We start from the raw sequence: 275,913 nt of genomic DNA, 5'->3' as shown, positions 1-275,913 counted from the left end.
GCCTTGGAGTTGGCCTCGCCAGTCTCGTCCTTGATGGGTATCATACAAAACGAAAATTTATTTTTGGTTCAAAGCACCCTTTTTGATGGGTTACATAAGGTAATTTAGATTTAAGCACATACTCTTCCTTTACTGACCTTAATGGGTATTGCCTCCACCCACTTCGTAAAGTGATCGGTCACCGTCAGACACCAGCTGTTGCCATTCCTAGATTTCGTGAAGGGTCCGATGAGGTCCACCCCTAACATTTAAAGTGTTAGAGAGAATATTACTTTATACTTACCCATATCTGTGTCATACAGTATTCACATTTTCATATTTTTAAGGATACTGACACACACACACATTCTTTAATATTGAACTCTTACAAAACAACTTATCAGGGCAAAATTTGAATTGGGACACTTACCGATCATGTGCCATGGTGAAACAACTTTGATGGGCTTTAACTCCGGCACCACAGTCTTCGCCCTCTCAAACTTCTGGCAGACTAGACAGGGTACTGACCTTTAAGCAAAAAGTGACAAATTGAAACATTGTGTGGTCTCTCATATGACATTAATTGAAATCATAATAATTTCAGATATACATTTTTTTTACCTTTATTTAACTAGGCAAGTCAGTTAAGAACAAATTGTTATTTACAATGACAGCCTACCCGGCCAAACCCTCCCCTAATCCGGGCGACGCTGGGCCAATTGTGCGCTGCCCTATGGGACTCCCGATCACGGTCGGTTGCGATACAGCCCGGGATCGATCCCGGGTCTGTAGTGACGCCTCTAGAATAGAATGTGATTGATAAACAAAAGGTTATTTCACTTGCCCAGCTGTCCACCTCCTTGTGGAAGCATATGTGTGGAGACAGTGAAGAACGGGGGGGGTGGTTAAGAGCGTTGGGCCGGTAACTGAAAGGTCGCTGCTTCAAATCCCCGAGCCAACTAGGTGAAAAATGTTGAAGTGCCCCTAGGTGAAAAATGTCGATGTGCCCTTGAGCTAGGCACTTAACCCTAATTGCTCCTGTGGGTCGCTCTGGATAAGAAATGGCCACCATGCATCTCGGTCAGCACAGTCTCCTTCTCCTCCTTAGTAAAAATCACCCTCCTGTGTGGCTGGCCATCCTTCCCCCGTAGGTAGATATGATTGCCTAACAAGTTGGAAGAGAAGAGTTGTTGAAATACTCAAGTCTAAGTACATTTGCACTGCTGTCTTTCTCTCTCTGTCTGTCTTCCACTATTTTCCCATCTCCCTCTCTCACTTTCATCCTTTCTTTCTCACTTAACATAATTGCTTACACCTATCCATTTGATTGATCAGGTTTAACTTATAGCTAGACACCTCAATATGACAGACATATAACTATATCAGTGGAGGCTGCTGAGGGGAGGACGGCTCATAATAGTGGCTGGAATGGAGTCAATTGAATGGTATCAACCACTGTTTGATACCATTCCATTGACTCCATTCCAGACATTATTATGAGCCATTCTCCCCTCAGCAGCCTCCACTGAACTATATGTATAGCTAGCAACTAGCTAGATGGAAAATCGTTGTTGAAAAATGGTTGTACATAGCTAAATCGCTCCAGTTATCTAATAGAAGTTACAATAACAGTTAACGTTAGCTAAATAAAACTGTCTGGCTAGCTAGCTGGCTAGCTAGCCAGCTACTGTAGCTGGCTAGCTGACTAGGCAGGCTGAGGTAAGGAAGTACAGTAGGTAGCAACGTCAATCTAGAACTGCCCGCATCCTCCTTCCTTCATGACCGCTATGAGGTAAAATAGAGCCAAGCAACCAGCATAGCAATGGACACTTTGGTTCATTAGGTACTCCGGTTAGAATTTAGCAAGTTCTAGCAACAGAAGCTAGAACTCATCGAATCCTATTGTGACGCAAAGGGGGACACTATTTGGCATGACAGGCCCAAACAGCTCATTGGGTGTCACAGGGGCATCCAGGAGGTCCACTTTTTCTTTATTAGTCAAGTTGGACAAGCATAACCAAAGAGCCCTATCTCCCACCACCGCCAGGATCATGGTACGACCACAGCCATGGATGGCAGTAAGGGAGATGCAGAGGTTTAAGTCTGTAATCATACAGATCTCGTCCCAAGCATTTGAGTTTAGATTGCCTTAATCCAATTGATTCCCCGTTTCCTCCTGTAACTCAGCCTGGTTGGCCGCCAATAGAGAGGTCACATTAAGTGCCCTGATTGACTGGGCGCTCTGTCTTTCCAGGGAGGGAGGCACCAGCGGTGTTAGCCATACGGCAGGTTGAGGTGGTCAGCTAGTGACGACTCCCCCCTGGGGGGGTTGCCAAACCTGAATTCCTCCATATTATGCATGTCCATGCTAAGGGAGCCCCTAGTAGGGAACTTGCTGGTGAGGGGCTTATCCCATAAGCCCTTAGCTTCCTTAAGGCAGGCTGGTACCGTGGGAAGCAGTTGTTTAGTAGGGGTCGAACGGGAAGGGAGTCTCTTCCCGTCATATAGGTCCCCTACGGGATCCTGGCCCCCAAGGGAGCCGCCACTCGATGTCGAGTCTGGCCGCGGCTCGCTTGCAAACGTCTAAGAACCCAAATTCCAAGGGGGGAGAGCAGCTCACTTGTCCCGGGGGCAGGGAGACGTAGGGACTTGAGAGGGTGGGAGAACGGGGTCTCCACCCTCAATTTCAGTCACGAGTTCAAGGAGAGTCGCTAGATTAATCCCGTCGTCTTCCTCGTCATCCCCTAGCTCGCCGTCCCCTGACACGAAGTCGTCAGACAGTGAGGGGAGAGAATCGAGGCTATCCATAACCTTGCCCCAGCTGGGCTTGGTTGTGGGGGGCTGAATCTCAGCCTCGGCCGGTTGCCTAGAAGTGAGCGGAGTGGCCTAGACGGAGGTGCGTTTGAGGCTCCTCCTCAGATCCACCCTAGTCAGCACTTTACAGTGCTCACAGGACTCTGGGTCTTTGAGGGCTGCTTGAGCATGTTCTCTTCCTAAGAAGTTGATGTATAGAAGGTGAAAATTCTTCCCCGCAATCATGGAGTCACAAGCGCAAGAACGTGGGGGTTCGAGTGCCGGTCATGGCTCGCAGGTTCAACTTTGGGTTGGTAAATTCCCTCGAATGAGAAGCCTTGAGGCTGAAACCTGTTCGGTCTAGCTAACCCAATGAATGAATGTAGGTTAACTAGGCAAGGAGAAGGGAGCTAGTGACGCTACCGTGTGTGCAGGAAGCAAGCGAGGGCTGGCTGGCTAGCAGCTACCTTGTGGCTAAGGTATGATGTAGCTAGCACAGTGCTAGCTGAAGGGAACCGCGTAGAGGCGGAGTTCTACTTCGGATAGGTGTTCTCCATTTGCCTTATGCAAATACAGTCCTTTCCCTGGCTAGTGCTACCAGCTGGACGTTTTCATTTTCAAATTCAAAACAGACCATTCTCATTTCTAATTAAAATCAATCGAATGAGATGTGATAATAATCCAGCTTTATTTAGTGTCTTCTCAGTGCTAATGGCGATCTGATTCAAAGTATACAAGAAGAGTATAGTCCCCTGTAGCTCAGTTGGTAGAGCATGGCGCTTGCAACGCCAGGGTTGTGGGTTCGTTTCCCACGGGGGGCCAGTATAAAAATGTATGCACTCACTAACTGTAAATCGCTCTGGATAAGAGCGTCTGCTAAATGACTAAAATGTAAAATGTAAGAGCACAACAATGACAAAAGAACTAGCCTAAATTTGGAATGAGTATACATTTCATTCACCCATTCTGTATGTACATCAAAATAGTCATAGAATTACTATAGAATCACAATACAATTCATATGTGAATTATAGGATCTCTATGACCTATGCATTCAGAGTCGTCGTCGGATGAGGTTGTGTCTCTCTCTGGCGGGAGGTAAGCTTGGCTTATATACATAGTTTAAACTTTGTTGAGTAAAGCTTAAACTATGTATTTAGATTGTAGTTAGGTATTGTAGGTAGTTATCGTGGGTTGTTGTATGTAATTATTGTAGGTATTGTATTCGGCTGAGCCCGGTGAAGCACGAAGCTAGCTAACCCACTACCTGGACTAGCTAGTGGGTAGCTACTGGTAACTATTAGCAACTGTGGATAGTTGTTTCACGCCTGAGAGTACCTGTAATTACACCAGCTAGCTGCCTACAATAATTACATACAATAATGCCTACCATTCAGCTGTTTTTCTAACCTCATTGTCTGAAGCGTTAACGTTAGGTAGTAAGTAGCTACTGTGCTCGAAATGTAGCTAGCTTGTTGCTACCTGGATAGCTACTAAACAATAGCTGGAACGATCTACCGAACAGACGCGAACTGGCTGAGTCAATTCAATGGCTAGCTTTGCACTTGGCTAGCTAACAATAGCTGCTAGGGGTAAGTTATAACCTACATTTGTGTTTTGTTTTTACATACTGGTAACCAGAGTCGTTCAAGGGAATTCGGGACATGGGTGACTAGTTAACGTTAGCTTGGCTCTCTCTGTGTGTTCGTGCCGTGGGAGGACGGGTTTCTTCATAGGCAGAAAGCAATGGCTAGCTAGTATGCTAACTATTCTAGCTAACTAACTGGCTGAATAAGTTGACGACGGACTCGCTCAAGCTGTCGGGACTAACCCACAACGTTAGACACGGACACGAATGATCTGCTTGGCGTGTTGACACACTAGTGGTTTGTTGTGGCCGAGTATTGGTGCTAAACCGTGTTGTTGGAGTCCGGCATGCTAGTTGGCTGTGGCGTCATATGACTAGGTGCCCTGGACGGTTTTCACTGAAGAATACTGTACCAAGTTAGCTAGCTGAATAAACTAAGTTAGTCTATTCTGAGGTGGAAGTTGGGAGAGTTATATTTGGGTGTTTCAGTGAAACGTAAGTGAGGGAGGCCCCGCTCTCTCGCTTTCCCAGATGTTTAGTTCATTTCATTCCGATCTCCTTTGCATTATTGTAGCCATTCTCTGTAGCCTGTACACTATGCCTCTGTCTATCCCTGTTCTCTCCTCTCCGCACAGGCTATACAAACACCTCACACCGCGTGGCTGCTGCCTCTCTAACCTGGTGGTCCCTGCACGCACGACCCACGTGGAGTTCCAGGTCTCCGGCAGCCTCTGGAACTGCCATTTTGCGGCCAACAAGGCAGAGTTCATCTCAGCCTATGCTACCCTCCAGTCCCTCGACTTCTTGGCGCTGACGGAAACATGGATTACCACTGAAAACACTGCTACTACTACTGCTCTCTCCTCGTCTGACCATGTGTTCTCGCATACCCCGAGAGCATCTGGTCAGTGGGGTGGTGGCACAGGAATCCTCATCTCTCCCAAGTGGACATTCTCTCTTTTTCCCCTGACCCATCTGTCTATCTCCTCATTTGAATTCCATGCTGTCACAGTCACTAGCCCATTCAAGCTTAACATCCTTGTCATTTATCGCCCTCCAGGTTCCCTTGGAGAGTTCATCAATGAGCTTGACGCCTTGATAAGTTCATTTCCTGAGGATGGCTCACCCCTCACAGTTCTGGGTGACTTCAACCTCCCTACGTCTACCTTTGACTCATTTCTCTCTGCCTCCTTCTTTCCACTCCTCTCCTCTTTTGACCTCACCCTCTCACCGTCCCCCCCTACTCACAAGGCAGGCAATACGCTTGACCTCATCTTTACTAGATGCTGTTCTTCTACTAATCTCACTGCAACTCCCCTCCATGTCTCCGACCACTACTTTGTATCCTTTTCTCTCTCGCTCTCCTCCAACACTACTCACTCTGCCCCTACTCAGATGGTAATGCGCCATCGAAACTCTCTCTCCTGCTACTCTCTCCTCTTCCATCCTATCATCTCTTCCCTCTGCTCAATCCTTCTCCCTCCAATCTCCTGATTCTGCCTCCTCAACCCTCCTCTCCTCCCTTTCTGCATCCTTTGACTCTCTATGTCCCCTATCCTCCCTGCCGGCTCGGTCCTCCCCTCCTGCTCCGTGGCTTGACGACACATTGCGAGCTCACAGAACAGGGCTCCGGACAACCGAGCGGAAATTGAGGAAAACTGCGGACCTGGCATCTTTTCACTCCCTCCTCTCTACATTTTCTTCATCTGTTTCTGCTGCTAAAGCCACTTTCTACCACTCTAAATTCCAAGCAGCTGCCTCTAACCCTAGGAAGCTCTTTGCCACCTTCTCCTCCCTGCTGATTCCCCCCTCGTTTGTTAAGTCATATGACACTGCTGGTCCTGCTCACACTGCCCTACTTCTTTCTCCCCTCTCTCTCCAGATGAAATCTTGCGACTTGTGACGGCCGGCCGCCCAACAACCTGCCCGCTTGACCCTATGCCCTCCTCTCTTCTCCAGACCATCTCCAGTGACCTTCTCCCTTACCTCACCTCGCTCATCAACTCATCATTGACCGCTGGCTATGTCCCTTCCGTCTTCAAGAGAGCGAGAGTTGCACCCCTTCTCAAAAAACCAACACTCGATCCCTCTGATGTCAACAACTACAGACCAGTATCCCTTCTTTCTTTTCTCTCCAAAACTCTTGAGCGTGCCGTCTCTAGCCAACTCTCTTGCTATCTCTCTCAAAATGACCTTCTTGATCCAAACCAGTCAGGTTTCAAGACTGGTCATTCAACTGAGACTAATCTTCTTTGTGTCACGGAGGCTCTCCGCACTGCTAAAGCTAACTCTCTCTCCTCTGCTCTTGTCCTTCTAGACCTGTCTGCTGCCTTTGATACTGTGAACCATCAGATCCTCCTCTCCACCATCTCCGAGTTGGGCATCTCCGGCGCGGCTCACTCTTGGATTGTGTCCTACCTGACCGGTCGCCCCTACCAAGTGGCGTGGCGAGAATCTGTCTCCGCACCACGTGCTCTCACCACTGGTGTCCCCCAGGGCTCAGTTCTAGGCCCTCTCCTATTCTCGCTATACACCAAGTCACTTGGCTCTGTCATATCCTCACATGGCCTCTCCTATCATTGCTACGCAGACGACACACAACTAATCTTCTCCTTTCCCCCTTCTGATAACCAGGTGGAGAATCGCATCTCTGCATGTCTGGCAGACATATCAGTGTGGATGACGGATCACCACCTCAAGCTGAACCTTGGCAAGACGGAGCTGCTCTTCCTCCCGGGGAAGGACTGCCCGTTCCATGATCTCGCCATCACGGTTGACAACTCCGTTGTGTCCTCCTCTCAGAGTGCGAAGAGCCTTGGCGTGACCCTGGACAACATCCTGTCGTTCTCCGCTAACATCAAGGAGGTGACCCGATCCTGCAGGTTCATGCTCTACAACATTCGGAGAGTACAACCCTGCCTCACACAGGAAGCGGCACAGGTCCTAATCCAGGCACTTGTCATCTCCCGTCTGGATTACTGCAACTCGCTGTTGGCTGGGCTCCCTGCCTGTGCCATTAAACCCCTACAACTCATCCAGAATGCCGCAGCCCGTCTGGTGTTCAACCTTCCCAAGTTCTCTCACGTCACCCCGCTCCTCCGCACACTCCACTGGCTTCCAGTTGAAGCTCGCATCTGCTACAAGACCATGGTGTTTGCCTACGGAGCTGTGAGGGGAACGGCACCTCCGTACCTTCAGGCTCTGATCAGTCCCTACACCCAAATGAGGGCATTGCGTTCATCCACATCTGGCCTGCTGGCCCCCCTACCTCTGCAGAAGCACAGTTCCCGCTCAGCCCAGTCAAAACTGTTCGCTGCTCTGGCACCCCAATGGTGGAACAATCTCCCTCACGACGCTAGGACAGCGGAGTCACTCACCACCTTCCGGAGACACTTGAAACCCCACCTCTTTAAGGAATACCTGGGATAGGATAAAGTAATCCTTCTACCCCCCCCTTACCCCACCCCCCCAAAAAAAAATAATAATCTATATTTAGATTTTTTTTTTTTTTATAAAATAAAATAACATATTGTAAAGTGGTTATCCCACTGGCTATAAGGTGAATGCACCAATTTGTAAGTCGCTCTGGATAAGAGCGTCTGCTAAATGACATAAATGTAAATGTAATAGAGCTCTGTCGTAGCCGGCCGCGACCGGGAGACCCCATGGGGCGGCGCGCAATTGGCCCAGCATCGTCCAGGGTAGGGGAGGGAATGGCCGGCAGGGATGTAGCTCAGTTGATAGAGCATGGCGTTTGCAACGCCAGGGTTGTGGGTTCGATTCCCACAGGGGGTATGAAAAAAATAATGTATGCACTAACTGTAAGTCGCTCTGGATAAGAGCGTCTGCTAAATGACTAAACATTTTAATTTTAAATGTAATAGTCTAGAAGCTATGTGTCATGTTTTCCCTAGTCTCCTTTCTTGCCACCCACTCATGGTTCTGTTCCAGGGTTACGTGCTGGCAGCTTCTCCTTATCATGCCCCTTTGAGCACCACCATCTATTCTGCACCAGTGCCCTCCTGTCCACTGTCTGAACCTGTTTCTTTTCTTTGTAATCTTCCATGTACAACAACCATGGCCATGACATTGTGTTTTATTACACACAAGCTGGTGAGTCTTAGACAAAAACACAAAGCGAGCTTGAAATATCAAGATCAATTAAATTGTTCCTTGCGGTTGACATGCATCATTATTGGGTCGTTCCATTTGATTTTAATCACTTTTTGACCGCCATCCGTTTTGATTTGAACAAAACTTTCAATACATACAGTATTTACCCATGGTAGAAGTGGTCAAAAAGTGACATTTTGGACATGAATGCCAAAACATTCAGGAGATAGAGTTGATCAAAGTTCACCCATTTTGCACACCCCACCATACCATAAGACATCCATGTCTTCATCACTAGAAAATATTAACGGTTGAGTTTGATATCATTTAAAAGCTTACAATCAGGGTTGTCAAACTATTATATTATTTCTTGAAATAAATTGTTTTTTAAACTTAAACTTTTAACTTTTAACGTCAAGTATCGTAAACCGTGTAAACAAAGATTTGCTTCATTTTCTCATGTCGTAGCTAAAGGCTGGTTTACAGTCTATCTATCGACATGTTGTAGCTAAAGGCTGGTTTACAGTCTATCTATCGACATGTCGTAGCTAAAGGCTGGTTTACAGTCTGTCTATCGACATGTCGTAGCTAAAGGCTGGTTTACAGTCTATCTATCGACATGTCGTAGCTAAAGGCTGGTTTACAGTCTGTCTATCGACATGTCGTAGCTAAAGGCTGGTTTACAGTCTATCTATCGACATGTCGTAGCTAAAGGCTGGTTTACAGTCTGTCTATCGACATGTCGTAGCTAAAGGCTGGTTTACAGTCTGTCTATCGACATGTCGTAGCTAAAGGCTGGTTTACAGTCTGTCTATCGTCATGTCGTAGCTAAAGGCTGGTTTACAGTCTGTCTATCGACATGTCGTGGCTAAAGGCTGGTTTACAGTCTGTCTATCGACATGTCGTGGCTAAAGGCTGGTTTACAGTCTGTCTATCGACATGTCGTGGCTAAAGGCTGGTTTACAGTCTGTCTATCGACATGTCGTGACTAAAGGCTGGTTTACAGTCTGTCTATCGACATGTCGTGGCTAAAGGCTGGGTACAGTCTATCTATCGACATGTCGTGGCTAAAGGCTGGTTTACAGTATGTCTATCGACATGTCGTAGCTAAAGGCTGGTTTACAGTCTGTCTATCGACATGTCGTAGCTAAAGGCTGGTTTACAGTCTGTCTATCGACATGTCGTAGCTAAAGGCTGGTTTACAGTCTGTCTATCGACATGTCGTGGCTAAAGGCTGGTTTACAGTCTGTCTATCGACATGTCGTAGCTAAAGGCTGGTTTACAGTCTGTCTATCGACATGTCGTAGCTAAAGGCTGGTTTACAGTCTGTCTATCGACATGTCGTAGCTAAAGGCTGGTTTACAGTCTGTCTATCGACATGTCGTAGCTAAAGGCTGGTTTACAGTCTATCTATCGACATGTCGTGGCTAAAGGCTGGTTTACAGTCTATCTATCGACATGTCGTAGCTAAAGGCTGGTTTACAGTCTGTCTATCGACATGTCGTAGCTAAAGGCTGGTTTACAGTCTGTCTATCGACATGTCGTAGCTAAAGGCTGGTTTACAGTCTGTCTATCGACATGTCGTAGCTAAAGGCTGGTTTACAGTCTGTCTATCGACATGTCGTAGCTAAAGGCTGGTTTACAGTCTGTCTATCGACATGTCGTAGCTAAAGGCTGGTTTACAGTCTGTCTATCGACATGTCGTAGCTAAAGGCTGGTTTACAGTCTGTCTATCGACATGTCGTAGCTAAAGGCTGGTTTACAGTCTGTCTATCGACATGTCGTAGCTAAAGGCTGGTTTACAGTCTGTCTATCGACATGTCGTAGCTAAAGGCTGGTTTACAGTCTGTCTATCGACATGTCGTAGCTAAAGGCTGGTTTACAGTCTGTCTATCGACATGTCGTAGCTAAAGGCTGGTTTACAGTCTGTCTATCGACATGTCGTGGCTAAAGGCTGGTTTACAGTCTGTCTATCGGCATGTCGTGGCTAAAGGCTGGTTTACAGTCTGTCTATCGACATGTCGTGGCTAAAGGCTGGTTTACAGTCTGTCTATCGACATGTCGTGGCTAAAGGCTGGTTTACAGTCTGTCTATCGACATGTCGTGGCTAAAGGCTGGTTTACAGTCTGTCTATCGACATGTCGTGGCTAAAGGCTGGTTTACAGTCTGTCTATCGACATGTCGTGGCTAAAGGCTGGTTTACAGTCTGTCTATCGACATGTCGTGGCTAAAGGCTGGTTTACAGTCTATCTATCGACATGTCGTGGCTAAAGGCTGGTTTACAGTCTGTCTATCGACATGTCGTGGCTAAAGGCTGGTTTACAGTCTGTCTATCGACATGTCGTGGCTAAAGGCTGGTTTACAGTCTGTCTATCGACATGTCGTGGCTAAAGGCTGGTTTACAGTCTATCTATCGACATGTCGTGGCTAAAGGCTGGTTTACAGTCTGTCTATCGACATGTCGTGGCTAAAGGCTGGTTTACAGTCTATCTATCGACATGTCGTGGCTAAAGGCTGGTTTACAGTCTATCTATCGACATGTCGTGGCTAAAGGCTGGTTTACAGTCTATCTATCGACATGTCGTGGCTAAAGGCTGGTTTACAGTCTATCTATCGACATGTCGTGGCTAAAGGCTGGTTTACAGTCTATCTATCGACATGTCGTGGCTAAAGGCTGGTTTACAGTCTGTCTATCGACATGTCGTGGCTAAAGGCTGGTTTACAGTCTATCTATCGACATGTCGTAGCTAAAGGCTGGTTTACAGTCTGTCTATCGACATGTCGTAGCTAAAGGCTGGTTTACAGTCTGTCTATCGACATGTCGTAGCTAAAGGCTGGTTTACAGTCTGTCTATCGTCATGTCGTAGCTAAAGGCTGGTTTACAGTCTGTCTATCGACATGTCGTGGCTAAAGGCTGGTTTACAGTCTGTCTATCGACATGTCGTGGCTAAAGGCTGGTTTACAGTCTGTCTATCGACATGTCGTGGCTAAAGGCTGGTTTACAGTCTGTCTATCGACATGTCGTGACTAAAGGCTGGTTTACAGTCTGTCTATCGACATGTCGTGGCTAAAGGCTGGGTACAGTCTATCTATCGACATGTCGTGGCTAAAGGCTGGTTTACAGTCTATCTATCGACATGTCGTGGCTAAAGGCTGGTTTACAGTCTATCTATCGACATGTCGTGGCTAAAGGCTGGTTTACAGTATGTCTATCGACATGTCGTGGCTAAAGGCTGGTTTACAGTCTATCTATCGACATGTCGTGGCTAAAGGCTGGTTTACAGTATGTCTATCGACATGTCGTAGCTAAAGGCTGGTTTACAGTCTGTCTATCGACATGTCGTGGCTAAAGGCTGGTTTACAGTCTGTCTATCGACATGTCGTAGCTAAAGGCTGGTTTACAGTCTGTCTATCGACATGTCGTAGCTAAAGGCTGGTTTACAGTCTGTCTATCGACATGTCGTAGCTAAAGGCTGGTTTACAGTCTATCTATCGACATGTCGTAGCTAAAGGCTGGTTTACAGTCTATCTATCGACATGTCGTGGCTAAAGGCTGGTTTACAGTCTATCTATCGACATGTCGTAGCTAAAGGCTGGTTTACAGTCTGTCTATCGACATGTCGTAGCTAAAGGCTGGTTTACAGTCTGTCTATCGACATGTCGTAGCTAAAGGCTGGTTTACAGTCTGTCTATCGACATGTCGTAGCTAAAGGCTGGTTTACAGTCTGTCTATCGACATGTCGTAGCTAAAGGCTGGTTTACAGTCTGTCTATCGACATGTCGTAGCTAAAGGCTGGTTTACAGTCTGTCTATCGACATGTCGTAGCTAAGGGCTGGTTTACAGTCTGTCTATCGACATGTTGTAGCTAAAGGCTGGTTTACAGTCTGTCTATCGACATGTCGTAGCTAAAGGCTGGTTTACAGTCTGTCTATCGACATGTCGTAGCTAAAGGCTGGTTTACAGTCTGTCTATCGACATGTCGTAGCTAAAGGCTGGTTTACAGTCTGTCTATCGACATGTCGTGGCTAAAGGCTGGTTTACAGTCTGTCTATCGACATGTCGTGGCTAAAGGCTGGTTTACAGTCTGTCTATCGACATGTCGTGGCTAAAGGCTGGTTTACAGTCTGTCTATCGACATGTCGTGGCTAAAGGCTGGTTTACAGTCTGTCTATCGACATGTCGTGGCTAAAGGCTGGTTTACAGTCTGTCTATCGACATGTCGTGGCTAAAGGCTGGTTTACAGTCTGTCTATCGACATGTCGTGGCTAAAGGCTGGTTTACAGTCTGTCTATCGACATGTCGTGGCTAAAGGCTGGGTACAGTCTATCTATCGACATGTCGTGGCTAAAGGCTGGTTTACAGTCTATCTATCGACATGTCGTGGCTAAAGGCTGGTTTACAGTCTATCTATCGACATGTCGTGGCTAAAGGCTGGTTTACAGTCTATCTATCGACATGTCGTGGCTAAAGGCTGGTTTACAGTCGATCTATCGACATGTCGTGGCTAAAGGCTGGTTTACAGTCTATCTATCGACATGTCGTGGCTAAAGGCTGGTTTACAGTCTATCTATCGACATGTCGTGGCTAAAGGCTGGTTTACAGTCTATCTATCGACATGTCGTGGCTAAAGGCTGGTTTACAGTCTATCTATCGACATGTCGTGGCTAAAGGCTGGTTTACAGTCTATCTATCGACATGTCGTGGCTAAAGGCTGGTTTACAGTCTATCTATCGACATGTCGTAGCTAAAGGCTGGTTTACAGTCTATCTATCGACATGTCGTAGCTAAAGGCTGGTTTACAGTCTATCTATCGACATGTCGTGGCTAAAGGCTGGTTTACAGTCTATCTATCGACATGTCGTAGCTAAAGGCTGGTTTACAGTCTATCTATCGACATGTCGTAGCTAAAGGCTGGTTTACAGTCTATCTATCGACATGTCGTAGCTAAAGGCTGGTTTACAGTCTATCTATCGACATGTCGTAGCTAAAGGCTGGTTTACAGTCTATCTATCGACATGTCGTAGCTAAAGGCTGGTTTACAGTCTATCTATCGACATGTCGTAGCTAAAGGCTGGTTTACAGTCTATCTATCGACATGTCGTAGCTAAAGGCTGGGTTACAGTCTATCTATCGACATGTCGTAGCTAAAGGCTGGTTTACAGTCTATCTATCGACATGTCGTAGCTAAAGGCTGGTTTACAGTCTGTCTATCGACATGTCGTAGCTAAAGGCTGGTTTACAGTCTGTCTATCGACATGTCGTGGCTAAAGGCTGGTTTACAGTCTGTCTATCGACATGTCGTGGCTAAAGGCTGGTTTACAGTCTGTCTATCGACATGTCGTGGCTAAAGGCTGGTTTACAGTCTGTCTATCGACATGTCGTGGCTAAAGGCTGGTTTACAGTCTGTCTATCGACATGTCGTGGCTAAAGGCTGGTTTACAGTCTGTCTATCGACATGTCGTGGCTAAAGGCTGGTTTACAGTCTGTCTATCGACATGTCGTGGCTAAAGGCTGGTTTACAGTCTATCTATCGACATGTCGTGGCTAAAGGCTGGTTTACAGTCTATCGACATGTCGTGGCTAAAGGCTGGTTTACAGTCGATCTATCGACATGTCGTGGCTAAAGGCTGGTTTACAGTCGATCTATCGACATGTCGTGGCTAAAGGCTGGTTTACAGTCGATCTATCGACATGTCGTGGCTAAAGGCTGGTTTACAGTCTATCGACATGTCGTGGCTAAAGACTGGTTTACAGTCGATCTATCGACATGTCGTGGCTAAAGGCTGGTTTACAGTCGATCTATCGACATGTCGTGGCTAAAGGCTGGTTTACAGTCTGTCTATCGACATGTCGTGGCTAAAGGCTGGTTTACAGTCTGTCTATCGACATGTCGTGGCTAAAGGCTGGTTTACAGTCTATCTATCGACATGTCGTAGCGACATCATGAACATTTTATTGTCGTCCGACAATTTTCAAAACAATGTTTAGGTTCGTTGCTAGGTAGTTATCTAGCCAGTTCAAATAATGACCAGAGTATAGCTGACAACGTCTTAACTTTTACCAGTGGTGTAAAATACTTAAGTAAAAATACTTTAAAGTACTACTTAAGTAGTTTTTTGGGGTATCTGTACTTTACTTCACTATTTAAATTTGACAACTTTTACTTTTACCTCACTACATTCTTAAAGAAAATAATGTACTTTTTACTCCATACATTTTCCCTGACACCCAAAAGTACTCATTACATTTTGAATGTTTAGCAGGACAGAAAAATTGTCAAATTCACGAACATCCCTACTGCCTCTGATCTGGCAGACTCACTAAACACACTTGCTTCGTTTGTAAATAATGTCCTAGTGTTGGAGTGTGCACCTGGCTATCCGTAAATCAAATTAAAAACAAGAAAATTGTGCAGTCTGGTTTGCCTAATATAAGGAATTTGAAATGATTTCTACTTTTACTTTTGATACTTAAGTATATTTTTGTGATTACATTTACTTTAGATACTTAAGTATATTTAAAACCAAATACTTTTAGACTTTTACTCAAGTAGTATTTTACTGGGTGACTTTTTCTAATAAGATTCTTTACTTTTACTCAAGTAGGACAATTGGGTACTTTTTCCACCACTGATTATTACAGGAAAAGAAACCCACAACAACATCATTATTTACAAGGTAATGGTAACTGCCACAGTGTGACAAAATAAAAGTAGGTCATTCTATCAGATTTTTTTTTTACTCCTGCATCATCTTGTCACAGGAGGATTTGGTCTGGTTGCTGTGGACGACAAAGGACGTTGCCACAGTCGCAGAGACTTAAACTGTTTTCATGTCGGTGCGACAATGTCACGATCGTCTTCCAAAGGAGTAGACCAAAGCGCAGCGCGTTGAGCGAACATGACTTTATTTAATTAAAGTGCCAAAAACAATAGAGCGATTATGTAAAGTCCACAGTAACAATGACTGACAAGGAACAAAAACCCACAACACTAAGGTGAACACTGACAGTTTAAATATGGCTCCCAATCAGAGATAACGAGCCGACAGCTGACACTCGTTACCACTGATTGGGAGTCACACGACCAAACAATGAAACAACCAAATACAACACAACCAAATGAACACACCCTGGCTCAAAATACACAGTCCCGGAGCCAGAGCGTGACAGTACCCCCCCCTAAAGGCGCGGACTCCGACCGCGCCTACACCCCAAATAGGGAAGGGCTGGGTGGGTATTGCTCCTCGGAGGCGGCTCCGGCTCCGGGCTTGACCACCACCCTACTACAATCCCCCCGTAGTGCCCCCAGTCCGATCTGACCCAGCTAGCTGGATCAGGACTGCCGACGCGCACCCCTGGCTTGGCGGCGTGAGGCAGGAATGGACCGGACCTGGCAGACGATACGCACCCTTTGCATGGTGCGTGGAGCTGGAACAGGCCTCACCAGGCTGAAGACTCGCATCCCTGGCTTGGTGCGAGTAGCAGGAATGGGCTGAATCCGGCTGACGACTCGCACCCTTGGCTTGGTGCGAGTAGCAGGAATGGGCTGAATCCGGCTGACGACTCGCACCCTTGGCTTGGTGCGAGTAGCAGGAATGGGCTGAATCGTTGACGACTCGCACCCGGCTTGGTGCGAGTAGCAGGAATGGGCTGAATCCGGCTGACGACTCGCCCCTTGGCTTGGTGCGAGTAGCAGGAATGGGCTGAATCCGGCTGACGACTCGCACCCTTGACTTGGTACGAGTGGCAGGAATGGGCCGGACTGGGCTGGCGACGTGCACCACAGACCTGGTGCGGAGAGCAGGAACGGGCAGAGCCGGGCTGACGAGACGCACCACAGGCTTGATGCGGAGAGCAGGCACGGGCAGTGCCGGACTGACGACGCACACCACTGGCTTGGTGCGGGAAGCTTGGATGGACCGGACTGTACTAGGGACACACACCACTGGCCCTACACCGGGATCTGGAACGGGCCGGACCGGACTGGCAACACACGCCAGTACCTCTCGCCGTGCCTCTACTTCCTCCATCCCCTCTTCGACCAGTGGCCCCCGTAACCCGGCGGCCTTCTCCAGCAACCCACTGGGCCGCTCTATCGCGGCCTCCTGCTGGTCCGACGTCGTGAGCCCCCCCCTAAAAATTTTCGGGGCGTCTCTCCTACCCGTGGACCAGGTCTCCATATCCCTCGCCAGCCTCTCGCCCTTCTGCCATAGTGTCAAGCCCTTCTCCTCCTCACTCGGCTTGACCCAGTCCAGGAGGCGAAGGAGATCTGTGAGGGATCTCCCTGGCGACGGCTCCTGGACACGCTGCTTGGTCCCATCTTGGTGGGTTTTTCTGTCACGATCGTCTTCCAAAGGAGTAGACCAAAGCGCAGCGCGTTGAGCGAACATGACTTTATTTAATTAAAGTGCCAAAAACAATAGACGATTCGTAAAGTCCACAGTAACAATGACTGACAAGGAACAAAAACCCACAACACTAAGGTGAACACTGACAGTTTAAATATGGCTCCCAATCAGAGATAACGAGCCGACAGCTGACACTCGTTACCACTGATTGGGAGTCACACGACCAAACAATGAAACAACCAAATACAACACAACCAAATGAACACACCCTGGCTCAAAATACACAGTCCCGGAGCCAGAGCGTGACAGACAAGGAAACTGACAGTCGCAGCGACGGTCTACAGACATTCCACCGGAGTATAAATGAAATGTCATTTTGACCAGCAACACTTGTCACATTCTAATTGTCTACAGAGATGTCGATTAGACCAAGTATAAACTGGCCTTTAGACTCTAATTTACATCATCTGAGGTTTTTGTGTTGTGCCCACCATCAATTGAGACGCAGCATACTCTTGAATACAGGGTGGGTGTCATTTCAATCGTACAGTATAAATATTATACATAGAATGGACCTATCCCTTCAGACCACTGTACACCATTTACATTTTAATTGAATTTAAATTTTAACTTCTAATTACTACCACAAAGATTCACCCAAATTACAAAATAATACATTGGTTTCCTTAACTTGTAAGCAGTCGATGTACAAGGCATGACAGCAATCCATGCTTTGGCTTAGTTTCCCTGACAGTGGCTGGCACTGTTTCCAAATGCTAACATTTTGTGGCACAAATCCCATTCAATTATTTGATTATTATATTTAAATGTCTATTCTATTATTTTTACATTTACATTTTAGTCATTTAGCAGACGCTCTTATCCAGAGCGACTTACAGTTAGTGAGTGCATACATTTTTTAATTAAAGTTAAATTATCTGGCAACAGCTCTGGTGGGCATTCCTGCAGTCAGTATGCCAATTGCACGCTCCCTCAAAACTTGAGACATCTGTGGCAGTGTTGTGTGACAAAACAGCACATTTTAGAATGGCCATTTATTGTCCCCACACAAGGTGCACCTATCTAATCAGCTTCTTGAAATGCCACACCTGTCAGGCGGATGGATTATCTTGGCAAAGGAGAAATGCTCACTAAAAGGGATGTAAACAAATGTGTGCACAACATTTGAGAGAAATAAGCTTTTTGTGCGTATGAAAAATGTCTGGGATATTTTATTTCAGCCCATGAACCATGGGACCAACACTTTACATGTTGCGTTTATATTTTTGTTTAGTGTAATTCCAAATGTTTTTTAAATAATTTATTTCCCTGAGCTTCCTTTTGCCATTGAAATGCTCAGTCTGATCGTGTGGGCGTGTTGCTACAAATGTAAATATATTTACATACACAGCCATGATTGGGGGAAAGTAGGAAGATACATTTGCAAAGAAAACATGACTGGTCAGAATAATCAGATCAAATGGTAATGTCATACTGTGGGCCTTAAAACTCCATCCCACCTGAACAGGCTGAAATTCCAGGTGTTTTTTCCAAAAAGCTCTTACACACAAAAAAAGGGCATTATCATCATTTTCAAAATGTCTGAGTGTTATTTCAAGCTAGTGTGAAAATATATATATATTTAAACGGGACAATCACGTTTTTGACTGCACCACCCCTATTTTTCAAGAAATTCTAAAATAGTTTGACAACCCTATTTGAATCTTTTAAATTGTATCAAACCGTTTATTTACATTTAACATTTTAGTCATTTAGCAGACGCTCACAGACCCTCACAGTTAGCGCAGTCATCTTAAGATAGCTAGGTGGGACAACCACATACTGTATCTCAGTCATAATAAGTACATTTTTCCTAAATAAAGTAGCTATCAGCAAAGTCAGTGCTATTAGGGGGGAAAAGAGTCAAGTGCGGGTCATATGCAAAATGAGGCAACTTTGAGCACCTCTATTTCCTGAATGTTTTGGCATTCAGGTCCAAAATGGCACTTTCTGACCACTTCTACCATGGGCAAGTACTGTATGTATGGAAAGTTTCATTCAAATCAAAATGGGTCAAAAAGTGATTGAAATCAAATGGAACAATCCTATTTCAAGTTGCATAATTAACTAATTAAATATGACAAGTTATTCATTGATTGAAAGTCTTTACCAACTTTAATAATATCTGACATCACTGAAGAGCACACAAAATCCTAAATCAATTATGTATGGCGAGCTAGATGTTGCCCTGGTTTTATAGAGTGTCCCTCAGCCCTGACAGCATGTGACACATCTCAATCTGCTGGCTAATAACCTGTCCAAAGAAGTTATCAGTCACGTTGACTGTGACAGTGGCTACGACACATCCATTCTCCTCACATAGTGCTCCTCTTTTGGAAGAGCTTAAGGAATATGCACAGACAGGGATAATCCTGTCGGTCACATACATGAAATGAGATGGCAATCGGGACATACAGTGGGGAGAACAAGTATTTGATACACTGCCGATTTTGCAGGTTTTCCTACTTACAAAGCATGTAGAGGTCTGTAATTTTTATCATAGGTACACTTCAACTGTGAGAGACAGAAAATCACATTGTATGATTTTTAAGTAATTAATTTGCATTTTATTGCATGACATAAGTATTTGATACATCAGAAAAGCAGAACTTAATATTTGGTACAGAAACCTTTGTTTGCAATAACAGAGATCATACGTTTCCTGTAGGTCTTGACCAGGTTTGCACACACTGCAGCAGGGATTTTGGCCCACTCCTCCATACAGACCTTCTCCAGATCCTTCAGGTTTCGGGGCTGTCGCTGGGCAATACGGACGTTCAGCTCCCTCCAAAGATTTTCTATTGGGTTCAGGTCTGGAGACTGGCTAGGCCACTCCAGGACCTTGAGATGCTTCTTATGGAGCCACTCCTTAGTTGCCCTGGCTGTGTGTTTCGGGTCGTTGTCATGCTGGAAGACCCAGCCACGACCCATCTTCAATGCTCTTACTGAGGGAAGCATTTCCACCTCCATGCTTCACGGTTGGGATGGTGTTCTTTGGGTTGTACTCATCCTTCTTCTTCCTCCAAACACGGCGAGTGGAGTTTAGACCAAAAGAGCTCTATTTTTGTCTCATCAGACCACATGACCTTCTCCCATTCCTCCTCTGGATCATCCAGATGGTCATTGGCAAACTTCAGACGGGCCTGGACATGTGCTGGCTTGAGCAGGGGGACCTTGCGTGCGCTGCAGGATTTTAATCCATGACGGCATAGTGTGTTACTAATGGTTTTCTTTGAGACTGTGGTCCCAGCTCTCTTCAGGTCATTGACCAGGTCCTGCTGTGTAGTTCTGGGCTGATCCCTCACCTTCCTCATGATCATTGATGCCCCACGAGGTGAGATCTTGCATGGAGCCCCAGACCGAGGGTGATTGACCGTCATCTTGAACTTCTTCCATTTTCTAATAATTGCGCCAACAGTTGTTGCCTTCTCACCAAGCTGCTTGCCTATTGTCCTGTAGCCCATCCCAGCCTTGTGCAGGTCTACAATTTTAACCCTGATGTCCTTACACAGCGCTCTGGTCTTGGCCATTGTGGAGAGGTTGGAGTCTGTTTGATTGAGTGTGTGGACAGGTGTCTTTTATACAGATTGAAGTGTACCTATGATAAAAATTACAGACCTCTACGTGCTTTGTAAGTAGGAAAACCTGCAAAATCGGCAGTGTATCAAATACTTGTTCTCCCCACTGTAATGACAATACAACCAGATGTAACTGAATGCAGTTGGAGAAGAGGGAGCGGTGTTTACACTCAAGTGTAAGAACATCACTTTAATATTTAGATGACAGGGACAATGTGATATGAATTCCTCAATCCGTATTTAATTCAAAACCCTCCTGCTGACTTTCCAGTGTATTCATGGCAATGCCCCTCCTTATCTCAAATAACTGCTCTCCCTCCATAATCCCACCTGCACCCTCAGGTCAAGCGATAGCCTGATCCTCCACACCTCCAGGACCAAGCTCCGCTCTGGAAGGCCCTACCGGAACACCTGAAGGCACCGCAGACTGGGTTCCTTTCTGTTGATTGCTGTGCTCCTTGGTGTCCTTGTCCCTTGTAGTGTCAGCTGGGTTCTTTGAGTCAGTTGCCCTGTCTAGTTGTGTCAAAAAAAATTCTATTTGGTTTTTATTTTTTATTTTATGCACTTTGAGATTATTCTGTATAATGAAAAGCACTTTACAAATGAAATTAATGATTATTAGTAGTAGTAATTCCTTTTGACAGAGACTGTTAGCAATTTGTACGAATCTGTCAACAGCAGCTGAGAATCCAGTATGAGTGAGTCTTATTTCTAAATCAAAAGAAAGATGTGGTGGGCAACAAGGACTTATTTCACATGTAACCTGCTTTTTGGGAGATGTCTTTGGTACAATCTTTTTTTAGATGCTCTATCCATATTTAACAGCTACATTTACATGGAGAGGCTTGATTGTGTCATTTTACCAATGCAAGATTTAAGTCTAGATGAATAAATTGTGAATGTTTGGGGGGAGTAATGCCCTTTTAATGATTGATATTCATGAAATCAGGCACACTTTCAGAAGAGACGCGAAAAGTGGGTGTTATTCTTCAGTAATCAGATTCTTTGTGTGAGCTCTGAATTGCAAGCCGAAAAAAAAAGAATTAAACTAAAAATAGCTTATCTGGATATGTGTCAAAGGTTTCCCATGCATATACAATGCTCATTGAAGAAATGTAAACACAACTGTATAGGTAAACCTGATGTATCATTTCACAGAGTAAATATCAAGCATTTTCTCCCAGTTGAACAGTATAGCAGTTTCCCCACATGTAGAAAACATGTAAAGCATGCATGCAAGCATGTAGATGGACATTCAAGTAATCAACATAGAGGCCATGCTTTTGGTGGGTCGATGGATTAATATCTGGCACAGGTCAATACCTCCCCACAGGACAAATATGCTTTTAGACAGACACACACATTTTAAAGCAACATCATCCATGGCAGCAACGAGGCTATGATGAGGTAATTCCTCCCACTATAGAGTGAACAAGCAATTTAGAAGCCCTGTCTGTCATACTTTTACAAACAGGGAGCGATTCTTGGCACGGTTTAAGTATTGCCCATCTTATGAGGTCATACTGACTTCTGTGAGAAAAATCTACAGTAAAGATGGGGCACGGGAGACTCAAAGCGTCAGAAAGGCCAGGGACAGCCATTGACCAGCTGACTATTGTGAATCAATCCCATATACAGCAGTGAGGTGCTCATGAATTGTGCTGGAATTCACTCATGGATAAGGGAGTCTTTATGAATACATTGTCCAAAGTGTTGTATGTTTATGGCACATTTGAAACCTGTCAAATGTAACTTGTTTAATATTGAAGTGTATTACCAGTTCATTATTGAAGCAGAAATATGTTCCAAAAAGGGGAGGAAAACGGTGACAAACTGTACCTTGAGTATAACATTAATTACGTTTTTAATACAAAACCACTCTAAAAAGTCTACATCAGATTGATGTGCTCCAAAGAGGCATCCTGTAACAACAATGCACTTGCACTCTAAAAGTACCTATGGGGGTATGACAACCAGGGCCAGATTACTGAACGGGAACGCAGGGCACATGCCCCGGGGCCCCCGACCTTCTTCCCAAATGAGTCCTTTTGGTAAGCTAATGGATAGCAAGTGCTGCAGAGTCAATCAGTAAATGGATCACTCTTTTGCATGCTTTAGTTACACTCCAATAGCAACCAAAAGGCAAACATAAACACATTTTACTCCTAGCCCCAGACATCTGTCACGTACAGCCTTATTATTGAAATCCTTTTGGAATGTTTGTGCAGGGTATGTTGAGGATATTCCTTTACTTGAAAAGCCATGGATTTCCTTTCAAGACAATTGGTACCCACCAAATGAAAAATGATTTATTTGTTCTCAGAAATCCATGCGTTTATCAGGTCATTTAACTAATTTTCTGTCTGAACAACAAATTGTACAATGGGTGAGCTGCTTGACCTTGTTTTTGTGTGAAAGATTATCCTGTGTATTGTCAACATATTTCAGGATATTGGATAAACACAGATGTTGCATCTAATAATTATGGCCAGTTTGTGGTATACATGTACCATATAAAAGTGAGCTGCTCAAAGACCATGTTATGTTATTTTAAAAATTGGTGACAATCCATTACAAAGGAATGTTGATTTTAAACTATCTGCATGCACATAATGCAACTGCTCAGAGAAATTATATAATTTCATTTCTATGTCAATGTGACTCACTGTGCTTTCAACACTATTCTACACAGAAAAAGTGCAAGGGAATTGGAACCAATGTGAATTACATGTAAAGTAGATAGCCTTCTATTAGATCATCTTGGCAATTGCCCACTTCCTTTGAAACCAACTCTGTGCTAACACTAGGATAATAATTGTATGATGAAAGCCAATTATAGGAAAATTGCCCCCTGTTCTTCAGAGCATCACCACTGGCTATAATGAATTCTTATGTCATAATTTATTTCCTGACATGGGTACCAGTTATGATATCTAAAACATAATGAGAAAATGCTTTGCTAAATAACTCTCACACTGATTAAATTACACACCTAGTGTACAAAACACTGCTCTTTCCATGATATAGACTGGCCAGGTGAATCTAGGTGAAAGCTATGATCCCTTATTGATGTCACCTGTTAAATCTGCTTCAAATCAGTGTAGATGAAGGGGAGGAGACAGGTTAAAGAAGGATTCGTAAGCCTTGAGACAATTGAGACATGGATTGTGTATATGTGCCATTCAGAGGGTGAATGGGCAAGACAAAATATTTAAGTGCCTTTGGACGGGGTATGGTAGTAGGTGCCAGGCGCACCGGTTTGAGTGTGTCAAGAACTGCAACGATTCTGGGTTTTTCACACTCAACAGTTTCCCATGTGTAATGGTCCACCACCCAAAGGACATTCAGCCAACTTGACACAACTGTGGGAAGAGTGGTGTGTATTCATGGATGCCAAGGGAAGCCAGGCTTCCCCCAAAAATGTACCAATAAAAAGACATAAAATAATGTATCTTTCGTCTCTGTGTTTCATAATTTGCCTTCAATTCGCAAGAGGCTGAATGTATCTCACATGAGAGTGAGCGAAACAGCGCCCCTCTGTCTCTCTACATGTAGGCCATCTATCTGATGCTGTCTGGTCCAAACCAGTATGACATTGTTGCCGCCCATTGCATTGAAGGCAAGAGAAGCCAGCGAGCATCTGGCCTCCCTTGACTAAAAAAGTATAACAAATTAGCCAAACAGTGTTGAGCTAAACTGAGCGAGCTCAACTGTGAATGGTCCTGGCACACCAAAAAAAGTATCAAGGGAAGCCAGCTTGGATTTGGCATCATTCCTATCAAATCCCACTGAGAGCATACGTCATTGACAGAAAAACTTGAATTGTTGCATCTCGTTGTGTTGTTGTCCTTCGGTGGCTAGCTAGCTAATAATGTCCCTTTCCTAAATTAGCCATGGATGGAGATAGAGATTTGGACTTGTGGTTTTACCTAATTCTCCATACTGGCCAATGGTTCTGATCCAACCATTAATTCATACATTGTTGTGCCCCTGGCCTGAGTACAACTCAATATTATGAAGGTGTATATCGGTGGCTATGTGCCAAATAACATAATGTGTATGTAAGCAGGTTGTATAGGGCAGGTTGTATAGAGTCAATGAAGACTTGAACTGGGTGCTGGTGGAAAGCACACATTCATGACACTCACCCACTTTTCCGTGCCTGTCCTCAGATGCACTTCAGGCAGTTTGTTTTACTCACTGTTGTTTTAGTTGATCACAGTTTGTTTTAATCCTATTGAGGGGTCTTCCAATGTTTTCTCTTAGTGTCCGTCTGGGGCCTTGGGCATCGTCTGCCATCTTCAATTCAAGCAAATACTTGCAGTGTAACACAACAACCACAATATTCAATAGGCTACCAGACACGTTATTCAGGATATGTACAATTAACAGACTAGATAGAAGATTAGTCAACAGGCTAGATTTTGGGAGGAGCCAAAATCTTTCGATTTGGAGCGTTTTTTGGCATGGGAGCGTTTCTTCTCCAAGACTAAAGGCTTTGGCTAGTGTGGGACTTGAATAGGGAAGGGAACACAGCCACTACCTCGCTCTCCAACCAAGGTGCATGAATTGAGGAACAAACTGAAGTGAAGAAGAAATTCCGCAACTCTTGGAGGGCATTGGAAGTTGATTATTTTTTTAAATTGACAAACCAACGTGTTTAATGGGAAATGCACCACCATTTCCATTTTGAAGGAAACAGGTGGAGTAACTTAAAGTAGCAAGCGTAAAAGAAACACCTGAGCGTTTTCTTTCTGATGCTTAGGATAAAAAATTAACGATTAGTTACCGGAGTGTAACTCCAGTTCTATGAGTGGAGCGGAGCCCCACTGCCCTAAGGCAGCATCAGCCTGAGACAAAATTATGCACACACCTGCAGCCAGTAGGAGTACAGGTGTCCCTATAAGAGGGGATGCCTCCCCTCAATCAGCCTCCCGAGATATTTATCTTCAGCGAGACTAGAGAGGGTCGGCAGGGCCTTAAGTCCTATGGGGCTCCGCTCCACTCATAGAACTGGAGTTACACTCCGGTAACTAATCGTTCTATATCGTGGAGCTCCGCCCCATAGGGGAGCTCTGTTCCTATTGGTTTAAGGCGGAGCGTAGCGCTCCAAAATGTACTCCCTGCCGAGCCCAACACTTCCCATCAAAATGAAAAGGTCTGGCCTAGCAATGGCTGCAACCAATTCCCGCAGTACTGTAACCACTGTCACCCTACAAGTGTCACAATATACTGCGTCATCGGTTAAAAACCCGCCCCACCTAGTCCAATGGCAACACCAATGACTAGTGGGCAGATCACCAGAATACAGGCCATACTAATCTGTACTAGCAGATAGATGGTACCTCAATATCCTGTTACAATACTACCGACCACTAATGGAAGTGTCACTCTACATTGTGTACACGGTAGGCCGCCTCACTCAATCACTGGAACCCCAGAGATTAGTGGGCAGATCCCAGAACATGATTCACACTAATCTGAACAAGCAGATAGATGACGTCACATTCCGTCAAATTGTCATGACCGGTCTAATAGTATCGTAACCAAGTTACTACTATTATCCCCCATCATTCCGCCTCACTCCAGTGAATCACTGGTGGGCAGATCAATACATGCCCTCTACTGTACTGAACCTGTCAGTCAGGAGTCATGCAAAAAATATGTCCTTCTATCAGAAGCGGACCTGATAGAGACCCTGTCTCCACAGTCCTGCATTCCTCTCCTCCTAGCTCAAAGTCTCCCCTCAGCCACGCTGAGTACAGACTGAGCCAAAGAGTTAGAAGACATATCCAAGAGTGTCACGCCCTGGCTCTGGGGACTCTGTTATGTTGAGCCAGGGTGTGTAGAGTCTATGTTATGTGTTTCTATGTTGGCCGGGGTGGTTCTCAATCAGAGGCAACGTGAATCAGCTGTTGCTTGTTGTCTCTGATTGGGAACCATACTTAGGTAGTCGTTTGGCATTTGTGTGGTGTGGTATCTTGTTCCGTGTAGGTTTGTGTTTGTGAACCTGTGGACTTCACGTATCGTTTTGTGGTTTTTGTTTGTGTGGTGAAATATAAATAAAAGATGTTCGCATTCCACGCTGCGCATTGGTCCGATCATTTCGACGATCGTGACAAAGAGATAGAAACTGATAAATGGAGACGGTGTTGACCATGACGCCACTCTACATATATCCTCTACCCCTGTTCCTCTGAAAAGGGCAGTAGAAGCTGCTACTCCACGAGTGGAGTGAGCTCTGATACCCTGAGGCAATTGTCGCCCCGCTGCCTCATAAGCTTTCTCAATGCCCTCACAGAGCCAATGAGACAGACGCTGTTTCGAAAGTGGTCTACCTAGTGCAGCAGCACCATGACACACAAACAGCTGAGGTGATGACCTAATCGCTGCTGTGCGCTCGACGTAACACGCCAAGGCGCGTACTGGGCACAGGCGATGGAGCCTTTCCTCACTCCTCTCTCTATGAGGAGGAGGAGAAAAAGCCCACAGCTCCACGGTCTGTGATCTATATGAACTCCTAATAACCTTTGGCACAAATGCCGGGTTAGGACGTAACACCGCTCTGCTCAGATCGCCATTAATGGCCAGGCAGTCGGGTCTCGTCGAAAGAGCACACAAATCACTAACACGCTTAGCCGTAGTCAAAGCGAGCAACAGTGCTGTCTTCAAAGACAGCATCTTGAGGGGTATTTGATTCAATGGCTCGAACGGCGACTTACATAGCGCTTCGAGTACCAAAGCCAAATCCCACTGAGGAAGCGTGGCTCTAGGTGTTGGCCTGAGCCGCCGCGTTCCTAATAGGAAACGTTTCACTAGAGGGTGGCTAAAGACATTGTCTCTGCCAAACCCCTCGTGACAAGCTGAAATCACCGCTGCAAACACCTTAATGGTGGCGGGCGATCGCTGCTTGTCAAACATAAGCTGTAGGAAAGAGAGAATACTCTCAACCTGACAACTCATGGGGTCTACACCTTGTGTGACACACCATTGTGAAAACACGTTCCATCTACTGGCATACATCTTAAAAGTGGAACTGGCACGTGAACCCTGTATGGTCCTGATCACCGCATCAGATAACCCACGACGCTCTAGCCTGTCCCTCTCAGCAGCCAGGCCTTCAGTGGTTGGCCGATTATGGGCAACTGCCCTATCGTGCCCCCCGCCTGAGACAACGCGTCCCGTCGATGTGGAATTGGTTGGCCAAGGTGGCGCAATCAACATCTGGCTCATCTCCGCAAACCAAGGAGCCCCTGGGCGATCGGGGGCTACCAGTATCACTGACAGCCCTCCTGACCTCACCCTGGCTAACAGTGGGAGAATGCAGGACAGCGGAGGGAATGCATACAGAAGTCTCGGCCACGGGTGGTGCGCAAAGGCGTCTTTTCCTAGTGGCGGTTCTTCCTGTTCCCTCAGAGAGAACCATAGGGGACATTGCGCGAATAGATCCACCTCGGCTCTCCCGAACTGTTCCCAAATTTGGAGAACAATGTCCGGATGCAGACACCACTCGTCGTCTCGAGGACCCCCTCTTGACATGAGGTCTGCTCCTACTAGCCCGGAATGTGTGCTGCTCTCAATGAGCGAAGGTGCTCGTGAGCCCACAGCCACAATTCCTCTGCCGCCCGATGGAGAGCAGGAGACCTGACTCCTCCCTGGCGATTTATGTGGGCTATTGTGGTCCGGTTGTCTGACCAGACCAGCACATCGCAACCCCGAAGGGTAGACGCGAAGTGGGTCAAAACCAGTCGAACCGTTTCCAACTCCAAGAGGTTGATGTGGCGACTCGAAAGAGGCCACACACCTCCTATCGCTTGGGTCTGACATGTCCCTCCCCATCCCGTCAGAGACGCATCTGTGAACACTGGGATGTAAGAGGACACTTTGCCTATCGGGACTCCGTGCGTGAGAACGCGCGGGTTTCTCCAATAGTTCAGATCTGCACTGAGCGAGAGGGGAACCACCACCAACCGATGACGTTGACGCAATGGGTCTAGTCTTAGTTGGGCGAACCATCGCTGCATCCTGCGCATGTGCAGGAGTCCCAGCGGAACCACAGAGTGGGCTGACGACATGAGACCCAAGAGTGACATGATCGACAGCGCTGTCACCGTGTGATTCGGACGACACTTCCTCAGGGCTAGCAACAAGGCTACCCTTCGGGGGTCCGAAATTCGAGCCCTCATCATTACAGTGTCTAGCTGTATCCCCAGGTAGACAATCTGATGACTGGGCCAGGGCTCGCTCTTTTTCCAATTCACAGCAAACCCCAGTTGTTTGAGATGAATCACTGTCTGTGTTGTGTGAGTGATCGCCAGCTCTGCTGACGGGGCGAAGAACCAGTAGGTCGTCTAGGTAGGCTAGTAGCCGTATTCCCTGACGATGCAACGGTTCCAATGCTGCCTCCACACACTTGGAAAACGTGCGAGGTGCCAGGGCGTACCCAAATGGCATCCTCGTGTATTCGTACACCACCCCTTGAAAGGCGAATCGCAGAAACTTCCTGTGACGCGGCTGTACCGGCACATGAAAGTACGCGTCCTTTAGGTCTATGCTCGTACAAAAGTCTCCCTTCTGGACACATTCCAGCAGACGTTTTGTCGTTAGCATTCGAAAGGGCCGTTTGGTTACGCTCTCGTTGAGAATGCGTAAATCCAATATTGGCCTCATTCCCCCGTCTTTTTGGGCACCAGGAAGTAGGGCGAATATAGCCCCTTGTTCCTTTGCTCCTGGGGAACCACTGTGACCGCCTCCTTCGCCAAAAGTTCCGTAATCTCTGAAACCAGAGCGGCCACTTTTTCGGGCGTTTTCATCACCGTCTCCACCACTCCCCTGAATGGGGGTGGGGTCCGATGGAATTGGAGAGCATAACCCTTCTGCAACGTCTGTTCTAGCCAGCGTGAGAGGGTGCAGCTTCGCTGCCACTGCCAGCAATACAGAGAAAGCGGCCGAGCGCGAAGCTGTGGTACATTCAGTAGGAAGGACCTGTATTCCTCTATGGTCCTTGCCGCCACTGTTCCCCAACACTGAGGTGGTGGAACAGCCCAAGGCGGGCCTCCGATGAAAGGGAGAGGAAACATTAGTGCGTTCTGAACCAGAAGGAGGGGCAATTCAGAACGCAGCGCGGTCTGAATTGCACTGACCGAGGCCACAGCCTGAGACAGGGCACCATCCCCAGCAAGCGATTGCGTCATCGTAGATGACTGCAATTCGCTATTAGAGCCCCTCACTACAATACTCCTAGGAGTCTGTAATATGAGGTCTCTATGAGGTAACACAAGGCGGCGCCTTGATACCTTCTTAACCTTCACCTTCTGTGTGTGTTCAACTCTGCACCTCTGGTGGGTTGAGTCACGCTCAGTGTGGTGAGTATTAGCGCGTTCTGTGAGAGGTGGGGGCGCCGATACATTGGTTATTCCCGTAACCTTAGTAATCCGGCCCTCCGTGAACGCAGCATGGGTCTGAATCGCACTAACCAAGACCTTAGTCTGCGATAGTGCGCCATCCCCAAATAGCGGCTGCGTCATCATGTCTCCTGACTGAGACTGCAGCCTGCTATGAGAGGCACTCACTACAGTACTCCTTGGAGTCTGTAATGTGAGGTCTCTTTGAGATAAACCAAGACGGTGTCTTGGTATCTTTCCTCCTTTCACCTCCTGTGTGCGTTCAGCTCTGCACCTCTGGTGGGCTGAACTACACTCAGTGTGGTGAGCATTGGCGCGTTCAGAAAGAAGTGGGGGCGCCGATACACTGGGCACCTTCGTGACCGTGGTAATCGGGCCCTCCGTGAACGCAGCATGGGTCGGAGACCTTAGTCTGTGATAGTGCGCCATCCCCAAATAGCGACTGCATCATCATGTCAGAGTCTGACAGAGACTGCAGTCTGCTATGTGAAGCACTTCTTATACCTGAAGTGTTATGTGTACCTACTCTGAATGCCTGTTCAGCAACGCACCCTTGGTGGGCTGAACGGCGCTTAGAGTGGTAGGGGAGAGAGGGTGAGATTTGAACGCTCTCGGACGTATTATGGAAAAGGGGCTCTTTTTTGACAAAGTCAGGTGGAGCCAACTCTATATTCAACACATCAACAAAAGCATTAACATCATCACTCATCCCTTTAACCGAAGGGTGGGGGGGAACAGTGGTCACGTTCAAGGATGACGTGTCCTCCATTCGCTCCCCCGCGTCCCGTCATGTGCGCCTCCTCTTGTGGCCTCCCTTAGGGGCCCAGGTCGGCGCTCTCACCACCTCTCTCGCCGGCTGCAATGGGGCCACCGTGGCTGCTGGGGGGGCTGGGCCCGCTCTCCTGCGGCCGCCGACAAGGATCTACAGCCGCCTCGCTGTAGATCCTTGTCTACTCTGGGGGGCAGAAGTGGATGGTCTATGTGACGGTGCAGGGCCTAACCTCCCTGCCAGTGGCAGGTGTCTGGCCAGCTGCTTCTTTTCCTCGTCCAGCTTAGAAAACCTCTCAGTCGCCTCTTTGACGGCGACTCCAAATAGGGGGGCGTTCAAAAGGGACGTCCTGTCTGCTTCCTTCATGGTTGTCAGGGACAACCAGAGGTGTCGCTCCGCGACCACCGAGGTGGCCATGGACCTCCCCGAGCAGACGGCCGATGCCTGTGTTAGGTGTAGGATGGCGCCAGAAATCCTAGACGCCTCCTCCACCTCCTCTGGCTCCAGCGATGTCTTACCCGTGGTTAAACGGGACAGAGCGGCTGCCAAGAGGGCAATGTTATTAGCTGCTGCTACAGCTTGGGCTCCCAAATTGAAGGACTTCTCTAACAGCTGTGCTGTGAGACGGTCCTTCTGAGATGGCAATGTGGCCTTCCTGGAAGAGGGCCAGGGACTCGAACCCGGTACGAGATACGCCGCCATGGCGCTCTCTAACCTGGGGATTCCCTTAGCTTGGCCCTGGAACCTTCCCTCCACTCTAGTGAATGGGAGGTACGATTTAGCCGGCGAACGCGCCGCTAAAGGTGCCTCCCATGAGCCCTCGACGTATTTTGCCAATGAAGGCATGGCAGGAGCTAGTGGCTCTGCCGCTCTTCTTGGCCTGGAATAAGGGCCACCCTCCATTAAGTCAACCTACGGTGCGGAGGGAATAGGGGGCAGCGGTATTTCCAGCCGTCTAGCAGCTCTCTCAATGAGACCAGGAAAGTCTGTTCTCAGAGACGCTGCGGCGAAGGACAGGGCTTCTGATTTCTCAGAGCCCGTGTCGTCATCACCATAGGAACTACAAGCCCTCTCGCTAACCAAAGGAAAGGGGGGCTTGAATGTATGAGGGACGGGGTCTGACTGTTCCATAGGAATGTCAGCCTCCTCCTCATAGTCCCCATCATCCCCTGAGTCTGCGCCGTCAGATGACGCCTCTGAAGCAGAGGCTAGTATCGACAACACGTCCTCTAGGGGGATATCCTCCCTAAAAAACGCCCAGCGCTGCTTCCTCTCCTTTGTAGAAAGGAGGGCACCGGAGGCGCAGTTAGGGGGACTGCAGACGCCCTCTTTGGCATGCTGGGACCCTAAACACACGAAACATAAGTCGTAGGAGTCGCCGGCCGCCATGGAGGAGCATCTGCATTGAGCTCTGAAAATAGCTTTTGGGGGTGGAAAATCTCCTGGTGTGCTCATTGCTGGATGACGTTGATGACTGGAAAATCGACGGCGTTCTCATTCTCGTCCTGAGTCTTCTCTTCTTCTCTTCTTCTCTTCGTCTCTTCGTCTCTTCTTCAGTCTAGACTAGTTGCTGAAGATAAAGGGAGGCTGATTGAGGGGAGGCATCCCCTCTTATAGGGACACCTGTACTCCTATTGGCTGCAGGTGTGTGCATAATTTTGTCTCAGGCTGATACTGCCTTAGGGCAGTGGGTAAACCAATAGGAGCAGAGCTCCCCTATGGGGCGGAGCTCCACGATATAGAACTGTCAGGGAGGTTATCTTCTCCACTGTTGAACCTATCCAGTAAATGTGGATGAGGAGTTAAGATGGAATTTGGCTTTGTTAACTTCAAAACGCTAAAGCCACGTCACAAACCACATTTCCATCCACAGTGGAAATAAAGTCATACTGAGTAAAGTCATACTGTATGAAAGAAATCACAACAGCTGTGATAGAAATAGGAAGTTTCGGTACAATTTTATAAATGCAGACAGATAATTTGTTCGTTCGACATTGTGGGATCTTTTGTGTCTGTAAAATTAATTATGCGAGAAATGGCGGTGTAAACGCTTTATGCGCAAATATTGATATAATAACCATCATATCGAATTAAACTTCGAGTCATGTGATGATATGTTATGTGGTCCTCCCACTACAACTCGTGAAACCATGCAGTTTATTAAGCTACAGATCAAATAGATGATGATGAACTTCACAGGGTGGTGAAAGTGCACGATGATGAGCTTGATGCTTCTTTCCAATAAATATCGAGGGTCTGATTCTGGTGACATGATGATCTGGTGACATGATGATTGACTGCCGTTTCACAAATACAAAAGAGCGAGATTACTTATACTTGTCATGTCACCAGAATAAGACCCTCAATATTTATTGGAAAGGAGCATAAACTCATCACCATGCATTTTCACCACCCTGTGAAACTCATCAAATGTAATCTGTAGCCTAATAAACTGCATGCTTTCCCAAGTCTTAGTGGGAGGACCACACACCATATCATAGCGTGACTCCAAGTTTACTTTGATATGATGGATGATATGATATCAATATTTGCTCATAAATGTGTTTCCACGGAAATTTCTCGCATCATTTACCAACACAAAAACATCCCACCTTGTCTAGCATATTTTGTTTTGTCGACATTTGGAAAGTTTACCGAGAAATGTGCTGTTTTCATCAGGCCTGTCATTAATTTTTTTATATGACGTACTTTACTCGTATAAAAAGGTTGGATGGAAACCTGGTTACTGGTGGGTACATGCAAATATTTTCTTTATGCGGATTTTAGAATATTCACATTCAAATCTGTAGCCAATTGGATGGAAACCTAGCTAGAGTCATAAAGGGAGGAATCTGAAGATACTGCAGCATAGACGGTTCCCCACCTTCCATTTAGGCTACTGTCTGTTTTGTCCACATAATTGAGAAAACTAAATTATAATGATTTTATGATGGGCTTATATGTATTTTTTAAAATTATTTTAATAAAGAGGTGATCATGGTCGAACACGTTTAATAGGCACGACATGAAAATTTGAATTACGTTACAGCTTTTTGCGCAATCTGTGCGCAGACGGTATTCAGAAACTTTGGTTCACCTTTGCCCTTTCATTCAGAGGCAAACTAACCAATCAGATTGCACGTTATTGTAGCGTGCCCACTGGATGCTCACCGTGAAGTCAACATGGTGAGTATAGTTTATTGATAATATTGCCATATTTTGAATTACTACTAATTTAAATCGCCTACTGTACGAAGTTTTTATCATAAACAATTGTTGTATGAAAGGGTATAACCCACATAGCTATCTGTATTTAATTAGTTTGGTGTGTTTCTGACTGCAACTGTTGTTAGCCGGCTAGCTAGGTAACTAAGCTAGTAGCTAGCTAGCTAAACCAACAGTTAGCCAGCTAACTAGCAGCTATTCCGCCAAAGTTAGCGTGCTGTTGTAAGGAAACCTTTTTCATAAGCTAGCAAAAGTTAAACGAGGCAAGTGGCTAGCGAGCTAATAATGTTATATGTGGACGAGTTAGACGTGTGTGGTGTTAACAAATCATGTGTAGTAGTAGCCATTTACTTTGTCAGCTAATTTAGCTAACTAATAGCCAGCGAAACTAGCTAGCAACGAGCTACAAGATGCAAGTAAGCATTGTGTATCCCGTACATACGACTAATAAAACGTAACATGTTGGTGTTGACACAATGCGTTGAATAGTTTAGCTAGCTAGCTATGTTTGAAAGCTTTGGCGGTAATAAGCTAACATGCTGTTGGCTAAATAGCTAAGCTAGCTACATGGCTATCTATCTAGTAGGTAGATTCAGGCATTCATATCGACAGTGAAATAACGGCAAGCAGACGCGTCAGCTTACATTTACATTTTAGTCATTTAGCAGACGCTCTTATCCAGAGCGACTTACAGGAGCAATTAGGGTTAAGTGCCTAGCTCAAGGGCACATCGACAGATTTTTCACCTAGTCTGCTCGGGGATTAGAACCAGCGACCTTTCGGTTACTGGCACAACGCTCTTACCCACTAAGCTACCTGCCGCCCCTAGTTACATTTACATTTTAGTCATTTAGCAGACGGTCTTATCCAGAGCGATTTACAGTTAGTGAGTGCATACATTTATTTTATTTTATTTTTAGCTATACCTAGCAATGGACAGAACTCCTACTGTAACTACAGATGAAAGTTAGTTATCAATCTTTGCTGTAATTTAGCTGCTGCAGAGTGGAGTGGTCTAGTAGGCTAACTAGTTAGTAGTAGGCTAACTTTGTTCTGTCCAGGGCTAGCTAGCTCCTTACCTAGCCCAATATGTAATAAATAGGCGAGCTCCTTACCCAGACCACAATAAATTATTCAATAGAAAGAATAGCAAGAACAGAGTTCACTGACATTCAACATTTTACAATTTTGGCTTTCATATGTAGCTAGATGTTATGGCACATACTAGCAGCATGTGTTATGTAGCTAGTTATTTGCATAATGTACATTGTCAGTACTTGTATCAGAATTTCTTTATGTAGCCTACATCAGTACGCCTCAGTTAAATATTACAGTACATAGCAGTACAGGACAGATATGAGCCTTATAATAAAGGTTATAGCAGTAACTGTATTGGGCCTCTTGTTCATGTCCAGTCTTCAGATGGTAATAATGGCCAGAGCCAAGCACCTTCTTTTGCTGGGGTCCCACCCTCAGGAATGCCACCGCCTTTTGTAAGTTGGTGTTGGAAAATCTTCTCTATGTTCCCAATGGCATCTCAAAATGGAGTTACATTGAGTGTGTTGAATCTCACAGCTTGTCTTTCAATTTTCTCCTGTCTAGATGGGACCACCAGGAATGCTGCCTCATTACCCACCAATGGGAATGCCACCCATGGGACAGAGGCCTCCCAACATGGCTCCCATGCCACCTGGAATGATGCCACCTGGCATGATGCCACCAATGGGAGGGCCACCGATGGGACAGGTAGGCCTACTATCAAGCTTAGATGTCCACTTGTAGTCCCAGAACATAGGCTAGACTTACAGATCAATACTTTTTTATTTGTTGGAATTTTCCAGTTTAGCTCTCAACAACCCAACTCACCAGTATGTAGCCTCGTGTAATGGTTTGATTTTCATTCAATGTAGGCCTATTGAATTTTGCCTGCGACTTAGATAATACAATGTTGGAGTGGGACCAGATTCTAGCTTTGGTTGACTTTCCAGTTACAGTACTTTCAGAAAGTATTCACACCCCTTTACTTTTTCCACATTTTGTTGGTACAAATTAGGATTAAAATGGATTTAATCTACACAAAATACTCATGTCAAAGTGGAAGAAAAATGACACAAAACACTAAAATATCTTGATTAGATTGGTATTTAACCTACTGAGTCAATACATATTAGAATCACCTTTGGCAGCGATTACAGCTGTGAGTCTTTTTGGGTAAGTCTCTAAGAGCTTTGCACACCTGGATTGAATAATATTAGCCCATTATTCTTTTTTAAAGTCTTCAAGCTCTGTGAAGTTGGTTGTTGATCACTGCTAGATAGCCATTTTGAAGTCTTGTCATAGATTTTCAAGCCGATTTAAGTCAAAACTGTAACTCTGCCACTCAAGAACATTCAATGTCATCTGGGAAAGCAACTCCAGTGTATATTAGGTCTTGTGTTTTAGGTTATTGTCCTGCTGAAAGGTGAATTTGTCTCCCAGTGTCTGTTGGAAAACAGACTGAACCAGGTTTTCCTCTAGGATTTTGCCTGTGCTCAGCTCTATTCCATTTCTTTGTATCCCCCAAAAAACTCCTTGGTCCTTGCCGATGACAAGCATATCCATAACATGATGCAGCCACCACCATGCTTTAAAATATGAAGAGTGTTACTCAGTGTTGTTGGATTTGCCCCAAACATAATGCTTTGTATTCAGGACAAAAAATTAATTCCAGTGTTAGGTTAGTGCCTTATTGCAAACAGGATGCATGTTTTGGAATATTTTTATTCTTTACGTACTTATTTTCACTCTGTCATTTAGGTTAGTAATGTGAAGTAACTACAATGTTGTTGATCCATCCTGTAACATTTAAAATCACAATTTGTCTAATGGTGAAATCCCTGAGTGGTTTCCTTCCTCTCCAGCTACTGAGTTAGGAAGGACGCCTGTATCTTTGTAGTGACTGGGTGTATTGATACACCATCCAAAGCGTAATTAATAACTTCACCATGCTCAAAGGGATGTTTAGTGTCTGCTTTTTTTTTGTACCCATCTACCAATAGGTGCCCTTCTTTGTAAGGCATTGGAAAACCTCCCTGGTCTTTGTGGTTTAATCTTTGCTTGAAATTCACTACTCGACTGAGGGACCTTACATAGATAATTGTATGTGTGGGGTACAGAGATGGGATAATCATTCAAAAATCATGTTAACCACTATTATTGCACACAGTGAGTCCATGCAACTTTATTATTATTATTACTGCTGAACTTATTTAGGCTTGCCATAACAAATGGGTTGAATACTTATTGACTCAAGATATTTCAGCTTTACATTTTTTAATTAATTTGTAAACATTTCAAAAAAATGATTCCACTGGGCTATTGTGTGTATGTAGATCAGTGGCGCAATCTAAATTTAAGGCTGTAACACAACAAAATGTGGAAAATGTCAAGGGGTGTGAATACTTTCTGAAGGCAGTGTATGCAAGCTAAATTAGGAATTTACATGGCCAGATCATTCTTACAGTGAGGGAAAAAAGTATTTGATCCCCTGCTGATTTTGTACGTTTGCCCACTGACAAAGAAATGATCAGTCTATAATTTTAATGGTAGGTTTATTTGAACAGTGAGAGACAGAATAACAACAAAAAAATCCAGAAAAATGCATGTCAGAAATGTTATAAATTGATTTGCATTTTAATGAGGGAAATACGTATTTGACCCCCTCTCAATCAGAAAGATTTCTGGCTCCCAGGTGTCTTTTATACAGGTAACGAGCTGAGATTAGGAGCACACTCTTAAAGGGAGTGCTCCTAATCTCAGTTTGTTACCTGTATAAAAGACAGCTGTCCACAGAAGCAATCAATCAATCAGATTCCAAACTCTCCACCATGGCCAAGACCAAAGAGCTCTCCAATGATGTCAGGGACAGAATTGTAGACCTACACAAGGCTGGAATGGGCTACAAGACCATCGCCAAGCAGCTTGGTGAGAAGGTGACAACAGTTGGTGCGATTATTCGCAAATGGAAGAAACACAAAGAACTGTCAATCACCCTCGGCCTGGGGCTCCATGCAAGATCTCACCTCGTGGAGTTGCAATGATCATGAGAACGGTGAGGAATCAGCCCAGAACTACACGGGAGGATCTTGTCAATGATCTCAAGGCAGCTGGGACCATAGTCACCAAGAAAACAATTGGTAACACACTACGCCGTGAAGGACTGAAATCCTGCAGCGCCCGCAAGGTCCCCCTGCTCAAGAAAGCACATATACAGGCCCGTCTGAAGTTTGCCAATGAACTGAATGATTCAGAGGAGAACTGGGTGAAAGTGTTGTTGTCAGATGAGACCAAAATGGAGCTCTTTGGCATCAACTCAACTCGCCGTGTTTGGAGGAGGAGGAATGCTGCCTATGACCCCAAGAACACCATCCCCACCGTCAAACATGGAGGTGGAAACATTATACTTTGGGGGGGGTTTTCTGCTAAGGGGACAGGACAACTTCACTGCATCAAAGGGACGATGGACGGGGCCATGTACCGTCAAATTTGGGTGAGAACCTCCTTCCCTCAGCCAGGGCATTGAAAATGGGTCGTGGATGGGTATTCCAGCATGACAATGACCCAAAACACACGGCCAAGGCAACAAAGGAGTGGCTCAAGAAGAAGCATATTAAGGTCCTGGAGTGGCCTTGCCAGTCGCCAGACCTTAATCCCATAGAAAATCTGTGGAGGGAGCTGAAGGTTCGAGTTGCCAAACGTCAGGCTCGAAACCTTAATGACTTGGAGAAGATCTGCAAAGAGGAGTGGGACAAAATCGCTCCTGAGATGTGTGCAAATCTGGTGGCCAACTACAAGAAAGTCTGACCTCTGTGATTGCCAACAAGGGTTTTGCCACCAAGTACTAAGTCATGTTTTGCAGAGGGGTCAAATACTTATTTCCCTCATTAAAATGCAAATCAATTTATAACATTTTTGATATGCGTTTTTCTGGATTTTGTTGTTGTTATTCTGTCTCTCACTGTTCAAATAAACCTACCATTTAAAATTATAGACTGATCATTACTTTGTCAGTGTGCAAACGTACAAAATCAGCAGGGGATCAAATACTTTTTTCCCTCACTGTATATATGTTTGACATATTTCTGCTGTTGGGAAGAAAATAGGATCTTATGCAGAAAAATATGTTGGTAGGACAAGGCTATGTATGTTTGTGCACATGGAAGTCAGTGATTTATGTTTACTATAGGTTAATGAGGCAATACAAATGTGTTGTGACTAAAATGAAGGGGCATTTAGTTCACTAAAATGGCCCTCCGTTTTTTTGTCATTTTGACAATAACTAGACAATCATGATTCAAATGAAAAAAATGTGCTTAAGGCTTTTAGTAAAAATGACTAAGACTAGACTAAATCTAAGAAAGAATGCCAAAATTAACGCTGGAGTGGGTGCACATATTTCAATCACTTTGGTTGTACTACTTGAAGCCACCATATGTGATTCCGTTATCCAAATGAAAAGAATGTGATCCGGGATGTGTCTGATCCAGCTGCCTGCCTGAGAAATGGGGCTCAGGAGGTGGCGAGGAGCTGCAGATTGGAGCGTCACTGCTTCACAGAGCACAAGCTGTGGCTCCATTCGCTCTGTAAAAGACTCAGTCAGTCGCTGTCACCCCGCCACGGCGTCTCTCACTGTGTATTAATACCCAGCGTGCACCCAGTGCACCAGGCGGGAGGGAAATTAACGGGTCAGATGAATATTTCATGATACTCTTTTATTAGATGCCAGGCATGATGCCACCAATGATGCCCGGGATGATGATGCCACCTCGCATGCCAGCTGCGACGATGCAGCCAACAGGACCGGTAACCTCACTCGCCTGCCTCCTCCCCGCCTCACTGTTCTGCTTCACACTTCACAAAATAGAGCCTGCAAGCTGTCACTACTGACAACATTAGCATAACTAACACGGCAAAGTGTAGGAACACTTACCAATATAGACATAGGCTACCAATATAGAGGGATTAAAATATGCATCACACAACCTGAACATGTACATCCCTTCTCCATATTAATTAAACACTCCTCATTAAAAAATAATAATTAGGCAACTTATTTTCCTCTTATAATGTACAGGTACACTTTATTTCTTTGTATAAGACGATACCACATTGGTTGTTTCTTCCTCTTGTATTCCTTCCACAATAATCTATTATCAAATTATTATTTGGTGTTGTGTTAGGAAGAGTATATCTGTTTGTTTGCTTTGGATCAATGCTATCTCAAACAAAAACCTTTTGTATCTCAGTAGACATTCAAAGTGACAAGATCTTTTCAATCTTAAATTGGAGAATAGTAAAAGAAAAATAGCTTGTTTAATGGAGCGTGTATCCTTACACTTCCGTTTTCCCCCTCCAGTAGATGGTTGAGTGAGTTATGGAAGTGTTCGCTACATTTCAGTCTGATGTGTTTTGATTTCAACAGCAGCAAGCTGTTTAACTCGATGCACCTAGAGCTGCCAAATAAATGTTTCACCTTTCAACTCGGATGCATCAAGACTCCAAAGATTTTTTTCTTCACGTTAGAAGCTGAAGGGTATAATGTTGTGTTAAAGAGCAACTGCCCCTAAAAGCCAATGTGGCATCAATGAGTCAAACATTTATTCTACTGTCAGAATTGACTACAAAGTGTAAATAGGATCATTTTGGTCATAAAGTCAGTCTCGTCCAAAATTGAGTTTTGTGAGACTTGTTGTCGTGACTGCATCACAACGTAAATTAAGGTTGGGTTTGTTTCAATTCTACCAACAGCTGGCAGCACACAAGTAATCATCCATTCGGAATGCAGTTGCACGCGACTCGATCTTAATGCCTGTGGTAAATTTGGGTTGACTTTGGATATCCCTATGGGGCTAGTTAGGGCACCATTGGTAAATTACACAATGTACATGGGACAATATGTTAATTTAAATAGCTCCAAATTTAAATTACTTAACCTCAAACCAACTCTAAATTGTAGAAATGCATATACGCCTTTAATGAGAACTAAAAGGTGTGCAACATGAAAATACTGTCTCATTTACATTGTGTGATTTATTGACGGCCCCTAACTAGCCCCAGAGATAGCCTATTCAAAGTCAAACCATCTTTGCCATGATCACACACCATCCGGCTGAAGCTAATTAGCTAAATCATTTGATTAACTCTTCCCACCTGCACACACACACACACACACACACACCACACACCATCAGGAAGTGCAGTTTTCCTTTAATGAAGCAAATTTGAATAATTAAGATATCTCTTTCACAGCCTGGAGTGGACACAGCTGGTAAGGCTTGAAACAATATATTCTTGAAATCTTGAAAATAAAAATTAGTCATCTGAAGGATTTTCATGAATTTTAATTATTGCATTGTTTTTTATAGTCACCGCTGTGCCTGGAACAGTTGTAAGTACAACCTGTTTTCTGTGGATAAGTTAATATAATGTAATTTCATGTAATGATTCTAGCACTAAATTACCAACCCTACTATAATATATCTGCTGTTCAACAGGGTACCACAAATGGCTCGCCACAGGATGACCAACCAAAGAATGTTAGTAAACATGTGGACGCCTTTACTCTTCCTAACCACAAATGAACCATTGTTTTCTGTCCGAAGATGTAGCCTTAAAGGAAAGATTCACCCATTTTGAGTGCTATGTTGTTTTTGTGCGGCTCTGAGTGATGTTCTGTCGATTCCAAGGGTCATTTCATGTTTTCATGTACAGTACCAGTCAAAAGTTCGGACACACCTACTCATTCAAGGGTTTTTCTTTATTTTATAATATTTTCTACATTGTAGAATAGTAGTGAAGACATCAAAACTATGAAATAACACATGGAATCAAAAAAGTGTTAAACAAATTCTTCAAAGTAGCCACCCTTTGCCTTGATGACAGCTTTGCACACTCTTGGCATTCTCTCAACCAGCTTCACCTGGAATGTTTTTCCAACAGTTTTGAAGGAGTTCCCACAGTGCTGAGCACTTGTTGGCTGCTTTTCCTTCACTCTGCGGTCCAACTCATTCCAAACCATCTTAATTGGGTTGAGGTTGGGTGATTGTGGAGGCCAGGTCATCTGATGCAGCACTCCATCCCTCTCCTTCTTGGTCAAATAGCATTTATTTGGGCTGCAATTTCTGAGGCTGGTAACTCTAATGAACTTATCATCTGCAGCAGAGGTAACTCTGGGTCTTCCTTTCCTGAGGCTCTCCTCATGAGATACCGTTTCATCATAGCGCTTGATGGTTTTTGCGACTGACCTTCATGTCTTAAAGTAATGATGGACTGTCGTTTCTCTTTGCTTGTTTGAGCTGTTCTTGCCATAATATGGACTTGGTCTTTTACCAAATAGGGCTATCTTCTGTATACCACCCATACCTTGTCACAACACAACTGATTGGCTCAAAGCATTAAGAAGGAAAGAAATTCCACAAATTAACTTTTAAGAAGGCACACCTGTTAATTGAAATGCATTCCAGATGACTACCTCATGAAGCTGGTTGAGAGAATGCAAAGAGTGTGCAAAGCTGTCATCAAGGCAAAGGGTAGCTACTTTGAAGAATCTCAAATATAAAATATATTTTAATTTGTTTAACACGGTTTTGGTTACTACACTCTTGGCATTCTCTCTACCAGCTTTATGAGGTAGCCATCTGGAATGCATTTCAATTAACAGGTGTGCCTTGTTAAAAGTCCATATGTGTTATTTCATAGTTTTCAATGTCTTCACTATTTTTCTACAATGTAGAAAATAGTAAAAATTAAGAAACTCTTGAATGAGTACGTGTTTACTGGATATCTGAGCTATTGCCGTAAAAGCAGGCAGAAATACAGCCGTTATGACAAGTTTTGCATCATACGAATAGCTCAGATAGACATGAAAACATGAAATGACCCAGTGAATCGATAGAACATCGCTCAGATATGCACAAAAAAACTATACAACACTCAAAATGGGTGAATCTTTAATTTAAGTAAAAGGCTTTGAAATATAATAATGATAAGAAATGACTTAAGAAATGTAGCATTTTTATCACAGCGCCACCTGTTGTCATCCTCAGAAGTCTGTGTGGACAGAACATAAGTCTCTGGATGGGAAGACCTACTACTACAACACAGAGACTAAGCAGTCTTCCTGGGAAAAGCCTGACGACCTGAAATCTCCTGCAGAAGTAAGGCCACACACATTATGGTTGCGTCTCAAATGACACCCTATTGCCATAGAGCTCTGGTCAAAAGTAGTGCGCTATATAGGGAATATAGGGTGCCTTTTGGGACACAGCCATTATCCTTCCCACACTGTTTCCTCATTAACAGTAGAGGCCATTCCCAGGCTCTAGCTGCAGCCACAATTTACACAATTTGTCCCCACTGTATTGTGTCGCGTGTCTATACGCACTATTTTCGCTTTGTGTTTTGCAGCAAATGCTGTCTAAATGCCCATGGAAGGAGTATAAATCAGACAATGGGAAGGCGTACTACTACAACTCCCAGACTAAGGAGTCCCGGTGGACCAAACCCAAAGAGCTTGAAGATCTGGAAGGTGAGCCGGGCATTAATGATCCTTTTCTAATCTCCTGGGACGAACTGGGCCTGTATCCACAAAGCATCTCAGAAAAGGAAGGAATCCTGTTAAAACCTGTTTTAAAACAACAACAACAACAACTCCCAGCTCAGTCTAGTTTTTAGGATGATGTTAAGACACTGCTCAGACAAACTCTGAGCCAGGTGTAAAATCAACTCATAAAAATGTCTCAGCTGGTATCACAACATTTTGAGGTACCGCAAAGGAAAGATAGTGAGAACGCTCATTGACATTGTTGCTAATGATGGGGAACCAATCATGATGAGGCATCGCCAGCTGTAAACTCTATAGCACACTTGACAACCACGGTGAATGTGACTGTACAAATGGATCACTTGAAATAACATGATGTAGGTAATTCAATTACATTAAAACTGATTTATTTATTAGCCTACTGGTTATAAGTATTAGGCATAACATGTGAAATAGGCCTTGTGAAATCATTGTCAAAAGCGCAAGAGATACTGTCGCATCTACAGTACATTTGGAAAGTATTGAGACCCTTAGACTTTTTCCACATTTTTTATTATGCTACAGCCTTATTCTAAAATTGATTAAATAAATGTTTTCCCTCATCAATACCACATAATGACAAAGCGAAAACAGATTTTTATAAATTTTTGCAAATGTATTACCAATAAAAAAACAAATACCTCATTTACATACGTATTCGGACCCTTCGCTATGAGACTCAAAATTGAGCTCAGGTGCATCCTGTTTCCATTGATCATCCTTGAGATTTTTCTACAACTAAATTCAATTGATTGGACATGATTTGGAAAGGCACACACCTGTCTAGATAAGGTTGGCAGTGCATGTCAGAGCAAAAACCAAGCCATGAGGTCGAAGGAATTATCTGTAGAGCTCCGAGACAGGATTGTGTCGAGGCACAGATCTGGGGAAGGGTACAAAAAAATGTCTGCGGCATTGAAGGTCCCCAAGAACACAGTGGCCTCCATAATTATTAAATGGAAGACGTTTGAAACCACCAAGACTCTTCCTAGAGCTGGCCGCCCGGCCAATCTGAGCAATCGTGGGAGAAGGGCCTTGGTCAGGGAGGTGACCAAGAACCCGATGGTCACTCTGAAGGACCTCCAGAGTCCCTCTGTGGAGATGGGAGAACCTTCCAGAAGGACAGTCATCCCTGCAGCACTCCGCCATTCAGGCCTTTATGGTAGAGTGGCCAGATGGAAGCCACTCCTCAGTAAAAGGCACATGACAGCCCGCTTGGAGTTTGCCAAAAGGCACCTGAAGGACTCTGACCATGAGAAACAAGATTCTCTGGTCTGATGAAACCAAGATTGAACTCTTTGGCCTGAATGCCAAGCGTCACGTCCGGAGAAGCATGCTGGAAGCATCATGCTGTGCGGATGTTTTTCAGTGGCAGGGACTGGGAGACTAGTCAGGATTGATTGAAAGATGAACGGAGCAAAGTACAGAGATCCTTGATGAAAACCTGCTCCAGAGCGCTCAGGAACTCAGACTGGGGCGAAGGTTCACCTTCCAACAGGGAAACGACCCTAAGCACACAGCCAAGACAATGCAGGAGTGGCTTCGGGACAGGTCTCTGAATGTCCTTGAGTGTCCCAGCCAGAGCCCGGACTTGAACCCGATCGAACATCTCTGGAGAGAGTCTCTTGTGCTGTTGCGGTTACGAAATTTAGTCAGCCGGTGATTGTCAAGCAAATAACTGTCGGTCTCATGGTAATTGACCGTTAATTAACATAAACACATTTAGCATCTCCAGGCTTCCACACAGCCTACAAGCCACTTATGCCGGCCTTTGGAACATATACATTTAAGTCTAATAAATCATGTAATATAGCCTACACCATCACAATAAATCCATTTATTTATTTTAGACAGGTCTAAAGAAGCATGAAAATGTAGTCTATTTCAGAAGAACAGAATAGCATACTCTGAGTTGTCCTGATCTGGCTATGCCAAATGGCTGTGGGCTACACTAGTTCATTTAGCAGACAAGATTTGCTTAGAATTCCGTGGCATTATTTTATAGCATGAAGAATACAATTGAACAAACCTGAATAAAATACACTGCTTAAAAAAATAAAGGGAACACTAAAATAACACATCATAGATCTGAATGATTGAAATAATCTTATTAAATACTTTTCTTTACATAGTTGAATGTAACAAAATCACAAAATCACACAAAAATTATCAATGGAAATCAAATGTATCAACCCATGGAGGTCTGGATATGGAGTCACCCTCAAAATTAGTGGAAAACCACACTACAGGCTGATCCAACTTTGATGTAATGTCCTTAAAACAAGTCAAAATGAGGCTCAGTAGTGTGTGTGGCCTCCACGTGCCTGTATGACCTCCCTACAACGCCTGGGCATGCTCCTGATGAGGTGGCGGATGGTCTCCTGAGGGATCTCCTCCCAGACCTGGACTAAAGCATCTGCCAACTCCTGGACAGTGTGTTGTGCAACGTGGCGTTGGTGGATGGAGCGAGACATGATGTCCCAGATGTGCTCAATTGGATTCTAGTCTGGGGAACGGGCGGGCCAGTCCATAGCATCAATGCCTTCCTCTTGCAGGAACTGCTGACACACTCCAGCCACATGAGGTCTAGCATTGTCTTGCATTAGGAGGAACCCAGAGCCAACCGCACCAGCATATGGTCTCACAAGGGGTCTGAGGATCTCATCTCGGTACCTAATGGCAGTCAGGCTACCTCTGGCGAGCACATGGAGGGCTGTGCGGCCCCCCAAAGAAATGCCACCCCACACCATGACTGACCCACCGCCAAACCGGTCATGCTGGAGGATGTTGCAGGCAGCAGAACGTTCTCCACGGGCGTCTCCAGACTCTGTCACGTGCTCAGTGTGAACCTGCTTTCATCTGTGAAGAGCACAGGGCGCCAGTGGCGAATTTGCCAATCTTGGTGTTCTCTGGCAAATGCCAAACGTCCTGCACGGTGTTGGGCTGTAAGCACAACCCCCACCTGTGGACGTCGGGCCCTCATACCACCCTCATGGAGTCTGTTTCTGACCGTTTGAGCAGACACATGCACATTTGTGGCCTGCTGGAGGTCATTTTGCAGGGCTCTGGCAGTGCTCCACCTGCTCCTCCTTGCACAAAGGCGGAGGTAGCAGTCCTGCTGCTGGGTTGTTGCCCTCCTACGGCCTCCTCCACGTCTCCTGATGTACTGGCCTGTCTCCTAGTAGCGCTTCCATGCTCTGGACACTACGCTGACAGACACAGCAAACCTTCTTGCCACAGCTCGCATTGATGTGCCATCCTGGATGAGCTACACTACCTGAGCCACTTGTGTGGGTTGTAGACTCCGTCTCATGCTACCACTAGAGTGAAAGCACCGGCAGCATTCAAAAGTGACCAAAGCATAGGATTTGAGAAGTGGTCTGTGGTCACCACCTGCAAAACCAGTCCTTTATTGGGGATGTCTTGCTAATTGCCTATAATTTCCACCTGTTGTCTATTCCATTTGCACAACAGCATGTAAAATTCATTGTCAATCAGTGTTGCTTCCTAAGTGGACAGTTTGATTTCACAGAAGTGTGATTGACTTGGAGCTACATTGTGTTGTTTAAGTGTTCCCTTTATTTTTTTGAGCAGTGTAGAGAGGATATCAAACGATTTGAGGGAGTGCGCACATGCGGCTGTTCTGTGTTGAGCGGTTAACAAATAAATAGTTATTCCTATATGCTTAATTTATAGTTATTAATGTAACTTTAGTTGTTCTACAAATGTTGGGCTATATGTTTAGATTTTTAATACATTATAAGGCTGCATGATGCGACTAATAATGATTTGAAAAAAATCGCTTGAAAGGCATGAGCTCTGCTTTGTTTTTTGCGCAGGCTGTACACACTACATCAGTCACTTATTCACTATTTGACAAGCACTTGATAATGCCTAGAATTTCACTGCGGCATCCCCTTTGTGTGGCCATAATGCACCCTAAAAAAATCCATGCCGTTGTGCCCTTCTCCCTGAGTGCTGCGCACTACATCACGTGATCGGGTCTTTCTCACAGGCTACAAGTGAAGACCAACATATCGGGGACGCAACTGCGCATATTCTTATCCAATTCCGAGGTGCAAATTGAAGATATTGGAAGAAATGTCCACATTTTCTTTTCGTCAGCCAACAAGATGAGTAGGCCTAACGAACAGCAAAAGCACTAGCCTATGTCAATCTACTATCCCCCATAGTACAAAGGTCGACCTATTCTATTCTGTGCGAGAAATAAATATTCCAAACATAGTCTGGGACAGTTGTGGGATGCGATAGATCCCAAATTAATACAACCACTAGCATCAAAAAAACAGTTTTACGCAATGTGGCTGACGCAACAGATCAGAACGTTTAGCTTAAAATGTTGATAAACTATTCGGCTATTTATTCACATTATAAGCACAGCAATGCGCATATAGTAGTTGGCTATAAGCGCGGATGTTCCAGTAGCGCAAAACACCATTATCAAAAGTGACTGCAAATGCAATTATGCATGTAATGCTTTTATTATAAAAGGAGTTGTTTCTTATGCTGGGCATCATTCACAAGTGATATATAATTCACAATATTGTCACCCATCAGACTATTCTTGATTTAATGTTGTCTTTACATATACTAAATAATATGTGTGAAATTTGTTTTGATTTGGAATGGACCATTGTCATGCACCTGTATCGAAACAGGGGCAGGGGGAAAAAATACATGTCATCTATGCTCTTAAATAGCGAATGGAGGACGCTTTTCCCCATGGTTTATTTTCATGCCAGCTAGGTAGGCTATACTCCTGTTGTAAATATAAGCAATGTGCTTAATATTATGAAAGTTGAGAAATAAATATAGTAGACCTAGCCTATAGAAAGCTGATGGGATCCTCCTATTTTTAATAGAGGCCATCACACTGTTTTCTCGCGCAATTGCATAGCCTATTGAAATGTTGCGCAACAAGAGCTCATGGGCTCTCATGAAGTGTTTGATTAGATTTTCGAATACATTTGCATTGATGTCAGAGTGATTAGAGGGACAATGGAGTGCTGTGTACCAGGCAGTTATTAGCAAGTTTGGTAGGCTACTAATGACCATCAGCAGCATCAGAGCTTGGAGAAGCCTAATTACCGTGACTACATCCAATTCCAATTGACATTTAGCAGACGCTCTTATCCAGAGCGACTTACAATTAGTGAGTGCATACATTTTTCGAACCCACAACCTTTGCGTTGCAAGCGCCATGCTCTACCAACTGAGCTACAGGAGGGCCTAAACGGTCACGTGGAATTTGACTGCCTTCATGACTCGTGACCACCGGTGTGGCGGTAATACGGTCACCGCAACAGCCCTAGGAGAGACCGGAAAATAGCTGTGCAGCGAAGCTCCCCATCCAACCTGACAGAGCTTGAGAGGATCTGCAGAGAAGAATGGGAGAAACTCCCCAAATACAGGTGTGCCAAGCTTGTAGCGTCATACCCAAGAAGACTCAAGGCTGTAATCGCTGCCAAGGGTGCGTCAACAAAGTACTGAGTAAAGGGTCTGAATACTCATGTAAATGTGATATTTACGTTTTTTTCTTATTATAAATTTGCAAAAATTCCGAAACCTGTTTTTGCTTTGTCTTTTTGGGGTATTGTGTGTAGATGAGGGGGGGAAAAACTATTTAATCCATTTGAAAATAAATCTGTAACATAACAAAATGTGGAAAAGGTCAAGGGGTCGGAATACTTTCCGAATGCATTGTTGGTCTAGATTATTTATGGATTGATCATATAGTAATATCAAAACGTTTTAACAACTCCAAAGCAATTGCATGTGGGGCAGGAACCACTGACTCGCTGCAATTTTCTATTATCAAGACGCCTGCGGTAACTGGTTAGGACAGTTCATGTGGTGTCCTACATATCTGTCAACTAGGTGTGACACTTATGACTAAAGATGCTTCATGCATAGCTTTAATTTTTACCCATAACAGTAGGAGTAAAATGTCTCTTCTCAGCAACAATTTCCTACTCCTAAGACGCTTTGTGGATACGGGCCCAGGCCAGGGGATGCATTTACTCATCCTTTTAGACCAGTGTAAATGGCACGGTTGTCGTCAATGGACATAAACAGCTATTGGTAATGATAGATCAGTCCATCATCCAGCCCTTTGCACAAACTCATCTTAATGCCATTCATTCCTAGAAATGAAATGTGTTCCTAAAAGTATCCTGCGTAGGCATTGTTAACATGTGTATCTCTCCTCTCTTTTAGCCATGATAAAAGCTGAGGAGAATGGGTAAGAGCTGCTTATTATTACCACTACTCAACAAACTTTATTGCCAAAGCCTTTTACTTTGTATCACAGCCAATTACTTTGTAAATTATAAAATATCTTTGTAGATGACGGAACACATTAACTTCATCAAATGATCAAAAATACATATCCTTTAATATTTTATTTGTAGATATATGTGAATGGAATGACCTAATTATTTTGACATTGGAGAGGCACTCTCCTGTTATGTCTAACAACATAATGGTGGATGATGCTGTATGAAGGTCCACCATCAATAATAACTGAACTGATTACAGGATGTCGGAGGTAGGCGCTCCTGGCACTGTCATCACCCCCACCCTTCAGCTCGACAGCGCTGTTGCAATGGCAACCATGATGATGGAAATGCCGGCCATGATGCCAGCTACAACCGTCTCAGTGGAACAGATGTCCCTGGTGCCCATGCATGTAGCTGAGGTCAACACTGACTCGCCTGTCAACTCCACAGAGGACGTGGCCGGCGTGGAGGTCTCAGCCAGGTTGGTACCACTGACAGCCCCTTTACCCCCAGAGAGTTTAGAGACAGACTTACAATGAACTCACCAGGAATAGCAAGAAAGCACTGACACTTTCACCTATTTTCCCCATCTCATATTTTAATCTATATCTGCCAATAAAACTTCAAAATACCCACAAAAAATATATATTTAAAAAGGACACAATCAGACTACCAAAAACCTTGGTGCTGTTTTATCTTAGGTCATGGTCTCCCGAGTGGCGCAGTGGTCTAAGGCACTGCATCGCAGTGCTAGCTGTGCCACTAGAGATCCTGGTTCGAATCCAGGCTCTGCTGTAGCCGGCCGCAACCGGGAGACCAATGGGGCGGCGCACAATTGGCCCAGCGTCGTCCAGGGTAGGGGAGGGAATGGCAGGCAGGGAGGTAGCTCAGTTGATAGAGCATGGCGTTTGCAACGCCAGGGTTGTGGGTTCGTTTCCCACGGGGGGCCAGTATGAAAATAATAATGTATGCACTAACTGTAAGTCGCTCTGGATAAGAGCGTCAGCTAAATGACGTAAAATGTAAATGTACATGTCTTTCTCTTCCTTTCCCTCTTTCTTTCCTCTAGTAATGACGCCTCAAAAGAGGAGAGGCCAGAGCTAGTGAAGAAAACATACAAGTGGAACACGAAAGAAGAGGCCAAGCAGGCCTTCAAAGAGCTCCTGAAGGAGAAGGTGAGAATTCCAGATGGGATTTCATTACTCTCCGGCTGCTCAGTCAGGGCTCCTGCATGAATCTCCAGCATGTATCATCCCAATGATCGTTGGAAATTCCAATCTGAACATTACATCAATACAATGCGCTCATAAAGGCAAAGCACACTCATCAACTGTGTCCGTGAAGCCCACACCCACACACTTCTGTCTCAGAACCACTTTCACTGGGTTTGTAAATAAGGTGCTCGAAGCGCTGTTATGACTGGACTGTAATAAAGCTGGAGTGTCCTCCGACCTAAAGATTGTTTACCCATATGGCCCTCTTGGACTAATTAATCCATCTCGCCCAGCGTGAGCACTCTCAGGTCTTAGCATGATTGCTAAGCCTCACTGCTCCTCCTGTTGCTGGTGTGGCGAAGGATGTGTTGTTTTTGACCAAGGTGGCTCAGCGCGGCTATATTTAGGTCTTTTTTAATTTGGCACATAATGCTCTCCTCTGAAATTGCTCCTTGCCATTTCCCTGCGAGTTCTTAATGGCTCTGTCTTTATGATTAGCGTTATTGGATGAAAGCATGCGACCGGATTAGGACAGTGGAGAGTGGCATGCTCCACTGGGTTAGAATAACTCTGGTTGCGTTTGAAATAACAGCCTATTTCCTGTATAGTGCACTACTTTTGACCAGGGCCCATAGCCTAATAGTGCACTAAATAGTAAGTCGCTCTGGATAAGAGCATCTGCTAAATGACTAAAATGTAAAATGTAAATGGGGAATAGTGTGCCATTTGGGGTGCAACCTATGACGAGGCAAATAAAGTGCATTCGAAAAGTATTCAGACCCCTTCTCTTTTTCCACATTTTGTTACGTTACATCCTTATTCTAAAATTGATTAAATAAATAAAAATCCTCATGAATTTACACACCCCATAATGACAAAGCAAAAACAGGTTTTTAGAAATGTTTGCAAATGTATTACAAATAAAAAACAGAAATACTTTATTTACATAAGTATTCAGACCCTTTGCTATGACACTCGAAATTGAGCTCAGGTGCATCCTGTTTCCATTGATCATTTACATTTTAGTCATTTAGCAGACGCTCTTATCCAGAGCGACTTACAGGAGCAATTAGGGTTAAGTGCCTTGCTCAAGGACACATCGACAGATTTTCACCTAGTCGGCTCGGGGATTAGAACCAGCGACCTTTTGGTTACTGGCACAACGCTCTTAACCACTAAGCTACCTGCCGCCCTTGAGATGTTTCTACAACTTGAATTGGAGTCCATCTGTGGTAAATTCAATTGATTGGACATGATTTGGAAAGCTGTCTATATAAGGTCCCACAGTTGACAGTGCATGTCAGAGAAAAAACCAAGCCATGAGGTCGAAGGAATTGTCCATAGAGCTCAGAGAAAGAATTGTGTTGAGACATAGATCTGGGAAAGGGTACCAAACAATGTATGCAGCATTGAAGGTCCCCAAAAACACAGAGGCCTCCGTCATTCTTAAATGGATGAAGTTTGGAACCACCAAGACTCTTCCTAGAGCTGGCCGCCCAGCCAAACTGAGCAATCGGGGGAGAAGGGCCTTGGGCAGGGAGTTGACCAAGAACCCAATGGTTACTCAGACAGAGCTCCAGAGTTCCTCTGTGGAGATGGGAGAACCTTCCAGAAGGACAACCATCTCTGCAGCACTCCACCAATCAGGCCTTTATGGTAGAGTGGCCAGAAGGAAGCCACTCCTCAGTAAAAGACACGACAGCCCGCATGGAGTTTGCCAAAAGGCACCAAAAAGACTCAGACCATGCAAAACAACATTCTCTGGTCTGATGAAGCCAAGATTGAACTCTTTGGCCTGAATGCTAAGCATCACATCTGGAGGAAACCTGGCACCATCCCTACGGTGAGGCATGGTGGTGGCAGCATCATGCTGTGGAGATGTTTTTCAGTGGCAGGGACTGGGAGACTAGTCAGGATCGAGAAAAGATGAACGGAGCAAAGTACAGAGAGATCCTTGATGAAACCTGCTCCAGAGCGCTCAGGACCTCAGACTGGGACGAAGGTTCACCTTCCAACAGGACAACGACCCTAAGCACACAACCAAGACAACGCAGGAGTGGCTTCGGGACAAGTCTCTAAATGTCCTTGAGTGTCCCAGCCAGAGCCCGAACCCAATCGAACATCTCTGGAGAAACCTGAAAATAGCAGTGCAGCAACACTCCCCATCCAACCTGACAGAGCTTGAGAGGATCTGCAGAGAAGAATGGGAAAACTCCCCAAATACAGGTGTGCCAAGCTTGTAGCGGCATACCCAAGAAGACTCCGCTGTAATCACTGCCAAAGGTTCTTAAACAAAGTACTGAGTAAAGGTTCTGAATACTTATGTAAATGTGATATATATATCCTATTTTCGATGTATTTTTTATTATAAAAAAACAAAACTGTTTTTGCTTTGTCATTATGGGGTATTGTGTGTAGATTGATGAGGGGGGAAAAAAACTATTTAATCGATTTTAGAATAAGGCTGTAACTTAAGAAAATGTGGAAAAATTAAAGGGGTCTGAATACTTTCCGAATGCAATATACATGCCCAGAAATCATCCGTTCATAATGGATGGAAACATTCACCCGTCTTAAACTCTTTATGTATCGCCTTGCCTGGAACAAGCCAGAGAATCTCATCACCGCTCCTTCTTTTATCTTTCAGATAGGCTACACATGCATACATGTTCCTATACACGGGTGCATAGATTCAATACATAGGCTACACCCTGCATAATGGATTGTTTACTGTTGATGGAAATGTGAGCTGCACTCATACACAGCTTTGCTATATATGAGCTGTGATGCAGATTATACAGCTGGGTTGATTTGTGTTGACTAGAGTACTTTATATAGGAATCAAATCTTAATGCTCGATATCCTCTTTTTACATTTCAGGGCGTTTCATCCAATGCGTCTTGGGAACAAGCCATGAAAATGATCATCAATGACCCACGCTACAGGTACCCACCCACTTCCTTGTTTTTCGGATTATGCTAATGTGATCCATGAATATTAAACAACTTCTCTAACCAGCTGTTTGATGTTTGTCCCTATTTCTCATTGAAGTGCTCTGCCGAAACTAAGTGAGAAAAAGCAGGCCTTCAATGCTTACAAGGTGCAGACGGAGAAAGAGGAGAAAGAGGAGGCTAGGATCAAGTACAAGGAGTCCAAGGAAACGTATCAGCGATTTTTGGAAAGTCACGAGAAAATGACATCTACCACCAGATACAAGTAAGTATCTTTCTTGGTAAAGTCTTGTTGCGTCCCAAATGGCACCCTATTCCATACATCATGCCCTACATGTTTTATTTTTACTTATCTATTTTTCACCTAACACTTATTTTCCTTAAACTGCATTGTTGGTTAAGGGGTCGTAAGTAAGCTTTTCACTGAAAGGTCTACACCTGTTGTATTCGGCGAATGTGACAAATAAAATTTGATAGTGCACTACTTTTGACAAGGGCCCATAAGAATAGGGTGACATATAAGCATAGGGTGCCATTTGGGATGCAAGCCTCAGTCTTTGTACTTCTACGTTTCTGTCATTAATATGTGCTTCCTGGAGTTGCCAATATGTGACGATATTGGGATAATCAATGAAACCATACAGATGTGAACCAAGTGAGTTACTAACTATTATAAACTGAGTGGTTCAAGCCCTGAATGCTGATTGGCTGAAAGTTGTGGTATATCAGACCGCAAACCACGGGTATGACCAACTTTTTTTTGTTACTCTTTTAATTACGTTGGTAACCAGTTTATAATAGCAATTAGGCACCTCGGTGGTTTGTGGTATATGGCCAATATACCAAGGCTAAGGGCTGTATCCAGGCACTCCGCGTTGCGTCGTGCGAAGAACAGCACTTAGCCGTGGTATATTGGCCATATACCACACCCCCTTGGGCCTTATTGCTTAATTATATGGCCAGAGCACCAATAATATGCCCCCACTTAATCATCGACACTGACCTTTCTGTGGTGTAGTTGTGGTCGGTCCATGGCCCATATCTAGCCAAACCAGACTTATTATTAGCAGAATAATGTATTTTTTTATTGTCACACCGGATAGGTGCAGTGAAATGTGTTGTTTTACATGATCAGCCATAGTGGTATGGTGCCCCTGGAGCAAATTAGGGTTAAGTGCCTTGCTCAAGGGCACATCAACAGATTCTTTTCACCTCACTGGCTCGGGTATTCGAACCAGCGACCTTTCGGTTACTGGCCCAACGCTCTAACTGCTAGGCTACCTGCTGCCTGACAAACTCTAATAGATGAGTAAACACTGGTAGTACACAGACAGAATAAACCCCATCCATCCCTAAAACAAAACATTGCTTTATCAGATAGATTTTAGCATTTTGACTTCCCCTGCATGTGAATCCACCAAATTACCATGCAGGCTCTCTCTCTCTCTCCCTGTACTCGCTCTCTCTCCCCCTACCCCTGTCCTGTCTGTCTTTCTGGGTGTGATAGTCACTGACATGGCTCCAGGGGAAGTGATCGACCTTGACAACCAGCCAGTTTGGAGGCCACTGGCTGGTGTTGTCGAGGCAACTAGGACGAACAGCTGGGGGGTGACATCAGGGTCTTCTGACTGTGTCACATTCCTTTTCATGTTTTTAGAACCCACTCATCCTAGAACTACTACTACTCCACTGGCCTCACTGGTAGCATGGAGATAATTAACTAGATATGGTTTCCCCGCGTCTTGAGGTATTTGGAATGCACGTTTCTTCTCATGAAGAATTGTAGGCTAATTTTATGTCTTGGACAATTGTGATCATCTCAAACAATAGCTGCAGTGCTTTGAGCTGGGCGAGCAGCAATAGTAATGGTTTTAGCTTGTGTAATGCTGCCCCCGTGGGGAGCAAAGTGTCATTGCATTTGGAGTCTGGATTTCCAACTTATTCCCTCCTGATTTTGGGAATCTTCCAAATTGGATTTCTGAAAACCTGGGAATTTTGGGAAAGTTACCGGAATTTCGCAACCCTATTTGTCATGCATTACTTTTTTTTTCATGACTGTGGTTGTATCTGTGTGTGAACCAGGAAAGCAGAGCAGATGTTTGCGGAGCTAGATGTGTGGAGCACCGTCCCAGAGAGGGACAGACTGGAGATCTATGAAGACGTCCTGTTCTACCTAGCCAAGAAGGAGAAGGTCAGTTTTATTACTGTTAGGCTGCCTTTTCACAACTACCACTTTATTCTCTTCCATTATCCTATCTACATTCACTTGCCAATGTTTAATCCTATTTCAAATTAAACTTTTCTATTTACAAAAGAAATCTAGTGTGAGGAAAATAATGTATTTGATCCCTGGCTGTCTGAAGAACAGAGTATTACTATCAGGGTTGGGATCAATTCCATTTCAATTCAGGAAAATGGAATCGGAATTTCAGTGTACTTCCTGAATTTAAATGGAATTGAGCCCAACGCTGATTACTAAGGACATTATCTGAATGTGTTGACCTCATCTTCACTCTAGTCTGTTCCATCTTTGTCGTATGTGTGGTACAGGAGCAAGCCAAGCAGCTGAGGAAGAGGAACTGGGAGGCTCTGAAGAACATCCTGGACAACATGGCCAATGTGACGTACCGCACCACCTGGTCCGAGGCCCAGCAGTACCTGTTGGACAACCCCACCTTCGCAGAGGACGAGGAGCTCCAGAGTATGCTGCTCACTCATTCATACTGGCTGCATCCCAAATGGCACCCAATTCCCTACATAGTGCACTACTTTTGACCAGAGTCCTATATGGCTCTGGTCAAAAGTAGTGCACTATATAAGGAATAGGGTGCCATTTGGGACACAACCTTACTCAGCGCTCTGCATTTATTTAACTAGAGCAGCAGAGCTGTTACTTGTGCGTCATAAAAAAAAAAAAGGTTGTCTGTCTGTGAATTTGAATACGTGAACGACTGAACAGGCTGAGTAACTGAAGTCGGTGAATGACTGCCCTGTCCAGTCAGGTGCTGTGTAAAAGAGTGACTGTTGTGTGAGTGCTCTGTTGACGTTCTCCCCTCTCTCTGTTTCTCTCCTTTCTTTTCACTCCTTGCTTACTTCAGACATGGACAAAGAGGACGCTCTGATCTGTTTCGAGGAGCACATCCGAGCGCTGGAGAAGGAGGAGGAGGATGAGAAGCAGAAGACACTGCTGAGGGAGAGGAGGAGACAGCGCAAGAACAGAGAGTCCTTCCAGGTGAGAAAGACGGGCCTCCTACCGTACCCCACCATGGAGCGTTTTTGGGAACAGTGTACACGGTAGAGGATTATGATACAAACAATGCTAACACCATAGAATTACATATAGAACATTAGAATGGATATTGGTAGCCTAGCAACATGGTATGGATCATTTGGACCGTCTTGGTTCATTCTTAAAACGGATCAAAGTGAGTTATAGGATTTCTATGACTAACACAGACTGAAGAAAAAGGCCAAATAGTTTGTCAGGCGTTTGACTGTAATACTGTACTGGAAAAGTACAGGAAAATAGGAGGGAATGTTTGCGTGTGTTGATCCCTCTCAGGGATGTCATTTATTCAGGTTGCGTCCCAAATGGCGCCCTATTTCCTTTATAGGGAATAGGGTGCCATTTGGGACGCAGCCCAGTCATTTCAGTTGGTTTGCTGAGCCTTGTGTTTTTTCACCCCAGAAATTCCTGGACGAGCTCCATGACAACGGTCAGCTCCACTCCATGTCTGCCTGGATGGAGATGTACCCCACCGTCAGCTCCGACATCCGCTTCGCCAACATGCTGGGCCAGCCAGGTATGAGGACGCCCGCTGCATGCGCGCGCACGCTCGCTCACACCAGGGTTTCCGTTAGCCGCTAATAGCCGGCTTTAGGCCGATATTAATTTTTATTTAAATGAAAATAAATAAATAAATAAAAGGTACAAAAGCCAATAAATAAAATTGCAGCCGGCCAATTGTCCAGGAGAAGAAAAAATCCCATTGCCAAATAATGCTTTTTAGCCTATTCATTGATGGAAATAGCAGTCGATGGAAATACATTTGACTGGTCATGCTTATCGGACATTTGCATAATTTTGTGCAGTTAAATTGCCGCATGTGTACAGTATATTCCTTATGTATCTTATTTATCACACACGTACAGCATACAGATACAGAGCCATTGAGTGGAAAATCTGTCAGACAGTACGAGAGCTGCTGCTACAGAATCTCAAACAGCAAATGCATAGGCAACAGAAGGCAGGGTTCATCAGCACGTCACACACCACTTTGCAATGAGCTGGAGGCAGGATGTGTTCTGAAAACATACAGTGAGGGGAAAAAAGTATTTGATCCCCTGCTGATTTTGTACGTTTGCCCACTGACAAAGACATGATCAGTCTATAATTTTAATGGTAGGTTTATTTGAACAGTGAGAGACAGAATAACAACAAAAAAATCCAGAAAAATGCATGTACAAAAATTTATAAATTGATTTTCATTTTAATGAGGGAAATAAGTATTTGACCCCTCTGCAAAACATGACTTAGTACTTGGTGGCAAAACCCTTGTTGGCAATCACAGAGGTCAGACGTTTCTTGCAGTTGGCCACCAGGTTTCCACACATCTCAGGAGGGATTTTGTCCCACTCCTCTTTGCAGATCTTCTCCAAGTCATTAAGGTTTCGAGCCTGACGTTTGGCAACTCGAACCATCAGCTCCCTCCACAGATTTTCTATGGGATTAAGGTCTGGAGACTGGCTAGGCCACTCCAGGACCTTAATGTGCTTCTTCTTGAGCCACTCCTTTGTTGCCTTGGCCGTGTGTTTTGGGTCATTGTCATGCTGGAATACCCATCCACGACCCATTTTCAATGCCCTGGCTGAGGGAAGGAGGTTCTCACCCAAGATTTGACGGTACATGACCCCGTCCATCGTCCCTTTGATGCGGTGAAGTTGTCCTGTCCCCTTAGCAGAAAAACACCCCCAAAGCATAATGTTTCCACCTCCATGTTTGACGGTGGGGATGATGTTCTTGGGGTCATAGGCAGCATTCCTCCTCCTCCAAACACGGCGAGTTGAGTTGATGGCAAAGAGCTCCATTTTGGTCTCATCTGACCACAACACTTTCACCCAGTTCTCCTCTGAATCATTCAGATGTTCAATGGCAAACTTCAGATGGGCCTGTATATGTGCTTTCTTGCGCAGGGGGACCTTGCGGGCGCTGCAGGATTTCAGTCCTTCACGGTGTAGTGTGTTACCAATTGTTTTCTTGGTGACTATGGTCCCAGCTGCCTTGAGATCATTGACAAGATCCTCCCGTGTAGTTCTGGGATGATTCCTCACCGTTCTCATGATCATTGCAACTCCACGAGGTGAGATCTTGCATGGAGCCCCAGGCCGAGGGAGATTGACAGTTCTTTTGTGTTTCTTCCATTTGCGAATAATTGCACCAACTGTTGTCACCTTCTCACCAAGCTGCTTGGCGATGGTCTTGTAGCCCATTCCAGCCTTGTGTCGGTCTACAATCTTGTCCCTGACATCCTTGGAGAGCTCTTTGGTCTTGGCCATGGTGGAGAGTTTGGAATCTGATTGATTGCTTCTGTGGACAGGTGTCTTTTATACAGGTAACAAGCTGAGATTAGGAGCACTCCCTTTAAGAGTGTGCTCCTAATCTCAGCTCGTTACCTGTATAAAAGACACCTGGGAGCCAGAAATCTTTCTGATTGAGAGGGGGTCAAATACTTATTTCCTTCATTTAAAATGCAAATCAATTTATAAAATTTTTGACATGCATTTTTCTGGATTTTTTTGTTGTTATTCTGTCTCTCACTGTTCAAATAAACCTACCATTAAAATTATTGACTGATCATTTCTTTGTCAGTGGGCAAACGTACAAAATCAGCAGGGGATCAAATACTTTTACTGTACTTAATTGTTTGAAACCTGAACATTTTACTACATTTTATGAGGCATGTCTTACCTTGCTTCAAAGTAGCCTAGCCAAAATCAGACCATATCCATGGAGGCAATTATTTTATAAAAACTTTATTTAATTGTCTAGTAGCCAAAGGCACAATCATAGTCATATTAGCAACCCATGATAGCTGTTGCATATTAGATCTCCCCTCTTTCAACATTTCTAACGGATATTTTCATCTGTCACATGAAACCAATCGCATGTGCGGTGCGCTTTGACATCAGTGTTTTCCCGTTAATTGCATTATGGAACGAACATTCTGATCTGTTGCATCAGACTCATAGCTTCTTAACATTTTTATTTTTGTTATGTAGCCTAGGCCAACTGGTTGAATTAATTTGGGATCTCTCGTCCCATAACTGTCCCAGAGTCAGTTTGGAATAGTCAATTTCTTTCTCGACAAGCTGACCAATAGAATAGGTAAACTTTTTTACTATACGGGGGATAGTAGATTGACATAGGCTAGTGATTTTGCTGTTTGTAACTCGTCTTCTTGGCTACGGAAAATAAAATCTTCAAAGTGCGCATACGAATTCGGTAAGAAGGACCACACGTCGTTGCATCCTTGACTTGCATGTTCTGTTAATATGAATGACCATAATCTAAATGTGATTTCTGTCATTCTGAGCACCGTGAGTGGACGCCCTAATCGGGTTACGCACCCAATGCATATGGGTCCGGTAAATTTCTCAAATGTCCGGTAAATTAACGTTCAAATGTATGGCGCCACATATTCCTAACGGAAACCCTGGCTCTCACACAAGTGTACACACATACTTACATGCGCACACACACGTGGACGCACACACTGATAGACACACGCACATGCGTGCACCTTATCAATATTGTTGTTCTCTTAGCCACTTGTACTGTGGTGATAATGTCATATTCTACTTCTGCTGCTCTGGTTCGTGGTCTCTGCCTTTCTTTAGCCTTTGGTGTTGTGGTAACCATGTGTTGTCAGAGCACATCTTGAATAACACGTGCATGTTAGTTTATGGTGTCTATTCTGCAGGCTCCACTCCCCTCGATCTGTTCAAGTTCTACGTGGAAGACCTGAAGGCTCGCTACCACGACGAGAAGAGGATCATCAAGGATATCCTGAAGGTGTGAGATGTTACCTTCTCCTGTGTTTTCTGCCACATAGTGTATGAGTCTCAAATGGCATCCTATTCCCTATTTAGTGCACTACTTTTTGCCTATATAGTGCATTACCTTTCACCAGAGCCCTATGGTACCTGATCAAAAGTAGGGTACGAAATAGAGAGTAGGTTGCCATTTGGGATGCAATCTACTTTACAGCGTAGATATTGTATAATCTCCACTTTGATTTCATGCACAATCGCCTCATTATCATTATTTTATTAACTCTCTTCTTTCCTCCACACAGGACAAAAACTTCTTGGTCGAGGTCAACACTAGCTTTGAAGACTTTGGCACTGTGATTAGCTCAGACAAGAGAGCCACGACGCTAGACGCAGGCAACATCAAGCTAGCCTTCAACAGCGTATGAGCTCTTTGATTTATACCTACACCACCATTTCTGTGTCCGAAATGGTACTATATTAACTATACACTGAGTGTACAAAACATTAGGAACATCCTCCTAATATTCAGTTGCACCACCCTTTGCCCTCAGAACAGCCTCAATTCGTCAGGGCATGGACGGTACAGGGTGTCGTAAGCATTCCACAGGGATGCTGGCCCATGTTGACGCCAATGCTTCCCACAGTTGTGTCAAGTTGGCTGGATGTCCTTTGACTGGTGGACCATTCTTGATACACACGGGAAACTGTTGAGCGTGGAAAAAAGCCTGCAGCATTGCAGTTCTTGACACAAACTGCTGCGCCTGGCACCTACTACCATACTCCGTTCAAAGGCACTTAAATATTTTGTCTTGCCCATTCACGCTCTGAATGGCACACATACACAATCCATGTCTCAAGGTTTAAAAATCCTTCTTTAATCTGTCTCCTCCCCTTCATCTACACTGATTGAAGTGGATTTAAAAAGTGACATCAATAAGGGTTCATAGCTTTCACCTGGATTCACCTGCTCAGTCTGTCATGGAAAGTGCAGGTGTTCTTAATGTTTTGTCAACTCTATGGGCACTGGTCAGAAGTAGTGCACTAAATAGGGAATGGATGCCATTTAGGATGCAGAATGCTTCACTGACGATCAGTGACCTCGCTGTGCTTCTAATAACTACTGTGTGACCTCCCTCTCTCCTCCTGTACCCATGTAGTTGCTGGAGAAGGCGGAGGCTCGGGAGAGGGAGCGGGAGAAGGAGGAGGCCAGGAAGATGAAGAGGAAAGAGGCTACCTTCAAGAGCATGTTGAAGCAGGCCACCCCGGCCCTGGAACCAGAGGCTACCTGGGAAGGAGTATGTGTTGATCTGTTACCTTTCTCACACACACACACACACACTCTGTCTTACTGTTACCTTGCATCAGAGGTGTGGTTCGAGTCACATGACTTGGACTCGAATCTGACTCAAGTCACAAATTTGACAACATAGAAAATAAAATAACTTGAGACTTGACGTGGACTTGAGACTGATGACTTGAAATTATCTGGCCAGGTTTTGTAACGTTTTGTCACTCATTTTGTGGCACAGTCTCTCCATGGATTACTCTCCAAGCAGCCAGAAGACAGTAGCCAGGCAGCATGCACTTGCAAAAAAAAAACGTGCAACAGATTGGTTAGTGAAACGCACACTCTGCCCTTTGATTGGACCAGCAAACTGTCAATCAACACCGAGTTCGGGTGAGCTAGCGCAGTGGTTCTCTAAGTAGGGAGAGGTTTTGGGGGGTCGCAAGTGTGAAACTGAATGGGATTTTTATTTTATTTTTCATACATATTTTAATACATATAGCCTACCATTTGTATTATTTTTAATATATATATACCTTTGCCTATTTAATCTGTTTTCTAGTATAGGTCTATGGTATTGCATCAAATGATTGTCTCGAAACATTTCATCTGTGCTTCAGAACCAAAAAGTTGCACATCTTGACTGTTGACCAATCAGTCATCAGCATTGGCGCGCAAAGGCGGGCTCACATATCCAGATTAGTGACCAGAAAGTACTTGCTTAATTTTCTCCGGTTTTGCCTGGCAAAAACAAAGTACTTTTATATTATCCATATAAAATACCGTTTAGCAATCTGCTACAGACGCATCCACAACAATAATAGGCTACTTGGCAATTTGATTGATAATTGTTATATTTCAGATAGGCCGAGTGTGGGTGGCTACTTGCTATATGACTAAAGATAGCTGTAACATCGTACTGCCTTCAATATTATGGGATGAAGATGTAACATTCAGGCGAATTAATTACAGTATTTGTGAGGAAGAAAGGGCTACACAGTTGGCGAGTGATGGCGCGCGGTGCAGACAGAACATGCTTTCCATCCGATCCTTCAACCTCTGCTGCTTGCATGTACCGTAGGATTCTGCTTGCTCTGGACTCCAGAGAAATGACATGATATCCCTACTTGATATTGGCTGCTAACATGAATGACTTTCAGCTAAAAATGCAGTTGTAAAAACATGGTTTATTTCATTATCTTCAGTTTTGAAAATGCATTGCCGTTTAAGGCTGTAATGACTGGCTACATTTGCACAGCCATTATACGCGCCTGTTTGCAAGCTTTGAACCACTCCTTTTTGGGAGTCGCAAGCCAACAGATTTCTGATTTGCTGTACATTGGATTGGGTTCAGCGCAAACATCCAAATTGTAGGGGGAGAGGATTGCCATAAATAAATATGCAGCTCCAAAAATTGCTTGGTGATGAAGAATATTAACTGTTTTAGTTTGCAAGCTTACCAGCTATGGGGCATCAAGCAACAATTACTAGCACAGGCCTACTGGTCTTTTGGCATGTCAAAATTGCTTGAAATTGATAATTTACTTATGAAGCTTGTATTTGGAATTTGTTGTTCAAATGAATTATTACGTAATCAAAATATGTTGTAGACAAAATAATGAAAATGGCTGTCTGGGAGCCTCAATAAATAGAAAAAGATTTGTAGTCAGTGTATATATATTTTTGTTTGTTTTACTTGACTTGCGCTTAGAATGCAGAACTTGGACTCGACTTGAGACTCAGACCTTGTGACTTGAGACTTGCGACTTGCTTGTGACTCGAATAATAGTGACTTGATCCCACTTCTGCCTTACACACACACACACACACACACACACACACACACACATAATTGTTACCTTTCTCACACACACACACATTGGTGTTATCAATGGGCTACTGTCTGGCAAATACAGTGCATTCGGAAAGTATTCAGACCCCTTTACTTTTTCCACAATTTGTTACGTTACAACCTTATTCTAGAATGGATTAAATAAATACAATTCCTCATCAATCTACACACAATGCCCCATTATGACAAAGCGAAAACAGAAAATACCTTATTTACTTAAGTATTCAGACCCTTTGCTATGAGACTCGAAATTGAGCTCAGGTGCATCCTGTTTTCATTGATCATCCTTGAGATGTTTCTACAACTTGATTGGAGTCCACCTCTGGTGAATTTAATTGATTGGACTAGATAAGATTCCATAGTTGACAGTGCATGTCAGAGCAAGAACCAAGCCATGAGGTCGAAGGAATTGTCCGTAGAGCTCCGAGACAGGATTGTGTCGAGGCACAGATCTGGGGAAGGGTACCAAAACATTTCTGCAGCGTTGAAGGTCCCCAAGAACACAGTGGCCTCCATCATTCTTAAATGGAAGAAGTTTGAAACCACCAAGACTCTTCCAAGAGCTGACCGCCCAGCCAAACTGAGCAATCGGGGGAGAAGGGCCTTGGTCAGGGAGGTGACCAAGAACCCGATGGTCACTCTGACAGAGCTCCAGAGTTCCTCTGTGGAGATGGGAGAACCTTCCAGAAGGACAACCATCTCTGCAGCACTCCACCAATCAGGCCTTTATGGTAGAGTGGCCAGACGGAAGCCACTCCTCAGTAAAAGGCACATGACAGCCCGCTTGGAGTTTGCCAAAAGGCACCTAAAGACTCTCTCAGACCATGAAAAACAAGATTATAATTTGGCCTGAATGCTAAGCGTCACAACCCGTTTTTTGGCGGCAGAGACTGGGAGACTAGTCAGGATCAAGGGGATAAATTAACGGAGCAAAGTTCTAGAGCGCTCAGGACCTCAGACTGGGATGAAGGTTCACCTTTCAACAGGACAACGACCCTAAGCACACAGCCAAGACAACGCAAGAGTTGCTTCGGGACAAGTCTCTGAATGTCCTTGAGTGGCCCAGCCAGATCCCGGACATGAACCCAATCGAACATTTCTGGAGAGACCTGAAAATAGCTGTGCAGTGACGTTCCCCATCCAACCTGACTGATCTGCAGAGAAAAATGGGAGAAACTCCCCAAATACAGTTGTGCCAAGCTTGTAGCGTCATACCCAATAAGACTCGAGGCTGTAATTGCTGCCAAAGGTGCTTCAACAAAGTACTGAGTAAAGGGTCTAAATACTTATGTAAATTATATATTTATATTATTTTATTTTTTTATACATTTGCTAAAATTTCTGAAAACCTGTTTTCGCTTTGTCACAATTGCATCCATTTTAGAATAAGGCTGTAACGTAACAAAATGTGGAAAAAGTAATGGGGTCTGAATAATTTCCGAATGCAATGTGTGATTTGATAGTCATGCAAATATTGGAAAGCAAACCTTTTGTTTTCTGACTTCATATTCTCTCTTTGGTCGTGTTAGGTCCGAGAAAGATTCCTCAAAGACTCTGCATTCGAAGACGTGACTCTCGAGTCTGAGAGGAAAAGGATATTCAAGGACTTCATACATGTCTTAGAGGTAAGGCTCATAACTCTGGTAACCTCTGTGGGGAAATAAGTACCCCAACAATGTCAGTGGTAGCATCCCAAATGGCACCCTGTTCCCTATATTGTGCACTACCAGGGCCCATATAGCTCTGGTCAAAAGTAGTGCACTATATACGGAATAGGGTGCCATTTGGGACACAACCAGTGTCACGACATACAGTACACCAACCTGACTGCTGTTTCTTCTCCTCACAGCACGAGTGCCAGCATCATCACTCCAAGACCAAGAAACACTCCAAGAAGTCCAAGAAGCACCACAGGAAGCGCTCCCGCTCTCGATCGGTTAGTAGTTGGCCCCGACACTGCACAACCCAAGACACCTCTGCTGCCTTTATCACTGCATCTCAAATGGCACCCTATTCCCTAGATAGTGCACTACATTTGACCAGAGCCCTATAGTTTATAGGGAATAGGGTGCCATTTGGGATTCCGCCTACATTTGTATCAGCATGGCACCTCACTAGACAAACCCTCCTACTACATCGCACACTTCTCTTCTCTCTGCAGGGCTCAGAGTCTGAAGGTGAAGACGATTATCACACCAAGAAGAAGAAGCGCTCACAGTCCAAGTCCCCGTCCGAGCGCTCCTCCAGCGGGGAATCTGGTCAGTGGTTTTCCTATGTATAACCCCTTTGTTTATTATTTTTATCATCACAATTTAAAACTTGAATGATAATTGTGATATAATGATCGTGTATGATGAAAAAGTATTTTCTGCTGATAGGAATGTATTGTACCAATAACCTTGACTAGAAGTTATAAAATGAAATACAAATGTATCACTGACATCCCTCTCCATTCGGTCAACAGACAGAAGTTATAAGAAGTCCAAGAAGCACAAGAAGAAGGGGAAGAAGAGGCGTCACAAGTCGGTAGGTTCTCAGGACGGAAGTATCTTTACGGAGGAATGTTTGGGCCACTCTGGAAAGAATGTGAAGCCAAATGGCGGACCGTGCACTTATTCTTTTGACCCGGTCTTTCAGCAATCTCCTGAATCTGAAGGCGAACGGAAAGAGAAGGGAGGAAGAGAGCGGGACGGCAAGCGGGAGAAGGACCAGGAGAAAGAGAAGGAGAACGACAAGTCCCGGGGGAAGAGTCGCTCCGAATCCAAGCAGAAGTCACCTAAAAGGAAATCTACCAAGGAGGAGGTGAGTCGTACCATTCCGGTCACTAAACCTAGCCATGCATCTGGGCTTTTAAGGCTTTGAAATAAAGAAATACTCCATGCCTGTACACAGCAGTTGTATCCGTGCATTTTGTCTCATCCTAGTCCCAGTGAGGTGTTTACTGTTCTATTTCCTAGTGCAGGGGTCCCCAATAACATTCAGCCTTGGGCTGATTTTTCCTTGAGCGGATGGTCGTGGTGCCGGAAGATAGTTCTAATACTTTGTACACTGCAAATTGACCGCAAGAATCCCAAACAGATATGGTATTTCACCAAAACGCAATCATTTCAAACCTTGATTACATTGTGATATGATCACATATGCCTTTATGCTGGGGAATCCTGGTGATTTTACAGTCTTATGTCCAACAACAAAAATGATTTAAAGTGACTCCGGTTCTGGATTTGCTGGAACCCAACTTGCTGTGGCTATTGATACAGAATCTTTTTTTTTTTTTTTCCCCAGAGCTGCTGCCCCTCTGTTGTCTACCTAGCTTCTGCTCAGTGCTTCATCTCCCACGTCCCCCTTCTTAACATGGAGGGGAAAACTTAATGTTATACACTAAAGAGTATAGATACGGTCGACATGTTTGAACAGTGCATTCCATGCCTCGAGTAATTTTTTTAAGGAAGGGTGTAAGGCTGCCTTCAGCTTTCATGTTGTACACAATAGACATGATCGACATGTTGGTACAAACATTGTTGTCTGTTGTAACAGTATATTTAGGCAAGCAAGAGGCATACAGGCAGTCAAAATAGTGATTCTTTACTCATTATCATTGGCTAGCTCTTTTTTTTATAGCAACTCACGCTACAATATGGCAGCATGAAGATTATCATCACAAATAGAGACGATAGCGCAACGCCAAACGAACTCGCGCAGTGTCAGACTCTGGTTATCGGTCCGGATACACATGCTCGGGCTGCCTAGGACGTTTGGCTTCCCAGACGTGGAACAGCTAGGTAGCTTAATCATGCTGTACTTGCATGATCATTGAGAAGCGAATTAACAGTTTGTGTGTGGTTAAAACGCAGATAGTTTTTTGCCCCAATGCAAAACTCAAGTGAGGAGTTGTTTTTACAGGAACTGTGGCTAGTGGCTATGATATGGCAGCAACTATAAAGATTAGCCTACATCACACAAAATGCTGCTTGTTTTTGCTCCAATGCAATGTGTAGGGACTTTGTCCTGCTTGTGCAACTGCAATATCCGTTACAACAGACACAGAAGGTTGTATACTTTATAGACTTCAACAAATATTTTGGAGAATGTTCGTTCAAATCGCCGCAGGTTTTTTTTATTTCAGCTGTTTAGAAATATGAGGCAGAGAGGCTAGATCATGCAGAGGTTTCCGGAGGGCATGTCTTAGAGGTAAGACAGCCTTTTTTCAGGGCTCAGAACTTTTGGGGGGCAGATAAAACCACCGGTGGGCCGCTTGTTCGGGGACCCTGTCCTAGTGCATCCCAAATGTCACTACTACTTTTGACCAGAGCCATATGTATGCGTAAGATCCTGATCAAAAGTAGTGCATTAAATAGGGAAAAGGGTGCCATCTGGGAAGCATCCCTAGTAAAATTAGTAAAATAGAAGTAGTGCTGAGCGATTAGTGCTTTTTGAGGTCGGTTCGGTTTCTGTTCGATTTATAAAAAAAACAAAAAAAAAACACGGATTTAGACATTAAATGCACTATACATTATGTGGGTTGAATCCTGTAACAACATAGAATAAAACAATTAATAAAAGTCCTATGATGGTAGTGACTGTCCATTACTGCTTATCACTTATCACACCTGTGAGGGGAACGGCACCTCCGTATCTTCAGGCTCTGATCAGTCCCTACACCCAAACGAGGGCATTGCGTTCATCCACCTCTGGCCTGCTGGCCCCCCTACCTCTGCGGAAGCACAGTCAAAACTGTTCGCTGCTCTGGCACCCCAATGGTGGAACAAGCTCCCTCACGACGCCAGGACAGCGGAGTCACTCACCACCTTCCGGAGACACTTGAAACCCCACCTCTTTAAGGAATACCTGGGATAGGATAAAGTAATAAAAAATACATATTGTAAAGTGGTTATCCCACTGGCTATAAGGTGAATGCACCAATTTGTAAGTCGCTCTGGATAAGAGCGTCTGCTAAATGATGTAAATGTTAACCATTTATTCACATTACATTTCTTTTATTTGATGACTATTATTTCATTCTAAGTCATCTCATCTCTATAGAGCGTCTGCCTATGCTGTCTGACAAAATCACTATTTTAGTAGTTCTTCAAAGTAAATAAGGCATACTTTTATGACTGCTGAATACCAACTATCCATCACTTAGATAATGTATTTTCAGGCTCAAGAAGCAACTGCTCTCTATCCCTCTCGATTGCGTGTTCCGAACAAAATGGAATTCAAATGTCGGTGTCGGTCAATTAGTTGTTTAAAAAAAACTACGTAATTTCGGTTTGTCGCTCAGCACTACCTAGAAGTCACCAGTGTTGTTGGAAAATGTGGTTTTTGATGTCTTGTCTTTGTTGTGTAGGGTGGCTGGGACACATCAGGCAGCGAGCTGAGTGAAGGAGAGCTGGAGAAGAGGAGGAGAACTCTACTGGAACAGCTGGATGCTCCTTGATCCACTTTTTTCCTCATGCTGTCTATTCCCTTCATCCAACATGCATTCCCCCCCCAGTGCTTATTTTTCAGCGTAATGCCACACATGCTTGGACTTAAGGTTACACAATTCCGGTAACTTTCCCAAAATTCACGTTTCCCAGAAATCCCGGTTGGAAGAATTGTGTAATTCCTGTCAATTTTGGGAAAGTTACCGGAATTCTGCAACCCTGTTTGGACTGTGTGTGAACTACCCCCCTTTATGTTTAGTAAAATGGGAATGAACCAGCCACACTGGCAATAGAATGCTTGGTAAATATTTGCTCTGTTTTCTTACGTTATGGGAAGTGGTCACAGGCTGAGTTGTGAGTGACTACTTTGATATCAGAAGAAGGTCAACTGTGTGGACATTTAGTGACACACTTAAGCCTTTTGTTGCCTTTGATAATGTTTTCTCACTAGCTATTTCATTTTATTCATTTGTAGTCGTATGTTGTTTTTCTTTGCTACTAGTTTGATATCGGAATAGATTCAAAGTGCATCTTAATGCCATGCTCTTTACTGGGACTGCCTTGCAGTACTCAGAAATTGCACTATTTATTCCCTTTCTAGTGCATTACTTTTGACCAGGGCCCCCAAAGTAAAAAACAAAAACAAAAAAGTGTTTAATTTAGGAAATATGTTCACAAAGTATTCCCACAAAAAAAGAGAGATGTGATTGTGTCTCAATGTAATCAAGGTATTAAATTATTTTCAAATACAATCAATTTTAGTGCTTAGTTGTGGTCAAATTTGCAGTGTACAAATTATAATTATATTCCGGACCCCCAACCATCCGCTCCGACAAAGATCGGCCCACAGCTGAATCTAGTTGCCTACCCCTGCCTTGGACTGATGTTGAACTCTTTGGCAAAGGTGCACGTCTAGACTGAAGTATCAATGCTTTCTTTATGTTCTGTAATGTCAGAACTGGTAAATGTCTCTCTGAAACAATACATTTTTAAATACATTTGTATGGTATTTCTAGGATTGGTTCAATTGATTTTCATTAGAGGAATTGTGAATGTCCTCATGGCATGATCTATAAATGTAATAAAATACAGTTTACATGAATTTGTTTGTCTTCATGTACCGTCACCATAGATTGGAGCTCATTATCTATTTTTTACATGTGACCTCTCTGTTATGAGTGCCTCTTGTTCACTAGGCTTAGTAGCCTTGTGCCGTTTCCTGTGGATCAGTGAAATGCTAGGCAGGCTGTAAGTAATAATTGCTACTGAAAGAGGGAGTGCCAAAACAACGTGGCTCAGGACAATCTAGATTAAGGTCCAATAACATCAGCAGAGCTGTGGCACGGTGGCCAAAGACCTCCAGAAGTGGCAAACCCAAACCTTTGTTGCTGCCCTATGCCCCAGCCTGCCAGACAGGGATGAGTGAGTGAGTAATGATTTCCACTGTTTACATACACAGAGATGACTAGGCAGACTTGTCCTGTTTTTATATCAATGCATATCAATGCAAAGAAAACCTGAGTGAATCTGAACAGCTGTCGGCTAAATGAATGAGGAAGAATAGCATTGAAATAAAGATACAGGCATTATAATAGTGTAAATAGTTTATTTGATCATATCCAGAACTCAGTCTAACTTTAACAAAATGTTATTTTAAAAGTATTTTGTAATAAGCACACAATGCCTAAAATACATTTCTGAAGAAAAAAAAATCATGCCACTATTATCCAGTCTAATGAGTGAAGCTGATGAGTGGTCAAAAGTTCACATAGGAAGTATAGAGACGAGTGGTTCATTGCACATGCTATAATGTGGACATTTATGGTCCCAAGACCACAGGAAGCTTCTCTGAACGTCTATGGGTTATGGCCCAAATGACTCCCTATATAGGGCATAACTTTTTACCTTTTTGACCAGGGCCCATAGGGTCAAAAGTAGTGCACTAGATGGGGAATAGGGTGCCATTTGGGACACACATTAATCGAATGCCTCTTTTACTGTCAGGCAAGTGTGACACCAGGTTATTCTGCTTCACACAATTGATCTGTTCTGTTAAAGTGAAGCCAGATTTGTTTTTTTTCGGCTTAATTAAATATACAAAATGGACAAACCTATAAGTTAAAATAACATTCAAATGTTATAGCACATGGCGATGCACATTTTGTTTTAAACAATATGTACAATAGTAACCTTATGATAATGAGTGGATTAAGAAGTAAAAAACAATGCAACAATTTTTGTAGCAAAATATCTGTACATTTACAAAACCTTTTTTTGCGTTGTGTACTTTTTGTTTGTTCTGCCATTTTTTTATATAACTAGCTAAACACTTAAAAAACTACCGGCGCTCACGCCAAAGTGGGTCACATGAGCAAAATTGAATGCATACCGTTTTCAGTGGTTAAATACTATACATTAAATGTACAATAATAGTGAGTAGACAGTTGCCTAGAGATTCATTAGCCTATTGCAGCTTTCAGAGTAAAAAAAAAGAAACTTGGAATCCAGTTTCCATGACAAGCTCTTCAAGTAGCCTAAAGTGCCTTCCTTGCAGCCGCTACACTTGACTGGAAGTGTATCTGCTGAGAAGTCTTTGTTTTTAGCACCTTTCCTATTCGCTCTGAGTCAATTGTGGCTCTAGCTCTGGTCTGGGGTGTCGTTCGGCTGTGCTCTCGCAATCGTACGACCGAATGACTTCCTGGACCAGAGCTATTGTGGCTCAAGAGCCCCACCAACCACTTAACAGCATTGCATTTGAATGGCACTTGAGGTCTACATGAGCAGACAATGTAGTTCTATCTAGATAGAGCTAATAATTCATGGCTTGGTCCACTAACCATGTTAACACTGATGAATGAGATGTTAATACCGTAATAACTTTAATATGGAGGCCTAGCTATATACAATTCACATTAGCCTGGTCTCGTTTTGAGAGAGCCATACCTCGCTGAGCTATATCTTTGATATGATTTCTTTAACTGTGGTCATACGTTGGTGTACATAAGTCTACCTGATACTTGCTTAAGTACTTTCATTGAGCATATTAGTTTTGGATCACTGGTTCATATTATTAACCTAAGACATGTCCCCTTTAATAAGGTCATTAGCCCTTTAGTAACGATGGAAAAGCTAATACGTTTTTTTAAAAGTGCCACTCGAGGACATTGTTGGAATTCCAAGAGCAATGGCAGTAGCACCAGGAATGTAATAAGATACTAGCTATTGAATATCATATTCATCACCTGTGGCGGAATACTATTCGACAGCTAACGCCTTGAATACACCTACAGCATCAATGCGCAAAATGGTATGCAGCATCATCTGGATATGTGTGCAACAAAAGTTCAACATTCACACTGCTACCATTTCTGTCAAGCCATCTACACATACAATTTGATGCATACGTTTGATTTATCCGACGTATGCACCACACAGAACGCACTGCAACGCAATGCAGCAAGGCAAACGCAGCGTTCCATTGGAAATGAATGTACTTCTGGTGTACCAAAACGCAATGACGCTGTAGGTGTGACCGAGGCATAAGGGAACAGTGTCACATATACATTCTACACTTTTTTCAGGAAAAATTTCTTCCAGGAATTACCCCTACAGACATCTGTGTCCAGTTTTACACATCAAAGGAAAATACAATTAAAGCCAGGTCAAGTTGTATTGCTTGAAGTAATAAAAAATAAACAAAACAACTGAAAAGTTGTTTCAGGCACTTGGCTTGTCTAAGGTTCCCTATAACTGGCCTTTCAGACCCATCCATATTTCTTTCTTTCAGTCCATCTCTTTCTGTCCATCCATCTCTTTCAATCCAGAGTGAGAGGCTGCTACATTCTCCACATCACTCCCCCTCTCATACCCCCTCCCCTAGCACATGCACTGTTCCCTCGTCACATGACCACTTCAGTGTTGTTGACCGGCCGCAAGTTCTGGTCGTCAAAGCGCCTTCTGACGCTCCTCCTCACCGCGTCGGCTCGCCTGTAAGGCTGATTTCGAAGATCTGGGATGGAGGGACGAAGGGGGGGGAGAGGGGGATGGATAAAAGAGGTGTCAGTCAACATAACAGGGCCTTCAGATGAGCAGAGGCTGGTTGTGTTGGCAGCCAATCAGGCAAAGCAGCTTGAGTTCTACAGAAACATTCCCCTTCAGTTCACTTCTCTAAATGGAAGACAAAAACAGGCCCACAGAAAATGCCTTATTGATTTGACATTTTTCATATTTACTAGTCCTTCTGTCACTATCGATAAAAAACACAAGCTATGGACAGGTGCCCCCCAATACTTTTCCCCCCAAAAAATATGCAACATTTTCCCATGTTTAACAATCAGGGGGAAAAAAGGGAAAGTAATAATTTCCCATAAAGGGCATTTTACACTGAATTTGCATTCTTTGATTTTAGACATGCAACATTTGTCTATAACTTTATTAGGAAATGGAGGGTGAACAGAAAGGAGGGAGGGGGACCAACACAGGCAGTCTAGTACGAAGTAGAGAAAGCCCTCAGCGGTAGGTAACTTAAGGGAAGGGAGGTAAAAAAGAGATGCTTGCCAGGTCTGGGACACATCCACCACCACAGGGGTGCTATTGGAGGAATTCCTTACCCTCGAGTGGACATTGGGAAATTTAGTAATGTTATTCTTCTTTAGGGCTGGATGGATGAAGAGAAGACAAAATGGAGGTTAAAGAAGCAGGGTGACCAGAGGGGTGTTTTCACAGTGGCCTTGCAGCGGTGGGAGCGCTGAGCGAGCAAAGCGGCAAATGGGAGGTCAGGGGACAGGATAGGACAGGGCAGGACTAAGGTGTTAGAGGGGCAGAGCTTACTAAGATATGCTGTTAATTGATACTGCAGGCACAAAGGAAGAGCAAATCAAAGCGTTTTTTCTCTCTCTTTTGATCTGTGTCTCAAAACCCAGGCTGCTTTCCAGAGTGACTACCAGCATGAGCAAATATAGCCAACCATCACATTTTGCACAAAGTTATCACAAACCAAACCGAAAATATTTGTTTTCAACATACAATAAAAAGTTTTATGTTGAATAGAACGCTGACCAAAAACCAAAGAACGGCATGCATTCAGCCAGGTACATGGGCATAGGATGTGAATTCAACTGTAATTTATGAAACATTTAGAAATACTGAGGCCTTTCCCTTTAAATTGCTCAACAGCTATTCAGGACATGTATCTGGCTGTATGTTAGTTGCACACAATGGAAATGAATGTGCAATCCAAGACCAATAACACGTGTCAGAAATTAATAATTCATGCGTCATGCAATATGTTAGAAAAGTGACAAGACAGACCACAGAAAGTCATGTGATACGAATATGATCCAGCACCAAAGAGTTTGAGCCAAGCACAAGGCAAGGGAAACTGTAGCTCTGGTCCAGGGCATTACGTGTAGCTTCAAGGCTCAGAATCAGCCACACATAATACCTTGGACCAGAGCTAGGGGAACTGGGAACAGAGGGTATTGTGGGTTTGAAGCAGGAGAAAGCCAGAGGCATGCAGGAACCCAACCAACAGCACAGTAATACATGAACACAACACTCAGTTTTCATGATAGACAGATGAACACACAAGCAAGGTATAATGCCACATCCATTTAAAAATAAGTCAAGACTATCAATACATCATAACTGACAATAAATTATTAATTATTATATAATTATAGGCAAATAATACTCTGCTATGCTGATTACAATACTGACTAGTATATGATATATACTAAAGCAGAACTATTACTATATAGCAAAACTACTGGCACTAATACTAGTCAACATAACATATAGCAGTGTAAACTTTTTGGGATGTTAGCCAGTGAGATCCGTTGGGCTACGGCCTAGGATGCACTTCCTCTTTTTTAACAGTAGAGGGCGCTTACCTTACTTTCCCATTTGACATGTACTCTACAATGCTGCTGTATTACTAGTACTGTACAGAATGAGACATGGTAGATTTCTAACCTATCTACCCATCTTACTCTTCTCAGGGCAAATGTCAATGGCCTGACTGACTGGCTGCTAGGAACATTTCTGTGACATTATGGTTTGCTATGGTTGATGATGCAAATGGATGAGGTAGTACATATTTAACGGGGATGACTCGCTTCATGCAGGGTAACGGAGGGGACATCGGAGACTCCTCCCACAAACCCATTCCTCCCCATGCTAGAAGGGGCGGAGATAGTGACGCCGACACGCCACACACACACACACACACACACATGACTGACAGTGACACGCAGAGTGACAGAGTGAGAGGGAACACAACACACTGTGAGAGTACGGAGAAAGAGTGAGAGAAGAAGAACGAGAGCACTGAATTTACAGCAACCTTTCAGAGAGACAGTTCTAAGCTTTAGTAATGGTTCTCCTCATTGTGAGTGGGCTCGCAGAAGAACCGAGAGCCCCGTTTGGCTGTGCGGGCGGTAAAGGGCACTGTCTTCAGCACTGCATTGAAACAACAACAACAACTAAGACAAGACAGTAAGGAGTAGCACACATCTACAGGATTTTAGCACAGGTTAGCACCCTACAGCATTAGAAGACTGGCGCAGAGAGACATTAACACATTCTATAGAGGGTTACAGTCTAATCTAGGCCGTCAGGGCTGCTTAAGGTTGCAAAATTGCAGGAACTTTCCCCAAATTCCCAGGTTTTCCAGAAATCCCGTTTGGAGGATTCCTGGACTTCCTGCGTATCCCCTCCTGATTCCGGGAATCTTCCAACTGGGACTTCTGGAAAACCTGGGTATTTTAGGGAAAATTCCCTACATTTTGCGACCTTAGGGCTATTCAACTGTATCTTATGGAGCACCAATGTTAAAATGTTACAGGACAGGCTTTTAGCTTGTCAGTTAGAATACAGTTATGTTTGATTGTTATAGAGAATTAGTGTTAATATTATTATATATGCCACACCACACAGAATGTAAATGGCCTAGGGTTGTGTATGTCTTCTCTGTGTTGACTAAGGGTCTACAGTGGAATGGATGGGTCGTGTATTTTAATAAAGCAGATCAATACATGGGTTGCGTCCCAAATTGCACCCTATGCCCTGTATAGTGCCCAATAGGTCTCTGGTCAAACATAGTGCACTACATAGGGAATAGGGTGCCATTTGGGACGTAGCCATGGTGTCTGGTCTGGAGACTATACTCTAAGCCCGGCCCGTCTACACCACTAACTGTTACAAAGCTACGACAGATAGCAGACACCACTAACTGTTACAAAGCTACGACAGATAGCAGACACCACTAACTGTTACAAAGCTACGACAGATAGCAGACACCATTTTCGCACTACAGACACCACTAACGTTACAAGCACCATAGCACTGTACAAAGCTACGACAGATAGCAGACACCACTAACTGTTGCAAAGCTACGACAGATAGCAGATAATGATCCTACACACATTTGACCCGGCTCCAAGTGTCTAGGTTAGGTTAGCTGGACAGTCAATGCATGTTTTTATCGTATGATTAAGGTTAAGTAAAGCCTTTGGATTGAATCATTGACAGTTCAATCTGTTCAATAGTTAAGAGGTACTTATTAGTGGTTTAGATACGCATTGTTAATGATTGAATGAGACTGGATTGGAGCACAGGAGAGGACCTGCATGTAGAGCGCCCAGTGTGTAAGTTTGTGTCTTAACCACTCTAGTGTACTAGAGCAGGGAGAGAGCTTCTTCTGCACACTGGAGGCCTGCCCGTGTGCGCATGAGTGTGTGTGTGTGTGTATACATGTGGATGCATGTGACGTATAAGTAAGGTGTGTGTGTGTGTGTGATTGTAGAACTGATGGTGATTGGCCCCGGTCCTCTTTACCGGTGATGATGTCCTCGATGGCTCCATCCTTGCCCTCGTAGACGTGGCGGCTGCCCGTATCCTTCACCTGCTTCTTCCTCAGCTCAGCTATCACCTCCTGCTGCTGACTCCTGCCCCTGGTGTTCTTATGGGAAGGAGACTGGTGGGGAGATCACACACACAGTCAAATCACAAGGCACCTTTATCAACTATTCAAACAGCATAGCGATGTCCCTGTGTGAATCTCCAACATTGTATTTCACACTGCTGTAAAAGCTTAGCTAGACGTCTACGTTCTAATGTGTCCATTGGAAAGGTTATACTGTATATATTATATATACTGTTTATATTTACTGGTTGGTTTACTAACTGTTTAAATGTACTGGTTATATACTGGCTGATACTGACTTGATGTGACACACTAGGTGTCTACAGTACCTAATATAGCTGCCCTGCCAGCAGGAGATTATCCTCCCATCGTTAGTCCTGGGGGATGAGGGGGTAGGAGAGGGGGAGGGAGGGAGAAGGAGAGGAGGGAGACGGGGTGAAAGGGAAAGGAGGGAGAGAGATGCAGAAGGTAGGACAGCTTACCTTCTGGGAAGAGGGTGGGGAGGGAGAAGGAGAGAGGGGAGGGAGAAGAGAGGGGGAGGAAGGAGGGAGAACTTACCTTATGGTCCTCCTGGTCCAGCATGGCCTCCTGCTCCAGAAGCTTCTCCATCATCATCTTCTCTGCTCTCTTCCTTTGCTCGTTGTCCTCCTCCGCTTGCTGACAGAACACACACACACACACGTTTAGACAGAGGGCTCAAACACACTGCCGTACCAGCGCCCAGCGTAGTGTGTGGGTTTGGGACAGTCTGAGGGGTGTGTAAGAGAGGAACGTCAGTCTCACCCTGTAGGCCTTGACGAAGCGCACAAACACCGGGAAGAACACGGACGGGGGCGTCGTTTTGGAATTCTCGCCGAAGAATTTGACGGCCTCGTCGAAGGCGTCCTGTCAGAGACAAATAGCACATTTTGCATTCGTGATTTCCTTACAACGTTCTTTATCATCTGTCGATCATAAAGGTAATAGTTTGATAAAACATATAAACCTTTAAAGGGGCAATCTGGGATTGGTACATGCATATTTTGACTTTTGGGATAAATGACATATAACCATTGATTCTTGAAGAATCTAATTTATAAATGTCTTGTGAGCTTAGTTCAACTGTTGCTGTCTTAGTTGCGCATGAGAAATTCAGCGAGGTGAGGTTTACCTGTGCGATCTTGGCGTCGTCCTGCAGCTTTTTGAGCTTGCCCTCGTTGTGTGTGATGAAGTCTTTGAGCATGGTGTTGTGACCGTGCATGCTGTATTCTCTCTTGGTCAGGTCCATGCCCCGCTGGAGCTCCTTCACATCCAGCAGAACGTTCTCTAACGACACTGGGATCACACACACACACACACACACACACACACACACACACACACACACACACACACACACACACACACACACACACACACACACACACACACAAAAACAGGATGATCACACACATGCACGCAGGCACAAACACGCACACACACAGGCATGCACGCCCACACACACGTATGCACACACAGATACACACACACAGAAGTGGATACTGTTCAAAGCAGGGTACTCCCCAGTAAGCAGGGCCATACCTCTGTATGCTTACAGCACAGCTCTCTAGAGCAACACACAGCACGGAGGAGTCAATGCCCCAACAAGAGAACAACATCACAATCCATTCTCTGAGATGATGACTACAGATACAGTGCAATAGAAATGCCTGCAGACCAAAGACAGGCTACAATCCTGTCCAAATCCACCGCGATGACTGATCATTAGGGATATGTCCTAAATAGCACCCTACTCCCTATTTAGTGCACTACTTTTGACCAGGGCCATGGGTCAAAAGTAGTGCACTATATAGGGAATAGGGTGCCATTTGGGACTCATCATCAGCCCTTCATCGCTGTAATCACACTTAGCTGTATTGTGAATCGTACCTGCTGCAGCCTTCTCCACATAATGCAGCTCATTGTAGAACAGGTTGACTTGGTGGTATTTCTCTTTCACCACGTTGGCTATGTAATGCAACAGAGTCATTTTCCGGTCTGTCGACTTGGTGTCTAGCAGCTGGGGGAATGAGAGGGTTAAAAAAAGTGTAAAGATAGTGGTATCGTCCCAAGTGGCACCCTATTGCCTATGTAGTAGTGCACTAGTAGCTATCCTAAAGCACGTTATGCACTAGCGATACATTTGGGAGAAAGAATCTCCTACCAAATCTAAACTTTGTAGTTTAAAACCGTATACTGCTCCTCTTTTACTGCTGTTCATGTAGTTTCCAAGAGCCAAGATAATCTGGAGAGAAAAAACGGCATATTAGAACATCAACACAGAAGGTCGCCAGGAACAATATTTTCGACGCATAGAATTCTGTAATGAGTAGCTTACCTCGAGAATTTTCTTGAGTTTCTGTGAGGATTTTATTGACACAGATGCTGCGATAACCGCATGGAGTTGCTGTAAAGAATAAGAAAGACGGAAGTAGAACAAAAGTCAGACCAGAGGAGAATAAGTCAAACTCATGAAAAGCCAATCCTCCTAACCTCAATCAAATCCCTATTTAGTGCACTACTTTGACCAGGGCCCATACGGCTCTTCTCAAAAATAGTGCACTATCTAGGGAATAGGTTGCCATTTGGGGCAGAACCATGGAGTCCCGGGCCTCACCGGTGTCAGCATCTGCACGCTCTCGCAGAAGTTGCCAATGAAGGCCATGATGGTCATCTTCTGCATGAGCCGCTCGATCTTGCTGAAGTGCATCATGAAACGGTCCTCGTCCGTCAGCGCCTCCACGGGCTTCCTCTCCTTCTCGTACTGACGCATGATCTTCACCTCGTTCTCCGTGGGCAGGAAGCGCATCAGACACTCCACGTAGTCCACCGACAGGGTGCGCAGGTCAAACCTGACGGGAGGGGGGTGGGGGTGGTTTAGCAGTTCATATGCAGACTGGAGACACAGACACACACACACTATGCAGACACAACCTGAAAGTAAAGGCTAACAAGCACACACACACACACACACATATACACACACACACCACTGTAACCAAATGGACCCTCATTTATAATAGAAGACAACAAGAAATGACATCCCAAATGGCACCCTATTCCCTATATAGTGCACTACTTTTGACCAGCGTCGTGCACTATATAAGTAATAGGGTGCCATTGGGATGCAACCGAAGAGTCCATGGTGTCTTACAGCTGAATGGCCTTGCAGATCTCCTCTGGGGCCTTGCCCACTTTCCTCAGGGTGATGGCCATGTTCTTGGCCCGGTTGGCGTCCAGCAGCGCCACCTTGTTGGGCCCCTTCTGGATGACCTTGGTCTTGCTCATTGTCAAGTCGATGGCCGGGCCCTGGGCTTTCGTCTTAAACATCTCCTCAAACTCATCCACGTTCAGGTCCTGAGGTTGAAGACACACATCAAGTGAGAAGGTTTGAGTCCTAAGCAACCTGCCCTGTAGTGAGTAGCCTACATGTTGTTTGAAGTACAGTAGACCAACATAGCTTTAATAGTAGGTCCAAGTGTGAAGTGCATATATGTGAGGGTGAGTGGACGGTTCCCTACCTCCAGTATCCTCTCGTCATCGATCTCGTTGAACACAGTGCCGTTAATTTGGTTGGGCTTCAGTGCCACCCAGTTGAACACAGGCAAACGGAACTTGGTCTTGATGGGCTTCTTAATCTTTACGGCTGCACAGCAAAACACAGATAAATGATTCAGCAAGCACTCTATCTACTATGTCTATCATCACGCTCACAAACACACAGTGCACGGTCGTGTGATGGAGGGGTAGACAGGGTCTGCTTCCCAAATGGCACCCTATTCCCTTTATAGTGCACTAACTGTGACCAGGGCTCTGCTCAAAAGGTGTGCACTATAAAGGGCATAGGCTGCCATTTGGGACATTTTATGTGACTGGAGGTGGTGGCACACATGGAGATGCCTCCCCCTGCTGTGACAGGAGGCTGAAGAGTCCATTCATTAAAATCCCACAGAGAAAGCTGGAGAGGTGCTCCACAGTCATTTCTGTGGAGCACAGTCTCTGTACTGCTAGCCATAGACACTATAGTTTATTGATTTAATCTTTACTTAACCAAGACGTCGCATTCAGTAGTGGGCCCAGAATAGAGCCTTGGGGGACACCAAATTGAGTTAGCTATGATATTGAATGAGCAAATGGCTAGGCTTGTCATCCCTGGCACAGTAGCAGATTATGTTTTTATAGACTAGGATTATGGCCATACTCGTGATGCAACGAGTCACACAGTTGTCGGTCGGACAGAGGTACCGCTGGTGGTGGGGCAAAGAGATAAGGATAAGGACCGGAGAGGGTGACAACCAGGGCATTCCAGGCTTGTGCAACACTCTCCTATCTTACTGTCATCATCAGCCTGCCTGCAACGGCACGTCAATGTGTTTCAGCATGCAACAACAGACACTACCAGATATCACAATAAAACACACACAGGCACACACACACACGCTACAGTACAGCAGGGAGACCGAGCAGGAGTTGGAAATATGGCATTTTCAGTGCTTTCCCATCACATCTGTCAAGACTAAGTAAGACTGTACTTTGTCTAGTCCCATTACATTTGACAGGCTTAGGACCAGCATTTCAGGATCCCATAATGTTGACAAATGACTGCTACCAGGAGTCCATGTCCGGTGGTCCATGTTTTGTGGGGAGACTGTTGTTTCATATTTTGGTGTGCTCAAGCCTTTTACAGTCCAGCAGTGAAGAGTAAATAATATTTGGGGGGAGTTTGCAAACAGTCGTAAGCGAATTCAAAGAGAACGCATGAAACAAAGAGTCCACTTTCTTGCTTGGCTAGACTGAAAGAATCATCAACGTAGTGCCTAGGGCATAAGTGGCCATCTCTTCATGTGGACCCTCTTCCTGTGTGTGTGTGTGTGTGTGTGTGTGTGTATGTGTGTGTGTGTGTGTGTGTCTTGACTGTCTTCATGTTTGAGGTTGAGACTAAAAATACCATTTCCAAATACTCCGGAGGGGAGGAACGGTAAAAACACAACCACATGACAGAGAAAACCTACAGAACAGTTTGATGGGTCCCTCTGGTCGGCAGAAAACAAAAGTAGAGAGAAAAACAACCAGAGAAATCATTAAGAACAAAATAATATTTTGCTTCCATTTTAAAGAGAGAAAGAGAGCTTAGTAGAATAATACATCCCTACTAGATACCAAACCAACCATTCCTGTGTGTGTTCAAAACAAGCTTTATAGTTCAAAGTGTACTAATGCTATTACTGTCATTCTAAATGGTAGATTCTTTAGACAATAGTCACAAATTCTGTAATGATCTTGTGTCACATTGCATCTCTGTATCAACTGGTCAAAGGCTGCAGTGATAGGTTAAGGAGGTGAGTGATAGGTTAAGGAGGTGAGTGATAGGTTAAGGAGGTGAGTGATAGGTTAAGGAGGTGAGTGATGGGTTAAGGAGGTGAGTGATAGGTTAAGGAGGTGAGTGATAGGTTAAGGAGCCTGACTAGCTGTCCCATCAGCACTGAGTCATGGCTGCCCAGTGTCCAGATGGCCCTGATATCCAGGAAGTCAAGCAGCTTGAAATAGCTTTGAGTAAACAGCATCAGACACACTGATACAGGACGACTGCTGTGACAGGAGGAAAGCAGGGTTGAAAAGGCCTCGAGGATCTCAGGAGGCTTGGCTCCTGTTCTACTACTGTCAGTCACACACACTGTTCAATCAATGAGGCAACATAGTGTAGACTTAGATTGTGAATTTAGAAGCAATGGAGAGCACATGGGTGTCCTTTCAGTGACATATTATGATAAGGGCTGAGAAAATTCTACAGATCTGATCGTCAACACTTGATAATGACGGTTGATAAATGTAATAAAAAGAGGTTTGTCATTGAGATCGCTGATAGCCAATACCATCAACATACATTAACAGAACAAAAGCTTATCATGAAAACCCATCTCCCATTGTCTGGTACAGTGTGATTCATCCACATCCACACGCATAGTCGTCATAGCGGCGTCTGAGTGCGATGACCTTACCTGCTAACCCTGAATTGAAGATGACGGTGGGGGATCCACAGCCAGGAAGCGGGGGGGCCTTGGGGGGTGGAGGCGGGGGCAGGGGCGCAGACACCTCCATGGGGCCGGGGGGAGGCGGGGGAGGAGGGGGGAGGGGGAGGGGGAGGAGCGGCGGGAACAGCCAAAGGCCCATTTGGCACTGGAAGAGAGGGAGAGAAATAGAGAAGAGGATGAACAAATAGGAGCAGAGGGAATGCGAGAGAGAGAAAGAGAGAAACTAAGGGTGGAATTGAGATGACAACATGCCAAGTGCTGTCTCCCATTGAGACTTAATCAGCAGAGTAAAAACTGCTCTGCTCCCTCCCTCTCTCTCTCTCTCGGCTGGCTTTCCCCAGCTCCGCCTCTGCGTCTGTTTGTCACAACTCATATCCCAAAGATGGAACAGCAAAACATTTAAGGGCATGTTGTGAAACTAGCAACTAGCAATCCAGACTGTTTAGCTACCGTCTGGGACTAAACAGTAAACTAAGCCGGGATTGGTCTAGTACTCCACCTACCGATTCCAGGAACAGGTGGTGGGGGAGGAGGAGGAGGGGGCGGCGCGGGCATCCCCGGGACCCCATTTGACCCCATTGGGCTGACCGTGCCCCCGTTATAGACCCCTGGCACAACCTCCATGCCAGCCACCAGCGGGCCCCCGGGGGCGGGCGGCGACGGCAGGATGGAGATGTCCCCGTCGCCCTTCTTCTGGATCTTCATGGTGCCCTGCTTCTCCAGCTCGTGGATCTTCTTCTCCAGGTTGCACTGCCTCTGGATGGCCTCGTCCTTCTCCTTCACCATCCGCCGCAGCGTGTGCACCTGCGAGTTGGCGTCCTTGTACACCTCCTGGGTGAGAGGGAACAGAGATGTTACGGTATGTACGCAGATCAGGGGGCCGTTTAATATCAAGCATCTCAGAGTAGGAGTGCTGATCTACAGTCGTGGTCAAACGTTTTGAGAATGACACAAGTATTGGTCTCCACAAAGTTTGCTGCCTCAGTGTTGATGATGGCAATTTGCATATACTCCAGAATGTCATGAAGAGTGATCAGATTAATTGCAAAGTCCCTCTTTGCCATGAAAATGAACTAAATCCCCAAAAAACATTTCCACTGCATTTCAGCCCTGCCACAAAAGGACCAGCTGCCATCATGTCAGTGATTGTCTTGTTAACACAGGTGAGAGTGTTGACGAGGACAAGGCTGGAGATCACTCTGTCATGCTGATTGAGTCAGAATAACAGACTGGAAGCTTTAAAAGGAGGGTGGTGCTTGAAATCATTGTTCTTCCTCTGTCAACCATGGTTACCTGCAAGGAAACACGTGCTGTCATCATTGCTTTGCACAAAAAGGGCTTCACAGGCAAGGATATTGCTGCTAGTAAGATTGCACCTAAATCAACCATTTATCGGATCATCAAGAACTTCAAGGAGAGAGGTTCAATTGTTGTGAAGAAGGTGTCAGGGCGCCCAAGAAAGTCCAGCAAGCGCCAGGACCGTCTCCTAAAGTTGATTCAGCTGCGGGATCGGGGCACCACCAGTGCAGAGCTTGCTCAGGAATGGCAGCAGGCAGGTGTGAGTGCATCTGCACGCACAGTGAGGCGAAGACTTTTGGAGGATGGCCTGGTGTCAAGAAGGGCAGCAAAGAAGCCACTTCTCTCCAGGAAAAACATCAGGGACAGACTGATATTCTGCAAAAGGTACAGGGATTGGACTGCTGAGGACTGGGGTAGAGTCATTTTCTCTGATGAATCCCCTTTCTGATTGTTTGGTACATCTGTAAAACACGTTGTCCGGAGAAGACAAGGTGAGCGCTACCATCAGTCCTGTGTCATGCCAACAGTAAAGCATCCTGAGACCATTCATGTGTGGGGTTGCTTCTCAGCCAAGGGAGTGGGCTCACTCACAATTTTGCCTAAGAACACAGCCATGAATAAAGAATGGTACCAACACATCCTCCGAGAGCAACTTCTCCCAACCATCCAAGAACAGTTTGTTGATGACCAATGCCTTTTCCAGCATGATGGAGCACCTTGCCATAAGGAAAATAGTGATGACTAAGTGGCTCGGGGAACAAACATCGACACTCAAAAGAGGCGGGTGGACAAACAAAAACCCACAAATTCTGACAAACTCCAAGCATTGATTATGCAAGAATGGGCTGCCATCAGTCAGGATGTGGCCCAGAAGTTAATTGACAGCATGCCAGGGAGGATTGCAGAGGTCTTGAAAAAGAAGGGTCAACACTGCAAATATTGACTCTTTGCATAAACTGAATGTCATTGTCAATAGAAGCCTTTGACACTTATGGAATACTTGTAATTATACTTCAGTATACCATAGTAACATCTGACAAAAATATCTCATAACACTGAAGCAGCGAACTTTGTGAAGACCAATACTTGTGTCATTCTCAAAACTTTTGCCCACGACTGTAGGATCAGTTTAACCTTTTAGATCATAACGAATAAGATTACATGGACAGAGGGGACCTGATCCTAGATCAGCACTCCTACTCTTAGATGCATTATACAAATGGGCCTTGAGAATTATCGACCTGTGTCTGTCTAGCAATGTTATTCTCTTCTCTCCCCTGTTGATTTAGGGGACAGTGAGTGAAGGGGAGTGAGTCTCACCCGGATCGAGTCCAGCTCCTTGTTGCGCGTCATCAGCTGTTTCTCCAGCTCCACAATCTTGGACATGGCCTCGTTCTCCGTGTCCTGCAGCTTCTCCGTCATCTGGGAGAGCAAAGGTCAACGTTCAAGGGTCAGGTCAGATGACAACATGCCACGGATACACAGAGAACTGTGAGAGGGTTTTGTGCATGCAGGTACAGTCAACGCTTTTGTACATAACAGTGTAGGCTAACAGGATGGATAAAAATATATTATGATATAGCTTGCTCAACAATATCATATCGAATGATCGATATTGGTGGCCATCACTAGTCACAACCCAACAAAGTGTTTGCAGTCCTTAACACACATTTATGCAGGTCATATTAAACAGCGGTTTATTACATAGAAGGTGTATGTGTGTGCAAATCATGCATCATTTTACATCATCCATGTGTACTGTTGTGACACTGTAAGGGTCTCTTGTAGCTCAGTTGGTAGAGCATGGCGCTTGCAACGCCAGGGTTGTAGGTTCGATTCCCACGGGGGGCCAGTATGAAAAATGGATGCACTCACTAACTGTAAGTCGCTCTGGATAAGAGCGTCTGCTAAATGACTAAAATGTAAATGTAGAATATGTCTGTGCATTAGCCATCAAAACATTCATGTCAAATGCCCTTAATCTGGTGTTTGTGGACATCCTGACCTGAACAAAAATGTGTGTGTGTGTGTTGACAGCTAACTGAAAGCATGAGACTAATCTAAAGGGCCTTTGAGAGAGAGGCATGTGATGGAAAGCTGGTATGACAGAGATTTAAAGGCACACTGTACATGTTGTCAGATCCCCCCCTAACACTGTACAGTACAGCACGCTGACGTCTGTATGGCATCAAATAGAAGTCAGTATGTCAAAACAGACTAAATACAGTCACAGGCACTAGATGAGAGCAGACTGGGCTAAGAGATGGGATTGAAGTGGTGAAAGAGTAATTAAGGATTCAGAAAGTAGGGACGGGTGGAGTGAGTTATTAAAAAGTGTAAAGTGTAGGGTGGCAAGAGTCGTCTGTAGGCAGTCAGCGTCATGAGGAGGCAATGGATGGAGACAGTAAGCCTGTGCGTGGTTGTCGTGTCCTCTCACATGTGACATGTTCTCCTCCAGCTCCTCCACGCGCTCCAGCGCAGCGTTCTTGGTCTCGGCGTCCTCAAGCAGGGCACCTACGTCAAACACGTTGTCCAGGTATGCCTGAATCTGCACTGTCAGCTTGTCACTCTCCGTGTGCTTCAGCTTCTACATATACAGACAGACAGACAGTCAATGAAAAGCCTATGACATGTTCCATGTTGTTCCCAGTCTATATTGGGGATAACACAAAAACAACTTATTTATATTGTGATCTTTATATCTACTGTACATCTACTTCAAATCAAATGTTATTTGTCACATGCTTCGTAAACAAGAGGTGTAGACTAACAGTGAAATGCTTACTTAAGGGCCCTTCCCAACAATACAGAGAGAAACAAATAGAAATAGTAGAAAAATTATAACACGAGGAATAAATACAGGAGTACCGATAACTTGGCTAGATACACGGGGTACTTACATCCAGGTAGTCGTCCAGACAGAGCTTGGTGAAGTCGTACTGCAGGTGTACCCTGAAGTTCATGTCCTCTACTGAGTGGACCACGATGTTGATGAACTGCATACACGCCACCTATAGGCATCAGCAAGCATTGAAAACGCATTCAGAGTGATTTCACACCAAGCGAAACCAAAACATCCAATGCATTTACAGGGGATACTTGTAGAGTGTGTCCCAACTGGTACCCTTCTCCATATATAGTGCACTACTGTTGACCAGAGCCCTATTGGCCCTGGTCAAAAGTACTGCTCTATAAAGAGAATAGGATGCCATTTGGGACTCATCCACAGACTCCAGGGCCTGTAAATAAGCATGTGTATGGAAATGACATGGCTGCATCCATCTTGCTAAATGGGCTGATAAAGGAAGTCACTTCAGGCTGTGTCCCAAATGGCACCCCAATCCCTGTGTAGTGCACTACCTTTGACCAGGGCTCTGGTCAAAAGTAGGGCACTACACAGGGATTAGGGTGCCATTTGGGACACATCCTCATCAGTCTAATGTACACAGTGGAGTGCCACAATGTCAGTGCATTCTTGTCACCCTGCTAATACTGTCTTAATGGACTTCCTTAAGAAGCTCAAAGTCAACTGTCTGAGAGATGCCAGCCCCGTCTGACAAATCTGTTTGCTTTCATTCTCATGTCAAATGACTGGCCCGCTACCAAATGGCTCAGAGTGGACTTGTGACTGGTTGGACTCTCATGCCAGTCACATGCCATTTGGGACACACAACATGCACAGACCAATGGGGAGCCTCGAAGAGGAGGCAGTGTGGCACATTGAGAAAAAACATGTATTTTGTTGGTGCACACACATGTATTTTGTTGCCGCCTCATCTATTTCTATTCAAACGTATTAGTAGGAATTCTGTCACAAAATAAACTGAGTTGGCGAGGATTCCTTGCGTGTGGTTGGCTAATGATATAATTAATTACATGTCAAGCGACAGGGTCTGTGATTTCAGGATATGATGTAGCCTAACAATCGATGGCTAGTCCAGTGGAAATGTTGTGTACCATAAAGTCTATGTTGTTGTCCATGTCCTTGAAGTGTTCCATCAGCCTCTCGAACCTCTGTGTCTCAGCACACACCTGCAAGAAAAATAATCATTCCTTTTTTATGGGCCCTGGTCAAAAGTAGTACACTACATACGAAATAGGGTGACATTTGGGAAGCAGCCTCACTCTTTGCAATGGAGCATACTGTATTACCTCAGGTTGAGAAATGAAATGTTTCCGTCATATTCTCTGCCTTATGCAAAACCTACCCATGTACTGACTTCTCACTCCCTCCCATCACTCTTGCTACCTCCCTGCTAAAATATGAAGCGGAGCCCCGACATGGTGAAACCTCCCCTGGCATAGGGCTGGCTTTTTAAACACACATGACCTATTTTCTCCCACTGTGATTACCATATCTACATCTCTGAGAGAGAGAGGGGGGGAGAGAGAAGAGAGAGAGAAAAAGAGAGAGAGAGAGAGAGAGGGAGGGGGAGAGAGAGAGAGGGGTGAGAGCGAGAGAAAGAGAGAGAGGATGGGAGGAGAGAAGAGAGAGAGAAAGAGAGATAGAGACAGAGAGGGAGAGAGAGACAGAGAGAGAGAGAGAGAGAGACAGAGAGACAGAGAGACAGAGAAACTGAGCTGCTCTTCCTAACCTTCTGCCAAATGTATGACCATATTAGAGACACATATTTCCCTCAGATTACAGCGATCCACAAAGAATTCGAAAACAAACCCAATTTTGATAAACTCCCTTATCTACTGGGTGAAAAACCACAGTGTGCCATCACAGCTGCAAGATTTGTGACCTGTTGCCTCAAGAAAAGGGCAACCAGTGAAGAACAAACACCATTGTAAATACAACCTATATTTATGTTTATTTATTTTCCCATTTGTACTTTAACTATTTGCACATTGTTACAACACTGTATATATACATAATATGACATTTGAAATGTCTTTATTCTTTTGGAACTTCTGAGTGTAATGTTTACTGTTAATATTTATTGTTTATTTCACTTTTGTTTACTATCTACTTCACTTGCTTTGGCAATGTTAACATACGTTTCCCATGCCAATAAAGCCCTTAAATTGAAATTGAAATTTAATTGAGAGAGAGAGAGAGAGAGAGAGAGAGAGAGAGAGAGAGAGAGAGGGGGGGGTGAGAGGGAGATAGAGACAGAGAGAGAGAGAGAGAGAGAGAGAGAGAGAGAGAGAGAGAGAGAGAGAGACAGAGAGAGAGAGAGACAGAGAGAGAGAGAGAGAGACAGAGAGAGAGGGGTGAGAGGGAGATAGAGACAGAGAGAGAGAGAGAGAGCGAGACAGAGAGAGAGAGAGACAGAGAGAGAGAGACAGAGAGAGACGGGTGAGAGGGAGATAGAGAGAGACAGAGAGAGACAGAGAGACAGAGAGAGAGAGAGAGACAGAAAGAGACAGTGCTCAGAAGCAGGGAAGAGGAGAAAGTCAGAGGAGAGATAAAGAGCCAAGGAGATGAGGAGGAGAGAGGGAAGAGAGGGGAGTGGAGTGCATAAGAGCAGCCCTCACACACAATGCTCTGTGCCCCAGCCTGCACCCTGCCCCCCACTCAAACAACCCTTTCTAGCCCACGGAGCGGGGAGTCAAGAACCCCTCACAACAAGCCTCCTCAATGAGGGAGAGCTCGATCTCAACTCAAGCAAGCCAACATAACACTCGGATTGTATCAGTTCTTTGCATAAAACACAAAAAGCTGAAAAAGAAAGCATTGTTTTTATATTACAATTTATATGACACTGCCAACCAATAACGATTGTCCAATGTGACCAATAAAATAATCTAACCACATATATTGCAAAGGGTCAATCGCTATCCATTGACTTTAATAGTGCTGTGGCACACATGGCTATGTCTCTACCTTCTGCGGGAGCAGCTCTGAGCGCTAGAAGTTGCTATTCCACCTCTAATAACAGTGAAATGCAATAGAAAGTAATGCTCAATATTTCATTCTGGGTGTAAATATTGCATTAACTGAAGTCGGCCCAATTTCCCCGAGCCAGCCTACAACTGGGACTGCTGTAGAGATGCCAAGCCACCCCAGACTCCACCTTACTCCTACTCTACACACTCAACTGCATACAACACAGGGTATGAGTGTTGATCTAGGATCAGTTCTCCCTTTTAGATCGTAATGAACTGAAGATTACATGGACAGGGAGACCTGGTCCTGGAACAGCACTCTTACTCTGAGACACTTAATACAAACAGCCCCTGATCAAGCTGTACTAAATAGGTCTCACATTTGTTATGATATATATGTGAAGGGCCTGTCAAATCACTAACAAACACATAACTGCTTTCTCTGTGGGCCTGAGAGGTCAGTGAACTGCCTTTCCGGCTGAGAGATGCGGCGCAACATGTTAAAGCCTTTGATACAGCCAGCGCTGCACTGCATTCTTCGATAATATCCTCCTACTACATGACTCGCTACGTGAACTACGTGAAATGACACTGTCACAATAGCATAGCATTATCGTCTTGCTCCGCGCATCCCCCATACCACACCTCCTTGAAGTTGTCGAACGCAGAGAGGATGATTTCGTGTCCTCCCCTCACCAGACACATAGCAGCCAGCAGCTCCAACACCAGAGCTTTGGTTCTGGGAAAGGAGAAAAAGAAACGAATGAACGGTTAACATAGCGTGGTGCCACTGCCCATACCAACCCATCATTTCTACCACAAGGTTACGTAATGGTTGCATCCCAAATGGCACCCTATACCCTTTCTAGTGCACTACTTTGGACCAGAGCTCCATGGACCCTGGTCAATAGTAGGGCACTATGAAGGGAATAGGATGCCATCAAATCAAATCAAGTTCTATTTGTCACATGCGCCGATTACAACAGGTGTAGACCTCACCGTGAAATGCCCTTAACCAACAATGTAGTTTTAAGAAAATAGAGGTAAGAAAATACACTGCTCAAAAAAATAAAGGGGACACTAAAAATAACACATCCTAGATCTGAATGAATGAAATAATCTTATTAAATACTTTTTTCTTTACATAGTTGAATGTGCTGACAACAAAATCACACAAAAATTATCAATGGAAATCAAATTTATCAACCCATGGAGGTCTGTATTTGGAATCACCCTCAAATTTAAAGTGGAAAACCACACTACAGGCTGATCCAACTTTGATGTAATGTCCTTAAAACAAGTCAAAATGAGGCTCAGTAGTGTGTGTGGCCTCCACGTGCCTGTATGACCTCCCTACAACGCCTGGGCATGCTCCTGATGAGGTGGTGGATGGTCTCCTGAGGGATCTCCTCCCAGACCTGGACTAAAGCATCCGCCATCTCTTGGACAGTCTGTGGTGCAACGTGGCGTTGGTGGATGGAGCGAGACATGATGTCCCAGATGTGCCCAATTGGATTCAGGTCTGGGGAACGGGCGGGCCAATCCATAGCATCAATGCCTTCCTCTTGCAGGAACTGCTGACACACTCCAGCCACATGAGGTCTAGCATTGTCTTGCATTAGGAGGAACCCAGGGCCAACCGCACCAGCATATGGTCTCACAAGGGGTCTGAGGATCTCATCTCGGTACCTAATGGCAGTCAGGTTACCTCTGGCGAGCACATGGAGGGCTGTGCGGCCCCCCAAAGAAATGCCACCCCACACCATGACTGACCCACCGCCAAACTGGTCATGCTGGAGGATGTTGCAGGCAGCAGAACGTTCTCCACGGCGTCTCCAGACTCTGTCACGTCTGTCACATGTGCTCAGTGTGAACCTGCTTTCATCTGTGAAGAGCACATGGCGCCAGTGGCGAATTTGCCAATCTTGGTGTTCTCTGGCAAATGCCAAACGTCCTGCACGGTGTTGGGCTGTAAGCACAACCCCCACCTGTGGACGTCGGGCCCTCATACCACCCTCATGGAGTCTGTTTCTGACCGTTTGAGCAGACACATGCACATTTGTGGCCTGCTGGAGGTCATTTTGCAGGGCTCTGGCAGTGCTCCTCCTGCTCCTCCTTGCACAAAGGCGGAGGTAGCAGTCCTGCTGCTGGGTTGTTGCCCTCCTACGGCCTCCTCCACGTCTCCTGATGTACTGGCCTGTCTCCTGGTAGTGCCTCCATGCTCTGGACACTACGCTGACAGACACAGCAAACCTTCTTGCCACAGCTCGCATTGATGTGCCATCCTAGATGAGCTGCACTACCTGAGCCACTTGTGTGGGTTGTAGACTCCGTCTCATGCTACCACTAGAGTGAAAGCACCGCCAGCATTCAAAAGTGACCAAAACATCAGCCAGGAAGCATAGGAACTGAGAAGTGGTCTGTGGTCACCACCTGCAAAACCAGTCCTTTATTGGGGGTGTCTTGCTAATTGCCTATAATTTCCACCTGTTGTCTATTCCATTTGCACAACAGCATGTGAAATTTATTGTCAATCAGTGTTGCTTCCTAAGTGGACAGTTTGATTTCACAGAAGTGTGATTGACTTGGAGTTACATTGTGTTTTTTAACTGTTCCCTTTATTTTTTTTAGCAGTGTATTTTGGGCCTTCCTCTGACACCGCCTAGTATATAGGTCCTGGGTGGCAGGAAGCTTGGCCCCAGTGATGTACTGGGCTGTACGCACTACCAAGGTTTATCCAAGGTTACATTATGTGTTTTATCAGATCACATGGCTGGATCTAAAATGTCTATCTAATATCAGAACATGTATTATATGATAAGCAGGTCTGTTGATCTAATCCAAGGGATTCAATGAAATGTATATTACCGAGTGAATCCTTCAGCCATAATCCCTTCGGGTGATGCAGTGGTAGGGTGGTACCCTGTACCATTAGCTCATTCATTAAAAGTAAAAATATTATATTATTTTCTATTCTAATCCTAGAGGAATTCTCTGCCTGGGTCACAGACTACAGTAGAGATGTTATGTGACCGATGATTTGAGACAGCTCACAAGCCCCTTAAACCCAGCACAAACACACACATGCACTCACACAGGTTTCTGTTCTCACGCACGCAGACACAAAGACACACACACTTCAATAAACAACACCCAGGGGCCTGAATAAAACGCCCCTCCTGTTGCCTGGTGTTCTGTGCAGCTGCCAGTGTTTAGCAGTGTGCCAGCGGTGCCCTGAGCTGGCTGTCTGGCTGGCTGGCTGGATAAATGAGTTAGTGCTGGATGCTGGCTTCACACACCATTTGGACGTTGAAAGAGCAGGTGCAGAGCTGGTGCAGCAATAAGGGTAGGGAAGGGCTTGTATTCATTAAGAGTCAGGAGTGCTGATCTACAATCAGTTTAGCCTTTTAGATCATAATGAATGTGATAATATAGACAGAGGGGACCTGATCCTAGATCAGCACTAGTACTTTGAGACACTTTATGAATCTTGGCCCCATATCACTAAGAACTAGAGGAGCTGTTCAACACAACGCTTCCATCTTACCTGGGATTCTTATTGTTGAGACTTAGTGCAATTTCATTCACAGCATGCGGGTGGGACATCACCATGTTGAAGCCGTACTGGGTCATCAAAAATAGATGGAGCAAGAGAGGGATGGAGGGAGGAAAGGAGAGAAAAGGGGAGAGATCTCTTTAATAAACAGGGAGTGACTCCTTTAACATAATAAAGGGAAACTTGAGAAATGATGTGTTGCGGAAAACACGGTTGACGACAAATTGAATTTGGCCGATGATGGATGAGGGTGTGTGTCTGCGTGTGTGTGTGTGTGCGTGTGCTTCAACCCTCCATCTACGTCCCAAATGGCACCCTGTTCCCTACATAGTGCAATACTTTTTGACCAGATCTAGGGAATAGGGTGCCATTTGGGACGCACGCCACGTATTGGGTTAGCATGGGGACTGGAGAGACTCTCACCTGGTAGTTCATGATGGCTCGCAGGCACATGATGCAGACGTGAACGTCGTCCTTCTTACAGACCAGCCGGGAGTTCTTCAGGGTTCTCCGGCTCGGCAACGCGTTGCAACTGAAACATATGGACATAGGAGTGTTTTCACAGCAGAAGGCGTCTCCGAATCCATACGAACAAAGAGACACATGGCTTGGTAAACAAGAAAACAGATGTCATCTGTGAACTGGAGCAGCCCACATACCATTCCTGCACCCCGTCGTTTTTCAAAGCAGACATTCAACTCCATGGCACGTTCCATGGACACACAAAGAGCTGTGTAATCCACTGCCTTACTCAGAGGCCAGAGGGGAGACCGTGTGATTGTTTTAATTTAACTATCCTGCACAAAAATATCACTTACAACTAGTACAATGGCAGCAAGTCATTTGCATGCATGGAGGTGATCAGGCCAGCTTTGTGGAGACAAAACGTTAGCGAAAGAGGGCCTTTCTCCTGACCCCTTTCTCACAATGAAAGGAGAGCGCTTGAGTAGCACATCACTGGTGTGGGTGTGTGTGCGTGCATGAGCATGTGCTACTGAACACAGTCCAGCACAGCTCAATCCAGCCAGGGACATAAGACTGGTTATTTTCAGCCCTGCATGTCATAAGGCTTTCCCCACCAGCCATGGTTCTGGAAAAGGTACCTTCAGGCTACACATGCACACACACACTGATTCATGACAGCACTGAAGCCTTAAAGCTCTGACTCTGACTCTGTCTTCAGTGTGGTGTGTGTGTGTGTGTGTGTGTGTGTGTGTGTGTGTGTGTGTGTGTGTGTGTGTGTGTGTGTGTGTGTGTGTGTGTGTGTGAGTGTGTGTGTGTGTGTGTGTGTGTGTGTGTGTGTGTGTGTGTGTGTGTGTGTGTGTGTGTGTGTGTCTGTGTGTCTGTGTGTGTGTGTGTGTGTGTGTGTGTGTGTGTGTGTGTGTGTGTGTGTGTGTGTGTGTGTGTGTGTGTGTGTGTGTGTGTGTGTGTGTGTGTGTGTGTGTGAGAGGCTGAGACAGTGTGACTAAGCTTTGATAAGGATTTGTGATGAGGGTAAATAGGGACAGATCAACATACTGGCTGTAGTTGGTCTTCTAAACAATCTACTAAACCACAGTAGATGGTTGGTCTTCATGGTCTGATGTTTCTCACTGGTTCCATGAATGAGAGCTATTCAGCAGCAAGCAACCAGTTATGACGTTTGCGTGTAGTGAAGGTAAAATAGCAAAACAGTGTGTGGGGTGTGTGTATGAGTGACTTTGTGTGTCTTTGTGTGTGTGTGTGTGTGTGTGTGTGTGTGTGTGTGTGTGTGTGTGTGTGTGTGTGTGCTCTTTGTTCTATTTAGGTGCATGAGCCTACGTAGTGCAAAACAAGTTTCCTCACATAAATGCACTCGCTGCTTCACAAGATGGTGACAGAATTGGAACATCGCCTCACACGCAGCCAGCGACGGGCGGCGGTGTTCTTCAAGAACTACGATTTTACAGAAAAATAATTACAGAAAAATATTTCCAGCACTCAGCCTGCCTGCAACCAGGCAGCGGAAACGATTGGTAGAATGAGGGATTTGAGGGAAAGAGACTACATAGGGAATAGGGTGCCATTTGGGACGTATGCTATGTTTCTTAACCACACAGACAGAATGATGTGTGATGACAGGACTATGAGTAAAAAGAGACAGTCATTCACCCTGATGCAATGTAAGCACGGTGGGCTTGCTTTGACAGGCCTTGTTTGGTACCGACTTAGAACCCATAAAAGATCCTCAAAGGCCTTCCAACTATGTTTTCATGGACGTTATTTCAACACTAAAGCTAATAAAGCATAGTCTAAGGCTGAGTTCCAAATGGCACCTTATATCCGATTTAGTGCAATACTTTACATAGGGCTCTGGTCAGAAGTAGTGCACTACATAGGGAATAGGGTGCCATTTGGGATACACATATAGTGGACATCACATCTCACTACAGTACAACAATACTTTGACAAACACAACTATAAACTACAGTAGGCTAATATTTCTAGGAAACCCTGGGGGGAAACAGAAGACATACCATCGTCCTTGCGAATACTTTGGGCATTTCAAAGAGCTCGGTGTCCTTCGAGTTTGCCGTGAGGTTTTAAGAAAAATACATATAATTCAATATGACATCAGAAAAGTGACAACAATGATTGACTTGGGAGGGATAAAATTGTGACACGGTAAAGGTTCTGTATGTTGGAAATATGAATAAATACTAATAACGCTAATGTTAATTACCTTGACTTGTCAGTCTGTGTTAGGAGGTAACTAAGGAATAATAGTACAGATAACATCATTTTAGTTTACACATCCAAAGTACAGAATGGTTTGGTTGTAGCCAGCTACTACTTGCACAACTACCCGCATCATATAGCCTGCTCAAGGAGACATACAAAAGCAGAAACAATGCCGGAACAAACAGCCATTTGCTCTAAATGGGAACAGAAATGTCTACAGGAAGACCACAATAGAGGTAGTAGCAACTCCCCTTCAACCCCTCTACACACTGGGCCACAGCTTGGCAATGGAAGCTGATTGCTAGAGCTAACAGACAGCACCGTGAGCGACACTGTGTACTGAGTAGACCTGCCTGCTGCTGCTGAAGACTGGAGCACAGAGCAGGCGGCTAGAGGAGGAAGGACAGAACACCAGTCAACATCAGTTCTCAGTGTCACCTTATGATGTTCATACAGCTGCCATTCACATACAGTGCCTTCAGAAAGTATTCATACCCCTTGATTTTTTTCCACATTTTGTTGTGTTACAGCATGAATTTAAAATTGATTACATTTAGATTTTGTGTCACTGGCCTACACACAATACCCCATAATGTCAACATGGAATTATGTTTTTTGACATTTGTACAAATTAATAACAAATGAAAAGCTGAAATGTTTTGAGTGTAATAAGTATTTAACCCCTTCGTTATGGCAAGCCTAAATACGTTCAGGAGTAAAAATGTGCTTAACAAGTCACATAATAAGTTGCATGGACTTTTAAGATGATCTTTGAACGACTACCTAATTTCTGTACCCCCCACATACAATTATCTGTAAGGTCAGTCCCTCAGTCAAGCAGTGAATTTCAAACACAGATTCAACCACAAAGACATGGGAGGTTTTCCAATGCCTCGCAAAGAAGGGCACCTATTGGTAGATAGGTAGAAAGAAAAAAAAAGCAGACATTGAAAACCCTTTGAGCATGGTGAAGTTATTAATTACACTTTGGATTGTGTATCAATACACCTAGTCACTACAAATATACAGGCGTCCTTCCTAACTCAGTTACCAGAGAGGAAGGAAACCTCAGGGATTTCACCTTGAGGTCAATGATCACTTTAAAACAATTATAGAGTTGAATGGCTGTGATAGGAGAAAACTGAGGATGGATCAACAACATTGTAGTTACTCCACAATACTAACCTAAACGACAGAGTTAAAAGAAGGAAGCCTGTACAGAATAAAAAAATCCAACACAACACATCCACCTAGTACCACTCTTCATATTTTCAAGCATGGTGGTGGCTGCATCATGTTATGGGTATGCTTGTCATCGGCAAGGACTAGGGAGTTTTTTAGGATACAAAGAAACAGAATAGAGCTAAGTTTGAAAATCTATGGCAAGACTTGAAAATACCTGTCTAGCAATGATCAACAACCAACTTGACAGAGCTTGAATAATTTTTTAAAGAATAATGTGTACATATTGTACAATCCAGGTGTGCAAAGCTCTTAGAGACATACCCAGAAAGACTTACAGCTGTAGTCGTGCCAAAGTAAATTCTACCATGTATTGACTCGGGTGTGAATACTTATGTAAATGTGATATTTCTGTATTTCATTTTCAATACATTTGCAAACATTTCTAAAACCATGTTTTCACTTTGTCATTATGGGGTATTATGAATTCAGGCTGTAACACAAAATGTGGAATAAGTCAAGGGGTATGAATACTTCCTGAAGGCATTGTATGGGTCCCAAATGGCACCCTATTCCCTATATTGCACTACTTTTCAAAACCAGTGCACTATATAGGGAATAGGGTGCCACTGGTCAAAAGTAGTGCACTATATAGGGAATAGGGTGCCATTTGGGACGCACCGTTGCCTTAGTCTCCTATAGTATCTTTCATCTGATAGCACAATTGCTTGACAGAAGTACTAACACTAACCCCACAGGCCCTTGTACATAGGTGCTAGCACGCTATTCCCTATAAAGTAGGCTACTTTTGAACACTGCCCATAGAGCTCTGGTCAAAGGTGTGCACTAGGCTACAGTATATAGGGAATAGGGTGCCATTTGGGACACACAAACTGGCCTGTATGTATACTGAGAGAAGAAGCCTATGTGTAGTGAGTTCAGATTAATTGAAAACGAATGTATCTTAATTAATCCACTATATGAGAGTTAGGATAACGTTGGGATATATATGACATGTGCTACAGGGTGTCAATGGTTCTCTTTGTGTAACGTTTCTTGTAAGACCCGTGAGTTACTGACAGTCAGAAAAAAAGAATTAGCCGTCTATGTGTGAAGTCAATGGGAATAACACACTGGGACATCATTGAAACGACAGCGGGGATTAACAGAGTCAGAAATATGCATAATTGGATGAGATTTGAGTCCTAGTATGCATTAACTATGTTTGCCGCCTATAATCCAAATTAAATGACCCTGGTTTAAAGGAAACAGGGAGAATTCCAATGTTCAATGTTTAATGTTCACCCAATTATTCAAAAATATGTAGAATTCGTATCATATTCATGACATAGCATGTAATATTTGTAAAATCCCTATGGAAAAGATAGTGTTAGAAAAGAGGATTTCCAGCTTGTTCAGAAGCCACGAAAACCCCATTGTCAGAGACATGCGGCAGAAATATCATATTCCATAACAGCCAGCCAGGGGGTCATTATGAGTCAGACGACCCAATAAAAGTCCTGGTCCCAAATTGCACCCTATTCCCTATGTAGTGTACTACTTTTGACCGTGGCTCATTAAAAGTAGTGCACTATATTGGGAATAAGATGCCATTTGAGACACAGCTCTGGAAAACACCCCCCCATCCTTTATCCTGCCATTCCGTGCCACACTGAAACATGTCTTAAGCCATTTAAAGACTTAATGGCCTCATGACCACAACAAAGGGCCTTTTCAGACATCACATGCAAACACATGCATGAACCTATAATAGCAAACTAGGGAACTATGACAGTCCAGACTAAGTGAAACACAATTATTACATTTCAAACCATTTCTTATACAACAAACATATAGAGTTTTAAATACAGAATTAGGACCTGGTTATCATTGTAGTGTGACCTTATAGTAGCCTCTAGCCTGTAATGTCTGGTGTTGAGGTGATGTGTGTGTTGTTTACCGTAGCGTGGAGTGTCGCCCGGCGCGGGAAATGCTGTTCCCACTGACGGGGGACGGGAGGTTACTCCCCCTATGGAGGTCCTCTATTGATCTGCTCCAGGGCTTGTCCACCGAGTTCTCCGGGTTGTTCTCCACGCTGTCGCCATCAAACCTGGAGAGGGGAACATCCAGGACAGGACAGGGGGCTTAAATAACCTAGTACATTTCTGTACTCTCTGACCACAGTCCAACAATGTCCCAAATAGCACCGTATTCTCTTTATCGTGCAATACTTTACCCATAGGGCTCTGGTCAAAAGTAGTGCACCACATAGGGGATAGGGTGCCATTTAAGATACAGCCTTAATCTGTTTAATACAGTATTAAAGTCTGGAAGGAAAAGGGGAACTGTATAAAAGTCATATAGAGGCGTCTCTTATTTCAAATTTCAGGAGGGAAAAAATACCTGTGGCTATTTTCTAATGGAAAGGCAGGGGACTAACTCGTACCTGGGTAATCAAGGTAAGCACTCACTGATGGGGTAACCATTAGAAATGCGTTGGACAGACCAATAACATAAGGTCAGAAAGTAAATCAAAAATGTAACTGCCACGTTAAAAATGCCATTGGCTCTGAATGGAAACCTTGTGACCGAGTAATCACGCCAACTATGAATAGAATCTATATGCCACACAGAGCGAATGTATGCGTGGCAAATGGCACCCTATTTCCTATGTAGTGCACTACTTTTGACCAGGGCCCATAGGGCTCTGGTCAAAATGTGCATACTATATAGGGAATAGGGTGCCATTTGGGATGCAATCAGCGTCTCGGGAGCCAGTCGGTCGCCACATTCGACTAGTGACTCAGTGTTTCTGAGAACGAAGCAGGCTGCAGTGTCGAGGAGATGCATCACTGATTAGGCAAAAAAGTTGTGCTCATTGTCTGGCCTTCGCTATACGAGGGCATCTATACAGGGAAACGAGCCAGAGTGACTTACGTGACAGCGTACTGTGCAAAAGAAAGATATTCCACCAGTACATCCAGGCCTTTGTTTTCTTCGTTTAGGAATTCTCTCACCCACCTAGAATGAGAAATAACACACAGCGTTAGTCCAATAACAATATTAGGCCCACACAGACAGTGTACAGCACGTGGTACACATACAACACACAGAGTTGTGAATTGTCTGGGATTCCTTTGTCATTGAGATAGGCCTACACAACAAGGGGTAAGGGGTTGAAACATAAGAGAGAGAGGACTTTGGCTGGTCTCCTGTCTGTGGCTGGGGGCTCGGGTAGTGCACTATGTTGGGAAAAGGGTGCCATTTGGGACACGGGCTGTTTCTTCCTGTCCTCACAAGGTCACAGAGTGTGCTGTCTGTCTGTGGTGCTGTGTCACCAGCGACCTTGCTCCAGTCCCATCAACCCCCACTGCTTCCTGCTGACCCTTATCATCCCTTATCCAGCCTCCAGCTTCCAGCATGCACCCTAGCCTCATTACCCCCTGGGACCCCAGCTGACCTGGGATGCGACCCAAATGGCACCCTATTCCCTTTACAGTGCACTATTTTTGACCAGGGCCCATAGGGTGCCATTTGGGACGCCGGCACTTGACTTTACATTTTAGTAATTTAGCAGACACTCTTATCCAGAGCGACTTACAGTTAGTGCATACATTTTTTTCATACTGGCCCCCTGTGGGAATCGAACCCACAACCCTGGCGTTGCAAGCGCCATGCTCTACCAACTGAGCTACACGGGACCTACACAGGACTTTCACTTTTCACATTCACATACTTCATCTTCATTATTACTCACCCTATGTGATTGGTCCTCAATGAAATTTCCAGTTCTCTCAGGACCTGGGTGGACTCCTGCACCCTCCGTCGGAATTTCTGGGGGTAAAGAAAGAGAATTATGAACATTTCATCACTCCGATCTGTATTCAGTAGACCGATAGAAAATGGCTGTTGAATTTTGAGTGATTTGTGGGGCATTTCACCAACCATTTTATCAGTTGTTTATCATTCAACAGATGGCCAGGAAACATGAAAGTGAACATAATGGACAGTCCTGCTTAAAGAATGCTTGACTTTATCGTATTTATTCCAACGTCTGCTTTGCGTAGAGGCAGTTCCTTATTCTGGAGTGATATATTCATCAGCATCCCAAATGGCACTCTATTCCCTATATAGTGCACTACTTTTGGTCAAATGTAGCGCACTACAGTATATAGGGAATAATGTGCTATTTGGGATGAAGCCATAATCGACTCATTAAATTGGATCTGGCTTGTGTTTGAGCTGTCGGGGCCTTTACACAAACACACACACAGCATAGATCCATTCTAGTCTGGTGTGCTGTTCCCGTGGTTACATGTCCAGGAACAAACGCTGGGTGGACTGAAGTGTATGACCTGCCCTGCATGTGAATATGCAAGTGTTTGTGGGGAGAGGGGTCTCTCTCTCTCTCTCTCTCTCTCCTTTCATCTTCAGACAAAAAGACCTACGAATCCAAACAAAAGCCTTGCAGCCTGTTGCGGAAAAGTTGAGCGGAGGAATACAAAAAGCAGCAGCGTGAGTGACAGGGCTCTCCATCAGCATTCATAATCAGCGCCCAGAAGAACCAATGTTGATCACTACTCGTTCAGCGGAAGAGAAGAGCCTCCCTGATGGCAGACAGTGAAATCATTGCATCATCACCAATGACAGAGACAGAGGAGGAGGTATTCATATCGACCCATTTTGGCTGGGCTGGAGCCTTCCCTTTCCATGATGTGTCTATGGTTGTCTACGTCCCAAATAGCACCCTATTTCCTATATAGTGCAGAGGGCTCTGGTCAAAAGTAGTGCACTATGTAGGGAATAGGGGGCCATTTGGGACACAACCTTTGTCTATCAGTGAGGAAAGAAACAGAACCGGGCCCGGTGTTAAAAACACAGAGAGAGAGAGAGAGAGAGAGAGAGAGAGAGAGAGAGAGAGAGAGAGAGAGAGACAGAGAGAGAGAGAGAGAGAGAGAGAGAGAGAGAGAGAGAGAGAGAGAGAGAGAGAGAGACAGAGAGAGAGACAGAGAGAGAGAGAGAGAGAGAGAGAGAGACAGAGAGAGAGAGACAGAGAGAGAGAGAGAGAGAGAGACAGAGAGAGAGAGAGAGACAGAGAGAGAGAGAGAGAGAGAGAGAGAGAGAGAGAGAGAGAGAGAGAGAGAGAGAGAGAGAGATCAGGACAGGGACGTTCCCATTGGCAGGGTTTCTCTGGGCCTGTAGTACTGAGCTGTGGTGTGTGTTTGGCACATGTGGAGATGAGAAACAGTGTTTTTATTAGGGAGGAGCCCCCTTGTGTGTTTGTATGGAAAGCGGAGCGAGTGCGAGGTGTACTGCGCAGACTCCCTGACCCACACACACAGCGGTCACGTACACACACACACCACTCCTCCCTAAGTACTACCAGCTGCAGTGCAGATCCAGAGAGAGCAGGGGGAACGAGAGGAGAGAGACAAAACAGGGAAAGAGAGCGGAGGAAGAGAAGAAGAGAGAGAGGGAAGGAGAAAGAGAGGAGAGAGCAGAGAAAACAGGGGGAAAAAGAGAGATAGCAAAGAGAGAGTGAGAGGGAAAAGAGGTAGAGAGTGGGGAGCTCTGATAAAGTGGAGAGCGGTGCGCACTCCGGAGGGGTCCTGGAAACAAATCAATGGCCGATACATTCTTGGGGACTTTTTTGGAATGAACCTCTTCTTCTTTGGCTGCCTATTGGCTGAGAGGAATGCACGGGGCCTGCATATGTAAAGCAGCAGCAATGACCTCCAGCTCCGGCTCTCCACAGAGGCACAAAGTGGCAATTGTTTGAGTCTGAAGAAAAGGGGGTTGAGCAGGAATGTAAAACCATAACTCGCTCTTTCTGCATCTCTCTCTCCCCTTCTCTCTCTTTCTCCCCTGCTCTCTCTCTCTCTCTCACACTATCTTTCCCCGTCTCTCTCCATTTTCCATCTCTCTCTCTCTCTCTTTCCCTCTCTCCCTCTGGTGCCGGCTGCTGACCTCCGCGAGGCACACGCGGACTGCTGTTGAAGCATGGTATATGCCCTACTCTAGAGGGAGCCGACTCTGAGGACTCATAGTTCTTCTATACCAGGGCATGTGCTAAACAGCCCAGACATTTGGATGTGAAAATAAATACAGGAGCCCAGGGAAGTATTTTCTCCAACTGCTCATAGTCGAAAAAACAGAGACGTGTTTTAATAAGCGCTATTGCCTCTCGCTGAAGGCCTGATTCCAGTCTGTGAAAAGCGGTTTCAATAAAGATGGAGGAAAATCCTAGTTTGGTCAGCGCTGTTAGACAAACAAAGAGAGGGCTCGCTGCCTGAACGTATGCAGGCCCCGGAGTCAGTGAATGCATCCCAAATGGCACCCTATCCCCTATATAGTGCAATACTTTTGACCAGAGCCCTATGGGACTCCCATAGGGCTCTGGTCAAAAGTAGTGCACTATATAGGGAATAGGGTGCCATTTGGGATGCAGATAGTGTGTTATAAATCCTTCCTTCAGCCATGGCAGTGCTAAGTGTTCACACCCTGAGAGAGAGTTAAACCTGGACCAGTAATTTCCGTCATCTGGGAGCCATCTTCCCATTCACCATGCCAGCATCCCAAATGGAACTCTATTCCCTATATAGTGCACTACTTTTGACTAGGCTCTATTCAAAAGTAGTGCACTATAGGGAATAGGGTGCCATTTGGGAGGAAGCCCTTAATCTGCCCCATCCCACAATGCACTCCTCCTCATAGTCTTGCATCTGACTACAATATGAGCACTTGTTATCCACCCTCCTCCTCTCTCTGTTCTTCCCTCTTCCTCTCCAATGTTGCTCTTCATCATCCTCCCATTCTTCTTCTCCTTTATCTCCGTCTCCAGAGAGGAATGTTAGTCTTTCAGTCATGTTCTGTATCATCAGAGAGTAGACTAAGGCAGCATCCCAAATGGCACCCTATTCCCTTTGTAGTCCACTACTTTGACCAGGGTCCATACGGATTTGGTTGAAAGTAGTGCACTAGAAAGGGAATAGGGTGCCATTTGGGATACATCCTAAGAGTAGGGTGATGCTCTGAGGGAGACGTACGCCCCAAACTTAGAAGGGACATCGATAATGCAGCTAGGGCTGCAGGAGTGCCAAAATACAAGGCGTGTCGCGATACAAGATGCATGACATACTCCCTTTGCTTTTTCGATCGGGAAGAGACAAGGAACACACTTCAACACTATGAAAAATGAATGCTCTAAATAATCCAACATAGATCAGCACCAGTCAGCTAAGCAGGGGGGATGGCATAGCCAGATATTCTACTTCCGTAGCAGACGTCACAACCATCGGCGGATATAGAACTGCTCTCTTGCTCTCTTCACGCTCCTGTAGCATATGATGTCCCTCTGAAACTTTAATTCCAGTCAGTCAGCGTAATTTGATTATCTGGAGCAATTTGATGTTATTCTGGCAGAGTCACACGGCTAATTTGTTTTTATTACAGAGAGAGACAACTCTGTGGCCTTGTCCCAAATGGCACCATATTCCCTATATACTTCCCTATTTACCCTATGGGCCCTGGTCAAAAGTAGTGCACCATATAGGGAATAGGGTGCCATTTGGAACGCATCCCATCTCACAGCGGCACTATCTCCCTCCGCAAGCCAAAACTCTTCCTATTGGCAAGGCCTGAACGTTGGCTGACACTTTACTCTAGAAAACCTCCTTCCTTCTCCAACTCCCCTCCTGTGGCCAGAGAGTCAGCCTCAGCCAGTCCTGGCTGCTTCACTCCCCTAACACTACCACCAACATGTTGTGGGGATGATATCATAACACTCCTGTTAGCTATGGCTCCGCAAGGCCTCCAACGGCCCACTACCTCTCAGGGCAACGGGGGCTTCTTTCCACAGCTGTATTTTGGGGATATCCTGGAACGAAACGGAAGCAAAGGGGCTTAATGGGAAGGGACTACCTGAATTTATCCAATAAGAAATACTTTTTTCGTTTTTACGTTGCAAAATGTTTTGCAAAGTTTTGCTACGGTGTGCACAAATTAATGTAACAGGCAGTGGAACAGTTGGTCGGGAAGAATCCACACTCTCCCTCACCTTCCTGGTGACGGCCGGGTCCAGATAGCCCCTCAGCTTCTGGATGTATGTGTGAGGGGGGTTCTTCACTTGGAATCGTTCCTGTGAGAGGGAGAGAAAGAGAAGAGAGAGAGGAGGAGACAGAGAGACATAAAAACACATTAGATTACTTTCGCCTGCATTCTGTTGTTGTTTTACACTGAGTGTACAAAACATTAAGAACACCTGCTCTTTCCATGACATAGACTGACCTGGTGAATCCAGTTGAAAGCTATGATCCCTTATTGATGTCACTTGTTAAATTCACTTCAATCAATGTAGATGGAGGTGAGGAGACCGGTTAAAGAGGGATTTTTAAGCCGTGAGACAATTGAGACATGGATTGTGTATGTGTGCCATTCAGAGTGTGGATGGGCAAGACAAAAGATTGAAGTGCCTTTGAACGGGGTATGGTAGTAATAATAATAATATGCCATTTAGCAGACGTAGTAGATGCCAGGCGCACCGGTTTGTGTCAAGAACTGCAACGCTACTGGATTTTTCACACTCAACAGTTTCCTGTGTGTATATCGGCACTCTAATAAAAGGCCACAAGATCATCACTCACAGCGGCTCCACTCATTTTGATTCTCTTACCTCAATGTGAAACCGGCTAGTGGTTGAATTATCTCCCTGGTATGTGGAGACTAGCGACTACAATACCGGCTGATCTTCACCCGGACCCTCTTTATATTAAAATCGAATCGAGCAAAAGCCCCATCGTGACCCATCATTATCCATCCAATCATTGTGAATCATAGGGCTGTGACAGTCTGTAAGAGGCTGAGTCACAAATGGCACCCAACTTCTTATATAGTGCACTACTTTTGACCAGAGCCCTATGGTCAAACGTTGTGCAATTTACAGGGAATGACTCTCCACTTACTCTATAGTGGGTGTGACTAGCCTCAGTATGCTGTTAGCTACCACAGCCTGGTCTCAGAGCAAAATGTATTAATTTTAATAAAATCCGTGCCACTCCATTTAGTAAGATATGTTACTTTACGTTAGGTTACATGACATTGGCCTACGTAAATCCGGGACACTCAAATAAGGGTCGTTGGTCGAGGTGGATGGGTGGGCGTATAACGCGAACATCTAGCAACCCAAAGGTTGCGTGTTCGAATCTCATCACAGACAATTTTAGTTAATTAGCAACTTTACAACTACTTCATACTTTTTAGCTACTTTGCAACTACTTAGCATGTTAGCTAACCCTTCCATTTAACCTAACTTCTAACCCTAACCTTAACCCCTAACCTAATGTAGCATATCATACTAAAGCAATCAAACATAATATATCATACTAAAGCAGTCGAACAAAATATATCATACTAAACGGGTCAAATCAAACTGGTGCGATCAACACGTAGGATACTATACGTCCTACAATTTGTATTATATTGTATTTTTAACCTTTATTTAACTAGGCAAGTCAGTTAATAACAAATTCTTATCTACACCGGCCAAACCCGGACGACACTGGGCCAATTGTGCGCAGCCCTATGGGACTCCCAATCACGGCTGGTTGTGATACAGCCTGGAATCGAACCAGGGGGTCTGCAGTGAAGCCTCAAGCACTGAGATGCAGTGCCTTAGACCGCTGCGCCACTCGGGAGCCCATGTATGACCGCTATTACATTGGTAGGCCAATGTAATGTAACCTAATGTAAAGTAACATATCATACTAAATGGAGTGGCACGGATTTGAGCAAAATAGAATATGTTGGAGACCAGGTTGGCTACCTCCTTGCCAGAGGTAGACGGGTGTGTCAGAGAGAGACAGTCTCCTCAGGTTTAATGAACTGGCATTAAACAAACCCAGGCAGACCACACCAAACTGTCCTGATATTGAATTATCAGTTGTCGGCTCGTCTGTAGGTGACAGACAAGGATTGCACCCCAAATGGCACCCTATTCCCTTTATAGTGCACTACTTTTGACCAGGGCCTGTAGGACTGACTGTGGTCAAAGTGGCCAGTACAGAAAGGTGATTAACTAGCCTACAGCCCCTGATCCCAGATCAGAATCATCAGACTCATAGCTTTGTGTCTATGCAGTATGTATGCGCTGCGGTGCTGCGGTGGACTTCAGAGTGCATCTGTGCCTGCTAAGAGCTCAGTGTCACGTTCGTCGGGAACAGAGGACCAAGGCGCAGCGTTGAAGGCGAACATACTTATATTTATTAATTGCACGAACAAAACAACAAACGATAACGTGACGTCCTCGGTCTAACACAAACCACACTGGAACAAGATCCCACAAACACTGTGGGAAAACTGGCTGCTTAAGTATGGTTCCCAATCAGAGACAACAAGCAACAGCTGATACACGTTGCCTCTGATTGAGAACCACACTGGCCAACATAGAAATACTAAACTAGAAAGAAAAACACATGAAAACTCACACCCTGGCTCAACATACTAGAGTCCCCAGAGCCAGGGCGTGACACTGAGGACGTAGGCTGGCTGCCCTGGTTGCCCTGACCGACTGTCTGGGGCTGGCAGTAGGCAGGTGTTAGGCCATCATTTCCCCCACAGTCCTCCAAATTTACGTAAGAGGGATTAGCGGAGGCTTTGGGTCACGCCGAACGGGAATGCGAATCACAAATCACACCGAACTGGTACAGCAGCCAATAACATTGCTCAGAGGCCGTGTCAACCTGTGTCAGACATGAAGATTCTGTGAATCAGTGTCCGGGTCCCAAATGACATCCTAGTCCCTATAAAGTGCACTACCTAGGTAAGAGGGTGCCATTTGGGACGCATACTGAGTGTTGTGTTAATTTTCTGGGTGAGCAGTTTGATCATCGTATTGCTGGCTGTGTGATGATGGCGATGGCCTCACCATTACATTCATCACTGCATGAGTGAGTGCTGCTGCCTCTCAGTCACAATAACAGGAAGAGGATAGCTCCATGCAGGAAAGGGAGCTTGACTTGCTGCTCCAATGAAAACAACATGGCATTCGTCCCAAATGGCACGCTATTCCCTTTATACTGCACTACTTTTGACCAGGGCCCATAGGGTCACCCATATGGCTCTGGTCAAAAGTAGTGCACTATAAAGGGAATAGCGTGCCATTTGGGACGCACCCATGGCCCCCCCGTTGTTGGTGACAGACAGGCTGCATATGTTGCTGGTAAAAGGACAGGTGGAATATATGTGACAGGCCTATAGGGTATGGAAAGTATTTGAGATTTATAGGGGGACATATATAAGAGTTCCTGCATGGTCTATGACAGCCATAAAAGCCATCCGAGGGAGAATGGGGGAGGATAGTGATCTGGATTCCATCTGAGCTGTACTAGTAGTAGAATCACTCCTCATCTCCTCTGCACCTGCAGCATGGGGCCTGAGTGGGACGGAGGAGTGGGATACTGCTGGGAGATGGGACGGGGGGGGACGGGGGGTTAAGGGAGCTGGGGAAGTGGGAGATTGAGAGGGTAGGGGTTAATCGGGTGCAGTGCCAGCAGTGTTTGTAATATCCTGTGTGTGCTGTATAGCTGCTAGATAAAGAGGAGGAGTGACTTCCTGATAATTAGAACTGAGCTGCCATGTGAAGCCCCGAGTTAAAATCCTGCTGCAGTGCGGAGGAGAGGAGAGGAGTCTCTCCCAGTTCAAAGGGAGAGGGAACATACACCATACTGGGCAGGCAGGCAGCTGATCTATTAAATCGTTACAATTCCACTATTAATGGGGAAGTAAGCAAGCCTCTCTCTTCTCTGTTGCTGGATGAACAAGTTGAGAGGCAGAGATACAGTGCTTCAATGGCTTTTCCTATCTAAAGGCTGAGCATGGAAGCATCATTAATAACTGTCAAAACCGTTGCTCAACATACCAGTCTCAACATTCCACCCACATGGCACTATGTCCCAAATGGCACCCTATATAGTGCACTTAAGTAGTGCATTATAGGGAATAGGGTGCCATTTCGGACGAAGCCATGCTGTAGCTGAGAGAGGTCTACTGTGGGTCAAAGAAAGGCTCATTAGGCATTACATGATAAAGTCTCTGATGAGGATAATTGGACATTGGTCAATTCATCATGTTTTTCATGCAGGCCTACTTTAGAATAAAATCCTTTCATTGTTTTCGTTGTGAGAAGAGCATCTTTAATATTTTCTAGATCTTCATAATTGCCCTAACAAATGTTTAGTATTTCAACCCCCCTGAATGTTTTTTTCAGGATAAATATTTTTCAAAGCTAATGTACCTGTCGGCCTTGTTTCTTTGGCTACCCCTCCGAACATCGCAGTTGCCGTGGTTACATAAAGAAATTAGCTGTTGTAATATGACATGGAAAACATTGTATTCACACAACTCGGCTTTAACGTGGGTCAGTTATTTTACATTTACATTTATTTATTTTTTGATGGCAAACATGAAAACGCAGATGTCTGTTTTATGCAATATGATCCAACTAATTTCTGCAAACAGTGAACAGAATGTTCTTCCAGCCTCGCTTCTCACACCCAACATTTCCCAGGATAGAATTCCATCAGGCGATCTTACACAGCTAACTGATCACTCTTTACAAGGAGGAGAGTCATTCTGAATCTGTGTCCTAAATGTTCCCTATAGGGGAGAGTGGGTTGAGTTGAGCAAAAGTGGTAAGTTGAGCCACCCTTGTTTCTTGGAAACCATACACAAAATAAACCATTTGACCAAAAAATATATAATTTCATGGACTCTGTGAAGGAAGAAACCACATGGAAAAAGTGGTAAGCAAGTTAGGTCCAAAAAACTGATTTTGACCAAGTCACATTCATTTGTTGTGTTATAGGTTTCATTTTAAGATTGTTCTATACATCAGTTGGGGTCTCTATAAGCTTCAATATGAGGTTCTAAACCTAGCATGAAAGTGCATCCTTGTAGCTGTGTGGGCTAATATAGTCAAATGTTTGCCTTGGGGTAAATTGAACCAATAACCATGGGGAAGAATTAAGCCACCGGTTGAGCCAATGGCAAGTTGAGCAAATTGAAGTGTTTTCTTCCCAGGCGAAATGCAAGGCATTATCACTGGGATATGAGGTAACAACAGGGCCTGGCCTATGTTAAAAGTGCTTGCTAGGAGTTAAGCCTGTGTTAAAAGATTCTTAAAATGATTAAAAGACAAAAAAGCTATTGTAATGGTGTTGAATTGTGTTTGGGAAATAAAGATAGACATGGTTTAAAAAGGTAGTGGTAATATTTCATTCAGGTGGCTTAACTTACACTGACAGGAACATTAACTCCAGTCACAATTCAAAAACTTATAAATACGTCTAAACGAGCAGGCAGCAACTTGCATATTCTGCCCACTTCCCCACTCTGTCTCTATAGTGTTCAGGGTGGCTGCGTATCAATGGTATCCTTTGCCTGAGCGAGTGCTTGGTGGTCCCTCTCTCCCGCTCGTCTTTTCACTCTGCTCAGGGAAGCAGAAAACACACTGGTTCCATCCCAAATGGCACCCTATTCCCTATATAGTGCATTACTTTTGACCAGAGCCGTACTCAGTCTGCTGAACACACCATGAAACCCCTGTCACTCTTCCCTCCACTCACTGGAGAGAGTGAATGTGCTGCTTTCTACTGAATCATCTGCACTCCAGCAGGCCCACCTCACCATCTTGACCAGCTAGGGGAGGGCCTGGAGGGCCCGAGGGCCATACTGGACAATGGGAGCAGTGGGAGACCAATGGTACATGGGCAAAGAGATCAACACACACACAGAGTGCCCTCTTAGTTGTTTAGACTAGTGACTTGAGTCAGAAATAGACCAGCCATATGGCAGTTCGGGCAAATGCCAGATGGGCTAGTCCATCTTTAGCCAAGTAGGACGGTCAATTGCACAAAAGTATCATTATTTGGCTGGGGGTCTAGAGGAAAAAAATGGGGGGGAAATGGACCGGTGAATTAGAAATGTTGATTTCTGGTCCTAGTCCGTCCCTGATAGGTTAATGAAGGTGAATAAACAACATCCCACCTGATCACAGATAAGCTCCCACTTCTTCTCGTTGTCATACTGCCGCAACAGTCGCGCTTTGTCTGGAGGAAGGTTCATAGAATTCTGAAAGAGAAACAGAGAACCATCACAATTATAATCACATGTCAATAATAGAATATACACAATGACGAAACGTCGACCCAAAATGGCAGATGACACTGTTAGATTGCGTCCCAAGTGGCACCCTATTCCCTGTATAGTGCACTACTTTTGACCAGAGCCCTATGGTTAAGGGGTGATGGGGCGAGGACAGTGTCTCCCCCTCCTAATGGGCTAGGGGAGGATGACCTAATATTACCCCTGTCTGTAGAGCTAGGAGCCATGTCTCTCTCTCTCTCTGTGTGTGGCAAGCCTCTCTTTACCCCTCTGTCATAATAAGCAGCATCAAGTACAATCACACTCAGTGCCACTTCATCCCCCAGACATCCCCAGGCACAGCACCATGAGTGTTTTGCGTGCGTGTGTGTCATCATTCTGTGGGATTGCATTTTATGCACAAAAACATGCAACCGGCGGCATCACATACTGACAGAGTAAGATAGGGGTGGGAGGCAGTAATGGAGTGGTTAGATTAGTCTACCCAGTGCTACGTCCTCATTGAGGAAATTCAAACTCCTTTTTGGCTTGAAATAGGTCCTCTGCAATGAGCTATGCTTATCTCACATACGCAGTATGTAAACTTAGATTTAGCTAACATTATTGTAGCTAAACCACTCAATAAAACAAACTGTAAACATCCAACCAAATTGTTTAGCCACTAAGACAACTTTCTATTCCGTTTTGTTTGGTAATTGGGAACTCAAACAAAAATAATGCTTTGTTAGGAGGATTTGAAAGTGACTTGCATCATAATGTATTGTATTGTATTAGAGGCCTACTATTCAACACCCAAGTGTTGGTTCCATGTGTAGAGGATGTGTGTGTGTGTGTGTGTGTGTGTGTGTGTGTGTGTGTGTGTGTGTGTGTGTGTGTGTGTGTGTGTGTGTGTGTGTGTGTCTGTGTGTGTGTGTGTGTGTCTGTGTCTGTCTGTGTGTGTGTGTGTCTGTGTGTGTGTGTGTGTCTGTGTGTGTGTGTGTGTCTGTGTGTGTGTGTGTGTGTCTGTGTGTGTGTCTGTGTGTGTGTGTCTTGTGTGTGTGTGTGTGTGTGTGTGTGTGTGTGTGTGTGTTGGTTAAACTGCTACAATACCTCATCATCCAGCCCCATTGCACAACCCCTTTATTTTTCCTTTCGCTGGCCCTACTTTTAAACAACATCTGCTTCATGTAACGTCCCCCAAAAGACTGCAGTTGTCTCGTTTTGGCCCCAGCCCAGACTATACCCCACCCATAAGTGCATTAGAAAAGACTGAAACAATTAGCTGGTGCTTAAATCGCACCACCCACCCAAATCCATGGGCACAGGTACACTCACTGACGTACACAAAACACACATGACCATAACTTTTCTGAATACTCAGAAACAACACATTTTATATTATTCTTTCAATAAGATAACAAATAACCTACATTTCGTAGAATATTTGTAGTTTAGTTTGAGTGATTGTCAGTCTGCGTTGTCAAATACAACCCAGTTAATCGGCAATTCCACAGTAACAGAGTGATGCTAAGACTCAGATTTTTCACTTTAAAATATATGTGAAACAGAAACCAAACTCTATGTTTTTGTTTTGTTTGACATACATTTAAAAGTTTTGAGTCTTGGCATCATTCTGTTACTGTGGAATTGCCCACTCTAACTCTCGGTTATAAACACAGGCTACCAGTGGTGCAGGGCGAATGTTTTCCACTGCTTAAGGAAAAGAATTGGCAATTTTCCAGTGTACAGTTTTGGGTTCTTTTTTACTCTGTTTTAATCGGCAGGATCATCTATCAATGTGTGTTCAGTACTGGGACTGTGCCCTAATGTTTTTCCGCCACTGAATTTTCCAAAGTCGCATGGTGAGGAGAGCGACTGGAAGACGGATGGAAAATATCCTGGGACTGTGTCGTTTTCCATGACCGAGTGAAACCAGGATACAGTTGGGAGATGGAGAGTAACCCCATGTCTCAGTCTAAGCAATGTGTGTGGGAAGGGCCTGAGCTACACAGCTGTCACCAGGGTTTGGAAGGAAGGGAAAAATGACATGCCAAGTGTTGCCTGGTAAAACTAAAAACACCTGCAAGCAAAATCAGATTCTCTTATTCAACAACAGCAGATCAAAAAGAGATAGGCCAGTGTTTAACATCCTTCCCAAAATGCATAAAACCAGATCAAAAGGACCATGCATACTCTGAGATCAATCTGCCATACAGGCTTAACTTCACTGTAGGGAACCAGTAACCGGGGAAGAAATTGTCTGGTGCCATTTGGGACAGGCGCATAATTCCAATGACTGTCAACCGAGTGGGCTTCATGTGAACAACAGTGGGATCTGAATGGCATCCCGTGCTAGGCAGAAACACACATAAAAATATATAATAGTATACTGTAGTAGTAGTATTACTATATTTATATCTAACTGTAAGTCGCTCTGGATAAGAGCGTCTGCTAAATGACTCAAATGTAAATGTAAATGTATATACTATAGTATTTACTGTAGTGTTTTTGCGCAAAAACACTACACTAAATAATTCTGTAGTATTTACTGTAGTGTTTTTGTAGACATTACTGTAGTATACTGTAGTGTTTACTATAGTGTTTTTGTTTTATTATCTTTTTTTTATTAGCTTTTGTTATCTTGTTTGGGCTTTCTCCTTGAGGAAATCTACTGGACAAATACTAAAATACCAAATTGTCCATAACCTGTAAGTAGGTAGGACTGGGGTCTGAACGGCTAGGGTCAGAGCTTCTGCTCTTTTCTATAACCTGAAGGAACACAATATATGGTCTATACTTGGAATGTAGGTTTCTAACTCATGGGTGGCAGAAATGGGGATATGGGTGAGGGGAATAGCATATCAATACAGTGTGTAGTGCAGTATTTTACAGTATACTACAAAATGATATAGTCAGTACTACACATGATCGAGGGATACTACAGAGTTCTATAGTAAACTGTAGTATTTTTTTTTATGTGGGAAGGGCACAACATCTCATGGTGATGGCTGCTGGGGAAAAGGCCATGTGAGGATCCATGTCTGATTCAGGACATTATAAGTGAGTCTATACAACACAAGCACTCGTGATCTTAATCGCACTCGCCTGCCCACTAGCCTGCCATGCACTCACTCTCTCCCACCACTGTAGGAACAGAACATCACATTAGTATTCAGTAGGAGCACTGAGACAAGCAGCCTGCTGACTGTACGGAATCGGAGGCTACCGAGTTCCATCGACTTGTCTGGCCAAGAACCAGACTGCTAACATCGCTAGCTTTCTTTCCCGAAGCACATTAAAAGGGAACACTAGACCTGAGCAGCCCGTCACAATAAAGTGACATAAACCCGCAAGAAGTGGCCAGAATATTATATACACGGAGCCACTGAAACGCAACCCCTATACATCAATCAGATGACATGCTCGAATTAGGGAGGCAAAACAATTCATGAAAGTTAATTCCTCCTGCCTGCTGCCTTGTTATGTTTGGAGCCCGGCAGTAGCCCTTGGCCCTGAGACAGATGGGTTTGTGGCAGTGTCACTGACATAGGTACAGTTAAATGAGCAGTCCTGCAGACTGCTGGCTGGCTGACTCAGTGCTGCACGCTCGGCCCTGTGGGCTAGCTTCCTGTCTTGGTGATGCTCCAACTCAAGCAGAGACCACCTCTACCACCTTTCATCATGAGCTGTGACATGCTCTTAGAGCACCCGGTTCGGGTTTCACTCATCGGAGGCTACGGGAGAAAGTGTGTGTGTGTATGGATGGGGTGGCGTTGACTGGCGAGAGGAGAGGAACAGCATTACAACTCCACTTGACCCTCTCCAACTTACGAAATGGATGACCATCCATCCTCAGTTCAGTAACATGCTTCATTTGTGGTCCAACTGAAGTGGCTTGTGGAGATCAGACTGCTGCTGTTAGGCCCATAGATACAATTGCATGCCTAAATAGCCTAGCTATTGAGATAGCAACAACACTAATAGTTGTTTTATGAGCAGTGGGATACACCTAGGTAGTAGTGTTATGTACGCCTAGACATTTACTGACAAAATATTGGCCAATAAACTTTGATGTGAACTTTATAGTCAAAATATGCCCAACAGGGATGTCATTGCACTACTCTTTGAATTGGCTCCCAGTGTGTTGAAGTAGCCTACCGTTGTCAACACAATCCCAGTGTACAAAAGGCTGCATTATACAAGTTAAAAATAGTATTGAACAAACTAAAGTGTTCTAAATAAAAAGGCAGAGATAGCTAAATCAGCAGAACGAAACATGCGTGTTATCTCTTGGCCTTTCTGGTTGATTACCTGAGGTATTTTCTGTACACTGTAAACAAGGCTGGTCTTCATCTTCAGCTTCTAAAAAGGTCTAACATTTTCACTAACATCTAGGCATACATGGTCCGTTCAGTAGTAGCAAGCCACATTTGATGTAAATGTGTCTTCTCTGAGGAAGAAAGATTAATCCAAGGTCACATTCAGCCTTGTGAAAACATAAAGGTCTGTGAAGACCTACATCATACTACTGAATTGGGAAATTCACCACTGATAATAGGAGCCTATGGTGAAGGACATTCTCCTTTTGAACTCTTGGCTAACAACCAGAAATGTGATGGATATCCAACAACCCTGTCCCGCGTGGCACATAAAACACATGATGTGGACAACCTTCGTGAAATATACATTCTCTGTGCACTGTGGTGGACGAGAATACAGTCCCCTCCGTGCATCGTGAATGAGGACCTCCATTGACTAACAACCACGTTACCTTTAAATAAACAGCCCAGATATTGATTTAAACTCAGTGTGCCATACAGACCACAGGCACAGGGGACCGAGCAGGAGCTGCGCCAGCCTCCCATTGCATGAGTCATACAGGCCAGACAGACAGACAGACAGACAGACAGCCAGACAGCACTTGGCTCAACCCTTCCACCTCCACCTACCACCTCCCTGGAAGTCCAATAAAGAATTGCCTCTGACAGCTACAACAACAAAAAAACATATATTTTGCTTAATTTGCTGTCGTCACAGACCAGCAGAGACCCTTCACCGAACATGGGCTATGCTTTCACTGAGATAGGCTACATCAATATGGCTCATTTATTTCTCTGCTTGGAAGAATGAGTCAATAGCGTAAGCCTCAAGCTTTTAAAATATGAAAAAATATGAAACAGGGCGTTGGATAAAAGCAGTATGCCACAGCCAACTCATTTATGCCAACTTCTGACATAGCCATGTGATTAGTCTATAAAAGAGCCAACTTGGGAACTCTGATCACAACGTTACTGAGCACACTGGTGAATCCTAGGAAAATGGCTGAGGCCCAGAAGAAAGCTCAACAGTGTCTGTCTATTTCTGACAGGAATCATTAACCTTGTCTTCAAGAGGACAGTGACATCATCAGTCTACATCTGATTGCCAGCTCTGAGTTCCCCTCTAGAAAAACATCTGCAAGTCATGCAAATATGTCAAAAGGAATAAAAAACACCTGGCCATGCAACATAAAAAATATATATTTGGTATATCAAGAGAATCTAACCCTTAATATAACTTCCAAAAATGCTTCATAGCATTGTTAGCCTATAGCTGCATGAATAATTTAGATGCTCAGATTGACTTTTTACACAGACAACAAAGGATCGAGAAAATACAAAAGTGTCTGCAATGCAGCACCTCTCCCCGCCCACGTCCCCTCAGATCTTTTCGGAGCCTGGATTGATAGGACCCAGGGGACTGTCTAACTACAATGAGGGATAGCGCATGCCCCTCTCTCTCCTGCCCTCTGTCACTGATCCAGGACCTGTCAGATGATCTTCTGGAGTGCTGGGCCCTCCTACCCAGCTACAGTCCAACCATGAGATCCAGCCCCCATCCACTGCAGCCAATAGTTTCAGGAGGATCCAGGGAGCTGTAGTATAGTTGTAGTATAGCTGTAGTATTTTATGTTTTTGAATAATAAAAGTTATACATTTGCTTTATACAGTGGGGAGAACAAGTATTTGATACAATGCCGATTTTGCAGGTTTTCCTACTTACAAAGCATGTAGAGGTCTGTAATTTTTATCATAGGTACACTTCAACTGTGAGAGACGGAATCTAAAACAAAAATCCAGAAAATCACATTGTATGATTTTTAAGTAATTCATTTGCATTTTATTGCATGACATAAGTATTTGATCACCTACCAACCAGTAAGAATTCCGGCTCTCACAGACCTGTTAGTTTTTCTTTAAGAAGCCCTCCTGTTCTCCACTCATTACCTGTATTAACTGCACCTGTTTGAACTCGTTACCTGTATAAAAGACACCTGTCCACACACTCAATCAAACAGACTCCAACCTATCCACAATGGCCAAGACCAGAGAGCTGTGTAAGGACATCAGGGATAAAATTGTAGACCTGCACAAGGCTGGGATGGGCTACAGGACAATACGCAAGTAGCTTGGTGAGAAGGCAACAACTGTTGGCGCAATTATTAGAAAATGGAAGAAGTTCAAGATGACGGTCAATCACCCTCGGTCTGGGGCTCCAGGCAAGATCTCACCTCGTGGGGCATCAATGATCATGAGGAAGGTGAGGGATCAGCCCAGAACTACACGGCAGGACCTGGTCAATGACCTGAAGAGAGCTGGGACCACAGTCTCAAAGAAAACCATTAGTAACACACTACGCCGTCATGGATTAAAATCCTGCAGCGCATGCAAGGTCCCCCTGCTCAAGCCAGCGCATGTCCAGGCCCGTCTGAAGTTTGCCAATGACCATCTGGATGATCCAGAGGAGGAATGGGAGAAGGTCATGTGGTCTGATGAGACAAAAATAGAGCTTTTTGGTCTAAACTCCACTCGCCGTGTTTGGAGGAAGAAGAAGGATGAGTACAACCCCAAGAACACCATCCCAACCGTGAAGCATGGAGGTGGAAACATCATTCTTTGGGGATGCTTTTCTGCAAAGGGGACAGGACGACTGCACCGTATTGAGGGGATGATGGATGGGGCCATGTATCGCGAGATCTTGGCCAACAACCTCCTTCCCTCAGTAAGAGCATTGAAGATGGGTTGTGGCTGGGTCTTCCAGCATGACAACGACCCGAAACACACAGCCAGGGCAACTAAGGAGTGGCTCCGTAAGAAGCATCTCAAGGTCCTGGAGTGGCCTAGCCAGTCTCCAGACCTGAACCCAATAGAAAATCTTTGGAGGGAGCTGAAAGTCCGTATTGCCCAACGACAGCTCCGAAACCTGAAGGATCTGGAGAAGGTCTGTGGGCCAAAATCCCTGCTGCAGTGTGTGCAAACCTGGTCAAGACCTACAGGAAACGTATGATCTCTGTAATTGCAAACAAAGGTTTCTGTACCAAATATTAAGTCCTGCTTTTCTGATGTATCAAATACTTAAGTCATGCAATAAAATGCAAATTAATTACTTAAAAATCATACAATATGATTTTCTGGATTTTTGTTTTAGATTCCGTCTCTCACAGTTGAAGTGTACCTATGATAGCAAGGCACTTAACCCTAATTGCTCCTGTAAGTCGCTCTGGATAAGAGCGTCTGCTAAATGACTAAAATGTAAATGTAAATGTATGATAAAAATGACAGACCTCTACATGCTTTGTAAGTAGGAAAACCTGCAAAATCGGCAGTGTATCAAATACTTGTTCTCCCCACTGTAAGTAGTGGGTGACCCTACGGTGGCAAGACATATAAGTGATTTCAATGGCTCTTTCTCCATTCTGATTGTTTTATACTGTTCAATTCAACTTCAACCTAAAATCATTTCCTGCATTTCCATCAATTTCTGCATTTCCTGCACTCATTTGAGAAACTTTCCACACTGCCACGTAGGGCTGCACGATTTAGAGCAAAACACTTGGGTGAACTGTTGGAATCATGGAAATAGAATGATTACTCTAATTCTATAGTTAGAATCTAAATAGTAGAGGGCACTTTGAATACAGTGTTGTTTGACATGACAACGAATAAAAATGCCAGGGACGAGTTATTGTGACAGGGTAGGAACCAAAGTGATGTTCAGTGTTTCCTAGGGGAACCTACAGTCTTTGGCTACATTAAATCTTTATTCATGTACATTTAAGTCATTTAGCAGACGCTCTTATCCAGAGCGACTTACAGTTAGTGAGTGGATACATTTTCATACTGGCCCCCCATGGGAAACGAACCCACAACCCTAGCGTTGCAAGCGCCATGCTCTACCAACTGAGCTACAGGGGACTAGAATATGTAGCCAACATATTCATGCTTCTCTATTCCTCTTTGATTTAGAAGATACTGTTGCACAAACAACATGCTGATTTAGGCCTACACCAGCACTGTTATCAGGCTTCGCTGTTATCAGGCTGTATTAGCTAGCTGTTTGTTCTGACTCAGTACATGTATTAGCTAGCTAGCTGTTTGCAGATATAAGAAACACAAACTAATAGTGTAATTATACAACGTTTGTGGATTTATATAGAGAAGCAAAGTGGAAACAACATCGTTGTCATCAACATTGTTGCATGAGCTGCATTGACCATGCAGACTGAAAGAAAGCGGCTCGTGGTCAAGCAACAACAAATGCGCTCCTTGAGGGACAGGGGGCGGGGCTAGGTCTGTGTGGAAAGCGGCATGGAGAGAGAGAGAGAGAGCAGAGAGGGATGACTCAAGTAGCGGTGTAAACTATAAAAATGGACTTTACACACGGAAAATCACATTTAACTAACCAAACATTCAAATACCGTTATAGAAGGTAAAGTAAAAACCCAAACGTGCATCAATACTGGTATATAGTAAAATACGGTATACCGCCCAGCCCTAAGTTGTAGTATAGCTGTAGTATTTTGTACTATAACTGTAATATAGTTGTATGATACCTGTAGTATTTTGTAATATAGCTGTAGTATAGCTGTAGTATAGTACAGACTAGGAGAGCGTACTGGAGGCTTTTCTGATCTGCATGGTCTCCCGAGATGGCTGTGCTCTTTGTTCAGCTGTTGCACAGACACACACACAGGACTGAATCTGTGACTGGAGTGGGCTCCTCTTCAGCCAGCCAGCCAGCCAGACTTCTCCGCTTGGCTTTCTCACATTACTGTATTTCCTCAGCGTTTCCTGAGCTGCGTATCCAGTCTAGCTTTCTCCAGGCCAGGACCAACATGAGATGGCTTTCCCAGCCGAGGCTAAGGCAGAGTGGGTTGGATCAGTGCTGTGCTGTGCAAACCAGACCACACAGTGTGAGGGGCTAAAACCACAAGAGAGGAGAATGCTGATGACACGACGCCTGCAAATCAAATTCCCTTCTGTGGCGTAATAGAACACTCAAAGCAACCTTTATTCCTCCCATTCTCCTCTATCTGCTCCCATCTTTGTTGGCTTTTTGACTAACCAGTCTGCAGGCCACAACATGCACTTTGATTACAAATGAATGATGGTATTGACGAGTTGTCGTAATAACAATAATCGAAGGGTTGCTCAATGTTCAGGAAATGACTGCGCGTGCCGTGTTCTCTCAGGCAGTCAGACACACTTAGCTGCAACAGTCGGGTCATAATAGTGTGGATGACAGCCAGAGCCAGCCATCAGGCAGCACTTCGCTGTCCCTCCCTTAGGAGTCCCACCACTATGGCCCTCCCTCCACTAACCCCAGTCTGTCTGTGTGTCCTGGCCAAGCGTCCTCCCCTCATTAGCGCAGTGTGGCTCCATAATCCTCCAGTCTGAATTATGTGGGGGCACAGGTGTCCCTCGTCTGTCCTCAGATTAGCCATGTAATCCTGAGGACCCCCTGCCAAGCCCCTGGCTCTGTCCCTGACCTAGCCCACCACAACCACCCACCTCTATGACAGGCTAATGTTTATGTTTGGAGAGGTGTTCACAGGAATGTGACCCAAACAAATGTAGAGACGTTTGCTGCAAGTCTCCTTCATCATAACATTGTAATGTTTAATATGATACTGTAGCCTACTTGGTTGTTTAATATATATCCACACATTTTAAGAATGTCAACTCATAATGTAGGCAATATCCTCCTTTGTCTTAATAATCGAATAAAGTGTAATCAAGGCTCCCTCTACTTCCATGCCCAGACCATGCTCCCAGGTGAATAGGTGTCTGCCAGGGTGCTATTCCAAAGGTGAATGCCAATTAGCCTTGCGCTATCCTACTACGTTACATACACTACTTAAATCATTGATAGAGTGCCTGAGTGTCCCTGCTTGAAAAAGAGTTGCATTTAGAAAGTATCAGATTCGGAATACCAGACACATTGTTGAATGGATTAAAGTTGTCCAAAAAAAACAAAGAGCTCAGATGTAGTGTTGCGGAAGTGTGTCTCCACACTAGGTGGGAATCCATTTCAATGCCAACGAATAGAAGACAGTTTTGACACACATACTTATGGTATTGTACAATTTTAAATCTACAATATAGATTTATCTTTGCTTGAAATGGGGAATGCACCTCGATGAAGTTCAGGACTGGTAATTCCAACCCGTAATCTTTTTAGACATCCTAATCTACTCTGTTCTATTTCTACGCCATCCCAAAGATGCAGCACAACACAGCACCGCATAAACTACGACCTAACCGTGGTCACGCATCAGCAGCATTAGGCTGACGGTTTGACACTTCATGGCTATTACTCCATGTGCTTCTGCGTAGCAATTACATCAGCCGCCCCTGACATAAAGTCTGGCTGGGCAAGCAGCATGGTTACAAAGTTCCTTTTATGTCAGAAGATAAGACGTGCTCCAATTAGCCTTCTCAGCTTGGCTCATTGACCTCTGTGCAATGGTTTTTGCAAAGCAAGTCATTTCGAAACCTGGTAATCAACTTTAATGGCACCACTACCTTCAAAGCCTCCCGCTCTCTCTGGTAGGAGTCATGTGGGCAGAGGAGAGGCAGATTTAACTCTGTGAACTCTTGGTCAACACAGACTCACATTGATGAAACCTGCAGGAATCACAATGAAAATTGCTTGGGCACTTCATTAGCCCTTTGATTGCATACTAGTTCAGCAAGTGACTAATTTAACGACTTATAGGCCTGGTTACTTCTTAAGCAACGTTATAAAGTGCTAAACTGACATGGACTTCAGCCAATTGGGTTACAGGCTCATAAGGAAGTGGGCAGATGACGCAGATGCTAAGCTACAGCACTGTTTTGCTAGCACAGACTGGAATGTTCCGGGATTCTTCCGATGGCATTGAGGAGTACACCACATCAGTCACTGGCTTCATCAATAAGTGCATCGATGACGTCATCCCCACAGTGACCGTACGTACATACCCCAACCAGAAGCTATGGATTACAGGCAACGTTCGCACTGAGCTAAAGGGTAGAGCTGCCGCTTTCAAGGAGCGGGACTCTAACCCAGACGCTTATAAGAAATCCCGCTATGCCCTCCGACGAACCATCAAACAGGTAAAAAGTCAATACAGGACTAAGATTTAATCGTACTACACCGGCTCCAATGCTTGTCGGATGTGGCAGGGCTCGCAAACCATTACAGACTACAAAGGGAAGCACAGCCGCTCAGTGACACAAGCCTACCAGACGAGCTAAATCCTTTCTATGCTCGCTTCGAGGCAAGCAACACTGAAGCAGGCATGAGAGCATCAGCTGTTCCGGATGACTATGTGATCACGCTCTCCGTAGCCGATGTGAGTAAGACTTTTAAGCAGGTCAACATTCACAAGGCCGCAGGGCCATACGGATTACCAGGACGCGTACTCCGAGCATGCGCTGACCAACTGGCAAGTGTCTTCACTGACATTTTCAACATGTCCCTGACTGATTCTGTAATACCAACATGTTTCAAGCAGACCACTATAGTCCCTGTGCCCAAGAACATTAAGATAACCTGCCTAAATAACTACCGACCCGTAGCACTCACATCTGTAGCCATGAAGTGCTTTGAAAGGCTGGTCATGGTTCACATCAACACCATTATCCCAGAAACCCTAGACCCACTCCAATTTGCATACCGCCCCAACAGATCCACAGATGATGCAATCTCTATTGCACTCCACACTGCCCTTTCCCACCTGGACAAGAGGAACACCTACGTGAAAATGCTATTCATTGACTACAGCTCAGCGTTCAACACCATAGTACCCTCAAAGCTCATCACTAAGCTATGGACCCTGGGACTAAACACCTCCCTCTGCAACTGGATCCTGGACTTCCTGACGGGCTGCCCCCAGGTGGTAAGGGTAGGTAACAACACATCTGCCACGCTGATCCTTAACACAGGGGCCCCTTAGGGGTGCGTGCTCAGTCCCCTCCTGTACTCCCTGTTCACCCATGACTGCATGGCCAGGCACGACTCCAACACCATCATTAAGTTTGCCGACACAACAATGATGAAACAGCCTATAGGGAGGAGGTCAGAGACCTGGCCGTGTGGTGCCAGGATAACAACCTCTCCCTCAACGTGATCAAGACAAAGGAGATGATTGTGGACTACAGGGGGGGAAAAAGAGGACTGAGCACGCCCCCATTCTCATCGACGGGGCTGTAGTGGAACAGGTTGAGAGCTTCAAGTTCCTTGGTGTTCACATCACCAACAAACTATCATGGTCCAAACACACCAAGACAGTCGTGAAGAGGGCACGACAAAGCCTATTCCCCCTCAGGAGACTGAAAAGATTTGGCATGGGTCCTCAGATCCTCAAAAAGTTATACAGCTGCACCATCGAGAGCATCCTGACTGGTTGCATCACTGCCTGGTATGGCAACTGCTCGGCCTCCGACCGCAAGGCCCTACAGAGGGTACTGCGTACGGCCCAGTACATCACTGGGGCCAGGCCCTGATCGCAGTGACATGAGCGGCACCCTGGGGCTTTGAGGCAGACTGCTCAGGCCCAGGGGTCTGCCTCTACTTTATCATATCAGATAGCCCAGACACGGCAGTTTACTGCTGGGTAAACAGGCCCAGGCTCCACAGAGCCTTGGACTCTAACACAGGGCCAGTCTGGGAGCCATTAAGACTCTACCGTCAAGGCTGTACAAGTCACATCCCAGGGTAGGAGCATTCCTGACATGGTCCAAACCGTGGGTGGCAAGGCTTCCAACCGAGACACTGCTCACTCGTAACCGACCACGGCCATTTGGGTTTCATTTGGAGAAAGTGAAGACACTTTGTGATTTTGACTGGGTTGTTAAGAGTGTAACTTGCAGGGTAAATGGCAACTTTCATAACATCCGTCAGTCACCTGGACACAGTTTTAGCCTGTAACTTTTATATAAAATAATGAGATGGGTATAGAACAAGCCTTTACTCAGCACATGGTTATAATCTATTAATAAAATATCAGTTGAGATTTAGAGCCATGTATTAGTTTCTTATTTAATATGAGTAGGTGGCAAGTCAACATTATGTATCTTCGTCCTGTTCATCTAACCAGTTCTGATACCCCTCTAAAGGCGTCTGGTTTGAGTGTGGGCTTCTGTTCAGACATAAGAACTGCTAAATAGTTTCTCTTTCAGGCAAAACTGTGAGGATGGAAACCTAAAACATGCTGTCTCCTTTTTTTTTTGCTCGCTGATGTGGAAAACAATTAAGTGAGCGGAGTCTGTTTGTGGGTATCAGATGAATACCCCCCAGCACATGGTACAGTAGCAGAGGGTAGCCTCGCCACCTTATTGGCCCACTTGTTTTCAGAGCTGTCAAAGAAGATAGAAGACAAAGAACCCATTAACCCTGTAATACCGCAGCAGTGATCAGGCCGACATCTGAGACACTCATCTCTTCAACAGAGAACTCTGAGGAATTCCTAACAAGAGCAGTAAGGAACACATCCCTGCCTCTCTCAGTAGGTAGCCTAGTGGTTAAGAGCGTTGGGCTAGTAACCGAATGGTAGCTGGTTCGAACCCTGAGCCGACTAGGTGAAAAATCTGTCGATGTGCCCTTGAGCAAGGCACTTAACCCTAATTGCTCCTGTAAGTCGCTCTGGATAAGATTACTAAATTACTCAAATGTAAATGTCAAATTGACACTCTCTGAGCTACAGATGCCACTGTAGAAATATGCGCCTGTATCACACACATCTATAGGTTGTAGTTTGATGAACGTCAATCAAATGACGGCTCGGGACTGAAAACAGCATATCAAAGCATGGGCCTAGTTATCTGAAAACTTGATACAAAAAACTAGAGAAAAAGTGGCCTATACGGAGTAACAAAATATTTGAAATATATCAACTGAAATAGGATGTTGACAGTGGATGTGCATGATGTGTGAGGCCCAGGGGGAGAAGCCAGTCTTCAGTCCAATAAATCTGTAAAAACAGATTGCTGTATTATTTGGAGCCTAAGGAGTGGTCACTGAGGCCTATATCAAACCCCGACAAGAGTATGAGCATACATTCAAATGCACAAGGCAGGACCTCCCATTTTCCCTGCAGATGTTGTTTCTGGCAAGAGCTTACCCTACAAAACCCTCCTTTTACTCGGTGAGCTTCAAAAGGCAACAAATGTCTCAAGAGAACTTTGGCGGTCGGTTGTGCATCAGTCAGAACTGAGGGGAAAATTAGTCTGCGGAGCCTCCTCCAAAAGCCTGAATATTTCAGTATCAGCAGATCCGGGATCGAATAACTATGATAAACAGAACCCACTGGGCACAAACTAGTTGAATCAACGTTGTTTCAATGTAATTTGTCAACGTATTGTGACGTAGAATCTATGTGGAAAATACATTGGATTTTTTTTTTTAAGTTATGACCTGGATTGCAGTTATGACCTGGATTGCAGTTATTTTGAGGGTGAAATTTCAACCACAGGATTATGTCCTCATTGTAACCAATTTTCAACATAGACAATCCATGCATTTAAAGTTTGATTAGATTAGATTTAGTCCTATTCTTTAACTTAGATTTTTGGTTGAGATGGAGATGTGAATCCAACATATCAATTATTAATTTGTAGACAAACTGGATATTAAATTGTGTTTGGTGGTCAACACAACCAAATATCAACATTTGAAGGAGATGTATCTTCTGATTGGATAGTTCCATCTGTGCCACTGACTTAGTCTGGCTTTAATTCCAGTTTGTCTACAATTAATTATTGATATGTTGGATTCACGTCTCCATCTCAACCAAAAATCGAAGTTAAAGAACAGGACTAAATCAAAATAAACTTAAAATGCACTTTAAATAAAGTTTGATTTGATTTAGTCCTATTCTTTAACTTTGATTCTTGGTTGAGATGGAGATGTGAATCCAACATATAAATTATTAATTAGTAGACAAGCTGGAATTTGTTGACAACCAAACACAATTCAATATCACTTTTGCAATACAGTAAATAGCCTATTAACTTGTCGACAAGTTAACAAATGATATGTTGGATTCACGTCTCCAACTAAACCAAAAAGTGAAAGAATGGGATTAAGCCAGTGGCTCAGGTGAAACTATCCTGCATTGTCAACCAAACACAATTCAATCATCTTTTTGTAATACAGTAAATAGCCTAAAGTTAAGGCTATCTTACAAACTAATGTAACAGTATTTATTCAACCTTAAAATGAGTAACACATCCATTGTCACATTTTGAGGTTAGCATACTGTAACTATAAATGTCTTCTTATGTAACCATAGAAGTGTGCATGTTCAAGATAGCATGCAAAGGTCGCAGGTCTGTGGAGATCTTCACAATTGCTGTGTAATAATCTGCACAGAATCTCGAACAGCATTGATCACTTGCACTATGTACACTCTTAGAAAAAAAGGTTCCAAAAGGGTTCTGCGGCTGTCCCCATAGAATAACTATTTTGGGTTCCATGTAGAACCCTCTGTGTAAAGAGTTCTATATGAAACCCAAAAGGGTTCTACCTGGAACCAAAAGGGGGACAGCCGAAGAAAGCTTTTTGTTCTAGATAGCACAGTTTTTTTTCTATGAGTGTACTTTGAATGTAATCTCAACTGCAATCCAGGTCATTTGGTTGTGCTATTAGATGAAGCACAGTGATAACACATTCAATTGTTGTATAAATACAAAATATCTCACAAAGTATTCACATTTGAACTTTGTTGTGCTTTTAAATGGTTGAAAGCACATATAACACATTTAGATGACAGCTAAACCAAAAATGTGACATTGTTTTTCCATTGGAATTTGGTTGTGCTTTTAGATGGTTGAAAGCATACTGATAACACATTGGGAATTCAACAAACTTCTGGCTGTCTTTTTGAGTGGGTGAATAAAGGTTGAAATCTCATTGATCAACGTCTCAACCAAATATTAACACATTGAAATGACGTGGTGTGCCCAGTGGGAATGGCCTTGCACTCACAATGGAATAGACTAGGCCTACATTAGCAAAGGAGTAATCTAGATACAGTCTGGCTGTAGGGTAAAAAGGCCATATACTTTTTTTTTACTGTAACAACATTTTGTTCGAAGCAGAGGTATGGAAAATGAAGAAAATATTTGCTTAAATGGTCGGGGATTATTTGAAGGAGCCAGTCACCATTTTGTGTAATGTCAGAAGTAAACACCTCTGATAGCACATAAGTCCTTGGAATCAAAATGGCAATGCTAGATAACATAGCCTCTGGTGCCAGGACACAGATTCTAATTTATCTGAATGACCTCAGTGTAAAATGTTTTTTCCTGTTTTAAGAGAACTTGGAAAAAAGGTTTGCTTTAATCACACTCAGATAAAGTTCAGCTTGAACATAAAACAATAAAAAATGACAAAACAGAAAACACCCACACTTTTACATAAGATAGTCTAAACAGTGTCTTATTTGGTGCCGTTTCAAACAGCTGTCACCTTGGACTGCGTACAGAACCATTCCATGATGCAGTTCACTTCAAAGGTAGAGTAACAACAGTGAGTCTCCTCTCCTATTCTTGTGGGCCTGTTGTTGTGCCAGTAGGGTTGCTGGACTGTGCCACACTGAGGACTGGCTGTAACTGGCTGTGCTCAACATAAAGGAGCCAAGCTGGACTATGTCTAACTTGCCTCACCCTACACCTGCTCATTACGCTAGGGTAGACCAACAGCTAAGACAGAACCAATACAAAAGACTGCATGGAGTAATAGGCTATGTTTGTGTAATGATGAATGTTCAATGTTCTAAGTAATGTGTAATGATGAATGTTCAATGTTCTAAGTAATGTGTAATGATGAATGTTCAATGACATCCTGACACTGTGCAGATCTGTTCCATTTTTAACAGGGTTAGACTAGGGCTAGGTTATAAACTGAAGGTTGCCAAGCCTAAATCCTGTTAAAATATCGCTGTAATCCTTCTAGCGTATAGCCTAGCCTTCTGTTCTAGACTCAATCATTACAGACCTCAACAAAAGTTTTACAAAAACAACTCAGCAGCACTGGTTAGCTCTAGAAGTTAGGTGTGAGTGATTGAATTTACATCCATTTAAACTCATTTCCATTACTAGGCTACAGCCTAGGCTACAAGTTTCGCTAACTTGGTCCAAGTCTGACCCTCTAACATCTCTACAGCCCACACAAAAGCATGGTGTAAAATTAGACATTATCCAAAACCACCTCCAAGGCGCAAATGTCAAAACTGAATTGAGCACAACAACAATTATTGAAGCCCCCTACGGTTTCGACCCAACGCTTCTTGCCCACAGCCAAAAGGCTGGTTCCCACACGACCAGATGATTCTGTGCCAGCGGAGGGAGCAAGGCAGAGGCCTTCAAGCTCTGCTGCCTGCTTGCAGTGTAAGCTTTAAAAAGCACATCACACACCACAGCAGCCTAAGACTTGTGACGGGTTTGAATGGCCAATGTGCTGCTGGCTGGATCACTAGGCCTGCTACTTCTCACCAGTAACAGTTTAGTGTTCCTCGCTGCCACGGCTAATTAGGGACCATAGTTCGGCAGCATCCTGGACTTCCGACATGACGTTGCCTGTTGCCTCTCAATCAATCCCCTGAACGACCCAGCACCCCCAGTGATGGGACGGAAGCAGCCCCAGCCTCAATGCTGTGGACGGAGCTGGCCCCTGGACCCGGGAGGGACGGCCACTAGCCTAGCTGCCTGCCGGTCTGGGGTTAGTGCCAGGCTCCATCCTCCTACAGAATAAAGAGCAGCTTTGTTCCCCAGCTACTGTTAGCCCTCTGCTGCATAGAGAATAGCCATTGTTCTGCTCTTTTAATGAAGAGTCAGCATGAAAAATGCAAAGAATGCTGGCTATTTATTTATGTCTCCTTTACCTCTGTTTGCATTTATTTTCTCAAAAGATATACTGAGTGGCCAAAGAGAAATGTAGGCTACTTTAAAAAGGCTAATTGAGAATACGCCTAGCTGGCTGACCAAGGATGCTTGAATTGAAAATATAGCCTAACCAAAGCAAGCTGACACTTTTTCAAACTGTGGCCCACGTTTACTAAAATGGAGTAATTCGCAGATCATGGTCCTTTGGCTGCCTTTAAGCAAAGCGGCTTATATGTAATCTGGGCAGACTATTGAGAACTCCAGCTATAACAAAAGCTAAGCCCTCTGCCCCATATGGCATTTAAGCAAGTCCCAAAAACTGCCTCAAACTTCCCTGGCAGGGTATACAGCAAAGCCTAAATTAAGATCCATCACTGTTTTAACATGGTGAACACAATATTTCCATGAGAGGCCAGTGGTTACTTGAAGCAGAGGAAAAGCAACATAGGCCTACTAGGCTACATTTATACAGTATCGAGTCACCTTCCTGTGTTCTCATGTGAAGCATACACATTACATGTGACTCACATACGCTAGGGTAGGTTGATGATTTTCCAATGGTTTAGTTCAGGGATGGGCAACTGCCAGCGTTTTTTAGGCCCGCGGATCAATTACATTTTTTAAATGTTTTTAGGAAATCAGTCGGGGTCTCAACTTACTGTTGAGAGTTACATGCTGACCACATCGCCTGCATCGCGTGCACGTTGCAAAATACATTTACACATACATGTTATTCATTCATTGCACCCACACAGCTCGCGTGCGTCAACGAGTGTCTGCGTAGCCAGGCACTAAATAGAACTTGATTCTACTTGTGACGCTTGACGCGCTGCAAGTCCCGCCTCTCCCATCTCCTCATTGCTTTTCAGGAGCATATACCCACGTGGGTGATTGAAAGATGAACTGAGGTCCATACTCCAGTCCAGTTGGTGGTGGTAATGCACCTTAAAGTTGGTTGCTAACCGCCATATAAAGTCCAAAGAAGAAGAAGAAGCCTGAAGGAGGAGAGATTACTAGAAACAAACTCGGTTTACCCTTAAATCTGTGGATTAATTGTCAGCGTAGAGGACCTTGTGCATTTCAGGTAAAATAACAACCCAATGTTTATATCCCAGGGCTAGCTAAATTGCCATAAATGTTTAATGCTTTTTGACCTGTCCCCAAATTAATATAGTTGGTTCAGACTTCGTTTTGATATTTCAACCTGAGTGTCCTGATCGCGTCTGGTGTGGGTGGACAAAATCAATCGGACGCAAGCGCGCGAGCGGTGTGGTCAGCATGTTAGAATAGTAGAATACACAAGGCGCAATTTAGCCAGCTATTGGATTATAAGGCGCACCTTCAATGAATGGCCTATTTTAGAACTGTTTTCATATATAGGGCGCACCGGATTATAAGGCGCATAGAATAGAAGATACTGCTGTCAAACGTTTGACTGGGGTTGCGTTATGCATCCACTAGATGGAGCTGTGCTAAAGGGAATGTCAACAAAACAGTCAGATAAAGTCAAACTTTATTAAGCGTTCTGACAACTCCGTTCACTCCCATGGTAACGTTGTTCAAACGTTAATGTGCATATTAACAATATCTCCCAGCCTTGCTCACTCTTCTCCCAAATGTGTAGGGGAACTTTTCCCTGATTCAGTAAACATGTAGTAAAAGAAACAGTCTGATACCACTAAATCAAACGTTAGTGCATAACTCAACATTGTTCAGTTACGTATAACACGTAAAGCTCACTTTTTCAGTTCATTCCCCGTCCACGAATCCCTCGAATTCTTCTTCTTCAGTGTCCGAATTGAACAGTTGGGCGACTACGGCATCCAACCTGCCCGGCTCCCTCTCGTCATTATCCGAGTCAGTGTCACTGCTGTTGCCTGGCAGTTCAGAGATTATTCCTGCCTTCGTGAGATTACGTATTTTCATAAAACGAAAGCACCAAGAAGGACCGCCTCGAAATTCATCAATGATCATGTCCCGTGCTAGCGCTGTTGCCTTCATTCGAATAGTGACTGTAGAGACGCTTCTACTTGCTGCTCTCTGTTCAACAACCCACTGTTCGAGTTTGTCCTCTAACTGTGGCCATCTCGCTTTGTTCCCTCTGAAACTCTGTTTAGTCTTCTTTACTTGGCGCAGGTCATCTTCTTGCTTCCTCCACTTCCGTACCATTGATTCATTAATGTTGAATTCTCTCGCTGCTGCTCTATTCCCATATTCTACTGCGTGACCGACAGCCTTGAGCTTGAACTCTGCGTCGTAAGCGTGTATCTTGAAAGGTGCCATTTTGGGGTCTTTATACACACACAAGTGGTGTGGGACTGTGAGTAAGCACAGTACCGGTGTTTACTGACTACGGTAGCCGTAATGCTGCAAGCGGTGCGGCTTTGTAGTTTACCAGTCGTACTGAAACATTTCATTATTATTAAATTGTTTTTATTGTTTTTTCATACTGAAACATTTTGACAGAGCGCCTTGAGCGCCGTGTACAACCTGTATGGATCAACCAATTAACCAATTGATCCATATATAAGGCGCTCCGGATTATAAGGCGCACTGTCGTTTTTTGAGAAAATTAAAGGCTTTTAAGTGCGCCTTATAGTGCGGAAAATACGGTAGTTATCATGGTCTAATTACTGACCGGAGGGCCCCCATTGATCATCAGATATCATATTAAAAACTGCAAACATTTGTCTCCACCCTATGGCAAAATGTGTAGAATTGCAGAAAATTAGCTGTATAACTGCACATTTTTCTGTCAGCCCCATGGCAAAATGAGTAGATTTGCATGATATTAGTTAGAAAATCGCTAAATCTTCTCTTCGCCCCATGGAAAAATGTGTAGAATAGCAGGAAATTAACTCTAAAACTTCAGTCTTTTCTCTTTGTTGTCAAGAGGGGGGCCGTTAAAATGTTTTGCTCGCAAGGTGTGGGGGGGGCAACAACATTTAGCATAGGGCCCCCAAAAGGCTAGGGCCAGCTCTGACTGCGTGTGTGTATGGATGTGGGTACGCAGCCAATGCGGCCCCTCATGATGAGTTTAGATTTTTTTTGTTGTTGCCCATCTCTGGTTTAGATAGTAACCATAGACTAGTAGGGGACATTCTCAAGACACAAAAGCCATTTTGTTTTTGTTGATCCAACCTTATTCACTTGACTGATTTGCTAATTGTTTGTGTCATGCTTGATGAGAAATTACACACAGTTAAATCAGAGTTGAGAAACAAATTCACGTGTACATCACTTGCCCTTCAGGAGAAAATGTCAACCTTGTTATGTTTAGGAAACAGGAAAACACATGGCAATAGTGTTTATTGCGACTATAAATACCTTATTTACATCAGTATTCAGACCCTTTGCAATGAGACTCAATATTGAGCTCAGGTGCATCCTGTTTCCATTGATCACCCTTGAGATGTTTCTACAACTTGATTGGAGTCCACCTGTGGTAAATTCAATTGATTGGACATGATTTGGAAAGGCACACACCTGTCTATATAAGGTCCCACAGTTGACAGTGCATGTCAGAGCAAAAACCAAGCCATGAGGCCGAAGGAGTTCCGAGACAGGATTGTGTCGAGGCACAGATCTAGGGAAGGTTACCAAAACATTTCTGCAGCATTGAAGGTCCCCAAGAACACAGTGGCCTCCATCATTCTTAAATGGAAGAAGTTTGGAACCACCAAGACTTTTCCTAGAGCTGGCTGCCCGGGGGAGAAGGGCCTTGGTCAGGGAGGTGACCAAGCACCCGATGGTCACTCTGACAGAGCTCCAGAATTCCTCTGTGGAGATGGGAGAACCTTCCAGACGGAAAACCATCTCTGCAGCACTCCACCAATCAGGCCTTTATGGCCAGACGGAAGCCACTCCTCAGTAAAAGGCACATGACAGCCCGCTTGGAGTTTGCCAAAAGGCACCTAAAGGACTCTCAGACCATGAGAAACAATACTCTTTGGTCTGATGAAACCAAGATTTAACTCTTTGGCCTGAATGCCAAGTGCCACGTCTGGAGGAAACCAGACACCGCTCATCACCTGGCCAATACCATCCCTACGGTGAAGCATGGTGGTGGCAGCATCATGCTGTGGGGATGTTTTTCAGCAGCAGGGACTGGGAGACTAATCAGGATCGAGGGAAAAATGAACGGAGCAAAGTACAGAGAGATCTTTGATGAAAACCTGCCCAGAGCGCTCAGGACCTCAGACTGGGGCGAAGGTTCACCTTCCAACAGGACAACGACCCTAAGCACACAGCCAAGACAAAGCAGGAGTGGCTTTGGGACAAGTCTCTGAATGTCCTTGAGTGGCCCAGCCAGAGCCCGGACTTGAACCCGATCTCTGGAGAGACCTGAAAATAGCTGTGCAGCGATGCTCCCCATCCAACCTGACCAAGCTTGAGAGGATCTGCAGAGAAAAATGGGAGAAACTCCCCAAATACAGGTGTGCCAAGCTTGTAGCGTCATACCTAAGAAGACTTGAGGCTGTAATCGCTGCCAAAGGTGCTTCAACAAAGTACTGAGTAAAGGGTCTGAATACTTATTTTCATGTAGCCTTGATTGTGTTTTTTGGATCATTGTCTTGCTGCATGACCCAGCTACGCTTCAGCTTCAGCTCACAGATGGATGGCCTGACATTCTCCTGTAGAATTATCTGATACAGAGCAGAATTCATGGTTCCTTCTATTAAGGCAAGTCGTCCAGGTCCTGAGGCAGCAAAGCATCCCAAAACCATCACACTACCACCACCATGCTTGACCGTTGGTATGAGGTTCTTACTATGGAATGCAGTGTTTGGTTTTCGCCAGACATAATGGGACGCATCTCGTCCAAAAAGCACCTGGAAGCACCTGGATGATCATCAAGACTCTTGGAAGAATGTTCTATTGACAGATGAGTCAAAAGTATAACTTTTTGGACGACATGGGACCCATTATGCCTGGCGAAAACGAAACACTGCATTCTACATTAAGAACCTTATTCCAATGGTCAAGCATGGTGGTGGTAGTGTGATACAGTATTTGGGGATGCTTTGCTGAAAACATATTGGCTCTCCATTTAAAAAGAAGATGGAGAACAAGCTATAGCAGGTACAGCTGATTAGCGAAAAAATAATATTGCGATACAGTCCAAAAATAATATTGCGATATAGGCTATCATAAAAAATAATATCCCGATACTGTATTTATTTCTTCTCCCATCACTAATCGGCCATATGGCCTATTCACACTAAAACATACATTTTTACAGCGAGAAAGTAAATGTCTTAGAGAGAAAGGATTAGGCTTAAAACAGCCCTTCGAGCAAAAAGATGTTAGTGGAAATTAAATTCCTACTATTTAATAAAATCTACATGGAAGATTACAAATCAGCACCGTAGCCTAAGCTTATAATGGAAGTTTACATTATACTTGTTTCTCTCCATGGTCAAGGTCGCATGTGAAATAGTTTGCCTTATCTTGACAGAGGCCTTGCATTACAATCATGTCTAGTTTAAATCTCAGCCATCGCTTCAAGTCCCCTACAGCAGCTGTATCAATGGAAGGCAATTTGCTTTGTAAGGGGAAACAGTTAGCCTTAGTGGAATCAGCCAGCAGCAAGCCTTGAATTTTCCAGGAAAATACTAGCCTACCTGTAGTGCACTAAATCTGTTTTCAATGTTGACTCTATTCTTATGATTACAGTTTAAGTACAAATACACTCAGTGGCCAGTTTATTAGGTACACCGTTCACGAAAATGGTTAACTCCTACAGACAGTGATTCACGTGGCTGTGGCTTGCTACATAAAGCAGGCAGACAGGCATTTGAGGCATTCAGTTACTGTTTGATTGAACATTATAAATTACTTCTATGCTCGCTTCAAGGCAAGTAACACTGAAACATGCATGAGAGCACCAGCTGTTCCGGACGACTGTGTGATCACGCTCTCCGTAGCAGATGTGAGTAAGTCCTTTAAACAGGTCAACATTCACAAGGCCGCAGGGCCAGACGGATTACCAGGACGTGTACTCCGAGCATGCGCTGACCAACTGGCAAGTGTCTTCACTGACATTTTCAACCTCTCCCTGTCTGAGTCTATAATACCAACATGTTTCAAGCAGACCACCATTGTCCCTGTGTCCAAGAACACTAAGGTAACCTGCCTAAATGACTGCATCTGTAGCCATGAAGTGCTTTGAAAGGCTGGTCATGGCTCACATCAACAACATTATCCCAGAAACCCTAGACCCACTCCAATTTGCATACTGCCCCAACAGATCCACAGATGATGCAATCTCTATTGCGCTCCACACTGCCCTTTCACACCTGGAGAAAAGGAACACCTATGTGAGAATGCTATTCATTTACTACAGCTCAGCGTTCAACGCCATAGTGCCCTCAAAGCTCATCACTAAATTAAGGACCCTGGGACTAAACACCTCCCTCTGCAACTGGATCCTGGACTTCCTGAAGGGCCGCCCCCAGGTGGTAAGGGTAGGTAACAACACGTCCGCCACGCTGATCCTCAACACGGGGGCCCCTCAGGGGTGCGTGCTCAGTCCCCTCCTGTACTCCCTGTTCACCCATGACTGCATGGCCAGGCACAACTCCAACGCCATAATTTGCCGACGACACAACAGTGGTAGGCCTGATCACCGACAACGATGAGACAGCCTATAGGGAGGAGGTCAGAGACCTGGCCGTGTGGTGCCAGGACAACCTCTCCCTCATTGTGATCAAGACAACGGAGATGATTGTGGACTACAGGAAAAAGAAGAGGACCGAGCACGCCCCCATTCTCATCGACAGGGCTGTAGTGGAGCAGGTTGAGAGCTTCAAGTTCCTTGGTGTCCACATCACCAACAAACTAACATGGTCCAAGCACACCAAGACAGTCGTGAAGAGGGCACGACAAAACGTATTCCCCCTAAGGAGACTGAAAAGATTTGGCATGGGTCCTCAGATCCTCAAAAGGTTCTACAGCTGCACCATCGAGAGCATCTTGACTGGTTATGCATCACTGCATGGTATTGCTACTGCTCAGCCTCCGACCGCAAGGCACTACAGAGGGTAGTGCGTACGGCCCAGTACATCACTGGGGCCAAGCTTCCTGCCATCCAGGACCTCTATACCAGAGGAAGGCCCTAAAAATTGTCCAAGACTCCAGCCACCCTAGTCATAGACTGTTCTCTCTGCTACCGCACGGCAAGCGGTACCGGAGCGCCAAGTCTAGGTCCAAGAGGCTTCTAAACAGCTTCTACCCCCAAGCCATAAGACTCCTGAACATCTAATGAAATGGCTACCCAGACTATTTGCATTGCCCCCCCACCCCTCTTTTACGCTGCTGCTACTCTCTGTTTATTATCTATACATAGTCACTTTAATAACTCTACCTACATGTACATATTACCTCAATTACCTCGACTAACCGGTGCCCCCGCACATTGACTCGGTACTGGTACCCCCTGTGGCGCAGTGGTCTAAGGCACTGCATCGCAGTGCTAGCTGTGCCACTAGAGATCCGCGACCGGGAGACCCATGGGGCGGCGCACAATTGGCCCAGCGTCGTCCAGGGTAGGGGAGGGAATGGCCGGCAGGTATGTAGCTCAGTTGGTAGAGCATGGCTTGCAACGCCAGGGTTGTGGGTTCGATTCCCACGGGAGGCCAGTATATTAAAAAATATATGTATGCACTCACTAACTGTACGTCGCTCTAGATAAAAGCGTCTGCTAAATGACTAAAATGTAAATGTATATAGCCTCGCTATTGTTATTTTTACTGCTGCTCTTTAATTATTTAACTTTTATTTAGTATTATTTTATATTGTATGTTTTGTGATTTTTTTAAAAATTCTTTCTTACAACTGCATTGTTGGTTAAGGGCTTGTAAGTAAGCATTTCACTGTAAGGTCTACACCTGTTGTATTCGGCGCATGTGACAAATAACATTTTATTTGATTTATAAAGAGCAAAAGGAGTGACCTAAGTGACTTTGAGTGTGGTATGATTGTCGGTGCCAGGTGCGCCGGTTCTAGTATCTCAGAAATGGCCAGCCTCCTGGGCTTTTCACACACAACAATGTCTATGGTTTACCAAGAATGGTGTGACAAACAAAAAACATCCAGTCAGCGGCAGTCCTGTGGGCGAAAACAGATCGTTGATGAGAGGTCGAAGGAGAATGGCAAGAATCGTGCAAGCTAACAGGCAGGCCACAAATAGGAAAATAATGGTGCAGTACAACAGTGGTGTGCAGAACAGCATCTCGGAATGCACAACTCGTTGGTCTTTGTCACGGATGGGCTATTGCAGCAGACAACCACACCGGGTTCCACTCCTATCACCTAAAAACAAGAAGAAGCGGCTCCAGTGGGCACACGATCACCAACACTGGACGATTGAGGAGTGGAAAAAGATAACCTGGTCCAACGAATCCCGGTTCCTGTTGTGTCATGCTGATGGCAGAGTCAGGATTTGGCGTAAACAGCATGGCTCCATGGCCCCATCCTGCCTGGTGTCAACGGTACAGGCTGGTGGCGGTGGTGTAATGGTGTGGGGAATGTTTTCCTGGCACACGTCAGGTCCCTTTATACCAATTGAGCAACGTTTGAATGCCACAACTTGTAGAATCCCTGCCCCGAAGAATTCAGGCTGTTCTGGAGGCAAAGGGGGGTCTGACCCAGTACTAGATGGGTGTACCTAATAAACAGGCGACTGAGTGTATATTCCATTATTCCACTTGTGTAATAACAACAAAAACTCCACTCAAATTGGGCTATTTATTAGTCTATGTAACAACATGTTACTAGGGTAAATACAGTGTTAGTACACAGTAAATTGTGACCCTAAACAGAATAAAGCTGTAATGAGTGCCTCACATAGCCTAAAAAAAACACAGTTGTCAGCTGAGCATGGAGAGGTCAATGCTTTCATGTAGTCAAATCCCTCCCAGCCTTGTTTAATCCACCTGGTTTCTTAATGTAGGAGTTAGCCAGGCCATAGCAGCTACCAGCTACCCTCTAGATTGCTAATGTTCAGATTAAGAGGGAGCTCTTATGTAAACATGTTCTAATTAAATCACCTCCATAGCTAAAAAAGACATTTGGAAAATTAACTGTAAAACCCAGTTTAGATACAACAGCCGACATGAAATGAGACAAGATAAAACTAGCTAGTTTTAGAATGTTGTGTTGTACAACAGGCTGACTAAAGACGGGACATTCAGATCAAGAAGAGGAGATGTGCTGTTGAGACCGTTTCCATGGTAGCGGTGCCTCTTTACAATGAAGAGATGAAACTTTGAAACAAAGTTGCCACTTGTTGTAGCAAGGTGCATTAGCAAACTTGAGTGTCATGAAATACATGCACCAGAAACAGGGTACACTTTGTGACTTGTCAGATAAATGTCAGGAAGCTAGGCTAACTATGTGCAGCAAAATAGCTAGCTAGCTCTCTGTTTGGCTAGCTACCTACTTGGCTGAACACAGAACATTAGCGCACTGTTCTCTGATTGGCTAAATAAATCTGTCTCGCTAGAGACTAAAGATTTGACATGTTGAATCTTGGAAACTCCAGCCGACGACATGAGACGTTCTAAAACTAGACCGTTCAGATCATACAAACTTTGTTCTAAAATCCTTAAGACTGTTGTGTCGTGTCTCTTCTTATGTATCTGAACTAAGCTTAAGGGGAAATTCCAAGGTAACAGAATGATGCTGAGACTCAGATTGACGACACAAACAGCATAAACCGTCATTCTGTTACAAAACTTTGCATCTGCACTGTTCTTCAAGTAAATGTGTTTTTGTAAATGTTAAAAGTTGGCCTTGCGCATAGAGTTGTATGGTTTGTTTAACTTTGCAATCATTGCTTTTTGTTTGAAATATATTTTAAAGTGTAAGATCTGAGTCTAGCATCATTCTGTTACCATGGCTATTTAAAATACCTTGTATAGGATGGCAGGTAGCCTAACGGTTAAGAGCATTGGGCCAGTAACCGAAAGGTCGCTGGTTTGAATTCCCAAGCCGACTAGGTGAAAAATCTGTCGATGTGCCCTTGAGCAAGCCACTTAACCCTAGTTAAGAGTGTCTGTTAAATTACTCAAAAGTAAATGTACATATATACTCCACCGCAATATAACATTGCTGTTTTTAAAGGGATATTTTCTGAAGAAATGTAATTACATACAGGCCATCTGTTTTATTAAAGAAGTAGCCTGTTTTACATAAGCCCTACCTACACTGATTGGAAGGAAGTTGGCGAAGAAAGAAATGGGCAGTGATAGCATCCAATCCGGGAAACCATCATCATCCTGCTGACTGCTTCTTTGCTTGTTGCAGTTTAACCCATGCTTATCAATCAGTGAGTGATGCATGGTGGTATTGGATCAATGATTGAGGGGCCCAATACAGTTTTGCAATCATTAGCCTTGCAGGCTGAAGTGAAACACTCATCTGAGTCACACGCTCACTCAGGCAATTAATGGCGCTGCCGGCCAGCGGGTATTACTGACAATCAGCGGGGTTTAAATAGCAGTAAATAACATTTACACTTTTTACATTTAAGTCATTTACCAGACGCTCTTATCCAGAGCGACTTACAAATTGGGTTCCTCTAGCCTACTTTTTTAGGCTTGTTAGTCGAAAAGCAGGCCAGGCAGGCAGGCGTTCAAGCTAGGCATTCCTTGGTGTTGTTCACATATCATGAAAAGCAGCCAGGTTATCCTAAAAGCAGACGGGATTAGGAAGAAGGCTTCAATCCCCTGGTAGGCCTAGACAGTGTGACGTCAACCCTGGCTGTGTCTCAAATGGCACTCTATCCCATAGTGCACTACTTTTGACCAGGGCCCATAGAGCTCTGGTCAAAAGTAGTGCATTATATAGGGAATAGGGTACCATTTGGGACGCACTCACTTACGAAAAAGATTGACGTCAGAGTGCAGTATAACTGCAGTACACTATAGTATAACTGTAGTTAGAATGCAGTATAACTGCAGTAGGCTGCAATTACTGCGTCCAAAATACCACAGTCGACTTCAGTTACTGCACTTTTACTGCAGTTTCAAAACTGCAATCTTTTTTTGTAAGGCACCCCTCTGGCCAGAGGTCTGCTCCCTGCCTCCCTCTCCTCCGACACACGCAGCAATTACGCCCCAACGAGAACACTGTGACATGTATTAGTGACTCCCACGTAAAAACAAATTGCTCCATTAGGTAGCCTAATAACAGTCAAAATGGCTTGGGCCAGCACAGTCAGCAAACAGAGTATCAGACCATAGCTCAAGACAGAAAAAATGGGGAAACACAGAATAAAAACAGGTTTAGTTACAGTTTTTCCCTCTTAAATTAATAATGTTTAACCGTTCCTTCTGACAGGTACTCTGAAGTCACATGGCACTGCAAAACCTTCTTAGTCGGTCTGTGTTAGGCTAATTGTGTTGCAGGCGGCCAGGTCCCACAACAGAGCCGCCTAGCCTCCTTTTAGTGGAGTATTAGGTCTGACTACGATAATGTCTGACCCACATCTACACACCTCACAAAACCAGGCCTTACAGCCCTGAGCCCACCACTGATCTACCCCCCCCCCCCCTCCCCATGTGCCTTGTCTGGAGGGCTGTATTGTAAAGTGCCCCTACAGTAGCAGCAGCACAACTACATAAATTCATAAATGTTTCGTTAGTCATCGCATTTGAACACAGAATCTCTGAACAGGCTATGTTGTGCTTTAGTATGTAATGCAAAACATAAGATAGATGTTTTTTTTAAGGCCATGTTTTAGGATGCTGAAACATTGCAAACGTGTAGTATAGTAAGCAATGTATGTTTTAGCTTAAAGTACAGAAAATGGAAGATACAGAAGATGGATGGAGCAGAATTTGCCTAAATCAACTAGCTAGGTTACTAATTTTGTCAGACAGCTAGCTGTTCAGGTGGTTATTGAGTAAACACAGTTGGCTACACATCACATTTACAGAAGCAGTGTAGGTCAAAGTAAACCTAGCATTGGCCTATACAGGCTGATGAACAACCATTTTCACTGAACACTGAATGTCCCACTCAGAAAGGCATTTTCGAATTTGCAAGACTACTCTTTGGTCCACGGATAGAGCCGATGGGGCAAACAAACAGCTGTCCTACTTAAATTGCTGCCGTTTACATATCAGATCAACAAGGGAGAAAACTTGCTGAATAGAGTTTAGTTTCCTTCATGTATAACTTCACCCCACCCACTAAAATAAAGGTAATAATTGACTTGATAGACTACTAGCTAGACTCTTAGATTGTGTGATTTTCTGATTAATTTGCATGAGAGATTTTGTTAATGTGGTTTTCTACCCTTTCCCAACAATTCATTGATTATTTGATGCAGATCAATGAAAAAACATGTCAAGAAACTAAAGAAAAAGAAAAATATATATATTAGATCAATTGTTTCAACTTCTATCTCATCATGATTTTCATACTTAGCTAGCTACTGTAGCTAAACACAAAAGATGAACGGGCTTGATTTGAGTTGAGAGGATGACTGAGATGAGTAGCTAGGTTGCGGTCAGCCCAACACAGCTGCAGTGCCAGCGCAAATTAGGCATGGCGCTCGACAAATGGGAAACGTATCCATGTTCGATAAGAAAGTATTTTGAATTTGTGAACATACCAAAACGATTGCGAATCTCTCCTCCAATTCACCTGGCTCCGGCATAGGTAGTTTCAGAGGCATGTTATGTCCCCTGAAATCAGTTTGTTGGTCCATACTTCCTGCGTTCCCCATGTCTGGTTTTGATGGATCACAACTATCCACACCTTCCTCCTCGACTTCAGAAATCACAGCAAGTCAAAAAAACTAAACAAATGTCCCCGCGCTAATGCCTCTTGTTTGCAAATGTTCCTGTTTTATCCCAGCCTCACCACTTTAACAGAAAACACACGTGAGGAAATCAGCACATAACTATGGTTCCAAAGAGTCGAGTCCTCGTGAAGCATTATAATGGAAGTGGGGACTTGCTGGAAACTTGACTCGAAGCAACAACCACGCAATCTTTACCAAATAAATCTATCCATATCTTGCACAATTTCTGCTCCACTCCCAGTTAGTTGTAATGACGATGTGCATGATTCAGGTTTAGCAATCCCCGTCTGTGTATACCCGTCTGTGTAGCAAACTAATCTCTGCAGTGCTGACCAACGAATACAGTAAAGAGTCTAGTCTACTCATACGTCACTGACACACCGCACCGCACACACACACACACAATCACATCTCTACACAATGAGCCCTTTCAGAGACAAGCCATCTACTTGGGGTTGCCAAAAGCATAGTTAAGGAGACGATGTTAGGTAGAGTTGCATGGTGGTAAATGCAGTCTCGTTCACGGTGTATAACCTGTGTATAACCTGTTTATAATAACCTTATAACAACCAATTTACTTAATCTAAAACACTAATTACAACCTTAATCCAAGTCCAGTATTTAAACCTCATAGCCTCGAAGAATTACGATAATTGGGAAATCTTCATTTACAGCCATTGTAGATAGGCCTAGTATAGAATAAACTGGCTATTCACTATACTGAAGATTGAGAGAAAAAAGGTACAACAATCTATTAGGCCTACTTCTACTACTTAGTAGAAGATATAAGATAATGTGTTGCAAACAGGGTGGAGTCCCATTGCTTTTGAGAGGATGACATCAGCTTGGGGATAGTTTCCATGGAGAGCATAGGTTCTCCAGATGCACAGTGGCTTTATTGAACAACACAGACTGATTCAACAGGGCGTCAGTCATGTCATATTAGGGGTCAGCTGGCCACACACATCGCATCATGGACACAATGCAGAGAGGCTGACCTCATACCATGAAATGCTCCAAATCGTGTTGTTGACGACTTACACGTTCTGACATTCTCCTTCTCTGTTTGGTTTCTCACCATTCAATCTGTATTATCAAGTTAAGTGATTAAGCAGGATTTTTACAGGCTTGATTAAGTCAACCAAATTCACTGTCACCGAGTCAGTTGATAAAAGTGGCATTGTAGGCTACAACATGGGCAAAGCATGGAAATACGCTGGATAGATCACTGTCATACACTCTGTGTTAATGTGAAATGATAAAGTTCACAGGAGGCTGGTGGTACCTTAATTGGGCAGGACGGGCTTGTGGTAATGGCTGGAGCAGAATAAGTGTAATGGTATCAAATCGAATGAATGGCATTCCATTTGTTCAGTTCCAGACAGGATTTATTTGAGCCGTCCTCCCCTCAGCAGCCTCCACTGATGAAGTTTGTGAAAAAAATACACTATATATACAAAAGTATGTAGACACCCCTTCAAATTAGTGGATTCGGCTATTTCAGCCACACCCGTTGCTGACAGGTGTATAAAGTCGATCACACCGCCATGCAATCTCCATAGTTAAACATTGGCAGTAGAATGACCTTACTGAAGAGCTCAGTGACTTTCAACGTGGCATCGTCATAGGATGCCACCTTTCCAACAAGTCAGTTCATCAAATGTCTGCCCTGCTAGAGCTGCCCCTGTCAACTGTAAGTGCTGTTATTGTGAAGTGGAAACGTCTAGGAGCAACAACGGCTCAGCAGCTAAGTGGTAGGCCACACAAGCTCACACAACGGGACCGCCGAGTGCTGAAGCACGTGGCGCGTAAAAATTGTCTATCCTCGGTTGCACCACTCACTACCGAGTTCCAAACTGCCTCTGTTAACAACGTCAGCACAAGAACTGTTCATCGGGAGCTTCATGAAATGGGTTTCCATGGCTGAGCAGCCGCACACAAGCCTAAGATCACCATACGCAATGCCAAGCGTCAGCTGGAGCGGTGTAAAGCTCGCCGCCATTGGACTCTGGAGCTGTGGAAACGCGTTCTCTGGAGTGATGAATCACGCTTCACCATCTGGCAGTCCGACGGACAAATCTGTGTTTGGTGGATGCCAGGTGAACGCTGCCTGCCCCAATGCATAGTTTTTATTTATTTTATTTTTATTTTATTTTATTTCACCTTTATTTAACCAGGTAAGCCAGTTGAGAACAAGTTCTCATTTACAACTGCGACCTGGCCAAGCAAAGCAGTGCGATAAAAACAACAACAACACAGAGTTACATATGGAATAAACAAAATGTACAGTCAATAACACAATAGAAAATCTATATACAGTGTGTGCAAATGTAGTAAGTTATGGAGGTAAGGCAATAAATAGGCCATAGTGCAAAATAATTACAATTTAGTATTAACACTGGAGTGATAGATGTGCAGAAGATGATGTACAAATAGAGATACTGGGGTGCAAATGAGCAAATGAGCAAAATAAATAACAATGTAAATAACAATATGGGGATGAGGTAGTTGGGTGGGCTAATTACAGATGGGCTGTGTACAGGTGCAGTGATCGGTAAGCTGCTCTGACAACTGATGCTTAAAGTTAGTGAGGGAGATAAGTGTCTCCAGCGCGTACAGGTCACAATGGTGGGTAGAATATGGGGCTTCGGTGACAAAACGGATGGCACTGTGATAGACTACATCCAATTTGCTGAGTAGAGTGTTGGAAGCTATTTTGTAAATTACTTTGCCGAAGTCAAGGATCGGTAGGATAGTCAGTTTTACGAGGGCATGTTTAGCAGCATGAGTGAAGGAGGCTTTGCTGCAAAATAGGAAGCCGATTCTAGATTTAACTTTGGATTGGAGATGCTTAATGTGAGTCTGGAAGGAGAGTTTACGGTCTAACCAGACACCTAGGTATTTGTAGTTGTCCACATATTCTAAGTCAGACCCGCCGAGAGTAGTGATTCTAGTCGGGCGGGCGGGTGCAAGCAGCATTTGATTGAAGAGCATGCATTTAATTTTACTAGCGTTAAGAGCAGTTGGAGGCCACGGAAGGAGTGTTGTATGGCACTGAAGCACGTTTGGAGGTTTGTTAACACAGTGTCCAATGAAGGGCCAGATGTATACAAAATGGTGTCGTCTGTGTAGAGAAACCAAGGCTATTTAGTCTGCCAATAAGAATGCGGTGATTGACAGAGTCAAAAGCCTTGGCCAGGTCGATGAAGACGGCTGCAGAGTCCTGTCTTTTATCGATCGCGGTTATTATATCGTTTAGGACCTTGAGCATGGCTGAGGTGCACCCATGACCAGCTCGGAAACCAGATTGCATAGCGGAGAAGGTACGATGGGATTCGAAATGGTCGGTTTGTTAACTTGGCTTTCAAATACTTTCGAAAGGCAGGACAGGACGGATATAGGTCTGTAACAGTTTGGATCTAGGGTGTCACCCCCTTTGAAGAGGGGGATGACCGTGGCAGCGTTCCAATCTCTGGGGATCTCAGACGATACGAAAGAGAGGTTGAACAGGCTAGTAATAGGGGTTGCGACAATTTCGGTGGCTAATTTTAGAAAGAAAGGGTCCAGATTGTCTAGCCCAGCTGATTTGTAGGGGTCCAGATTTAGCAGCTCCTTCAGGACATCAGCTATCTGAATTTGGGTGAAGGAGAAGCGGGGGGCATGGGCAAGTTGCAGCAGAGGGTGCAGAGCTGGTGGCCGGGGTAGGGGTAGTCAGGTGGAAAGCATGGCCAGCCATGGCAAACTGCTTATTGAAATTCTCGATTATCGTAGATTTATCGGTGGTGACAGTGTTTCCTAGCCTCAGTGCAGTGGGCAGCTTGGAGGAGGTGCTCTTATTCTCCATGGACTTTACAGTGTCCCAAAACTTTTTGGAGTTAGTGCTACAGGATGAAAATTTCTGTTTGAAAAAGCTAGCCTTTGCTTTCCTAACTGATTGTGTATATTGGTTCCTGTCTTCCCTGAAAAGTTGCATATCGTGGGGGCTGTTCGATGCTAATGCAGTACGCCACAGGATGTTTTTGTGCTGGTCAAGGGCAGTCAAGTCTGGGGTGAACCAGGGGCTATATCTGTTCTTAGTTCTGAATTTTTTGAATGGGGCATGCTTATTTAAGATGGAGAGGAAAGCACTTTTAAAGAACAACCAGGCATCCTCTACTGACGGAATGAGGTCAATATCCATCCAGGATACCCGGGCCAGGTCAATTAGAAAGCCCTGCTCGCTGAAGTGTTTTAGGGAGCGTTTGAAAGTGATGAGGGGTGGTCGTTTGACCGCGGACCCATTACGGACGCAGGCAATGAGGCAGTGATCACTGAGATCCTGTTTGAAGACAGTGGAGGTGTATTTAAAGGGTAAATTAGTCAGGATGATATCTATGAGGGTGCCCATGTTTATGGATTTAGGGTTGTACCTGGTAGGTTCCTTGATAATTTGTGTGAGATTGAGGGCCAACTGTACGGTTTGATGGAGGAGGAATAATGGTCTGGGTCTGTTTTTCATGGTTCGGGCGACATTCTAGACGATTCTGTGCTTCCAACTTTGTGGCAACAGTTTGGGGAAGGCCCTTTCCTGTTTCAGCATGACAATGCCCCCGTGCACAAAATGAGTTCCATACAGAAATGGTTTGTCGAGATCTGTGTGGAAGAACTTGACTGGCCTGCACAAAGCCCTGACCTCAACCCCATCGAACACATTTGCGATGAATTGGAACGCTGACTGCGAGCCAGACCTAATCGCCCAACATCAGTGCCCGACCTCACTAATGCTCTTGTGGCTGAATGGAAGCAAGTGCCCGCAGAAATATTCCAACATCTAGTGGAAAGCTTTCCCAGAAGAGTGGAGGCTGTTATAGCAGCAAAGGGGGGACCAACTCCATGCCCATGATTTTGGAATGAGATATCCACATACTTTTGGTCATGTAGGCATACAACAACAATTTTAATACCTGTTTCAAAACCAGTAAGCCTATCTTAATAACATTGTCATTACAATCATGCCCTTTTTTTTTTACATAATATTATAACCTTCATCACTTAGCTATAATAATTGCCATTTATTTTTCTCTCCAAGCCGTAATCCATTGGCTTAGGGGCTCAACAACTGGCCTATTATTCCCGACACAAAACGCCACAAATGAAGTAATGAACATACAGAACAGTAGTGCTCAGCAGAGCTATGCCTGTAAAATACACAACAATGAACACACCAACAATAGTCAACAATAGCAGGGTCTCTCTCAGACGTCTGCAGTGGAGAGCAGCCAAGGCTGTGGAGTGAGTGGGATAGACACAGACATGATGCTGCAGCTGATGATGAGGCAGCACCCAGTAGATGGAGTGTGTGTGTGTGTGTGTCTGTGTGTGTGTGTGTGTGTGTGTGTGTGTGTGTGTGTGTGTGTGTGTGTGGATGGAGATGGGAATGAGATACATTGATTTCCTGGTGGAGGGTGGGGGTGGTTGCAGACATGCCAGGGCCTCAGCTGGCTGAGAAAGGCAGGGAGACAGGGAGTGTCAGTAGTCCCCTGGAACTGAAGAGAAAGACAGTATAACATGTTTTAACCTATTTAGCCTATGACAACTGCTAGGCTAAACACTGCAGTATATGTTTTGTATCACAATGAATAATGACTTAATAGACACCTCCAAAGAAGGCTTTTTTGGCCTACTCCACATAGAAGAATGGGGGAATATGGTGTTTCAGAGGGAGACACCCCACAGCTGCACAGTGCTGCGAGGCCTACAGAAATCCCCACTAAGGCAGTCCTAAGAGGGCCCAAAGTGCACCGCAAGGAAATGTAAAATGCCAAACAGATGCCAAAAATAAAGAGAGCACAATCAAATCTCTGTGTCAGGAATCTCCCAGGGACACCATTTCACAGATGTTGCTAAATTTGTCTACAAAGCCAAAGGAAGTAGTGTTCTTAAACGTCAGAGTGCTCATGAGACCGGGAGAAGACGTGGCACAAAGAGAACATTGTGGTGGAGCCACGACAGAGCCAGAGTTTACAACCCTCCCTAACCCCAAAGCTGTCTGTTAATCAGTGGGCAAGATTTTACACATCACCCACATAGGGACTCACCTCAGGTCATTCTATAAACCACAGGAGGCTGATGAGGGGGAAACGCCTCATAATAATGGCCAGAACGGAGCGAATGGAATGGCATTAAACACCTGGAAACCATGTGTTTGATGTATTTGATACGAATTCCACCTATACCGCTCCAGTCAATACCACAAGCCCGTCCTCCCCAGTTAAGGTGCCACCAACCTCCTGTGCTATAAACATAAATAAAATGTGACATTTCGAAACATCCATTTTAGTTCAGAGTAAACAGTGGTATAGGAGGTTGGACGTTATAATTTTCAGGCCATTTAAGCATTGTGGACAAAATATTGGGCTTGTTAAAGATTCCAGCTGGATGAAGATATTTTCTTATCTATGAGTGTGTGAAGTCCTAAACTGAGAACGTAATGTCAGATGCCCCATAGAATGAAGAGGCCCTCTAGTGCATATAAAGTGTATTACAAGGGAAATAAAATAAAGATGCAAAACACAGCATTTACACTACTTTGGAGGGAATATTATATCTTTAAATGTGATTCACACAGCAAGAAATTAATTCTAACATTTAAAACATAACTAGCACCAAGCGTTGTTTCATAGACCTGCCAGTGTGTATGCCAGTCTAACGTGGTGGTACTGAAACTCATCTGTCGTGAGTCATCCAGATAAGCCTGAGGAAGCCATTTTCAGAGCTAGGGCTCCCTAATAGTATTTCTGCTGAGTTATGTTTGTAATGGTTCAGCTACTCTCTGCAATGGGTTGTAACTGCTACAGGCGACATACAACGGATGCATCCCAAATGGCACCGTTCTCTCTCTATAGTGCACCACTTTTGCCATGGGCCCTGTGCACTTTATTGGGAACAGGGTGCCATTTGGGACACAGGCGTTCTCAGTATAGAGTAACTGGAATTGAATAAGAACTGCATCCATTCCAAGATCATTTGTTACTATTTACCTAATGAGAATACAGATACTTGACAACACAAGTGTAATCGGTTTTTTGTTACGTGACCGGTTTTCTGTATCGGTAAGGATAGTCTTGGCGTTCAATCTTCATCAAATGAACAACAGTGGGGCTGGGGGAGGGGGAGAGGGCTGGAGGAGTCAGAGACCAAGAACTCTAAAGATTATGTTTTTACTCAGTGTTGGAACTTGGAGGAAGTCTACTATTTAAACTTTAAATGCATCTCTACAGTGAAGAAATGATTAGTTACGCATTTCATTACATACATCCAGTGCCTATTACTTGAACATTACTACTCTGGTCAATTTTATATAAATAAAGGAATGTTTTGAAAAGTAAAAAAAGGCTTTTACTTTTTGCATGTGCACCCAGTTCTCATCCTCAGGGGAAATGTATGCAAGAAAAGCACAAGGGTGTGGTGGTAGCCTCAAGGTTAGAGAGGTGTGTCTGTCTGAATCCCAGGTCTGACACGGTTAATCTGACAGGGGTAGGCTGGAGTGGTTGCTGGCATCAAAATCACCAACATACGGTACTTATTGCCCAAAGGTGACATTCAAGTTTACAATATGATCTGTGATCAAAGTTGATCCTCAGTTGAGTTGGTGCGTTTGTCACATGGTCACTGAACGTTGGATCTAGAATACACAGAGCCAAGCCTCAAGAACTTTATTTCAGACTTTATTATCTGCTGGCAATAAACTGGACTGAATGTTGCTGAATTTCTCACAGTTGTACATGAGTATCTTGATAGGCTCATAACATGATTATGAATAATAAGTAAAGGATTTACTACAGCCTTCATGTTATCTACAGCTCTCTACTTGAGATGAAGAGTAGGAAGTAGGGGAGAGAGGTAATAGAGAGAGAAGGAGTTTACCTGTAAGGCTGTATCTGAGTAAAGGTGAAAGTCTGTAGATTTCTTTTACAGGCCTGAGCTGTCTTTGGTAAAAACGTTGAATACAGTGCCTTGCAAAAGTATTCATCCCCTTGGCATTTTTTTCCTATTTTGTTGCATTACAACCTGTAATTTAAATTGATTTTTATTTGGATTTCATGTAATGGACATACACAAAATAGTCCAAATTGGTGAAGTGAAATGAAAAAAACAAATATTTTCATAGAATTCAAAAAAATAAATAACGGAAAAGTGGTGCGTGCATATGTATTCACCCCCTTTGCTATGAAGACCCTAAATAAGATCTGGTGCAACCAATTACCTTCACAAGTCACATAATTAGTTAAATAAAGTCCACATGTGTGCAATCTAAGTGTCACATGATCTGTCACATGATCTCAGTATATATACATCTGTTCTGAAAGGCCCCAGAGTCTGCAACACCACTAAGTAAGGGGCACCACCAAGCAAGCGGCACCATGAAGACCAAGGAGCTCTCCAAACAGGTCAGGGACAAAGTTGTGGAGAAGTGCAGATCAGGGTTGGGTTATAAAAAAATATCAGAAACTTTGAACATCCCACGGAGCACCATTAAATCCATTATTAAAAAATAGAAAGAATATGGCACCACGACAAACCTGCCAAGAGAGGGCCGCCCACCAAAACTCACGGACCAGGCAAGGAGGGCATTAATCAGAGGCAACAAAGAGACCAAAGATAACCCTGAAGGAGCTACAAAGCTCCACAGTGGAGACTGGAGTATCTGTCCATAGAACCACTTTAAGCCGTACACTCCACAGAGCTGGGCTTTACGGAAGAGTGGCCAGAAAAAAGCCATTGCTTAAAGAAAAAAATAAGCAAACACGTTTGGTGTTCACCAAAAGGCATGTGAGAGACTCCCCAAACATATGGAAGAAAGTACTCTGGTCAGATGAATCTAAAATTGAGCTTTTTGGCCATCAAGGAAAACGCTATGTCTGGCGCAAACCCACCACCTCTCATCACCCGAGGGATGTTTTTCATCGGCAGGGACTGGAAAACTGGTCAGAATTGAAGGAATGATGGATGGCGCTAAATACTGGGAAATTCTTGAGGGAAACCTGTTTCAGTCTTCCAGAGATTTGAGACTGGGACGGAGGTTCACCTTCCAGCAGGACAATGACTCTTAGCATACTGCTAAAGCAACACTCGAGTGGTTTAAGGGGAAACATTTAAATGTATTGGAATGGCCTAGTCAAAGCCCAGACCTCAATCCAATTGAGACTCTGTGGTATGACTTAAAGATTGCTGTACACCAACGGAACCCATCCAATGAATGAATAGTTATGCACGCTCAAGTTCTGTTTTTTTTGTCTTATTTCTTGTTTGTTTCACAAGAAAAAATATTTTGCATCTTCAAAGTGGTAGGCATGTTGTGTAAATCAAATGATACAAACAGGTTGTAAGGCAACAAAATAGGAAAAATGCCAAGGGGGGTGAATACTTTCGCAAGCCACTGTATATGTCAAATCAAATCAAATCAAATTGTATTTGTCACATGTGCCGAATACAACAGGTGTGTAGACTTACAGTGAAATGCTTACTTACAAGCTCTTTCACAACGATGGCTTTGGTACTATTTTCACAAGTATGTGGTCAAATTTCACAACTCTTAGTACAAACCTCAAAACAGATCATCAAAAAGGCAGTTAAAAACATTTTTTAAGCACTTTTTCAAATTAACTAAGTACTACACACAAAATCACACAGTAACTTTTTCACCAAACCTAATCAGTGTTTCATCTAGAAATACCTTTCATATAAAGTAATTGCCTTTAACAATGCGATGCTCACAATACTTTTCATATGATTCTCTTCTCATTTGTTTAAGTACATTTGACCATCACTTAATCCAACTGCGCTTAATGGCTATTCACTTAACCGTTTGACAAACCTATAGATTTTAAACTGGTTTGTCTACTATATATGGATTTTGATAATTACAGAAATAAAATGTGTAAACATCTAAATTACATTTATGATACATGATAACCATACATAATGAATACTCGTTATTAATAATTGATTTCACATAGTGGTAACCACAATTGGTCACCATATAAAAGGGTGTGTGTGTACACTTGCAATTTCTCTCAACATGGAGCAGGATAGACAGCAAGGGAGAGGAAGAAATCAAAGAGCTCGTGGACAAGGAGCCCGTCAGAGAGGTGGGCATGGGCCCCATCAAAGAGGTCAAAGAGGTGGGCATGGGCCCCGTCAGAGAGGTGGGCATGCGCCCCATCAAAGAGGTCAAAGAGGTGGGCATGGGCCCCATCAAAGAGGTCAAAGAGGTGGGCATGGGCCCCATCAAAGAGGTCAAAGAGGTGGGCATGGGCCCCGTGGAAGAGGTCAAAGAGGTGGGCATGGGCCCCATCAAAGAGTTCAAAGAGATGGGCATGGGCCCCGTCAAAGAGGTCAAAGAGGTGGGCATGGGCCCCATCAAAGAGGTGGGCATGGGCCCTGTGGAAGAGGTCAAAGAGGTGGGCATGGGCCCCGTCAAAGAGTTCAAAGAGATGGGCATGGGCCCCGTCAAAGAGGTGGGCATGGGCCCTGTCAAAGATGTGGACATCATAGAGAGGGAGGCAGACGGCAGGGAACTGTTGTGTCTAATGAAATCAAGGGCCATCGTCGTTGACCATGTGGTAAACAGAGGCCTTACCATGGCAGAGGCTGCCAGATTAGTTCACCCCAATCTGAACCCAGTTCCTACATTTGAATATAAAATTGATTTTTCAAACAAAACTACACTACATTTTATCTCTGGGACCCTCAGGATGACAAATCAGAGCAAGATTACTGATTACTGACGTAGGGATGGCTCACCCCTCACAGTTCTGGGGGATTTCAACCTCCCTACATCTACATTTGACTCATTTCTCTCTGCCTCCTTCTTTCCACTCCTCTCCTCTTTTGACCTCACCCTCTCACCGTCCCCCCCTACTCACAAGGCAGGCAATACGCTTGACCTCATCTTTACTAGATGCTGTTGTTCTATTAATCTCACTGCAACTCCCCTCCAAGTCTCCGACCACTACTTTGTATCCTTTTCTCTCTCCCTCTCCTCCGACACTACTCACTCTGCCCCTACACAGATGGTAATGCGCCGTCGCAACCTTCGCTCTCTCTCTCCCGCTACTCTCTCCTCTTCCATCCTATCATCTCTTCCCTCTGCTCAATCCTTCTCCCTCCAATCTCCTGATTCTGCCTCCTCAACCCTCCTCTCCTCCCTTTCTGCATCCTTTGACTCTCTATGTCCCCTATCCTCCCGGCCGGCTCGGTCCTCCCCTCCAGCTCCGTGGCTTGATGACTCATTGCAAGCTCACAGAACAGAGCTCCGGGCAGCTGAGCGGAAATGGAAGAAAACTAGACTCCCTGCGGACCTGGCATCTTTTCATTCCCTCCTCTCTACATTTTCTTCATCTGTTTCTGCTGCTAAGGCCACTTTCTACCACTCTAAATTCCAAGCATCTGCCTCTAACCCTAGGAAGCTCTTTGCCACATTCTCCTCCCTGCTGAATCCCCCCCCCCCCTTCCTCCCTCTCTGTGGATGACTTCGTCAACCATTTTGAAAAGAAGGTTGACGACATCCGATCCTCGTTTGTTAAGTCAAATGACACTGCTGGTCCTGCTCACACTGCCCTACCCTATGCTTTGACTTCTTTCTCCCCTCTCTCTCCAGATAAAATCTTGCGACTTGTGACGGCAGGCCACCCAACAACCTGCCCGCTTGACCCTATCCCCTCCTTCTCCAGACCATCTCCGGTGACCTTCTCCCTTACCTCACCTCGCTGATCAACTCATCCTTGACCGCTGGCTATGTCCCTTCCGTCTTCAAGAGAGCGAGAGTTGCACCCCTTCTCAAAAAACCAACACTCGATCCCTCTGATGTCAACAACTACAGACCAATATCCCTTCTTTCTTTTCTCTCCAAAACTATTGAGCGTGCCGTCTTTAGCCAACTCTCTTGCTATCTCTCTCAGAATGACCTTCTTGATCCAAACCAGTCAGGTTTCAAGACTGGTCATTCAACTGAGACTGCTCTTCTCTGTGTCACGGAGGCTCTCCGCACTGCTAAAGCTAACTCTCTCTCCTCTGCTCTTGTCCTTCTAGACCTGTCTGCTGCCTTTGATACTGTGAACCATCAGATCCTCCTCTCCACCCCCCAGCTGGGCATCTCCGGCGCGGCTCACTCTTGGATTGCGTCCTACCTGACCGGTCGCTCCTACCAAGTGGCGTGGCGAGAAGCTGTCTCCGCACCACGTGCTCTCACCACTGGTGTCCCCCAGGGCTCAGTTCTAGGCCCTCTCCTATTCTCGCTATACACCAAGTCACTTGGCTCTGTCATATCCTCACATGGCCTCTCCTATCATTGCTACGCTGACGACACACAACTAATCTTCTCCTTTCCCCCTTCTGATAACCAGGTGGCGAATCGCATCTCTGCATGTCATGGTAGACATATCAGTATGGATGACGGATCACCACCTCAAGCTGAACCTTGGCAAGATGGAGCTGCTCTTCCTCCCGGGGAAGGACCCCTTGTTCCATGATCTCGCCATCACGGTTGACAACTCCGTTGTGTCCTCCTCCCAGAGTGCGAAGAGCCTTGGCGTGACCCTGGACAACACCCTGTCGTTCTCCGCTAACATCAAGGCGGTGACCCGATCCTGTAGGTTCATGCTCTACAACATTCAGAGAGTACGACCCTGCCTTACACAGGAAGCGGCACAGGTCCTAACCCAGGCACTTGTCATCTCCCGTCTGGATTACTGCAACTCGCTGTTGGCTGGGCTCCCTGCCTGTGCCATTAAACCCCTACAACTCATCCAGAATGCCGCAGCCCGTCTGGTGTTCAACCTTCCCAAGTTCTCTCACGTCACCCCACTCCTCCACACACTCCACTGGCTTCCAGTTGAAGCTCGCATCTGCTACAAGACCATGGTGCTTGCCTACGGAGCTGGCACCTCCGTACCTTCAGGCTCTGATCAGTCCCTACACCCAAACGAGGGCATTGCGTTCATCCACCTCTGGCCTGCTGGCTCCCCTACCTCTGCGGAAGCATAGTTCCCGCTCAGCCCAGTCAAAACTGTTCGCTGCTCTGGCACCCCAATGGTGGAACAAGCTCCCTCACGACGCCAGGACAGCGGAGTCACTCACCACCTTCCGGAGACATTTGAAACCCCACCTCTTTAAGGAATACCTGGGATAGGATAAAGTAATCCTTCTACCCCCCCTTACCCCAACCCACCCACCCCCCAAAAAAAAAAAAATAATTAAAAAGACAACAAAAAAAAAGCCAATTGTTTTTTTTTTACAAATAAGACAAAAAGAAATAAAAGATAAAGAATGAGAATAAAAAAAAATAAAAAAAATAAAGATTGTAAAGTGGCTATAAGGTGAATGCACCTATTTGTAAGTCGCTCTGGATAAGAGCGTCTGCTAAATGACGTAAATGTAAATTTCACAGTAAACTGATATTTTGAATCAATGGTTGTGTGGTAAGAGATGTTTACAATCCAAATGAATGCAAAATGACAGATTTTGAATGGAAGATTGGCTGTGTTGCAAGTGTGACCAGTTTGGAGTTTTGTACTAAGAGTTGTGAAAATGTACTACATACTATACTTGTGAAAATAGTACCAAAGCGATTCATAAAAACGGTAAATAAGAAGATAAAAACGTGTGTGTGTTTGTTTGCGTGAGTGTCAGTGTGTATTTGTATTTATTATGGATCCCCATTATAACCTTATTATGACCTCTTCCTGGGGTCCAGCAACATAAAACAGCTATACACAGTTGAAAATACTACATGACATTACATTTCATAACACCTTATACCCAACACATTCAGTGTGTTCCCTCAGGCCACCACCACATATTTAGAATACAACATCCATGTGCACGTGTGTGTAGAGTGCATGTCTTATCATGTGTATGTGTGTCTGTGCCTGTGTGTGTCTCTTCACAGTCCCCGCTGTTCCATAAGGTGTATTTTTATCTGTTTTTTAAAATCCGATTCTACTTCTTGCATCAGTTATCTGATGTGGAATAGAGTTCCATGTAGCCATGGCTCTATGTAGTACTGTGCGCCTCCCATTGTCACGTTCCTTTAATGACGGGTCAGACCAAGGCGCAGCGTGATATATGTACATGTTTATTTAACACGAATAAACAACCAACAAAACAACAACCGAAACGTGACGTCCAAGGTAGAACACACAACATACCTTACACGGAACAAGATCCCACAACTAGACAGTGCCAAAAGGCTGCCTAAGTATGGTCCCCAATCAGAGACAACGAGCGACAGCTGCCTCTGATTGGGAACCACACCGGCCAACATAGAAATACACATACTAGAATACCACACATAGAAAAAGCACAACAAGGAATATACACACCCTGACTCAACATATAAGAGTCCCCTGAGTCAGGGCGTGACACCCATAGTCTGTTCTTGACTTGGAGATTGTGAAGAGACCTTTGGTGGCATGTTTTGTGGGGCATGCATGGGTGTCCGAGCTGTGTGCTAGTAATTTAAACAGACACCTCGGTGCATTCAGCATGCCAACACTTCTTACAAAAACAAGTAATGAGGAAGTCAATCTCTCCTACACTTTGAGCCATTAGAGATTTACATGCATATTATTCATTTTAGCTCTTTGTGTACATTTAAGGGCCAGCCGTGCTGCCCTGTTCTGATCCAATTGTAATTTTCAGAGTTCCCTCTTTGTGGCACCTGACCACACGACTGAACAGTAGTCCAGGTGCGACAAAACTAGAGCCTGTAGGACCTGCCTTGTTGATAGTGTTGTTAAAAAGGCAGAGCAGCGCTTTATTATGGACAGAGTTCTCCTCATCTTAGCTACTGTTGTATCAACATGTTTTGACCATGACAATCCAGGGTTGCTCCAAGCAGTTTAGTCAACTCAACTTGCTCAATTTCTACATTATTTATTACAAGATTTAGTTGAGGTTTAGGTTTTAGTGAATGATTTGTCCCAAATACAATGCTTTTAGTTTTTGAAATATTTAGGACTAATGTATTCCTTGCCACCCATTCTGAAACTAACTGCAGTTCTTTGTTAAGTGTTGCAGTGATTTCACTCGCTGTAGTAGCTGACATGTATAGTGTTGAGTCATTCGCATACATAGACACACTGACTTTACTCAAGGCCAGGGGCATGTCATTAGTAAAGATTGAAACAAGTAAGGGGCCTAGACAGCTGCCCTGATTCTACCTGGATTATGTTGGAGAGGCTTCCATTAAAGAACACCCTCTGTGTTCTGGTAGACAGGTAACTCTTTATCCACAATATAGCAGGGGGTGTAAAGCCATAACACATATGTTTTTCCATCAGCAGACTATGATCGATAATGTCAAAAGCCACACTGAAGTCTAACAAAACAGCTACCACAATCTTTTTATCATCAATTTCTCTCAGCCAATCATCAGTCATTTGTGTAAGTGCTGCGCTTGTTGAATGTCCTTCCCTATAAGCGTGCTGAAAGTCTGTTGTCAATTTGTTTACAGTAAAATAACATTATATCTGGTCAAACACAATTTTGTTTCATAGTGTAGTTCCTTCTTCTTTTATTCAGTTTAGTCACGATTTCTCAATTTGCAGTGCGTTTGCCAATCGGTTGTGCAGCCAGACTTATTTGCCATTACTTTTGCCTCATCCCTCTCAACCATACCATTTTTAAATTCCTCATCAATCCACAGGGATTTAACAGTTTTTACAGTCATTTTCTTAATGGGTGCATGCATATTAGTAAATGAGATAAGGAATTTCATAAATGTGTCAAATGCAATGTCTGGTTGCTCCTCATTACGCAACACAGACAAACAAATATTATTTACATCAACCACATAGGAATCACTACAAAACGTCTCATATGACCTCTTGTACACTATAATATTAGGCCCAGCCTTTGGAACATTGGTTTCCCTAGATATGGCTACTATATTGTGATCAGTACATCTAATGGATTTAGATACAGCTTTCAAACACATTTCTGCAGCATTAGTAAAGATGTGATCAATACATGTTGATGATTTCATTCCTGTGCTGTTTGAAACTACCCTGGTAGGTTGACTGATAACATGAACCAGGTTGCAGTCACTAGTTACAGTTTGAAGCTTTCTCTTGAGTGGGCAGCCTGATGAAAGCCAGTCAATGTTTAAATCACCCAGAAAATATACCTCTCTGTTGATATCATATACATTATCAATCATATACAAGCATTTCACACATGTTATCCAGATACTGACTGTTAGCACTTGGTGGTCTATAGCAGCTTCCCACCAGAATGGGCTTTAGGTGATGCAGATGAACCTGTAGCCATATTACTTAAACAGTATTTAACATGAGATCCTATCTAAGCTTTTCTGTAGATGTTATAACCATGTATTGCTACCACTGTATCATCAAAGGTATTATCTAAGTGAGTTTCAGAGACTGAGAGAATATGAATGTCATCTGTTACTAGCAAATTATTGATTCCATTAACCTTGTTTCTTAAGCTAAATGTGTTAACGTGGGCTATTTTTTGCACTTTTCTGGGATGCTTGATTGTTTTCATTGCCTTACTGGGAAGTTAAACAGAAGTAGTCATGCTCATGTTATCTATGTTAGTGCAGGGTGAGCTGCACACAGTGGACTTCCTACTAAGGCACACCGCCTCAGTGCTAACAGTATAACTCTGGTTCATAGGCACATGATTACCGCATGCAATAGCTGTGGGATGAGCAGAGGCATTCAGGGCAGTAAGAGGGACATAAATTAGATTGCTTACATTGTGTCTTCCAAAGCCACTGGGATAATGTACATTTGCTGAAGCATTATGACAACTCAGCGTCACAATGGTAGGTGTCTGTAGCCATGAAGTGCTTTGAAAGGCTGGTCATGGCTCACATCAACAGCATTATCCCAGAAACCCTAGACCCACTCCAATTTGCATACCGCCCCAACAGATCCACAGATGATGCAATCTCTATTGCACTCCACACTGCCCTTTCCCACCTGGTCAAGAGGAACACCTACTTGAGAATGCTATTCATTGACTACAGCTCAGCATTCAACACCATAGTGCCATCAAAGCTCATCACTAAGCTAAGGACCCTGGGACTAAACACTTCCCTCTGCAACTGGATCCTGGACATCCTGACGGGCCGCCCCCAGGTGGTAAGGGTAGGTCACAACACATCTGCCACACTGATCCTCAACACGGGGGCCCCTCAGGGGTGCGTGCTCAGTCCCCTCCTGTACTTCCTGTTCACCCATGACTGCATGGCCAGGCACGACTACAACACCATCATTAAGTTTGCCGACGACACAACAGTGGTAGGCCTGATCACCGACAACGATGAGACAGCCTATAGGGAGGAGGTCAGAGACCTGGCCGTGTGGTGCCAGGATAACAACCTCTCCCTCAACGTGACCAAGACAAAGGAGATGATTGTGGACTACAGGAAAAAAAGAGGACTGAGCACGCCCCCATTCTCATCGACGGGGCTGTAGTGGAACAGGTTGAGAGCTTCAAGTTCCTTGGTGTCCACATCACCAACGAACTATCATGGTCCAAACACACCAAGACAGTCGTGAAGAGGGCACGACAAAGCCTATTCCCCCTCAGGAGACTGAAAAGATTTGGCATGGGTCCTCAGATCCTCAAAAAGTTATACAGCTGCACCATCGAGAGCATCCTGACTGGTTGCATCACCGCCTGGTATGGCAACTGCTTGGCCTCCGACCGCAAGGCACTACAGAGGGTAGTGCGTACGGCCCAGTACATCACTGGGGCCAAGCTTCCTGCCATCCAGGACCTCTATACCAGGCGGTGTCAGAGGAAGGCCCTCAAAAAAAAAAAGACTCCAGCCACCCTAGTCATAGACTGTTCTCTCTGCTACCGCACGGCAAGCGGTACCGGAGTGCCAAGTCTAGGTCCAAAAGACTTCTCAACAGCTTCTACCCCCAAGCCATAAGACTCCTGAACAGCTAATCATGGCTACCCGGACTATTTGCACTGCCCCCCCACCCCATCCTTTTACGCTGCTGCTACTCTGTTAATTATTTATGCATAGTCACTTTAACTCTACCCACATGTACATATTACCCTCCCTACTGTTATTTTATTTTACTTCTGCTCTTTTTTTCTCAACACTTACTTTTTTTGTTAAAAAATAAATGCACTGTTGGTTAAGCATTTCACAAAAATATTTTACCTTTATTTAACTAGGCAAGTCAGTTAAGAACAAAGTCTTATTTACAATGACGGCCTACACCGGCCAAATCCGGACGACGCTGGGCCAATTGTGCGCCGTCCTATGGGACTCCCAATCACAGCCGGTTGTGATACAGCCTGGAACCGAACCAGGGGGTCTGTAGTGACGCCTCAAGCACTGAAATGCAGTGCCTTAGACCGCTGCGCCACTCTGGAGCCCATTGATAAGTAATTGTCTCAACGCAGCCTTATAATGCTGTGAAAGGAGCCAGGAACCCAAGTAATTTGGTTGGATCCCATCCTCCTTGTAAAACGAGCTTTGTTTCAAGAACGTATCGAAATTGTCAATAAATGTTACACCCACAGAGCTGCAATAGTCTCGTAGCCAGTTATGGAGGGCTAAAAGTCTGCTGAAACATTCAATGCTACGATTTAGGGAGGGCAGAGAGCCAGAAATGATGGGGTGTTTGTTGGTGTCAAGCAGTGACCCAATCAGTTCTTTAAAATCCATATTCAGCTGTTCTGAGCTGCCCTTCATAATGTTATTGATTCCCACATGAACTATGACAGACTCAATTTCCTGATTCTGATTTAAAATGTTAGTGAGCAACTTATTGATGTCCTGTACTCGTGTTCCTGGATAGCGCAACGTTTTTGCTCCAGGGACTGATACATTTCTCACCATTGAACTGCCCAATACAACGGCCGGAGAAGGGAATAGAGAAATCCGTCCATTGCTACCCCTTACACAATTCATTGAACCTTTCATGGGCCCACGAGAAGCAGGATAGCGTACGCCCGCTGCTTGCGGCGATTGGTCCAGACCTGCCACAGCAGGCAGTGCCCCATCAGATCTAGAGAGAGGGAAATGAGCCGAACTCGACAACGAAGCCACTGCTGGAGTCAGTGTAGTTGGAGTCAGCACCCCCGTCGCCGACACAGGCAATCCCAGCGATGAAGGTGCAGGTAGATCAGGCACCAGTGCAGCAAAGCTATTCCTTATGTCAATCTGCTCCGAACCTCTCACAGTCACCCCCGTCCGCTTAGCAGCATGCCACTGCCTTCGGTTTCCATGACTTGTGACATTGGACCAGCTCTGATTGGAACAATCTTCTTGCTGTTCTTCTTGTGTGGATAAAGTCCTGTGAGTGTACATATAGTCAGTGTAACTAGTCTGGGTAAACATTGGTTAGCTATTCAACAGTCCATTGCTTAGGGATAGAAGCCCTTCTCGGAGCCTGTTGGCCTGAGACCGGATGCTCTTGTACCGCTTGCCAGATGGTAGCAGAGAGAACAGTCCATGACTTGGGTGGCTGAAGTCGCAATTTTTCAGGCCTTCCTCTGACTCCGCTTGATATAGAGGTCCTGGATGGTGGGGAGCTCGGCCCCAGTGATGTACTGGGTCGTCCGTACCACCCACTGTAGTGCTTTGCAGTCGAGGGTGGTGCAGTTGCCGTACCAGGCGGTGATGCAGCCAGTCAAGATGCTCTCGATGGTGCAGCTGTAGAACCTCTTGAGGATCTGAGGGCCTATGAAAAATCACTTCAGCCTCCTGAGGGAGAAGAGGCACTGTTGTGCCCTCTTCACGACTGTGCAGATGTGTATGTGGACCATGTTAAGTCCTTAGTGATGTGGACACCAAGGAACTTGAAGCTTTCAACCCGCTCCACTACAGCCCCCCTGTTTCCTGTAGTCCACGATCAGCTCCTTGGTCTTGCTGACATTGAGGGAGAGACTGTTGTCCTGGCACAACACTGCAAGGTCCCTGACCTCCTCCCTGTAGGTTGTCTCATCGCTGTCTGTGATCAGGTCTACCACCGTTGTGTCGTCAGCAAACTTAATGATGGTGTTGGAGTCGTGCGTGGCCACGCTGTCGTACGTCTGTATGTACTCATGTACAGTATGTTTTTCTTGAATAGTGGAACATTGTTATGGATTTAAATCAACAACTGTTTATGTCAAGTGGAAGACGAAGATATGTAAAGGTAAGAGGTGATCTCAGTATATTTCACTTTTCAAACTTGAGGACTGGAGAGAAAGAAGACGAGATGTTTGTATCTGTGATCCTAAAAAAAAAAAAATGTATCTGATGAATATACAGTATGGTGGAAATGATGTAAATATGATTGTTTTCTATTTTTATTGCAGGAAATGACAGAGTCCAGAGTTCATAGTACTCTTTTAATTAATTATTAGCTTTTCTTACACATATTTTTGACAACAATACTAAACCAATTATGTAAAGTCAAATGAGTTTGAGGTTTAATGTCTCTTTATGTGTAACTGTGTCATTGGATGAAATCTGTTTGGAATGAGGAGTTGAAGCTGAGTTTGTGTCTGTGAGAAACAGCTCTACTCCTCCACAGTGACTTCTCCCTCCAAACTCTTTGCAATTCCTTCTGCATCATAGATTCCCACTGATAGTAGTATTCATGTTGTACTTCTTCTTTTTCTAATTTCCTTTAAATAAATATGTCTACATGGGATTGTAGGTGTGTTGTATTTTAGAATTGACATTATCCTTGTCATTATATGTCTATTGTAGCTTTTAATTGAGCTGTGTTTATGAGGAGAGTATTTGTGAATATGGAAATATAAATAAACCAGAAATGTTTCTCCTGAACAGATTAATTTAAATGAATCACCACTGAAGATGATACGGACGCTGATGTTGGTGAAGATGTCACCCTGTCCTGTCACCTCTCACCTGAGACCAGTGCTGTTCTCATGACGATCAAATCAAATCAAGTGTTATTGCGGGTGTAGCAAAATGCTTGTGCTTCTAGCTCCGACAGTGCAGTAATATCTAACAAGTAATATCTAACAATTTCACAACATATACCCTATACACACAAATCTGGTAAGGAATGGAATTTAAGAATATATACATATATGGACAAGCAATGACAGAGCGGCATGGACTAAGAGACAGTAGAATATTATAGAATATAATACAGTATATACATATGAGATGAGTAGTGCAAGATATGTAAACATTATTAAAGTGACTAGTGTTCCATTTCTTAAAGTGGCCAGTGATTTCAATAGGCAGCAGCAGCCTCTAATGTGCTAGTGATGGCTATTTAACAGTCTGATGGCCTTGAGAAAGAAGCTGTTTTTCATTCTCTCGGTCCCAGCTTTGATGCACCTGTACTGACCTCGCCTTCTGGATGATAGCGGGGTGAACAGGCAGTGGCTCGGGTGGTTGATGTCCTTGATGATCTTTTTGGCCTTCCTGTGACATCGGGTGCTGTAGGTGTCTTGGAGGGTGGGTAGTTTGCCCCCGGTAATGCGTTCGGCAGACCACACCACCGTACCAGGCGGTGATACAGCCCGACCGGATGCTCTCAATTATGCATCTGTAAAAGTTTGTGAGGGTTTTAGGTGACAAGCCAAATTTCTTCAGCCTCCTGAGGTTGAAGAGGCTCTGTTGCGCCTTCTCCACCACACTGTCTGCGTGGGTGGACCATTTCAGTTTGTCAGTGATGTGTACGCCAAGGAACTTGAAGCTTTCCACCTTCTCCACTGCGGTCCCGTCAATGTGGATAGGGGGGTGCACCCTCTGCTGTTTCCTGAAGTCCACGATCATCTCCTTTGTTTTGTTGACGTTGAGTGAGCGGTTATTTTCCTGGCACCACACTCCCAGAGCCCTCACCTCCTCCCTGTAGGCGGTCTCGTCATTGTTCGTAATCAAGCCTACTACTGTTGTGTCGTCTGCAAACTTGATGATTGAGTTGGAGGCGTACTTGGCCACGCAGTCATGGATGAACAGGGAGTACAGGAGGTGGCTGAGCACACACCCTTTATTGGCCCAGAAATGGGCCAATAAAAACATGCTGTTAATTAACCTAATGAAGCTAACCTAATGAAGCTAACCATTGGTGCCCACAGTCCCTATATGAGAGAGGATTGAATTATTGGAGTAGTCTGATGCACTGTATCTTGCATTCAAGTGATGTAGTCTACCACACATAACTCCCCTCTGTTTTACACCATTAGTTCAGCCTCAGAGTATTTACTACGTGAGACCAAGGGGGTCAAGCTGAAGAGGGAGGAATCAGCTGGTGAGCTTGGTAAGTGTGAGAGTCTGGAGGAGAGAAGATTCATATAAATCATGTTCCCAGAACCAATCAGTTTGATCGACTAATTCATGAATGACAATCAATACATCAGTTAATGATCAACCATTAACTGATTTATTGATTGTCATTCATTAATTAGTCTGTTAAACTGAATAATATCGATAATGTTCTCTTATGGTTGATTTTATAATGGTTGATAATCTCAGATGACGGTTGACGTCAGAGAGGCTGGATGAGTAAAACAAATTCTGAAAGGTTTTTGTATTGATGTGATGAATGCATGGATGATTGAATTAATCTGTTTGGCAAATCAATCAGAAATCAATAACTCAAAATTGGTAATTAGATATCAAGGTGGAGAACAAAACTAGTGGAGAGAATATACATTTTGATCATCAAATTAAAATGATTAATCATCCATAATTCTGTATTTTCCATAGGTGGGAGGAATGGAAAAACAACTAGAGGAAAAAGTCAACAAGAGGAGATGAGAAAGACATTGAGTGAATCTAAAAAGGAGCTACAGGAGAGTAACAAGCAACTACAAGACAAGGAGAAACAAATTGTCACGCCCTGGCTCTGGGGACTATGTTGTGTTGAGCCAGGGTGTGTAAGTCTATGTTTATTTTCTATGTTGGTCTGAGTGACTCCCAATCAGAGGCAACGAGTGTCAGCTGGGTGTCTCTGATTGGGAGCCATATTTAACTGTTTGTCTTGCACTTTGTGTTTTGTGGTTTCTTGTTCCTTTTGGTTTGGTATCGAAGGACTTCACGTTTCGTTCTTTGTTTTGATCGTGTGATCTAGTAATAAATATAAATATGTTCACCCGCAACGCTGCGCCTTGGTCCTCTCTGTTCGACGAGCGTGACAGAAGAAACCACCTTAACCAGACCAAGCAGCGTGTTCAGGAGCCATCGCTGGCAGATCTCCGTGGCAACCTCGACTGGATCAAGCAGCGTGACGAGGAGAGAGGATGGACGTGGGAGGAGATGATTGCGAGTCTGGCAAGAGGGAGGAGAGACCCCCAGGAAATTTTTAGGGGGGCTCACGACGGCCGGGCCAGCAGGTGTCTGGGGTTAGAGCGGTGCAAAGCGTTGGCAGAGAAGGCCGCCAGGTTAGGGGGGCCACTGGGCACAGAGGAGAGGGAAAGTGTGGAGGCACGGCGAGAGGTACTGGGGTGTGTTACCAGTCCGGTCCGGCCCGTTCCTGATCCCTGCGTGGGGCCAGTGGTGTGTGTCCCCAGTACGGTCCGGCCTGTTCCTGCCATTCCCACCAAGTCAGTGGTGCGCGTCGTCAGCCCAGCCCGGCCTGTTCCTGCCATTCCCACCAAGTCAGTGGTGCGCGTCGTCAGCCCGGCCCGGCCTGTTCCTGCCATTACCACCAAGTCAGTGGTGCGCGTCGTCAGCCCAGCCCGGCCTGTTCCTGCCATTCCCACCAAGTCAGTGGTGCGCGTCGTCAGCCCAGCCCGGCCTGTTCCTGCCATTCCCACCAAGTCAGTGGTGCGCGTCGTCAGCCCAGCCCGGCCTGTTCCTGCCATTCCCACCAAGTCAGTGGTGTGCGTCGACAGCCCAGCCCGGCCTGTTCCTGCTCCACGCACAAAGCCTACGGTGTGCGTCGACAGCCCAGCCCGGCCCGTTCCTGCTCTCCGCACCAAGTCTGTGGTGCGCGTCGCCAGCCCAGTCCGGCCCATCCAAGCTTCCCGCACCAAGCCAGTGGTGTGCGTCGTCAGTCCGGCACGGCCCGTTCCTGCTCTCCGCACCAAGTCTGTGGTGCGCGTCGCCAGCCCAGTCTGGCCCATCCAAGCTTCCCCGCACCAAGCCAGTGGTGTGCGTCGTCAGCCCTGTCCGGCCCGTTCCTGCTCTCCGCACCAAGTCTGTGGTGCGCGTCGCCAGCCCGGTCCGGCCCGTCCAAGCTCCCCCGCACCGGGTCAGTGGTGCGCGTCGTCAGCCCGGTCCGGCTCATTCCTGCTCCCCGCACCAAGTCAGGGGTGCGTCCGTCAGCCCGGTCCGGCCCGTTCCTCCTCCACGCATCAAGCCAGGGGTGTGCGTCGTCAGTCCAGCACAACCCGTGCCTGGGTCATGTCCGGAGCCGGATCCGCCGCCGAGGCGGAGTGCCCACCGGTCCCTCCCCTGTTGTGGTTGTTTGGCGCGGCCGGAGTCCGCGCCTTTGGGGGGGGGTACTGTCACGCCCTGGCTCTGGGGACTATGTTGTGTTGAGCCAGGGTGTGTAAGTCTATGTTTATTTTCTATGTTGGTCTGAGTGACTCCCAATCAGAGGCAACGAGTGTCAGCTGGGTGTCTCTGATTGGGAGCCATATTTAACTGTTTGTCTTGCACTTTGTGTTTTGTGGTTTCTTGTTCCTTTTGGTTTGGTATCGAAGGACTTCACGTTTCGTTCTTTGTTTTGATCGTGTGATCTAGTAATAAATATAAATATGTTCACCCGCAACGCTGCGCCTTGGTCCTCTCTGTTCGACGAGCGTGACACAAATCAAATTACTACTGGATTGGATACCAGTAAAGAAAACAACAGAACTTGGTAAGATGGAACTATTCAGCTATGTATCAAAATTGCAACAATTCTTATGTTAAATTATATGCACGCTTTTCCAGTCATGCTGCCTGATGTTTTGTCTCCTGATTTTGATCTCTGATTTTGACTGACTTACACCCCCAAACAGTTCTGGGTCTTAAGTGGTTTGTGTTGTGTTACAATAGGAGAAGAGAGTTCAGACAGACCCCACACTCCCACTGAGGAGGAGAAACAGCATGGGGTGGAATCCTCCACTCAGTGAGTTAAGTTTCTTACCCTGGGTTTTACATTATGTTTTTAAAGTGGTCCAACCTACGGAGAGTGAGTGTGTTGAGCAGTGCTCTGTGTTGGTCAGTGCTGTGTTGAGCAGTGCGCTCTGTGTTGGTCAGTGCTGTGTGTTGTGTTTCAGTGAAAGGAGAGAGCAGCAGTCCAGACTCCCCAGTGTCTCCCAGTGTCTGAGCTGAGACTGGTTCTGCTGGGGAGGACTGCGGCTGGGAGGAGTGCAGCAGGAAACATCATCCTGGGCAGAGGGGAGTTTGGGGCCCAGGCCAGCCCCTCTGCAGTGACCCAGAGGAGTAAGAGGAGAGATGGGGACATGTGTGGGAGACGGCTGGTGTTGGTGGACACTCCAGGCTGGTTCTGCCATGAACTCTCTGGAGTAGATGAGACAGAATGTGGGACTCTTCGCTGTCTGTATGCCCCAAAACCCCCGCCTTCCATCCTGGTCATACCAGTGGAGCTCCCCAAGGGCTGCTAGAGAGAATGGAGGAGACTTTTGCGGAGGGTTGTTGAGGACACACTGATTCTATTCACCCATGCTGACGGCCTGAAAGAGCAGAGCACTCATGTCCTCAACATTAAGGATAGTGCCCATGGCCCTCAGGTCTCAGATCTGCTGGAGCAGGTAAAGATGGTGGCATGAAACAGAGAGTGTTTCTACAGCAGTCAGACCTAACAGGAGGCAGAGGCCAAGGTCAGCGAGATGGAGGGAATAATACAGAAAAGATAGAGGGGTGAGGAAAGAGAGATGACACAGAAGCTTGAGAAGGAGCTGCAGAACTATCTGAAGAAAGATGGAGTAATCCAGAAGCTCAAGGGAGATATCACAATACTTTGAGAACTAATAACTGAATTGGATACAGTTGAAATAAGTGTTGAGGAAGAAAAGAAAGAGATAGTGATGAAGGATGGAGAGATGGAGCGTCTGAAACAGAACTTGAAAGAGCCCAGCGAAGCTCACTCCGTGTTGGAGGAGAGACTGGTGTGAGAAGGGAGAGGTCAGAGGGCACTGATAGGAGTGTTGGGCTGGGTCAGGAGAAACTCATTAAGTTGGCTTCTCCACAATCTGATGTGATTCACCATCGCAGTCCATGTCTAGAACCAGATCAGATCTACTGTCCACTGGTGGTGCATGTCATGCTGAAAGCAGGTCCGAATAAATGTCTGGTCCTGTCCACTGTGTCTAGAGAAGGAAGGGGGGAAGGTTCTGTAAAGATTTTGATGAGACTTAGGCCGGAATTCCAAACCAACGTAGATTAGCGACCTTGCACTGGAATGGATTTTTAGAATGAGAGAACCACATTGTATTCACCTCACAAGATTTATATTTCTTGAATAAATCAAAGTATCGTATGTTTCATGTTTAAACTTTAATTATAAAACGTTAAGGTTCATGTAGGTTTATGCTCTACAACATTCGGAGAGTACGACCCTGCCTTACACAGGAAGCGGCACAGGTCCTAATCCAGGCACTTGTCATCTCCCGTCTGGATTACTGCAACTCGCTGTTGGCTGGGCTCCCTGCCTGTGCCATTAAACCCCTACAACTTATCCAGAATGCCGCAGCCCGTCTGGTGTTCAACCTTCCCAAGTTCTCTCACGTCACCCCGCTCCTCCGCACACTCCACTGGCTTCCAGTTGAAGCTCGCATCTGCTACAAGACCATGGTGCTTGCCTACGGAGCTGTGAGGGGAACGGCACCTCTGTACCTTCAGGCTCTGATCAGTCCCTACACCCAAACGAGGGCATTGCGTTCATCCACCTCTGGCCTGCTGGCTCCCTACCTCTGCGGAAGCATAGTTCCCACTCAGCCCAGTCAAAACTGTTCGCTGCTCTGGCACCCCAATGGTGGAACAAGCTCCCTCACGACGCCAGGACAGCGGAGTCACTCACCACCTTCCGGAGACATTTGAAACCCCACCTCTTTAAGGAATACCTGGGATAGGATAAAGTAATCCTTCTACCCCCCCCTTACCCCAACCCAAAAACAAAAAAAACATTGTAAAGTGGTGATCCCACTGGCTATAAGGTGAATGCACCTATTTGTAAGTCGCTCTGGATAAGAGCGTCTGCTAAATGACGTAAATGTAAATGTAAATGTTAAGTTTGGATCCTGCATGCTGATTGGTTGATAGCTGTTAGTTATTCATGATGATCCACAGGTAATGCCTGTTAACAGTTACATTTTAATTATCAATACGCATCCACTGTCCCACAGCCCAGCCAGGAAATTCATAAACTTGATCTGAAATGGGGAAAAAAAAATCTAGTGACCACAACAGAAATAAGTCTGACATTATTGTGCAATACGGTCACCTTGATTTTTTTTTAATGTACTGTGTATATGTGTATTTTTATTTGAATCAATCAATCAATACATTATTTCTCCAAGCTTCTAACACCATAGGAAACTCATCCCAATCACAATACAACCAGCATGATTTTGTGATAAAAATTTATTTAGTAATGGTGAGTAACTACACTTGTAGTGTTCTCATTACATGTAATCTGCAGTTCGTCAAAATGATACATTTATAAAAAATTTAGAAATATAATCTACATACATCTAATACAAAACAAATCTAGGTGTGATAATTCACTGGTCTGTTTAGTATTGCAAATTTGTAATATCGTGGACACGTGCTTGCAAGGAAGATCTCAAAACTGATGCTCAAATATGATAACATGACTCTGTGCTTAAATAATAATAATAAAATAAAAAAATCATTCTTAAAAGAGCCCAGGGTAATTGCAAATAATGCTGATAACACAAACACACCAGTCACTTTGGGCTTGTTTGGTTAAGGAAGAAAAACGTAGATAACTTGAAGGAAATCAAATACCTTTAAATAAATGGATAAAGCACAAACAGCTGGAATGTGGTTAATGTCAAGGTAATGTTATAAATATTAACATCTGAAATAACTGATAAGTAGAAAAGAAAGAAAGTGCACAAACATAGCAAAAGGTCATCAAGCCCATTTTCGCCCCCATTTCTGAGTGTGTCGGAGAAGGTGAGTGTCTTAGCAACGCAGCTATTAAGGTCATTCCACGAAATGAGTGTCTTTTGCATCCCTTTGATATTTTAAGTAGAGATTGTACACAAATATTGCCCTTTAAAATAGACCACATGCAAAATGAGATCAATCTGATTTGTAGCCCTTTCCACTCGTACCAGTTTACGGGCTGAAAATTGCAGATTTGGGCACGACAGTAACATGCTATACATGACGTCAGAGCACTGGCTCTGCGCTTCACAGCGCTGTATGAGTTTTGACTGAAAGCCGTTCTGAACATAAGTACCTCACGCGACAAGAAGTTGCCCCCATCTCTCCCGCTAAACGGGCAACTTTTGTTCTATTTTTGTTGTCTGAGTGAGGCAAATGCTGTAAATTAAGAGGACTCTATATATTTTGAAAGATGAGACGTTGAAGATGATAATAAATATTGCTTTGATGTCATACAAGCAAGCCAAACACCCATGAGTCCAAATGTGCACTTCACGTTTCCATATCATAAAACTCATGTCATATACAGTGTCAACATTTATGATCACTGTGTTTGATGTACAGTTACAAGATGACATGGCGTCATACCCTTGGTTGTTCTGAACAGAATGAGCCTGTTTGTTTATTGTGAGAAAAATTTGCCGTGGCACACGCACCTAAATGCACTCATGACTCCTTTCTATGCGCACCAAAATGATCTGTTTCCCTGAATTGCATTGTGAAAGCCTAACACTGTAATATCATATGTTGTAACTTAGCTAGTCATGTTGGCAATAGAACAGGCTTTCAAATGATGCCCACCTGACCCAGATTGCGATTTATAATGGACCGTTTTTGGAATCCGTAAACAACAACAGTAATTGTGTGAGGGCGGGGATGCAGGGTTGTGTTCCAAACAAAACAACTACAAGTGTGCTTGCTTATAGTTGAAGACTCTTTTAGTCATAAAAGTGCATTACAATTTCTTAGGAACAGTGCACACTTTGGAGAGGTGTGAGGCCACCAGTTAGTCCTCTCACTCCATCCCCTGCCATTTTGTTTTCTTATGTTGCACCTACCCCACATTTTCCAGGAATATTCTTATCATGTTACTGAATGTATCCAGAGTATTTTCAGATTTTGTTATCAACAAATGTGACGAAAAGTACATTAAATGTAAAATGCACATAAAATCAACAGTGTAATGTTTGGATTCAGTCTTGTGTCAGATGAATTGTTGTGTCCTCATCTTTGACCTAATATTTTCGCCATAATCTCGAAACTGTTCCCTTTCCATCGCTACCATGGTTATTACATTTACATTACATTTTAGTTATGCATATGCTTTTCATATTTCTTCTGTAGGAAACATTTCAATTTAGCCCTATCCATACAGGCCAATGTAAAGGGTTAATATGAATAAAAGACTTGCTAAAGTGCCAAAATTCTGCATGTTGTCCCTCTGTGACTGCTAGAAAATGTTTACCCCACTTAATCCCAACATTTATCCAAGTTTTCACCATCATTGTAAAGCCGTAGTTATTTTCTTTGCTTTGACAAAGTCATTTCTGATTATTATTTTTAATTTCATGTGATTAGTGATTCATTTGAAGTAAAAAAAGAAATAAAAAAGTCCCTCATTTTAAGATCAACCCTGTTACGTGAACTGAACTCTCGTTTTAATATGGTGAAACTATTCCTTTTTAAATAGTTTTTTCAAAAGAAACATTGAACATCTAATAGTCAAATCATAGTGTAAAAGCAGGTGAGCTGGTTCTACTCTTTTTGGACATTTTCTGGTGTTTTGTGGTGGAAAACGGAGTGGTTCGAGAATAACACATCAACCCTGTTACCCATAGATAGACAGGCTAGAAATGTTTTAACAATTAATTTTTTTTTGTGAAGCTTGCATTCAATTGCCCCTCCCTGTTGCACACAACAAGCTTCCATTCCCCGTCACAAGGAAATGTATAGATGATTTAAGAAGAAATCGTCAACCCTGTTACGGTCAACCCTGTTACGGTCAACCCTGTTACGGTCAACCCTGTTACTGACTATACATTTTTATTTAACCTCTTAAGATGGGAAAACATGTTTTTTATTATGTGTTCTGACAGAATGTAAAAATTAGGTGAAATAAAACGTTTTTTAAAAGTTTTTTTTTAAGCTACACTACTCAAAAGGCACCTAATTGGTGGAACGACCCATTAAAAAAGAGATTAAAGGCTAAAAACAGGGGATATCATCTGTTCGTCTTGTACCAGTCATACCGCTCATTCCTCCTCCTCCTCCTCCTCCTCCTCCTCCTCCGCCATCACCTCCACCAGGAGTTCGGCTGTGCATGTGGCCTCGCCCAGGCTGTTGACAGCCTTGACAGTGTATTTGGCATCGTCGTCGCCGTTCACTTCCGAGATCACCAGGCTGCAGTTGCCCTCCTCGTCGTAATCGATCTGGAAGTGGCGCGTCTCTTTGATCGGCTGTTCGTCTTTGTACCACACCACCTCTGGATCAGGGTAGCCTGGGAAAACACAAACAATCTTTATACTGTAGATGTGTCTCAAATGTCACCCCCTATTCCCTGTATAGTGCACTACTTTTGACCCAGGCCCATGGGGCTCTGGTCAAAAGTAGTGCACTATATAGGGAATAGAGTGCCATTTGGGATGCAAGGTGTGTCTCATTGGGTAGTCATAGGATGTAGGTGGTATTAGAAATACAAATGGGATGAAACAGATGACCTTGTTGTCGTTAATCCTGGTTTACTGACCTACGTCTATGGACAACCATTGAGAGCAAAGCTTACACTATGTGTGCTATGGACCCGTGGTAAGGACTGTTCAACGCTGGTCTGACCAATTGGAATCCAAACTTCAAGATTGTTTTGATCACGCGGACTGGGATATGTTCCGGGTAGCTTGCGAAAATAATTTAGATGAATTCACTGAAACGGTGACTGAGTTTATCAGGAAGTGTATAGGTGATGTTGTGCCAACTGTGACTCTTAAAACCTACCCTAACCAGAAACCGTAGATAGATGGCAGCATTCGCGCAAAACTGAAAGCGTGAACCACCGCATTTAAACATGGCAAGGTGACTGGGAATATGGCAGAATACAAACAGTGTAGCTACGCACTCCGCAAGGCAATTAAACTGGCAAAACATCAGTATAGAGACAAAGTGGAGTCGCAATTCAACGGCTCAGACACGAGACGTATGTGGCATGGTCTACAGACAATCACGGACTACAAAAGGAAAACCAGCCATGTCGCCGACACCGACGTCTCATTTCCAGACAAGCTAAACACCTTCTTCACCCGCTTTGAGGATAACACAGTGCCACCGACGAGGCCCACTACCAAGGACTGTGGCCTCTCCTTCTCCATGGCCGACGTGAGTAAGACATTTAAGCATGTTAACCCCCGCAAGTCTGCCGGCCCAGACGCATCCCAAGCCGGGTCCTCAGAGCATGCGCAGATCAGCTGGCTGGTGTGTTTACCGACATATTCAATCTCTCCCTTTCCCAGTCTGCTGTTCCCACATGCTTCAAGATGGCCACCATTGTTCCTGTACCCAAGAAAGCAAAGGTAACTGAACTAAATGACTATCACCCCGTAGCACTCACCTCTGTCATCATGAAGTGCTTTGAGAGACTAGTCAATGATCATATCACCTCTACCTTACCTGTCACCCTAGACCCACTTAAATTTGCTTACCGCCCCAATAGATCCACAGACGATGCAATCGCCATCACACTGCCCTATCCCATCTGGACAAGAGGAATACCCATGTAAGAATGCTGTTCATTGACTATAGCTCAGCATTCAACACCATAGTACCCTCCAAGCTCATCATTAAGCTTGAGGCCCTGGGTCTGAACTCTGCCCTGTGCAACTGGGTCCTGGACTTCCTGACGGACCGCCCCCAGGTGGTGAAGGTAGGAAACAACATCTCCACTTCGCTGATACTCAACACTGGGGCCCCACAAGGATGCATGCTCAGCCCCCTCCTGTACTCCCTGTTCACCCATGACTGCGTGGCCAAGTACGCCTCCAACTCAATCATCAAGTTTGCAGACGACACAACAGTAGTAGGCTTGATTACCAACAATGACGAGACCGCCTACAGGGAGGAGGTGAGGGCTCTGGGAGTGTGGTGCCAGGAAAATAACCTCTCACTCAACGTCAACAAAACAAAGGAGATGATCGTGGACTTCAGGTAACACCAGAGGGTGCACCCCCCTATCCACATCGACGGGACTGCAGTGGAGAATGTGGAAAGCTTCAAGTTCCTTGGCGTACACATCACTGACAAACTGAAATGGTCCACCCACGCAGACAGTGTGGTGAAGAAGGTGCAACAGAGCCTCTTCAACCTCAGGAGGCTGAAGAAATTTGGCTTGGCACCTAAAACCCTCACACATTTTTACAGATGCACAATTGAGAGCATCCTGTCGGGCTATATCACCGCCTGGTACGGCAATTGCACCGCCCGCAACCACAGGGCTCTCCAGAGGGTGGTGCGGTCTGCCGAACGCATTACCGGGGGCAAACTACCCGCCCTCCAAGACACCTACATCACCCGATGTCACAGGAAGGCCAAAAAGGAAGGCCGCTATCATCCAGAAGGCGAGGTCAGTACAGATGCATCAAAGCTGGGACAGAGAGAATGAAAAATAGCTTCTATTTCAAGGCCATCAGACTGTTAAATAGCCATCACTAGCACATTAGAGGCTGCTGTTGCCTATTGAAATCACTGGCCACTTTAAGAAATGGAACACTAGTCACTTTAATAATGTTTACATATCTTGCACTACTCATCTCATATGTATATACTGTACTCTATTCTATAATATTCTACTGTATTTTAGTCCATGCCGCTCTGTCATTGCTTGTCCATATATGTATATATTCCTAAATTCCATTCCTTACTAGATTTGTGTGTATAGGGTATATGTTGTGAAATTGTTAGATATTACTTGTTAGATATTACTGCACTGTCGGAGCTAGAAGCACAAGCATTTCGCTACACCCGCAATAACATCTGTGTGGTCCTCTGTAGCTCAGCTGGTAGAGTACGGCGCTTGTAACGCCAGGGTAGTGGGTTCGATCCCCGGGACCACCCATACACAAAAATGTATGCACGCATGACTGTAAGTCGCTTTGGATAAAAGCATCTGCTAAATGGCATATTAATAATAATAATAATAATATCTGCTAAACACGTGTATGTGACAAATACAATGATTTGATTTGCAAAAAATATATTGTCCTATTGTTTGGTTGATGGACTTCATGGCAGATGAATGGATTCAACACTTGTGACGTACGTATACGTAAATTAGGAGATTGTGATGTAAATGAAGAGGTTGTGAGACATTACCCTCGATCTTGCAGTCAAATCTGGCTGCGCTCCCCTCCACCACCTCCACATCCTTGATGACTGAGCTGAAGGTGGGCTTGACCTGGGTTTTCTCCTCATACTCTAGGCATTCAAGGAACTGGTTGTCCTCTATGAAACATGCGACAATGGGGGAAAACAAAATGACACATTGATTTTGCCTCAAGTTGAACTTAAAGTTGCACTATGCAGAAATCGCTCGGCCATTTCCTGGTTGCTAAAACTCTAATAGTTTCCCTAATTTCAGTTTATGTGACAAAATAAGCTAGTGTAGTGTAGAGAATCATTGTACCATCCAAACCGCTGTGAAATATATTTTCCATAACCAAAAATATTGTTGTTTCAGCTGTTTGAATCTGGTGTACAAAACCGAAAGTAAAAGATGCAAAAACAAAACTTAAGAACGGGAAGCATAGAAATAGCGCACATACAACAGATCTACCACTTCTTAGACTTGCGTTCAATGAGAATGACAGATCTATAACTCACATTTCTATGTGAATTTGGTCGGGTTGCCCAAAAAGTTACATATTGCCACTTTAACAACTTAAACAAAAACTGGTGCAGTGCGCTGCTTTGAGTTTGAATAGGAGCAGCAGCTCCACTGGTAGCACCACTAACTGTACCAACCAAAGTGCTCCAAAAAAAGGAGGGCAAATGTTCACAGGGTGGCATTAATAAAACAAACACCCCTAGCTGAGTGCCATCCCCTGCTCGGGGGTACAACAGAAAGGTTAGGAACATTCATAAGGAGCAAAAAAAAAAAACGCCATGCCACCTTCAGTAGGGGAGCCTTTCTTGGCACTGACGCCCGCCAACATCGCCATTGACGACAGTCTTCCGATGGCCCGCACTGCATGTCCGGTTTTCTGCCATGAAATCAATGATACACTCGTTACATTCTTTCGCAGACAAACAGTCCTTGGTATAGGAATAGACATCATCAAGAAATGTTAAGGGGACGCTTATTAATTAATGGCCTTGTTTGTATCAATAAGAAATGTCTTGTTAGTTGGCCATGAAGTACAGAGTAGGGCAGTGTCCCAAATGGCACCCTATTCCATTTATAGTGCACTACTTTTTACCAGAGCTGGTCTATAGTAGTACACGCTATATGGCATGGGCTGCCATTTGGGATGCACTCTATGATGTATGGCCCTAAAACTGTTTGCTACTATAAACAAAGCATGGTGGATAACTTGATCACGGAGATTGTTGCCTTCAGGATTTGTACATGTTGATCAAAACACAGGTACAAATAAATCGGACATCTCTCCACTTTCACGGTCTCTACTGTTTTGTGTTCTAGTTTTCCAAAGTAATACTCGCAGTTTGTATTTTTTACCTCATGAAATACTAATGGACCTCCATGGTGACTGTTTAACACAATGAGAGGTTTACTCATGTGTGAGCACTCAGAGAAGGAGTTGAACTGCAGGGACTTCGTGAGACTCATTTGTCATAACTTGGAAGCTCAGAGTAGGCTAACAGTCAACAATACAGTTATATTCGTAGCCTATCCTATAGTGGAACTTTAGCGAAACTCATAGTGCACCATATCTAACACATATTCTCAATCTCAAACATGTTTGGGTGGATTAATATGTACTACCCCGCACTACAGTGCTTGTCTTGTGATAAAGATGGATGGGCATATGTTGATCTGTAACAGGAGACATGGTCTACGTCCCAAATGGCACCCTATTCTATCGTGCACTACTTTTGACCAAGGCTCATAGGGTGCCATTTGGGACACAGCACATGATCTGTTCTGCTGACACAGCACATGATCTGTTCTGCTGTTACCTACCTGCCATTTCCTTCTCAAGATGTATTTCTTCATCCTCTCCTTGGACAGCTTCTTGGCCTCCATTTTGCCAGTGTCTTGTTTTAGCCATGGGTGCTCATAGCACTGATCACATGTCAGTCTAGCCCTACGATCACAGAAACACATGAACATTGAGAGGCGCAAAGACGTTATTCTCACTGTATTCCAACACATCAGATAGAGATTTGGACCGAGATAGGGCTGCGTCCCAAATGGCACCCTATTCTATATATAGTGCACTACTTTTGACCAGAGCCCTGGTCAAAAGTAGTGCACTACATGGGGAATAGGGTGCCATTTGGGACGCTAACAGAGTCAAAAGCAACCGTTAGCAAAAGGAGACTAAATAACAGATATATGACACCTCAACAATCTAAACAGAGACATATGTCAGGCTGATCAAAGACATTCTACAACATTTACACTCAAATCATGTCAGAACTGGGGCTTTCACCCAAATGCCACCCTATTCCCTATTTAGTACACTACATTATGATCAAGTATGGTAAAGTAGTGCACTATGTAGGGAATATTGTGCCATTTGGGACACACATGGCTCTTTAATCAAGCTGTATTTCAGAGAGCATCATGTTGCTTACCTCATATCCTTCTTCAGCAAGTTGGTAATGAAGTCTTTGGCATGGTCTGAGATTTCATCGAAGGCGTCGTCTTCAAAGTCCCAGGTGGCCGAGGTCACATTGGAAAGGGTCTCGTTGTCGTTATCCCCCATGAATGGGGACAGGCCACTCACCCTGATGGAGGGAGAGAGAGGGGGGTTGGAGAGAGGGAGAGTGAGAAAGAAAGAGAGAGAAAGAAAGAAAGGAAAAGAGAGAGAGAGAGAGAGAGAGAGAGAGAGAGAGAGAGAGAGAGAGAGAGAGAGAGAGAGAGAGAGAGAGAGAAGTATAATGAATGCTTGACCTACAAAAGGTGCAGAACAACAAGGTCTACCAAAAAACATTTCTGCTCTGCATGGAAAATGCACCACACCCTGCCGGCACCCTAAACAGTGCTCACTGGTGAGTCTTGGTAAGTGTTCATCATGTTCAACAAAGCCAGTCTTATTGGGCACACCCAGATGTTTTCCATGCTAGACATAGGTCTATATCGGTATACCACTAAGTGAGTCAGGACTCTGTAACAGGATGGATGAAACCTTGGATGCATCCCAAATGGCACCCTATTGGCACCTTATTCCCATAGGGCTTTGGTCAAAAGTAGTGCCCTACATAGGGAATAGGGAGCTGTTTGGGATGCAGGCCTGAAATCTCTGAAGCAATAGAGATCACAGAGCCTCACTTCTAACACTGTTATGTAAGCAGTTTGTAATAAATCTTTGTGGACCGAGGAGACCTCACAGAGGTTTGGGGCACTGGAGAGTATTGCTCTGCTCTGTCTCTATATCCATTTACAGGCATAGAGGATGGAGAGGCCCATACACACACTCCCTGCCTGCCTGCCTGCCTGCCTGCCTGCCTGCCTGCCTGCCTGCCTGCCTGCCTGCCTGCCTGCCTCCCTGCCTGCCTGCCTCCCTGCCTGCCTGCCTGCGGAAAGAAGCCCAGAGAAACCCAATAAGGCAGGTTTGAGATTAGGGACACATGGTAGCAAATAGACTATTTGGATAGTGCCCTATAGATTATCTACAGATGCTCAAATTATCAACAAACTATATTACCGCAACAGCTTGCTAGGTTTAGGTTTAATGTTAGGTTTATGGTTAAGATTAGGGTTAAGGCTAGCGGTCATGGTAACGTTCACACTTTATTTGGATAGTCCCCTATAGATGATCTATAGATGCTCACACTATCAACAAACTGTCAACTGTTACTGCAACACCTTGCTAGGTTACAGTTAGGGTTAGGGTTAATGTTAGGTTAGGGTTAGGATAAGGGTTAAGGTTAGGGCTGGGGTTAGCGGATAGTTTGTTGAAATGTTGTTGACAGCTAGTTCAACATCTACTGAACATTTACAAACCATCTATTTGGGATTAACCAAATAAAGTGTTAACATAGAAGCTTCCTCCAAACATTACAAGTAAGAATGGTTATAAGGGTACTTATAGTGATTATAAGTGGTTATAAGGGTCGTTATAACTGGTTTGACACTCACAGGATGTAGCAGATGACCCCTATACTCCACATGTCTGTTGGGTAACTGATTGCTTCATAGTTGATCACTTCAGGGGCCACAAACTCAGGGGTTCCAAACAGAACTTTCAATGTTCCAGAGCTTTCTAGGAGCACACAGGGGAAGACGGTTTCAAAAATGAAATGTTGGTGTTTATTTAGCATTCATTAGAATAGGAAGTTATTGAAAAGATAGATGTTGCTATGATTCTGAATAGGGTTGCAAAATTCCAGTAACTTTCCCAGTTGGAATCAGGAGGGAATAAGCAGGATATCTGGGAATCCTCCCACCAGGATTTCTGGGAAACCTGGGAATTTTGGTTAAATTACCGGAATTTTGCAACCCTATTTCTGAAATTGTCCTGTGCACATGAGGCCTGGATACCTAGTCTGCGAGCGAGGCCGAAGTCAATGAGTTTGATGGTGCTCCCAGTCTTGTTGACACACATGATATTCTCAGGCTTAAGGTCCAGATGGACGATGCCCTGCTTGTGGATGTAATGAACCCCGTCCACGATCTGCAGCATGTACTTAATGACCTCTCTTTCTGTCAGCTCAAAGTCTTCATCGATGATACGCTCAAACAGCTCCCCGCCAGAGATCCTGCAGAGAACGAGAGAGAGAGAATGATGGTTGAGGTCCTGCGAAACACATTACAGCCAAATATGAAAATCATTAACTGGATATCAAATACTTGTCAGTTTAGAGTATCTCGAATATCATTTTTTAGCTTTGACAGCTTTATCATCTAAAATTAGTACTATGGACAATTGCGGTTTTAAAATAGAGTCAAGTGAGTCCATTGTTCTTGTGTCAGTCTACCTTTTGATAATGCTATACAAATAATAGGGGAAATGGACCAGTCTAATGTGTTTACATGTCTCAAATACTTGGCAAGTGAACTTTTTCCAAGCATCACCACATAAAAAAGCCAACATTTCTGTCTGTGTGAAGTGTCTGTCTGGTCAAAAAGAATCATTAGCCACGAATAATGGAGATGTTTAAATGCAAATCAATTTCCTTTGACATTCTCCAAAATAAACGTTATCATATACATTTTCATACTCAGATACACTAAATCACTTAAAATAAGTGGATTCGGCTATTTCAGCCACACCCGTTGCTGACAGGTGTATAAAATCGAGCACACAGCAATGCAATCTCCATACATAAACATTGGCAGTAGAATGTCCTTACTGAAGAGCTTTCCAACAAGTCAGTTTTATCACATTTCTGCCCTGCTAGAGCTGCCCCGATTAACTGTAAGTGCTGTTATTGTGAAGTGGAAACATCTAGGAGCAACAACGGCTCAGCCGAAAAATGCTAGGCCACACAAGCTCACACAACGGGACCGCCGAGTGCTGAAGCACGTAGCGCGTATACATCGTCTGTCCTCGGTTGCAACACTCACTACCGAGTTCCAAACTGCCTCTGGAAGCAACATTAGCATAAGAACTGTTCGTCGGGAGCTTCATGAAATAGCTTTCCATGGCCGAGCAGCTACACACAAGCCTAAGATCACCATGCGCAATGCCAAGCGTCGGCAGGAGTGGTGTAAAGCTCGCCGCCATTGGACTCTGGTGCAGTGGAAACGCGTTTTCTGGAGTGATGAATCATGCTTCACCATCTGGCAGTCCAATGGACGAATCTGGGTTTGGCGGATGCCAGGAGAACGCTACCTTCTCCAAAGCATAGTGCCAATTGTAACATTTGGTGGAGGAGGAATAATGGTCTGGGGCTGTTTTTCATGGTTCAGGCTCCTTAGTTCCAGTGAAGGGAAATCTTAAATGCTACAGCATACAATGAATGACATTCTAGACGATTCTGTGTTTCCAACCTTGTGACAACAGTTTGGGGAAGGCCCTTTCCTGTTTCAGCATGACAATGCCCCTGTGCACAAAGCGAGGTCCATACAGAAATGGTTTGTCCAGATCGGTGTGGAAGAACTTGACTGGCCTGCACAGAGCCCTGACCTCAACCCCATCGAACACCTTTGGGATGAATTGGAACGCCGACTGCGAGCTAGGCCTAATCGGCCAACATCAGTGCCCAACCTCACTAATGCTCTTGTGGCTGAATGGAAGCAAGTCCCCACTGCAATGTTCCAACATCTAGTGGAAAGCCTTCCCAGAAGAGTGGAGGCTGTTATAGCACCAAAGGGGTAACAACTCCATATTAATGCCCATGATTTTAGAATGAGATGTTCGACGAGCAGGTGTCCACATACTTCTGGTCATGTAGTGTAATTTTTTAACATGAGTGCCAAGTGGAAATCCTCAAATGCACCTGTATTCATTCCAGTTGTATATCTACTAAATAACCTTATGTTTCTAGCCAAAGGGCTCTGGTCAAAAGTAGTGCACTATATAGGGAATAGGGTGCCATTTAGGATGCATCCTGGGTAACCCAAATGAATATCAACTTTTTGTAAAGTATGGGTTAAATGTACTCACATTTCCAAAACCATGACGATGTCCGACTTGCCTTCGAAGGCATCAATGCACTGGACAAGTTTGGGGTGATGGAGGGAGTTCATTATAGCAATCTCTTGTCTCACATTATCTTTCTCTTTTGCAGAGTAGGCCTTGATGAACTTTCCAGCCCAATGCTTTTTCGTTGCCTTCTCCAACAGTTTGAATACCTGTCCGAATTTCCCCCTAAAGCACAGAAAAGGAAAATGATTATTTTTTGGAGTCTGATAGAGGATATCATGGATGAGGTATACACAGTAGGCCTATTGCAGATGTAGATACATGTCAATGTGGACCAATGCTTTGCTGACCAACATGTTGTCTACGTCCCAAATGGCACCCTATACCCTATATAGTGCACTAATTCTGACCAGGGCCTATTACCTCCATAGTGCACTACTTTTGACCAGAGCCCTATGGTCAGAAGTAGTGTACTATATAGGGAATATGGTGCCATTTGGGACACAGTCATTGTTGATAGGAGGGTACTCACGTTCCAAGCCGCTCTTCCACATCATACAGATCCTTGACTTTCACATCTGTTCTAACGGTCACATCTCTGTAGTCTGGGTCTTTGTCTGAATATAGGAACATGACGCTTAGGATTCATTATGGATGCTAATAGTCACTGTGTCATAACACATTATAAAGGCATTATAAGGCATTATAAAAATTGTACATATCATAGAAGGTGTTACCAAAATGATTTTTTAAAGGAAGCAATTACATATGAACTTGGATTAGATTAAACATACCTTCATCATCCTCAACCTCCTCCTTTTCTGTTAGAATAAATTATCAGAAATGTCATTAGGCATTAGTATGAATCAATAATCATTATTATGAATACAAATCAATGTCTGACACAATGTCAAAGAAAATGGCTTGTTAGTAACCAATAAGTGTTATTATAATAGTGTTACCAATGAGTGTGATTATTAGTGTTACCAATGAGTGTCAGTACACCATATATGCCACTAGGGGGAGCTCACCCTCTACATCCTCCTCTAACATTGTGACAGGCTCAGACTCGGCACTGGGCTCCCCGATGCCGTAGATATTGACCGCCCGCACCCTGAACTTGTACTGGCGCTGACCCAGCAGGTTCTGGACATTATAGGAGGTGCTGTTGCAGGAGACCAGGTTCTTCCACTCCTTATCCACAGAGTTCCATATCTCTAGGTTGTAGGACTGGACCGCGCTGCCCCCGTCGTAGGTGGGGCCGTACCATGACAGTGTGAGTGTGGAGCGGCGGATGTCTGAGGCTGCTGGAACTCGTGCAGGGGGATCAGGTTTGTCTGGAACACACAGTGACACTCAGTAGATCAACGCGCCAAATGACGGACATGCTCAGGCGCAATGCTAGGCCTTTCAATAAGCTGTGTCCCCCTGCCCACATGTTTCCATTGTTGTGATACATGTTCTAGGCTGAGTCCCAAATGGAACCTTATTCCCTATATAGTACACTACTTTTGGGCCCTGGTCAAAAGTAGTGCACTATATAGGGAATAGGGTGCCAGACCTAGAGTTTGAAGGTCACTCGACTTGTGAAGGTTTGAACAGATAGGTCTCCCAGTCCTTCCATTCACCAACGTCTGTACTCAGTAGTCCCCATGCACACAAAAGCACAGCTCTGTTGGGAATGAAGCAGCTTCCTGTCTGGCTATAGTGGCTACCTTTTGAACCAACTCCATTCGTCAACAGCAGTTTCACCATATACAGTAATGGCAGCTTCTCAATTAAAGGCACAGTACAGGAAACTGTTAGTGAGCGCAGATGATCTGTGAGAGCAGTGACAGGGAGGCTTCACATGGAGTCTGGATCAGTTTTATGTACTGCTGGTGTCAGACGATATGCCCCAGACTGTCTGCTAGGTACAGTACCTTATTCTCCCTGCTTTGTTTAGAGGGATGCCATGTTACCCAAGCTGTTAAAAGCATACCCCCACTTAATCTCCAGTGCGCCCTTGTAAAATAGCAAACTAATCCGCCCCAAAGAGCACAGCGTGACACCAACAGCTCTGCCATGGGGGACGATTCAATGTCACTGCAAAAGGGGCCACAAATTACATGAAACAATTCAAAACTAAACCTCTATACTCCATACATACAGTCCAAGGCCATAAACCTAACGCGAGGATAATAATAATAATAATAATAATAATAATAATAATAATAATAATAAGCCATTTAGCAGACGCTTTTATCCAAAGCGACTTAGTCATGCGTGCATACATTTTTGTGTATGGGTGGTCCCGGGGATCGAACCCACTACCTTGGCGTTACAAGCGCCGTGCTCTACCAGCTGAGCTACAGAGGATCATATACATTATATACATTAACAAGCATCTAAGTGGTAGGCTGTTTTTACCAGTGTCTAACAAGCGCTTTGTGCCTCTCTGTATGCTATTAACAGTTCTCCGGGCACATAAGCGGTTGCGTTTATGTGGAGCAGCTCTATAACTCCTCTTTCCCTGGCTTTGGCGTATTCCCTGAGTTAGACTGGATACACTCCACTCTGACAGCAGTGGCAAAGAGCCTCATATTAAAGCAACAGCTGGAGAGAAAGCACAACCTTAAAAGGCCATCGGAGATCCCTGCAGCGGCCTGTTAGTATTAGGATCTAGAGAGTTGGAGCTGGCCCGTCCTGCATACCTTCCCTTCCCCAACAACATTCCCCAAAGCTACAGGACCGCTATTTTTTACGAGATACAATAAAATGATTGGTATCAGTAGCAGCAGTGCTTTTAAATCATGGATTATACCATATATCATTTTATACTGGGAAAGACTTCTGCCACTCTTAATTGTCTTCTGAATCTCAGCAACGGAGCTAAAAATGGCGTCACTGCCTAGCGCCTACAGGCTACATTTATATAAGGCCTGATTTGGAAAAATGGAACGTACCAACAATGGTAAGGTTGAGAGCTGCCTGTCTCAAGCCATAGTTGTTTCGCAGCTCGATGGTGTAGCAGCCACAGTGGTCCTGCTGGCTGTCTGCGATGGTCAGTTTACTGGTAACCTCAGTGGTTTCAATGGTTAAATCACCTTTGACCTCTTGAATCTGCATACAAGACAAAGGCATCGCCATAAGGTCAGTGATTTCACAGAGGGGACATGTGTTAGTTGAAACAGTGTTCAAGGGTACAATGATAAGAGCTAGTAGATAGTAGATAATATCAGATCACAGTTAGAGTTAATCATAGACAGGTGCATTGCATTATAGTCAGTGGGGTCCAGAATTATTGACATCCTTGATAAAGATTAGCAAAAATTACTGTATAAAATAATTCAAATACTGAGTTATATTGTATGCAAGAAAAACAGGGAAATTATATTATTTTATACATATACAATTGCTTAGAGAAAGAGATTTTGTTTAACAAGTAATACTTTTTTTCTCTAAAAGGTAGGGGTCAAAACCTTTCAATACCTCCTCACCTTGCGAGGATAATGGGACTGAGCCTTTTTCTAAAATGTTTTATGAGTTAGTAAACACATTGGGACGGATCTTAGACCATTCTTCTATACAGAATCCTTCCAGAGCCTTGATATCCTTCGTCTGCGCTTATGGACTGCCCTCTTGAATTCAAACCACAGGTTTTCAAAGTCAGGAGACTGAGATGGCCATCACAAAATGTTGATTTTGTGGCCAATTAACCATTTCTTTGTGGATTTTGATGTGTGCTTGGGGTTATTGTCTTGCTGGAAGATCCACTTGCAGCCAAGTTTCAGCTTCCTGGCAGAGGCAACCAGGCCTTTGGCTAAAATGTCCTGGTACTGGGTAAAGTTCATGATGCCGTTGACCTTAACAAGGGCCCCAGGACCAGTGGATGCAAAATAGCCCCATAACATCAAAGAGCATTTGAGTATGTATGGGGTTATTTTCTGCTTATGCATTCTCATTCATTTTTGCTCATCTTTATCAAGGTTGTAAAAAATTTTGTACAGACTGGTCCTTACTGGTTTGCGGAACTTGAGCCAGGTGCAGTTGATTGGCGGAGCTCCTCCAAACTTACAGAGAATTTCCACCTTCTCCCCTGCCAGAATCTTCATGTCGTCCGGGAACTGGACAATCTGAGGGGGCATAGCTGGACGACACACACACACACACACACACAGTCACACACATACACACACACAGTCACTTCAGCCAGAAACATCTCTATCATCAGAACAAACCTCTGCGTAAAACCAGCATTAGTCTATTCGTCTGTGTCCCCCTGCCCACTGTGTCCATTAACCTGGGGGCTGAGATGGTTTGGCAGGCCTCTGGCTTTCCGCCTTCGCCCCACGCCCAGCATATCATTGCGTTGCTAATGCCTTAAAGCTCCCCGCAGCGAACAAAGCACAACTGCAACAGCTGCTGGGATTGGGTGACTTGCCCCCCTGGCTCTCGTTATTAGAGGGCAGGTTGGTTCACACTACAGCATGCTGAGGAGGGGGATCTCCGATTGCTATTACAGGCACCCCCAGACCTCTGCCAGAGCAGGGAGCAGTACTCTGTCTTAGTTAGAGCAGCAAGGTATGGCCAGTGTTTGGCACACGGGCCAGGTCCTCTAGGCTATCTACTGCATGTATCACTGTTGTTGGACTATACCGCTTGTTGACATTTTGGTTGTGCCCTCTTTAGTAGTCCAGAGAGATTTAGTACAGGGCCATATGTATCAAGTGTCTCAGAGTAGGAGTGCTGATTAAGGATCAGTTTAGCCTTTTAGATCATAATGAATAACATGGACATGGACAGGGGGGACCTGATCCTAGACCAGTACTCCTACTCTGAGACTCCCCTGGGTTACATTTTTGCATGGCAAAGAAGTCTTTCTTACCCTGTTTGGGAGGCATCTTTGTATTCGGTTTCTTTATCCTTGCCTCACCTGGAAAAGAGAAGGTAAATGATTACAATTGGGAACGCAGTTGTGTCAATGCATTTGATAATGGAACAAATTAGGAGATTTGGTACAAATGAATCCCCTGTGTGACTCTTCAATGCAATTATTCAAGTGAAATATACATGAAAAACATACTAATCTGAAAACAGATGGAATCAAAAAATAGTGAGCGTAGGATTCGCAGAAATTAATGGTCATTGCACTTAATTATTACATTATTGTGAGCTACAGCAGCAGCAAGCATTAGAAGATTTGATTTGATTTGTTATTTTTCCTAACATAATCTCTCAAATTGTGCCTGCACCGATTTCTCTGGATCCCTGTTAAGAATTGTTACTTTTGACAATCAGACTGATCAATCAAAGCAGAGATGAGGATGTACAGCTCATTTACCACAAGTTGGAAACACCAGTCCAGTTTGTGAGCAAGCCACTGACGGAGCACATACTGTGGGAAATATAACACATTTGTAGATTCAAAATCATTGTTTAATTGGTTAATGCGTTTGCCTTACACGTCATTATAATACATTATCTATAAAACATTGAGTTTTATAACCGCTTATGAGTTATGGATGCTTATTATAATAGTTAGTGTCATCTTAACACATTACAAGTGTATTATAATGCATTATGTACGTCATATAAAATATTACCACTAGTTATTCCCAGGACAGTACACGGGAAAGGAGAATAAACAGTGTCTGATAAGTCAACTTGGGGGAGGGAGCTCTTCTCTTGTGGATGTCCTGGGAGAAAGAAGGGCTGCCTCTGTGCTCATGTCCTTTGGTATTTGCCTTTTTTGGTAATACTAAAAATAGTCAAAGTATCCAGGAAATAGCTATTGGCACTATTTATTTTAAATTTGATTGCTGTCAAGAAACAATGTTCCAGTAAAATGAAGTAATACACAGAGTGAGGAGCAAGGAACAACAGTAGGAATATTAACCTTAACCAATAACAGTTTCAACTCCAAGCTCTCAAAGTCATACTTTTCCCCCTTTTTTCTGCATGATAGGTCCTCCTGTCCTCTGCTCTCTGGAAGGAAAAACATCCTTTTTCCAACACAAAACTATTTTTGCTCACCGTACCAAAATGGGTTACTGAAATAAACGATTTAAAGTTGATCAAAGTTTAATTGCACAAACAAAGCATCTACCATTACATTACAAAACATTATAGTTTATCTCATGTCAAATAGAGAAGGAGCCCAACAAACAGACCAGGCTTTAACAACAACCGACTAAAATGTTATGAGCACACCGATTGGCTTTGCAAAGTTTTAGTGCAGATAACAGTTTATCCTTTTAATAAATGTTTATATATTGTAACTTTGCAGTTGAGCTTCGAGGCAGTGTCTAAGCCAGTTAGTTTAGCCATCCATCTACGGTTCAATCAAACAGCTCTTTCGTGTATCCTGGAAAAACAGACAGCCATGTGACAAGAGACCTAGTGGAGGACATTCACTAAAGATTGAAACATGCAACAAATCATGGAGCACTAGAGAAAGGGAACAGCTGTTTAAGGAAAGAATAGACTCTGGTATGAAAAGGACCACACCAGCACCATGATACATTGCTCAATGTCGCACACGATCATCTGCACCAGAAGCTCTCCAACTTTTCTACATTATAACTGTCTGTTGTCATTTGTGACAAATCATTAACCAATGCCACCAATACCTATGTTTTTAGTCACTCACAACCAAGTCTTGACCCTAGATGCTGATCTGGGGTCAGTTTTGCATTTCCCCCACTAATGGTTAAGGTTAGGATTGGGTGATGGAAGCTGATCCTAGATCTGTACCTAGGGGACACTTTAACCTGGAGCCCTCTACCCATCAGTAGGTCCCGAGTCCCGACCCATCCTTTGGAAAACACTGTTCTGCATAAACATAATCTCAGTGTCAATGTAAAGGCACTATATCTTAAACTATATTCCAGCATCCTTAGCATAGGTCAAAGAGAATCTCTGTTACCTTACTACTAATTTATATGCCAGCACCCAGGATATCAAGCCTTGAAGGCTTATGGTTCCTGATCCACATAGAGTCAAGAACAGTGAGCAGCAGAGGAAGTGGTCCATGTTACCCAGTCTTTGAGAGATGTTGAAGCTGTCAAAACGAGTCGGGCCTTAACCCTTCCCCAGGGGGCCATGTACCCATGATCTGGTTCCTTCTCACAGGCTTTCAGACAACGTGGAGCCATTGTATTGCACGGCCTGTGTCACAATCAGGTTGTAAATGCTCAGCATGTAGGGAAACAGCAGCTCCAAAACCATTGAATTCCCTGATGAGCACTATCTCTGTCATTGTTACAGGCTGTCGAGAGGAGTAGAGGCACAGATGAAAGCAGTTTGATATACGAGGTGTGGGAGCAGGCAACCGCATTGGCATTTCTACTCTGTGTTCTCTCTGTGGCCAGCATGCTCTGTTTGTGTGGAGGGCGAGGAGAGGAGAGGAGAGGAGAGTTGAGGAGAGGAGAGGAGAGGAGAGGAGAGGAGAGAGAGGAGAGGAGAAGTTGAGCCACCAGATAGGACAGTGCATTCTGAGATCTGCAGGAGCCTGCAGTGCTGGACTGTGCTCCCAAGCTTAAAGTATATAATCGTGCAGGGGTTAGAGTTTTCCAGTGGGCATGAAAAAGCTGCTTGTTTTCATAGCACTACACCACTGACACAATTCCCATGGCTCACCACGCTCTGTGACTGGAGTTAGATACACCACACAAACAAGAGCAACGGCTTTAGAAAAACCATAACAAGGCTGATACCATCGATAGGTCACTCTAGAGCACTTAGAAATAAATAAAAATCAAACAGATGTTACATTTAGCTGCAATGAGCCATTACAGGATTCAATAAATTACGATCATTATATTTGCTGGGCACAGTGATGAATCAGTATTTCACTGTAGTTATATATACTCACATCAAATTGTATTTGTCACATGCGCTGAATACGACAGGTGTAGACTTTACCGTGAAATGCTTACTTACGAGCCCTTACACAACAATGCAGAGTTAAAAAGTAAGAACAATTTGCTAAACATTTAAAAGGAAATAGTAACACAATGTGCTGGGGTACGAGGTAGTTGAGGTAATGGAGGTAATATGTACATGTAGGTAGGGGTTAAAGTGACTAGGCAATCAGGATAGATAATAAACAGAGTAGCAGCAGCATGTGTGAAGAGTGTGAAAGTCTGTCAATGTGTTCGTGTGTGTGTGTGTGCCGTCAATGTAGTGTGTGTGTGTGTGTGTGTGTATGTTAGAGTGTTGTATGTGTGAGTGTGTGGGTAGAGTCTAGTGAGTGTGCATTGAGTCGGTGAAAGAGAGTCAGTGCAAATAAAAAGGGGGTCAATACAAATAGTCAGGGTAGCCATTTGACTAACTGTTCAACAAACGTATAACTTGGGGGTAGAAGCTGTTCAGCAGCATTTTGGTCCCAGACTTGGTGCTCCGGTACCGATTGCTGTGCGGTAGCAGAGAGAACAGTCTATGACTTGGGTGGCTGGAGTCTTTGGCAATTTTTAGGGCCTTCCTCTGACATCACCTGGTATAGAGGTCCTGGATGGCAGGGATACTCGGCCCCTGTGATGTACTGGGCCATACGCACTACCCTCTGTAGTGCCTTACGGTCGGATGCCAAGCAGTTGTCATACCAAGCGGTGATGCAGCCAGTCAAGATGCTCTCAATAGTGCAGGTGTTTTTTTGAGGATCTGAGGGCCCATGCCAAATATTTTTATCCTCCTGGGGGGGAAGAAGCGTTGTCGTACCCTCTTCACAACTGTGTTGGTGTGTTTGGACCATGATAGGTCCTGATGTGGACACCGAGGAACTTGAAGCTCTCGACCCACTCCACTACAGTCCTGTCGATGTGAATGGGGCGTGCTCTACCTTCCGTTTCCTGTAGTCCACGATCAGTTCCTTTGACTTGCTGACATTGAGGGAGAGGTTGTTGTCCTGGCACCACACTGCCAGGTATCTGACCTCCTCCCTATAGGCTGTCTCATTGTTGTTAGTGATCATCAGGCCTACCACCGTCGTGTTGTCTGCAAACTTAACGATGGTATTGGTGTCATGCGCGGCCATAAAGTTGTGGGTGAACAGGGAGTATAGGAGGGGACAAAGCACGCACCCCTGAGGGGCCCCCGTGTTGAGAGTCAGAGTGGCGGATGTGTTGTTGCCTACCCTCAGGAAGTCCAGGATCTAGTTGCAGAGGATGGTGTTCTGTCCCAGGGTCCTTAGCTTAGTGATGAGCTTGGAGGGCCCTATGGTGTTGAACGCTGAGCTGTAGTCAATGAACAGCATTTGCACAAAGGTGATCCTTTTGTCCAGGTGGGCAGTGTGGAGTGCAATAGAGATTGTGCCATCTGTGGATCTGTTGGTGAGGTATGCAAATTAGAGTGAGTCCAGATGTGAGTGCTACGGGGCGATAGTCATTTACACAGGTTACCTTGGCTCTTAGGCACAGGGACTATGGTGGTCTGCTTGAAACATGTAAGTATTACAGACTGGGTCAGGGAGAGTTTGAAAATGTCAGTGAAGACACTTGCCAGCTAGTCAGTGCATGCTCCGAGTACGCGTCCTGGTAATCTGTCTGGCCCTGCGGTCTTGTGAACGTTAACCTGTTTAAAGGTCTTATATCGCCTACGGAGAGCGTGATCACACAGACGTCCAGAGCAGCTGGTGCTCTCATGCATGGTTCAGTGTTGCTAGCCTCGAAGCGAGCATAGAAGGTATTTAGTTTGTCTCGTAGGCTCGCGTCACTGGGGAGCTCACAGCTGGGTTTTCCTTTGTAATCCGTGATAGTTTGCAAGTCCTGCCACATCCGACGAGCGTCAGAGCCGGTGTAGTAGGATTCGCTCTTAGTCCTGTATTGATGCTTTGCCTGTTTGATGGTTCGTCGGAGGGCGTAGCGGGATTTCTTTTAAGCGTCCAGATTAGTGTCCCGCTCCTTGAAAGCGGCAGCTCTACCCTTTAGCTCAGTATGGATGTTGCCTATAATCCATAACTTCTGGTTGGGATATATACGTACGTACGGTCAATGTGGGGACGACGTTGTCAATGCACTTATTAATGATGCTGGTGACTGATAAACTCCTCAATGCCATCGGATGAATGAGGTCCCCTGTAGCTCACTTGGTAGAGCATGGTGCTTGCAACGCCAGGGTTGTGGGTTCGTTTCCCACGGGGGGCCAGTATGAAAAATGTATGCACTCACAAACTGTAAATTGCTCTGGATAAGAGCGTCTGCTAAATGACTAAAATGTAACGAATCCTTGAACATATTCCAGTCTGTGCTAGTGAAACAGTCCTGTAGCTTAGCATCCGCTTAATCAAACCACTTCCGTATTGAGCGCGTCACTGGTACTTCCTGTTTGAGTTTTTGCTTGTAAGCAGGAATCAGGAGGATAGAGTTATGGTAAGATTTGCCAAATGGAGGGTGAGGGAGAGCTTTGTATGCATCTCTGTGTGTGGAGTAAAGGTGATCTAGAGTTTTTTTGCCTCTATTATTTGCACGGGTGACATGTTGGTAGAACTTAGGTAAGACGGATTTCAGTTTTCCTGCCACTAGGAGCGCCGCCTCTGGGTGAGCATTTTCTTGTTTGCTTATGGCCCTATACAGCTCGTTGAGTGCAGTCTTAGTGCCAGCATCGGTTTGTGATGGTAAGTAGACAGCTACAAAAAATATTGATGAAAACTCTCTTGGTAAATAGTAGGGTCAACAGTTTATCATGAGTTATTCTAACTCAGGCGAGCAGAACCTTGAGACTTCCTTAATATTAGTGATCGCGCACCAGCTATTGTTAACAAAGAGACACCACCCCCCCACTCACCCCCCTTCCAGGAGTTTGCCCAACACTGCCACTCTGTGCTGCCGATGTATCGAAGATCCAGCTAGATTTATATTTTCCATGTCTTGGTTCAGCCACGACTCTGGGAAACATAGGATATTACAGTTCTTCAGATCAAGTTGATAGGATAATCTCGAACAGAACTCGTCCAGTTTATTCTCCAGTGATTGCACATTCGCCAATAGAACGGAGGGTAGAGGAGGTGTTTATCCACCCGCCTGCGTAGTCTTGTCAGGTATCCCACATGCCGGCTTCTATAACTGCGCCTCCTCTATCTTCGAGTGTCTGGGATTTGGACCTGGTCCGGGATGAGCAGCATGTCATTCGCCTCCGACTCATTGAAGTAGAAATCCTCATCCAAATGGAGGTTAGTGTTTGCTGTTCTGATGTCATAGGAAATGATGACGAAAACATTATGTACAAAAACAGTTAAGATCAGAGAAAAAAATAATACCAAATAGTCAAGAGCCTGTAAAACGCTATTCCCTCCAGCGCCATTATATTATAATATCTGCAGCAAGGCTTGCTTTCTAGTACAATTGAAAAAAATCTCAACCTCTTTGAGAACCATAAGCACTGACCCCAACTATCACAGTCAGGATAACTGTACTCTAAAGCTTCACATGACATGATTCCATACCCCATGGGAACAATGTTGTGAATGAATCATTCTAAGACAGAATTACCTCCAACCCTAGCCAATGCTGTGGACTTTAAACACATATTTACTTGTTTCAAATCACTCCTACATCATTACAAAAAGAGAATTGCGTTGACTAATCATCAGGGGCTCTCATGTCAGGTCTCGGCCTCATGCCTTTTATTAAAATGCTCACCACACAGCTCTTAGTTTTAGAGCTTGTTTGGATCATTCCACATTCCAGCAGGACAAAAGCATATCCCGAAGCTGGCAGATTTTCTTCAGAACCTCAGAGTATAGGAAAAAGAGGCCAGAGCATGTGAGTCAAGAGAGGGCTAAGGAGCAGGCAGACGCAAGCCTTACATGGAAGTTTGGGAGAGGAGGTTGAGTGAGCGGGGCAGCCATGCAAAGGGTCTCTCTCTCCCTCCACTCTCTTTCCATCCCGCTCTCTCTTTCCCTCTCCCTTTCTCCTTGGGCATGTTTTAAGTTCGAGTGAGTGTCCCGGGCTTAAAGACAAACAGCAGTCAATTAGCTCTGTCAAACATCACAGAGGAGAGGGGTGTCGTAGTGGCCTCTGACCCCTGGAAGGAACCATCCAGGCTGGAGGCATGAGGGATATATGGACATTCTTCATGCCCAGCCCTGAGTGTGCCTGATCTAAAGCCTTTTATGTAAAGGTAGATCTGCGTGCAAGGGGGTGTCGACTGCTGGATTCTTTACAGGCTAATGCCTACGTCATTAAATCATATGGAAAAGAATGTGCAGGGGTATAGCACATAACTCTATAGAACTCCTACCTACTCCTCCAGCTTGAAAAGATTAAGATGACCAATAAGATAAGAACATCTTCTCCATAATCCTCCCCAACATCCTTACCATTAGCATAAATCTAACTTGATAAAATACTTTGGATAAAAGACCTATATAGATTTACTGATCACAATTTTCATGTTCGTTCTCTACACAGAGAGAAGAGATTGGCCAGATTTAATGAGTGAGTTTGGGGTCAGAACAATATTTTATTTTTGTTCACATGCTATAAAGAGCACCAGCTCACTGAGAGGCAGGCAGGCTGCAGCAGTGGGAAAGACAGAGAGATCCCACAACGCTCCTTTTTGGGAAATAAGGAAGCACATATTTTGGAAACTCACTCTCGGAGGTAGGGGTGGATGGCTTCTTGATCTTCTTGTCAGCTGCTGTCGAGTTTGTGTCTGTAGGATCTACGGAAGAGGAAAAAAACATGGCTACTTATTTCTCTTTCTTTCCTATCTGATAAAACTACATGAATTCCTACTTAGTGTATCAGTAACACAACAACAGCTAACCATTCAAATGGACCATTCATGTTAAAAATGCAATGATTCCCTCTGGACTAGGGTTGCAAAACTCCGGGAACTTTCAATACATTTGCTGGTTTTCCTGAAATCCCAGTTGGAGGCTTCCCAGAATCAGGAGGGAATAGCAGGAAATACGGAACACTTCATCCAGGATTTCTGGAAAACCAGGGAATGTATTTAAAGTTCCCGGAATTTTGCAACCCTGCTCTGGACTATTTAAGGTGGACCAAACCATATTTGCTAAATAACGTTTCATAATCTCATACTTTTGCATTGACGTCAACAGTAGAGAGCTTCATGTTCCTTGGTGTCCACATCACCAACATACTATCATGGTCCAAACACACCAAGACAGTCGTGAAGAGGGCACGACAAAGCCTATTCCCCCTCAGGATACTGAAAAGATTTGGCATGGGTCCTCAGATCCTCAAAAAGTTATACAGCTGCACCATCGAGAGCATCCTGACTGGTTGCATCACCGCTTGGTATGACAACTGCTTGGCATCCGACCGTAAGGCACTACAGAGGGTAGTGCGTATGGCCCAGTACATCAGAGAGTACAAAGACTCCAGCCACCCTAGTCATAGACTGTTCTCTCTGCTACCGCACGGCAAGCGGTACCGGAGCGCCAAGTCTAGGTCCAAAAGGCTTCTCAACAGCTTCTACCCCCAAGCCATAAGACTCCTGAACAGCTAATCATGGCTACCCAGACTATTTGCACTGCCCCCCCAACCCTTCCCCATCCCCCTCTTTTACGCTGCTGATACTCTGTTTATTATTTTTGCATAGTCACTTTAACTCTACCCACATGTACATATTACCTCAATGACCTCGACTAGCCGGTGCCCCCGCACATTGACTCTGTACCGGTACCCCCCTGTATATAGCCTCCCTACTGTTATTTTACTTTACTGCTGCTCTTTAGTTATTTGCTTTAATTTTTTTTTACTTACCACATTTTTATTTGACTTTTCTATTGAAATAAAAAACTGCATTGTTGGTTAAGGGCTTGTAAGTAAGCATTTCACTGTAATGTCTACACCTGTTGTATTCGGCGCATGTGGCAAATACAAGTTGATTTGATTTGATTAGTAGTAGAAGTATGCAAAAGTTCAACTAATTTCTATTTGCATATGAATCTAAAACTAGGCTTGAACTGTGCGTGCCTGGATAATGTTTTGATCCAGGCCTGTTAATGAGTGCTGGGGGGCTGGGGGAGGAGGACGTGCAGTGGGAGCCTGGAACAGGGAATCCAGCTAGGCTAATCTGTCCGTTGTAATTGCAGGAAGTGCCTGAGCTGAGGCCGGGGTGGCCGTGAGGCTGAGGGGGACTCATGGGAGTGGGGAGCAGTCAGAGGGACACGTCAGCCTGGAACAACTCACCATCCACCAGCACCATGCAGGAACACTCAGCTTTACCGGCAGAGTTCTCTGCCCGGCACTTGTACTGGCCCTCGTCCTCGGGCAGGGCCTTGTCGATGGTCAGGGAGCACTGGCCTCCTGCAGGAAAACAAAGACACACACACAAGGGACCTTAGCTACAGTGGCCCCAGTACACACAGACAACCATAGCCACAGCGGCCCCCAGTATACACACACACACACATATACAACCATAGCCACAGTGGCCCCCAGTACACACACACACACACACATACAACCATAGCCACAGTGGGCCCCAGTACACACACACACACACACACACACACAAACACACAACCATAGCCACAGTGGCCCCAGTACACACATAGACAACCATAGCCAGAGAGGCCTCCATTACTACCCTATGGCTCCATGATAACATACTAACATACTTCATTTGTTATGGTGGGACGTAAATGAAGTAAATGAGAAATGTAAGCTTCTCTCTCAGAGCCTGAAGCAATGCATTCTTCAGCATGACCCTCGGTGACACTAAAATGAGAATAAACATGACCTGGAGGGTCACCAAGATATAATTCCATTATTTCTTTAGTAGACATGGCTGTGTGACAGTTGGGATTTGGGGCTGTTTCTCTGACATGAAATAACAGAGATGATGGATATTGCGTCCCAAATGACACCCTATTTCCTATGGGCCTTGGTCAAAAGTAGTGCACTATTTAGGGAATAGGGTACCATTTGGGACGAACATTATGTCTGTTTGTAGGTGTGTCAAGGATACCCAGGAGCCCAGAAAAAGGGAATCCTTCAGCTATTACTCTATTTATACCACGTTGTATATGAGAGGGGCTTTTTACATGGAAACGATTACAAGGAACCAGTACAAAATATATAGGCTCTATGATAACATCGATGACAAAAAGTTGTACAGCTGCACCATCGAGAGCATCCTGACTGGTTGCATCACCGCCTGGTATGGCTACTGCTTGGCCTCCGACCGCAAGGCGATACAGAGGGTAGCGCGTACGGCCCAGTACATCACCGGGGCCAAGCTTTCTGCCATCCAGGACCTCTATACCAGGCGGTGTCAGAGGAAGGCCCTAAAAATGTCCAAAGACTCCAGCCCCCGTAATCATAGCCTGTTCTCTCTGCTACCGCATAGCAAGCGGTACCGGAGTGCGAAGTCTAGGTCCAAAAGGCTTCTTAACAGCTTCTACCCCCAAGCCATAAGACTGCTGAACAGCTAATCAAATGTCTACCCGGACTATTTGCATTTTTACGCTGCTGCTACTCACTGTTTATTATCTATGCATAGTCACTTTACACCTACCTACATGTACATATTTCCTCAATTACCTCGACTAACCTGTACCCCTGCACATTGACTCGGTACCGGTACCCCCTGTATATAGCCTCGTTATTGTTATTTAATTGTTGCTCTTTTATTTTTTACTTTAGTTTATTTAGCAAATATTTTTCTTAACTCTTATTTTTCTTAAAACGGCATTGTTGGTTAAGGGCTTGTAAGTAAGCATTTCACGGTAAGATCTACACCTGTTGTATTCGGCGCATGTGACAAATAAATTTTGATTTCATGTGATTTGATTGACTCTCCTATGTAAAGGGATTGTTCCCATCATATCCCATATCAAATGCCTGTAATGCTTCGGTGAGAGAGGGGAAACTCAGTCATATCACTGTCTTTCTGTCTGTCATAGACACACTACTTTCTAATATTAGAAGCCAAGCCTCCACAGAGACATGAATAATGCATTAATGAAATGGAATGCATCCCAAATGGCACCCTATTCCCCATGTCCCTAAAACTCAACTCTGGACCTTGAAGCCAGTTTCACAGCGTTTTTTTAACTGTTCCCCTCTAATCAGGGACTGATTTACATAGGTGCAATTAATTATCAGGTAGAACAGAAAACCATCAGGCTCCGGACCTCGTAGGGTAAGAGTTGAATACCCCTGCCCTATGTAGTGCACTACGTTTGGGCTCTGGACTATGAAAAGGGAATAGGGTGCCATTTGGGAGGCAGACATGGTCGGTTTAGTAGTAGGCCACATATTTACCTTCGTTCGACAGCTTGATAAACTTGGAGGGCTTGATGACCTTCCCGTCTAGAGTCCAGGTAGTAGTAGCAGGGGGGTCACAGGTCACCTGGCACTGTAGCCGCAGGCAAGATCCGTCCACCACGCTCACATCACTCAGCTTCTGACTGAACACTGGCTCCTTTCCAATGTTGTTGTTCTTCTTATCAATAATCCCACCATCCACACAGTTGACGGTGTTCTTCTCCTTCTCTTTCTTGTCAGGGGAAGAAGCAGGAGCTTTGGGTGTTGCTGCTACCAGGGACTGAACTGCTGCTGGAGCAGGGCTCTCCCCGTTGTTCTCCAAGCTTGTCTGCTTCTTCTTGTTGGCCAGAACTGATCTGAAATCTGCAGGCTCTCCTTTCTCGGCAGGAGCAGCGCCTGGTTTCACGGCGCCCCCCTTCTTCCCCAGGACGGCTCTGAAGTCCACCTGCGCGGGAGCGTTGACCTTCCTCTCATCTTCAGACAGGGTCTTGGGCTTGACCCCTCTGGGCTGGAGCTGGCTCCTGAAGTCCATCTGTTCCGCCGTGATCTCCTTCAGATCCTCCTCGGAGACACTCTTGGTGGTGACTTTCCTGCCCAGCACCGTGCGGAAGTCGCGCTGCTCGGCCTCCTGCAGGCGGATCTGGTCCTCGCAGTGCTCCTTGGTCTCCACGCGCCTCTTCAGGAGTCCCCGAGCTGCGCTGGGCTCCTCTGACTCCACTGGCTCCTGCTGCTGCTGAATGGAGCTGCTGCTAGTGCTGCTGCTCGGTGCTCCTCTGCCTCGCACTGTCCCGTCCACTCCTCCCACACGCTGACAAGGCTCAAGCCTGCAGTAGCACAGAGAGAGAGGGCGGAAGAGGAAAAAAACAGGGGTCGTTTAAAAGCCCCCGGCCTCCACTGGTTAATTGAGGGGGGGGGGACCACAACTCAACATGATGTTACATCAGAGATGACTTCAGTAGCCTTATAAGGGCAACCAGCCCCTGGCTTTGAACAATGGCACAGCTGGAGGAGGTACTGTAAACAATTTATTTGGTTATATTCAGGGTTTAAACTGATTTGAAACCGGGGTCTGGGGAGGGGGGGCGGGAGAGGGGAAGGCAAAAATAGCCCAGGCTGAGGGGCCTCGACAGTAAAGCAGTAGGATAGCTGGCTACATACGTTTGCTGCTCTCCACCGGACACTACTGCACCCTCACTGACCAACAGAGTGGCAACACAACTGCAGTCGCCCACTTTGTTCCTAGAAGAAGAGAGAGAGAAGGTGAATGGACAACTAGGGAGGGGGAGTGTTTTAACTACTGGTACTTGCTTTTAAGACCAAATCAAGAAGAGGCTATGTGTCTCAGTGATGCCGGTCTTGGATTTGTAACCCTCACACTAACCCGTGTATTATAATCATCAATCAAAACATTGATTTAAAATGAAACTTTGTCAGAGGCAGACATGTAGGAGTAGTACCTTATAGCAGTGGTTCTTAAACTTTTTGACCCGCGCACATTTTCAAAAAGCAAGATACAGAAATAAGCTATGTTTTACACTTACATTTTGAGCTGAAAGGCATTCATGTTAGTAGCCAATATCAACTAGGGATATCATGTCACTTCTCTGGAATCCAGAGCAAGCAGATAGGCTCATACGGCCTACCTGTATGCAGCGGAGGTTGCAGGATCGGATGAAAAGTATGGTCTGTCTGTAGTCTTTTCTTCCTCACAAATATCCTAATAAATTCGGCAGAACATTTGACATCTTCAGCCATAAGTATTGAAGGCAGTGCGATGTTACAGCAATATTTAGACATATAGCCAGTAGCCACCCAAACTTGGCCTATCTGAAATATGAAAATGATCAATGATATCGCAAGGTAGCCTATCGTTCTGGCAAGGATGCGCCTGTAGCAGATTGCTAAACAGTATTTTATATGGATAATATAAACGTACAATGTTCTTAATGAAAATTAAACAAGTGCTTCTGGTCACTAATCTGGATATGGGCGCCCGCCTTTGCGTGCCAATGGTGAGGACTGGTCTTTGGTCATGATCAACAGTTAACACACGCAACTTTTTGGTTCTGAAGCACAGAGATGTTTTTTAAGAAGAATTTGATCCAGTACTGTAGGCCTATGTTAGTAACCAGATCGAATAAGCAAAGGTCTACATTTAAAATATGTAGCTTATTAAAATATGTTTGGAAAATGTATTTTTCCCATTCAGTTTCACACTCGCGACCCCCCAAAACCTTCTCGCAACCTCCCAGGAGGTCGGGACCCCCAGTTTAAGAACCACTACCTTATAGTATGTTATACTGTAAATGACAGTGTTATTGTGTTCCAACATAAACAGATCCTTCTCCCGATACTATAGAAGGGAGTCATCTACTGTATAAGGAGTCCAGCACATCTTAAATGGCACCGCAGAAGCCTACCTCAGGCTGATCTCGTAGTCCCCGGCGTGGTGAGACCTGACTCGCCTGATGAGCAGAGACACCACGTCCTCCTTCTGCAGAATCTCATAGTCCAGCCCAGTGGTCACCACCTGGCCCTGTTTCATCCAGGTCCACTGGGGGAAGGGGTCCCCAGCGATGGCACAGGATAGCAGGACATTCTGCCCCAGGGAGGCAGTGGTGGACTTGGGCTTAGTGATGAACCAGGGCTGCACCCCATCCTGGGGTTCTGGAACACAAAGACAGAGACAACATTATTGCATGAATAGGGTTGTGAATTTCCGGTACCTTTTCAAAAATGCACAGATTGTCCAGAAAATCCTGGTTGGAGGATTCCCTGATTTCCAACTTATTCCCTCCTGATTCTCTGATTCCAGGAATACTCTAAATCGGGATATCTGGAAAACCTGAGGCATAAACTACATCTGCTAGAGATATTTCACCAGACATACTGAGCTAGCTTAGGTGGAGTTAGCTAGGCTACTAGCCTACCTTGTACAGTGAGTGAGGCCTCGGTGCGAACCTCTCCCACTTCGTTCCACACCTCACAGGTGTACTTCCCAGTGTCCTCAGGGAAGACTTCCTGGATGAACAGACTGTATTGGCTCCCCTTCCGCTCAAAGTGGAAATCCTCCGACTCCTGGATCTCCTTTCCATTGTGGAGCCACACAATCTCTGGATGAGGATTCCCTATGACCACAAAATGTTACATTAAACCTTGTGTTTGGACAAGACAGAAATCCATTATTTGGCTTTGTTTACCTGGTCACTGTCTCCAAATGATAACTTTTTTGCATTATTGTCCAAAGACCAATGCAAATCATTATCCTAGAAATTAGCATTTTTCACATTTCATGCCCCAATCATCTCAAAGTTTCTAAAATGTATCGTTTAGCTCAATAAATCTACTTTAAAATGATTTGGACATGAAACGCAAAACATACTAATTGCTTGGATAATGAGTTGGTTTTTGGATGGTGGCTAGGTGGCTAGGTAAACAAAGCCAAAGCATGGATTACTGTCAGACTGTTTACTGAGTAAGGAAACCAATATGTAATTGTGTAATTTGGGTGAACTATCACTTGAAATTATTATATACATGTTATGACAGGTTGTATTACATAACACATGCTATGATTTAGAATTGTCTTGCATAATATTATGCATTTTCCACATAGGTATGATGCATGATCTAATCTAATCTAATAAATTGCATGTGGATTACTGTTATCATAAATCTCCATAAGAAAATACAGTGAGAGACCATCCCACTCCATCACTATTTACATTAAATGATGAAAGGCCTAGAATAATAAGGTAAACCATATGCCGTATAACCAGCGACTCCTGCCTCATGCGAACAACCTCTCACACACACAGGAAGTGGGATGATGAAGATTATATAAGAATAAATGATAATACTCCGAGAGGCTGCCCACCCCTCAGGTCACACGTTGGAAGGAAATGCAAACGCAGAAAGAACTGAAAACCAAACAACTCATCTCTGGGGGGGATGAGCAGGAAATACCAGTGTCTAAAGCAAACAGAGTCGCTGAAAATACTGAAAACAAGTTGCGAGTTTTCCAGTTGGATTAATTGGAATAAGGGCCAACACAAGACACCGACCAGGGTTGTATGTATTCATTGTGGCACACTGTTACAAAATGCTTTTCAACGGAATTCGAAAACAAGCGGTTTTATTGGACTAGTCTAGGTAGTCCCTCCGTGTTTCAGTCCGTTTTCTTCCATTTGGTACCTAATGAATACGACCCAGGAGGAGGAGAGACGAGGCCTTCTCTTACCTGTCACCTCCACGGTCATGATGACTTTGCTACCGTCCATGACTTTCAGATCCTTCAGACCTCGTAGGAATACAGGGGCAGAAGGCTTCAATGGCTTCTTGGTGTCAACTGCATTTGGAGAGCCCATCCTCTTGACACTTTTCTTAGCTGAAATTTAACAATAACATTAGCAGGGTTACTTTAATTCAGAACATGAGTAATTCACTAAGCAGCACACCAAGCCAAGACAACCAACTTGAGATTCAGCTTTCCCCCAATAAATAAATAGTTATTCTAGATGGATTCTTGGAATACTATATATAGAGTCTGGAGCAGATTTCTTATAGAGCGTCTCAAATGGCACCCTATTTCCTGTATGTAGTGCAATACTTTTGAATTGAGCCCTATGGGAGCCCAGTGCATCTCTTGGGAGTCGCTGCTCGTTCAGATAAAGCAAGAGCTCTCCTACATCCAGAACTAAGCTGTCTGGCAATCTACTGCAGCCAGGACATCTGAAACCTACAGTACTGGAGAAACAATGCCAAAGAATTTGTAGAAAACTGTGTTCTCAATGACATTGGCAGCCATGCATATAGTCTGAAAACTTTCAGAGGCTCTGGAGCAGAATGTTACAAGTGTACAGCTGATCCTCATATGGACTTGTAGTGGAAGAATTAGAGGGTGACCAATGATGAAGGTGGTGATGAAGACACGTCGGCGACTTGCCGGCGCCAAGGCACAGTGTGATGATTTGATCACGATTTATGGCACTGTCCAGATAGATGGCCATATTTTTACACATCACAGGAGTGAAGCACACTGTCACAATCGTCGAAGGAGGAGGACCAAGGCGCAGCGTGGAATGCAAACATACTTATTTATTAAATGATTTACACGAACAAAACAACAAAATCGATACGCGCCGTCCAAAGGTGCAAACACAAACCTACACAGGAACACGGAACAAGATCCCACAAACACTGTGGGAAAACTGGCTGACTAAGTATGGTGCCCAATCAGAGACAACAAGCAACAGCTGATTCACGTTGCCTCTGATTGAGAACCACACTGGCCAACATAGAAACACAATACTAGAACGAACACAAATGAAAAACTCACACCCTGGCTCAACATACTAGAGTCCCCAGAGCCAGGGCGTGACAGTACCCCCCCCCCAAAGGCGCGGACTCCGGCCGCGCCAACCAAACACCACAGGGGAGGGACCGGGTGGGCACTCCGCCTTGGCGGCGGATCCGGCTCCGGGCCTGATCCCCACTCCCTCTCCAACCCCCCAAAGTACCCCTGGTCCGGTCTGGCCCCGCTGGCCGGAGCTGGACTGCACACTGGTGGAGCGGATTGCTCTAGGTCCGGCGTGAAGCAGCTGACCGGTGCCGGACCAGGCACCGGTGGAACAGGCACGGGCCGTGCCGGACTGACGACGCACACCACTGGCTTGGTGTGGGGAGCAGGAACGGACCGGACCGGGCTGGCGACGCTCACCATTGGCTTGGTGCGGGGAGCAGGAGCGGGCCGGACCGGGCTGGCGACGCGCACCATTGGCCTGGTGCGGGGAGCAGGAACAGGCCGGGCCGGGCTGGCGACGCGCACCGTAGGCTTGGTGTGGGGAGCAGGATCAGGCCGGGCCGGGCTGGCGACGCGCACCATAGGCTTGGTTCGGGGAGCAGGAACAGGCCGGGCCGGGCTGGCGACGCGCACCATTGGCTTGGTGCGGGGAGCAGGAACAGGCCGGGCCGGGCCGGCGACGCGCACCATAGGCTTGGTGCGGGAAGCAGGAACAGGCCGGGCCGGCGACGCGCACCATCGGCTTGGTGCGGGGAGCAGGAACAGGCCGGGCCGGGCTGGCGACGCGCACCATCGGCTTGGTGCGGGAAGCAGGAACAGGCCGGGCCGGGCTGGCGACGCGCAGCATCGGCTTGGTGCGGGGAGCAGGAACAGGCCGGGCCGGGCTGGCGACGCGCACCATTGGCTTGGTGCGGGGAGCAGGAACAGGCCGGACTGGGCTGGCGACGCGCACCACAGGCTCGATGCGAGGGATAGGAACAAGCCGGACCGTACTGGGGACACACACCACTGGCCCTACGCGGGGATCAGGAACGGGCCGGACCGGACTGGTAACACACCCCAGTACCTCTCGCCGTGCCTCTACACTTTCCTTCCCCTTTAATACCAGTGGCCCCCGTAACCTGGCGGCCTCCTCTGCCAACCCGCTGGACCGCTCTTTCGCGGCCTCCTGCTGCCCCGTCGTCCACGGCGTGATCCCCCCCCCTAAAACTTTTCTGGGTGTCTCTCCTCTTGGACCAGGCCTCCATGTCTCTCGCCAGACACTCACTCCACTGCTCCAAAGTCCACCCTCTCTGCTCTTCACTTGGCTTGGCCCAGCCGAGACTCTTACTCAACTGATCCCAAGTCCATTCTCTCTCCTCTTCACGCTGCTTCGTCCTGTTATGGTGGGATCTTCTGTCACAATCGTCGAAGGAGGAGGACCAAGGCGCAGCGTGGAATGCAAACATACTTATTTATTAAATGATTTACACGAACAAAACAACAAAATCGATATGCGCCGTCCAAAGGTGCAAACACAAACCTACACAGGAACACGGAACAAGATCCCACAAACACTGTGGGAAAACTGGCTGACTAAGTATGGTTCCCAATCAGAGACAACAAGCAACAGCTGATTCACGTTGCCTCTGATTGAGAACCACACTGGCCAACATAGAAACACAATACTAGAACGAACACAAATGAAAAACTCACACCCTGGCTCAACATACTAGAGTCCCCAGAGCCAGGGCGTGACACAAACCTTCGCCAGTGGCTTTCTCTGGGGCAGGACATTCCTATGGAGCCCAGTGGATACTGACAGCCTCAGAGGCACGAAGACTGATTAAACTTGAGTTGACTAATGAATCTAACTGTATTAATTAAATTGTCATGTTTGGATCCTTTCAATAGCTCTTAAAGAGCTGCAAATTTGTATATGACACACTGGGCTATACGTGTTAAGGATTTATCTTTACAGAGTTGCTGAACTAAACTGGTCGCGGGACGGCGATGTGCACAGATGTGCGCTCCTTTCGTTTAGATTGATTGTGTTGATTAGGTTCAGAGAATGATTGTGAAGTTTTATGCCTTTTGTTATATTGTTTCCTGGCCAGCAGAGTGATGCTAATTATACGATGGGGGCCATTGAAATTGAGTTCGCCCTAGGTAGGATAAAAGCTTGATAGGTTGCTTCATTCATTGAGAACTTGTATTGCAAATCTCCTGGCTATACTTTGAGGACCTATGCCATAGTGTGGTGTATATGCTATGTTAATAGACAGACAATTTCCTACATTGTTACTTTGAAGACTTATGGTATGTACATCTTTGATAATTATATTCTTATTGCATACTTGTAATAAATCTTTATCACTTTTAAATTGGCTTCATACTGTAGTCCTTGTAATTCAGAGTAACATTCTTTGTTTTGATGTTATGGACTACTGATAAATATAATTACATTACACATTGAATACTTGGGTTCCACCTTGACATCCCTGCTCTAAACTTCACTCAATTAATTAATGCGAGAACTTTGATAGCTTGAAACAGCTCACAAGTATCTGAACATTGCTAATTCCATAACGGTACAAGATAGACACGCTATAGTCTCAGAGTGTAGTGATGCAACGATTAGCTATCTTGCTATATCTGTCAGAGACAGTGCCTATGACACATGATTATGGAGTCAGATTGAATTATTATTAGGATAGAATTCCTCCTACATTAATTTAATTTTGTCATCCTCAGAAGTCGGAGTGGAATTTCATCCATGACTACAGACTTGCCATCTGGAGAAGTTTCCAGAGCACAACGCAATGCTATTTCTGCATCCCAAATGCCACCCTTTTCCCTATTTAGTGCACTACCTTTGTGACCAGAGCCCTGGTCAAAAGTAATACACTAAATAAGGAATGGGGTGGCATTTGGGACGCAGCCTATGAATATGAGATACGTCCTGAACATTACCAAGAGTGCGTCCCAAATGGCACCCTATTCCCTAATACAGTGCACTACTTTTGATCGGACGCATTACCGTACTCCAATTACAGCTCAATCACCCTTTAGACCTGTGCTCTAAACACCACATCACAGAGACGATTTGGACATTCCAAATGACTGATGATGTGATGTTACTGGCAAACATGTGAGGTACATGTCTTGAATAAGCAAACACTTGGATAATCTCATTAAAGATGACCATAGGACTTAAGGGATAAGGACGATGTTCTTGCCAAGGTCTTTAAGAGTCATGAGAGTTCAAAATCAAATTATTTGAGTCATCATTACACTTTAGTCATAATGGGGTAAAAAGCTAAGTTGAATCTAATGATAAAAACATGTATTATCACAATACAATTACATAGAAAGAAATCACATCATATCAAAATAAGAGAGACTGGGGAGCAAGAGCACAAGCTGTTCTGAGCGGAAAAGGCCCATTTTCACGAGGGACTTCTCTATTGCGGAGGGCTTCCTGAGGAGAGAGAGAGAGACCGAGAGAGACCGAGAGAGACGGAGCAAGGGGACCTTTTTGTCCCTCACTCCTTGATTCATGCGCACCATGTATGGCGTTTGGTTCTACGTAGAGTCAACCCCCACCCCCTCGTCCTCCCCATCCTCCCATCCCCAGGTTCATAAATCTAGTGGCCCTAACCTTGTGGACGTCAGGACCCGACAGACAGGGCTTGTCATAAACACAGCCCACTGTCTGTATACATTTCCAGCATGCCAGAGGGAGATCCAAGGCATCTCCAGCATGTTTCCATCAGCACTGCTGCTTAAAAAGTCCTGCTTGACTGCTGCCTCAGTCTGCGTCCCAAATGGCACCCTATTCCCTTTATAGTGTACTACTTTTGACCAGGGCCTATGGGGCTTTCGTCAGCCCTGGTCAAAAGTAGTGGGGAATATGGTGCCATTTGGGACCGACAGTAACTTTAAACAAAAGTGAATAATAATGCAGGGAGCCTAACTGCGTGGGACATCCTCTACCAATCATCAGGCATGCAATATTCAACAATATTCTGTTTAAAATTCTATATAAAATGTTTGCATTTCCCATTGGCATTTCAATAGTAATAAGAAACCATCACACCTTACAGTATTCATATACAGTGGGGAAAAAAAGTATTTAGTCAGCCACCAATTGTGCAAGTTCTCCCACTTAAAAAGATGAGAGAGGCCTGTAATTTTCATCATAGGTACACGTCAACTATGACAGACAAATAGAGAAAAAAAATTCCAGAAAATCACATTGTAGGATTTTTTATGAATTTATTTGCAAATTATGGTGGAAAATAAGTATTTGGTCACCTACAAACAAGCAAGATTTCTGGCTCTCACAGACCTGTAACTTCTTCTTTAAGAGGCTCCTCTGTCCTCCACTCGTTACCTGTATTAATGGCACCTATTTGAACTTGTTATCAGTATAAAAGACACCTGTCCACAACCTCAAACAGTCACACTCCAAACTCCACTATGGCCAAGACCAAAGAGCTGTCAAAGGACACCAGAAACAAAATTGTAGACCTGCACCAGGCTGGGAAGACTGAATCTGCAATAGGTAAGCAGCTTGGTTTGAAGAAATCAACTGTGGGAGCAATTATTAGGAAATGGAAGACATACAAGACCACTGATAATCTCCCTCGATCTGGGGCTCCACGCATGATCTCACCCCGTGGGGTCAAAATGATCACAAGAACGGTGAGCAAAAATCCCAGAACCACACGGGGGGACCTAGTGAATGACCTGCAGAGAGCTGGGACCAAAGTAACAAAGCCTACCATCAGTAACACACTACGCCGCCAGGGACTCAAATCCTGCAGTCCAAGACGTGTCCCCCTGCTTAAGCCAGTACATGTCGAGGCCCGTCTGACGTTTGCTAGAGTGCATTTGGATGATCCAGAAGAGGATTGGGAGAATGTCATATGGTCAGATGAAACCAAAATAGAACTTTTTGGTAAAAACTCAACTCGTCGTGTTTGGAGGACAAAGAATGCTGAATTGCATCCAAAGAACACCATACCTACTGTGAAGCATGGGGGTGGAAACCTCCTTCCATCAGCAAGCGCATTGAAGATGAAACGTGGCTGGGTCTTTCAGCATGACAATGATCCCAAACACACCGCCCGGGCAACGAAGGAGTGGCTTCGTAAGAAGCATTTCAAGGTCCTGGAGTGGCCTAGCCAGTCTCCAGATCTCAACCCCATAGAAAATCTTTGGAGGGAGTTGAAAGTCCGTGTTGCCCAGCGACAGCCCCAAAACATCACTGCTCTAGAGGAGATCTGCATGGAGGAATGGGCCAAAATACCAGCAACAGTGTGAAAACCTTGTGAAGACTTACAGAAAACGTTTGACCTGTGTCATTGCCAACAAAGGGTATATAACAAAGTATTGAGAAACTTTTGTTATTGACCAAATAGTTATTTTCCACCATAATTTGCAAATAAATTCATTAAAAATCCTACAATGTGATTTTCTGGATTTCTTTTCTCATTTTGTCTGTCATAGTTGGCGTGTACCTATGATGAAAATTACAGGCCTCTCTCATCTTTTTAAGTGGGAGAACTTGCACAATTGGTGGCTGAGTAAATACTTTTTTTCCCCACTGTACCATTGGAGGCTGCTGAGGGGAGGACGGCTCATAATAATGGCTGGGATGGAGTGTATGGAATGGTAACAAACATATGAAAACCATGTGTTTTATACCATTCCATTCACTCCATTCCGGCCATTATTATGAGCCGTCCTCCCCTCAGCAGCCTCCACTGTCATATACTGTAGGTACATGTACAGTATGATGATCTTAACTTACAGCTAACACTGCCATGGCTGTTCTTCTACAATATCTTAGCCGTGTTGAACATAGCAGACTCACCCTCCCTCTTAGACTGGCATCAATTAGACTGGCACCAATCCCTCATCTATTTGTTCTCACAGGTTCAGTGCGATGCCAACTTGCCAAGCAAATCAATGGCCACTTGGCTTGCAGCTTGCCCATCTGCATGAAGCGTTGTTCTGTATCTAAAGATGTGATGGTTGTGACTGACACAGGCAAAGCGTCTTTAGAAAGAGACTCTTAATCAGATTGGAGTGAAGGTTAATCTGTAGTCAGTGTCATACTGTTACACATTATAAGTGTATTAAAATGCATTATAAAGGACTTCATAGAAAGTGCTTCCAAACACATTCCAAAAATATTCCATTACCACGTGTTGATTGTGGATGTCCTTAAAGTTATACTCTCGCTCTGCTCTAGCTCTCTTCGCTACTAAAAATGAATGAGTGCCATTAGTTCTTAATGTATGAACAAGATGGTTGGTGTGCTAGCAAGTCAAACGAGTGGTATTTCCCTCCATCTCTCTGTCATGATCAGCCTGTGCTGCATGCTGAACTCACAGTGCATGTGTGGGAAAATGATGGTATTTCACATTTTAAAAAGCTCAACCTCTGCCATGAAGCCCTGTGTGTGCTGAAAGACAAGGATTTTGTCCCAAATTGCACCCTATTCCCTATATAGTGCACTACTTTTGACCAGGGCCATGGTCAAAAGTAGTGCACTATATAGGGAACGTGGTGCCATTTGGGATGTAGACAAGATGCATGCTGGAACAGAGAGAGCAGATGTTTCCTTAAATGCAACATCAGAGCCCTAAAATAGCTATTCTCTTAGAGCAGAGCTGCTTATCAAAGGGCTTAAAGTACTCTCAATAGAGACATTTCAGAGCTTTAGTAAATGGTAAAATGCTCATTCTTCTGAGAAGAGAAGCATATTTCCTATCTCATGGATTGAGCACATTCTCAATGCAGCCAAAAGATTGCTAAGCCTTAAAATAGCCTGAGCGTATTAGATTCATATTATGTATATATTTATATTTAAATATATACAGTATATGTTTCTATATATAGCACATTTATAGAATTTGTCAGCTTGACATGCATGTGTGTTCAGATGTTCAAAAATGTAATTTAATTTAAATGTATTTTAATAACTTGGAATATCCATTGGGCATTCCCCTCTATGACCATCATTTTAGTAAAACAGACCTTTTCCATGGCCTAAGAAAATATTTCCAAAGCTATTGTGGTGTACACTGAGTGTACAAAACATTAGGAACACCTGCTCTTTCCATGACATAGACTGACCAGGTGAAAGCTATGATCCCTTATTGATGTCACTTGTTAAATCCACTTCAAATCAGTGTAGATGAAGGGGAGGAGACAGGTTAAATAATGATTTTTTTGCAATTGAGACATGATTGTGTATGTGTGCCATTCAGAGGGTGAATGGGTAAGACAAAATATTGAATTGCCTTTGAACAGGGTATGGTAGTAGGTGCCAGTGTGTCAAGAACTGCAATGCTGCTGGGTTTTTCACACTCAACTGTTTCCCGTGTGTATCAAGAATGGTCCACCCCCCAAAGGACATCCAGCCAACTTGACAACTGTGGGAAGCATTGGAGTCAACATGGGCCAGCATCCCTGTGGAACGCTTTCGACACCTTGTAGAGTCCATGCCCCGACGAATTGAGGCTGTTCTGAGGACAAAAGGGGGTGCAACTCAATATTAGGAAGGTGTTCCTAATGTTTTGTACTGTCAGTGTAATGTGTATTTTCTCTAAGATGCAAAGGATAGAGAAGCACACCTGGGGCCGAATGTATCAAGTGTCATGATCTAGGATCAGTTCTAACTTTTGGATCATAATGAACAACAGAACATGGACAGGGGGGAGCTGATCCCACTCTGAGAAGCTTGATACATACGGCTCTGTAGAGGCTCCCAAGCCCACCTTTGACGATGACTCTGGAAGTACACACTGCTCTCCCATGGATGTTCTCAGCGACACACGTGTACTGGCCTTCGTCCTCTGGCAGAGCACCCTTGACTGTGAGTTGGGTCAGGCCATTCTCAAAGGCAAAGTGTGCATGTGGCATTGGCTTGTCTGGAGGGGGGGAGAGGAACATGCATCACACTCGAGGAGGAACACCTAAACACAATCAACTCCCAGCAAAAAGACTTTATCTTACACTAAGAGCAATCTTTTGGTTTAAAAGTAAAGCAGGGCTGTATCACATGGAGAGAGATAATTTAAGAAAGATTATTAGAAATTAAGCAGTTTATCATGCGGGACATGTTATGTGTAAATCCTATCAAATCAAGAGACTAATATTCATTCATTCATATTAAACTAATAAATGTTTACTGTGAAATCGCTCATGAAAATGAATAAATATGTTGAGGCAAAATAAGACACCTTATAATGTAAAAAACCTTGTAACTGATTGATACAATAGCACAAGATGTTCCTTTATGTGTGTTGATCTTTCCCTGCAGGCCTGAGTTTACACAGACAGGCAGCTAGCTAGCTCTGTGTTAAACTGAGCCTGGATGAGTTGTGATGCTCGAAGGTGCATAAAGATGTCAGAATACAGATATGACGTCATTGTTTTAGCACGATCCACAGAGTTTTGAAACTACAGCATGGTTCAATGCACCAATAAATAAATCAGCACAATCACTTTTTTTTTTTTTTTTTCAAATTCCCGGCATCTTTGAACTAAAATTGAGATCATGTATACTGTGCTAATGACGACACAAAAAAAGAGTAACGGAGAGGAATGTACAATACGGTGAACTTAGCAAACAAGGCATATGTGATAAATGCATAGGGGCCGCCATATTTATGCACTTCCGCTATTATAAATGTATCTCGCTCCCAGTGCTGGACCACCCAATCCCAAGAAGGGCATTCACTTTGAAATCCAGGGCAGACTTTTTTTATGTCCTGGTGGTAGGCATTTCATAATCGGCCTGCACAAGTCAGAGTCTTGGAGAGAGAGAGAGTCTCAGATGTCTGCTTTTGGTGCACAAACACTTGCCAAGTCTGGCTGGGTGTAATATTTCAGGAGAGGTTTCAGGAGGCAGCGATGCATGTTTTTCCTTTATATGGTTCCTAGGCCTCATATTTGTTTAATGGCTGTGGGTGTATTTTCCAGCGGAAAGAACAGAAGAGAACAGAGGGCTGTGAATCGGTTGGTCCTGGGATCCAACAGAGCGGGGACTATTTCTCTTCCCTGAGATAAGTGTGATGCCATTAACTGTCCATCCGTCTTCAAGAGACAAGAGGATAACATCAACAGTTCCCGAACAGCTCAGACCTGGAGCACTAAGAAGTGGCCTTGTGGAAACTATGGCTACGTCCCAAGTGACACCCTATTCCCTATATAATACAGTACTTTTGATCAGGGCCTATAGGGCTCTGGTCAAAAGTAGTATACTATGAAGGGAATAAGGTGCCATTTGGGACGGAAACAATGTGAGATCCTTCTCTAAAACCTGCAACGACTCAATTCTATTTGAGTTTAAAGATTAAATCTCTATTTTAAAAAGGCTTCTTAAAGGCCCAGTGCAGACAAAATGTGATTTTCCTTTGTTTTATATACACTACCACTCAAACGTTTGGACACACCTACCCATTCAAGGGTTTTTCTTAATTTTTACATTGTAGAATAATAGTGTAGACTTCAAAACTATGAAATCATGTACAGTTGAAGTCGGAAGTTTACATACACCTTAGCCAAATACATTTAAACTCAGTTTTTCACAATTCCTGACATTTAATCCTAGTAAAAATGCCCTGTCTTAGGTCAGTTTTTTTTATTTATTTTTTTTATTTTAAGAATGTGAAATGTCAGAATAATAGTGGAGGTCTACAATTATTTTTCTGGGTCTTGGCTGATTTCTTTTGATTTTCCCATGATGTCAAGCAAAGAAGCGCTGAGTTTGAGGTAGGCCTTGAAATACATCCACAGGTACACCTCCAATTGACTCAAATGATGTCAATTAGCCTATCAGAAGCTTCTAAAGCTATGACATCATTTTCTGGAATTTTCCAAGCTGTTTAAAGGCACAGTCAACTTAGTGTATGTAAACTTCTGACCCACTGGAATTGTGATACAGTGAATTATAAGTGAAATAATCTGTCTTTAAACAATTGTTGGAAAAATTACTTGTGTCATGCACAAAGTAGATGTCTTAAACCAACTTGCCAAAACTATAGTTTGTTAACAAGACATTTGTGGAGTGGTTGAAAAACAAGTTTTAATGACTCCAACCTAAGTGTATGTAAACTTCCGACTTCAACTTTAGGTGTGTCCAAACTTTTGACTGGTACTGTATATTTCCACACTATTAGGTTGGAATAATTCTGTGGAATTGTGAAAATCACAATAATGCCTTTCTAGTGTACTGTAAGAGCTGTTTGAAAAGACCGCCTGAAATGTCATCCTGTTTTGCTGGGATGGAACTTTGGCCTGCCTGGTGACATGAGTTAATAGACCAATAAGAAAGAGAGTTCCAAACCTCTCTGCCAATAACAGCTAGTTTTCAGTTTTCCCCTCACCACTCAGCCCACTCCCAGAGAGTTCTAGCAAAATTCTTGCTTGAGAAATTGCTCTTTGCTAAGAAGCTATTTTTGTTTCTTTTTTACAATTTTAATTAAAAACAATCACAGTAAGGTACTTAATTGGTACTCAGAAATGATTTGATATTGAGATAAAAACGGCTGCACTGGACCTTTAAAACTTTTCAGCTATGTTTTCTAATGAGGATAATTCAAATCACAAACACATTTGGCCACCGAAGCAAAACAAAACATAAACAATTACATTGGCCAAGACACACCCACCCTCAGTTTACAAACAAGTTCAGGGGCCGAACCTTTGACCCGTAATGAAAGTTACAGAGTTAAGAACTCTAGCCCTATGTTGTGAGCCAAGCTCGGCTCGGGTGATAGATACAGACAAAACCAAACTCTTCAACAGATTATGATCCATCTTAATTAAATATGCACAGATAAAACTAACTCAAATGATACTGTAGAAATACAATGTTCACAGTGTTGAGACAGCCAAGTTAGGCTGGGGTGATACAGACTAAACCAAACTCTTTAAGAGATTGTGATCCATCTTCATTAAATTTGGAAGGATAAAAATAACCTAGCTACAATAATAAAAATAAAAAAATCAGTGTTCACTGTGTTCAGCTGGAATTCTGCTAGATCAATTGTCATGCTAAGCTTTCATTTTAGTTATTGCTATTCGGGTTCGTAAGGACATCCCTACTCCCAGCGCTAAACCCTAACCCTAACCCCTACCCTAACCCTAACCTTAACCTTAACCTTAACTCTTACCTTAACCATTTAAAATGTCAACTTCAATGGGATATGGATAGCATGACTCAATTTTGGAGTCATGACCTTCAAAATTGCACATTCAAGGGGGTTCCCCCTGACGCTCTATATGTGGAGCAGATAAAGATGAAAAATAAACATTCTCTGTGTGTGATCTGGACGCACTACAGAGCCACATGAGCCTTCAGCAGCAGAGCAGCCAGACCTGTGAAATGGTGGTCCTCTGATGGGCCGGCCTCATGCTGAGAGGGAAAGCAGTAGCAGACTTACAATGGCTGTGTCCCAAATGGCACGCAAATGGCACGCTATTACCTTTATAGTGCACTACTTTTGACCAGGGCCCATAGTGCACTATATAGGGAGCCATTTGGAACGCATCCAATAAATTACACCCCCTTACCTAGCTGATCTGTTCAAGAGGGTTCTGAGTACAGAGACTTTTTTATTCCTACCACTTCTCCCTGGAAGTGATTTTCGTCTGTCCGTCCAATGAGGTGCAAAGTATTGAAAAACAGGATCATCACCCCCCTCTAGTGGGTATAATGGATATACTGTAACTACTAGACAATGGTGACTGTTACTGCTAGGGTTGCACATTTCCGGTAACTTTCCTCAAATTCCCAGGTTTCCCAGAAATCCCAGTTGGAAATTATGGGAAAGTTACTCTAATTTTGCATCCCTAGTTACTGCAGGGGGAGATGCAGGGCGGCAGGTAGCCTAGCGGTTAAGAGCGTTGGGCCAGTAACCGAAAGATTGCTGGTTTGAATCCCTGAGCCGATTAGATGGAAAATCAGTATGTTGTGTCCTCTTATTGCGCCTATAAGTCAAACGTAAAATTGTTTAATGATGTGCTCTCTCACCGTTTAGGAGCCAGGAGATGTTAGGTAGAGGTTTCCCCTCCACTGAACACTGCAGAAGGAAGTCTTGGCCCTCACTCACTGAACATCCCTTCAGGACAGTGCTGAACGCAGGAGGCTTGCCCTCCAGCCGTGGGTCTGCAGGGGAGGGAGTACACAGATGGACTATTAAGAATACATCCTAAATGTATTACATTGGAGCCTTACATTTGAAATACGTGGTACTGGTCAGTCTAATGGCCCATTTCCACCATAAGACTTTACCCCAGTGTTTGGCCTAAAGTATCTGGCGCAAACAATACCTACCTTGACTTGGGACCAGACTGACAAATGTAACCGACCGTGGAATTAGCAAACTGGGTATATGACCAGATGCAATCTTTCCTTCTCTCCAATAGAGGGCATAGGTAGACAAGAATTGTTGCAGTCATTTCTAAAAGGACGCACACTCCCAACAAAAAGACTGCTCATCTCAAGCAAAATAAACTGAATCTGCATAGTGTATGGCACTGTTCTGTATTATGGAAAGCGATAACAATGCTGGACTCACTGTAGACTGGTGCCAGTCTGTTTAGTCCAAACCAAAACAACAACTAGACAACCAGATATCAAAACCTATCCAAATAGTTTCACTTTGATTATCGTTAAATATACAACCAACTTTTATTTGGTTAAAGACAGCAGACAGTTTAGGACAGGTCCAAAAGCAACACAGTCTCGTTTTAGTTGAACTCAGCCCAAATCAGCATTGCCGCTGAGGAATGAACTAAATGTCGATGTGCTCACCTCACTTAGCCTGCCTTCATCACTATCCTGTTTTGATTAAGACAGCCAGGGGAAATGAATTAGATGCTTATTTACCCAAAGGCAGAGCTGGAGACTGTGGAGACTCTTGTCTAAGCTATTGTACCTTCAACCATAGACCTGTTAGCTGAAAATGATGATGTGATGAATATTCTGCACAACAAGGGCTTTAGTTCAAACTATTAAAACCAACAACACTGCTCTCCCGTTCTCCTTTATATCCTGCCACGGTGTGTACAGTAAGACTGCATCCAAACACTTTTGACCAGGGTCCTATGGGTCATTATAGTTAATGCCCTAGCACTACACACCTTAAAATAATAAACTCAAGCTTTGATTCTTTTCAATCAGCTGTGTAGTGCTAGGGCCAAAAAAACAAATGTGCACCTTCTGGGGTCCCCAGGACCAGGATTGGGAAATGCTGGGGGAATAGGGTGCCATTTGGGATACGCCCTAAGTACTTACTCTTGACAGTGAGGGTCCAAGTCGAGGACACCTTCCCAGTGCTGGTAGCAATGGTGCATCCATACGTCCCACTGTCCCTTTTCTGGACGTTGTCCACAGTGAGGATGTGAGTGTTGCCATCATGCTGGAAGCTCAGCCCTGCTCTGGGTCTCAAAGGGAAGCCATCTTTAACCCAGCTCAGGCCAGGCACAGGAGAACCTGAGACTAGAAGAGCACATTAACAGTCAATCTAAATGGGTCAAATATACAATAATAAAGTAGCTAAGAACTATTAGTGAACTGGTATTAGTGAACTGGTATTAGTGAATTGGTAAAAATGTGGTTCTAAACATGACAAATACATACATACAGTATAAACACTGAACAAAATGTTTTACGCAACATGCAACAATTTCAAAGATTTTACAGAGTTACAGTTCATATAAGGAAATTAATTAATTAGTTCATATAAGGAAATCAGTCAATTGAAATAAATTCATTAGGCCCTAATCTATGGATTTCACATGACTGGGAATACATATATGCATCTGTTGGTCACAGATACCTTTAAAAAAAAAAGGTAGGGGCGTGGATCAGAAAACCAGTCAGTATCTGGTGTGACCACCATTTGCCTAATGCACTGCGACACATCTCCTTCGCATAGCGTTGATCAGGCGGTTGATTGTGGCCTGTGGAATGTTGTCCCACTCTTCAAATGGCCGTGCGAAGTTGCTGGATATTGGCGGGAACTGGAACACGCTGTCGTACACGTCGATCCAGAGCATCCCAAACATGCTCAATGGGTGACATGTCTGGTGAGTACGCAGGCCATGGAAGAACTGGGACATTTTCAGCCTACAGGAAGTGTACAGATCCTTGCAACATGGGGCCGTGCATTATCATGCTGAAACATGAGGTGATGGCGACGGATGAATGGCACAACAATGGGCCTCAGGATCTCGTCATGGTATCTCTGTGCATTCAAATTGCCATCAATAAAATGCAATTGTGTTCGTTGTCCGTGGCTTATGCCTGCCCATACCAAATCCCCACTGCCACCATGGGGCACTCTGTTCACAACGTTGACATCAGCAAACAGTCTGCCATCTGCCCGGTACAGTTGAAACCGGGATTCATCCATGAAGAGCACACTTCTACAGCGTGCCAGTGGCCATCGAAGGTGAGCATTTGTCCACTGAAGTCGGTTACGACGCCAAACTGCAGTCAGGCCAAGACCCTGGTGAGGATGACAAGCACGCAGATAAGCTTCCCTGGGAGGTTTCTGACAGTTTGTGCAGAAATTCTTCGGTTGTGCAAACCCCCAGTTTCATCAGCTGTCCGGGTGGCTGGTCTCAGACCATCACGCAGGTGAAGAAGCCAGATGTGGAGGTCCTGGGCTTGCGTGGTTACACATGGTCTACGGCTGTGAGGCCGGTTTGATGTACAGTACTGCCAAATTCACTAAAACGACATTGGAGGCTGCTTATGGTAGAGAAATGAACATTCAATTATCTGGCAACAGCTCTGGTGGACATTCCTGCATTCAGCATGCCAATTGCACACTCCCTCAAAACTTCAGACATCTGTGGCATTGTGTTGTGTGACAAAACTGCACCTTTTAGAGTGCCATTTTATTGTCCCCAGCACAAGGTGCACCTGTGTAATGATCATGCCGTTTAATCAGCTTCTTGATATGCCACACCTGTCAGGTGGATGGATTATCTTGGCAATTGAGAAATGCTCACTAACAGGGATGTAAATAAATTTGAGAGGAATACATTTTTTGTGCATATGGACAATTTCTGGGATCTTTTATTTCAGCTCATGAAACATGGGACCAACACTTTACATGTTGCGTTTATATTTTTGTTCAGTGTAATACACCATAAGATGTTTTGAATCACCTTGGCATTTGAATGTGACTTTGGTCCCCTCTGTAGTGTCCTGGCTCTGAGGTACAGAGTCAAATTTGGGTGGAGCTCCAGCAGTCACTGCTGCCCTCGCTGACCTGCTCTCTCTGGCCTGCCTTCTAGCCTCTCTAGTGGGCTCTGGAGATGGCTGTGGGGGGCTCTGGACTCCCACTGGGGGGTTCTTCACCCTATCCCTTGTATCCCTCTCAGGGTCTTTGCTGTGTGGGTCTTGGCTGGTCCTAGCAGCCCCCTGGCCTCTCAGATGGTGCTGCAGAGAGGTGGAGCTGGCAGCCTTTGGGGTTGCCACCCCAGGCTTTCTAGGGGCCTCGTCCGGCAGGTCCGCAGGGGGCTTGGGAGACACCACGACGGTGGTCTTGGGAGACGCCACGGTGGTCTTCCATGTTGGTTTGGTCAGCTCTGTGCTGTCTTTGGTCTCCCTGGTGAGTGTCTCTCTGGTCTCTCTGGTCTCAGTCCTGTCTCCTGACTTGGTAGGTGAGCACCGGTCAGCGAGCAGGCCGTTACTTGTGTGCTTGACTTCGGGTGAGTCAGTTGTCTTGGGGACAGGGGCCACCGGAGCAAAGGTACCTAGGCTGTAGAGGTAACACATTGTCAAAGGATTGAATATTTCACTGTAGAGAAATTCTTGTGGAATTATTTGGTAGAAATGTATACAACTCACGAAAAGAGTTGCTCATGTATTCACAGTTAGTAATATCACAATGCAGGGAATTGTATGAGATACATACTCACATGCCAGCCTCACTGCCTGAACCTAAAAAGGAAAGGATACACACTGAAAAATTTCCCAAATATAACTCGATATTCAGAACTGGCAATGCTGATGATTTACTGTGATGTTATAGCACTCGGTGGATGTGTCCCAAATGGCACCCTATTCCCTATATAGTGGACCCTAGTCAAAAGAAGTGCACTACAAAGGGAATAAGTGCCATTTGGAACATTTGGGCTGTGTGTTGATGGCTGATGGCTGCAGTGTGATTGGATGCAATGCCCTACCCTGAACGTTCAGCTCTGCTGTAGCGGTGGCCTTCCCAGCACTGTTGGCCACAGAGCAGGTGTACATTCCTGCATCGTCCTCACACACGTCTTGGATCTCCAGGAAGTGGACTCCCGACTTCTCAAACATGTTGAAGTGGGAAGAAGTATGAAGCTCTTCATCTCCCTGTGTCACCCATCAAAGAGAAAAAGTGACAAAGTGGAAGCGAGAGAGAGGGAGAGAGAAAGAGAGAGATGTCAGAGATGAAGACTCACCATCCTACATATTTGAAAGACAGAATACGCCATCTCTGTTCCAACTAGAGTTGCAAAGTCTAGATGGCAACATTCCCCAAATTGTCAGTTTTTCAAAAAATCCTGGTTGGATTTTATGCGTATTCCCTCCTAATTCAAAAACTATTAAAACTGCGATTTCTGGAAAACCTGGACATTTTGGCAAAGTTACTGAGATTACTAAACATTCTCTCTGTTCTGTCTCACCTTGAGCCAGGTAACCAGGGGCTGTGGGCGTCCTGTGATTTTGGCAGAGAACTTGCCACTCTGTCCCATTCGGACAAAAATGCGTGAGGGCTTTGTCACAAACTTGGGGGGGCTCTCCCCCCAGATACTGGGCATGCTCTCCACGGCTGAAACTCCAAACCGCCCGCTGGAGTCAGAGAAAACACAACCACTTACTACCTCAGCATCCAAATATGTGTCTGCTCAAAAACACCACTTGAACAAACAAATTCCATTTGAATAATGACTTAATATAGTAATATGAGTGACTGACTCACTATAGTTATAGGCCGTGGCTGCCCATCAGACTTGTTCGGGATCTTTAGTCGGCAGCACCCAAAGACCCGGAGCTTCCTGAAGCTTCTACGTATGTGCGGATCATGTTCTGCGCATGTACACTGAGTATACCAAACATTAGGAACACCTTCCTAATATTGAGTTAGAAGGCTTAGAAATCCTTCTTTAACCTGATCATAGCTTTCACCTGGTCAGTCTATGTCATGGAAATAGCAGGTGTCCTTAATGTTTTGTATACTTAGTGTATATACTCTCTACTTTAAGCACAGAGAACAGGCTACTCAGGTGAATGGTGCTCGGTTAATAAAGTTAGATCAAAGCTGAATCAATGTCTGCAAGATCACATGATGAGACAGTATTCTACATAACCGATCCGAATAATAGCATAGTATAACGTTACTGTAAGACAAAACCATCACCGCATTCAATCATGCATGATCATTCTTCAAGTTTTACAGGTGAAACATCAATGCAGGGTCGGTTCCAGGCATAACATTTTACATTTTTAGTCATTTAGCGGACGCTCTTATCCAGAGCGACTTACAGGAGCAATTAGGGTTAAGTGCCTTGCTCAAGGGCACAGACAGATTTTTCACCTAGTCGGCTCGGGGATTAGAACCAGCGACCTTTCGGTTACTGGCACAACGCTCTTACCCAATAAGCTACCTGCCGCCATAAGCGGTTGCTTATGGTCCCCGGCCGCTAGGGGAACTCTGCCAGGGTCTTAACTTACTATTGAGGGTAAGGATTTTTCTCTTTATCAAATCATTTCGGGGTAATGTCCACCAGAGCTGTTGCCAGAGAATTGAATGTAAATTTTTCTACCATAAGCCGCCTCCAATGTCGTTTTAGAAAATTTGGCAGTTTGTCCAACCTGCTTCACAACCGCAGACCACGTGTAACCACGCCAGCCCAGGACCTCCACATCCGGCTTCTTTACCTGCGGGATCGTCTGAGACCAGCCACCCGGACAGCTGATGAAACTGTGGGTTTGAACAACCGAAGAATTTCTGCATAAACTGTCAGAAACTGTCTCAGGGAAGCTCATCTGCGAACCTACCTGTTCCCAAGAGCTCCAAGGTAACCTGCCTAAATGTCTACCACCCTGTAGCACTCAGATCTGTAATTAGTGCTTTGAAAGACTGGTCATGACAAACATCAACACCATCATCCCAGACCCACTCCAATTTGCATACCGCCCCAACAGATCCACAGATGACGCAATCTCAATTGCACTTCACACTGCCCTCTCCCACCTGGACAAGAGGGGAAATAACTATGTGAGAATGCTGTTCATAGACTACAGCTCAGCGTTCAACACCATAGTCCCCTCCAAGCTCATCACCAAGGGACTGAACACCTCCCTCTGCAACTGGATCCTGGACTTCCTGACAGTTTGGCCCCGGCGGTAAGGGTAGGCAACAACAACTCCGCCACGCTGACCTTCAACACGGGGCCCCTCAGGGGTTCGTGCTTAGTCCCCTCCTGTACTCCCTGTTCACCCATGACTGTGTGGCCGCGCACGACCCCAGCACCATCATCAAGTTCGCTGACGACACAACGGTGGTAGGCCTGATCACCGACGGCGATGAGTCAGCCTACAGGAGGTCAGACAGTGTGGTGCCAGGACAACAACCTCTCCCTCAACGTTGATTGTGGACTATAGGAGAAAGAGGGGAGCGCACGCCCCCATCCACATCAACAGCGCTGTTGTGGAGCGGGCAGAGAGCTTTAAGTTCCTTGGCGTCCACATCACTAAGGACTTAACATGCTCCACACACACCCGCACAGTCGTGAAGAGGGCACGCCTGCGCCTCTTCTCCTCAGGAGGCTGAAAAGATTTGGCATGGGCCCTCTGCACCATCGAGAGCATCTTGACTGTCTGTATCGCCGCTTGGTATGGCAATTGCACCGCCCTTGACTGCAAAGCGCTACAAAGGGTGGTGCGGATAGCCCAGTACATCACTGGGGCTGAGCTCCCTGCCATCCAGTACCTCTATATCAGGCGGTGTCAGAGGAAGGACCGAAAAGACTGTTCACTCTGCTACCGTCTGGCAAACGGTACCGGAGCATCGGCTATCGGACCAACAGGCTCGGAGACAGCTTCTACCCCCAAGCCATAAGACTGCTAAATAGCCAGACTGCTAAATAGTCAATCAATGGTACCCGAACTACCTGCACTGACTATCTTACACTGACCCAAAGCACACTCACTAGACTTTATATACACACACCATATACACACTCACACTACACTGTCACTCCGACACAAATCCCTCACATACATAAGCATGAACATTTTGAATCTGTTTGGACTAATCATTACACCCCAGATCAGCTAGATGCAGCAGTGTGCAAGGCGGTATTGAATGTTTCACTGACTGTCACCTTGATTACTCCAATTTGTCTCTTGACCTGTGCACCTATGTTATAAACTTTTCATTTGTAGGCTAGGTTGTAGCAACCTCATGTAGTAGCCTAAATCTATCGATGTTACATTGAGCTGGATGAATGGAATATGAATGACAGTCATCCAATATGCTGTATAGAAATAAGGCAATGCTCATTTAAAAAAACGTCCTCCCTAATCTTAAATGACACAGATCGCCACCGTTGCATACATTGATTCAGCTTTGATCTAACTTTATTAAACGAGCACCATTACCATTCGTCTGAGCAGCCTGTTCTCTGCGTATAGAGAACATACACATGCACGAATGTGATCCGCACATGCGCAAAAGCTTCGGGAAGCTCCGGATCTTTTAGTGCAGCGGACTAAAGATCCCGAAAAAGTCGGATCCGCAGCCACCCCAATATTTAGATTGCATTTTGATTAACAATATTCGGAAAAAAATAAACTACATCAAGGGATAGAACGATGAAACAGGGAAGGTTGATTTAAATACCACCATGATACCACCATTTGCAAAGAAAGGATGCGCTCCAACTGGCACCCTATTCACTATATAGTACATTACGTTTGACAAGGGTGTATAAGGTGCTGGTCAAAAGTAGTGTACTATATAGGGAATAGGGTGCCATTTGGGACGCAGACATAGATCTTACCCTGTTTTACTGGAGGAGGGGAGGCTGTATTTCTTCCCTGTGTTCCCTATGAGAGATGGAAAACATGCCTCAGATAATGAATAAGAAACATCAGATGCATCCCAAATGGCATCCTATTCCCTAAGTAGTGCACTATATAAGGAATAGGGTGCCATTGGGGAGACAGACAGAGAATATATTGCTGGTGCAAGTCCAGCAGCACGTAATGTAAATGAATGTGCACTGTGCAGAGTTGAAAAATGCTTCAGATCTCAGTACAATGCCCCTTGTTACAGAGGGCATGCTCCATATGTTTCTGTTAGTGTTCAGTGAGCCAGAGGTGGCCAAATAGCTGTTTATGATCTTGTAAAGCTGAACAAATGTGGAGGACATCAATGTTTACATATTTCTCCCTGGAAAGTAGTAGGTGCTAGCCCCCCTCTTTCATGCATAATGTAACCTAAGTATCCACAGTGTAACCATTGGAAATGGAAAAGGCACAGCTGGCATGGTATACACAAAGGAATTTGAAAATCAAAATGTTTCAATACCACTTATGCTAACAGGAAGAAAAAGTTCCCGAAGCCTTCCATGTGGACATTATAAATGGCAGCATCCCAAATGGCACCAGATTCCTTATTTAGTGCACTACTTTTGACCAGGGCCTATAGGGCTATGGTCAAAAGTAGTGCACTATACAGTATAGAGAATAGGGGGACATTTGGGACGAAACCTCTGTTGCCTTTGCCATCGGTTACTCTAATGAGTTCCTTCTGAACAGGGAATTAGAAAATATTAAACCTTATTCCTATCATTACATAGAGTTAAAACATAACTTGGGAACAGCATAAAAGCCTATGTACAATACGTATGATAGGACATATATTTTACGGAGTAAAATAAATGTGGTGCCGTTTAAAATACCTGGCGCAGTCTTGGTTTAATTTCACATGAGCTATTGAGGCCGTGCACATTTCCCAGTCTACTGTCTATGCTACATTTCAAAGGAGATACAAAGGCAGTGGACCCTGCCCAATTATTTGTCAACAGACCATGCTATTATTTCTGATTGGCTGATGGAGAGGGTTAGGTTGCCTTCCAAATAACACCCTATATAGTACACTACTTTTGGACAGAGCCCTATCGCAGGCTCTGGTCAACAGTAATGCACTATATAGGGAATAGGGTGCCATTTGGGACATCGTTTATTGGACAGTACAGGAGCCGCGGCTGTACCTTCTACAGTGATCTCCACTGTGACCTGGCGGCTCCCAGCATCGTTGCCGGCCTCACATGTGTAACGCCCTGCATCCTCCTCCTGGACACCATGGACCACCAGGCTGAATGTTCCACGGTTACTCTGTTCCATGACAAACCGCTCTCCAGCTATCACTGCTTTCCCATTCCTGGACCACGTGACCTGGGGCTCAGGGTGCCCTCTCACCTGGGAATAGATGAATGTACCTCAGTGGATTTTAACTATACAAAACATAATAGAGCATCAGTGGTTAATGGTCATGGTTGAAACAAAACAGTTGATACGGTTAAATCAGCAAGATTATCCCTGTGAAGTGGCATGGTGGAGGTTTTCAGACAAGTTGGTAGCGGTGCAATGTCCAGGAAGAGGCGTTTATTTACAGTGAGGATGGGAAATAAGCCATAGAAACATACAGTATGTACAATATGCTCTTTCCATGACAGACTGACCAGGTGAATCCAGGTTAAAGCTATGATCCCTTGTCGATGTCACCTGTTAAATCCACTTGTAGATGAAGGGGAGGAGACAGGTTAAAGAAAGATTTTGAAGCCTTGAGACAATTGTGTCAAGAACTGCAACGCTGCTGGGTTTTTCATGCTCAACAGTTTCCCGTGTGTATCAAGAATGGCTCACCACCCAAATGACATCCAGCCAACTTAACAACTGTGGGAAGCATAGGAGTCAACATGGGCTTGCATACCTATTGAACACTTTCGACACCTTGTAGAGTCCATGCCCCGACAAATTGAGGCTGTTCTGAGGGCAAAAGGGGTTGCAACTCAATATTAGGAAGATGTTCCTAATGTTTTGTACACTCAGTGTAGGTATCACATTTCCATGAACATAACACTTATCATAATCAACAAACGGTTTTCATAAGCAACAATTGGTTTTTAATGAGCAGGTCAAAATATTAGGGCACCAGCTCCGTGACAATCTCTATGTGGGCACAAAAGCATAGTGTGTGTTCACTTCCACCATTTTCATTATCCTAATCTTCTCAATACAATTGGAGTCAGAGCACAGGAACTCACTGGGTGTGTGAAACTGACAATCAGTGGCCCATAGCCTAATTAAAACTGATACAAATCAATGATATTTACAAAAACACAAATGATAAGCATTGATATCCGTAACTAGCAAGTGAAATGGAAAGCTACTGATTACCCTCAATGTTTCCTACTTCCTAGAATACAAAAAATACATTGTTTTATTATCCCTGTGTTATGGTTTCCAACTAAACCTAATTTCCCCAACTTCTTTCCTTTTCCTTAGCGCATACTGCATTACTCAAGTTCTTAGTCCTTTCTGACATTTCAATTCTCTCTCTGCTCTTTTCCCGACATGGCCCAGGTCAGTAGCCATCACTCAACATGCCACTTGTCAAGAGTGGAGTACAGCACGGGTGCTGAAACAGTACAGGAAGTTAACTAGCAGAGATGAACAGGTACAGAAGATCTGTTAAACACCTCTAACATTCCCCGTATATCTGAAAGGAGGTTTCCCACCTTTCTCTGACTCATCTCAGTTCTAGTTGACTTCCCTAATCTCACTACAGCTTGTTTTCTCAGAAGTCTTTGAAGCATCACAAATCTGCAGGCGGAGGCCACAGCTAATAAGGACAGTGGATGGGCTCTCTTTCTCTCTCCCACTCTGTGTTTCCACTGGTGGCATGCCAACAATCCTCGCCTTGCACCCCGGGGACTTTAAACATTGTATTTCGGAGGAGAACCATGGTAAACCCAAACTCTGCAATCCAATACAAGCCCCTCACAAAGACAACTTGTTTTGAATTAACAGAAAAACAAATGAGAAAGCGAAATTGTTAACCGCTGCAACGCATTTCAGATTGAACATGCAAATGAATATGGCTCGACAGCTAGTAAATAATAGAATGACTCCATATGGAACCCAAAATTCTGAGGCAAGCTAAAAAAGCACGAAAGTCCAGCCTTGCTCTGTAATCGACCACTCACATTCCAGCCTGTCAAACTAGCCTCACTCAGTTTCAATCAAATATTACCTCTGTTGTACCCGGTCCTCCGAAGGCTTGCCCAAAAATAGCAGTATTAGGTTTAAAGTCGTTATTAAATCAAACAGACACTGGCATTTCCTTGAAAACTCAGCTGCTTGACGCTCAGTGCCACAGAAATTTCGAGCAGACTTCAGACTTCTCGTTCCTAAAGCTTCTTGTGGTCAAGCTCTGGGCCTCAAACATCCCAAATGACCAAGTTCACATGCGGAGTATAGGAAAAACACTGGGTTGTTTACACACCGAGTCAAGTTTCTACAAGCCAGAAAACAGACACAAGTACAAAGAGAATACGGGTTGAAAACAAAGGTTGTGACAACACTATGGTCCAATGCACTGACAGCAGAGGAGGGGCCCTGATTGCTGATCCAGCCAGAACATATGAACCTAGCTTCTAAAGACTACCAAAATACCCAAGAATGCAAGAAGAAGACAAGTAAAAAGGGAACAAAGCCAGGAATATTCTCTCTAGTTCTTTTTGAGTCATGCTACTGGAACCCAATGTATCACCACAACAAGGGTACTGCTTGTTATAACAAGGCTAATTCTTATGGGATAAAAGCGGTCTTGATCCCCTCGTAATGAAGAGAGAAACTGATTAAAGGGAAGCTACAAAGTTTGTTAGTTTAATCATATAAGCAGCGATTTCCACCAGCACTGTTTCCATGTGAAGCAACTAGAAAGGACATTTTGATCCCTCGTGTCTTTAGACCAGTCGCTGCTCCAAATCAATAACATGATCTGTTGTTTTCTTGTCTACGTCCCAAATGGCAGCCTATTCCCCATTTAGTGCACTACTTTTGACCAGGGCTTTAGTCAAAAGTAGTGCAGTATATAAGGAATAGGATGCTATTTGGGACGAACCCCTTGTCTTTTTCATTCCCCAAGAAATAGGCCTGTGGTTTATTTGTCCCAGTAATTCTCTAACGTCTTGTACTCAGAATGACTTTTCAACTTTGTATTCTGGAAGACACCTGCAGTGGATTACTGCTGGCGTTGGCCTCTGACGGAGACTCTAGGAGAATAATTGTCCGCTGGCTCAATGGACATACATCAGAACCTATTCATGTGTTCCCACCTGCATCGTAGCATACATCACACAAAGTTGTGATTTCTACCACTGGATGGGGTCAGAATACAGTATGTTTGCGTCCCAAATGGCACCCTATTCCCAGATAGAAAAACTGATAACGCCACAACCGAGCATTGTCTGGTCATTTGATGATGTTGAGTGATCAATAAGTTGACTCTCACAGTGCTGTGAATAGCCACTGTCCACATGATGGTGAGGAATCCCACATCACTTAAGGACATGGAGTTAATGTTTAATCCTGAACTAACATTCCATTGGAAGGAAAATAATGAAGTATTTGACTGTTGTTTCAACAAAACCTGATGTCTTCATCACATCAAGCTTTTATTTTTCCTGGCTTCACTGACACTGTCAAGCCACACTGCCAAATAGCTGCTATGAATTACACATGCAAAAGACAATCACCAGTGTTTAACTACCATTCCTAACAATGGCCAGTGGATGGATGAGACGATGAAGAAGGCCTTCAAAATGTAGCCAATATCGACAATGTACGCCATTAACCAATATAACATTTGAATGTAACCAGCAGAAGAAGAAAGATGTCCGCTTCTCCAACACTGGTCAGAGGAGTGAGCTGAGCGGTGAGTGAGGGTGGAGCCTTGTAGGAATAGCCTAGCAGTGGTCCACATCTGCTTTCAATAGGCGAGCACTTTCAGCCACCATCAGGTTTCTGGCGGCATACCTTTCACAGCCTCCCTCGCATGCTGTTCCCCCTATATTTTCCTACTGGCTCGTAATTATGTAATATAGCATTTTTCTTCCCTTGGAAGGCCATTAAATGACTAGGAGGCTGGGGAGAGAGAGGCTGGAGGCATGTCAGATGCCTGCCTCCATGCTGGTGGACATTCCTTGTCTTCACAGGAGCATCCCCTCTCATTGAGAACATGGCTCTGGAGCATGACAAAAACCGTGCCTGCCGGGAAGAGAAAGGCCATGTACTGTAAATGTGGTGACACTAGGCTGGTTAGCGATGGACAACTGCACTGTCTACTGTAGAATATATGGAACTACAATTCCAGTAAGAGTTTTCACTTGCTATTCTGGCAAAGGAAACATATTATGAATGTATTTCGTGTATACTTTTTAGGAGAGGATGCAATTATGCCACATCAGTAATCCTGAAACACCGCCCATTGACCAACATTTACATTTTAGTCATTTAGCAGACGCTCTTATCCAGAGCGACTTACAGTAGTGAGTGCATACATTTTCGTACTGGTCCCCCGTGGGAATCGAACCCACAACCCTGGCATTGCAAGCGCCATGCTCAACCAACTGAGCCACACAGGACACTTATTTACACATCAATATTCTCCAACTCTGATCTGGTAGAGCTTCTGGTTTTTCTTTTCCATTGAACATCAACAGAGAGGAGACAGCACAAACATCCCTCTGCAATGAAACCTAGCAGAGCCAGTAGCTCCCCTGGGCAAAGACCGGAGACAAATAATCGTTGCCTAACTCCTTCCAGAAAGCTCCAGAAGCAGGACAGATACCATATGATCATCTGCATTGGGCTGAAACACTGACTAGAGTAGAACGTGCACAGTTCTGATAAAAGAGAAATCAAGTTTCCCCTACGCAACACAGTACATTTGAAAAGGCTCCAATCTGGACAAGCATAAGAATGGCACCCTACGCCCTATATAGTGCCTATTGGCCCTGGTCAAAAGTAGTGCACTATATAGGGAATGGGGTGCCATTTGGGATGCAGTCCTAAGGAGAGGTGATGGATCTTGCCTTCAGTAGTGATGGATGCTGCCTGGGACAGCAACAGAACAAAGTAACAAACTCCCTGACACATTACCTCCTCCTGGGAGCCGGGAAACATCTGTGCACTTGATACCCTTGTTTGAAGATCTGTAAATCATAGGTGGTGGGAGGCCGCCTCAAGTGTCAGTGTGTGTGCGTGCCTGTAGCATTTGGCTGGCAGATGTCTGAGGTGTTTCATCACATTGATACTGAAGAACCTATCGTCTTAGGGTATTTCTACAATTCCTTCACCAAGATTCTCTCACAGCACACAACCATGTTTTAGCGCCGTCACAGTTTCAGGTACTACTGTAAAACTGCCCATATTGTAATTGTTGAAGGAGAAAAATTCTGCATTGTTTCAGCTCATCCAAGCAGAACTGGAGCTGACTGGTTTCTGCTCCAGTAGCTCTGAAAAAATAAATTCCTCAGGAAGCAAGTCACAAGACTAAGATATTTTAATCCCTATGAAGACGCATTCCATTGATCTACTCGGTCTCAGCACCTGACCTGGATTCAAATACTATTTGAATTCTTTCAGATACTTTGAGCATTTGTTCTAGCCTGCCTGGAGTTGCAGATGGGCAGAGTTTACAGTTTTGGGACTATTTTATTGGTCCATTAAGCCATGCAATCTCAACCAAGCACAGATAAAGTATTTGAAATGATTTCAAATAGTATTTGAACCCAGGTCTGCTCAGCACTGGACAGTCAGGCTGCACTAAATCAGACACTGCACTGCTGGCTATCTCACCCTCATCACAACCAACCAATCAATCACAAAGGACTACGAAGTGGAGAGGCTAGACTGTCCTCAAAACAAAAATACACATGCTTCAAATTACATTAGTTAGATGTTGGATTTATCGTTAGTTTGATATCAACAGTAATGTCTCACATTTAGCGGTAATGGAAATGTAAAATTGTGTTAGAATCAGACAAATATTACTGTATGAAGGTTAAAACGCCAAAACATTACAGAAAGAGCTAGAGAATTAGAGCTGAAGGTATTGTTATTGTTGGTCCAATGTGCAGCGCAAGAATGCAAGAGAGGAACAGACACAGCTGTCTGTGTTTAGGAACTTTAAATAACAGTTTTATCCATATTGTTAATGTGCCAGAACAGAAGTGAACCAGACGAGCAGTCTGCCTGGGGAAAGTTTTTCCATTGTCTGTTTTACAGTAAAGCTTTAACGATATTCAAGTTAGCTGTACTTAATTAAAGTAGTTTCAATATCACAGTGGGTGACTATACCCAACATCAACCTATATGAACCCATAGAATTACATATTAGGATCTCTGTGTATGAACCTACAGTATATTATCAGTATCTCAGACAAGAGTGCTATAATGGGGTTCTACAAGAATAGTTTCCCCAAACTGGAGCCCCTTCAAATGCAACAGTTAGTTCTATACTCACAGGAAACAGCTCCAGACTTAACCCATGTAGGCCTAAGTCCTTAAATCGCAATATCTACTAAACTAACGTATGGAATTGTTTTAAAATGGTCATAAAATGTATCATTTAGCCATTTGATTTACAATTTTAGGACCCCTGTAGGTATAACAAAATACATATATATATTTTTTGGGCCGAAAAATTGAATTTGGCCTTTACTCCTATAGCCCATAGAAACGCATTGAATAGCACATGAATAAATGGCAAAATATACAGTAAAATAATTAATCATAAGAAACAAGATTGAGGTGTCCATCCTATATCTGAGAAATATAAGAAAACTCAGAAAAAAGGTATTGCTGTCAACGACCAGAATTGCTCGACGCAGCTATTTTCAGGCCATCTCAATATTTTCAGAGGAATTCAATGACGCGCTTCCATACATTATGTCAGGGGACTGTCACGACAGCAGTCAGAACTGTGTATCCTTTAGCATGGGAATTATGAGGGTGAGACTTACTTGGATCTAGGGCAACTTTCCCAAAATATACATTAACATTTTAGTCATTTAGCAGACGCTCTTATCGACTTACATTACTTTTTATTTTTTCTTCAATTTTTTTTTCAAAATTCCCTGGTTTTCCAGAAATCCCAGTTGGAAGATTCCAGGAATCCGAAAGAAATAAGCAGGAAATCTGGAATACTCCAACCAGGATTTCTGGAAAACCTGGGAATTTGGGGGAAGTTACCAGACTTTTGCAACCATAACTAGGATCCTTTTGATTTGTCCCTATTCACATTTCATCCAATACAACTGGAATCTGTTAAGATCTTAAATACATTCTAGACAAATGAAAATAAACCCATAGATTAGGGTGACGCATGGAGGAGCGATTAGTTTCCTGTGTGAGCGACCTAGACATGTGGAGCATTACAGGTAGCAGTGGTGGTGCACACATGTTAGCAACTATGTACAGTGGGGAAAAAAAGTATTTAGTCAGCCACCAATTGTGCAAGTTCTCCCACTTAAAAAGATGAGGCCTGTAATTTTCATCATAGGTACACGTCAACTATGACAGACAAATTGAGATTTTTTTTCCAGAAAATCACATTGTAGGATTTTTTATGAATTTATTTGCAAATTATGGTGGAAAATAAGTATTTGGTCACCTACAAACAAGCAAGATTTCTGGCTCTCACAGACCTGTAACTTCTTCTTTAAGAGGCTCCTCTGTCCTCCACTCGTTACCTGTATTAATGGCACCTGTTTGAACTTGTTATCGGTATAAAAAGACACCTGTCCACAACCTCAAACAGTCACACTCCAAACTCCACTATGGCTAAGACCAAAGAGCTGTCAAAGGACACCAGAAACAAAATTGTAGACCTGCACCAGGCTGGGAAGACTGAATCTGCAATAGGTAAGCAGCTTGGTTTGAAGAAATCAACTGTGGGAGCAATTATTAGGAAATGGAAGACATACAAGACCACTGATAATCTCCCTCGATCTGGGACTCCACGCAAGATCTCACCCCGTGGGGTCAAAATGATCACAAGAACGGTGAGCAAAAATCCCAGAACCACACGGGGGGGACCTAGTGAATTACCTGCAGAGAGCTGGGACCAAAGTAACAAAGCCTACCATCAGTAACACACTACACCGCCAGGGACTCAAATCCTGCAGTGCCAGACGTGTCCCCCTGCTTAAGCCAGTACATGTCCAGACCCGTCTGAAGTTTGCTAGAGTGCATTTGGATGATCCAGAAGAGGATTGGGAGAATGTCATATGGTCAGATGAAACCAAAATAGAACTTTTTGGTAAATCTCAACTCGTCGTGTTTGGAGGACAAAGAATGCTGAGTTGCATCCAAAGAACACCATACCTACTGTGAAGCATGGGGGTGGAAATATCATGCTTTGGGGCTGTTTTTCTGCAAAGGGACCAGGACGACTGATCCGTGTAAAGGAAAGAATGAATGGGGCCATGTATCGTGAGATTTTGAGTGAAAACCTCCTTCCATCAGCAAGGGCATTGAAGATGAAATGTGGCTGGGTCTTTCAGCATGACAATGATCCCAAACACACCGCCCGGGCAATGAAGGAGTGGCTTCGTAAGAAGCATTTCAAGGTCCTGGAGTGGCCTAGCCAGTCTCCAGATCTCAACCCCATAGAAAATCTTTGGAGGGAGTTGAAAGTCCGTGTTGCCCAGCGACAGCCCCAAAACATCACTGCTCTAGAGGAGATCTGCATGGAGGAATGGGCCAACTTGCACAATTGGTGGCTGACTAAATACTTTTTTTCCCCACTGTATGTAACAAGTCTGTATATAAAGCTAAACAAGGTAGTATATTTATCTAACAATCAGGAACCAGCAGTGGCTTTAGTTTTTTCCATCAAATACTCAAAGCATGACACCACTGCTATGGCCATCAGCCTGGTCCTAGTGTTGTTGTAGAGGCCAGGCTAACTCAGGGCAGGCAGCCATTTTGGCCACTGTTAACCTGGACTCAGTGAACATGTGGTGCTCTGTGGTGTTAAGCATCTGTGACCACAGCTAAATGGATTCTGACAGAGCGTCTGAGGTACAGTCACTGGACACAAAGCCAGTCCAGTTCTCCTCTCTAACTCACTCAGCAGTCCCAGGCATTCAGCTTTATGCTCCTGCAGCTTCCCTGGCTCCAGCCCTGGCTCCAGACAGCAGTGGCAGGTTCTGCAGCGGCATTTATATTTCAATTTCCTCTGCCTTACCCGCTGTGTTTTAGGAGCAGACCACAAGGGTTTGCGGGCAGCGAGAGTAATCAGAGAACCATGAGACATTAGAGGCAAAAATCGACGGAATGTGGAAGCTCATTGACGGCTACACATATGCAAAGATGGTAAGTTAGAGAAGCCGGATAAAGTTGAAGATAGGGGAGATTTTTACATTCCCATTGCATCTTAGTCGAGAGCACTGGTTGGTTTAGGTCCAACGTTTTTAAACAAAAAAGAAACAGGTAGTTTGGATTAGGGCTGACCCCATTTAGTCGACTGGTCGATTGTTTGGTCGATAGGCTGTTGGTCGACCAAGATTTGTTGCTGTTGAGTAGTGGCAAATATATATACAAAAATTATGGCACAGGAGACACCTGTCTGATTCACACATGTCTGAGTGGACTAATCCATTGCGGGGATGGCACACCAGTCTCACCATTAGTACATTTACCGTTAATTACCATAATTTATCATCAACAATGTTTGTTTTGTTACGGTAATTTCTGTTAATGCATTCAATATATTACTATTATTATTACAGTCTTACCATTGTCATTGTAGGAGTGGACACGTTGTTTGCAGAGCGCACAACCTAGGCTACACTTGTGAGAAAAAAGTTTTGGTTTATTTAATTTAATTTACGAGTTGTCAATTTATTCATTGTCTTTTGTTTGGAGCGCTCCTGTCAATCTTGAGTAAGGACACACACCTGATTACGCATAGAAGTAGGCCTAGGCTACCAGGCCTGCGCGCAAATGTAGGCCTATAAATGTGCCCATTTGGGGATCTGATCCTATTTCCGATTGTCTTAACTCACCATCACTGTGGAGCTTCTCAAAGTAATTTTTTCTTCGCCTCATACAGCAAGTAAACAAAAGTCTGTTTTTACATCAATTGAGAATGACAACAGTTCCTCAATGTAGCCTATTTGAAAAATCTTTCCAGTTCTCTCTTTCGATAACCACTCAGCATGAAAGGGGATACATTTTTTATGCTCTGATCTGGTGGAAACGTCATTAAATAGGCCTACCTGATTACATCTTATCTCTTGCGCAAATATCCTACAGCTGTGTCGTTCTGTCAGCAGCTCACTGGCGCAGGAAACTCTGATGGCCCAGAATATTTTATACAATGCTGCAATTTTGCTAGAAAGTTAATAATTGATACAATGTTTCAAGTTCTTTGCAGACAGGCCAATGTGATTTATAGGATATTTATTTTTATCAGGATATTTTCTACCTGCGGGCTGCAATGTTTTTATTCGTTGGCTTCATGTAGGTTATTTTTACATATTGGAAATGGCAATAGAAGTTACTTTTAGATTTGTATCATTTCATTTAGATATCATTTTTATTAACCACTTGACATTGATTTTGAGATATGAAGACTTTATTATAAATGAAATGAAACTGTTCCATGAAAATGTGCATATGAAAATCATAACTGGCACACAGTAGAAATGGTACGATAACTTAGCACTCCAATGGAAAAGGTTGCCGACCGCTGGTGTAGCCTATTACCGGCAACTTCAGGAGCTTAATGGCAGAATCTGCATAGGTCAGCAGCAGCGGGAGGAGGGAGTCCGGTCAGAACAGGTTTTTTCCTTCTGGTTAGACTATGTTGATCTCTGGCTCCCTCTTTAGTAATTTGTGAGTCTTCATTTTTATTTCAGTGCTTAAAGCATCAGACAAGCTCAGTAGCCTACATATAGTTGTTTTTATTCAAACATAGGGTGTGTCTATATATGGAAAAATACACGGTTTAACATTCCGACCAAACGAAATCAGAGACAGAGAAGCCAAATGAAAACCAGGTGGATGGGTCGAGTGGAGGTGAACACAAAGTGACAGGAGCCTGCTTTCTGTAACACTACAGTCTTGTTAATCACATCTCCTTTCCAATCTAAGAGAGAGAGCCCACTCAATGCATTTCCATAACACTGCCTTCATGTTGTTAAAGCGATAGTCCACCCAAACTACAAAATGTTATAAAATGTTAGCATCTGGAGACAGTGGCCAGATAAACAAAACCAAAGCATGGATTACCTTGTCCATAGCCTGGTTACATGGTAAGGAAACCAACATGTCATTTTGTAATTTGGGTGAACTATCCATTTAACATGGAAAGCAGTGGGGAGACTTTACAAGAACTGAGACTAGGGCATATGAGCAGCAGAGGCGATCCTCTGGGGGATGTCAAAACATCATAAGGCGACGTGGAACGTTTCCAAACATGGAGCAAGTCCACTGGAGAGTTGGTGGAGCTCGACTGGGATGTTGACATGTGCAGTGGACGGTGTAAATCATGCGTGTTTTGGGATAACAAATAAAGAATAGACAACAAAAGACCCACACTCTCGAGGTATAGTTATGAAAATAATAAAGTATTCTTTATAAATGCATTATGTGGTCCTGTCTGGCTCAGCAGGTAGTGTATGGGTTCGATTCTCACTGGGGCCACCCATACAAAAATGTAGGCATTCATGACTGTAAGTAACTTTGGATCTGCTAAATGGCATATATTATATTACTCTTCTTGACTAGCATTTCACCCATGATAGACCTTTAATCTACCTCTGTAACTTCCTCCCAATTTTTTAAGTGCCTTCTTAAAAGTATAGCCTAAGATTTATCGGTTTGTAAACTTAAAAAAAAAAATGGGAAGAGTTTTCTTCCTTTGTTAGGATAACAATTAACCATGCTTGAATCAGATTGAAATGGGAAATTTAAGCAGTCTTCTCCAAAAGGACCATTGGGATAAATCAAGAGTGTCTGCTAAATGACTAAAATGTAATGTAAATGTAATGACCTGACAGTACTGTCTGTCAGCCTCAATTACATGTTGGGAAAAGCATTCTCAGACTCTTTTTTTGTTGTTGTACAAAGCCTGCTTGCTCTTCAATGACCACATTGAGTCAGCTGATAACTGGAGACTGATGCTCAATCCCAAATCAACCCCTAAACCCAGTGATGCCCAGAGAGGGATGCCAAGGAGTGCTCAGTTAACAGCACAGTAAGGAGTCTTGGCACAGCCTCTGTCTGCTAACAGGCGGTGGGAGTCAACATCAGGCCTTGAACCAAGGGCAACAAGTCCGCTTCAGCACCTCCACTCCAAACACAATGAAAATTATGCAACATGCAGAACTCACACACGCTGGGGCGGGTTGAAAAGAAACAGATATAATCAGTACAAAGTCAGGAGGAAAAAAGGGGATTTTGAGAGACGGAAGGAGAGAGAGAGATCCATACCTTCCCATCCAGCCGCGCTGTCCCCCCCGGACTGACCCGTGCATTGCGGGGTGGGAGAGTGAAGGCTGGAGGCTCCTGACTTGGGGAACCTCGGCCTAGTGTCAGGCTGGTCTTGGAGATCTGTGTTGTTGTCACAAGCTGCACATCCCCCATATTTCTGTACAGGATATAATTACTTTTTGTAAATTGTTTTGATAATGCACTTCACTTTTATAGTCTGCGTCCCAAATGGCACCCTATTCCCTATGTAGTGCAGTCATTTTGACCAGCGCCCATAGAAGACTGTACAGGGAATAAGGTGCCATTTGGGGATAAGATCTTAATTCTATTTGAAGTGATTCCTGTCGCTATATACAGTTGAAGTCAGATGTTTACATACACCTTAGCTAAATACATTTAAAATCAGTTTTTCACAATTCCTGACATTTAATTCTAGTAAAAATTCCCTGTCTTAGGTCAGTTAGGATCACCACTTTATTTTAAGAATGTGAAATGTCAGAATAATAGTAGAGAGAATTATTTCTTTCAGCTTTTATTTCTTTTATCACATTCCCATTGGGGCAGAAGTTTACATACACTCAATTAGTATTTGGTAGCATTGCCTTTAAATTGTTTAACGTGGGTCAAACGTTTCGGGTAGCCTTCCACAAGCTTCCCACAATAAGTTGGGTGAATTTTGGCCCATTCCTCCTGACAGAGCTGGTGTAACTGAGTCAGGTTTGTAGGCCTCGTTGCTTGCACACACTTTTTCAATTCTGCCCACATATTTTCTATAGGATTGAGGTCAGGGCTTTGTGATGGCCACTCCAATACCTTGACTTTGTTGTCCTTAAGCCATTTTGCCACAATTTTGGAAGTATGCTTGGGGTCATTGTCCATTTGGAAGACCCATTTGCGACCAAGCTTGAACTTCCTGACTGATGTCTTGACATGTTACTTAAATATATCCACACAATTAGCCTATCAGAAGCTTCTAAAGCCATGACATCATTATCTGGAATTTTCCAAGCTGTTTAAAGGCACAGTCAACTTAGTGTATGTAAACTTCTGACCCACTGGAATTGTGATACATTGAATTATAAGTGAAATAATCTGTCTGTAAACAATTGTTGGAAAAATTACTTGTGTCATGCACAAAGTAGATGTCCTAACTTACTTGCCAAAATGAAAAACGAGTTTTAATGACTCCAACTTAAGTGTATGTAAACTTCCGACTTCAACTGTACCATCTCTTGAATCCAATCCATCAACCATCTGGTCTCTTGCCAAATCCGTGTCAACCATAATAACGACAGATAAAAGAAATGGTCATCCATTGATTCACAGTCATTACTTTAACAGTTTTGAGCTTGTTATTCTTATACGCCCTTGCTTAGCTCTGGCAAGCCATAACTTAGCTGTAGAAGTAGTTAAGGAAATATTAGAAAATAACTGCAACTTCCCTTTCCTGATGTTTTGGGGGGAAATACCTCCCTTGAGGCGTTCACAGAAACTGCATTCTCAGACACCTTCTCAGCCTCCACCATATATCAACAGTCAAATAAGCGACCAAGCAAAAGTAGTAACAAAAATGCTCCCTGTAGGATACAACCACAATATTTGACTACTCAAAGTTCACTGGATCACAGTATGTGCTCTTTCTCACACTAGCTGGCCAACATTTATCCCTGTGAATCTAATCTAATACATTAGAATAGCTAAATAAGCATAACACCCACATACTGTACATACAAACATACGGTCAGTTGGACATATGCCCTGGTCATTGCGTATCCCATCTGTGGAATGTGTTATAATCAGTACTGTCTCAATAGAGGAGTTGGGACCACCAAGGAGGGACAAGTAGAAGTGAAATGTATCGTGGCTGTTTTGAGACATTAGATGTCTAATTCTGGTATAAAACACAGGACCCTCAGTCTGCAAGCCATATGAAGCTGCAGCCGGAGCCCCCTGAGAATGAACGTGAGAGGGGCACAGGGTAGGAAAAGCAAAAGTATTTGAGTAACTAACTGTTCCATTGTGAAAAGGGAGTCAGTCACACCTTTTAGCAAGCGGTGAAATCTCAAGCCACATTCCATTTAATTGATGCGCTTAAAAAAATACTATTGTACCGTATGGTTTAATGGCAGTGGTTTTCAAGCGTAAAAAATACATAATTTGAGTTTAGCCTTTATTTTAACACAATTCATATCCCACCTCTACACAATGCCACACAACATCACATGGGATTAATAATGTCAAAACAGCGGTTTAATTGATGTGGCGTCAAGCCCTCTTGCTCTTTCGGTGTTGTGAGACAGGTGTCAGTTCAGGGTTACTGAGTGGCTCTGCAGTGTGATTTTGGTCAAAAATAGTGCACTCAAAGGAATAGGCTGCCATAATAAAACCTTTGCCATTGGGTTATTACCTCACAGATGTGGCATGAGACCGGTAATAGCATATGACACATTCAAAACAGTGCAGCTATGAGACTGACATGCTCTGCCCTCAAACAAAAGCATCACACCATTAAGGATGAAGATGAAGGATTTAGCTTGAGCTCAGAGCACACCTGTTAGTCATATTATATATGAAATGATCTAATGAAAGAAGCATGGAGGGCCCCAAAGTCAATGCGGTCTAGCTACAACATTTACTAACACATTATAATCTATTCACCTGTATCTGTAAATAATTAAAGACTTCAAAGTCAAGTCTCACAGTGGATCAGATAATGTTGCATTACCATGTCGGCAATGTAAGAATTAGAATGGATTCTCTGCCCAGCAGTGACACATATGATATGATGATACTGCATGATATTTGCCCTGCAGTGGACAGACATTAGCTGACGTCATGATGACTTCACCATACACTGTGTTGCATTCTCACTTTCATGTCAACACTATAAAACAGTTAATAAAACATACAATAAACATTCAGTAATCAAAAAAGCATGCACAACAGAAAGAGAAAGGGAAACATTAAAATCAGAGAGAACCGCCGACTCACTGTATTCCTGTGTTGGTCTGCCTTCGCAGCAGGAGGCGCAGTGGAGGACCAAGACCTGCTACTGTTCAGTGGTCAGGAAGCCTGATGCTTACTCGGTGGCGTTTCCAACACTGCCTGTCCTGCGGCGGGGTTTGTGTGCGTCCTTATTCCTTTTTTCTCCTGTTTGCATGGAGAAAATGAGTGTATAAGGTAGGAACACATTAAGGTACAGTAGGTACAGTACAGCTGTTAGGACAAACAGAGCTGCACATCTTTACATGGACAGATTGATTGGTTAATTGTTTTTTTGATTGATTGAATTTAAAAGCCCAAAGAAGGCTGATTTACAGTACCAGTCAAAAGTTTGGACACACCTACTCATTCAAGGGTTTTCTTTATTTTCTTTACATTGTAGAATAATAGTGAAGACATTGTGACGTCACGAGAGGCTACACGGCTTTCAGCGGGATTGCTCAAGTAGTGCAAGGAGACAAGGTTCAAACAAAACAAGGATTTTATTAAAGGTCTTGGGAAATTAACGAAAATATAACAAAATTCTGTTCTCTTGTGGCTCTTTAAGGGTTAACAGTTCAGGGATGTCTCTTCCACATCCAAAATCATAATTCTCACTCGCTCAGATAACTTTTCCCCAGCCTTACTGTAGTCCACGTTGCAGCTAGTGGCCCACCCAGCAAAAAGTCCTTCCAAATGTCTCTCACGTATTTCCACAGGTGCATATATCCAAAGGTGAGTATTTCCCAAAGGTAAGTATCTCCAAATCCTTATATTCCTCATGGAAGTGGACGTGCAGCCCTCTTGTCCTCCAGAGAGCCCAGGTTGGAGACTGTGTTTCTTCACCCCCCACACACCCTCTCAGTGTGTCTCTTCCCTTCCCAAACCTTCAGCTCATCAGCTCCTCATTTGTTTCAGCTGCGTGGGAAGATTGGCCATAGAGGGGTGGAGTTCCCGACCATACCAGCAGATGGAGCCATAGCTGTCTGGGTTTGCAGCCACCTCAGGGGGATGTAACGTCCCTCCAGGACACAGCCTCTCGTGACATCACACATCCCCCTCCTCGGGACCGACGTCCTCGTCGGGGTAAAGGCAGCGAAGAAGGCATCACGCCGGGAGAGGGCGTCCGCATTGCCGTGGTGCTTGCCAGCCTGCTCTCTCTTCAACTCCTCCACCTCTAGGACCAGGGACTCAGCCTCCTGTTGTCTCTCCTTGAGTTTCTTACTGAACGCATCAGCCTTGGTTTTAGCAGAGTTTAGCTTCTGTTGAGCAGCTTTCAGTTCCTTCTCTCTCTTTGCCTCCGCATTCTTCATCTTGTTCTCCAACACCTTGTACTTCTCCTCTGCCTTCTTCTGGACCTCCTTACTACTGCGCAGGGTCTCCTCACACTCCTCGATGGTCCTGCGCAGCCTCTCCAGCTCCTCCTGTTGCTTATGGACGGAGCTCTGTTGGAGTTTAGCCTGGAGGATATCTAACTCTTCTGTCTTCATGTCTAACTGTTGCTTTAACAAACAATACCTCTCAGCGGTCGCCTTCAGACCAGACAGTTCCTTGTCCAGATTCTGTAGCTCCGTCTCTGTGTCGGTCTGGGCACCTGCCATCCCTATCCGAGCCCGGGCGGGAGTGAGTAATTCGGAGGATTGCACCGGAGCCTTCCCAGGATGAGTCTTGCCTCTCCGTTTCCGAGGTACTCGGGTTATCCTCTCCTGAGACTCTCTCCAGAGTGGGTAAAAGGCTGGGCAGTCTCGTCCAATTAGGACAGGGACGGGGAGGGAATCAACCACCCCCGCCGTCGTGTGTATGGTTCCCCGTGTGCTGGTCATTGTAAGTTCAGTAATGGGGTATTCTCTGGTGTCCCCATGGACACAGGAAACTGGGAGGACTTTCCCCGGGGTCAGACACGTTGGGCCCACCAAATCCTTACGCACCAGGGTGGCCCGGCTACCAGAATCCAGTAAGGCCTCCACATCATGGTGATTCACAGTTACCGGGCAGGTGGGGGGGTCGATCTAGGCCGCCATCTACGACTCCCAAGAGCGAGGCCAAACGGTGTGTGGGTGCTGAGCTGGAGGACTCCGCAGTGGGCATAGGTTCATCGGCTGGTTTCCCACACTGCCAGGAGATATGTCCCATCTCCCCACACCGGTAACACTGTCGAGTTTCCCCCTCCTGGTGTACTCTTCTTGGACCCGCCTGGTTTCTGGCTCCCCTGGAGCCGGGATAAGTCCTGACGTGGCTGGGTTCGAGACCTTGGGGTCCTTTGGACGGGTTCTTCCCATTTGTGGTGGGGCCGCACTCCTGGGGTCTTTTCGGGAAGCATTCAGCATCTCCGCTGTGGCCTGGTACTTTTCCACAGCTTCCACGGTCAGATCAGCCGTGGTCAAGGCCTGTTGACTGATGAACCGTTTTGCCTCATAAGGCAGGGCGCGTAGGTAACGATCCACCACAACGGCCTCCACCACCGCCGCTGCTGTATTCCTCTGCGGATCCAGCCATTTCCTTGCGATTCGGACAAGTTCATGCATCTGCGCCCGAGGAGGTTGGTCTGGTTGGAAGGTCCAGCTGTGAAAGCGCTGGGCCATACCAAACTTTGTGAGTCCATATCTGCTGAGGATCTCAGACTTCAGGGCATCATAGTCAGTAACCTGGTCAGGGCCCAGGTCCCGGACAGCATTCAGCGATTCCCCGGTTAGAAAGGGGGCTAACAGACCAACCCACTGTTGCTTGGGCCAGGCTTCCCTAGTGGCCGTGGCCTCAAATGCATGCAGGTATGCCTCAATGTCATCGGTAGCTCCCATCTTAGATATAAAGTCACTTGCCTTTATTGGGCGGGTATTTTGGACAACCATCTGTCTCTGCAACTGCAATTCCTCTGCCTTCAGAAGGTTGGCTTTCTTTTGCTCCTCCAAGAGAGCCACGTTTGCTTGCATCTGGGCTTGCTGGCCAGCAACAAGGGCTTTCAATATGTCCTCCATTTCAGTCGGCGGGGAGCCTACGGCCAACTTGGAAAACTGGGTGATCAAACCTTCGGTATCCTCCTCTGACATGCACTATTAACGCTTGAGCGTGCCCGTATTCTCCACCACCTGTGACGTCACGAGAGGCTACACGGCTTTCAGCGGGATTGCTCAAGTAGTGCAAGGAGACAAGGTTCAAACAAAACAAGGATTTTATTAAAGGTCTTGGGAAATTAACGAAAATATAACAAAATTCTGTTCTCTTGTGGCTCTTTAAGGGTTAACAGTTCAGGGATGTCTCTTCCACATCCAAAATCATAATTCTCACTCGCTCAGATAACTTTTCCCCAGCCTTACTGTAGTCCACGTTGCAGCTAGTGGCCCACCCAGCAAAAAGTCCTTCCAAATGTCTCTCACGTATTTCCACAGGTGCATATATCCAAAGGTGAGTATTTCCCAAAGGTAAGTATCTCCAAATCCTTATATTCCTCATGGAAGTGGACGTGCAGCCCTCTTGTCCTCCAGAGAGCCCAGGTTGGAGACTGTGTTTCTTCACCCCCCACACACCCTCTCAGTGTGTCTCTTCCCTTCCCAAACCTTCAGCTCATCAGCTCCTCATTTGTTTCAGCTGCGTGGGAAGATTGGCCATAGAGGGGTGGAGTTCCCGACCATACCAGCAGATGGAGCCATAGCTGTCTGGGTTTGCAGCCACCTCAGGGGGATGTAACGTCCCTCCAGGACACAGCCTCTCGTGACATCACAACATCAAAACTATGAAATAACACATATGGAATCATGTAGTAACCAGAAAAGTGTTAAACAAAATCAAAATATATTTTATATTTGAGATTCTTCAAATAGCCACCCCTTGCCTTGATGACAGCTTTGCACACTCTTGGCATTCTCTCAACCAGCTTCACGAGGTAGTCACCTGGAATGCATTTCAATTAACAGGTGTACCTTGTTAAAAGTTAATTTGTGGAATTTCTTTCCTTCTTAATGTGTTTGAGCCAATCAGTTGTGTTGTGACAAGGTAGGGGGTATACAGAATATAGCCCTATTTGGTAAAATACCAAGTCCATATTAAAGCAAGAACAGCTCAAATAAGCAAAGAGAAATGACAGTCCATCATTACTTTAAGACATGAAGGTAAGTTAATACGGAACAATTCAAGAATTTTGAAAGTTTCTTCAAGTGTAGTCGCAAACACCATCAAGCGCTATGATGAAACTGTCTCTCATGAGGACCCAGAGTTACCTCTGCTGCAGAGGATAAGTTCATTAGAGTTACCAGCCTCAGAAATTGCAGCTAAAATAAATGCTTCACAGAGTTCAAGTCACAGACACATCTCAACATCAACTGTTCAGAGGGGGCTGTGTGAATCAGGCTGTCACGTCTCCTCCCGTTGCTCCCCTCCGGCGCTCTGATTCGCCTGTCTACTGAGCCACTGGTCTGAGCGCACCACCTCGACTACACCGGAATGGAAACCCAACGCACCCTGATCACCTCCAGCGCATCTGCACCTCATCATCTCATCACCACCCCTATTTAGCCCTGGACTGTTCTGGATGATGTTGTGTGTGATTGTTTAGCTTCGTGTCGTTTACTCTATCTTTGTTATTTATCTTGCTCATTGTTAAGTAAACCTTGACCTTGTTAATTCCTGCGTCTGCGTCCTGCCTCTTCCTATACTCAGTACGCATCACACAGGCCTTCATGGTCGAATTGCTGCAAAGAAACCACTACTAAAAGGACACCAATAATAAGAAGAGACCTGCTTGGGCCAAGAAACACGAGCAATGGACATCAGACTGGTGGAAATGTGTCCTTTGGTCTTGGGTCCAAATTTGAGATTTTTGGTTCCAACCGCCGTGTCTTTGTGAGACGCGGTGTGGGTGAACGGATGATCTCTGCATGTGTAGTTCCCACCGTAAAGCATGGAGGAGGAGGTGTTATGGTGTGGGGGTGCTTTGCTTGTGACACGGTCTGTGATTTATTTAGAATTCAAGGCACACTTAACCAGCATGGCTACCACAGCATTCTGCAGCGATACACCATCCCATCTGGTTTGGGCTATTTTACCAAGAAGGAGAGTGATGGAGTGCTGCATCAGATGACCTGGCCTCCACAGTCCCCCGACCTCAACCGAATTGAGATGGTTTGGGATGAGTCGGACCGCAGAGTGAAGGAAAAGCAGCCAACAAGTGCTCAGCATATGTGGGAACTCCTTCAAGACTGTTGAAAAAGCATTCCAGGTGAAGCTGGTTGAGCGAATGCCAAGAGTGTGCAAAGCTGTCATCAAGGCAAAGGGTGGCTATTTGAAGAATATAAAATATATTTTGATTTGTTTAACATGTTTTTGGTTACTACATGATTCCATATGTGTTATATCATAGTTTTGATGTCTTCACTGTTATTCTACAATGTAAAAAATTGTAAAAAATAAACAAAAACCCTTGAATGAGTAGGTGTGTCCAAACCTTTGACTGGTAGTGTATATAAGGTCCTATATTTCCATTGTGGTCCTCTATTTCCATTGTGGTCCTCTATTTCCATTGTGGTCCTACATTTCCATTGTGGCCCTCCATTTCCATTGTGGCCCTCCATTTCCATTGTCGTTCTCTATTTCCATTGTGGCCCTCCATTTCCATTGTGGCCCTCCATTTCCATTGTGGCCCTCCATTTCCATTGTGGCCCTCCATTTCCATTGTGGCCCTCCATTTCCATTGTGGCCCTCCATTTCCATTGTGGCCCTCCATTTCCATTGTGGCCCTCCATTTCCATTGTGGCCCTCCATTTCCATTGTGGCCCTCCATTTCCATTGTGGCCCTCCATTTCCATTGTGGCCCTCCATTTCCATTGTGGTCCTCTAGGGTCTATACTATGTTACTGTATAGCCTGTCAAATTATGGCTTACTTTCAGAGTCTTTGTTCAACTAACACATCATCATATTAAACAAGTCTATCAAAGAAGAACACATGGTCTTGATTAAAAGTTAAATAGTGTATTTTATTCATTAGCTTCTCTTCAGTTCCAAATCAAATGGAAAATCTGATGTAGACAAAATTGGAGAGCATAACCTCAGGTGGAATCTAAACATGTGCTTGGTGAGGACTTGAGAATGAAAACAGTTGTGTTGCTTGTAGTGACTTCCCAGCAGCCACTGGCATTAACATAAACTGGTTCCTGTTTGAGAAAACACTTAATTGACAGGATGTGCAAGGCCTATAATAACCACAAGCGTGAAAGTCCCTTTGCTGTATAAACCATCAAGACATTCTATACACACATTTTTCAAAAAAGTTGGCCACAGACGTCAATTCAATGTCTATTCCACGTTGGTTCAACGTAATTTCATTGAAATGACGTGGAAACAACGTTGATTCTACCAGTGTGTGCCCAGTGGGTAACTGCAGAACTGTTGTTTTTCTGAATGCATTATTATTCTGTCTACCTTCCAAATGGCACCCTACTCCCTACATAGTGCACTACTTCTGACCATTGCCCTATTGGCTCTGGTCAAAAGTAGTGCACTATATAAGGAATAGGGTGCCAATTGGAACGTAACCTTTGTAATCCATTACCAGGATGACATTTTTCTTCCCTAATATAAAATAAATAACATTGGGTTACTATCAGCAAAGCCACAGCCAGACCTGTGTTTCATTAATCCTTTCTTGGAACATCAAGATAGGGACGTTGGTGCTTTATCAGTTGACACATTGCAGAATGTATATTCAGAGCTCCACAGTTTATTTGACCAATGATGTTTTGCATGGCCCTGAGTCAGATGTGCTTCATACCTCACATTTGACATGGTCAATGTAAGGTTCATACCCTTTTAAAACCAATATCAATACAAATAAAACATGGAATATAGTTCAGCAAGGCAAGTAAAAATGCTTGCAATAGCTGATAGAAACACCACTAAAAGGTGTCGCTGCTAGTGCTAACCCACAGGAATATTGGTTCTATCCACAGTACTCCAATATCAATGATCCCAACATCTAAGGGTTAAGTCACTGAGATGCATATCTGGAACACCTGGCTGGGAGAGATGTACTCTTTCTCTGACAGTTTGGGGCTTTTGCACCGGTGTTAGCAATAAGCAAACACCTCAGACGTTTACATGGCCATAGGGTCATTCACCTTCACCGGAGGCCATTAGGGTGTAGTGCTGTTTTTTTAACAACTACAGTGGGGGAAAAAAGTATTTAGTCAGCCACCAATTGTGCAAGTTCTCCCACTTAAAAAGATGAGAGAGGCCTGTAATTTTCATCATAGGTACACGTCAACTATGACAGACAAATTGAGAAAAAGAAATCCAGAAAATCACATTGTAGGATTTTTAATGAATTTATTTGCAAATTATGGTGGAAAATAAGTATTTGGTCACCTACAAACAAGCAAGATTTCTGGCTCTCACAGACCTGTAACTTCTTCTTTAAGAGGCTCCTCTGTCCTCCACTCGTTATCTGTATTAATGGCACCTGTTTGAACTTGTTATCAGTATAAAAGGACACCTGTCCACAACCTCAAACAGTCACACTCCAAACTCCACTATGGCCAAGACCAAAGAGCTGTCAAAGGACACCAGAAACAAAATTGTAGACCTGCACCAGGCTGGGAAGACTGAATCTGCAATAGGTAAGCAGCTTGGTTTGAAGAAATCAACTGTGGGAGCAATTATTAGGAAATGGAAGACATACAAGACCACTGATAATCTCCCTCGATCTGGGGCTCCACGCAAGGTCTCACCCCGTGGGGTCAAAATGATCACAAGAACGGTGAGCAAAAATCCCAGAACCACACGGGGGGACCTAGTGAATGACCTGCAGAGAGCTGGGACCAAAGTAACAAAGCCTACCATCAGTAACACACTACGCCGCCAGGGACTCAAATCCTGCAGTGCCAGACGTGTCCCCCTGCTTAAGCCAGTACATGTCCAGGCCCGTCTGAAGTTTGCTAGAGTGCATTTGGATGATCCAGAAGAGGATTGGGAGAATGTCATATGGTCAGATGAAACCAAAATATAACTTTTTGGTAAAAACTCAACTCGTCGTGTTTGGAGGACAAAGAATGCTGAGTTGCATCCAAAGAACACCATGCCTACTGTGAAGCATGGGGGTGGAAACATCATGCTTTGGGGCTGTTTTTCTGCAAAGGGACCAGGACGACTGATCCGTGTAAAGGAAAGAATGAATGGGGCCATGTATCGTGAGAATTTGAGTGAAAACCTCCTTCCATCAGCAAGGGCATTGAAGATGAAACGTGGCTGGGTCTTTCAGCATGACAATGATCCCAAACACACCGCCCGGGCAACGAAGGAGTGGCTTCGTAAGAAGCATTTCAAGGTCCTGGAGTGGCCTAGCCAATCTCCAGATCTCAACCCCATAGAAAATCTTTGGAGGGAGTTGAAAGTCCATGTTGCCCAGCGACAGCCCCAAAACATCACTGCTCTAGAGGAGATCTGCATGGAGGAATGGGCCAAAATACCAGCAACAGTGTGTGAAAACCTTGTGAAGACTTACAGAAAACGTTTGACCTGTGTCATTGCCAACAAAGGGTATATAATAAAGTATTGAGAAACTTTTGTTATTGACCAAATACTTATTTTCCACCATAATTTGCAAATAAATTCATAAAAAATTCTACAATGTGATTTTCTTGATTTTTTTTTCTCATTTTGTCTGTCATAGTTGACGTGTACCTATGATGAAAATTACAGGCCTCTCATCTTTTTAAGTGGGAGAACTTGCACAATTGGTGGCTGACTAAATACTTTTTTTCCCCACTGTAATTGACCGACATCGGTTCAATTATTTGAATTTAATTTAGTTCAAATTTTTTCTGTGAGCTCAATGCGCAGTTTCTCTAGAAATAAATAAAATCAAGCCCGAACTGTGCGATGTAGCAGGGATTTGTAGTTTCCAACAGCCCAATATTCTACCTAGTTTAGTGCAGAAAACGTGATAATTAACTACAATGACCATAATCCATTACGCGCCTACTTGTCCGGTCTGTGTGGGGCAGACACAGAGAGGGAGAGAAGAGACAAAAGACGCGGGATCGAGAGGGACAGAGAGCAGTTCCTTCCTTCAGTCAGTACCATCATGGGACATTTATTAATTATTTTATTCTGTGTTGTTACAGCATTCAACCCTCCTAATTCATAGTGCATGTAATGTAAAATAAACATTTCAACCAAAATCGAAAACAGTGATTATTTTTCAATAATCTAACCGAAACAGAACATTAAAAAGCACTCATCGCTCAGCACTATTAGAGTGAGATTACCCACAGCACACATGATAACACAAATACACAGCACATAAGGTAGGCGTCCCAAATTATACCCTATTCCCTATGTAGTGCACTACTTTTGACCAGAGTTGTCTTGCGCATTCACCCTCTGAATGGCACACATACACAATCCATGACTCAATTGTCTTAAGGCTTAAAAATCCTTCTTTAACCTGCCTCCTCCTCATTCATCTACACTGATTGAACTGGATTTAACAAGTGACATCAATAAGGGATCATAGCTTTCACTTGGATTCACCTGGTCAGTCTGTCATGGAAAAGCAGGTGTTCTTAATGTTTTGTACACTCAGTTTATAAGGAAATAGCGTGCCATTTCAGACGAAACCTGTGGCCTGATCAAACACCTGGATTCCCACAGTTAAAGTTACTGTATTTGGCCACTATCGACGAATAGCTGTCCAAACAATAAGTTACTGTACCTCAGTCAAATAACCAGTGAAACAAATTCTTGGGACCTGTTAATGAAACCAATTACCAGTTAAAGAGCTATTATTTTAATAGACAAGATTGGCTGGAGATCACTTTATGTGTTGCACAAAGTGTTTCTCATTATGTGGTGAAGTTCTTTTCACATTGAACATTCAACTGCTCAACAGGACATGGAGGAACTCAAGGCCAGACCCATAGAGGAAATGTAACAATATCAAAAGCAACACGTAAGTGTGTGTAGGGAATGGGACATTTCTGCTATCAATGGATACTACGCAACATGTACGGTAGGACTACAAAACATGATGAAAAATATACTCACCAACTACCTTAAGTGGACAATTGACACCCTATTCCCTTTTTGGCTCTGGCCAAAAGTAGTGCACTATATAGGGAATAGGTTGCCATTTGGGACACAGTCCATGACTCAACAGGATGATATAAAACAGGGGCCTGCAGGTAAATATACTGAACAAAATATAAATACAACAATTTCAAAGATTTTACTGAATTACAGTTCATATAAGGAAATCAGTCAATTGAAATAAATACATTAGGCCCTAATCTATGGATTTCACATGACTGGGAATATAGATATGCATCTGTTGGTCACAGATACCTTTAAAAAAAGGTAGGGGCGTGGATCAGAAAACCAGTCAGTATCTGGTGTGACCACCATTTGCCTCAGCAAACCGCTCGCCCACACAACGCCATACATTTGGTCTGCAGTTGTGAGACCGGTTGGACTAACTGCCAAATTCTCTAAAACGAGGTTGGAGGCGGCTAATGGTAGAGAAATGAACATTCAATTCTCTGGCAACAGCTCTGGTGGACATTCCTGCAGTCAGCATGCCAATTCCACGCTCCCTCAAAACTTGAGACATCTGTGACATTGTTTTGTGTGACAAAAGTACACATTTTAGAGTGACCTTTTATTGTCCCCAGCACAAGGTGCACTTGTGTAATGATCATGCTGTTTAATCAGCTTATTGATATGCCACACCTGTCAGGTGGATGGATTATCAAGGCAAATGAGAAATGCTCACTAACAGGGTTGTAAAAAAACATGTGTGCAAAATTTGAGAGAAATAAGCTTTTTGTGCATATGGAACATTTCTGGGATCTTTTATTTCAGCTCATGAAACCAACACTTTACATGTTACGTTTATATTTTTGTTCAGTGTATAAAGGAAACAATGAAAGGAGAATGATTGGGCCAAACTGCTTGACGTGTGTGAACACTCTGTCTAATCTTATCCACAGTAGAATCAAACTTGTTGGGGCTTTTGGTAAACGTGACACACGTGACAGCTGGGAAAAGTAAGTGATAGATAACAGGTCCATGGTGTACAGAGACAATGCTACTGTTTGGAAATAGCAGCAGGAAGCACAGAGGACACTGACAGGACTGTGATAAGGCTAGTAACAACCCTGTAACCCTCCTCTCAACACACTGTATGTCCCAAATGGCACACTATTCCCTATGTAGTGCACTACCTTTGATGCAACATGTACGGTAGGACTACAAAACATGATGAAAAATATACTGTACTCACCAACTACCTTAAGTGGACAATTGACACCCTATTCCCTTTTTGGCTCTGGCCAAAAGAAGTGCACTATATAGGGAATAAGGTGCCATTTGGGACACACACATATTACGCACACACATATTACCAGGTCATTGCTTAACCACACAATGATGCTGGGGTGCTGTCGTCAGTTTTGTAGCTGTAGGCCTAACCAATGCCCCATAACAGTTCCATACGCCAAATGTGACTGTAGTTGAAACATTTGTCATATCAAACTATAATAATGAAGTTATTACTAGGCATTCAAAATTCTAGTAACTTTCCAAAATCCCCATGTTTTCCAGAAATCCTGGTTGGAAGATACCGGATTTCCTGCTTATTCCCTCCTGATTTCAGGAATCTTCCAACTGGGATTTCTGGAAAACCTGGGAACATTACCGGAATTTATGACATATTCCACCACGGAACATCAGTAGAACAGTCCAAAAGCGTCCTTCTCTAGCTACATTACATGAGCTACTGCAACACTAGCCAGCTCCAATGTCCCCCTGTTGTCAGTCTCTGGACAAGGAAAAGTGCTGACTTAAGACTTTCTGCTCCTATTCAAGGCAGTCTTTAGATTCTGGGTGCCATCAAAGTAGCCAACTGCCAGAGCACAGCTGGTGAGAGAGGATTACTATTACAGTGTTATTAACTGGACTTCAGTTCAATCATCTGCATTTCATTACTTATGGCACTGCTCATGTCCAACTGATTATGGATCAAGCTCATTAATAAGACAACCAACTCTAAAATTCCAAGAATAGAATAGAAATTGTTTTCATTATTATTAATCTATAAATGGTCATTGTTGACTTCCATTCTGGCAATGGAAATCAAATTCCTTTTAAAACTAAATCTATCCGATTATATATATGGTTTTAGAATGCTTCAGAAGGGGCAAGACCAGCACGACTTTCATCAGACACTTCAATCAAATGTGATGAGACCCTCACCCAATGCTCCCTCTAATTTTTTGGGGCACTGAACACATTTTAGGACTTGTGAGCAGAAACTTGAACATTGTGAGAATTCTGTGCAACTTCCGGCGGGCGTTTACAGTGAACACTGAGGCTGTACCCTTATAGTTTTAGACAGTAGCCAATGTGGCTATTTGAGCATAATGTAGGCCTACCAACAAAACCAATGGAGCAAATCCCATAACATTTTCACATGGAAATAGCTTTTGATTTCTATGATATAGCCTACAGTAGCCTATATGTGGTGTTCAATGCAGGCCTACATTGCATGAGACTTTTAAAAACTATTTTACATTATGAAGGGCTTGACATTAATTAATAATTTTTTACTTGGTCTGTAACACCATGGGCCAAATAGTTGACTGTAAATTGTATTGTATTGTATGATACAAGAAACCACTTTACAAAATACAAATGTACTTTTATTGCCATACAGAGAATTAGACAATGTAGGCTACCCCTCCGCCTATTGGCTTATTTGCATATTCAAGCCTCTCAAAATATAACAATGTCCCTTTAATTAAGACATAAGCTTTTTACCTGACTGGCTTTTCAAAACACACCTTGAAATGTATCCTACACGTTTTGTGCTTTTGTAGGAAGCAGTAACTCCCCATTGCTGACCTATACTTATCTATAACTGGGCTAATAACTTGCTAATCAACAAATGTGGACACGATCTGAAAAGCGTATTTACTTGCGGGTGATTGAAAGACCGCTCGTGGGCTACCCTGCCAATAGAATTCTACTCCGTTGCGCTCTGGCTCTGCATTCAACAAAATCACAGACTCAGTCTTGCAAAGTTAGATTTGTTTTGGTTTGTTGCATTGAAAAGGGGCTGATACAGTGGGGGAAAAAAGTATTTAGTCAGCCACCAATTGTGCAAGTTCTCCCACTTAAAAAGATGAGAGAGGCCTGTAATTTTCATCATTTAAATTTCTATAGTTCGGTCTCTTTTCACATCCTGACAGAGAGTTGTGGATACTGGTTGTGGTTTACTGATTTATTTGGTGTAGGCTACGGCCAAACAGTAGCCTGTGAGTTCTTGTTAATAAACCGCTCAATTTGAGAACTCAATCCTCTGTTGTTTAAATTATTTTTTTGATGATCTAGAGGTCATTACATTGGTGTCAGAAGTAAAAACAAAAATTAAGCTAGCTAGCTAGCTAGCTAGCTAGCTAGCTGACTACGGTGGCTATGTACGTGGATTAGCATGGTGTCTAGGTACGTGGATTAGCCAGAGAGACTGAAAATGCTTCATGGTAGTCCGAGAGTGAAGGGAAGAGTCGGCGGACGAATACGGTGTGCGTGATTTGGTTTGGTTTATTCGGATCCCCATTAACTTTTGCAGATGCAAGAACTATTCTTCCTGGGGTCCACAAAAAACACAAAGCATGACAAGTAACAAAACACTGATAGACAAGGACAGTCAAACAAATTTTAAATACAACAATACAACCAAAAAAATATATATAATAAATAGTATAAACAATACAACTAAAAATAGTTTATACTATTATATATATATACATATATACACACACACACACACACACTTTTTGTGTAATGATCTCATGGAACTCCCATCTCCAATTACTCAAGCAAATAGCAAAATTACTGTAAAAAATATATTAAATAACATTTTAATGGAACGGCGCACACACAGACACATTAAAATTAAAATGTTATTTAATACTTTTTTTTAAGGTAATTTTGCTATTTGCTTGAGTAATTGGAGATGGGAGTTCCATGAGATCATGGCTCTGTATAATATTGTGCGTTGCCGTGAATTCGTTTTGGACTTGGGGACTGTGAAGAGACCCCTGGTGGCATGTCTTGTGGGGTATGTTTTTTGACTACGCAAACAATGTGACATTGTCATTACAGAAACACTTCTTATAAAAACTAGAAGAGAAGCAGTACATCTCTTGTCAACACTCAACCAGGAAAGACTGACATTCATGTTGTTGATGTTAATTATGTATGTGCAGTAAAAGGCAAGGCGTGCTGCTCTGTTTTGAGCCAGCTGCAGCTTTGCAAGATCTTTCCTTGCTGCACTTGTCCATACCGGACATTAATCAAGATGGGACAGGACCAGAGCCTGAACAGCTAGTACAGTTGATTTGTGTGTCAAAAACACATAACATATTTTTATAACAGACATACCCCTCCCCATTTTCACAACATCTTTGTCAATATGACTTGGCCATGATAATTGACCATCCAATGTTATACCTAGGAATTTAGTTTCCTCAACTTGATCAATGGTCACACCCAAGATCCAAGATGGCGTAGCAGTGCGGTCGTGTTGTTTGTTGTGTGTCTGTGTAAATAGCCTGTTTTTTTGTATTTTTCGTACATATTTCCCTATCACACTTTTCATCCTTCTACAAAATATACTTTCCTGCAACCCGCCTCACTCAATGTGGAACGGATTATATTATTGACTTACCTTTTATCTAGAATCTCCAGTTGAAACTAGATAACTAGTTACTTGCTATTAGCCACCGTTAGCGGTTTTCACCCAGAACATTGTCATTAGGAAGGCCACCAAAAATTCAGAAATGTCTATCCCCAACTACAACATTTTCCGTCTCGATAGAACTGCCAAAGGGGGTGGGGTTGCAATCTACTGTAGAGATAGTACGATAGAGCTCTGCAGGCTATCCAGTTCTGTGCCCAAACAGTTTGAGCTTCTACTTCTAAAAATCCACCTTTCCAGAAATAAGTCTCTCACTGTTACCGCTTGCTACAGACCCCCCTCAGCCGCGAGCTGTGCCCTGGACACCATATGTGAACTGATCGCCCCACATCTATCCTCAGAGTTCGTACTGCTTGGTGACCTAAACTGGGATATGCTTAACAACCCGGCCAACCTACAATCTAAACTAGATGCCCTCAATCCCACACAAATTATCAACGAATCTACCAGGTACAACCCTAAATCTGTAAACATGGGCACCCTCATAGAGATCATCCTGACAAATTGACCCTCTAAATACACCTCCGCTGTCTTCAACCAGGATCTCAGCGATCACTGCCTTATTGCCTGCGTCCGTAATGGGCCCGCTGTCAAACGACCACCCCTCATCACTGTCAAACGCTCCCTAAAACACTTTAGCAAGCAGGCCTTTCTAATTGACCTGGCCCATATATCCTGGATGGATATTGACCTCATTCCATCAGTAGAGGATGCCTGGTTGTTCTTTAAAAGTGCTTTCCTCTCAATCTTATATAAGCATGCCCCATTCAAAAAACTTCAGAACTAAGAACAGATATAGCCCCTGGTTCTCCTCAGACTTTACTGCCCTGACCAGCACAAAAACATCCTGTGGCGTACTGCATTAGCATCGAACAGCCCCCGTGATATGCAACTTTTTAGGGAAGTCATGAACCAATATACACAATCAGTTAGGAAAGCAAAGGCTAGCTTTTTCAAACAGAAATTTGCATCCTGTAGCACTAACTCCAAAAAGTTTTGGGACACTGTAAAGTCCATGGAAAATAAGAGCAACTCCTCCCAACTGCCCACTGCACTGAAGCTAGGAAACACTGTCACCACAGATAAATCTACAATAATCGAGAATTTCAACAAGCATTTTGCTACAGCTGGCCATGCTTTCCAACTGTCTACCACTACCCCTGCCACCAGCTCTGCACCCTCTGCTGCAACTTGCCCATGCCCCACCCCGCTTCTCATTCACACAAATTCAGACAGCTGATGTTCTGAAAGAGCTGAAAAATCTGGACCCCTACAAATCAGCTGGGCTAGACAATCTGGACCCTTTCTTTCTAAAATTAGCCGCAGAAATTGTCGCAACCCCTATTACTAGCCTGTTCAACCTCTCGTAACGTCTGAGATCCCCAGAGATTGGAAAGCTGCCGCGGTCATCCCCCTCTTCAAAGGGGGTGACACTCTAGATCCAAACTGTTACAGACCTATATCCATCCTGCCTTGCCTTTCGAAAGTATTTGAAAGCAAAGTTAACAAACAGATCACCGACCATTTCGAATCCCACCGTACCTTCTCCGCTATGCAATCCGGTTTCCGAGCTGGTCATGGGTGCACCTCAGCCACGCTCAAGGTCCTAAACGATATTATAACCGCGATCGATAAAATACAGTACTGCGCAGCAGTCATCATCGACCTGGCCAAGGCTTTCAACTCCATCAACCACCGCATTCTTATTGGCAGACTAAATAGCCTTGGTTTCTCTAATGACTGCCTCGCATGGTTCACCAACTACTTCTCAAATAGAGTTCAATGTGTCAAATCGGAGGGCCTCTTGTCTGAACCTCTAGCCGTCTCTATGGGGGTGCCACAGGGTTAAATTCTCGGGCCGATGTCACTCTTGCTGCTGGTGACGCTCGGATCCACCTCTATGCGGACGACACCATTTTGTATACATCTGGCCCTTCATTGGACACTGTGTTAACAAACCTCCAAACGAGCTTCAACGCCATACAACACTCCTTCCGTAGCCTCCAACTGCTCTTAAACACTAGTAAAACTAAATGCATGTTCTTCAACCGAACGCTGCTTGCACCCGCCCACCCGACTAGAATCACTACTCTCGGCGGGTCTGACCTAGAGTGTGTGGACAACTACAAATACCTAGGTGTCTGGTTAGACTGTAAACTCTCCTTCCAGACTCACATTAAGCATCTCCAATCAAAAGTTACATCTAGAATCGGCTTCCTATTTCGCAACAAAGCCTTCTTTACTCATGCTGCCAAACATGCCCTCGTAAAACTGACTATCCTACCGATCCTTGACTTCGGCGATGTCATTTACAAAATAGCCTCCAACACTCTACTCAACAAATTGGATGTAGTCTATCACAGTGCCATCCGTTTTGTCACCAAAGCCCCATATACTACCCACCATTGTGACCTGTACGCTCGTTGGCTGGCCCTCACTACATATTTGTCGCCAAACCCACTGGTTCCAGGTCATCTATAAATCACTGCTAGGCAAATCCCCGTCTTATCTTAGCTCACTGGTCACCATAGCAACACCCACCCGTAGTCTGCACTCCAGCAGGTATATCTCACTGGTCATCCCCAAAGCCAACACCTCCTTTGGCCGCCATTCCTTCCAGTTCTCTGCTGCCAATGACTGGAACGAACTGCAAAAATCTCTGAAGCTGGAGACACTTATCTCCCTCACTAACTTTAAGCATCAGTTGTCAGAGCAGCTTACCGATCACTGCACCTGTACACAGCCATTCTGAAATTAGCCCACCAAACTACCTCATCCCCATATTGTTATTTATTTTGCTAATTTGGACATCATCTTTTGCACATCTATCATTCCAGTGTTAATACAAAATTGTAACTATTTTGCACTATGGCTTATTTATTGCCTTACCTCCATAACTTACTACATTCGCACACACTGTATATACAGTGAGGGAAAAAAGTATTTGATCCCCTGCTGATTTTGTACGTTTGCCCACTGACAAAGAAATTATCAGTCTATAATTTTAATGTTAGGTTTATTTGAACAGTGAGAGACAGAATAACAACAAAGAAATCCAGAAAAACGCATGTCAAAAATTTTATAAATTGATTTGCATTTTAATGAGGGAAATAAGTATTTGACCCCTCTGCAAAACATGACTTAGTACTTGGTGGCAAAACCCTTGTTGGCAATCACAGAGGTCAGACGTTTCTTGTAGTTGGCCACCAGGTTTGCACACATCTTAGGAGGGATTTTGTCCCACTCCTCTTTGCAGATCTTCTCCAAGTCATTAAGGTTTCGAGCCTGACGTTTGGCAACTCGAACCTTCAGCTCCCTCCACAGATTTTCTCTGGGATTAAGGTCTGGAGACTGGCTAGGCCACTCCAGTACCTTAATGTGCTTCTTCTTGAGCCACTCCTTTGTTGCCTTGCCGTGTGTTTTGGGTCATTGTCATGCTGGAATACCCATCCACGACCCATTTTCAATGCCCTGGCTGAGGGAAGGAGGTTCTCACCCAAGATTTGATGGTACATGGCCCCGTCCATCGTCCCTTTGATGCGGTGAAGTTGTCCTGTCCCCTTAGCAGAAAAACACCCCCAAAGCATAATGTTTCCACCTCCATGTTTGACGGTGGGGATGGTGTTCTTGGGGTCATAGGCAGCATTCCTCCTCCTCCAAACACGGCGAGTTGAGTTGATGCCAAAGAGCTAAATTTTGGTCTCATCTGACCACAACACTTTCACCCAGTTCTCCTCTGAATCATTCAGATGTTCATTGGCAAACTTCAGACGGGCATGTATATGTGCTTTCTTGAGCAGGGGGACCTTGCAGGTGCTGCAGGATTTCAGTCCTTCACGGCGTAGTGTGTTACCAATTGTTTTCTTGGTGACTATGGTCCCAGCTGCCTTGAGATCATTGACAAGATCCTCCCGTGTAGTTCTGGGCTGATTCCTCACCGTTCTCATGATCATTGCAACTCCACAAGGTGAGATCTTGCATGGAGCCCCAGGCCGAGGGAGATTGACAGTTCTTTTGTGTTTCTTCCATTTGTGAATAATCGCACCAACTGTTGTCACCTTCTCACCAAGCTGCTTGGCGATGGTCTTGTAGCCCATTCCAGCCTTGTGTAGGTCTACAATCTTGTCCCTGACATCCTTGGAGAGATCTTTGGTCTTGGCCATGGTGGAGAGTTTGGAATCTGATTGATTGATTGCTTCTGTGGACAGGTGTCTTTTATACAGGTAACAAGCTGAGATTAGGAGCACTCCCTTTAAGAGTGTGCTCCTAATCTCAGCTCGTTACCTGTATAAAAGACACCTGGGAGCCAGAAATCTTTCTGATTGAGAGGGGGTCCAATACTTATTTCCCTCATTAAAATGCAAATGAATTTATAACATTTTTGACATGCGTTTTTCTGGATTTGTTTGTTGTTATTCTGTCTCTCACTGTTCAAATAAACCTACCATTAAAATTATAGACTGATCATTTCTTTGTCAGTGGGCAAACGTACAAAATCAGCAGGGGATCAAATACTTTTTTCCCCTCACTGTATATTTTCTGTTGTATTTTTGACTTTATGTTTTGTTTATCCCATATGTAACTCTGTGTTGTTGTTTTTATCGCACTGCTTTGCTTTATCTTGGCCAGGTCGCAGTTGTAAATGAGAACTTGTTCTCAACTGGCTTACCTGGTTAAATAAAAACAATTTAAATACACAACTCCAGCTGAGGTTTAGGCCTTAGAAAATGTTTTGAATCAAATACAATGCTTTTAGTTTAAGATTTATGTAACACCCATTCCGATACTGACTGTAACTCCTTATTTAGAATTTCATTGAGGTCACTGGCTTTGGGTGTTGACATGTAGAGTGTGTAATGATCTGCATACATAGTCATTCTAGCTTTGTGTAAGACCAGTGGCAAGTTATTTGTAAAAATAGAGAAGGTTAACGGCCCAAGGCAACTGCCCTGAGGGACACCGCACATATTGGATGTTAGATAAGCTTCCATTAAAGAACACTCTCTGGGTTCTACTGGATAAATAACTCTCCACCATTGTGATGGCAGGTGATGTACAGCCATAGCAACTGAGTGTTCAATAACAATTTATGATCAATAACATCAAAGGCTGCACTGAAATCCTCACAATACAGCTCCAACTATCATCTTACAGTGGCTTGCGAAAATATTCACCCCCCTTGACATTTTTCCTATTTTGTTGCCTTACAACCTGGAATTAAAATTGATTTTTTGGGGGTTTGTATCATTTGATTTACACAACATGCCTACCACTTTGAAGATGCAAAATATTTTTTATTGTGAAACAAACAAGAAATAAGACAAAAAACAGAAAACCTGAAAGTGCATACAGTGAGGGGAAAAAATATTTGATACCCTGCTGATTTTGTACGTTTGCCCACTGACAAAGAAATGATCCGTCTATAATTTTAATGGTAGGTTTATTTGAACAGTGAGAGACAGAATAACAACAAAAAAATCCAGAAAAACGCATGTCAAAAATGTTATAAATTGATCTGCATTTGAATGAGGGAAATAAGTATTTGACCCCCCTCAATCAGAAAGATTTCTGGCTCCCAGGTGTCTTTAATACAGGTAACGAGCTGAGATTAGGAGCACACTCTTAAAGGGAGTGCTCCTAATCTCAGCTTGTTACCTGTATAAAAGACACCTGTCCACAGAAGCAATCAATCAATCAGATTCCAAACTCTCCACCATGGCCAAGACCAAAGAGCTCTCCAAGGATGTCAGGGACAAGATTATAGACCTACACAAGGCTGGAATGGGCTACAAGACCATCGCCAAGCAGCTTGGTGAGAAGGTGACAACAGTTGGTGCGATTATTCGCAAATGGAAGAAACACAAAAGAACGGTCACTCTCCCTCGGCCTGGGGCTCCATGCAAGATCTCACCTCGTGGAGTTGCAATGATCATAAGAACGGTGAGGAATCAGCCCAGAACTACACGGGAGGATCTTGTCAATGATCTCAAGGCAGCTGGGACCATAGTCACCAAGAAAACAATTGGTAACACACTACGCCGTGAAGGACTGAAATCCTGCAGCGCCTGCAAGGTCCCCCTGCTCAAGAAAGCACATATACATGCCCGTCTGAGGTTTGCCAATGAACATCTGAATGATTCAGAGGAGAACTGGGTGCAAGTGTTGTGGTCAGATGAGACCAAAATTGAGCTCTTTGGCATCAACTCAACTCGCCGTGTTTGGAGGAGGAGGAATGCTGCCTATGACCCCAAGAACACCATCCCCACCGTCAAACATGGAGGTGGAAACATTATGCTTTGGCTGTGTTTTTCTGCTAAGGGGACAGGACAACTTCACCACATCAAAGGGACGATGGACGGGGCCATGTACCGTCAAATCTTGGGTGAGAACCTCCTTCCCTCAGCCAGGGCATTGAAAATGGGTCGTGGATGGGTATTCCAGCATGACAATGACCCAAAACACACGGCCAAGACAACAAAGGACTGGCTCAAGAAGAAGCACATTAAGGTCCTGGAGTGACCTAGCCAGTCTCCATACCTTAATCCCATTGAAAATCTGTGGCGGGAGCTGAAGGTTCGAGTTGCCAAACGTCAGCCTCGAAACCTTAATGGACTTGGAGAAGATCTGCAAAGAGGAGTGGGACAAAATCCCTCCTGAGATGTGTGCAAACCTGGTGGCCAACTACAAGAAACGTCTGACCTCTGTGATTGCCAACAAGGGTTTTGCCACCAAGTACTAAGTCATGTTTTGCAGAGGGGTCAAATTCTTATTTCCCTCATTAAAATGCAAATCAATTTAACATTTTTTACATGCGTTTTTCTGGATTTTTTTGTTGTTATTCTGTCTCTCACTGTTCAAATAAACCTACCATTAAAATTATAGACTGATCATTTCTTTGTCAGTGGGCAAACGTACAAAATCAGCAGGGGATCAAATACTTTTTTCCCCCTCACTGTAACTATTCACCCCCCCCCAAAAAAATAGTCAATACTTTGTAGAGCCACCTTTTGCAGTAATTACAGCTGCAAGTCTCTTGGGGTATGTCTCTATAAGCTTGGCACATCTAGCCACTGGGATTTTTTTATTCTTCAAGGCAAAACTGCTCCAGCTCCATCAAGTTGGATGGGTTCTGCTGGTGTACAGCAATCTTTAAGTCATACCCCAGATTCTCAATTGGATTGAGGTCTGGGCTTTGACTAGGCCATTCCAGACATGTAAATGTTTCCCCTTAAACCACTATAGTGTTGCTTTAGCAGTATGCTTAGGGTCATTGTCTTGCTGGAAGGTGAACCTCCGTCCCAGTCTCAAATCTCTGGAAGACCGAAACAGGTTTCCCTCAAGAATTTCCCTGTATTTAGTGCCATTCCATCATTCTTTCAATCAGTTTCCCAGTCCCTGCCAATGAAAAACATCCCCACAGCATGATGCTGCCTCCACCATGCTTCACTGTGGGGAATTTTTTGTCTCATCTGACCAGAGTACCTTCTTCCATATGTTTGGGGTGTCTCCCACATGCTTTTTGGCGAACACCAAACGTGTTTGCTTATTATTTTCTTTAAGCAATGGCTTTTTTTCTGGCCACTCTTCCGTAAAGCCCAGCTCTGTGGAGTGTACGGCTTAAAGTGGTCTTATGGACAGATACTCCAATCTCCGCTGTGGATCTTTGCAGCTCCTTCAGGGTTATCTTTGGTCTCTTTGTTGCCTCCCTGATTAATGCCCTCCTTGCCTGGTCTGTGAGTTTTGGTGGGCGGCTTGTTGTGGTGCCATATTCTTTCTTTTTTTTTTTTATAATGGATTTAATGGTGCTCCGTGGGATGTTCAAAGTTTCTGATATATTTTTATAACCCAACCCTGGTCTCTACTTCTCCACAACTTTGTCCCTGACCTGTTTGGAGAGCTCCTTGGTCTTCATGGTGCCGCTTGCTTGGTGGTGCCCCTTGCTTAGTGGTGTTGCAGACTCTGGGGCCTTTCAGAACAGGTGTATGAGATCATGGGACAGATCATGTGACACTTAAATAAAGTTCACCTGTGTGCAATCTAACTAATTATGTGACTTCTGAAGGTAATTGGTTGCACCAGATCTTATTTAGGGGCTTCATAGCAAAGGGGGTGAATACATATGCACGCACCACTTTTCCGTTATTTATTTTTTCGAACAGTTATTTTTTAAATTTCACTTCACCAATTTGGACTATTTTGTGTATGTTCTATACATGAAATCCATATAAAAATCCATTTAAATTACAGGTTGTAATGCAACAAAATAGGAAAAAAACGCCAAGGGGAAGAATACTTTTGCAAGGCACTGTATTATCCATTTATTTTAACCAATCATCTGTTATCTGAGTCAGCACAGTAAAAGTTGAGTGCCCTTCTCTATATGCATGTGGAAAGTCAGTAGTTAAATTGTTCTCTGAAAAATAGCATTGTATTTGGTCAAACACAATTATCTCCATCAGTTTAACAGGCAGCAAACTGATTGGGTGGCTGTTAGAGCCAGCAACGGGTGCTTTACTATTTTTAGGCAATGGAATTACTTTAGCTTCCTTCCACGCCTGTGGATACAAACACTCCTTTAGGCTTTGGTTAAAGATATAGCAAATAGAGGTGGCAATACAGTCTGCTATCATTCTCAATTTCCCATCAAGGTTGTCTATACCTGGTGGCTTATCATTATTGATGGATAACAATCGTTTTTCCTCCTCTCCCACACGAACTTGACCAAATTCAAAACAGCAATCCTTCTTTTTCATTATTTGATTAAAAACAAAATTGATGGTTCAGTGTTCAATGTTGTCATTTTAATTCTGAGTTTTTCCACTTTACTAGTGAAATAGTAATTGAAATGATTGGCAATATTGAAACGTTTTGTTATAAATTACCCATCAACTTTAATGAACAATGGAGATCAATTGGGTTTTCTGCCCATTATATAATTAAGGTACTCCAAAGTCCATGATATTATTTAAGGTACTCCAAAGTCCATGATATTATTTAAGGTACTCCAAAGTCTTTTCCCATTGTGTTTTATGTCATTTATCTTGGTTTGGTAATGTAATTTCTCAACTTTCAGTATGTCAACCAATCAGCTGAGCAGCCTGACTTGTTTGCCATCTCTTTCGCATCATTTCTTTGAACCATACCATTTTTCAATTCATCATCAATTCAGAGGGCTCTAACAGTTCTCACCACTAATTTCTTAACATGCTTGTCAACAATGGCATGACTAATTTTACAAGTACTCCCAGTGCGGCATCTGGATTTACTGACTCATACACATCAGACCAACATACATGTTTTACATCTTCAACAAAAGAGTCCTGAGAAAACATTTTGTATGATCTATTAAATTACTTCAGGCCCAACCTTTGGCACTTTGGCTTTGATCAATACAAGTGGATGTCACAGAACCAACCCTATTGGTATGCCCTCTAGTTGAGTGATAACCTGGGTCATATTACAGGCATTAGTCACAGTTAGAAGCTTCCCCTTGAGAGGACAGCTAGTTGCTAACCAGGCAATGTTCAGGTCACCCAGAAAATAGACCTCTCTGTTTACATCAAACACACTATCAAGCATTTCATACACATTATCTATACTGAACAGAAATATAAACATAACATGTAAAGTGTTGGTCCCATGTTTCATGAGCTGAAATAAAAGATCCCAGAAATGTTCCATACACAGCTTATTTCTCTCAAATGTTGTGCACATATTTGTTTACAGTGAGCATTTCTCCTTTGCCAAAATAATCTATCCACCTGACAGGTGTGACATATCAAGAAGCTGATTAAACAGCATGATCATTACACAGGTGCATTTGTGCTGGGGACAGTAAAAGGCCACTCTAAAATGTGCAGTTCTGTCACACAACACAATGCCACAGATGTCTCAAGTTCTGAGGGAGAGTGCAATTGACATGCTGACTGTAGGAATGTCCAACAGAACTGTTGCCAGAGAATTGAGTATTCATTTCTCTACCATAAGCCGCCTCCAATGTTGTTTTAGAAAATTTGGCAGTACATCCAACCGGCCTCACAACCGCAGGCCACGTGTAACCACGCCAACCCAGGACCTCCACATCCTGCTTCTACACCTGCGGGATCGTCTGAGGAGGGGGGGTGCTAAGGAGTATTTCTGTCTGTAATAAAGCCCTTTTGTCTGGGAAAACTAATTCTGATTGGCTGGGCCTGGCTCCCAAGTGGGTGGGCCTATGCCCTCCCAGGCCCACCCATGGCTGCGCCCCTGCCTAGTCATGTGAAATTCATAGATTAGGGACTAATTTATTTATTTAAATTGAATGATTTCCTTCTATGAACTGTAACTCAGTCAAATCTTTGAAATTGTTGCATGTTGCGTTTATATTTTTGTTCAGTTTAGATACTGACTGTTAGCATTTGGTGGCATATAGCAACAACCTAAAAGAATAGGCTTTAGATGAGGCAGGTGAACCTGTAAGCTAGCTCTGTGCCTCATGGACGATGCTCTGTCCTGTTTGTTGTTGCTTAGCCCGGAGGATAGACGTGATTATGGGGCTTTAGTTAGAGCACTGAGGGCTACTGCGCTACAAACTGAGTACCGGTAGTAGACGCAAGCAGCCAGGGGAGCCGCTACAGGGGGTAGCTAATGACTTTGAGAGCCTCACTTGGCGGGCACACGCTCACATGCCCCCCTCCGTGCAGAGCAAGCTGGCACCCGACCAGTTCATACAGGCGCACTCTTCTACAGAGCTGCGCACACAGACCCAGCTGGCTCATCCCGAGTCATTACAGAATGCCTTGGAGGTGGCTTTGGAGAGGGAGAATGTGTGGGCTGGGGCTTCAGTGGGGGCGTTTGGAGACACACCCACTGTGCGGGCTGTGGTGCAGAGCAGCCCAGAGCTGGAAAAGCCTGCATGGGTGACTGAAATGACTGAACTAATTTGTGCTGTATCGCTACAGACAGCACACAGCACACAGACAGCACGCAACACACGCCCTGGCCCCATGGTCTGCTGGGAGTGTGGCAGGCCAGGCCATTTGCGCAGGAATTGCCCAATGTCCCCCAGAGCCCAGGGAAACGGCTCGGGGTCCGCATAAACGGGGCAGTGCGGACCCCTGGCTCTCTTTCCCAACCCCCACCATCGCCAGCCCAACAGCACAGACGGGGGAGCGAGGCTCCACTTCCCCCAGAAGCAGACAACTGCAAGCGGATAGAACCTGTTGTGGTGGTGGGCCGGACCTGTGTTGGGGACTTTTGTCACATCCCTGTCACTGTGGAGGGGGTGCCCTGCTCTGCCCTGGTGGACACTGGATCCACGGTAACCATGGTTAAGCCGGAATTGTAACAGGTTGGGTTCAGTTTGAGGCCACAACTGTGCATCTCTGCACAGTCACAGGTGAGCTGGCACCCATGAAAGGGAAGGGAATAATTACTTTGACAATAGGGGGAAGGATGGAAGGAAGTTAGATCTAGACGGGCACACTGAGCTTCCAGGGAGGGCCTGCTGTCACCATGGCCCCCCTAATGTCACATTCATGCAGCCCAACGGCCCCCTTATTAAGGCAGTCAAGGAGACCCATGGCTGCCCCCCCACATCAGTGTGTGACTTTCCTCCCAGCCCCCTTGTCACCTGCACATCATAGCTACGCCCCCGCCCCTACGGCTGTGTGTGACATTCCCCCAGCTGTGGCAGTTGCTGTTTGAGTTCAAACAAAGCTTTGCTCTGAGTTAGGAGGTGTCAGACTCATCTGGTGCAGCATGAGATCGACACAGGCAATGCTCCAGCCATCAAGATGCATCCCCGCTGTATCCTGCTGGCACACCAGGAGGCAGCAGACAAGGCGGTGTTGGAGATGCAGTGGGTGGACTTCATTGAGCCCTCAGACAGAGCTTCCTGGGCCTGGCCTCATACTACAGGAGGTTTGTACGGGGCTTGTCCTAGTACCCCAGGTTGGGAACAACTGACCTAAACCACCTGCTGCCGAAGGATAAGGCCTTCACATGGACAGGCCATGTGATCCGTGTGAGAATAGCAGTTAAGAGCGTTGGCCCAGTAACCTAAAGGTCTCTGGTTCGAATTTCCGAACCAGACTGTCGATGTGCCCTTGAGTAAGGGACTTAACACTAATCGCGCCTGTAAGTGGCTCTGGATAAGAGCATCTGCTAAATGAATCAAATGTAACGTAAATGTATTTATGATCTATCGTGGTCATTACAATACATCTTCCAAGATGTATGATACTATACATCCTATAACTTGCATGATATTGTACAACCGCTATTCAATTTATAATGTAACGTAATATATCATACTAAATGAAGTGTCACAGATTTATTTGCAGAACAATACGAATTGCCCTGCAACCATGTTGAAATAAAATACACTACATGATTATCTATTCATCTACTGCAGTGTTTATGTACAATTTAGAACTCAAAGGCAATAAATGAAAGGCTCTTAAAAAAAACACTAGCTTGAAAATATTGTGGTAAAGTATTAGGCTACTAATAATTCAGTAGAATAATGTAAGTCATACATTTAAATTTAAATTCTAAAAATAGTTAATGTATTTGGGCGCTGAAAATAGAAACGCATGCAAACAACAAAGTTACATCAATAATAGAGTAACCTAAAGAAATAAACACAAAAATGTTCAATATTTGGACTTACCTTAGCAGCACGTTGCAAAGAGTGCTACAAAGTAGTGTCCACCCAATATGAAACGCTGCTCCTTTGCTCAAACTTTTCAATGTGAAGAGAGAACCTTCTAAAATAATTCAGCGAGAAAAATGAATCGCGCTTTCAAAGACAGGTAGGTCACTCACCCGTCGGATTTACCGCCGAAACTACTTTACTCAGATCTTGCGGTTTTCGTTTGCCAGTATCAAACTTTTTGGCGTCAGTTCTTAACCTACGTTGCGAGACCTTTCATTGGTCGTGCGAGAGGGGAAGGGGGAGGTCTGAAAATGTGCAAATCTCTCCCCAAATGTACTGTATGGTCTGGGTCACAGCCTTTGTAAACTGTAAATTATGTATGAACTACATGATGTATATTGCTCTCAGCTCAAGGGTGTTTTGAACCAATGGCCATCAACTTCTTCCGCTATTTATTTGAGGATTAGTACAATATTCAGCTGGTAAATTCAAATAGATAACTTAAATAGGCTATTCAGTGCTTATTTCACATTGCCTACAATCAGAAAGCTATTATTCTGAAATGTAACCAGCTTTCAAACCTTAATAGATAGGTATTGATAACCTTGAATGCCCAGCTTATCAGGCTTACTCGCATCATTACCTGGACAGGTTGTGATTGCTCAAAACAAAAAGGACTGGCTAGTGTTGTTTCTCCTCGGTATTTGTCACTGTACTCAATCCACAAGCAGTTCAGACACCATAGTTTATCACTATCACCAAGAGCCACTAGCTTGAACACCGTTTTTGAAAGCCCCATTTAAAGTGTAAAGTTATTTTTGTGCTGATGAAATACAGTGGTGGAAAAAGTACACAATTGTCATACTTGAGTAAAAGTAAAGATACCTTAATAGAAAATGACTCAAGTAAAAGTGAAAGTCACCCAGGAAAATACTACTTGAGTAAAAGTTTAAACATTTTTTATTTTAAATATACTTTGTATGTTGTATTTATTTATTTATTTATTTACGGATAGCCAGGGGTACACTCCAACACTCAAGACATCAATTACAAACAAAGTATGTGTTTAGTGAGTCCGCCAGATCAGAGGCAGTATGGGATGACCAGGGATGTTCTCTTGATAGGTGTGTGAATTAGACAATTGTCCTATCCTGCTAAGCATTCAAAATGTAACGAGTACTTTTGGGTGTCAGGGAAAATGTAGTGAAGTAAAAGTAAAAGTAAATAGTAAAGTAAAGTACAGATACCCCAAAAAACTACTTAAGTAGTACTTTCAAGTATTTTTACTTAAGTACTTTACACCACTCATTAAATATTACTGTGAAAAATAAATGTTCTTGGAGCTGAGCAGTGGCAAGAGTTGAGGCAGGCAGTTGTAACATGTGGAATGGTCATTTAGTCAGTATGGGGTTCAAGTTAGAGGCTGAATGGATACCTGCCACGTCTCCTGGCTGTTACAGCACCCGGTGAAATGCATTTCTTGACTTGCAGCTGATTTCACAACCTGTCAACTCTCAGTGATGGCAGTGCTATATAGGAAACACAGAAAGCAAAAAGAAGTCAGCAGACTAGATGTTGGAAAAACATCCAAACAGTCCACATGCTAGAAACAAACTACCAAGAGCAGAATGTGTCAATGGAACGTGTGATTCGATGATGATAATGATGAGATATTTTCATAGGTTTATGCAAAGGAAGAGATATTTAGTATGGTATTCTGTCACCAACTTGATCAAATAGCACATGCTGGAAGCTCTCTAAGTCAAACTGCATACTTACCAAACCTCATCTAACGTTTTGAACAGATCATAACTCATTTTCCAATTGTGCATTGAGAGGTCAGCATCAGTGTTACGTCATTGCTCTCTAGTGGATATTGTGCTATGTTGTACTACTACACTTCAGTTTATCAGTCCATCAGAAAATCAGTGTATTATCTGTAACTCTGTGTCCTCTCCTATCCTCTAATTAACTGTGTTGGTTAAGCAAATAGGATTTATACCTCTCTGGGTGGGCTAAGCAGTTCTCCTGAGTACTTATTGTATTTTAGGTTTTACAAAATGATAAACGTCTAATAGGTTAGCTATAACACACTTCACAAAACAATTATATACACTGTTATATTAAAGGTGTTCAGCTTCTATAAGGTCATCTCATATTACATGTAAAAATGTTGACACCCACCCCTACCCATTCCAGAAAGAGGCAGGTCTTACAGTAGGCTACTTCAGCATGGGAATCAGATCAAGAGTAGCTAGCCCACCGGAAAGGTAAAAGTAAACATTCTCTGGGAGTGCTGCCTCAAACGAAACTCCAGACAAAACAATCCCAAACTGTCTGAAACACAGAGGTATAGGAAGCCCCCCTCTGTGCTTCCCTCCACATACAGTATCAACCCGGCTCTAGGGAAGGCCGTTTCAAATGGTTTCAACACTGAGCGTTGGCAAAAAATCATCCCCCAATACACATTAGTTGTGTATCTTAAATCATGTAGTGAAAAACATTGATATGCTTTATTGGAGTGTTCTTGTGTTTTTCTCACTCCACACTTCTCCAACTTCCAAGTGTATTCCACTGGCTTATTAAGAACGACTACACCATTTGGATGGAAAGATGGAAAATGTCATTAGGATAAAATACAATAAATGCACACTTTACAGAATTCACCTGACCTTACCATAACATGTAGGCACCTGTATAGCTCTGGTCCAGGGCGTTAGTATGGCTGTTAAGGGGCTCAGAGTTAGCAGCCACTCTAACACCCTGGACCAGAGATAGCTACTGTATAACCATGTTGACCTTGACCTTTCGAGGAATCAGTTTGAGAGGGAGATGACCTCAGGCGCCACTGATCTGCTTATCTCCCTGATGATGGCGTAATTCTTTTCTTCCTGTCAGTTTGTGGCTGTATCTCTGTAATTGGCCAACCCACTCCACTGATTAAAGCGGTCAACCCGCTGTGTGGTTTCTAGGAATGTTTTATGGCCTGGTTTTGGCAACGCACTTTTCCAATTGGAGAGTGATACTGCCATGTGGCAAGACATTCAGTTTTGACATGTCCTTTGAGGTGAGGTTTTTGGTTCTTAAACTGAAATGTGTAAGGTATTGCGACTTATTTATGTGTTTGGATGTTTTTTGGGGTTATTTCCAAAGTCCAATTTGTTTAAATTTGTGGACAGTGAGGTTGTTTCAAATATGTTACAAAATCCATAACAATTGTTAATTCATACAGTATTACAATGTACCCAGGCCTTCTGGTGCATAGCACCATCTACTGACTAAAGTTAGAAAGTGTACTACTGAATTATCCCCAGCTGTCTGATATGAGTAGTTATCTGCCCAATACATGCAATAACTCTCCCATAATATCCTGTGGTCTGTTTGCCAATCTCTTTCGAAATATAAATTTTTCCTACAGATTATTTCCCCTGTGTATTACAGATATGCAAAATCTATTTTATAAAGGTTAGTAACTTTTAGGGTGCATTCAGTGCGTGCCTTGGCCTCATTTCCCCATAACCAAGGTTCAGTAATATGCTGTATAGAGCTTGCAATGAAGAGGCTCAGTGCATATTAAGCACTCAAAGGAGATATTTCACTGTCTCTTGATTTTCATGGCTCTGTGATGTTTTTGATGTACAGTACAGCTGCTCTTCCCTTGAAAAGTTTGGCCAAACAATTGAAATCATGAGGGTAATGTCCACATAGTCATGATCATTCTCCCAAGACAAGTCATAGGCTGCTTCCCGCTTTATACACTCGACTTATACCTGATTTAGGCTTACGGTGTCCATATTAGGACTTCCTCCTGGTTGTGGCTGTTGGATGCTTTAACCACATGCTGTGCATTTGTCTCTGTCTGTGCGTCTGTGTTTGTGGGTAAACCATGAGGATCCTGGCAGAGGACCAGTGCTCTGTGACCTGTTAACAGGTCATGGTCTGATGGACCCAGGCTGCCTGGCCCACAGATCAACTTAGACTGCAGAACATTCCGTGCTCAGGTGACCATGGAAATGGCAGGAGCTGGAACAAACCAAGTAATCAGAGGATTATTTGCAATATCATCTAATCTACCTGTATGTATCCTAGGCTCAGTAGACAGATTATTCCAATCATGAACACAACCAACAAGGGAATCTGTCTCAGAAATTACCATTTTGAATTCCACTAAGCATTTTGTTGCTGACAAAATGCACAAAGGAGGGTTTCAATTACCACATGTTGATTATGATTGGAGATATAGCTACAGGACAAACACAATCTCAAAGCAAATCAGACATGATTTATCTGAACTCAGATAATCATAAAAAGCCAATGTAGTGAAAGCAAAGTGTGCATGCATTACACAGCACATTCAGAGCTGAGCAAGCTTAAAATAGGCCGAGAGAAGTGTGTATTTTGGTGGCAGGGCCGACCTGGTTGGTTGAGGAAGGCTGTGACTTCCTGACACCTGGTGGCCCAGCGGGTCCATCTGTGGGACGACACACTCCCAGTGTTAGGGGTGGTCTTATGGGGAGAACTACACACCTACACACACACGTACAGACACACACACACACACACACACATAGACACACACACACATACGCACATACACACTGACTGTAGGCTTACAAGACTGCACCATTTGAAAATATTGCTGTTATCTCATCACATTGAAGGCTGCTTTGGAAAGTAATAAGTATGTTCTTTGTGATATTTAAGATCAAATGTTTTAGCAGTGAATGTAAAGCAGAAAAGAGGATGACTCTCGTGTCTAAGTTCAAATAGAATAACATTTATTTCCACTACAATGGGATCTGATTGGTAAGGATGAATCATGTAGTTGGATCCAGATGTTCAAGTTCCTGTGAGAAACAAAACAGGATACAGAGAAAATAAGGAATTTATAATGAATACAAAATGATTCAATAAAATGATTTTACACTGAGCAGTGATGTGACTTGACATTGACACACTGATTTGAATACATCTTCAAACCCTATCTATCGAGGTGTCATAAATGCTTTTCACAGACGCTCTCTCTTTTTTTTTTTTTTTTTTTTTTTTTGGCCGAGAAATCTGTCAATCTGCAGTTGTTAGATTTTCCCATTCCCAACTGCAGGCAGGTGTAGAGAAATGGAAGGTTTCAAATGACACTTGCATCTGGAGGCTTACAGTTGGGATCGCAGTTCAGTATGTAGCAGGCGTAACTCAGGGCAGCTTTAAGGGTCTGTCAAGATATGGAATAAGAGGGTGAATAAAGCATCAACCTTTATTTAACCAGGAAGTCCCATTGGAGTCAAAAGACCTCTTTCTCAAGGGACACATACTTTATTGGTCATGTGAGAGATACAGTATATAGTCTATGTATAGAAATGATCTACAATGAAATTACATATAATTAGCATTTTGAATGCATTAATATTTACCTTTCCAAGATAACTGCAACATGAAGTAAGGAATTTATTCCATTCAATTTAGTCACCGAACTTTCCCATTGAAAGGATGTGGCTCAAGGTATCCTCTGGCACATACAAACTTTTCCATATCATACCCAATCTCCAGCTTCCTAATGCTCCCCCGTTCAGATAACTGGGAGGTACACTACATGACCAAAAGTATGTGGACACCTGCTCGTCGAACATCTCATTCCAAAATCATGGGCATTAATATGGAGTTGGTCCCCCCTTTGCTGCTATAACAGCCTCCACTCTTCTGGGAAGGCTTTCCACTAGATGTTGGAACATTGCTGCGGGGACTTGCTTCCATTCAGCCACAAAAGCATTAGTGAGGTCGGGCACTGATGTTGGGCGATTAGGCCTGGTTCGCAGTCGGCGTTCCAATTCATCCCAAAGGTGTTCGATGGGGTTGAGTTCAGGGCTCTGTGCAGGCCAGTCAAGTTCTTCCATACCAATCTCGACAAACCATTTCTGTATGGACCTCGCTTTGTGCACGGGGGAATTGTCATGCTGAAACAGGAAAGGGCCTTCCCCAAACTGTTGCCATAAAGTTGGAAGCACAGAATCGTATAGAATGTCATTGTATGCTGTAGCATTAAGATTTCCCTTCACTGGAACTAAGGGGCCTAGCCCGAACCATGAAAAACAGCCCCAGACCATTATTCCTCCTCCACCAAACTTTACAGTTGGCACTATGCATTGAGGCAGGTAGCATTCTCCTGGCATCTGCCAAACACAGATTTGTCCATCTGACTGCCAGATGGTGAAACGTGATTCATCACTCCAGAGAACGCGTTACCACTGCTCCAGAGTCCAATGGCGGCAAGCTTTACACTACTCCAGCCAACGCTTGGCATCGCACATGGTGATCTCAGAGGCAGTTTGGAACTCGGTAGTGAGTGTTGCACCTGAGGACAGATTTTTACGCGCTACGCGCTTCAGCACTCGGCAGTCCCGTTCTGTGAGCTTGTGTGGCCTACCACTTCACAGCTGGGCCGTTGTTGCTCAATGACGTTTCCACTTCACAATATCAGCACTTACAGTTGACTGTGCAGCTCTAGCAGGGCGGTACCACGTTGGAAGACACTGAGCTCTTCAGTAAGGCCATTCTACTGCCAATGTTTGTCTATGGAGATTGCATGGCTGTGTGCTCGATTTTATACATCTGTCAGCAACGGGTGTGGCTGAAATAGCCGAATCCACTAATTTGAAGGGATGTCCACCTTTGAAGGATTTCCAGGTTAGTAGGCCTAATCTGTGTTGCTTTGAATGTTAACTGCAAGTGTGCACAAATTACACATCAAGAAATGACCTAAGATACAGTATTATATTTGGGAATGTAAAATTCCCAATATCTAATTTGTCAGTTCCATTTTGGTTTCAGGATGTGGCTTCACTGACTGTCCTTTCTCCATAGCTGTGAAGTACCTGCACAAACAAAAATAGTATGGGCTTTGAAACTTCACTCACTGTGTGTTTACAATTAAATATGGTACATACAGTGAAATGCTGGAATCCAAAGAAGCATATTTTTCTTCAAGTGTTTTAAAATAGTTTTTTGAGCTCACACAGTGGAATACTCAAGGATATCCTCTGGCTGAGCTCTGATGGCATCTTTGGTGAACTGCAGCAGAAAGTCTGGCAACTCTTGTGGAATATTAACACATCCATTCATTCTAGTGTGACTGCATTCACTTCCAGTTGGATTAGGCCTAGACATGTCTGGGAACACAGAGTGTCCTAATGGTGATCTGAGACAGAGAGCAAGAGAGCGAGATAATTAATTGTATCACAGTTTAAAAAAAATCTACTATTAATAATAGTCTATTAGCTATATAACTTTTTCAGTTTAAACATTTTAGTCATTTAGCAGACACCCTTATCCAGAACAACTTACAGGAGCAATTA

General features: G+C 44.3%; 3 protein-coding genes across 7 annotated transcripts; 1 reads left to right on the top strand and 2 right to left on the bottom strand.

Annotated features, from left to right (window-relative positions):
• The first annotated feature begins 33,726 nt into the window (after positions 1–33,726).
• Positions 33,727–70,662, top strand: LOC121536680 (pre-mRNA-processing factor 40 homolog A-like). Of its 3 annotated transcripts, none has more exons than XM_041844114.1 (27): positions 33,727–33,819; positions 35,274–35,351; positions 35,461–35,604; positions 39,616–39,699; positions 41,146–41,164; positions 41,262–41,284; positions 41,391–41,432; positions 42,942–43,052; positions 43,303–43,423; positions 49,715–49,739; positions 50,036–50,257; positions 50,846–50,951; positions 53,871–53,935; positions 54,042–54,206; positions 56,024–56,132; positions 56,492–56,642; positions 57,040–57,173; positions 57,630–57,744; positions 60,922–61,013; positions 61,297–61,413; positions 62,152–62,289; positions 65,661–65,756; positions 65,981–66,067; positions 66,293–66,389; positions 66,596–66,657; positions 66,769–66,933; positions 69,482–70,662. In XM_041844114.1, the coding sequence occupies exons 1-27, from the start codon at positions 33,817–33,819 to the stop codon at positions 69,569–69,571; spliced, it is 2,661 nt and encodes an 886-aa protein (XP_041700048.1). In that variant the 5' UTR covers positions 33,727–33,816; the 3' UTR covers positions 69,572–70,662. The 3 variants fall into 3 exon arrangements, with proteins under 3 accessions (XP_041700048.1, XP_041700047.1, XP_041700049.1); XM_041844113.1 differs by having other exon boundaries at positions 33,728–33,819; positions 60,901–61,013; XM_041844115.1 differs by lacking the exon at positions 35,274–35,351 and having other exon boundaries at positions 33,741–33,819; positions 60,901–61,013.
• A 2,341-nt stretch (positions 70,663–73,003) lies between these two features.
• On the bottom strand, positions 73,004–143,611 carry LOC121536679 (formin-like protein 2). Its single transcript, XM_041844112.2, is given in 28 exon segments — positions 73,004–73,569; positions 74,171–74,217; positions 77,397–77,535; positions 78,043–78,141; positions 78,268–78,369; positions 78,635–78,798; positions 79,393–79,522; positions 79,667–79,747; positions 79,841–79,909; positions 80,120–80,354; positions 80,657–80,859; positions 81,024–81,148; positions 83,502–83,632; positions 83,634–83,679; positions 84,038–84,365; positions 86,154–86,255; positions 87,271–87,420; positions 87,734–87,844; positions 88,791–88,865; positions 91,314–91,407; positions 94,216–94,292; positions 94,648–94,756; positions 100,067–100,216; positions 101,044–101,127; positions 101,864–101,940; positions 106,163–106,243; positions 112,147–112,230; positions 143,053–143,611. Coding segments are annotated over 28 exon segments (3,246 nt in total). The 5' UTR covers positions 143,167–143,611; the 3' UTR covers positions 73,004–73,530.
• Positions 143,612–173,450: 29,839 nt separating this feature from the next.
• On the bottom strand, positions 173,451–268,783 carry LOC121536678 (myosin light chain kinase, smooth muscle). 3 transcript variants are annotated; one of them, XM_041844105.2, is made up of 34 exons: positions 268,580–268,783; positions 241,193–241,351; positions 238,202–238,358; positions 225,901–226,108; positions 224,686–224,731; positions 221,305–221,470; positions 220,825–220,990; positions 220,558–220,579; positions 219,802–220,397; positions 217,919–218,122; positions 216,653–216,787; positions 212,391–212,543; positions 203,557–203,703; positions 202,247–202,444; positions 201,737–201,983; positions 200,475–200,555; positions 199,314–200,140; positions 197,235–197,351; positions 195,667–195,735; positions 188,417–188,470; positions 187,961–188,008; positions 187,095–187,222; positions 186,039–186,195; positions 184,125–184,430; positions 183,888–183,914; positions 183,626–183,710; positions 183,115–183,318; positions 181,047–181,264; positions 180,645–180,768; positions 179,138–179,290; positions 178,521–178,644; positions 177,489–177,579; positions 176,693–176,821; positions 173,451–173,831 (listed from the first exon to the last, which is right to left on the bottom strand). In XM_041844105.2, exons 3-34 carry the CDS (start codon positions 238,352–238,354, stop codon positions 173,587–173,589), a joined length of 5,628 nt encoding a protein of 1,875 aa, XP_041700039.1. In that variant the 5' UTR covers positions 238,355–238,358; positions 241,193–241,351; positions 268,580–268,783; the 3' UTR covers positions 173,451–173,586. The 3 variants fall into 3 exon arrangements, with proteins under 3 accessions (XP_041700039.1, XP_041700040.1, XP_041700041.1); XM_041844106.2 differs by lacking the exon at positions 183,888–183,914; XM_041844107.2 differs by lacking the exon at positions 188,417–188,470.
• Positions 268,784–275,913: the final 7,130 nt, after the last annotated feature.

Source organism: Coregonus clupeaformis, chromosome 23, assembly GCF_020615455.1.
Source record: "Coregonus clupeaformis isolate EN_2021a chromosome 23, ASM2061545v1, whole genome shotgun sequence".
In the NCBI taxonomy this organism is placed as follows: Eukaryota; Metazoa; Chordata; class Actinopteri; order Salmoniformes; family Salmonidae; genus Coregonus; species Coregonus clupeaformis.
Note: the sequence above shows the minus strand (reverse complement) of the source record. Positions and strands in the feature narration are given on the sequence as shown.

Excerpts from the sequence above, each read along its gene's own strand:
- LOC121536680 (XM_041844113.1), top strand. Across the intron at positions 61,014-61,296 it reads TCATCAAGGATATCCTGAAG|GACAAAAACTTCTTGGTCGA; the intron begins GTGTGAGATGTT and ends TCCTCCACACAG. Across the intron at positions 65,757-65,980 it reads ACTTCATACATGTCTTAGAG|CACGAGTGCCAGCATCATCA; the intron begins GTAAGGCTCATA and ends TTCTCCTCACAG.
- LOC121536678 (XM_041844105.2), bottom strand. The coding sequence starts at position 238,354 with ATGGGGGATGTGCAGCTTGTGACAACAACACAGATCTCCAAGACCAGC. Across the intron at positions 200,556-201,736 it reads GACTACGAGATCAGCCTGAG|GAACAAAGTGGGCGACTGCA; the intron begins GTAGGCTTCTGC and ends CTCTTCTTCTAG. Across the intron at positions 183,319-183,625 it reads GTGGAAGAGCGGCTTGGAAC|GGGGAAATTCGGACAGGTAT; the intron begins GTGAGTACCCTC and ends TCTGTGCTTTAG.